The sequence below is a fragment of the Spea bombifrons genome, chromosome 12 (assembly GCF_027358695.1).
Source record: "Spea bombifrons isolate aSpeBom1 chromosome 12, aSpeBom1.2.pri, whole genome shotgun sequence".
Classification (NCBI taxonomy): domain Eukaryota; kingdom Metazoa; phylum Chordata; class Amphibia; order Anura; family Pelobatidae; genus Spea; species Spea bombifrons.
In genome coordinates, this window is record NC_071098.1 from 11,883,838 (window position 1) to 12,172,195 (window position 288,358).

At 38.6% G+C, this 288,358-nt stretch overlaps 3 protein-coding genes and 1 long non-coding RNA gene across 7 annotated transcripts; all 4 read left to right on the forward strand.

The window, feature by feature from the left end:
- Window positions 1-48,842: 48,842 nt before the first annotated feature.
- NCAM1 (neural cell adhesion molecule 1) lies at window positions 48,843-171,253 on the forward strand. Of its 4 annotated transcripts, XM_053452280.1 has the most exons (20): window positions 48,843-49,224; window positions 125,797-125,871; window positions 126,210-126,419; window positions 129,296-129,439; window positions 129,985-130,122; window positions 130,261-130,378; window positions 130,646-130,809; window positions 131,124-131,266; window positions 138,659-138,688; window positions 144,450-144,600; window positions 145,575-145,759; window positions 147,179-147,275; window positions 147,542-147,712; window positions 149,669-149,800; window positions 157,293-157,417; window positions 157,783-157,963; window positions 165,495-165,702; window positions 166,339-166,455; window positions 168,370-169,098; window positions 170,653-171,253. In XM_053452280.1, exons 1-20 carry the CDS (start codon window positions 49,173-49,175, stop codon window positions 170,771-170,773), a joined length of 3,291 nt encoding a protein of 1,096 aa, XP_053308255.1. In that variant the 5' UTR covers window positions 48,843-49,172; the 3' UTR covers window positions 170,774-171,253. The 4 variants fall into 4 exon arrangements, with proteins under 4 accessions (XP_053308255.1, XP_053308252.1, XP_053308253.1 ...); XM_053452277.1 differs by lacking the exon at window positions 138,659-138,688; XM_053452278.1 differs by lacking the exons at window positions 138,659-138,688; window positions 168,370-169,098.
- Window positions 171,254-171,407: 154 nt separating this feature from the next.
- Window positions 171,408-173,461, forward strand: LOC128470286 (uncharacterized). Its single transcript, XR_008346018.1, has 2 exons — window positions 171,408-172,259; window positions 172,348-173,461. It is a non-coding gene; the product is annotated as an uncharacterized LOC128470286 (long non-coding RNA).
- A 21,837-nt stretch (window positions 173,462-195,298) lies between these two features.
- TTC12 (tetratricopeptide repeat domain 12) lies at window positions 195,299-227,158 on the forward strand. The gene is made up of 21 exons (XM_053452039.1): window positions 195,299-195,360; window positions 196,309-196,481; window positions 198,039-198,057; window positions 198,398-198,475; window positions 200,171-200,292; window positions 203,175-203,234; window positions 209,175-209,246; window positions 209,465-209,525; window positions 211,099-211,287; window positions 211,798-211,867; window positions 213,113-213,201; window positions 213,456-213,624; window positions 215,254-215,346; window positions 216,698-216,761; window positions 220,258-220,392; window positions 220,719-220,823; window positions 221,568-221,636; window positions 222,534-222,635; window positions 224,661-224,760; window positions 226,041-226,266; window positions 226,997-227,158. The coding sequence occupies exons 1-21, from the start codon at window positions 195,309-195,311 to the stop codon at window positions 227,064-227,066; spliced, it is 2,118 nt and encodes a 705-aa protein (XP_053308014.1). The 5' UTR covers window positions 195,299-195,308; the 3' UTR covers window positions 227,067-227,158.
- Window positions 227,159-248,295: 21,137 nt separating this feature from the next.
- On the forward strand, window positions 248,296-281,285 carry ANKK1 (ankyrin repeat and kinase domain containing 1). Its single transcript, XM_053452355.1, is given in 8 exon segments — window positions 248,296-248,545; window positions 264,622-264,919; window positions 272,334-272,485; window positions 274,202-274,251; window positions 275,343-275,498; window positions 277,467-277,595; window positions 278,495-278,524; window positions 279,160-281,285. Coding segments are annotated over 8 exon segments (2,304 nt in total). The 5' UTR covers window positions 248,296-248,357; the 3' UTR covers window positions 280,461-281,285.
- The last annotated feature ends 7,073 nt before the right edge of the window (window positions 281,286-288,358 follow it).

Below are 288,358 nucleotides of genomic sequence, written 5' to 3' on the forward strand. Positions count from 1 at the left end.
GAAGTACACAGATGGCAGAGTCAGGAGGCTCAATATTATTGACCTGTTCTTTGTACGGTAGTTGTGTCTGAAATATACATTCCTAGCGGTGTGTTTTCAAAGTTAGCTCAGTGCAATTTAGCAACATATGTTGGTGCTACAAATGCAGGCACGTTTAGTCAACCATGCAACACCGTCTGGATAGCATCACTAAGTGCTTCTGCAGAGAGGTGAAATGTGATAAACATTTTTTTGGGCAAAGCATAGTACTAATGACACATACATCAAATAATACCCAGTGCTATTATATAACAGTTTCTCATCCAAGATTAAATCATAATTGAAGCCATTATTATTCTCAATTAACAATACTTTAAGTTATTCATATTTCTAATTGGTCTGGGGCTTCCTGAGGCTGGTCAAAATTATTTAAATAGGGCCATCCCACTCCGGAAAGCTGAGTCACGTAACACAATAGTATGGGACCCCCAACCATGGGAGGGCTGGCATCTTTTAGTTCAGGGGCATGTAAAACCAAGTGCCCCACACATACTGTAACACACACAGACCACTCCACTCTGTCATGTTACACGACACCACTAGCAGGCTGGACCTATCTTGAGAATTAGGACTAGTGCCAGGGGGCAAATTCCTCACTTGCCCCTCAGGCCAGCCCTCATCTGCCCCCAGGCCATCCCTCATCTGCCCCCCAACCCTGATAGTACCATGTGTGAGTGGAACCAGACACCTGACAGGTGAGATGTTATAGCTGACATTGCATACACCTTCACCAAAGGCTTTGGTGAAGGTGTATGCAATGTCAGCTATATCTCCCCTGTCAGGTGTCTGGTATACATTGGAATCCTGTCTTAGCTATCAAGAATACATTGTCCATGAGCCTCCATGAGTTGATGATGAGTTCTTGTTGCCTTAACAAATGCTTAATTTAAATATAAGCAGCAACATTATAATTAATAATAAAACAAGAGTGTCGGATAAATTGTTCCCTACAATGGCATATGCTATTAAAACAACCATATTACGTTACCCAAACAGTTTGCTCAGTTTTAAGCTGCTGTTAAGCTGACCACCATATATCACATGGCCGACACATGGTAACTTTGTAGCGAGTTTGTTTAGAATTATAATAAGTACGCAAATAAACAAAAGGATATGTGAGCCAATCAATGGCGGAAAGACCTCAGAGCCGCTTCTTCTCAAGATAAAAAGAAATCCTCTCTAACTGTATATATTACTGAAAAGCAGAGCCAGGAACATCATGTGATTTGAGACCCTGCCTGTTTAAAACATTATCAGAAACCATGACATCAAATCCATGATTAGAGTCCCTTTAAACTCTCAATCTTTGTAATACAAGTCGCCTTAAGACTGGCATAGAGCAGTTCCAATGTGATGTACTAAAACCGGTCACAGATAAATACAAGGTTGTGTTATGTAGCTATATTATCAAACATGCTTTTACTGATGAACATCTGCACACAGCTGCTAACTTTGTGATGTTAACGTGGAACTCCCACTATTTGTTTTATTCCGAGTATCATGTAAATCATATCAAAAGGTTCAAAAATATTATGCTTTCTATTTAAAATAAAAAAAAATTTAGTTTTTTTCATAATGTTTTAGACATTTGTTCTAGCTGGGTTTTCTTATGCCAATCTATAAGGGAAACACTGAGACATTGAGATTCTGCCCGTGCTAAACAATAGATTGGATCAGTCCTAATAACCAAGACATTGACACGCTGACTAATGAAAGTCTATGGGCTTCATAGCATTGCCATAAAGAAGCAGCTCAGTATGGTGTTTGAGCATAAAAATACGACTGGCGATAATTGCAGGTCTGCATATAAAAGAATCATTTTGGAACAAAATGAGACAAAACCAGGTTTTTGCCAATGCTAACATTTACCCATTGGATTTCCCATTTATTATATGCATTTTATACCCTACCTATAGTTGTTACAACCAGATTTACATCAAGTGTGCCTGATGTACATTCATTTGGAGCAATTAATTTAATTAATTAATTTAATTAATTAATTTTTATAAGTTTATTCATTTAAAGGAACAGTTTATAGAATTACAAATATAATTACAGCTATAGAATTACAAATATTAAACTATTCTATGAGCACTTTAACACCCTTAATGAGAATTGTGCATTATTTTCAATGGGTTTAGGGACTGTCCATTGTCCTTAAGTTAATATTATTCCAAAACAACAATAAAGATAAAGCACTTACCCAACCTAGAAACAGTGGCCCTCCTCCTCCATGGTTCAATGTTTCTTGCCACTGATTGGCTGCCTAAAACTGGCTCAAAAACCCTACCAGTGGTCAGTCAACCCAAATTCCATGAGTCCAAGCCTAGGTGCACCTAAGCAGTGGTCACGTTTGATAATTTTATACATAAGCACAGCATTTCTAGTTTTGATATTTGACCATACATACAGGGTGCTTGTTGATATATGTGAATAATAATTTCCATACCTCATTTATAAGGATGTATTCATGGAAATGCTTCCCTTCTAGACTTGAAAGAGATTTATCAGAGGATCTGTCACATCCAGAACATCTAGGATAAGTTTCTTCAAAGTCTTATCAAAGAAAGTAAGGGGAGTCTCAGCAGCTATGGCTATATATTCTTCAAAATAAATAAAATCAAATAAAACACTTTCGAAATGTTTAGGACAAAACAAAAATGGAGAACATGTCAAGAGAAAATATATGCCGACATTGATCAATAGCAGCTTTTAGAAATATAATTAAATTTGAAGAATAATATTATGTACATATGTTTACAGATAAGGCCGAATCTAAAATTAAAAGGTAAAGATGTATGGGTATTTTATTGCTTAGCCGAATATGAACCTAAATATCACACAAATAAATTTCCTTTTTATTTTCCAACCACGGACATAAGAGATAATAAATCACCACCTGTGTGTCTGTAGCATCCATAGAATTGCTAAGTGCTTGTATAAATAAAACGGCATGTAAAAACAACATTAATTATTGTAATATTAGTGTTATTTTTTTTTTTACTTTGACTACAGAGTAAACTTTTATTACCTGCCAACATTTATTTATGGCTTTTTTAATTGGATTATTTGCATATTGTAATATACTTTACTGAGAAATTGTCAGAACATAGATTGTTGATGTAAATTAGGTCTGGAAACCAAACAATTCTTTGGTGTCATTTAAGGTGTATAATTATTCCATGGTCTAAAGGGTGGTGTGGCAAATGGGCCTTTTAACCCAGGAGCCCTACTTAGCCTTAGGTAGGCAAGGAAGAATGGAAGATGAGACAAAACCACCGGTTTCTGCCTACTGATATCATGTCACAGACATGTCCTAAAAACAGAGTGCTGTTTGGGTTACATATATTGATGGGGGGTATATTGATTGCTGCCTTGCCATTGGTTGTTCTATATCATATGCATATTTTGAAGCATTTAGCACTTTCCTTGAATGGGTAGTAAAACAGGTTCCTGGCCTCGCGACTATTCTACGTTATTTGGATGATTTCTTTTTTATAGGACCTCCTCCTTCAGGGCAATGCGCAGTTTTGATGGCAACAATTCAACAGGTTTTCAATTATTTCGGGGGGCCGCAGGATAAAACAGTGGGTCCATGTACGTGTTTAAGCTTTGTAGGGACTGAAATAGAATCCAGGGCATTGGTTTACAGTCTCCCAGTTGAAAAGGTGCTTGATTTACATTTTTTGGTCTCTAGCTTTTTGTTTTTAAAAAGGGTTTCACTTCGGCAGCTGCAGTCATTGGTAGGTAAACTCAATTTTGCTTGAAGGGTTGGGACCATGGGGCATGAATTTTTTGTGACTTATCAATAGCCACTTCGGGGGTTTGGGCCCCTCGACATCTTTTAATCGTTACAAGTGAGATGAGGGCTGATTTATGAGTCCGAGCTACTTTCTTTAACAAATACAATGGCAAGCCTATATTAACGGCGCCATCTGTGAATAACGGGGAGTTAGGGTTATCGACAGATGCATCTGGCTCTGTTGGGTTTGGTCTCTTTTTTCACTAAAGTCAGTGGAATTGTTGGCCTAGTGCTTGGGTATCAGAGGGTTTGACCAAAAAATAAAAATTTCTTGAGTTATTTCCTATTGTAGTAGCAGTAGAAATTCGGGGGAATGGTTTGTCAATAGACAATGTTATAGTATGAGTGTTGTGCAAGCAGTTAATAATTTGACATCTTCATCTCCTCCTGTAATTGCTTTACTACGACATATAGTGTTACAATGTTAAATATATGTTTTACGTGTTCTCACGTGCCCGGAGTTGATAAGGTGGCTGACGTGCTTTTACTGCAGCAGTGGAGTCGATTCTTCGAGTTTGCTCCACAGGCAGCGGAGTGTGCCGTACGGGCAGGCATCTTGGTTTTAATCCAAGCCAGGTCAAGGTACAACGGATCAGTGTTACAGGCTACAGATTTCGGTGGGAGTTCTTTCGTTATGTGTTACCCACACAATCCTCCTCAGGTGCTAGTTATTCATATCGGCAGGGGTAGAGAGGGCTAGGAAGCAAGTGAACTGCGCAATGGCCCGCTTCGTGACCTTTAAGGGGCATTGTGGTTCAGGGGATCTGGAAGTCCAGGCTTTTCCATTTGGATGGGGTGCATTTGTCAGGCCTAGATATATGGCTCTTGGCTGTACAGTCAGGTGTTGAGAGAACAGTGGCTGTTTTGGGGAGACGCAAGGTGTTGCATATATTTTCTGTGGCGGTTGTCACAATTACACGCAATATTGTTACAAATATTGCAATTATGTTCAAGTTTAATTTTGAGTTTTTAAAAAAGCATATTAAAGTAAGAAATGTATTATGTTAATATATATTTAATGGATTCAGTTATTGAAGCACCCCATAAAACATAGCAAATGACCTGCATGTGTAACAGGCCTAAAAACTGTTCTAAATTGTGAGAACCCAAAGCAATTAATAAGGGTCTCACCAAAAGAAACCGATACAACAATAAGAGAAAAGGAAGACAAATTATCAGCATGGCGATGACAGAAAATTACCTATTAATAACCTCAATGGATATCTGGACCAGGCTGAAAAAAATATATTTTCACTATTATATGGTAATAGTTTTCAAATTCTAAGTGTATATAAAACACACACTCACCATAATACACATTTCACTTACCCCAGCCAGAAGAAAAACATCAAAACCTAGCTATTAATTAAGTTCACTTCAACTTTCTTAGATGCTTTCTCATCATATTAACTGAATGAAAAGGCAACTAAGAAACTTGAAGAGATTTTAATTAATTGCAGAATTTCAAGCAGCTTTGGGGGAGTATGCAGGCTTGTGTTATAATTGTGTGATTTCTCTTGTCTTTGATCTTGCCCAAGTTGCATTCTTTTGAACATAAAGAGGATATGGCTGCATAATTTTACTCAAGTAAATATTAGGGTGCACTGGTCATTTCTTTTCTGCAAGAATACGTTAAAATAACTAAGTTTTTGCAAGATATTTAAAAATAAATTCCCTTTGAAGAAAAAATTTAAACTAATATACAACAAACATTTAAGTATCTATCAATAATGTTTTACTATTGATATTGTAATTATTTTAATGAGTGTACTATGTAGACAATATGATATAAACCTCACTGTTTGGATCAAATTGGGATTACTGGCAATTATGCCGCCCCAAGGCAGAAGCAATTGTTGCTCTTTATGACCCAAATCCTTGTTCTTCCCGGATGTCCCTCTTTTCTACGAGCTCAGAACTTTGCTAGGTATGTGCTACTGTTCACCGGGCCTCAACGTCACAAGGATGCATATAGAAAAGCAAGTGTGTTTAATTAAACACATAAACCGTACTTTGTTATTAAACAGCTATAATTCACATAAAAAGCCATACTAGATATTGGCAGGCATTATTGTTTTATTGCTGTGCAGAAGACGGTAAGGATAAATTTGTTTCAAAAAGAGGGATTGACCTCTCAATGGTAATAATGGTACATAGGGAAGTTAGAGGACACCCAGAATAGTGTTTCATTAGTTATATATATATATAATACGGGCTTTACACCAGAACGATTGGATACATCTCAAGAAAGGGATGAGTTTGACTACATTATAGATAGTATACAAGGACCAATATTACCACGTAGCTTGCTATCTCTTTGCTGGAAGTAGAAAGCATTCTATCTTGGATTAATTTAATCTCCTCTGAGCATCGTTTCTATGTCATTATGATCTGCAACAGCTCACTGAATGTGTAGTGTGTCTATGTAATGCTATTCATAGTACTAAAAACTAATTCTAAGGCCAGAGGCCTACAAGTTAAGCACTGGGCCCTGTCACGCAAAATGAGCAAGTAAACAACAAGGCTTATGTTCTAGAGCCACTGTGGCTGCTCCACTTGTTTCTTACGTGACGTTCATGACTCAGTCGTTGACCTTGGAGTTGAAGGAAATTAAAATACTTTAAATACTTGACTATCTGTGCATTTAATAATACAAGAGAGAGGCTGCATGGCTCGTTCATGGCTGCCAGCTGTTTTAGTTCACCGACACCCACTAATCTCACAAGAAAGAAAAAATGGGGCAAATGCCCTGCTTCCCAATGAAATTTGTCTCAGAAATTTGCATCACAGCTTGAAAAGGGTGCTTAGTAAGGAGAGCAGCATAACACATTTTCCAGTGTCTCACAAAGTGGCATTCGCTATGTTAAAATTGGCTAATAATGAACAATGTGCTGCTAAAATTTTATATACGTGGTGGTGCATCATTAAAATGGATAAATAAGAAATACAGACTCGGGGGGGGCTATGCTGTTGAGGCTGGCATCTGATTTCTATTGATTTCATCAATTTTTTGGCTTCAATAAGGATTTAGGACTTTTATGCCTAATTTCATCAAAATATATAAAAAAAATTGGCTGCAAGTAAAAACCATTTGTCCCATCTGGTTTGCTTATTCTTTGGTGCATAAACCTCAAAAACTTTGTTCAGTCATTGATATTGCCTTATATTCAAGATCTCCTTATACCAGTCCCATTCATATACATTCCCTCATTGTATTAACCTCTACAGCCTCTGCTGCAATACTTTTCCTCTTATCTATCACCCTACCAGTAAAGTAAAATGGCCAATATGTTTACGTTGCCAAGTCATACATCTACAACTTCAAATGGTATAATGGTCATTCAGTCTGTATTACTTGATCATTGTTAATACAATTGTGCAATTATTTAATTTATACAGCACGTTCCATAACTAGTCCTTAAAAAGAAACTTATGGTGTATTAAATTAAGGGTTTAACAAGGTTCGGTTTAAGAAAAGAGGCCATTGATAGAAAATTGAAAGCTGTCTTTAGTATCCAGTAAAGACTTAAGTAATACCAATTTATGAAAGATTTTCAAGATTTAACAGAATAGTGGGAGAACGAAGAAATAGCAGAAGCAGGAGGGAATGAGTTATACACAAACAAAAGCAAAACAATTGCATATACAGAAAATGTCAGAATATACTCACAGGTAACATCTGGTTAGCAATTCATGTCTGAATGGATTAGTAAATTAAAATGTCATCCTCAAGAGGGGAAAAAATGGAGATAACATCGGATGTGGGAGCGGAGAGAAATAGAGTATCCCAGCTGATCCCAGTGGGTTCAGAGAAGGTTCCCTAATCTCCTTAACCCTATTAACCCAATCCCTAATTGATGGAGTCTTTCCTGTTTTCCAGTATATGGATAGTATAGAGAAGCCCAGTTAGAAGGTTTATCTTGAGCCTGTTGAGGCACATATACCAGGAAAGATGAAAAGTAATATTGTAACATCAGAAAAAATATATCAATCCTTTATGACTTCTATATACAAATATTTTAATGTCAATGAAAACAAAAGTAATTGGACCTCTTTATCCATAGTTTAGAACTAGACACAATTATTATTATTATGAAATTATGTTTTCAGTAAAGGAGAGCATTTTTTCGCAGAATGTGCAGTTCAGCTGTGGAATCCACTGCCAAGAGATATTTTATGTGCAGTCCAGGCCCGGACTGGCCATCGGGCACACCGGGCATTTGCCCGGTGGGCCGGGCCACGGCAGGGCCGCATTGCCTTAGGGGCTGATGGAGCTGCAGCTCCAGGCCCCTACCCTACCTACCGGGTCCGCCACTCTAAGGGGCCGGGAAGTCCTCACCAAGGCCGGCCTTAAGGGTCTGCGGCCGCACAGGGTATAAATAAAAACATCGGGTTTTTTTTTTACTTTATTTAACATCCTCCATGTTAAATAAAGTTTTTTTTAACTTTATTTAACATGGAGGATGTTAAATAAAGTTGGAAAAAAACCCCGATGTTTTAATTTAAACCCTGTGCGGCCGCAGACCCCTAAGGCCGGCCCTGGTGGGGGCTTCCCGGCCCCTTAGAGCAGGACCGGCCTTTGGGGTGTGCGACCGCACAGGGCGTCACACTCTAGGGGGCGGGGGGGCGGTCCGCACCGGGTGCCGCTCATCAGGGGGTGCCAACTTGCGGCACCCGGCACCCCTCCAGAGACGGACAGTAATGTCCGCCGCTGGAGGAGCAGGCTCGCAAGGGAGCGGTATCAACCCGGCTTAAAATCACTCAAGGGAGCCGGAGGTCTGTTAAAGACCTCCGATACCGCTCCCTTGTGATCTGCACGGCAACAGCTGCTGTGCGCCGGGATCTGACAACAAACCCCGGCGCACAGCAGCTGTTGCCCTCTGAACCGGAAGAAGACAGAGAAGACAGAAGAACTGAAGAAGAGGAGCGAAGAGGAGGAAAAGGAGCTGTAAGGAGAAAAGAGGAAAGGTAGGAAAATATTCAGTGAGTGTGGATTGGTATATATGTGTGGTTTGGTGTATATGTGTGGATTGGTATATATGTGTGGATTGGTATATATGTGTGGATTGGTATATATGTGTGGATTGGTATGTGTGTGGATTGGTATATATGTGTGGATTGGTATATATGTGTGGATTGGTATATATGTGTGGATTGGTGTATGTGTGGATTGGTATATATGTGTGAATTGGCATACGTGTGGATTGGCATACGTGTGGATTGGCATACGTGTGGATTGGCATACGTGTGGATTGGTATACGTGTGGATTGGTATGTGTGTGGATTGGTATATATGTGTGGATTGGTATATATGTGTGGATTGGCATACGTGTGGATTGGCACACGTGTGGATTGGTATACGTGTGTGGATTGGTATATGTGTGTGGATTGGTATATGTGTGGATTGGTATAGGTGTGGATTGGTATACGTGTGGATTGGTATATATGTGTGGATTGGTAAGTGTGTGATGGGTGTTATGCTGTACCATTTCCAATGTCTTTTTCATGATCTAATTATGCTCTAAAAGTACATCATAACTCCCATCACTCTATACTGTTCCATACAGTGGCAGAGCTGGGAGGCAGAGGCCTTGCACCCCCACCGCAGGACTCCTGAAAGGTAAGTGAACTTCAAAGAGGGAGAGGGTAGATAGTTAGGAGGGGGTAGATAGGGAAAAGGGCGTGAGACGGGGGAAAGAGGGTAGATAGGGAGAAGGGAGTGAGAAGGGGTAGATAGGGGAGAAGGGAGCGAGAAGGGGTAGATGGGGCAGAAGGGAGTGAGAAGGGGTAGATAGGGCAATCATACTCCTATCATGCCAAGTCTGCGAGTACATCCTGGAATCTGGGTATGCCTGGGCATGATAGGAATGTGATTGCTGTTAACAATCATATATATATATACATATAATATTGTTTTTTAATTGTTTTGTCCTATTTTGGTGTGTTACTTACTTTAAATAAAAGTGTTAGATTTTTTTATGGTGTGGGGAGGTCATATTCGGTTTCGGACAGGTAAATGCTGCATTTTCGGTTTCAGTCCAGAATTTGTTTCGGTGCATCCCTACTACTAAGCCAGACAATGAAGTGGTAGGCCTACACCACATCAATGTTTGGCGTAGTATATAGTGATTGGTGTTATGCTGCACTATTGTCAATGTCTGGCTCAATGTATAGTGATAGGGATTACGCTGTACCACTGTCAATGTGTGCCTCAGTATATAGTGATAGGTGTTATGCTGTACCACCGTCATTGTCTGCCTCAGTATATAGTGGTAGGTGTTATGCTGTACCACCGTCAATTTCTGCCTCAGTATATAGTGATAAGTATTATGCTGTACCACCGTCAATGTCTGCCTCAGTATATAATGATAACAGTAAGAAGAGGCAGAGGTGGTAGATAGTGATACAGGGGGATAGATAGTGAGAAAGGGGAGTTTTGTTACAAGTTTTTATTCCTTTCTTTTTTTGGGATGGGGGGGCACCAGAGGAGTAGTCCGCACAGGGCGCCAGAACACCTAAGGCCGGCTCTGCCTTAGAGTGGCGGACCCGGTTGCAGTTGCGGCGGGCTTAAGGGGCTCTGCCTTAATGCGGCCATATTTTAAGGTACTAGCCTGGAGCTGCAGCTCCATCAGCCCCTAAGTCAATCCTGCCCTGCCACAGGCGCGGTCGCAGTTGCTGCTTGCTCTGGCAACAAGGTAAGTAGGGTGAGGGAGGGGGCTGCAGTGAGAAGGGGCAGAGGGGGGTTAGGTAGTGAGAAAGGGGGAGAGGGGATAGATAGAGGCGGTACATATTGATAAGTGGGGAAGGGGGTTACATAGTGAAAAGGGGGAACATAGTGAGAAGGGGCAGATAAGATGATGAGAGGGGGTAGTGTGAATGCGTATGAGAATGAATGAATAAATGTGTGGATGAATTGTGTGAATGCGTATGACAATTAATGAATTCATATGTGGATGAATTGCTTGAATGATTTGTGAGACTGCATTAATGAATGTGTTAATGATTTGTGTGAATGATTAAATGCAAAGATGGTACATGAAGGGTGGGCTTTAACAATAAATAAATAAATATGGGCTGCTCAGGCTTAAATGCCCGGGCCTATTTTTTGTCCCAGTCCGGGCCTGGTGCAGTCCATAACTTCACGAAAGCTATGGATAAAGTACAGAGCATTATTACAATTACACATTGCAGGGAGTAAGATCTCAAATACCAAGTGCATTTCAAGTCAATGTTTTCCGTTTAAATAAAACTGGTAATCACAATGCCGGGAAATAGGTTTATTTTGCCTTTATCTCATCAACAAACAGTTGAGCTGATGCCTAATTTTATGACTATACAAGACTCAGTGAATTCCATGTAGAACGCCATCCAAACAGAAATGCAAAATATGTGTTTTTTTGGATGGTTTGGGTGCATGGAATGTTGATTGAACCGATAGGTACGCGATTCCTAGTCAGCCTTATCAAAGGGTGATATGGTATTTGAAGGGTTCAAAGAACAACAGATTACATTGCTCTTTGATCAAGAAATCTGATCTCTGGACAGATTTATATGGTATATATGTAACAGTCAACCATACATTTTGGTCTAAACAGACACTGATGTTGTAAATCGATACAAAGCTCTGAACTTAAGTTCCAAACCAGATCTAAAACATCTGTTACCCATGGAAAAGGATGTATTTAAATGCTTACATTCTGAGAAAGGAAAAGAACACATTTCAGTGTTACCCCTATTCTGCAGTTTCACTGCAACGCTTCCTTTGATCTCTAATCTGTGTGTAATGTGGTGTATTCATTTAACAAAAATGCCTGTCTCTATATTGCAGAACATACCATATACACAGAAAGATTGTTAGAACAGAGATGCGAATAAGTAAGTTATCTAACTGCACACTCCAACTATATGATCAAAACCGGATCATAAAAAACACAATAAAATGATAAAGATGCAGGAAACACTAACTCCCTGACAATCTGAATTGATAAACACATTTAATAATATATATATATATATATATATATATAATAAAAATCATATTTTACATAAAATTCTTACATTCTCCATCATAGCAAAAGCTATGAGAGAGATGTGATAGAACAACAGATTACATTGCCCTTTAATCAAGGAATCTTGTGTGGAGATGTCTGTATTCTAATAAAGGGTTAGCATTTCTAAACACTCAAATGGCCATTTTAAAGTCATTTAGAATATGTCATTTATATAATTCATCCCCACAGCTGCTTTAATAGGCAAACGAAGACATATTCTAAGTCTCAATCATAGTTGCAACTCTCAACGGGCTTCGCCCCTGTTGAATCCGCAATGACGAAGCGTGTGTCAGTCATGAGCACAGTTACGTGGATGTTCTTTTTAGGCCAATATATGAGATTTAATTATGGTTATTAAAATGCTTACTTAACGAGGGAACGTGGGAGCCACAGACTTCTCCCAGTTGATACTTATCTACTGTTCACAATATACGCTGGATCCTTTATAAATGTATCCTTCCCTGGTCCCTCCAGTATGATATATGTAAGGAGTTACACATTGCGTACAAACCTAATTCACCATTTTAGGGTAAATTTTATTGATTAACTCCATTTTCAGCAATTATCTTTTGGGATACACTCAGATAATAATTTAATTTGTGAATGCCCTTGTTCAGTTTAGTGCTATGGCGATACATTTACTTTTCTAGTGTTCGCCTTTCACATATAACTCATACAGTGCAATAAATACTTTGGGGGGGAGGGGAGCTACAACAATACAGTTGCCAAAGCAACTCGTTTCCAAGATTATTTTGTATAGATTATATGCAATTAGAATATTTGAGGTAATATTTAACAGCGGTGTGTATGATTTTCTTACCTGAACCACATATCAGATTTTTCATGGGTTGCACAGCGACGTTAATACAAAGACCTCAATTCCAACATTGTATTTTCCTGTGGCGGATTAAGATACGCCACATGCTGCTACAGTATAGCTTGAAATGAACTCATCTCAAAAAGATAACAAGGATTATGTACAAGCGAGAGAATGACACCGGCATAATCACAATAAGCACCAAGATGATAAAATCATCGAACATCTGAAATTTTACTCAGAATACTAATTTTTCTTTCTTATTCTTGGTCTAATACACAATTAATATTACTCTCCAAAAAAAGTGCTTTTTGTCCAATAACTAACTTTCTAAAATAGTTCAAACCTCTTACAGATCAGCAGACTTTACCTACATTTCGACAATGTACAGCACCTGGTATCGCATAAAAGATACTTTTGGATAAAAACCATGGTCGTGCTATTACTCTAATTCCCTTTCCTAAGAATGTTGATTTTTATTTTGTTCAAGTAGGATTTAGGTGATTATTAAAAAACTGTTCTGTTTTATGCATCTATTAAGGTGCTTTGTTTTTAGCTTCCAAGTTCAATTATGTACTAAAGAAATGAATGAATATACACAGTTTGGCTTCTAGTTTTCGTAATTTTTATTAATCATACTTGGCTACTTACGACTGGTCTCTATTCGTAAAGTATTAAATGCCTCCACTCAAGATCTTAATAAGACACTTGAAGGGATTGACTTGAGCTCCATTATTAACTACTTTGAATGTATTTAACGATTAAGAAGTTAACATTTCAACATTTCAACCTAATGCTTCTATGCATTATAAAGAGGTAATCCTAGCAGTCCCAACCTTCAAGAAGTCCAACAATGGCCCCGTACCAGTGCCAAGGTCTTCAAGAAACCAACTCTCCACATTTGTTATACATTATGTAGGGCCTGATCAGCCCTTCTTATAGGAGAAGCTCACCGGAGTCTAGAAACAGGCTTAGAAGCACATCTTGCTGCATGAGATAATCAAACAGGGGCTGAAAACCGAATAATACATACTTCTGCTAAGAAGAAGAAATGCTTGAGAGTTCCAGTGATCTATTCCTCATTATTTCACTCTAACATATTGGTATCCGCATATAAATCAATGTGTAATTTCCATTGGAAAGCTACAGCAGCAGCTTATCCTACTGAACATAACGTGAAATGCAATAGTTACATGTGTCATCTAAAAATACATCCCAGCGTCTGCGCTAATCCTTTTATCAGACTATCCAGACAAAGAGTTTTGTCCCAAATGGCCTGCTTTGTCTCGATAAGGTGGCAATGAATCTATAGAAAGTATAGCATATAATTAAAATAGGCAGCTGGAAATAATTACTGGTAGGCAACGAGAACGTGTATTTCAGTCTGATGTGAAATACCATACACTGAGATCCACCTTTAATTCCTTTATGATCATTTATACTGCGGAGATAATGAAAACACGGTCAATAATGTAAAAACGATTCCTTACAATTGTCAGCGTATATGAAAAGAGATTTGCTGAATATGATAAAAAGAGAGACAGATAGAATACTTCACTAAAAATAATACCACAAATCCACTCAAAAAATCCTTGGATACTAGAAACCCATAATGCGCTTCAGGCAGAAATATATAACAATGTAACCAATCTTTAGATGTGAAAATGTGGGTCTCCTGAGATCGTCGTTTTCGCGAGATCTGATAATACGCAAGAGGCGCTGTGACTCATAGTATAACGGTGGAAGTAACCCGAATAAAACAAAACCATCGTCTCCTGAAGATGCTCAGAGCTATGCTGCGTTTAAAATGTTTATCTACACAATTCTGTATGCATCGTTTAACTATTGGGTGATTTATGCATAATAGAGATTTTGTTTCATGCCATAAATCAATTATGCATAGCGTTTTTTAGTCCTCGTGATTTATTGGACCAAATAGTCTTGCTGACCCGCACTGTGGATCTTTGTTTCTCTTTCGAGATCCATTTCTAAGAAATTGTCTAAATGGTAGGCCAGAATTATATGCTTGGAAAATAACTAGTGTCTTGGGTTGGCTACGTGTACCATGTTGGCTTTTGTCAGATACCCAATGCATCCATATAACCACATTGGTTATACATATGTGTGAGGTTTATTCTGCTGAAATAAATAACTACAAAGCCATTTGGATATTACTGTGCTGCAGAAGGATCAAGGTAGACTGGGGGACTGGGCACACAAAATGGCAGATGAAATTCAATGTAGATAAATGTAAAGTTATGCACTTCGGGGTAGCGAATGCACAAGCAACCTACACCCTAAACGGTAGTGAATTAGGGGTAACGACAAATGAGAAGGATTTGAGAATTGTTATAGACAACAAACTAGGCAACAATGTGCAGTGTCAGTCTGCGGTTGCTAAGGCCAGCAAGGTATTGTTGTGTATAAAAAGGGGCATCAAGTTGCGGGATCAAAATATAATTTTGCCTCGGTATAAATCAATGGTAAGGCCGCACCTTGAATATGCTGTGCAATTTTGGGCACCTATTCTAAAGAAGGATATCATAGCACTAGAAAGGGTGCAGAGGCGGGCTACAAAATTAATAAAAGGAATGGAGCACTATAGTTATGAAGAAAGGTTAACTAATTTAAATCTGTTTAGTTTAGAAAGACGTCACCTCAGAGGGGATATGATAACGTTATATAAATATATTCGGGGCCAATACAAACCATTGTGTGGAAATCTGTTCATAAACAGGACTATGCATAGGACACGTGGTCATGTGTTCAGACTGGAAGAAAGGAGATTTAGACTAAAGCAGAGGAAAGGGTTTTTTACAGTAAGGACAATAAGGATGTGGAATTCTCTGCCTGCAGAGGTAGTTTTATCGGAGTCTGTACAGACGTTTAAACTGCAACTGGATGGATACCTGGAAAAACATAATATTCGGGGATATAATCTTTAATTATGGGGAAACAGCTTATTGATCCAAGGAGAAATCTGACTGCCATTTTGGGGTCAAGAAGGAATTTTTTCCCTGGTTAGTGCAAAATTGAAACAAACGAAATTTAGATGGGGCGCAGGTACATGTAAAGGGAAAAAATAATAATACAATATAGTGTAGATGGTTTGCTCAATGTGAAGCTTAAGTGATATAATGCACTCACAAATCAAAGAAGTGATTCCAACCCATCAATAAGGACTGTATACAATCTTTAATGTTCTTCTTGAGAAAATCTAAAAAACAAACTTCAATGGTGCAGTATTCCAAGATCAAATGTAGAAAAATGGAAAAGAATGCACTCACAATTGTATATGCACTACAAGTGCATATATAGGCGTAGAAAGTCCACCAGAATGTGGGATGTAGCAATCTCCAATTGAATATCAACGCGTTTCACCCGTAGGCTTCTTCAGGAAATCAATTGAAAGAGATGTCCATAAAATTCAATAAAAAATCAGCAATCCGTAAATGATTTCGTCTTCTTCATCTGTTCTTTTATATCCACTTCCGCATATCGCCGTTAGTGCAAAATTGGAAAGAGCGAAATCTGGGTTTTTTGCCTTCTTTTGGATCAACAGCAACAAATTAACAGATATAGGAAAGGCTGAACTTGATGGATGCATGTATTTTTTCAACCTATATAACTATGTAACTATATTAAAGTTTTGAGGCCTATTTAATTTTTGTTGTGATTTTTTTATTTTTATAGGGGACATGCTTGATTTAACAGATTTATTACTGTAAGAAACTCCAAGAGAACATTCAGCTTTCCTGCTCTATGTTCTTTATAATGTACATATATGTAATTTCAGTGCCATATTTGTGGCCATGAGATGAAAAACAAATCCGGATATCTCCCTGTGTTCTATAGGAAGAGGATTACATTATTTAACTGTGAATATTTAATCTTATGTATTTTCTGTGCTACTCTTCGTCCCACTCCAAACGCCTATTAATGAAATGTTCCTGTCCTATTTTAGAACTTAATGAAAATTACAAGCCATTATCTCTGGGAAAGGAAGCTAATTGTTTCTCTTGAATGTTTGGCTGATTTAAAATGATACATGCCCATAATGGAATCAATTGTTAATGAAGTTCTGAATTGCTGGAAGAGTTCCTGTTAGGTTCCTTATTAGATGTTTTGGTTAATTGGAAGTTTTGAAAAGGGAAATTTTGGAAGGCGGGTATTAATTTTACTTCATAAAAATGAGGTCCAAACAGAAAAATGATGAGTATAAGCGTTTTAATGTTTTAAAAGAAGAAATAAGGTTTCCTAACATTGTGCAGAAAAGTGTTGTCCATGAAAGCAACTCCCGAGTCCTAGAACACCATGATACAGGAGGGCATTTTCCAAACCCAGTCATATCAGATGTAATGGATTTTGGCAAATGTTAAAGAGGAAGTACCAAAGTAACAATTCTGTCAGAACACCATGAGCCCAATGGACAGCCCTAGGGCAGTGTGCATTTGCAAAAGTCACTTTGTAGAAGAGTACCGTCATGGTCAGTGGAATATCCTGGCCTAGGTCAACTAGATCTAGGGAGTCAACCCCCGTGCCACACAACAGGGATCCAATCTTTATCACTGATCGCCCTAACAAGCTCATTAATAAAACGGAAAGCTGTGCCAAGCCAGCACAGTCCTCCATAGTCCTTCCACACCATGCTTCCTTAAAAGTGGCGCAACGGGTCATATATTCTGAAGCCCAGTAGTAAGGACTGAGGTGAGAAGGGGAAGCTGGTGGTGCTGCCTTTGGTTAGGACTAAGGAAGCTAAACCCCACAAATTCAGTGCTTCCAGGACATGAACAGGAATCATATATAACCCAATGAGGTATGAAGCAGGGAGCATCTGCCGTATATTCATAGGATAATTAGAGGGCTGGAACTAGAAATTAATTTTCTGTACATCTAGATTATATCAGTTCCCTTATTTTGGACTTTCGAGCCGACACAAAAATGAAGAAAAAGGCATGTAACAAATTACAATTTCAACTCTTAAACGTGGCTGCTGGTAGCTGTATTACATCAAAAATATGTCTAATACAGAAAAGCATTGTTTATTTTCAAATAACAGCAATCCAGTTCAAACCTACTAGCACATACTTTCAACCAAAATTTAGCTTAAGTACTGTATTTTTCACAGGCTCACCTGCCACATCATGACTCCCCAAATCCTAATTGAAATAAAGTGTTACTAAACTCAGACAAAACGGCTGGGCTTCCAAACGAAGATTCTGGAATAAACATATCCAACATGGATGTAAATAAATATAGATCGCACACACAGCCCATGAAGGTCACTATACACAACATAGCGTGACATAAAATACATGTGAGTAAGTATGACAACCTCTTTCTACCTCAGGCATTGGATTGGATTTATTAAAACATCCCGAGCCAGTGGTCTCCAACATCCCGCAAACTACTGGTAGCTCTTTAAATACAAATAGATAATCAAAAGTGACTGGCACACTTAATGTCTTAAATTAGGGGTTGATTATATATTCTGGCCCAACTAACCCTCAAACACACACATACAATATAAAAGAAACGGAAAACAAGTTAATAACTTAAATAAATGTTTAAAAAATCCTTTCATAAAAAATGATGATTTTTTTCAATACATTTTTAAAGTAGCTCTCAAAGTTGTTCATTAATCATAAGTAGCTTTCATTAAGTGAAAGGTTGGAGACCCCTGGTGTGTATGATTTTTTTTTTTGTGCCTTGTTTGATTAGTGATGGAATTATTGAGTAGACACGCCATGATACATTTACAAAGAAACAACCAAATGCCTCAGTAATATTATACAGTAAATCATCACAAAATCATAGTTATGTCTGGATCACCTTATTGCTCACCAGGCCTAGTCTTGAGATTAAAGTCACCCGTGGTACGAGTCTATGTGCAGCAACCATCTGGATATTGATGGCAACTTCTTGGAGTGCTATTTGGTCTAGGACATGCCCTGTATGGGAAATTTCTATGATGTCATACAAATACACAAACATGGATCAGATTAACAGATCGATTGTAGTCAAGTAGGAATGGGTTTCCCAGTTTGATTTTTATTGATTTAAGACATTAAAACAGTGACTCATTTTACCTTGATAAATAAGCTTTGTTATGTAGTTTACCAAATAAGTAGGATAATGTCACAGCAACAAACACAGATTTAAGGCACTGCTTTTGTAGTATGCAAGGTTCTTCTAAAATAGCCTATTTTTGAAATTCCTTTCTGTGTTTGCTGAAAGGCTTTATAACAGCTCATCCGTATTTATCTCAGTTTCACAAAAGACCAGTCCCTGCATTAGGTTGTTTTTTTGCTGCTTTGTAGCTAACATTTTATCTATTATTTTATATAACCTGCAATAGTTATTCCTTGGAACACCAACATGGCGAATAAGCATTCACCCATCACTGGCCAATGCCTATGTGACATCACACCGTGACCATAAAATGCCTACGTTCTGCTCCAGGTTGCATTGCACATACATAATGAAATTTCACAGCTTTCCAGGAATTTGGGCGATGATATCGAGACATTTGTCAGCTATGGGAAATTCCAAAAGGCTAATTTCTTTTTCATTGTCATCTGGTTCTAAAAAGATTTATAGAATGTTGAGGTACTGGTTACTTCCAGCATATTTACGCCATAACTCATCCTAGTTGAATGAACCTGAGAGGTTTTTTTCGATACTTACATTTCTATATCATAGACCTCAATACAAGCTTAAAATTAATCTACCCACAAAGGTCTCTCAGTCTGTGGCTGATGATGCATGTACAATATGTAAGACACCATTGATTGTTCCTGCTACAAAACATGTGTCCCTCCTGCATAATGACCATGCTTTTTTATTCTAAACAACGGACTGATCTCTCTGATAAAACCAGTGTTTCTCCAGATGTATTTGAAATCATTATTGAATGACCCAAAGGTGTTTTTTTATTAGAAGAGGGTATTTTGATTTGGAAAACCAAAAGTGTTAGATGAAACCCAACGGTACTATACAAAGTACTCAGGGGGAAGAAAGGACATATTTTTTCTGTGAATGAGCTTTGGTCCTCCTCATCTCCAACTGTAAATAATTCAGACTGAGGTGTTAATAAAAATACTCTGGCAGAAGGAAATGATAGCATATGTTTTCTCTGTGCACACATGCATTCTGTTTGCTTTCTGCCCTTGAATTGCAATGAATAATACATAAAGAGTAGGATGAAGTGTTATTTCTGTATATGTTCAGCTGTCAAGTGTTGCAATTCAGAACTCTTTAACGATCCAGGTATACTCATGTGGTTTGGGCAATACAAGTTTGTGCAAAATAGGCCACTAAGGCAGGAGAACAAACCTGCTCTCCGAATGGAATTCGTACCTGACACACAAGGAAAAAGTAATGGCCTACCTAAAAGGACATCATAATAATGTATAATGTCTACTTGCAGTAGCCTGTTTGATTTGGGCTGTTACAATTTTCTCATTTTCATCAATATGATAGATAATATTGGAATGCTAGGAGCAACCAGCATATGCTTCAAACACTACAAGACAGTAGACCCCTAGGACATCTTGATGCAATACAAGGGTAGGATGGTCAAAACAGTTTCAGTAGGACAATTGTCTCCTGGATTTCTTGAGTTTAAGTTATGGGGGTCACTACCCCCCCCACACACACACCCAATTTATAAATTTAGACTAAAAATTCCTTGATGCAAGCATGTCCCAAGTTATGATTTACCTTTGGCAAACATATTCAGCTCTCCTCAGTTCCTTTTTCTCAGGATCTGCTCAATTCTTCTCAGTTATCCCTTGTTAAGTTGCTGCCTGTTGATAGAAGTGAAACAATAGGATAGGAAATCAGACACTGTAGTGGTGGCAGCAGTGTCAGTGGGTTAAAAGACAGTGCAGTCCCACTAATTCAGCTCCTTGGGAAGCAAAGTTGGGATTAGATAGGACTCGCCGCGTAGTGGCAGGCTAACCAACATATGGTTATATGGTGTTACGGAGTCCCCAATAGTTACGCCTTCTTTTTTATTAGCAGTGTCACCTTCTGCCTTGTATCTTTTAAACATAACTTCTTTAAGACAATTAATACTGATGGACAAACAGAAAGCTCAAGTAACACAGTTTTAATAAGACAATTCTTAAAAGCTGTGACAGATGCAATCCCTCTTTAATATGACTCCGTTAAACAGCTGTGAAAACGTGTGAAAGTGTGTTTGCTTTTTGCTTGTAGTCACTTTAATGTAAATGCGATTTTCTCAGCGCCCCCCCCCAATTAACAGAGCTCGTGAGAATATCTGATGAACCTGTTGAAAACACTGACCCATGAAGAGGATTTAAATTTGGCGAATAATCCAACTAGCCGGCAAACAAGGCAACCAATAATGCATGAAAATCAAAAAAAAAATTGATCAGAAAGCAATGACTTTTTACTAAATTCCTTATCGGCATCCTCTGCCACACATCAAGAGCGATTTGCAGGAAACAGAATTATGATGTGTCACCACATACAAATGCTTGCCATCAGCATGGTTAGATTTCATTAGAACAGCATTACATTAGACTTGCCTATAATAATAATATATTATATTTCTCCCAGTTACTGTTCAGTCAATTATCACATCTGTGAACTGATGTCAAGAATTTACTATTATTCAAAAAATCATGCCGCACCAGACATCTCTACCAACAATGTAAGTTAATATTGTAATGGTTTCCTTATGTGCGCACATGAAATGTGAAGATTTAAAAAACTGAACAGTGTTCCAAACGGAATTATAGTTTTTCATTGTGGCACTTACATTATTGAGTGATTCATGAACCATGTTTTACATTTTCCAATTTTAAACTGATAGAACTTCAGCAGTACATTTCTTCCACATTGCACATTATTCAAACTAGTCACACTCAAAATACAGACACAGCGGGGTGCAGTTGCCACTAGGTGCACAACCTTTTACCCTAAACCCTGAAACAGCAGGTCTGTGCCTCAAATAGCATGACTTAAGGAGTGCTGGGCTATGACCATACTTGGGAACTTCTGAGCTCCGGCTACCCGGGGCCTTTCCTTACAGGACGCGGCCAGTACTGTACACTTACGTCGGTGGGTGGTGCTGCTGCCATCGGTGAGCGGTCCCGCTGACATCATGGGAAACACCCCTAATTTAAAAGGGAAAATGGGCAGGGAGCTGGGCGTGTCAAGACCCCGCAACCCGGAGGAATCGGGTGTTGACCCGGAGAACCAGTGCTTCACCCAGAGATCTGCGGGTCAAACCCGGAGAGTTCCCAGGTATGGCTATGACAAGATATTTTAACTTCCCAAGGCAGGTCAGAGCTCTTCCTCTTCCAAATGTGAATGGAATTAGGTGGAGAGTGGGCATGACTTAGCACTGTTCCCTGTCCCAGAGAAAGAGAAGAGTTACCCAGAGACACAAGAAACGCTTTACCCAGAGACTCCAGGTCAAACTCAGGAGGCCCACACGTGGGGTTTCCTCTTCTCCTTTGCTAAATGATGCCACAATGATGTTACACTGTAAATTGTGTTACACTATGGTGAGCTTTGGTTATCTATCAGCTGGACCTGATTTAGATCCAGCCGTCCATAAAACATTCTTTACACATATTCTCGACCCTAAAAGTATAGAAGAAATGCAAAGAAATTAAAGGATGGGGATATGAACAGGTCATGTATGGAACTGGTTAGCCACAAACTTTTAGCTTGACATGCATGCTTACTGGAACAAATCTAGAAAATATTTCTCTAAACAGAATACCTTGTCTGACAATATAATAAAAAAAGCCAGACTGACAACTAATGACTGGCCTGCATGATCCGGTCCACCAGGGAGATGTTTGGATGGCTTTAAGAGGGTTTTTAAGCATCTACTGGATTCCCTCCTTTTTTGCTCAGCACACGTACGTCTTAAGCGGTTCCCCTGGGCTTAGTTGATTATGTGTTTACAGAAGGTTATCACGTTTTGATTTTCATTTTTTTCATTTAGGGCAAGGGAACGAAGGACTTGACGGTACCGGATCAAGCTATTTTTTTTATGCATTTCTGACATATATATCATTTAAAGCCAAACTCAGTACTTACAGATTATATCTTCTTATTATAATTATAAATAATATTACTTTTAGGGTTACAATTTCTTTGAAAAAGCCATTCCAAATTGTACTGTTATGTTCAAGCACAACATCTTTTTTGTGTTCAGGCTCCGTCACTTGGACCAAAATGACTATTACCATTTTCTTGACAAGGAAAATACTTTTTCTCATCTATGTTTTCTTTCATAAATATATACTGTACAATATTTTATGGTGGAAGCAGATGCATTTTAATTGAATATTAGATCATTTTATTGACCTACATACTCAGATCTGCTTCTTAATATATTTATATATACTAATGCAATCAGTAACATATTAAGCAATCATCTATGTCAAAATACCAGGGGTAGGCACATGTAACCGTGATCAGCATTTCATTTTATAGCCATTAAGCACTGAGGACTTCCAGAATCCTTGTTACAGACACTCGACACTGCACTTGATTCTCACAAATCAAATACTGGTTTTTGATCCCATTTTTGAAATTCAAAATACGTTAGCCTATAAATTGTTGATAACATCGCTCCCTGATTGACATGCAGAAGATGCGTTTTTTAATCTGGGTGCTGCCATATCAGATTTTTTTTTTGTATATATAAAAAGTATCACTACCATAAACGTTGCAGAACTAATTTGTTTCTCAGGACTCATTTTTAGCAGAACTTAGTCACTGCATATAAATATGTTTATGCGGGGACCTAAATAAGTTGAAATATGAGATGTGCTCTGTATTTGCAGATGTCTGGGCCCTTCTGTATTTAGTGATTCATGTAGATATGTACTATGAATCACCAAACTAGAATACCGGCATTGACCTTTCAGATGAATAACATCTTCCGTTTTCTTCTTGGTAAGCACTGTTAAGTGAGTATCACCCTCATTGTCCTCAATAACAATCTACTGTTAAAAGTTTGATCCATTTTCGAGGTTGTTAATAAAATCTTTCAGTGGTTCATATTAAGGTAGTAATCACATTTCTAAAACGATCAGGTAATGTCATTTCGGAAAACAATAAAAGGCACATTTCCATAAAATCCTGACGGTATCTTAATGCAAGTTGAAAACGGTTGCTCAGATATTCTCAAAAGATCACAGCCCAAGTATAGAGGGGAAAAAAATAGCAGGAATATTTTCAATCAAGCCCAGAACCTAAATAGAAATCTAAAAATCCTATTAAAGGAAAGCAATGTTGACAGGTGAATTAATGTAAATGTCTATCATGGCTTTTTAACAGTGCATAGTCGCCAGCCTAGAAATATCAAATGTTCACGTACATAGACAATTTCAATCCCCTCATCCTGCCATTTGATGGATGATTACAGCGAATGAACTGGTAATGTAGATTTGGTCTAATCGCTTTTTTTTCTTGCGCCGTCTGAATGTTAATGCTGGAGGACGATCAGGAGTTACAGTATCAAAACTTGACACAAAGCATACTAACTTTGCTGTACGACTCTTTCATTGCTTGAGGAGTTGCAAAGGAGTAGTTGGTTTCCAGGTACTGAAAAGGTCAAAACAATTGTTTAGCCCCCAAAATAGTATTTACTTTTTTCCAATGTGTGTTGAACTCCATTTGCCAGATTGTTGACACCAATGCATTTTACCTCTTTATTTAGTTACTTAAGTCTCATTTTCCTCTCCCCCTGGAAAAAAAATTGTATATGCACATGCTCAGTAGCACTCCCGCTAAAGTCACTGAAACAGCAGCCAATCACATGTATGGTAGCAAATCTTCAGTTTACAAATAGCATTCATGCAATTGGCTGCCACCCCCATTTATTTCAATAGGAGCTCAGCACCCCTTGACTAAAATGGGAGCTCTACTGAATATATCCAAGAAGCATACTGTGGTATGCTCCCTGGATTCATTAGAGGCAGCTGGGGAGGAGTTGACATGAGAGTCAAGTCTCATTCATTCATTGGGTTCATTCATTCATGCGCTGGGGTCCATGCAAAACGGACTAACATGATTTTAAGATAAAAATAGGCCTGGAGCGCTCCTTTAAGCGCCCCTGCTCAGTGAGTCGGATCTGTACCATATCAGTACCTTGCATTTGCATGCATCAGTTCTCGGAATATTTTGCCACTTTTGAACAAGAAACAGATATAAAAATAATCTATAGAATATTCATCCAGGCATATTTACCTCTAGTGTCGGGGAGATATATAGCTGATCCTTATTGCTATAATTACACTTACAATAAAAAGGGGATATTTTGTTAAGACCACAATAGGTGGTGCTACTGATTAAGAATGCTCGGTTATAAAATAAATGATAAAGTTAATCATAAGTTACACAGAAACTATGACTCTGACTCTTTACCTATCTACGTGAGAAACGCCCACCTACATCAGCGAGACCACCCACTGACGTCAACAGGTAGCCTTGGCTGTCTTGATAGGCTCTGGATGGCCGAAGCTGAAAAGTTCCCAGATGTGGACCTTACACATGTGCAAAGGGGTCTAAACAGACCCCTTGCACGCAACGTTCACCAGAGCTCGACCTGACTGGGGGTGAGTACATCACGTTCAGGGACATGCATTAGGCCAGTAATTAGCTGGGGATAAGAAAAGGGGCACATGCTTTTCCTTCATGCAGTTGCAAAATGGACCACGTGAAAATTTAAAGGGACCCCACAGCTATCATATGCATTAAAGTGGAGTGTTCTTTTAACTGCAAATATACCATCTTAAAAGGGCCGCCATATCAAGTAATAGTGATGCAAGCTGGGTGTGTGTCACTTATCTGTGTATTTGGTCCCAATAAACTCACCCTTTGTGGATGGGCTAATTATTGAAGCCAGAGCCATTAAATCTTGTAAAACTACAGCACCTAACGAGATGTGCCTGGGTAAATCAAAAAGGCATCGAGACAATGGGGACCTTGCACCAAAAAACATATCTTCCAGCATTTCAAATGGCTAAATAAGGGCACCTTTATTTTAGGTGGTGTGGTGAAATGTGTGGCAACCGGACGGGGTTTAAGAAAACCTGTTACGTGACATTGTAATGTATTTAATGCTGTTTATAAGGCTTTTCTAATAAGAGTAATGTACTTTAGTAATTTAATATATAAACATATTTGTTGTTGTTAATACTGTATACACCTTTCGTGGCATTTAAGTCTCCAGAACACTGCAATAAAATAATTTCCAAAAATCATTCTAAGCTCCTAAAGAAGGAGGGACGTCCGTGGGTTCCGCACAACAAAAAATAGAATCTTCTAGATATATGATAAAGTAGCTGTCATGTCAACTTCATAACGTAAACCTATCATTTCAAAATATCTTAACTTTCATAATTCTCATGAAGAGGATGTATATTAAGGAACACTAAAATACAAAAAAATGAAGATTCTGAAAATCTAATACACTCAAAGTTTAATCAACCTAAAACGTATATTTTATCATTCAAATAATCTTTGCAGCTTTGTCTCAAATGTATTTTAACAGACCAGTAAGCAGTGCAATTTCAATTGTTATTGTTTAATTGTTCTTTTTTCACAGTGCATTAGCACATGCAGATTCACCGTGACACATATTTATGTAGCGTTGCGTTAACATCGAATTCGTGGACGTCAGAGCAATTTCAGTCCTCTTACAGGATTGTGAATCACAAAACAGGTGTAAACGTTATTTTAATCCTTAACGGAACAGCCATGCCAAAACATTTCATACGTTAAAAAAGGACCAGTGGCACGATGGGTATACCTTTGGGTTTTGGCTGAAGGATCTGGAAATAAGAAAAGATCTCCATTCGCCAGGCTGGATGGGGGGGGGGATGCCATTTGTCTTCTAAGACTCTTTGGCCACCCCAACCACCATATGGGTCTACCTTGGGTTTACATTTAGAACAGAAGTGGGAAACCTTCAGACCATGGAAATTTCCTGATATCTTAGGGCAATTCCATCCATTTCTAGCCGCAAAGGAACACAGAAGTGCTTCTTGTGAACCAGAGCGCATTCACAGATGGTCACCGATGCTGCAACACTGCATCCGAATGAAGAACATTTATCATTTCCATGCAAAACTAGACTCAGTATGCTAAAAAACACACCATGGTCACGCAAACTTAGTAAAGCCTTACAGATCCTTTAGGAAAATAATTCTGACGGTGCCCTTTATCACTCTAGACATGTATTGGATGTATTATCCAGCACTCCCCTAACTAATTTTACGTTATAAGATATTCTAATATCGTATTCCTAGATTTATTTTTACGTTTAATTGCAGTTGCTCATTTTAATCTGACATTATATCAGATTTCACACACAAACTTGAATTTAGGATTTAATATTAGAAGACTCTCTGTTTATAGAAAGCGTAGGAAGCAAAACCATTTACAAAAGCATTTAAGCTGACCTTTCATGTCACATTTACTTTTTAATTTAAGAATGAATCGTTTGTCTGGAGGATTTTATTTAAATAATATAATTGATCGCGCTTAATATCATAGTTACTGCCAGAAATCTTGCACATGTCAAAATAGCAGATATTTTTATAGATTTGATTTGTTAGTGTATAAAATAATCGTTAATTACAGTAGTTTTCTTATCAGTAAAATGATAGATACATAGGTTTTCTCGGTGTAAAGCACATGTTTATCAAATCTGTGTCAAATAACCTTTAAAGGAATAGATCGCAATAATCAACTTCGTTTGTTCATTGGATATGTGTGTATAGGAGTCCATATAGCAGAAGGTCCTGGTATGACCGATTATTGAATGTCCCAATATTCTGATATCTGACCAATGGAATGCCATTCAGTTTGGCCCACTTCCACCTGGGTCTAGCCCCTTTAATTCCTCTAATTTGGCTCCATCCCTTCCTGGCTTCCATATGAAAAAGAAACTTTTAATGATCGTCTCCAGTGATGTTACCAATGATTGTAGCCACAGCGAAGGACACATAGGTTTCCCCCATGCAAGCAACAGCCAGAATATGCCTCAATACTTTTATGGATTGTATACATATGTATGCCTACCAGTACCACATGCTGAGTCTGTATTGTAAAGTAGGCTAAAACTTCTCAAAAAGCAGCACATAATGCTGAGAACAGATGAGAAACACAGTGAGAGCCATAACATCTGATGTGATACCAACAGTCTAACAAGGTGGTGTTAGCGTAATGGTCTGGGGCTAAGCGTCATCATCTTTCCCTATTAAGTCAGCATAATCTTCTGTTCTATCCATGTGAGACTGGCTTTCTATACTATTTTTCCTGCATATTAACATGGTTTACGCATCCCAGTTCAGACTGAGAGCAAGGGTTTCTCAATGTATTATATGGTTTTGTTTCTTAAACTGAGTTTTTTTTAATAGCCTACAAATACTACTCTGCTGTAAATTTTGTTGGCACTATAAATAAATGATAATATCCTTAGGCTTTCTATCGTTGTGATATTTAACATATTGTTTGTTTGGCTTTGTTTTTTTTCTGAAAAGCATTGTATACTCAACATTAAACCTGTGATAGTCCTCTGAGGAATGATTGAAACGTATAAATAGTGCGATACAGTAGCATAATGATGAAAACAATACTCTTTTCATGGTGATGTACTGACTAATGTAGATTCTCATTTATTTTTATTATTATTTTATTTTACCAGTCCCCTAGTGGTTTTAGATTTCACACACACACTAGAAACCTTAAGGAGACCATAATGTTTAACCCCTTCAGGACCGGCGTTCTCGTACAGCGTCTTCCCTTGAAGACTGCAGTTTTATTTAAATATTTTTATTCCGTGCTCGTGATTCGCTTCAAAGTGATCATGTGCACGGAATTGAGGGGGCATGGCTGCTACGGATAGCCATAGCGACGCTGGATCGTGCATCATCGATGACGTACCTAGTACGTCCCGGTCTGTGGGTGACACCCAACCAGGAAGTACCTGGTGCGTCACCGGTACGGAAGGGGTTAAACTACAAAATGAAGAGCTTACCTTCCATATACCTAAAACAAAATCTTCTGCATTTCAGTGTTTCAAACAGCTAAGACATGCAAAGTGTTATTTTACATAAACACCCCAAAGGGTTTTATTACTGGTCAAGTATAAGAAATATGTTTGGACCTTACAGTCTTTCTTAAAGTCAGTCATTTAGCCCCTGCAGTAAAGCTCTACGCATACTCCTCTAGGATTTTTCACAAAGTTTTTCTATCCTTTCAACACAACAAATTGAAGAAAATGATTTGCATAAAGTAATTTGAACACATGAACACCGGAAACTATTTCACAATTTATCCATGCCTGTGCGGCTGTCCTTGTCTTACAGAAATGTGTTGTTAAGGTGGAATTTTATTAAAAAATGCTTCTTAGTCGCTACCCTCACCTCTAGATCACATAAAAGAAAGACATTTTATCTAATGACGATACTTGCCGGCCATTCTCTTCCAAGAAGTAAAATCAGTGACATCATTTTCAATGATCATGTCAGTTTAATATTGGAACCCCTCAATTTCATTATGTATTATGAAGAACCAACACCAGTGAGCTTCTCTGCAAGAAGGATATTTCTCTATCCACATTATTCATACATTTTTCAAGGAAAATTGTGCTCATCTTTCAAGCGGAGCACACGAGTGTTGCTGCTTAATAATGCATAGTGAAGTCAGTGAGTTGATTTTTTTTCGCTCAAAGTTTCCCAACCCAAGCCTTAAGGTACATTTCATTCCATAAAACAAGGAGTGTTGGTAGGCATCAAGGACTGGGTTGGAAACCAATGACTTACGAATGTCATCATATGGCAAAGGCCAATATACTTAAAGGGTGCCAAACCAAGAGATGGTGTGTACAGAGCTAGAGTATGTACTACTCTCTCTGACTGATCCGATGGTCATCATGCCCTAGGCCACACTAAAACGTACTTATAGGTGAAAACCTTTTGATCCTAACAAAAAAGTGAACAAAGGCAATACACTGAACAATGGGCAAAATAAGGATGACCTCAGAGTTCTTTACCTTGAAATGTGAAACATATATTAGATTAGTAACGTACCTAGCGGGGGGGGCGGTTCCGCACCGAGTGCCACTCATCAGGGGGGTGCCAACATACCGGGACCGGGCACCCCTCCAGAGATGGACAGTAATGTCCGCCACTGGAGGAGCAGGCTCGGTTGGGGAGATCAAGGATCTCCCTTTAAATGGCTTAAAATCACAAGTGAGCCGGAGGTCTGTTAAAGACCTCTGATACCGCTCCCTTGCGATGCGCACGGCAACTGCTGCTGTGCGCCGGGTTTTGTTGTCAGATCCCGGTACACAACACTGAACCCGCGCCCACCCATTCATATTGTATGAATTATTAAATGGCTATTATTCATTACATATACAGACCAAGGTCCAAAGAGTTTGCAGGCGATTTGAACATTTAACTATGCAATATGAAGGGCCAAGCTGGATGAACACCTAAAAGGGCTAAGAAAGCCCTAATTCAGGTACAGCTAATGCGGGGAGAGTTTTTGAAAAGTACAAATCAATTAATTGATTTGAGAACATATCATGTAGGCCCAAATATATGTTTAATAATCTAAGAGGCCAATAAACACATCACACATCTAAGAAGGATTCTTGAAGAACGTAAATACATTTTACAGCAACCTGTAAAATTATGTAAAACGGGTTCAGTATTAAGAATTTATATTAAAATTACAAAACAGTAATTAGATAACAGCTGTACATAGAAGTAAACTATATCTCAAAACACAGGTCTAGAAACAGACTTATAAACAATACAGAAGGGATTAGATTGCTTTTGTATTTTGTGTGAAAAATTAAGCGGCAAAAATAAAATTGGGGGAAACCACAGCATATATTGTTATAGAGCCACTGAACCTTCATTTTTAACCGCTGAGCAAATCTCAAAAATATTGTTACTCTAGATCGGTATTTAATGGTCGGCAACTTAAGCATCAGCTTTCTTACAAACCGTCATAAACATTAGAAAATTAAGAAGAAATAAAGGTCTTTCCAGAAATGCTCTCTCAGCTAACACGGTGATAAACGCTATCCTTAAGTGTTTAATAAAAAATGAACATGACGTCTCCTAACTAATTAGCTGTTAGAGAAAACTGAAGCCTAGACGATACCAGGTGAATTCTTATACGGCAATAAAAGTGCACTGTGTGAGTATGTTTACATATTAAAATAAATAGGTTTGTTGGCAATTTTATGGAAAGGTCATTGACTTTGGGGAACTTGGAGCGAAGTATTAAGTACACATGTAAAATATACAAAAATAACAAACACTACATTGTATCTCTGATTACCCATTTGAATCACAATCCAAACTGCACATATATTTATTACTCCAAAATAAAACTCGTCTAAGAACGTGTTTGTATGTAATAACACAATAATGCTCATGGGATAAGAAATCTAGGTAGCCAACAAAACATCTCTTCAAAATGGCAGTATGAGTTGACATCACCCTACTTGGAAATCCAGTGCGCTATTAAAAAGTGTATTTATTAACAGAATTATACCTGATTGACTGCGGAGAGTCAAGGTATTAAACAGTCCTGGCCATCATGTCATCTGCTCTGTCAGGCTTGTATTAAGTACTTCTGTAAAACGGCCAATGATTAGGTCTGTTATGTCTGACATTAATAATGTATGTAAGTTCTCCTTCTGGTTACCGCATCTTACAGGATGAGCTTTGTTGGCGTTCCATAGGTTGCTCTTGATGGTTTTCTCCATTTTATTTTTATTTCATAGCAGGTTCACTGGTGCGATATTAATGTCACTATATTTAGAGACACATGTTAGTCCTGATTGTCTCTTTTTGAATGTTAATCATGGCCCTAGTAGGTGAAAGTGTTTTCACATCCAAAATACTTCTTAAGGTACAAGTATGTGGCACTAATTTTCAGTCATATTATTGTACTTTTTATCCCAGTCTTATTATAATGTTGACAATGCACCAAATGTGTCATTTGCTCTAAAAAAAAGTAATTATATTTAAAAAGCAGTTAATCTACAAGATTTCCAAAATGTATCTTTTCAAATTGCCATCTCCAACTTGTATTATGGAGGAAAGTAAAGAAAAACTCTGTTCCCGTTGTCACAAAAAAAGATATTAGATCTTCACATGGACAAATGATGACACCATCGTCCCTCACCCAAAGGCAGAATGGTAAATAAAGGAAGACTGAACTGTGTTAATGACTTAGGGACTAGTCTTAATCATTAGAGAACTAGCTAGGATTTATTAAATTATTTACTTATTTATGGATTTGTTTATCAATAGTTTGTGTTGAATATTTTAGGAAATTATAATGTAATTTTCTCATATGTGCTTGGTTATATATATATATATTTTATATAAAAAAGAATCCCATGATGCATTGATGGTGGTCACTGTTGCTGTATTTACAGTACACAGCACATCCTTTGCACGTCTGTGCATGTGATCCCTTTTACAGCCAATCACATGCACGGACAGTTTTTTTTTAATGTACTTTTTAATTTATATTGTGTAGTTACTGTGGTGGGGGTTAGTTGGAATTATATAGGGTAAGGGGTATATATTCAAAAATATATAGGCATAAGGTTTAAAAATCCCTGCTTGTCCTCCCCAAAAATATATAAATATAATTTGGGTACACCAAATGAGAAAGAAGGAAATAACGGGTGAAGAAAGAAATGGGAAAAAAACATAAAAATAGCTCTGGTCCGGTAAGGCGTTAATTACTTATTGATTCATCTAAATCAAATGTTGTGCTTCCCAACATTACACAAGAGAAATGGTAGATACTGATTAAATAACATAGTCAGAAGTGGCTAATAGGGGGCACCTGAATGCAATTTGTTTAGGTGACTTCAATAGATATGGGTACATTCTTTAAAACACATATCATTGAAATTAATAGTTGTGTTGCCTTGGCATGCACCAGCGACTCTAGGGTAGGACAAGTTGACCAAAGGGTTTGGAATACAACAAGTGGCCTTTATGTGATTCACTACAGATTCATTTTGGTCATTATGAGATTTTGTATATATATATATATATATATATATATATATTAACTTTAACGTTATGACATTATGTATACTCGGCTCACCATCAATTATGGAACAGGAGAACAGATAATCAAGAACAATAAAAGAAGTATCTGTCTGTCAGTTAAATGTATGTCTCAATGTAAAAAGTGTGGGGGGATGGATATTTTATGATGAGAATATGAATGTTTAGTATGTTATTTCTTCTGGTATCAGGGATAGTTATATGTATTTTTTATTTATGTTACCATAGTAAATTAAACCTTTAATTTAAAACGCGAGACTCCAATAACACTTGATAAATATCGTAACTCTAAGCACAAAACAATCATTTAATTCTGACTCAACAAGCCAAATCCCTGATACAGAAACAATCTCCCAAATTGCTCCTACAATTAGACTTCACTTTCCTTTTGTCTCTGCAACAGTAGCAACGGCTTTCAAACAGCTACTTCAATTAAATTTTATTTTTTTGTTTCAGTAGAAGGAAAATCATTTTAACCAAAATAAATCTATATTTCCTTGATGCTTCAGGTACAGTTTGGAAAAAGAACACAAAAACATCTCTTAGTAAACTTATCACATGGGTATATAGATTGCGCAATGCAAACTTTATTGCTGTACTGCTTATGTTTGTCTTTGATAACTTTTCTTTAATGACATTTCATAGTGTGTTGTATGCATACCAAGAACCAATAGAGTATTGAATATTTTTTAACATAATTGTAAAACCACAAACAGTTACACAAACACCACAGGTGATAAATAAATGAAAGCCAATTCTGTCCTAAACAGCAAATAATTAAATCAAATTTGTATTTCTAAAAACTTAAAATTTAAATTGTATTATGTACTTTAGGCTACAGTTTCGACAACCTGAACTCTGTCTCCCAAATGTCTTTTTGCCTTATGATACAATTAGGGCTGCAACTAACGATTATTTTAATAATCGATTAGTTGGCCGATTATTTTTTCGATTAATCGATTAATCAGATAAAAAAATGCAATTTTTTTTAATTTAAAATAATGTAATAAAAAACGTACAATTGACACTTTCATCTCTTTATTGCAATGGCCTCTCTCTATTCACCTTCTTATTTTACTGACATAATAATAAAAGCTACAAGAACCCAAACACGGTGTTTCTCAAACTAGGTTTTAATACAACGTTATTAGTAAATATTAATTCATATGTTAACTATTTTTCATATTTAATAAAAACTATGAGAAAAAAAGCCTTGTTTAAATTTTATTTACCAAACTGCCCCCGGTTATGCACATCAGACCCCCAGCTTGCCACTCTGCCCCCATATATGCCTTATACCTCTTATATGCCAGATTCCACTGTGCCCCCTGATATGCCACTGTGCCCCTGATATGCCTTATACTCCTTATATGCCAGTGATATGCAACTGAGCCCCCTGATATACCTTTTACCCCCAGATGTTTTATGACCCCCTGATATGCCTAATATCGATATGCCTTATACCCCCTATATGCCCTGAAATTCATAATACCCCCCCATACACCACTATAACTCACCCATACACAACTTTGGCTCCTCCCCCTCCCATACACCACTCTGGCTCCTCCCCCTCCCATACACCACTCTGGCTCCTCCCCCCATACTCCACTCTGCCTCCTCCCCCCTCCCATACTCCACTCTGCCTCCTGTCAGCAACGGATCTTCACTAGACAAGGACTTTCACTGCTGCTTCAAAGAAGCCACAGTGTAAGTGAAGTGCAGTAACGGAGTCTGTCTGTGCGATGCAGACACTAACAGGCTGACAGAGAATCATCCTCTCTGTCAGCTGGTGGGGTTCTGCATCGCACAGACAGCCTCCGTTACTGTCAGTAACGGAGCCGGGTAGAGAGGCAGAGTGGCGTATGGGAGGGGGAGGAGCCACAGTGGTGTATGGGAGGGTGGCTCCCATACACCCTTCTGACTCCTCCCCCCTCCCATACACCGCTCTGCCTCTCTACCCGGCTCCGTTACTGAAGGCACTTTCACTGCAGCTTCATAGAAGCCACAGCGTAAGTGAAGGGCAGTAACGGAGGCTGTCTGTGCGATGCAGAGAGGATGATTCTCTGTCAGCCTGTTAGTGTCTGCATCGCACAGACAGACTCCGTTACTGCACTTCACTTACGCTGTGGCTTCTATGAAGCTGCAGTGAAAGTGCCTTCAGTAACGGAGCCGGGTAGAGAGGCAGAGCGGTGTATGGGAGGGGGAGAGAGACGGAAGTGAGAGACCGTCTGACAGTGAGGGGAATCCAGGTCTCCTGCAGCGTTGCGGGGGATCTAGATTCTAGTGTTATAATCCGATCTCTGTTTGAGATCGGATTATATAAGGAGAGGAGTTTTTCAGAGCATTTGCTCTGAAAAAAACCTCTTTTTATAATCGATAAAAATCGATTCGATTAATCGATGATGAAATTCGTTGCCAACGATTTTCATAATCGATTATTATCGATTTTATCGATTAGTTGTTTCAGCCCTAGATACAATGTGTGTATGTATGATTTTCAAATTCTTTTTATGTCCAGAATATTTTAATTGTTATCAGATTTTTGCTGATATTGAATGTTAAGATATTTTAGATAAATATTGCAAACATCCTGCTGCCATGTGCCAATATTGTATGTATTTACGTGTTTCTGTATCCAACTAAATACGATTTGCAATGTAAATTTATATCGAACAATATTGGAACGCAATTTCATTATTTTTGCTTTCTGAATCTATTGAAAAGTCAACATTCCACCTGCAAATGTCACATTGTGTTAATCAATTTAACAGTCCAATGAACATGAATATTCTCACCCAACATTGTTGTAATATTACAGTAAAAAAAAAACATTAAAAAAATCAAATTATAACGTTAGAGAAGCTGGCTGCTTCGCGGTGAGGCTATCCTGGGAACCATAGTGACTGATTATTATACATTTGTCATTCTAACAAAATCAAGTATGTGTATGATACCGATATAAAAGGACTCTTCTATTCCACTTTTTCATAGGTTTCATTAGGTTCACTTACAGCAATAATGTTAATGTGCCTCGTGTCTTCAAATATAGATAAGTCATGCTGGAACTGGAAAGGGCCTTCCCCAAACTGTTGCCACAAATTATTTGTATGCTGTAGCATTAACATGCCACTTCCATTCTCAGCCAAACTTTACAGCCGGCACTATGCTTTCCGGTAGGTAGCGTTCTTCTGGCTTCTGCCAAAGAAGCCAGATTTCTCAGTCAGACTTTTACACAGTTAAGCGTGATTGATCACTACAGAGGACATGTTTCCCCTGCTCCAGAGTCCAGTGGTGTAAGGCCATTGAAACACATTTCATGAAGCTCTCGATGCATAGTGCTTGCGCTGAGGTTAGAACTCAGTGATGATTGGTGCTACAGAGGACAGGCGCAATGCACTCTGAGAGTGTCAGTGGTCTACAATTTGTTGTTGAGTTGTTGTTACTCCTACTTCACAATAATAGCACTGACAGTAAACCTGGGCAGATCTAGCAGGGCAGAAGGCATCCAATAACGGCATGCAGCACAACATCTTTTGAACACAGCAACATGAAAACTGACTACAGAGTAGGTCAGCCAGTGGTGTCTGAATCACAAAGCCCTAAGAAATGGATTTGGCAGTGGACAGGGATCAGCATGGGCACCCTGACTGGTCTGCGACTACCCAGTCCACACAACAAACTCCGATTCTAATCAGAACCAGCATTAACTTTTTTAGTAATTTAAGATATAGTAACTTGTCTGTTGGATTTGACCACACGGGCAAGCCTTCACCCCCCACATGCATCAATGAGCCTTGGCTTCCAATGACCCTGTCGCCAGTACATTTGATAGATACCGACCACTGCAGACCAGGAACATCCCACAAGAGCTGCAGTTTTGGAGATGCTCTGACCCAGTCGTTTAAGAACCGCAATTTGGCCCTTGTCAAAGTCGCTCAGATCCTTACACTTGCCCATTTTTCCCTCTTCTAACACATCACCTTTGAGAAGGAAATGTGCCAGGATAACAAGATTATCAGTGTTATTCACTTGAGTTAGTCAGTGGTCATAATGTTATGGCTGATCAGTGTACAGAATATATACACACACACACACGTTAATAGTTTATTTTTATCATTTACTAAAATGCAAAGTGAGTGAACAAAATAAAAATCTAAATAAAATCAATATTTTGTGCGACCATCCTTTGCCTTCACAACAGCATCAATTCTTGTAGTTACCTTTGCACAAAGTCAGGGATTTTAAGGCATATAGTTAGGTGTATGATTAAACAATTATACCAAACAGGTGCTAATGATCATCAATATAATATGAAGTTTAAAACACAATCATCTACTGAAACAGAAACAGCTGTGTAGGAGGAATAAAACTGGGGTACAGCCAAACTCAACAAGATGAGGTTGCTAAAAAAAACAGTTTAATATCAAACGTGTCTACCAGGCAGACATTTCAAGGCAGACAGGGGTGTCCAGATGTTCTGTCCAAGCTCTTTTGAAGAAGCACAAAGAAAGGGGTAATGTTGAGGACCATAGATGCTGTGGTTGGCCAAAGAAGCTTAGTGCAGCAGATGAAAGACCCAAAAAGTCATACTTCCGACCTGGAAATAAGGTTTGTTCGGTGAAGGGCTGGAGAGTGGTACACAATTCTGCAAATGGAGTTGAGGATTTGGTCAGAATTAATGTTCTCCTCAATGCTGAGAAGGACACGCAGATACTTATCCATCATGCACTATAATCAAGGAGGCATCTTTATTGATCCCAGATGTATTCTGCAGAATGACAACAACCCCAAACATACAAAGTGATTAAGAACTATCTTCAGCGTAAATAAGAAGGTATGTAATGGTATGGCCTCCACAGAGCCTTGATCTCAATATCATCGAGTCTGTCTGGTATTACATCAAGACAGAGAAGCAACTGAGGCTGCCTAAATCTACAGAAGAACTTGGGTTAGTTCTTCAAGATGTTGGGAACAACTTGCCTGCCGAGTTCCTTAAAAAACTGTGTGCAATGTACCTAGAAGAACTGATGCTGTTTTAAAGGCGGGAGTCACGCCAAATATTAATTTGACATTGATTTTACTTCTGTTCACTTACATCACTTACTTCAATCATATATATTATATATCATATATATATATGAAGCTGATACATTTTTGCATTTATGGAACACATGGTTGATACGCAAAATGTTCACTCCCTCAAGGCTTTAACGTCGATGGGACTGTTCAAATACAGTCTCGCAATTCTCTAAAGGGTATTTATGGAACCTTGAGATAGCAGCTCCCGGGCTGTTGCCTGCTAGGATTTAAAACACGAAGACACTACTGAGATTTTTTGTTTGTTTATATGTGTTATAGATCAGAGGGGGTATTTGCACTCCAGTCTCCATTTCCATAGCTTGGTGCAGACTACTTGTAGGCATAAAAAGTCTCAAACACATACTCAAACTTATAATATTGTTATTCAATGTTGTCATCCTTAAGCTATTTACCCTTTCTTCATGATTACACTTAATTATCAAATTGAGACTTCAGTAGAGATTCATACTGTAAAATCACAAAAATTACAAAATCTGTGGCAATTACCTTACCTAAACATTATGTAAACCAGTCCAAGTTCTTTGAAAGGTTTATTTTAGAGAAGCCACTGATTTAACAACAGCCCAGTCAAAAATAAAAAAAACACAATAAAGTTAGATGAAAATGAAAAAAAGTGGACCATACCACCTCGCGGAGTAAAGTGGATCGGTGAGTGCAAAGCAAACCACGAATTGTGGGCTGAGTTGCCATCTGTGCTGGTTTCTGGACCTGGACTGTCCAAAAAATGAAATGATTCCCAGATCGTATTCCATCATGGCTCACACTAGAAAGAGGATTAGATTACCGGTGTTTTTACAAAGTAACACTTCTTAGCATGTATGGTAAACGTGAGCCTGAAGCTTTGCTGTGTGTGTGTTAAAACGGCACGGTCTTTACAGGTTGTAACATGATATTCTTAATAACGTTGTACTGAAGTACAGAGTGTTACAGGGGAGGAAGAATTTAGCAGATGTGACTGGATATGTTGGGATAGATAGTGCTAAAAATGAAAAGAAAAAAAAAGCTGATAAACAAAGAACAATGAAGGAAAATGGCAACAAAACAGAAAAAATACTTCACCAACTTGAATGATTTAGAAAGTCTTGTTTCAAAGTGATTTATCATCTTAGTATAAAGTTTCTCCGAAGGAACAATTGATTTGAAAAGGCATTTTTTATGTTGACTGAAGCTTATTAAAAGCCCTTTTTTAATAATATTCAGCGAGCGTTTGGAGAATGCTACACAAAAGAATTGGCCTGCCAGAGTTTTTCCATTTCATTTGCACAGAAAGAATATTTTATTTCTGGGGGAAAATAAAGAGAAGAACATGCATGTATTTCAACTAATTCCTTGGTTGTATCAAATGATGGTTTGTAATTGCTGGAATACAAGAGAAGAAAGATGTTACTGAGGTTTTTTGTTTTTTTTAACAATCCTATATAAATGCTATTTCCAAAAACCAGCATTGAGCCTTAACTGTGTTGACTTCTCCAAAAATATTCCTGTAATTCCTTTATTTCAGCCTTTAACAATTATGGCATCCAGAGCACATTACTGCTGTATTTTTTGTTAAATCAATAAAATGCTGTCACCTGTTTAACTTTTACATTTGATTGGGAAAGAAGAGGCATCAGGCCGGTACAAGGCATTTGACCCGTATGCCTTATGAGAACGAAAGAAGACAGATTATTTCTAGGGAGTCTTTCACACATTTCTCTAATGATCGAGTTCACTATAACCTTCATAGTTCTCCACCTTCCCTATTTGTTCTCCTTGATGGTATGGCCCACTCTGCCCTGTGTTAAGTGAAGATTATATCTTTATGGCAAGCGTGCCAGGAGAGCCTGCCTGAGCTGAAGCAAAGCCTGGCTTTATGACCCTCCCGAGAGGGTGTACACACCTACCTTACTTGGCTCAAGAGGGTGTTGACCGGTACTAGCACTTTTGACCCCTCAATGTCCTTACATACTATGTCTGAGTGCTGGAAAACAACATCACATTGGGCCTGAGAAAGTGTGGCCCACAGCATCAGCCGGGGGGGGGGGGTTGGTGGAGCTGGTGCTAGGGGCCTGCAGGGGGCCTCCTTTACACCAGTGTCTCTACTACCCAGAGGTTACATAAAGCATGTTGACCCCGTTGGGTGCTTCCCTGTGCCCTCTAATGTGATAGAGAAGGGTGGTCGGACCCGGTATGCTAGTACCAGACGTACCCCCGTGATTGCAGCCCTGTACCAAGTCACCTACTTTTTCCATTGTCACTGAACATTGTCACTTTGAGGCCTTGCGTGAATCTCTAGTTGACCTAAAGAAAATGATGTCTATGAAATGCCACCTTGGGTTACCCTGGCATGACTTTACTTAAAATTACCGCTGCCAGAGCAGCCAACTGACCCTATAGAATTCCAGCAGCATGAGTGTTTGATGTGGAAGATGCGCCTAGCACTCACTCTTATGGTGAATAGAATGTCTCTTTAAGCCTTGATGAACATTTCTAGTGGATCCTTCTTCAAGTTGTGTGGTTCAGGAGAAGAAAAAAACTTGTCTTGTACTTGTTACAGTACATGCATTTTACAAGTTATCTACTTGCTGTTTTTTCAATCCTAGGGAAACTGTAATTAGCTGAAATGCAGTTGTATATGTGTGGTGTCTTTTATGTGTGCCTTGTAATCCTTTTGATTATGCATCGGACTCCCCATGCGGGTCAACGGTCACCATGAATCCAGTTACTATAAAATACAACATTTCTCCCATAACAGGTGCACGCTTCCCATGCAGCCTGTCATTTTGTTATTTTCAGGGGGAAAAAAACTCTAGCTACATACAATTTTCACCAATACAAAAAGAACATTTGTAGCAGTCACATACACAAACATTTTCATTTGCACTTACTCCTTTCTCTAGAGATGTTTGTGAGCGGGAGGCTTCAATAAAGATTAGTGATGGATAATTTTGTCCATCTGCCTGAAGAAAAGCAGCATGTGAAATTTCCGGAGTAAAGGAAACAATTTTCAATGTTTTCAGTTTTATTACTAAATGCGAGGCATTTTTCAAAGTTTAAGTTATCAAAAAAACAAAGTCCATTGAATTCTGATTCCTAAAACCCACGCGGAATGTAATAATTTGCATTTTTTTGCTATTTTAATTTCTATAAATGTTACATATTAAACACATATGAGTATACCCCTAAACTTTCAGAGTTTTCAGATAAATTGAAGCGAGAAACATTTTGGTTTTCGGACCTTTCGATCAACCCAGTCAGCATATAAACCGGGAAGGCCCAGCTAGCCCTGCAAAATGCATAGTTTAATCAGTCAGATTTCTTGAATGTATTCTCACCTATATAATTTAGCACCTATATAACGTAGTTGCAGGCATAAAAATTGCGTCCTATAAACCAACTGTAAATATTTCTCTAAAAAAACCTGACAATAATAGGGCATTTAATTAATTAAGGTTACGTTTACTTGATTAAAACCATTGACACATACATTCCAGGTTAAAACATATGTTACCAATTACGCAGTGTGGTATTCATTTCTCATTGTGTATAGTTAGGGTCCGGCATTAATCTGTTGAAAAAGTGTATATGTGTATTCCTAAATAACCTTATGGGGGGATTTCATCACACTTAATGTATTAGTGACTTTATGGTGGTGATTTAAGGTTCGCATACAAATATTCAATATTTTAAGTGCTGTGATCTGTTCTTTAATTTTGAGTGGCGTAACACAGGGGCTGTACATTCGATTGTCCAGTTGCCTCAGAATTTATCTTGTAATTTGACATATTGAATGATTATATCTCATCAGGGGCGCACCTACTTTATTTGGCACCCAGAGAGGACCCCCCCCGCCACAAAAAAATTATTTCATAAATTTGTAATCTGCATGTCAACTGGAAAAAACTAGAAATCTAAAATAAATTAACTTTAACCCCTTAATGACAAAGCCCGTACATGTATGGGCTCAAAATGCATTGTTTTCAACGGGTTTAGGGATCGCCCATTGTCCTTAAGGGGTTAAACAAACATTTACTCAACAGATATGGTACAGGATAGCTCCTATCACTAAATACTGAGCCAGACATTGATGGTAGTGCAGCATAACCCCTATGACTATACACCAAGTCAGACGTGGTAGGCCTCTGACCCTAAAACAGCCTGCCTATGCCACCGCTGCCCCTAAAACAGCCTGCCTGTGCCAACGCTGCCCCTAAAACAGCCTGCCTGTGCCACATCTGCCCCTGAAGCAGCCTGCCTGTGCCACCTCTGCCTCTGAAACAGCCTACCTGTGCCACCTCTGCCCTTTTAGCAGCCTGCCTGTGCCATTTCTGCCACTAAATAATCACTGACTCATTCATTCACCCATTTACTATCCTGCACCCCTTTACTGCTTGAAGATTTCACTGGTCCCAGGGCCAGCCAAGCATCACTGGGGCTGTGCAGACGTCTAGGCAGCCCCGACGGCCGCCTAATGCGGCTCCCGTTAGGTGGCTGTTGGACCCACAGGGCACCCCTTTGATGACCACCCCCACCCCCTTTAGGAACGCTACTGCATCTCATAGATTATCAAAGAGCAGAAGAACAGAAATGGATGCAGGTAAAAAATCCCTGTTCTTCTGTTACATCACTAAGAACGCCAAACCCTGTCCATCCGTACTCCTCCAAGATTAAAACTAAAGCATAGCTTTAATTATAGACTGTATAATCCAAGAGCAACAAATACAGGATTGTGAATATGAGTAATATCAAGTAGAATACTCTAGGTAATTACTTTTATGTTTATATCAGTTTGGATGTGTTTTCTTTATTTTTTATATTTAAACATTTCTCTATAAGAATTTTACAATGTGGCAGAAATGCTCTTAATCAAATCTACTGTCTTTAGGGACCAGAGACTAGAGATGTGCAATCCTAAATTAAAGGAACAATAAACTTAATTCTGTACTAAAAAATAAAACATTTTTTAGTTAACTCTTTCTTTATGTTCAGATTATGTTTCAATGATAAGTGCAATGACAGAAATAAACTCCTGTCCCCACAAATGCCGACAGGTTCATTTTAATTGGCAGTGATGCTAAAATTCTGATTACAATTATCCCAAAAATAAAAACAGGAACATATTAGAATTATTAGCGTGGAAAATGTGCTTTTTCCTTGTCTATAAGGCATTGTAGGGGTTTTACATTCAGTCAGCATGATAACATATGTAGTTTGAATATAATAGTACGGGTGGCTCCACTGGCTAAAGTTTGCATTAATAACTTAATGTCCACATGCTGTATTTACCTAAATATGCTTTATTGTAAAGAAAAAAATAAGCCCCTCAGCCACATTCACCACTAAACCCCACTGCACAGTGGAATTGCTTGGAAAGCCAAGGGTCTGACAGCTTCCCTAACACTAGATGTCCGCATTTATATCGCCAAACATTTTTTGGGGGAATTTACTAGTTATGTGCCAAATCATTGGTTTGTTTTGTGTACTTATTGGCCATAATTCTAGCAGCAAACCGGGAATCCGAATTGTTATGCTTGTTAGGTTGTGCGCTGCTCTATTTTGTGTATTTTTTGTGTTGTGTGTATTTGGGGGTTCTGACCAAACTTTAGGGTTCAGCGGCCCATCCTGCCACACAGGTGCCTCATTAAGGGGGTCTAGAGAAGGCTTTAATGTGCTTGAAAGTCTCATTTGGGTTAAAATGCATTGCAGTCCCACTGATTCAGCTCGTTGGTAAGCAATATAGCCATGAAAAATTAGATGGGACTCGACACACTTGGGGTACTTTGACGTAGTGGCGGGCTAATATACAGCCATATAGTGTGACAGAATCCCCAATATTTATGCCTTAGACATAAGTGTTTTTTGAATGGTGTTCACGGGGTATGGGCTGAATTCTTGCTTTATTTTGTAATATTTAATATGGCCAAAGAGAGGCACTTGTTTTACAGGGGATGGTTACAGGTAATGCTAGCGGGAGGGCTTCTCCTTGACTTTCCTTCTAGGGACACATAAATAGCACGAGTGGATATTTGTTTTCTCCGGCGATCTGTTCTGCTCTCCCAGAGAGGCATGACACCCTATTTTTCTAACACATAAATATGTCTCGCGTACAATTTGTGTATTAACCCCCTAAGTAGTAGTAGAGAAAATATTCTACATCATAGGCAGTGGTGCATTTACTTTTAACGCTGCCTTAGGCCTCATCCAGGGCCGCCCTCCTCAGCAGCCGCCATCTTCACTACAGGGGCCAGGATATGATGTCATAGCCAAAGTTGTGTGTCTTAAAGGAACACAACTTCCCTTATTGTGGTCTAAGGAGGCTGTTGCGGCTCCGAAAAGCCTCCATGGTTTAAATAGGTCGGCTGGAGAGCTTAGAGGTCTTCCCTGTAACAAGCCCATTAAGAAGCAGCACACAGAGGGCCCTGGTCACCCAAGGGTGCGATCTGCATCTCGGTTGTGAAGCAGAGAGACTGCCGCCACGCTGGCTACTGGTGGCCATTTTAGAGATTATAACGGGAATCGCGCCTGTGGGATAATGCATTTACAGTATAACTAGTTTTGTGAACTCCATTGCTGTACGTGATCATCAGTATCTGGAGAGGTTAACCACATTCTGATAAACATGCCTGTTGATAGGACCTTCTACAACTAACACACACCACTTGTTAATATAAAAAAGCTTCCCTGTTTATTATCTGTTACCTGTTGTCTGCCTGATCTGAAACAAGACAAGTCTGAATATTGACACATTTTGTTGTTTGTAAAATATTAACATATTGGCAGTAGCGTGTTTATTTACTGAAGGTTCACGAAAGGTTCTGCTGTGCAGTTGGCACGTAAACGTTTTACCACTCTGGAGCTCATCTTGCCAAGAACGGCTATTGTGAAGAAAAGCAAACAAGGTTTTTATAGCCACAGATTTATAAACAAAACTTCTGGTCGAAAAAATACTTACTTTGCAGCAACACCGGGTACAACAAATAACATGTCTGACCAATCATTAACCGTATATAAGAAATGTAGAATGGAAGTGTTAAGAGCATGCTGTGAATGTTACAAACTTAAAAGCAATGTACACTGCCCCATGCAGACCACCAACAAAGAAAGAATATTTAAGTACTTAAAAAAAACCAAAACAAAAAAAACCCTGTACCTTTAGAAGAAGCTGCAGCAGTTTGCTCGCCACCCCTGGGTGGTTGAAGTATTATTATTATTATTATTATCTTTTATTTATATAGTGCCAACACTTTACGCAGCGCTTAATACAATACATATATACAAGGGGTATGACAAGACAAGAATTGACGGACTAAAACAAACCGATACATTAGGTGGAGAGAGCCCTGCTCGCAATCTTACAATGTTACCAATCAGTGGCAGGAAAATGCTACTATTTAACTCCTTCTTTACCGAGGGTGTTTTGTGCCCAAAACCCTAAAACTTTCTCAACATTTTTACATTATGTGTAAACCAGGATTCTCCTTTTTAATTTTTCCTGCACCACACAAATTATTTATTGTTCTTTGAAAGACAGATACGCTCAATATACACCTCCCCCCCAAAAAGTGCATCTTTTTGCAAAGAAGCCAGCCCAGGGTATTGCACTAGGACAGGAGAGAGAGGCACTCCCCTCGGGCGCAGCTGCTAGGGGGCGCATAGCTGCCCGATCAGCAGCTGCAGGACTGGTTGGGAGATCATAATCCCCCTGTAACCAGCCCAGCATTTAGAGTGCAAGGTCCATCATTTCAGGCCTCGGCTTCCGTGCTCCCTAATCACTACGTGCCGGCAAATGATGCAGAGCGCCGGGATATGACGTCACCCCTGCACTCTGCATCAATAGCAGGCACATAGCGATGAGGGAGCATTAAAGCAGAGGCCTGAAATGACAGACCTCGCGCTTCCAAAATTGAATGGAAGATGGAGAATGAGAAAGGTAAGAGATGGGGAGAGAGGTGTGTAAGGGCAGTGTATGTGTATATGCATGTTAATGGGCAGGTTTGTGTAAAAGCAGCACGTATGGGCAGATGTGTGTAAAGGCAGTATATGTGTGTGTTTGTGGGCAGGTGTGTGTAAGGGCAGTGTTTGTGTATATGCATGTTAATGGGCAGGTGTGTGTAAAAGCAGCACGTATGGGCAGGTGTGTGTGAAGGCAGTGTATGTGTATGTGTGTGTTTGTGGGCAGGTATGTGTAAGGGCAGTGTGTGCGTATATGTGTGTTTAAGGGCAGGTGTGTGTAAAGACAGCACGTATGGTCAGTCGTGTGTTTAAGGGCAGTGTATCTGTATATGTGTGTTTATGGGCAAGTGTGTCTGTAAGGGCATTGTAAATAAAATAGCTTCTGTAAATATAGCTGGGGGGCACAATTTTCCATTCTTGCCTCGGGTGCAAATTGAGCTAGCTACAGCTCTGCACTAGGAGCATTTGGACACTTATCATGGAACCAGTTGGTCACCAATCCCTGGCAAAACCGTAAAATGTATTTTCGCTGCTTTTTTGTTCCCAAACCAACCAACATCTGTTCAGCTGCATCTCCAGATTAAATACCCCACATGCATAGGTTTTATATGGGTTTTGGAAGTTACAGGGCACAAAATGGAACACCAGATTTTTGCACACGCAAGCATCAAGAGCTGGCCGGCAGCGAGTAAAGCATTACTCAATGTATCTGCAAGGGGGGTAAAATAATTTAATGGGGACACAATTATCTTATGCATTAAACTGCATAGGATGACTAAAGAGTCCCTTTAAACTCTTTAGGGCTCCTACTTGCAATGTCAGCACAAGAACTGTTTGACGGCAGCTTTATAAAATTGCATTTAATGGTTAAGCAATTGCAAGATGATGCCAAGCTACGCCTAAAGTCATGTAAGGTACCCCACCGGGCTCATAAGTAGTGAGCCACGCTTCCCAAACTGGCAGTACGATGGATTATTTGGGTTTGGTGCATGCCAGGAGAACACTAGCAGACTCACTTTATAGCGTCAATTGTAAAGTGTGGAGGAATAATGCACTGGGATTGTTTTTCTCGCTTGAGCTCCTTACTTCCTTTGAAGGTCCATCTTAACACAACAGCACACAACCGTCTACATAATTCTTTGCATTCAATGTTATGGCAACAGTTTGAGCGATGGATCTGACCATGATCCAAAAAAATTACTTTGGGGTTCACAGGGACACCAAGTAGAAGCCAAGCTTAATTGCTTCATCGGTGGCATCACTAACGATCCCTTTAAATGCCAATTATCCTACATCATTTTATAAATATATTCCCTTCATGTGATGGGGACATTAGAGAAGGTGGCTACGTCAACAGTGGGATATCACCAACCTTGAAGTCAGGACCACTGCAAGACAGCACTGAATAACATTGATGATATTTCCCAAGAGAGGGAAAATAACAGATGAAAAACATATTTTCAGCGTGCTGCACAAATCCTATTTTATGTCCTCTTAATGTGAAAACAAAGCTATCTAGAGTAACGACGCAGGAGAGAAAGTAGTCAGGCACATACATAATAATTGCTTCTGATGTATAACCCAGGGGTAATCAACAGATTTCTGCCCAGCCTGCCCAAGACGTATGATATGTACCCAGCCCGAGGCAGACTCCTTATCTGTGAACATGCCAGCTGGACATCATGGGAGCTGTGGTTGTACATGCCTACGGCTACTCGTTGGCTACCTCCGTTATAACCTGTGCTAAAACCAAAATATCAGTCCCTGATTTGGAAATGTATTTTTATTAATTGTCATAATATGGTGTAATATTCAATATAATTACTGTACTGTTTGTAAACATTAACTATTTACAGATTCGAAGTATTTATCGCCTCCTAATAATTTATACTACATATCGAGGATTGGAAAATGATAACCTTTATTACTGTAAAATAAAAAAGGCTCAATACACAGAATATATCTCTGTTACTGCATGGTACGGCAAGCACTTCTAATCAATGCTTTAGAATTGGAACACCAAAAATCACACGGTTCCAGTTGTCGGAATGGGTTTGTGAATAGAATGTACCGTTTAGCTTGTGTTATAAATAAAAGACGGCGAATATTGGTGCATTAAGCAAAAATCAATTAGCCTTAGAAAAGGAGGTTAAGCTTCTTATACATGAACAACAGATAGAATCTGACGGCAGACAGCAGCCGCTCGGCGCATCTAGTCTGCCCGTTTTCCTGCTTAATCTTAATCAGTCTCTTGGTTTCGTCTTAGATTCAGGATGACATGTGCCTTTTCCGCGCATGTTTAAAGGGGCACAGCTGAGTAGACTCTTTATCGTGGTGTCAACCCTTGTAAATGCATGGAGGGATTCTGCTGGGTCTCCCCGTATGCATTTGCCTACAGGAGCTGCGTTTGGGCTCTCTCTGCGCACATGATTGATATTTGTGCATGCGTGGGAAGTGCTTCCACTGATTTCAGAGCGATCGCTTTCCTGCCACTGATTGGCTCCTTCAAGCAGGCGATTATTTCTTTTTTCCCGCTCTGGTAAAATGCATACGAAATGCACACACAGAGTACGCTAATATTGATGCCTCGTTAGAGGGGCTGTCGGGGACTGGAAAACATGCCCTTTAAATTCCCATACCGTATTAGCCTCTACCACTTCTGCATGGAGGCTGGTCCACTTCTCTACCGCCCTCTCAGTAACATAAAACTTGCTTACATTCCATCTGAGCCTGTAGGTTTAGATGACACCCTCTTGTGCAGCATCCCTTAATACATCTTTAACCTAACGCTCTGGAATCAGGGCTCTCTCTCCGTTCTTTTAACAGCAACAATGTGCATGACTACAACCCTTAGAGATCCCATTGCCTGGAAACAAAGTCACAGCTGAGACATTCCACGCCATATTTTGCGAGCAGCTGCACCCCCCCCCCCCGGTTCTCTTCTCCCCGTTAAGCTTGCGGGATGCTCACTCCTATTTGTACAGAGGCGGCGGAAGGATACCTCTGGCATCCAGACACCAAGTTGGAGTCTGTGGCTGCGCGCATTGATCAGGTCTGCTCGCTGGGGGTGTGCTGAGGCTCAGACTGTCAGTCATTCTGCGATCAGTGGCTGCACACAGCATACAGAGCAGCTGGCAGCCCACTCCACAGAACGGGGAGAAAAAATACTATTTCCCGCAAAATAACACTCAGCTGCAGCCTGCCTCCTATACATCATTTACCATAAGAGGGGATTAACACAATTCAGCAGCATCTTTGGACCCATTTTCACCTATAGGAGCAGCAGGAGAAATTCCTCCATCTGCAGTCTTACAATGCTGCACACCAAGGACCTCATCTGGACTTTATGTTTCCTGGGAGCTGCAGGTACTTTCTTTTATTTTATGGAAGGATGTATACATTTTGGAAGGATGTTTGTTCTTTTATATGTGTTGATGCCCCCCCATTCAATCTGCCAGTTGCTTTGCATTGGGGGGGTTCCATGCAGAGATGTATTGGGATTATGCATGTATAGATCTATTTACATCTAAACACACACATATATATATATATAAATATGTATACATTTTCTTTTGCATTCTTGCCTTTTTCATCAGCATTGGGGAAGTATGTGGGTCAGGGCATTGGACTGCACTACCCCTTTTGTTTTAGATATCCAAAGCATTTTCTCCCCAGTATGGGGTGGTGAAAGCATCCTGGTTATAATGTAACTGAATCAAAGCAGTTAGAATATAAAGGATGGAGAGCATTTGGGTTGGACCCTCTAAATCTGATCATTTTGATCCCACATCTGTTTGTGTTCTCCTTAGTGGTCTGTGCATGCATTTTGCATTCAGATCCTTTTGTGCTGGAGGATGGGGGGGGGGTGCAGTAATGATGGGTGGTTAAATCTACCCCTAGATATGGGACTTTCATTTTTTGGGTTATTTCTGGAATCACCCCCTTTTTTCTCTCTCTTTCTTTAAGATGGGGGTTTGCTGCTTTATGATCATCTTTGCTATTTCAAGCTTGCAGAATGATGACTTGTGATGTGGTTCCTAAATGAAAGATGGGAATAAATAGTAGGAGTGGGTATTTTGTGCGGCTTGGATGAGGTTTTAATGCCTTGTTTAAAGAATTCGAAGTTTTGTGGGTTGTTTTTTTTTTTTTTTGGAGAGCTTGTGGTGATTGGTACCCAGCTACATAAGAAAAGCTTGCAGGAGAGAGAGAGGCTGATCTCTTCATGAATGGGTTAACTAATACATCACCATTTCTCTGCAATTCTCTGCTTTTATCATCATGTATATTTTATTTTTACAGATGTATGTTGGGCGCGAGTTGACAGAGTGAGATGGATTTGATTGTGGGGCATATTCTTTGGTTTGCAGTTCTGCGCACATCCATCTATTGAGTAATAGAAACAGAATTGCAGTAGAAGAATGCTTTGTTTACCTAATAACGGGATTTGTTAGTAAACATATTGTTTCAGTTTCTGTGTTATTCATGAAGTATGTAATCTATATACTGGGGTTTTTTGTTTTTTTTTAAAGATCCATGGTATTCCGGCTCACAGAATATATGACCTCGATAAGGCGTTCGTTCTTGTGTATGCATAACATGTTTATGAACAACGCCACTATTCTGTATACTGGGGTGGGGGGGGGGAATACTTTTTTTTCCTCCCCAAACCACATTACAACAGTGCAGTGCTGTGGCAAGGAGTGGACAAGCAGGATCCTCTGGCGGAGAATGAAGTGCAGTGGTTTCCTTTATAGTGACGAGAGGTGTACAGCGATGAGTGCTTGCAGCAGGATTGTAGGATGTGCAGGCAGGACGGATTGCTGGCTGGTGTTTTCTTGCCTGCGTTACTGTTGGCTCCCAGCGGGGACGCGCTAGATGAAATCATCTGCATTATATTGCGATGTGTGGCCATGTATTGTTGACAGTGTTCTATCTGCAGCTCAGGTTCCATTGCCGGAATAAAGGCAGGAGCCCGCGGCTCCTCCTTATAGTATATGCATGTACAGGGTGCACTGGGGTGATGCTTTAGTGCGGGGTTTGCATACTCCATGCATCGATTAACGCTATGCTGAGATACGTCACGGAAACCGATAATCTATCGGGCGGTTTATCCTCATATTACATGCGGTGTGTTAAATAGTTACATAGTGGCTGCCAGCTCTCGTACGGATGGAGCTGCGCGCCCCTCTGGGTGGAGGCTGAGCGTGCGCACCTTGCCCTCAATGTTTCAGCCAATCAGGCGCCGGCTCGATGGGCGGGAAAATGTTTTATTCTCAGGGCAACGTTCTGTCATGGTCCCAAGCCACTATCTGGCAGCGTGTCTGCCCCTGGGGGGGTAAAGGCATCATCACCCTCGCTCTTTACCCTCCTATTCCACGCAACAATTTATATTCCTCCTCTGTGTCAGATATTACCCATTGACATGTTGCGTTTAACCAAAAAACCACACAATTTTATTTAAATGTATAAGTTATAACGGAAGTCCAGCCGAGTGATCTATGTGTATATTATTCATGTCCCAGTAAAAATATCCTACCCACGCTTGGAAATAATAATTGGGCATCTAGAGCTAGTATACAAAAAAAAAAAAAAACATTCTTAGAGGCTACTCATTGTACTCTGGGAAAAAAAAGAGAATAAAGCACAAAAGAAGCACAATTAAAAGAAAACACAAAAGAGAAGTGGATCGGGTCATTGACCTGCGGACAAAGGCTGTTTCTTCACGTATTGTCTTTTACAACAGCTCTGACCCGACGCTCCCTCCTTACAAGTAGTTTGCCCTCGCATACTAACGCCTTCATTCATCCTTACGTTCATAATCATCTAAAAAGCACTTTTCAGGGACAAGCAGATGTGCATGGTTTATTTTTCCTTTTTTGGCATATATTTTTAAGAAAAAAGAAAAAGGCATCTGTGCAAAAAAAAAAAATATATATATATATATATATATATAATGACGACTGCAGTCATAAAAATGGATGGAGATACATTATATAAACTTTAGGCATCTGGCTCCTATTATATTGGCATTTAAATATATTAAAATTCAGGATTTTAATCTTTCCAGAGACGAGGCATGGCCATTTTAGTCGAGATAAACGTTCCGTTAAATTCCAGGTGTGTTATTGGCAAAGTGCCACATACTGCAGGGGCATTGTCATTATAGCGCGTACTTTGCTTTCACCGTCAGGGCTGAGATTGCCTCGAAGGATTTATGGGGTTAACTTATTAGCCGTCATTGGGGCTTTAAATGAACGTTTTATTTTGATTTTCTAAATTAGCAAATTCTGGGTTGATTGTTAGGACATCAAGGAAGCTGGTAAAGCTGTATACGGAGGCTTTGGTTTAGATAGCGGAGAGGCAAAGGGGATTGATTGGATGGTGGGGGGGGAGCGGGGTGGAAAAACTCAGCACCTGCTGCAGTCCGTCTGCTGGGAGTTGTAAAAAAAAAAAAAAAAAGTCTTAGCGTCAGACACAGCAAGCCATTTTCTGTTGTATTTTAAACAAAAACAAGGCATTGTTTGAAACCCACGACAGAGACGCTTTGCCTTGAATGGGTGTGATTGGTGTGCAAAGCTGTCAGTTATCCCTTCAGCTTATTGTACATGTAATAAATCCAAATCAGTTTCTAAATCCATTGCTGGCGGTTCAGTGATCATCTTTACCAAACAATGATTACATTGACATTTTCTTTCTTTAAATAAAGCAAAAAACCCCAATATATGTATATATATAAAAGATTAGTTGAATCCACTAAAAATGTTATTTTTCCAGTTATATACTGGTATATAAATTGCCATATATTATATAGCGATATATAATGTCACTTATAGTAAATTATAGAACACGATGGCAGATCAGACCCATTCAGCCCATCAAGTCACATGTATCTTGAAGTAAAGATTCAGGATAGCTTTATGCCTATCCCATGCATGTTTACATTCTCTCACTGTTTTAGCCTGTACCACATCTGCTGAGAGGCTGTTCGACCTATCTACAAAACATCTCAGACTGAGAAGCGAAGTTAAATGGTTGCAAGTATTATGAGAGTTCTTTCTTTCTCTTATGACACTAAGGCTCTGCGCGTCAGCATCTATTATGTTCTCAGATTATTAAACTAATATGATGTTTATAAAATGGCAGCCTGGAGAGGCTGGAATAGCGGTGCTGTTATGATGCTGAGCGGCGCTTCGCAATCTCTTCAAATGAAATAAATGAAAGGACACGGAGTGTTTTGGCTGATGCATTACAGAGCCCCGTTTGTTCTCCTGGCACGCTATCAGTTCCCAGCTCATTTTTGGGAAGATTATTTACGTGACGTACGCTGGTGGGGGGAAGTTAATCGTGCGCCCCTGGGTGACATCACTCGCACCAGGAATAGTCATTTTACCCACCGGAGACGCTTCCAAATGCATATTCTCGTCGCAGATCCCTTCATACGTCAAACCCCAGCTGGGCTTTCTATGGAAAACTGCAAAAAGTGTTCCAAAATTAACATAATTAACAATTAAAAAATATTGTTTTGTTTTTTTTTAAAGAACCAAACACTATCAGAAAAGGATATGTTTGGTTATTTTAAAATAAAATCTAAGTCTGGAGGAGGAGAGGGCCCGTTTTGAGGTCTTTCAATCTTTTAGGGGGCTGAGAGTGATTTTGCCTGTAGCCACGGTCATGCGCAGAAGTGAGTGGCTTGGAGGTCTCAAAGCTTTGGGGGGCAGATGGTTTCTTTCCAGAATGCAGGTTGTGGGGTATTAGGAGGATTGATTAAATGCTTCTCTAAAGAGGCAGGATTAAGTAAGGCAGAGTAATAAGTAGGGAATAAGTAATAAGTAGGGGGCTGGGTGGGAAGAAGGGTTATCTGTTGAGAAGAGAGACAAGTTGTGGGTAGAATTAGGAGAATGGTTAGGAGATTATTTGGAGATAAGAGACGCTTTATGCATTTTTTGTGGGAGGTGGAAAAACATATGAAGTCATTCCCTATCTGCCTTATCAGCGCGGCCCTCCTCATTCCATTTGGTGACATGGCTCGTTTAATGTGTCCAAACCAGAAATTGGTAGCAAGAACTGTATACCGAGTAATCACAATGCTACTTTTTGTAGAGTATAATACCTAAAACCCAAACATTTTGGGTCTTTAGCCTCTTTCTTAATGCATCTACCCTCAAGAGCTGAAGCCCCCGAAGCGTTTGTGTGTTTGGTGGGATGCATTGTGCTTACATCATTTATATAACCGAAATTTTTTTTCGGTTATATATTTAGAACAGCCTCCACCTGCTCTTTATGCAACCAAATAAGCTAACCCGAAAATCCGTCATATCCCAATAATATGAGATACGTAAAGTTATAAGATATATGTATTTTTTCATTTATTAAGTGTAAATAGATTACCCACCAGTGGCAACCCTTACGCTACTTACTTTTTGTTTTTTCATACCCAATGACCCCAAAAACTCCAAAAATAAAAAGAATTCGCTAGTCAGTTAAACAGATCTAAGGCATGAGCGCTTAGACCGGTCCAACCGCGTGTCCAGAGTTGGCAACTTTAGAAATCAGGAATCTCTTAGACCCTGAGTGTTGTCGGCTATCAATCAATCAAAGTGGTGTTGGCTCATTCTTTTTAACCATATTCTACATTTGTAAGCATCTCATTGTTTTATCAAGGCGTCTGATACGTTGCTACCGCTGATCATTAGATATATAACGGCGTGGTATGAAGTATTGGTCATAGACAAGAGAGACTAATGTGGGTAAAAGTCTACCTCCAAGCTGTGCGATAAGGGGGTCTAAGCTTAGTCACCAGTTTCCATGATATGTCTCTTTCCCAAATACGTTCTCATACAATCGGTTTTACGATCTCCACGTCTTAAGGAAGCTGATAAATTGGTTTAAGAGATAAGACAGCTAAGCACTCCATTTTCTGCCAATGGGCTTGACTCATTATTATGCTTTTTATGGACTTTTCTCAAGAATATCCACTTTAATGCTGGCTTAGGACGTCTAAGCTCTGTCCTAGAGAAACAAGATGGCCACTGCCAGGAACATGCGTCTGCCATGTCTATACATTTCAGAAGACAATGAAAGCCAGTACCAAACAGCGGCGGTTATGTTTAAAGAGGAATCATGGTGTGTAAGAGACGTAAGCAGAATCTCTCTTTATACATAGGGGGTGATCTATAAAGAGATTGCAAACACACAACAGGTACAATATTTCAAATTGTGTGATGATATTATAATAATAATAATAAAATGCTGAAATGAATTGACCAACCCGTATACATATTTCTCTTGCAGATGTGATACGAGATTTTGCGGCCCGTGTTTTTGTTCCGGTTTTTTATCGAGATTATGTCATTTTACTAAAGGCTTTAGGTGTTGTTCCAGAAAATGTTATTTTGTATTGGTTTATTCGTCTTTGCGTCACCTTTGTAAATCATTCCATAATTCCTGATGTCTTGGAAATAGTTTCCTTTAGCATTTCCATTTTGTTCACTAACAACCCAAGGAACCTACTGTAAATAAAGCATTGTTCTGTTCCCAAAAAATACATTTCAACCTCATTTTTTTTACAGCGTAACTCTTTCCATAGCAGGTCACATGAACTGGATGTGGATTGGGTTTTAACTATGGTTACTACGGCAACACAAACGATATTTGTTTAGACTTTGATTAGGAGGATTTGTAGATTGTTGCAAAGCACTTGGGTTTTCTATAGCTCCTAGTAAACACTCTCTCTAAAATTTCATTTTTATTTATCTATCTGTCTAGTGTCTGGATGCATTGATTTATAAATTGTGCTAGAAGAGTTGCTTTCAGATGTAAGTGTCATGGGATCAATGAACTTTTAACTTGGCTCTCGCTTATTATTGAGATGCATTAACCCATAAGAGGTTTACAAATGAATTGTTATGCCATGACGGCATACAAAAATAAGGACCAATCTTTAAGAAACACATGTGTATACGGTATAGCCTGGTATGATGTCCTTGATTTCTTCTCTAACTTGCAAGGGTCTCTTGCTGGGTCTCGGTAAAGCTCAATGAGATCTTCTCGAACTCGTTCAACCTCAGGAAAGGAGCCACGTTGAGCATAAACCTTTCATCTCAACTCAGCCTTAGGAAAGCTAAGTCTCCCAGAGACCATTTTCGCTAGTGAAACATGACTCTCAGAGGGTGCAGCACCAAAAAGGGTCAAATTATAGACAGCAGTTGTGAAAAACCTTAAGAAAGAGTTGTTAAATATTAGTTGCTCAGCTCTCTACTGGTTCTTCTGACTACACAGGTTTATTCATCCGATTGACTCAACAATCCAAAAATATATGGGATAGATGTTTATCAGTAAGACAGGCTCTCAGTCCATGGTGGAGCTTTATAAAAGTTGTACCATCTTGTTGGTGCAGTAGGTTGTGTGTCTGTTTTGTAATCCTAAAAATAACAAGTTTTAGTTTTGTGTTGATCTGGCTGCAGTATAAATTAGGCATCGTGACAATGATAATAAAGCCATGTCGGTCTGGAAAAAACCTTTCAGAAGGTTATGGCTATACCTGTGATCTTTTAATCTCCTATAGAATTCTATAAATGTTGACATGTAATTCACCTCACACAGTGACTAATGATGGGTGAAAAATGACCAGGATATTGGCACAAGCCTTGGCAGCTTCTGTTTTCTTTAATATATACTATACATAAGTTTCATTGTAGTTCCTTAATGTCAGCCTGTGTCATCAATACACTTAATTATTAATACAGAAGTAATAATATAATAGTAATTGTGCTGCTACTAGTGAATTCCAATAGATGCTTCATGTATTACCGCAATACTGGAGTCCCTGTCTGTAGATAAGGTTTTGTGGAAGTCAACGGGTGCTTCAGTATTTAATGTGTAATTTTTCAGGATAACGTTGTTGGTATTCTAGTTGTCCACTGCTTTTTGTGGGTTATATTACCAGCTTCTACAGTCTTGTTCAGCTCTTTGGAGATTTACTATGCATTATGAAGACCTAAACCTGTAGTGAGTAAGCACAGCTTTTTTGCAGCATTCTTTGACCTCCATTATTGTTAGGGTGTAGCCTAGGTTTATAACTGGTCAGCGGCTCTTGATTGAAAGTGCGTAGTAAATATTAGTACACTTGGGTTTTGGTATGTAACCGGTCACCAAATGTATTTGCATTCTGTAGTCTAGACTCAGAAATATCCCGGGCACCAGATGTCCATGAAGGCTCCATAGAGAGTGGATTTAGGTGTCCAACAAATGGCTCCATTCAGTTGCCAGAAGGTGAGAGCTCAAAGGGGATATCCACATAACCCAAGTCAGGAAAAACGGACAGACTAAATGGGCCAAATGATTCTTATCTGCCGTCGAATTCCATGTTTCTATAACGCTGACCAATGTTTCTATTTTTTCTTTGTTTTTGTAGCATACAATACAAATTCAGCAGGCCACTAATAACAAGAATAATAGTAAATATGATGTTATTTTGCAATGCAATTGTCTTATTTGTGTAAATGCATCTCTGTGTGCCGCATTTGGTCTCCTCGGTGATGTGCATTAGCTAATTATTGTTTTTTCCATTGACTCCCCGGTGGGGTTGCTATTTATAGTTTATGATGCAAGACCCATGAAGCTGCAGCTCCAAGACCATGACATAATGGGATGCACGATACATTGAGAACTTGCATTGTGTTCTTCCAAATGCCGAGTGCTCATGAATTATCTCTTCCTCATTTTATCAATGTTTCCTTTTTCATTATTGCCCAATATAAAATTAGTAAATCAGGGCATGTAAATCCCGATGCAAATTCTAGTATAAATATGCATCACAACGATCCCACTCTGCTTTAAATATATTTCTTGATAATAACCAGGAAGAATATGTTCTTGAAATTGCATGCCTGGGGTATGGATGCAGATTAGTATATCGTAATTTAATTTCCAAGCTGGAAAGTGTCTCGGTTATGTTTGTATAAGTCTATTAAAATAACCATTTAATATTTTTATGGGAGTTTTCCATGGTAATAAGCATATAGACATTTCATCAGAATTTCTGGTAATAGTCCACTTCATATTCAAAATATTTATTGGCATTTATGAGGATGGTCTGTGGTTGAAAATTGGCAGCCATGGTAAGTGGTGAGCCTGGAGTGTATCCCATCCACGGAACTCGAACAATGGATCATTTATAGTGGTTAACCAAGAAGTCGACAGCGCATTAATGATTTTATGACTGGTTTATGGATACAATTCACTTTTGTAATTAACCAATGAGGTTTAAGTAATGAGATTTTTGTAGCTAGATCTGTAAATCTAGAGATCTAAGTTTTTCTGGTTCAGTTTATATATATATATATATATATATATATATATATTTATTTATATAGCGCCAACAACTTACGCAGCGCTTCTTTCTATACGTATATTTAAGGGGAATGACAAAACTAGAATTGACTGACGAAGACAAACCGATACATTATTTAGAGAGGGTCCTGCCTGCAATCTACAGAGAATGGGGTGAGAAGAAGCATAAGAAATGGAGAAAAGGGAGAGGTAATGAGGGGTTGTATTAGTGGCAGCTAAGTTCTATCTACTGATATGGTATGCTTCTCTGAAGAAGTGGGGTTCCAGATGATTCTAGAATATTGGGAGGATGAAAGATGGAGGTTACAATAAGGACTTCAAGAAGCACAAGAATGGCCTTTTTCAGATAACCTTACATCATTTAATAGTGAATAAACATTTTAGTTTTTTTTTCTAATGACATCTTAAGCTTAAAGTGTAGGTTGGGCAAATGTTGAGGTATGGGATATTTATACATTTATATGTATATGTACTTTAACAACCTGATCACTTCAGATATAACAAATATGTAGTTTTCTTGATGGGGCACCTTTTCCTCAAAAAAAAAAAAAAAAAAGTGATTCTTAAAAGGTTTTATTATGATTAATGGAGTACCAAAATGGCAAGTGATCTGGGGGGAAAAAAGACATACTTTCAAATCTTTAAGCTCTTAATGTTCCTGCCAAATTTGTTACATAAAATGAAACATTTCCTAGTATTTGGACCAGTAAAAAAAAAAAAAAAAAAGCTGTACGGCATTCTTTATGGCGCCCTCTCAATGTATCCCAAACCCAAAACACCTACAATTCAAATTGGATACTAATGGTAGATCCCATCCCCCTTACCAACTGAACAAAAGGCTTTTACTACATTGAAAGCACTAATGATTGTCATGCAAGCATAATGGGAAAATAATAGTAAAACGATCCATGCGTGTTTGTCATGTAAATTGGGGGTTAGTGGTCTATTGTTGAAGAATTCTTTTTGCGACGGTTACTTCTATTCATATATGTTATGTTCTACACAAAATATTGGCACTAGGTCATCGGTAATTCATTTCTAAACTAAGTTTTTTTTTTGATAAACAGTAACAATAATGTGTTTTCTTAGAGAAAGAAACATCTACCCCTGGATTTTCCGTGTTTGTTGTTTTAGGGTTTAGACAATTGTTTTATCTATATGCAATACCAGTTACATCTCCATCGACCTGTCAAATATAGAAATTTCATATATTATTTTAACTACAGATTATATGGTTGCATCTCTGCAATTACCGCCACACTTACTAAAATATGTGAAGTGGCTTCCAGATTCATTTGTCTGACTCCTAACTTCCACAGCCCTTTGTCCAGCCCTCTATAAAAAGGGACACTTCAGTGTAACCTCATCAACAAAGAATGCGTATTAAAGTACCTTGTGAGTACTAAAATGTGCATTCTCTAACCCAGGGCTTCAGGGCACCATGGCGACTTGAAACCACTTCTGGCGCCTAGAGGATAAAATCTGGCCAGGGCTACCATTGTGATTCTGGCAACCAACACTTTCCTGCAATTTGAAGAAGATGCCGTGAGGCACCCAACAGGATCACATGACGTGCATTACTTGGTCCCGCTGGGCACTTCATGGCACCCTCGCAGGAAAGCATATGGCGCCAGATTCACATTGCCAGAACGCAGCGGCATGGCAGGTCTCTATGGAGGTGTGTGTGTGTGGGGGGGTATAGTGTATGTATGTATCTACGAGTATATACTACAGTGTCAGCCGGTGTGTATAAGCGTAATGCTGTAGTTAGTCTGTGAGTGTGTGTATATGTTATAGTGATGGAGAGTGAGTGTATACTCTAGTGTCAAAGTCAGTGTGTATGTGTTTATGTGTATAGGTGTAAGAATAAAGGGGTTAACCGCAGTACAGTACAACGTGGTTTTATGGCCCCAATGAACATCCTTTAACTGTCGACCAGAGGGTAATATATGAAAATAAAAACATGATTGGGTAAGAAAAAAAGTTGGCTCCTACATTTTTTGCGGCTGACTCCTAGATCCAAACCAAATTTGTCGACGCGTGCTCTAGCCCTTCCAACAAAATGTAATTATTCACTTGTAGGAGAAGTTGTTGCCCCAAGGCTGAGGCGCAGTGCCCCATCCGTGGTCCCACTATTGAACCACCGATTGGTTTGTCACAGCCAGGGCCGGCTGAAGACTTAACGCGGGGGGGGGGGGGCGGCGGCATTTTAAACTAAGCTGACACCATTATTCCCCCCCCCCCCGATACTTACCTTTAAAGAGTCCTGCCGGCGAGTCTCCCTTCTCTGCCATGGTGCCGGTTTGTAATGCTGAGCGCCGGCACCGAGACTGAGCAGGGAGACTCGCCGCAGAGGAGAGAGAGAGGGGCGCCGAGCGGGTAAGCGAAAACTACTCGGCGCCCCTCTCTCTCTCCTCCGCTTCAAAACAAACAACCAAAAAAAACGCTTGGGGCGGCAAAGTGCCGCCCCTTCTAAAGTGCCGCCTGGGGCAATTGCCCCAGTCGGCTCCGTTGTAGGGCCGGCCCTGGTCACAGCCAAACAGTGGCAGGAAAGTGCTTCCATCGAAATATTTCTGCAAGGAGGTGTCAGACATATCTGCAAGTGGGACCACATGAAAATTGAAAGGGGCCCTTCAGCTATGTGGTGCATTAAATTGCGTATGATAACTGGGTTGTCCCTTTAAGGTAGTCTTAAGTCTTTTACTTGTAATTATTGTGATAAAACATATTTGGAAGCAGTTCAACAACCACAGAGTAGAGCTATAAGAACAGGTGTAAGAAGGCAGATCTGTTGCTATATTGTATCATTACATTTTATCAACACCTTCCTCCACTTGAAAAAGAATGCGTCTCTGGAAAGGATAGATTTCGGTAGTAAAAAACATTTGGGATACATTTCTTTTAACAACAACATAAATTTGCATATTGCGTACGGTTTTCTTTCACCGCAAATTAATATATCTTAAATATCTCGCAGAATATTTCCAAAACTGGTTGACTTGTTAGAAGCAATACTGTTGTCAGGAGTTATTGAGCTCGTACTTATCGTAGATTCATGTGTGCATTACTCAACTCAATCTGTCAAAAATAAAACCAGATTGCTTTGCTATCCAATACCGCATGAATCTGAGCTCTAGTGATAAAGAATGCTTAGGGTTTCTGTTCCTCTAGAAAACAAGCGTGAATTCATATATTGACGTTTGCCTTTTTATCTTCCTTTCTACTGATTTCCAGGCTCATTTGCATTTGGCAAGTAAATGGCTCTCGACAAGGAAAACAGACACACAAGCATTTTCTTGTTCTTTTAGTTTTTTCCTATTTTCATTTATTTGCCAGAAGTTCAGAAACAGTATTAAATGAAGTACAGTGCCAAATGGTCATATCAGAGGTTATTACAGTACAGTAAGCTCCCTTGCGGTGTTCTTTCAACTACCCAAGAACAGCACTTTCATCCATGCGAACCTAATATTTATTAAAATGATCAAGTAACACTGAATAAGAGTATTTTTATGGTTTTTGCTTCCTTTTTTGTGTAAATTGTGTTATCCAAGAGTTTCACTCTGATAAAATGTTAATGTGACGCTCCAGCCACCACATGCACTGCAGTGTGCATGATAGCTTTGTAGTCCTTTTACATTTTCACTGTGACCCCCCCTGCAAATTCGAATTCGTGGGGGGGGCTGCAGAAACACCCCAAACATAGTTGCCCTTTTACCCGCTACCCTGCTATATTCCATTCATGAGATCTGTTTGGCAGGACACATCTCCCTGGTCGTCAACACCGCTGTCTCTGCGAATGCTACAGGCGGAAAGCACTTCCATTGATTTTAGGGCCACTGATGGCCGTTTCCTCCGTTGGCCAAAGTGTCGAGGATTGAAGAGCACACATGTGACTTCTATGAAATAGGGACACCTGCAATTTACTTGGACTCATTTTTGGGAGAAGAGTATAAAAAGCTTGATATGGCTGCTTGCGACTATGGTAGTTAATCTACTTACCATAAAGAAATGGCACCATGCTGTTGGCTCATCTATTGTGAGCTTATGGCTGGCATAAAAGGACAATATGCTTTTAATAAAAACATTTAAGCTCACATATGCTGCCTACATTATATAGGGAACTTTGTGCATGGCTATGGCTTTCTCCATTGCGGCTATACCATGATAAGGCATATGGAACTAGACAAATAAATTGAAGGAACTAGATCGATTCTTCTATGATCCATAAAGATCCATGTGAGGTTGTACATGGCTACCAGCAGTAAAATTCCAAGAGCCATAGCTACCTAGCTGCTGGGATTTGTCTGGTGCCATCTAGAGGTTACAGAACTTCAAGAATGGGGCAGTTTTGTTGGTTTCGTGTGTGTCGTAAATAGAGGAAGCTGAGACATAATAAGCATGTTTCTTATAACAGTGTGGGCCCTTAAGATAGCTTTTTATTACTTGAACCACAAGCCCCGTAATTCTCCTACAGATGTGTACATTAAGAATTTTATGTAGACCTTGTAAATTGTGTCACTTTTGTCACTTTAGTGTAAGCCCTACTGATTACTTCTTTTACTACTTATCCTTGTAAAAGCCATCCCTCAGAATCATTAACATTTCAATACATCGCATATTCTCAACCCCCTCCTGTAACTGAAGTGACTACATAAGTGACAAATTGTTGGACAAAAGTCATCCTTCTTGCATTGGTGGAAATTGGAACACCAAATATTGTTTGAGACATCAAAACATCTGAATCATAAAAAAAAAAAAAAAAAAAAAAAAAAAGCTACAAAATTAATGAATAAAAAAAAGAAATGAAAATGTGTTTTTCAGCTTCTAACATGACTTTAAAAATAAACATTTGTTAAAAAATGATTACTACTGAACCATAATCTTCAGAAAATTCTGTTTGATGGTTCTTCAAATCTTGGTTAAAAGAAAGTAGGGGGGGGCGGCTGTCTCTGCATATTAATCAGTGTGTGAAAGGAAGTTTTCCTGTTCCGCATTGTCCATGCGCTGAGGGGACCTATAGTACGTCTGAAAGAAAAAGAAGAAACTGGGGAATTGTAATTGTTGTTCTGAAAGGGTTTTTTCTTTTCAAGTGGAAAAAAGCAGAATGCAAGAGAATTAGTGGAATGTCTGAGCAAGAAACAAATCCCCCATTTGCTCTGTGCATTTTATTTCGGTTAAGTGTGTTTTTGGGTCTGGTCATTCGGGGGGGGGGGGTTAAGACGAGCCATGACTCATTTCTGTGTGATGTAATCAATGCCTTTCTCATTTCATTTATCATCTTTGCCTGTAACCGGAATGCCAATCAGAATCCTTGTGTCTTTATATTTCTTGAAATCCTGACATTTTTAGAATTTTGGACTTAATATATTTCCACAATATTTAATTTCTTCATAAAAAAATCATGAACGTTACAAAAAAAAAAGGTGACAGTGTGCCGTATTCCTTCAAGGTAGGAAAAGAACTTGACTTTGAGAAAACATTCTTGAGAAATCATTCTTGACCGGCTGATGTTGGTTCATCCAGAATGAAAAAGCTGTCCAAAGGAAATCTTTTTTAAGGCAAGCCCGTTATTGAACTATATCGGCGATGGACCTGATAGAGATAAATTTCTCTACAGACCACAACATAAAAGGATATTTATAAAGGTAACAATGGAGGATTTATGGACCATCTGCATAACCTTTCCATTGTCTTTTTAAAGCAATTGCTAGACATTTAGCACAGAATTGGTCCAATTAAGCCTTTGTGAAATGGCCCATTCAGCATGACACTGTGTTTGTAGCTTTCAATACAGACCCTTAAGATGCGTCTCATCAAAGCTTTCAACATTTTTTTATGAACATTCTTAAAGATAAGCCCAGATTTGTTATAAATGTTTAAGCACATTTTGTATTATATTTTTTTACTATTTTTACTCTTATGCCAGTTAATCTTTGAATTGATTGTTTTACTTTTTGTTTTATTTAATTAAATAACATTTTACTGGCACACCCATCTTTTTACAATTTATTTCAGTTATTGTCCAAAAAAGGATCTTTTATTTTCTTTTTTTATAGCGGACGATAAAATTGACCTTTCTGGCTACCTCTGTTCAAAACTATGACTTCACAATGCATGTTGGACCGCAGCCAGAGATTGAATGCTGTTCTCCCTTGTCAGCTAAGAAACCTGCTGAAAATGCACTAAATTATAAGAGATTGTTTGGCAAAATTCCAGGATGACAAGGAAATGATCAGTTTCACTTACTCTTCTTGTTAATTCTCACTAATTATTCCTTTTTAGACAATCTGATGGTCACGGCTTCATCCCAACAGCTGAATGCCTAAATATTTAGAAATTTAACCTCTAGTGCTCCTGGGGTTTCATATAGAAACATGGTTTTCACTTAACCTTTACAACTTCTGATGGGATGCTGTTCTATTTATCTACCATCATCTCCATAAAGGAAGACTTCCTTATATAACATTTCAGTCGCTGACCCGCTAGTTTATGACCTCTTGTTTTAACAATGTTTCCTCCTTTTAAATAAACTCCCATCCTGTACTAAGTAGGAGCTACAAGTCACAAGTTTCACAAGGAGTAGATGTCTTTGAGTTACCTTTCTTTTCCATCATAGTAATTCTTGCTTTTGATGCAAATGGCGTCAAAAAAAAGAAAACAAGCTATTCAAATTTTGCCAATTAGAAGGAAAAAAATTCCTTCTTGACTCTAAAAAATGCAATCAGATTTCTCTTTGGACCTAGAAGTGCTAAAATATTAAAGATTATTCTATCATTTATAGCCCTGTATGTTCTGCTTTTCTAAAAAATGGAAGCGATCTATTGTGTTTGATAGCACTGCCTTTCTTGGCAGTGAATTCCATACTTTTATTGCCCTTACTGTAAAGAATTTGTTGTGTATATCTTCGCTCTTCCAGTCCTAAAGGGTGACCTCTTGTTCTTTGTACATTTCTGTGAATGAACAGGTCACTGGGGAGCTCCTTCTGTTAGCCCTGCACATATTTATACGGTGTTATCATATCCCTAAGACGACATTTTCCTAGCATATACATATGTAACTTTTAGTCTTTCTTCAGAAGTAAGATTATGTAGAAAATGATTACTACTTAACAATCACATGTATTAATCCTATGTAACGGTCACAGGGTCCAGAAAACAAGCAGACAACATTTTTACGAGGCATCTCTGTCTCCCGGATACTGGTCCAGCCCGGTCATGGTTTTTAATATTTTATACACGGATGAACAAAGCTTCATTTACCTGCTTGTTATTTTTGTGTTTTGGGAGATTTTTACCGTAATATGAGTATGTTGTCTTAAAAAAAGCAATAAAACGTAACAGAGCTGGATAAGGGGGTTGTGCTTTGAAGATGGAGGGTTGTTAAAGTAATGTATGAAAATGAAAGTAGTTTGGCTCAACTTACTGGCCTCTTCGGTCCGATCACGAGCCAAAGAGGAATGTATCACTCCTAAGTCCTTCCTTTGCTCATCGTAAATTCTGGTTCCAAGAGTAATAAAATAAGTAACAGCGCGAGCCTTCTTGGCTGCAAACGAAACATGTGGTTGTGTCGCAAAACGAGACATATCCACAGTAGATGGATAGAGATAGGCAGATGCGACGTTTTCATTTTTGCTATTTTCTTTTTCTTTATTATATAGTAAAATGGTTCATTTTGTGTCATGGTTTCAACTTGTAGCGTTGTAACCGTCAAGATTAAATTGAAGATGTGAAGAGGTGGGGAAAGTATGTTTATTGTTAATGTGTTGACTCAAGTCAGCTCCAAGCAACATGGTTAATTGGCCTTGTGCTGCCTGAGAGCGATGTGAGGTGTGAACATTGTACCATACGTATCCTTATTACTCTACGGACTAGAGTTCATTGTGAAATACAGTGAAGAGGCACAGATTACGAAGAGTTCAATGTATGAAATAATGGCTTGTGATTAAGAAATGTATTCATTGTGTTGCTCAAAAAAATGCCCCGCAAATATTTTTGTCCACTAACTATCCCGCTGGAACGTCTCAGGTTCCAGAAACACATTATGAATATGTATATTTTATGGCTCAAAGTTGATGGATTTTTCTTATTCTGTAAAAAGTGTTGGTAATTGATAAAATATAAATATTTGAAGACAGATATTGGTAATTAGGTGTAAATCCTGGGCTTGAGTCAATGACATTTTTTTTGGTGTCAGCAATGGTTTAACTTGGAGAGTTTACGATTCAGCTCCTTCACTAACGCCCTAATTGTAGTACGTCCAGATTGTTTCTTTGCTCGGGCTTGCGTATAAAACATGCATCGTGTAATGTAGTGATTTTAATGCATCTCTGAAGTATATGGTTTCTGGATGCAACTCCTGATAAAATTAAAAATCAAATCACCAATGATGGTCTATATTAGATTATGGTAATTCTAAGGTATTTAAAAATTTGCCTTTGAGATATAAGATTCAGTAATAATGTTTTTAGAATTTTCTTTCATTCTTTAATTAAAATGTACATTTTAACACTAGAGCCTTGATAGACTGCATCTTAAAATAATTTTGAAGGCTTAGTATAATCCATAATTTTAAAACATTTCTAACACCAGTCGCGATGCATGAATGCATGTTTGTAAAATGAATTGGAGTCCTGCCCTTGGCTGCCTCTAGTGAAAGCAGGAAGCATACTTAAGTATACTTCCTGCACATAATCTATAGCACCCCCATTGTAGTCAATAAGAGAAAGAGAAATCAGCAGACAATCACGTTGGTATTTCCGGTAATGGAGGAAAATGAGAAATCTATTCCCCCAGTAGCTAAAGAATCCTGCACCAATTATCATGCAGTAAAACATATTGGAAACAGAGCAGAAGTGCACCTTTAATGGTTGTATTAAAAATCAATGCATATTCTGTTGGTTAGAAACACATAAATCCTAACCTCCAAGAATCTGAATATGAAAAGCTGAAAGGAGGTTTTAATTGTAAGTGTGGTAGAAACACTGCATCATATTTATTGACATCCGAGAGAATGTCCCAAGTTCCTGAGTTCACCTTTCTTTCTGTTTCCTTTTATGCTAATTTGGTCATTACCCAGCATGCCATGGCACTCCACACAGTCTCCAGCAGCTAGAAAGCCATAGATCCTGAAGCATGGTAGTTGCCACCTACACTCCTTTGATTATATAGACCAGATTCTTCTTAACACCATGGATCCGAATACAAAATTCCTACATAAATTTGCCAATTCATGGGTTTGCACGCATAATAACTTTTCAGAAATGATAAGTCACATGTTAAGAATCAACACTGCAATGTCGGACATCTTTCTACTACTTTGATTCAACCAGCTTCTGAGCGTACATTACATTCACTCCCCACTTGTCGCACCCCATATAATATTCTTGATTCCACGCCACTATTTTATGTGATCCAATTTAATGGAAACTTTTCAAACCAAGTTCCAATTTGCTGATATCTGCTACATAAAGGTCTTGAAAGTACTTGAAATACAATGTTTGACATTAATTAGAGCAATGGGGGGAAAAAGCAGCAATAAATTTTCATTAAATGACCCACTGCGTTATACTGATAAGAGTTGCTAATTACCATCCTCCTGTAGACAAGTTTAGCATGAAGCCCGCACGTGTGTCTTGCCCAGGTGATTGCGGCATATTGATGTCTGTAAACATAAATTATTATGCAGACCCGGGAAGAAGTTATTTGGTTGGCTTTTCCATCATCTGTGCTGCCGGATTATCCAGAAACGTCCTTGCGCCCAAAACCCATCTGCTATTTATTATATAATTGGGCAAAGGGCCAACGGTAGCAAGCAGAGGCATGTGGAACAAGAATGTTTTCTTCTGAAACGAAGGCTTTATCTTATCCTACCTCATTTTTGTAGTGAGCACAAGGATCTGGTTTGAGTGTCGATTGGAATTCAGCCCTTTAAATGGATTATAGCTAAGAATAGATTCACCAGGACGTACTCTATCGCGAAGCATCATGAAATTTCATTATGTAAAGGCACACATAGCTGAAATTAAATATTAATATATATCCAGTTTTCAATATCGGGCACAGATTTCTTCCGACGCGATCCTCACTTGCCAATAAAGTCAGCTGTCCTAAGTTCTAGAAAACTGCGCTTTACAAGTTTATTGGACTGACTTTTATCTACATTTGAAAGCTATTGAAAACCTTGAACACATATTTAATATTTGGCAAATAAAAGTGACGGTGAGTCAAGATTTATATTCTTTACCATGGGAGCTTTTTCCATAATAATAATGCTTTAATTTTGCTTGTTTTGTGTTATTTATGAAAAAAAAACAATGCTTAAAACTTCTTATTTTCCTAAACCTTTAAGTATATCATCTACCCACAGTGCGTTATGTTGCATATAAGTAAGCGGTTTCAAAGAAATTGTTACAATATAAAACTATAACTTTGATACTATATTGCTTTCAGATTGTGTGTGTGTGTGTGTGTGTGTGTGTGTGTGTGTGGCGAACTTTGCTTGGATGCCCTTGTTTCAGCAGGCAGTTATGGAATTGTGCTGTGTCCATAAGTGTCCACCGCTCGGCATGTTGTAAAACCTTAGAAGTGGTTGTGTTAATATTTTTTGACCCTTTACTGAGGTAAAAATTCATTTTGTCTACGCTTCCCTCATTCCATCCTTCTAGTGCTGTCGAATCTGACTTTTTTAGGGTCTTCAACCAAAAACGCAGACACAAAAGCCTGTTGTACAACGTAACTCTGTGCTTTCCCAGACTTTGCTTATAACTGTGTGGTCAGATAATCTAAGATCTTTACCCATGGGCTGCATAGCCTACAAAGAGCAACCTGATATATGGTTTGTCTATATCTTAGCTCCTGCTGTGAAGGATGGTCAATATCGTAAGATTTGTGATCTGACTCTTTCATTGATTTGTAACAACGAGCTTGAATTCCTCCCCTGAGGTATTACTGCACAGAAACAGTTGTACTTTTTGAAGATATTCATCTATACCAGACAGTAGTATTTGAATACACAAATTCTTTAAGCAGCAGATAGCAGATAGAGTATTGAACTGGCTGTTGGGCACACGTTCAATGCAGACAGACCACTGATCATTGGGACATTGATCGACTATAACTCCATTCAAATATTCACATATGGCTTAAAATCAAAAATAATGTTCTAGTGTGTTACAATGTATGGCTGGAGGATTCTCAGCATGCAGACACGAGTACTGAAACGTCAATGCTGGCCCCTGTGTTACGTTGCACAAATGTCTATGAATATATGCCCTTCTTGTGTTCAGGTAGTTTTTGTTCAGAAAAGATATGTTTGATGAGATATTATCCTGTTCAGCAGACCAGCATGCAGTTGGCACTAATCGGTCCCATCAGGGTTTAATACCAAACCCTACCACTAGGAGGAAAAATAGTATGCCCCCAAATGACTATGCGCTCCCAACAGTACCCAAGAAAGTTTCAAGGAGCAAAAAAAGTTTTGATATCCTCAAAGGGTTTCACCTTACCTAGAAACACTATAGTCAGACTGGAGGGTATATATAAAAAAATTGAAGGGAGAACACAGAAAGAATTAGGTCCTCCGTCATGTACTGTTATAGTAGCGGTGGTGCAAGGGGCCACAGTCCCAAAATCTAAATCATTATTCCGACTCTAAGAGCTTCTAAAATAGGATTTGGCATATATTTACTACTTGTGTATTGCTGCAGGAAGATTGCTAAACTGCTTCATAATATACTGTAACTCAGAGCTTCCTGTAAGTATAATTACAGTCAAGGATTTAATATCGCTCAATGAATCACAGGTGCCACGGCGCTCATATCATCTCTATAATTTATACTTTTCTGAAGAAAGGTTTGCATTTGAATCAGACACATTAACTCATCAAGCACACGTAGGGTGTAAAGACGGCATAGTCATAAAGCGTCGATATCACGCAGCCCGTGACTTAAATTGTTCATAGACATGTTTCAATGTAGACAAGCGGTATATATGAATAGTCATTAAACGATATATACTGTATCTGACCGGTAAAGCTTCATTATTACCGTCCATCAGTTACAATAAACATCAGTGAAGCCACAATGCTTTATAAAGCTTTACCTGAATATTAAATTGGATCTGGGATCATATATGTTATATTTCAGCGAGCGAGGAGAAGGGCGATAACACCAGGACAGGCAGATAATGCTAGTTTTGCCACCTTTAGTCTCTTCTGTGCTTCCCCGGGGTAAGTCGTGATAGTTTAAGGTTAAATATCTTTAAAACAGTTACGACGATTGCCATAAAAGTTTGCTAATCACACTCAAGGGCTGGCCAAATCCCAGTTTGATTTGTAAAGGCGTTTCTTTACGGCCCGTAGGTTTGTGAATTTTCGAAGACACATTTATTTTCCTTTGTCTGACCCACTGACATTAATGTGAAAGTCAATCGTCTCGATGTTTATTACGTAATATAGAAGACCTCACTGCCAAGAAACGGTAAAATCATCATGCATTATTAAAAAGGATCTGCAGACCATCAAATATTAAAGACACTTATTTTGCGTGACAAAAATGTATAGTTCTGGCAATATGTGATTTTCTGATTGGTTAATGGAGCTATGATTACCGCTGGCCGTTTACTGTTTTACATCATCATGGCAATGCGAATTTCGCAAGGACAAGCCTTATGTCTAATGAAAGGAGAGCAAGGTGATGGTTCAAGAAATAACTATAAACTTGGAAATAATACAGATTCAAGCTATTTATGTCGGGGTACTATTGGGGTTTGATAAATTTGGGTCTGCTTCACAACTCAGACAAAACATAGAAAGTAATATAAAATAGCAAATTAACTTACTTCCTTTATAACAAAAAAAAATATATATCCAAAACGACAAAAAAAGTCATAGGATGTCACTGGTTTTGAAGGAGCCAATCAGTGGCACTGATTTTCAGTAGATAGTCAAGTCAATTTTCATACATTTTTCCAATAAAAAAAGGATTTTTAGGTTCTAAAGATGTTGTTTTTTTTTCTTTTAGTTTTAGCAAACACAGGGCCGTAAAACTGAAGGACTGATTCTGTTTTTAGTGATAGAGCGCAATGGCTACCTCGTTAGTGTGTGCACTATATTGCATTACATATAACTTACTTAACATTTAACCTTAAATACAGTACACAGTCATGTTATATTAGCAGTAGACACGCAGGCATCTCTATATTCAGGCCTGTGTGACAATTTAACGATTAACAAAGACAAACACATTTGTGTGTTGGGTGGAATGACACCAATTCCACTAGATGGCACTAATTTATGCCACTGCGAGCTGCACTATTTGGTAGAATAACAATAAAAAAACACTGTTAAATCACACATTGACCATCTGTGGCCTACCCTGTAGTAAATACTGCTGAATAGTGGAGCTTCCAGAGATTTGTTTTTTAGTTGCTATATTTAGAGGCCAACATGTTTTCCTTCTACATGTGAGTCTTGCTTCTACGCTGGTGGTACCAGACCCCAAGGACTGTGAGAAGATCCCTCAGAGACACCTTGGCTTTACTATTAATTCTTTGAGTGCTTTAGAGTTAAAAATGAATTTTCTCCTTAATGAGTGGAAACGGTGTGCTGAAGCATACTATACTGGCTTTCTATACTATTCTTTACTAAACTTTCCCTCTTCCCAAGATACAGTTATTAATGTAAAAACCTACATCAACAACAAGTTTATTTAAGGTGTAGGTAGAAGCTGCAGCTGCTCAGTGGTCTGACAATTCTTGTCACTGATTGGCTGCTTCAATTGCTTACATTGAAATGAATGGAAGCGCTCTCAATGTGCGAAAGGCCCTGTCTGTAGATGTCGCTGGCCCGAGGTTCGGCCAAAACACATCTCCTGCATGGAAAATATGCATATGGGGGGCTTCTGCAGAACCCCTCCATTAATTAACGGGGTGGGGATCCACACAGATAACATATATATTAAAATGCATGTGACGGCCTGGAACGTCCCAGAGATGGAGGAAACGTTCATGAAATCAAGCGTTTCTGAGAATCAATAAGAAACCAGATGAGAAAGCGTTGCTGGAACCAATTGTGTTGCTGCTTCTGACGAGTAAATAGACCTTTGAAGATTTTTGCTGCTAATATTCTTTTATATTGAAATACTCCCCTGAATAAGAATAAAGGTTTTAATGAATTTTAAGTTACTGCTTGCTGATAATTGTACGCCATTGAAGTTCCACATTCCTTCTTTTTTTGTCGGATTCCGCAGTAATCATCTCCAGCGCGTTATTCTGTCTCCGGCTGACGAGAAGCATTAGGAAGGCTTGAACGAAGCTGCTAATGGGATTGAATATTCAAACCGCAAAACAAAGAAATCACTCTTTTATTTTATTCCTGGGGGAAATTTTGTTGACAGTGCAAGAACTAGACGTGCCACAGATAACATTTATACACGTTCTGTTTTCTGACAGCTGGCAGCGTTATCATCAGAACAATTCTATGCCTTTTTGTTTTGCGCATGCACTTAATGGGGGTTGGAAATTCTCACTAGTTTGCAACAATTTACCTACCCCCTCTTTTAAATAACATTCGGCTCAGTGACATGTCTCTCAGCTTACTAAATGAAGCAATTCTGTTATTAATATATATATTAATAACAGCGCTGTATTCATCTTAACCACAGCTTGGGTATTATTTCCATAAAAAGCTAGGTATTCAAATCAAAATCTGTAGCTCTTATACCACTTTTATAAGACCGGTTTCAAACATGACCTCTAAGGTGGCCTACAGAAAAGACGGCCACTGTTTGCGTTCCTATTTCGGTGATTTTGCCAATAAAATGCAAACTGGCTGAAGGCTTCTAAGCAAATAATGTCTCGTTTTATTTGGGGTTCACAACAAACATTGTTATTTTTTTTATTGGCAATTTTGATGACGTTCAGGAATCATTATAGCCGACAGCTCAACGGACACCAAGCTGTAGACGTCTGGACAGGAGAACTTTAAATCCATCCGCCCCCCGAGTGTCTGGTGAAGGAGTTAAGGTTGCTCCAACATGACATTCAGTCTCAACTAGCAGTTTGGAGAGGTGACAGATGTGATGTCTGTTGTTTGAGAAGAAGAGCTGGAAAACCAATTTGATGCTTTAAAATTCCAGCGAGCAGATGGGGAGCAATATGCTCACCCAACCCTTTAAAAACAAGTATGCCTAGGAGTCTTTCACCGGCAAAATGCGACTTATTAAAAGGGATTTGGTTGGTGTTTCCGTATGGCAGCTTCACGGACACTGATAACATACTAATGTGTACTCCTATTTCTAAAGAATTAATGGAGAGGATAACGAATATCTGCATTTCCATATTTTGATGCGTTTATGTTAAGTATCCTAAATGTTAATAATGAATATATATACACATCATAATTTAAAGATAATCTTTTGCAACTGCAGAAAAAAGTAAGTAGAAATACTTAAAGGTTTTGAGTTTCTAAAGGGGGAATAAGGCACCCTTATTTATTTCTTTGTTACCAAATGGTTACCAAGTGCAAACTGTCCAGCTGCACACAGTTTATTCCTTAAGTGTGTTTTGTTGGCAGGTGTCCTTGCAGGGCAGCGCCATTATATCGCATGACATACAGAAATTGTGATTGTAGATTTCTGTGCATGTTCAGCCCGTTGTGTATTACACCAGACACCGTTGGTACCAGCTTTGTTTACTCTCAAGAAACACTTCATTAAGGACCATACCTTGGTGCAGTCAATGGAAGCAGCAATTTGCAGTAAACCATAGGGAAGACCTCAGGTGTTTTGTACTAATTTATAGCCTCGTGAGTCCACCAGGGGTCCCTGAGTTTGTATCATTATGTCATTTCTTGCTGTTGTAATATTGCATTGTTCATAGAGTAATCAAGTGTAATTTCTCGCATCAGCAACATGAACAAAGAACATGGGAGGTGATAGCTGAATATTTGTAACCCCACTGACTAAGCTGTAGGACATTACCAAATATATGTTGTGACATTTGGATGCCTCTCAGGAATATAATAATGCTATAATTATGGCACCAAGCAATATTACAATGTAGCAGTTCTTTTGTGATATTCCCTAAAACCAGCTAAATCCCTGTGCCATCTGGACTTCTTTATATGTCAGTAGTATAATATGCGTTGGAAGTTTCATCATTGACATTAAGGAAGAAAGGCTTCACTTCATTTATATTCTAATTTCTCACCTCCCGTGCATGGGTCATTTCTTAATTTCTATCAGCTTTTCAATCATTTTTAAGTGTCTGGTATTTAACACTGCTGGCTGCGGGCACAATACAATAACTTGTAAGGTGTCCTGAGCCATCTTCGAGATGGACCTGGGCTTATTCACAAAAGCAGGAGTTTGTGGATGTTCCAACCATTACAAAAAGGGCTTTTCTAGTCGCTTTCCATTGTGTAGTTAGGGCTTTGCAATTTAATGAGAGTCAGCTCAAAGACTGGACTAAGAAAGTCAGACTTTGCAGGAGACTCTAGCCAGGGTCAGACCTTAACGCACAGCAAAGTCCAGGGGTGGACTCTTAATGCCCCTGCAAACTCACCTGCAAAAGGATTAAGTGAATAAATCCTCAAACAACCGTTAATTTGCCCTTTGTAAACAAAAATTCATACAACAGGCTTGATTCAATGACCCATTTACACCTCATCTGTAATTAACAGTGGTTGAAATGCTTGGTTTGTGAGTCAACTCTCTGATTAATGTCCAAATAGCAATTGTGGATTCTAGACGGCGACTGCTAAAAACGGCTTAATTGGAATCAATACTAGAGATTCAATGAGGTACACAGAGTTTTGGCACAATACATTTTTACACGTGCATTCTAGACCATAAAAAACAAAAAACAAAACAAAAAAACTAAAGACACATCTAAAAAAGCTGAAATACATTATTAAATTTTACTTAGGGCATTGACAATAAATGGAATAAAGCCTATGAGCAGTTAGTGATTTTTTTTCCATTTTTGCCCTGTCTACACGAGGATAAAAGTTGGATGAAGGGCACCTTCTGTGTAAGGAACCCCGCATGCTCTGTGTTGTTCAGAGCGGGAAATAACTTTGCAGCAGGATTTGGTAAAAAAAAATCATAAATAAAAAGATTGGTTTTATCAATCCCTGTTGAGTGTACTCTGAACTCAGCTTTGCACGGTCCTCCCTTGTTCACTTTAGTGAATACATATGCCAGGGGTGTCCAACCTGCGGCCCTCCAGCTGCTGCAGGACTACATCTCCCATCCTCCTCAGCCAGCCCCTTAGCTGAAAGAGCATTATGGGAGTTGTAGTCCTGCAGCAGCTGGAGGGCCGCAGGTTGGACACCCCTGACATATGCTGTTATCGAAATATTATATAGATAGATGGCACTGGGCCAATTCATGGTGTGGTTAACAGACCCCACAAATGTTTAACAATCAATTAGAATCAATCTAGAAAACCTCTGGCTTATACACAATGTTAATCAGGGTACTCCTTGAACACCTGGTTAGTTGCTATTAGACTGTTGCAACTCATGTATTTATCTATATTTAGGTAATAGCAGAATTTTTGACAGAATTTTTGTGGTTGTTGCCTGTGTGATTTTTTTTAAAAAAAAATCTTTCAAGTGTTTTCAAGCATCATTAAAATAAATTTTATTTTTAATGTGTCTGTAAAATGAGGCATTTAAATGTTTCCTTACAGTGCGCTCAAGTCAATGATAGAAGTGCATTCTTAAGGTCACACTTTGCATCAGTTTCCCTATATGATCACAGGATCATTAAAGCGTGACCTAGTAATGATCAGGTCCTTGCTCAAGCAGCCACTTGTTAAACAATCATTTGTTTTGTTTTTGGTCTATTTGTTTTCAGAAAACAAATTTTCATTTTTGTGCTTTCGGTTCAGACGAAACGTGGAGGGCTTTTCCCATTCGGGAAATTAATTTGTTGTCAGTCACCCTTACTCACGCTCCTGCACACTCTTTCACCCACTCTCTCATGCTCTCTCACACACTCTCAATGTCTACCTTCTTTCTGTCTCTGCATTTTTTGTTGCGGTCCCTTCTTGTTTTTGGACATTTGTATGAATAAACAAAATTGGCAAATTTTGAGTGTGCAATCCTAATGCACAGGTCTATTAAACAAGTCCTTTTCATAGACTATACATCCTCACATACGAGGGACTCATCTCCCACTATGGAAATGCAGTGCATTAAGTGGCCCATCTGGCGCTGGACAGGTTAAGGCTGTGTTGGCTTCAATTAATGAACTCCATTAATCAACGTGACAGAAGCACTTAATACAAATTAATCTTCTGAAATCAGAGTGGAGGTTGCAAACCTTGACATACCAAGTTGATGAATCTAATATAACAGTTTCACGCACAGTTTTCATTAAATTATGAACCATTAGTACTTTCAAATAGCCTTCCAAACATTTAGAGTTGGGTAAGTTACACATCATGTAAACCACTGGGGTGACAATTCATCTGTCTCTAAGATTTCCCTCCTTACATCATTGGTATAAAGTCCAAAATAAATACTAATGTAATACATGTATTTGTCTAGGAAAGGGCTGATGCTGCAATCCAACCCTATTTTCATGTTAAATGCAGTCCATACACATTGGATTGTGGCAGGTATACTTTAGCTATTGGGGTTAGAAAATAAGAACCATGTCTCTAACTCCTCCCTGACTTCCTCTATTAAAAGCAAGGAGCATACCTCAGTATGCTACTGCACATGCTCAGTAGAAGTCCTATTTAAATCAGTGGGAGAAGAGGAGCAGCAGCCATCATATGTGTAGTATCTGATCTACTATACTAGACTGTCCAATTTTATTGAATAGTAAAGCCGTCTTTAGCACATGATGAAGATGTCTCTAGCATAGCATAGACATTTTAGCTTATATAAAGAAGAGAACCTAATTAGTGCAGCACAAGAACACTTCTGATGTAAAGTTTTCAGGACCAGAAGATACATTCCATGCATCATAATGTGTGGACTTTATCTGCCTCATGGAAGAATGCATATAGGGGCACATGAACATTTAGAAGAACCTCTCAGTTATCGTGTGTATTAGGACACATGCTGCCCTTTTTATTTTGAATGTGATGGGGTTTATGTCAAATACAATTATTCCTGGGTTCCATAATCACAATTTATGTAAACAATCTAAATGTGAAGTTAGAGTTCTTTTTTGTGAGGGTTGTAGAAGCAACACAATACGTTATGGGTAAATTGGATCTTCTGTGTATTACTAAACCAAGGTGGAGGTTTAAACAATTACCTTTTATTGTTTCAGTCGCTAATTTAAACACATAAATATATCTAAAAAGAGGCTGCAGTGCAAACATTTAACCTTCGCCGCATGGTTAGAATTAAGCATTCCCTCAGAAGATACAAATGTATGGAAATGTGACACGATTAATATCTGAGCAGGGCTTCAACGTTCACTAGCAATGCAAATATTCTTTATAGTGCTATATTTAATTAAAAATGTGTTATGTTCACTTTACACTTTAACACGAACATACGGCGCTAATAAAAAGGTATAGGTGCGCCAATTATTAAAACTTGTTGCCCAACCGGTTTCACGCGTCACGCGTGTTGCAGTCTCTAGAGCTGCGTATTAGTTCTTTACGAGTAAATCCACATACGGCTTCCACGGCGAAGAATATTTAGCGCATTGCAGTGACGGTTTACCATCCCATCGGCGGGCTTTGTTAATATGGTGGCAGCCGTGTATAACCGTGCATCTGTTGCGGAGGGCCGCGCAATCCCAGCATGCTTCTTGCTAAACGTCTGCTCTCCTGACCCTTTTTACTTTTCCAATAACCCGCACACCTGCTCCGGGTCAGCGGCAGGCTAAAGAACAGTTGGAATAAAATCACAGTAGTCGCAAAACGTAGGAGAAGAGGCACAGATGCTGGGATTTTACGAGTCCTTCAAATCTTGATAGAATCCAGACAGAATTTGTTACAAATTGGTTACATATAGAGAAAGGAGAAAGATATATTATATCCAAAGTCGAACAATGCGAGTACAAACTATTGCAGGTTAAAATACAAATTATAACTTTTATATTGCTGACTTTTATTTTTACTTTTTTTTTTTTTTTTTTTACTTTTTTGTACTAGTTTACTAGATTTGTCTGGGTGTTTACAATACAAAGATATACGTGTATATTATTATATGCTGTTGTTTTATGCCACTTCTTCTTTATTATTATAATTATTAATGTATTAACTCCCTCTCCCATTGTTAGTTCTCCCTGCCGCCTCTCCCTTTGTGCTGGAGTAGAATAATGTGCTTGCCAGTTGTCCTACACTCTAACTAAGCGGGTCCCATACGGGGCATGTCTAATTCATTATGTGGCTCTGCTTTTGAATTAGATAGTTATGTTATACATCATGTTGTCATCTCCAGCTAATAGGATTCAGCTTGGGCTGCTTTGTTTCCCAGGGGAGTAGGGCTGTTACAGACAGCTGTGCCATGTGCCCCGTCTAGGTGGGCAGGTCAGGAGACCTTCTTGATGGATGTGACATCTTGGGATTCACGTCCAAAAACAACTGGAATAACATGCTACGGCTGACGGTGGAGTCTACGTCTCTTCTACGTCAACACAGGTCCTCTAGTGTTATTGCTACCTGTGCTAAATATATTTTGAGGTCTCATTGTTCTTAACGTTAGAGATATTTAGATTCATAATTAAGTATTTGCAGGTTATATACTTTATTGAGGAGTTGATAAGACTGTAGAGTAGACAAATTCCTTGCAAGCACAACACTTCTTTAATCCTGATGCAGGCATTCTTTATTAAAGCGGGGGATTCTTATATGAAGACATATTACAGATAAGTCTAATAGATTCCAATATTAAATAAAAATATTTGTTGTACTGTTAAAGTATTGTAGTTTTCTAGCGTTGCCATTGCTGGCCCTTACGGGTACAAGTCTGTAGATATGTTTTGCATCGATGATGTAAGTGCAAAGTAAGGAAGCAGATGTGTTTTATTTAAGGGAAGTGTGTGTAATATCTCCAAAATGTGTTATAGTCTATCTTTACAGGAGAGGGAAGTAATTAGGACGTGACTGTTCATTATCTCCCACGAGAGATGGTGAAAAGTTTCCTAGGTACAGCTTTCAGTAAAGCAGGATGACCTTATGTGTCTTCTCTTAACCCCGCTTTACCCAGGGAACATTCAGTTAATGAGATTAACCAAGCACTGACCAGCTAATAACCTCCTCCTAAATCTTAACCCTTTTTTAACCAAACACTTCCCGAAATCTTCATTTAAGAAGTATAAACGACACATTAACCTATATATAGAGATCTGTTTAGATAAGAAGACAATGTAATCTGACATTCTATTGGATACCAAATAAAAAATATAGCAAAAATCAATACCACTCTTAATGAACTTTCAAAACGGATGTATGAATGTTGGTAAGTTGCATTCAGTGATGGTGCATGTGAGATTTTGTTGTTTACCATTTACAAATTGGAGAAATACTTCTATAAGGTGAAGGGAAAGCAACAAACCTTTAACATACAGCAGTTGAATCAATCAATGGCGTAGTGCATTGAGGGTAGGGGCCAGAATAAGATGCCATGAGTGCCTATGGAGGTTACCAAATTAGGACCCGGCCCTTACGCCAATAAACTAAACTAAACAGTAGACATGCACAGGTTTCTACGGTTGGCCATGACAGCCCCACACATTACCAGGGTAATCCTCTTGTGCTACGAGTGCTAATGCTTCCAAAAGGAAGCACCCGTTAACATTGATATAGATGTTACGGCTGCTAAGGTGCAGTCAGTGTTGGCAAAATACAACTATAAATTTAGAAACACAAATGTGTTTTAATTTTATGCCCGGTAGACCTTCTTTACCTGGCATTTAAGTAACTTGGGTAACAGGGAAGCACAATCAAGGTACAGTGTAGGGCAAGTGAACATGTAGGTTATCATTCTTGGGTCGGGTTGCTACACCAGCCATTTCTTCCCCAGAACACATATACTTTTTACACGTCCAATTAACTGATTTACACACTTACATCAGGAATACGCAACATTATTATTATTATTATTATTATACGAGTCTTTGTTAATAATATTGTTTTTGAGTTAAATGTGCATCCAGCTATTCTTGGGAATGAAAAGAAAATGTATAAAAAGCATGGCTTGTGAATTGGGAATTTAGACATAAAGATCCCTTGTAAACGGGTTGTAGAATAAATGAGACGAGCCAGTCTCATTAATATTCTCATAAATACGGTTATTTTTGTTAGTTAGATCTCGCAGCACAGCTCAACAAGGGAATTTCGGGCAGATGGAGCCAACGCAAGGCGTATCCCACTTGGGAGGCTGTTAGATCCTTGAGAAGATGGCTAGCCCTCCAGTCTGCTTCTTCCCTTTACCCTTGGGACTAATTTATTTTCTGGGACATTACCTACAGCAACAGCAAAGCCAGAGAGACCTCCCACCCGTTCATAATGATGTCCTTTAACTAGACTGTGATGGTTATGAAATATATCTCATTAAATTTGTTGTTTTTTTTCTCTTGTAGCAATAAAGGGTATTGTTTTTCTCCGATAAATATTTCAAGCTTTATCTAGTCCTCACCAACTGTGCAATACTACGATGTCAAGTAACATCCATTTCAGCTTCTTTATTTGGGCTCAATAGGCTAAACATCAGAATTGTTCACCAGTGCTTACCTTATTACTCGGTGGATTTTATCTTCTAATACCAGCATTAGCTACGGCTAGTAGGCTATGCTTTGTGTCTATAGAGTTGTAGCCTTGTAGTACTGAAGAATATCTGTAGAACGGTTCTTGAGTTTCGTAGAGTCAAGAGAAGATGTTCACTTTCGTAAATGTGGTGAAGCTCAGGTGTTTTTGCTCACACCCTACCCCCGAAATGGTTAAATAAGGATTGCGTTTGTGAATCTGTGAGGACCATTTTCAAAAATATGTCCAAATCTATTCACTAATTCAAAAGTGAGGAATTTTAACAATGTTTTGGTTGATTCTGAAATGTAGCAATTTACAGAGTTCCTTTTCCTTGCTCCTTATTTGGTCTTCTAATTTATATTGCAAGCAAATAGAGACGGTAATTTATGTGTTACTGAGCTCCATTATGATAAAGGAGCTTTTACCATGGAGAAGGGAAAGGAAATGGGTCACTTCTATAATTACCAGAATGTCCCCTTAATGATGAAGTACAAAGTTACCATGTATCCCAGAGTATAGAATGTCTATGAGGATGGTGTGCTATTTGTTATTGAAAAAGTAAGATTCTCTTGGAAAAATTTTGAAATTAAAAAAAAAAAAGTGATTGTAGAGAAAGCAAAAGCATTCCTCGTCTTTCTATGATCTCAGCTTCTCAGTATGAGTGATGCTAAATGTAGCCTAGTTCGAAGCTCTAGGGAGGTATGGCTGTGTCTCCAAAAAGGTTATCACCATGAAATAAGACAGAGGCCAGATATTTATAATCTCCAATATTTTATTTGTGAATAGGGCTTTCCAAGGGTGAAAGAAGAGGGACAGATTCTTCCTTTCGTAGATAATGGAAATGGACCCAAAGGTCTCAGACTCAAAAGTAGAAATTTAGGTCATGCTCCTACCTGTAGTAAGAAAAAGAGGCCGAGCATTGCGATATAATATTAAATATATAAATAATTTGGGTCACGATAACTGAAATTACTGAAATAACTGAATATTATTTAATAATTATAGTGTAAAACATTTCAGTAGAAAACAATCAGCAAAGAGACGAGGTCTCCATAAAGGGAAGGGAGAAGCTTCCTTAATATCCTAAGGGCTTTTTAACCAGCTCTTATATGTTATATATGAAGTCAACTCAATCCTATGATCCCATTTCATAGATGCATAGAGGTCCCCCACTTTTAGTGACAACAATCCATTAATCTTAATGGGGATTAATAGAGCCTCAGTGTCTCGGGGGAAATAAACTTTCTTAGCTTAATACGTCCATTGATTATGGACTCTTCAGCCAATAGTTTGTTTAATCAAAATTGTTCTTGGTGAGCCATCTTCTGAAACAGATCATCTCGTTCCAGTCGTAGCAAAATGTTTTAGAGATCTTTGTTCTTTTTAGACAGTAGCATGTGTTGTTCCAAAAAAAATGTAAAGGATAAACATACTGCAGTCTTGCAATTAACGAGAAATGAGCTATAGGTGGAAATATTCTGAATTTGTATTTAATATTTAACTTCATTTGGGCCTCATGTTTCTTATGTGCCGCCAAATTCTATATCGGTTTGTGGCATAATTCATCCGCACGTTGTCGCGAGGCAAATACTGTACGCTGAAGTCATCATGTCTCGTGTTTCTTTCGTTTCTTATTTTTCTATTCTAAAGTAAACATGTTTGATTTGAGTACAAGCTCGCTAATTACCGAATAAACCCCAATGTTTTCCACAGCAAATGTCTTCTGGGCACAGAAAAAAGAGAAAATCGCTGTATCGATATGCCAACAGTAGTTTGTGCAAGGCAATCTTGCCCACATAACCCACCCAGACAAAGTATGTCCCAACAGATTTCTTTGGCAGCATTAATTACCAGAACTTGTTAAAAGTTTAAAAAGCAAAAAAAAAAAAAAAAAAAACTTTTCCTTAGACAATACTTCTGAACAGGTCAGTATACATATAATTGGGCCAGATTTATTTAAAGGATAAAGCTGTAGATGCAGTTAGATTGCATACACAGCCCACGTAGGATAGATGTACACAAGATACGGTTATATCCATATGGAAAAGATAGAAATATGTAGTATGGCATCCTTCTTGCATCCCTGGTGCATTCACTTTTGAAGACTGCATTTTTATGGCCTTCACCAGCATTCTGGCAGAGGGTGGTGGGTTTTTAGGCTGCGTTAGATGTGAACAAAAAGTGCTTTTTAGTAATTTGTTTAATATATGGTAAAAATACTAAACAAGTTCCTCTCTGAAAGTGCTTTACGAGTGCGTCAGAGCTTCCGGCCCCCGTTGGTGCACTTGTGGGAATCTCTGGCTGTATTAAGCTGCTTAATGGACATTCTTACAGTGGCCTAGTTTCAGCATGAACTGTACTCTCCAGAGGGGGTGGATTAGGAAACAACGTCTGCCTTACATTGATACCGTTCTCTGATAAATCCCTGCAACATAAAGCTCTTTATGGCTTAAAATCCTAGATGTAAAAAAATAATAGTTATGCCAGACATTCGGTATTACGCGATCTATTAGTATCCGTTACTTATATAGCACCTGCAGATTCTGGAGCGTAGTACAATGAGTAATGTAGACAACAGCAAAAAGAGTGGAGGGCCCTGCTTACAGTCTAAAGTGAGATGGGAGCCGTATAAAGAAGGGGTAAATGTGACATTTCCTTGGTAGAATACAATTTATGTTAATTATGTTAGTATTCATGTGCATCACTAGTCATCGCATGGATCATTTTTATGTTAAATTTCAGGAAAAGGTGATGTCCAAGAAAATAAGGGTTATGAATTATGGCACAAAGTGCTTCAGTAACCATAGCAACTGTTATACTTGACCCCCCCAATTATACGTATTATTACTATAAATCACTTAACTGTACCGTATTAAGGTTTGTAAAATGTACTGATTCACGTAAAATAATTATACAGAGCAATTCCATAATAACAAAGGGCTGTGATGATAAAAAGGAAAACCAAACTGAATAATGTCAATTCGAGTCGTGATGTAACTTGGGGTCAAGTCAAAAGGGGCATAAATATGGAATTGGTGAAAATGAAGGACGGCAGTTATTAAACCCGAGGATGTAACACCGTTTTGAGGTCCAGCATTCCTCGGAAATTTGATATAAAAGAAAACATCTGCAAAAGTGCTTAGATAATCATCGTAAAGAATGAAGTCACAACATTTCAAAAGAGCAAAATGGTTATGTTTTTATTTGGAAACATCTAAACATTTGGATATTTTCTATCAGATACACGTCTCATATACAGAAACCAAAAGTTGAATTTCCTATATGTTTTATCTGGGTGGGGTATTAATCAGATGAAGAAACAAGGTGAATGTTTTATTTTTGTGGAGGAGACTCTAGGCCAGATAATGTAACAGCTATGAGAGGTTTGTTGGAAGAGTCAGAAGTTTTGTTTTGACGAGGTGTATTATGTTATAATTGGTCACATGTTTAGTGGTCTTTTTTGAAAAAATGTCTCCATCTTGATCCATCCTGATTTTTCTTTAAACATTATTGTTTAATATAAGGTTGTTGTATATTATTTTATATGTTTTCATTTATGCTATCCGTGTTAAAAATGCAAATGTCACATGGCGCACTCTAGACTACAATGATTGCTTGAAACTGGAAGAAGAACAACCAATTGTGATCCATAATGACTTCAAGAATGGTCATTTCACATTTCAACATAAGAGCAATAGATTCAGCAGCATTGCCTTGGATCAAGCCCTAGATCAACACTACAATAAGACAGCAAAGGGATCTGGAGGCACAATCGGAATTATGAGACAAAAGGATGCCATGACAACGCACATCAAACATGAAAAAAGAAAGCCTTACACATTTTTTAAGAACATTTTCTGGCCTTGATAAAGAAGATGAATTTGCTCTCCATAGCGAATTGGCCAAATCTCTTAACACTTCAAGACCAACAGAGTATTTCAAATATGTTAATGTTTGTGCGTGATTGAGGTGACAGTTAAAGGATATCAGACCTCATAACTGGAATGAAATTGACCCACTAAACACTACTGGAATACAAACTTACATCCACATATTTTGACTAGTATGAAGAGAAAAGTATTAAAAATGGGGAACGACTGGGAAAAAAAAAAGATTCTATTGATGTAACAATCCAAGCAAGCCTCATTCCCGACAAAAAGTGTAACTTCTGGGGTTCAAGCCAGAACAAAACCCATTTTCAGGAACTATTTGACCGAATTGTAAATAGGGGAAACAGCGGAGAACCTTTGTATTTGGGAGGAGGCCACAAACATAACCCAAAGATATTCTTGAAATTGATGGAAGGTTTGGTACCATGGCTTTATTGTGAATGTGATGAAGCTGATGATATGATCATGAAACACATCGAAGACACTGTTTAAAGAATCTCTGTGGAAAGCCTTATGATCGCATCAGCTGACACAGATGTCATGGTCTCTTTAAAGTGGTATAATGAGTCTTCAAAAAAGGTGGCCTTAAGAAACTGGATAGTCAGACATGCGAGTATCTGTCAGATACACACCACTTCACACAATGATGGAAAACATGGATGACATTATTTTATCTATATTTTGTCCACATTCCTCGATATAATTCTTTCATATCAACCTTCAATGCTACATGCGAATGAATGTGCTGGAGGGAACACACTACAATATGGTTAAACAGAAGAGGACGGAGCTGGTAAGCTTACCATAACAATGGAACATTTCAGACCTCCTGAATTTGTGTCTCGCGACCAGAAATGTGCAAGACACTATATATAGTAGAAATAACCAAGAAATAACCACTGGCTCTTAACATTCCAACATAACTCTCCTGGCTCCTTGACTAAGAGCTCCTCAACACCCTTAAGGGTAGCAAATAGGCCATGCTTTTTGGATATTCCAGCTTCAATGTGGACATCTCAATTTACAATTTATGAAACTACTTGTTTTAGGCAATGGTACACAGAATTCCTGGCCCCTTTGCGGCCTTCGATGACAAGACTTGTCCAGATTTGATCTAGACTTTGTTTTTCATATGATAATTTTTGTGGGTTGGTGAGAATCAGTTATATCTTTTAGTAGCAGAAAGTAAATCACAGCTAAGTTAATAAACTTATTATAAGGCACATTACCAGCGTGTGTGCTGCTCTGTATAGAGCTCAAGGGGATAGCTGTACTTGGGTGTTTAATCTTGGCCCATGGGCAGCCATGCACAGAAATTAAGCCTGATCACATTCACCCATCCTCCAACTATTAGAAACAACGAAACACAAGATTTTTTGCCAGCGCCGCTTATTTTTAAGAGACCCGTTTCTCCCTTTTTTTAAGGAAATATAAAGGGAAACAAGAAATGTTTGCTTCCGTCTCGTCTCTGACAGTGAGGCACAGCACAACGTTATTTTCATTACGATAACTCTCTAGAATTGCATTCAGTAATGCTGATTTTTCTCAAAGGAATCAACCAACCCACAGCGTATCATCTTCCCATTAAAAATAACCATCGTAATAGAGTAACGTAAACCTGAGGTATAATGTTTTCTGCAGGAAGCGCAGATCAGTTGTCTAAATGTTAAAAAGCATCTCTGGGAAGCCCCAGCGTAATAACTAAAAATCACATATACTTCTTTCCTGCTGAATTATTTGTAATTAAGCGCTGCCTGAATAGTCTTTAAGATAGAAACAATATGGAAAAGAAGTACGTTTAATATCAGAGAAGCAATAATGCAGTTATGTGCTGAGATATATTGGGGTTTAAACAAAAGCTTTTGACTAATTTGACTTTTGGAGTGTTTCCATTTTGTATTTCTGCCCTTGCATCTTAGTGAAGACCACACTAGGCTAATTTTGCATTTATGAATTTACATAGAATGGGGAAATCTGTGGAACATTCCTGCTGTTCCTTTGGAGTTTAGAATCTTCCACCAGCTGTGCGTTGATGAATATGATTCTACTGTTTGAAGCTGGTCAACAGCAGCTATGAAAGTTAGAAGAGGAGATGACATATAAAGCTGTTTATTATACTTGGGAGGTAACTAGAGAGTGTTATAAGAGTTGCAAAAGGGTTAAATTAATGTTGTATCAGCTGTTGTAGGAGAAGTTGATATTTTCTGCATGGTAGTTTCCAGCTTTGCACATTGAAACTGCAAAGTAAAGGTCTCCATGCGTCAGGAAATAGAACTAATTAAGTATAGCTGCTATACTACGTCAGAAAGACAAGATACCAAAGACATCATACAGTAATCACAACTACGCAAATTTACTCTCGACTTTTTGTCTCTATATTCTTGGTTTAGAATTTAATTTTCAATAATGTGGGGAAATGTTTCTGAACCACAGATCACATTTATCTAGATATTTGTTTCCTAATTCCACTGCAGTACGGTCTACTGATTTCTTTTTGGTGCTTCATGTGTTAGGAGTTCATCAACATGAAATTAATGAGGCCATTGTCTATACGATGCTAATGCGGGGAGGGAAATATAAAGAGGAGATCTGTCTGGCCACAGCTTCACCCTTGGTGGAAGTGCTATTTCCTAAGTGAGGACATTGCTGGAGGCCACCACTGATGTTCAGAACACACAAAGGGCCCATTCTGTACTGTGAAAAATTAATTTAGGGAGGGAAACAGTTATGAAACTCAAAGGCATAAAAACCATTCTAGTTACCGTAACTGTTCTCTGACCCAATAGCAACAGATAAATGGGGTCATTTGTAGAGCAGAAATCTGGGTTAAGTAGCTTTAGAAAGCTGTAAACTATAAACGTTAGTTATATTTTTTTATGGTAGGTTAACAAAATAGTTTCTATATTGCTAATGTATTGATATTAAATGAAGAAATGTATTAAACATAGCTGCCAAAAATTAAAATGAGCATTACTGTTTGAAGAGAATATTAAATCAATAATTTGTTTTTATGATTTACATATTTGAATCCACAGATGTTCATAAACCTTTAAATGTCTGGAGGAGAAAAAGCAAATACGGGAGTGTTTTTTCTGATTTTTCTACTTTGACTATAGGTTTGCCTCCTCATATAAGAAGTTTAGTAAAACTACTCCTTTAGGATCTTTAACTACTACAACAACAATGGAAGTGCCTGTAACATGAACCATTTGGTTGCAATAAAAACATAGAAAGAGATTATCAAAGCTTTAATAATCAGATGCTGATGGGGCGATGCCCAGTTAATCAAATGGACGTACTAGTTTTCTTTGATTCTGGAGTATCGGTGGCTCACATATAGTATATTGGCAGTCTGTGCGGGTGTCACATATGTGGTGTAACTGTGTAGTGGCCATCCCAGACACCCTGTGACCGTTGGACTTATGTCACTTGTCTCAACGGGAGATGTATTTATGTGCCGCCAAACTGCGTCATTTCTAGTTGCTTTTGCTGCATACTTTGAGTATGATTTAGTGTTGAAGATGCCATTTAGGTAGCCGACTATTGAAAGTAGTAATTCTTTGCCTGGCGTTAGGAGAACCCAGTGCAACTATCTTCCCCAAGACGTCAACTGGTGCAGAGCCAACCATCTTGCTTGGGTTTCTGTCTACACCACAAACCCCATATGCGTCTTCTGCAAGAATGGTGGTAAATAACATAAATGCTGCTTGGAGATTGATTGACCATTATCTCCTCGGTTTAATTATGCTTTATAAGGACCATCTTAGAACTGTACTGAGTGATTCTGGATTTGTTGGTAAATATGCTAAACATTGTTTAATGGAAAGGTGGAAACTAAGGAATATTCCAGGTTATTGCCCCACATTTACCGGTTTGAATCTTGATTGCTGTAGTTTTACCACTTTAAGTATGACCCTCTGAGTAATTTCTCTGTATGCATTATACAATAATGTATTAACAACCTTTTGTTCTACCGTGTACTTAAAGCAAAAACAATCTAAATAATTTATTTTTTCTTCTCTCCTCTGCTTCCGTGTCTTTCGACTGACTTCTGCTGGGTTATTGGTTTTCTTCTTGGACATCTGGTATAACTCACTATAAAAGGTAAGACATTTTTTACTTCTGGATTGGGTTAACCGAATTAAGCCATCAATCACAGAATCTGTACAGACTCTCTGATTCAGTGGGTTAGAAATGACCTAACTCTGTCAGAAGGACCTGCAGCCAAACACTACCTCACCTCTTTGGAACATGGTTAACCTTTCACGTGCCAGAAGGGAGAGCAACGCCAGATATGTGATGTACTGCTTCCTCCTCTGGTACTGAAAGGGCCAAGGAAAAGAACAGAACAGATGCATAAGTGAGGTGAATCATAGTGGGAATGGTAACAAGCACGTGGGTTTGAATTTGCAGCTTTGCCATTGTATGTCATACTTGGTGGTCTATGCCAAGATTTCATTTTGGAGATGAGGAAAGGGCATAGATTGTACTGTAGTTACCGGTTCTCGTCACCGTCAAGTTGCTGTGTGCCCACTACTCCCCTGCACCATGGGTGTCTAAAAAACATGTCGAGGATACCTCTGTGTAGTTATATACTGGGTCGTTACAGCCAGAGGTTTCTAAAGAGACATACTTATTTTTTGCTGCTTCCCTTGCTTGTGCCAAGTAAATGGTTTCCAATCCAAGCATCCTTCCCGGACCTTCTCTGGTGGAGTAGAGAATGATCTGGAGTTCTTTGGGCTGAAATACACGTATCTCTCCGGTATTACTTCCTCCAATAGCACATGGCGTCAAATGAAAGAGCCCAGGGTATGATGTCATATCCATTCTCTACCCATATGGACCTCCAGCTCTACACGAGGGTTTGGTCCTGCAGAAGTCCCTGTGAACAGAGACCCAACGTTCCAGCTGCATCATAACTCCAAAAATTGCTCCCCCAATCTTTATGTTTAGACCAAGCAACACAACCCTCTCAAACAGGTGCATCGTGGTAGTTCAGCATAGCATCCTGCCAATACTCTACCTTAAACACATTGTATTCACCTTTACTAATGAGGTTATTTGCTATTTTCTCTAAGTTACAGAGGATAGGATAAGCCCAAGTTTGTGTCTATGGTACGATATGTTTAGGGAGGTTGGGAATGGTCATAACCGTAGCCCTACCCACTCTAATTCAAGACCCGCCCATATGATCGAGGTCCCACCCATTTTCAGCAGGCCCCACATTTTTAAACACCAGTGCCAATTGTTCCTAGCGGCTGCTGACATGTAAATCTGACTTTCATGTGGGGTTTTTAGTATGTAGTTTTTGAGCATGGGTCTCCTATATGTAGAATTTTCTACACTTGTTCTTCATGATGACATCACTACATGTACAATACATCCCTCTAAACAGCCTTCATAAACAAATGATATACATGTATGTGTATGAAGCTCTGGAAATACATTTAAAATAACTGAAGTCAAAATTTGTGTCTTTTTTTAAATCTGTTTTGCTTTAGGCTGGTTTCTTAATGAGAACATAGTATCATATCAAAACATCTGATAACACATTTTAATATGTTTTTTGAAACATTAATATTACAACGGTACCGAAATCCAAGGTGGATTGGTGATTAGAGCAAGATAACTGTACACAGCAGATGGAATATTAAATCCAGAGACTTTTTAATCAGTTAGACAATCATTTTGTACCCTCCGTTTTAGACTTTTTGGCATGTGTGCTTTACAAATCTATACCAGCACTTTTTTTCTTGTAAGGGGAAAAACAACATTTTGGCCAAAAGTTTTCAATGGTTAACATCTTATCTGTTCAGTGCTCAGACTTTGATGACCTCATGGTGAATCTGAATAACATTAGGAAGTACAGGGGTTTCCGAGGGACTGCTCAGAAAAATAGAAATGTCCTTGATTTTGAAAGAAAAAGGCACGTTGGGTTTGCTAATCCAATTTTAAGTTTAAAAAGCTAATTGATTGTTAAAAGACCCTTTTTGCAATTCTGTTATTGCTAGAAATGTCCTTGATTTGCATGAAAACAGCCAAGTGACCCCAAACTTCTAAACAGTAGTGTATACAGTGTATCGAGTTTCATAGGACTGCATCACTAGAATAATACTTTTTGATAAAACTCCTGGAAACTTGCAGTAATTGTTTCTGGTCATATATTGGCTGAAAGCAATAATCTTGTTTTTCTCTCTCCATGATCCCTACATTTAGACCTCAGTGTCTCTCGAATTTTTTCTTTCAATACTCGTATATATTTTACTGCTTAGATTAAGTCTTAAAATAACTATAGTGAACTCTGTATGACATGGGTGAGTTATATCTAAATCTATGGATTAGAGGTAGCGTTATAAAAAAGTTAAAAAAAACTTTGGCAACAGGCCACGCGTATACACTTCTCCACATGGGGCTGGACAAATTTTAACATTTACGTCAGATTGAAAACGTGGGAGTATTTTTATTTGCATCTATAGAGATGAATGTAGATGAATAGAGGGGTAGAATCGTACAAGCCTCGACTGCCTGGCTCCTGGGATATGCCTAGCCCCCTGTTCATCTGTGTAGTAAATGTTCTACATGTGTGCATCTGAACTTAGCGCTGAAGATATTGGCACAAACTAAAAAGTCAGGGGCAGGATGGTGAATTGTAGAACAAAGTGCCTTATTGGGTTTATGGAATTAACCTGTTAGCCCAGTGATATAATATATATAATAATAGTGTTTAAAGCCCACCGCGATGGTATAGAACATCAAAGCAGCGGGGTGTACTCCAGCGCTCACCGCTACCACACCGAGTAGCGACTTCCGGGGACGGCACTGGCTGGAGTAGCCACATTTTAAAACAGGCACCTCGTTCCAGCAGCCCCGTAGGCCCCAAAACAGCTGCATTGTGGCGCGGTTACTCTTGGAGCATTGGGGTTCACCAGTCCCAGTGATCACATGCAGTTACACCACACACAGCAGTCATTAGGGTACAGTATACCTTTTCTCGAAAAACTCTCTCTTTCTATATGTAAATATATATATATTTTGTTTTTATAACTTTGTTTTAATATTTCCCACATAGAAAATAAATGGATATTCTTTTTTAGTAGTATGAAAGTACAGATTGAATTAAATATAACCAATGGCCAAAATATTATGCTGGAATACGCACATTTTCCCTAATTTTATTGAAGCTCTCATTCAGATTATTGTGGTATGTGTTTAGTGAGTTGATTTTACATTATATGAATTGGGTTCCCCATCTGGAGAGAATAAAATACTGTAAAACTGTTTATAATGCTTCATTTTTAAGCATTCTATTGGAGAGAGTATTTTAAAGAGGTGATTTCTACCTTTTTCTGCCTTGGAAAATGAGATGTGGAAATGAAGCAAGGAAAGGTTGAGATCATAAACCGAATAACCCGAGTGTCATGACTTGACAGCAATTCTGTAGATGGCTGGTGTACGTTTCAGTCTTATACACTCGGTGTCAGCACCTCATGAAAATTACTACTCTGAGCCGAAACACGTTTCCGGCGCGGGAAAGAGAGGCATTTACTTTGTGTAAAGTGGAGGCAGTAATTTGCTGTTTCCCGATTTTCATATGGCAGTGAAAGCGGGTTGTTTACCTATTGTTTTGTAATTTTCCCCCTTCATCATGTACATCGGAAGAAATCTGGCAGCATAGAACAGTGTTTTTGGGTCAAGGCAATGTCTTCCGTGTGTCTTTGTCCAGTCTTGGTTTTTTTGGCTGTATATGTATAGATGCAAGTACGGTTTTGTTCTCCTAGACCGTAGACTTCACCCACCCCTGTATTGATGAAGGCTGCCTAATGGCTTTAATACTTAATAGCTGCAGCAGACATTCGTGCTTTTGTGCGCTCAGGCAATCTATTGTTGTGACATTGTATGGGAAGAATTCAGCTGGCCACTGGATTCATTGTTGTGCGACTGGGAAAGCCAAACGAGCAATTAAGAACCAAACCACACCAACAATTTGTTAATTCCTAGGTTAAAATTCTATTTTGGCATCAACAATTGAGAATAAAGGCAAATAATAGCAATATAATAGTATTTGTAATGTAACATATTTGGAAATGTAATTTTTATAAGGGATTTTAAATTATTTTAGAACATAGTGGTATACTAAATATTTAATTATATATATATATATATATATATATATTTATATTACACACACGCGCACATATAATGTCTCCCAGTTGCTTCTGGGAGTATGCAGTTATTGACACCAAAAATATGCAGTTATTGACAGTCTCTTTTGTTAACATTTCTAAACGTGAAATTGGGAGGTATTTATAGGCTCCTTTCTTTATATTTGACTGTACTTTTTTTGTTACATGAAACAATGAAACTATTTAAAAAAAAAACAAAAAAACCAAAAAACAATGGTTTAGAAGGACTAAGTATACAACAACAAAAAATTGAGGACAGGAAAAATATTCTCTTTTTGACATCACATATAATGGGAAATGGGAATTAGCCAGGTCTGCCGAGACCCTTTCCCCATCCCCCAGCCATGCGGCATGCAGTTGATGTCAACTCCGGTGCTGGCTAGCAGAACGCTACGGGTGGGCGCATGCATGGAAAACTATTCCACTGATTGGCTGCTTAACACAAATGGTCCTTCACGCTGTATCTTCCAATGGTGGTGAGGTGATGGAAAGATCAAAGTCTCTCTATTCCTTCAAGGTCCTGCCTCAGCTTTTTCCATCAGTTTTCCCTCTTACCATCTTAAACATTTTTTCTTATTTCATAACACCTAACTTCCTAAATTATCATAATGGCTCTGTCACAATTTTTTTATATAAAGGGGGAAAGGAATTTCCATGTTTTACAATCAGGAAAACAAAGAAATACTTTTCATAGAATAAAGTCAGTAGCAGACACGTGATATTTCAGCTTGTGATCCTATAATGCCGTTGGTAATACTCCAACCTCCATCATCACCTAGCCCCGATGTGATATGCGGTATAGGACTCATTCTGCATAACAGCGGTATATAAATGCCTTATGAGCAGCTAGGGGTTTCAGCTAATGTCGTGTTGTGGGCGACCTTTCATTGGGCTGTCCTCTGGATGTCTGTTAGGTAAAGTGATAAAGACAGGTCGCTTGCCACAGGAGAAATCAGTGTGCACATACATAGCTTCCAGGCAGGCAGCATTCCCTGCATTTGCATTGGTAATTATATTGGGCTCTCATGAATATTACATTCAAATAGACGTTCGAAGAAATGCATATAAAAAATATGATTTTTTTTTGCAGTGTCTAAGCCCCTTAGATGGAAAGAAATGCATTACAAAATCCCCTTGATGACATATTATTACTCCACAACTCGGAGGGGAAAAGGATATGTGCATTACCCAAGGAGAAGAGCAAAAATATTCTCAATCAGAATACTTCCATAATTTACACAAAATGCTCTGCTTTTCTCTAAGGTGTTATAGAATTTAGTTAAGTAAATTATACTGTGGTGCTCACAGACAGAAAACTGGGGGAGTATTGGTACACAACCTCTCAGAAGAATCTGTTTATGGGATTTAAATTGGATATTTCATGATATATACATTTAAATGCTAAAATATTGGCAATAAGGTACACTTTTCTATGAAATTTACATTTTTTTTTATTTTAATACGCACCCATGCATCAAGAGTCCTAAAACGTTCCAAGCTTATTATCTCTGTGTATGGGAAATCATTGTCAATGACTATATTTCCTGAAAACAATAAAAATGTCTACGACTTGTATTATAAGAGCCTAAAAATTGGGCAGTTGAACTACTAATACACCCCTGTAATAACAGTCATTAATATCCATTGTTTTGTAGAATGCTCAATATGACACTAGTCTGTAATGGAATGGATCATCATCAATATGGACTCCCTTTCATCATTTTAATTTGGAACTAGTGTATGTTATCTAGAAATTAAATGTTGCAATCAGAGCATCACTGTAAGGAAAGACATTCTACGCTCTCCTCTTGATGTAACACAAGTAAGAGATTGTCTCTATTAGGCCTGCATTTTTATGCTGGGGATACCTGGTACCAGCTATTTAACCAAGACACTACCAGATAACAGATGAACACATTTCATATGATTACTAGTTTACCAGTGCCATATGTTTGTGTGGGTGTACTTGTACATATACTGTATGTACAGTAGACTTGTGCATTCGGATTCGTACGAATTGCAAATTCACAGAATTTTGGTAAATTCTGCGATTCTGCACGTAGCCCGAAAACCAGGCCAGATACCAGATGGATCGGACATAAACGAAGCAAAAAGCTTTGAATTTCCGTCCAAAATTGGTGGGCCCACATTCATTCACACTCTCATTCTTGTTCGCTCTCTTTCTAACTCTCTCCAAACGTTTCCCTACCTATCTGATATTATAAGGAGGCCAGCCAAGCGGTTCCACCAGCAGAAGCTTACTGGGGTCGGCCCTTCATAACGTAAGTCGGGGTGTTGAAACTGCAACTTAGCAGGTAAAACACCTTCTATGCCTCTAATTCCTACCTCTTGGATGACAATCATTTTCTGCCACATGTTGCTTTGCTATAAAACAACCTTCCTAGCAGCACCATATTACAAAGCAGAGCACATGCCTGTAGCAATGGTTAATTATGAGTAGAGATTTGATACAGATAAGTTTTGTGAGGACCAGATCGTGCGCGGAGACGGAAGATGCATCCATTGGTGAGACAACAAGATAAAAGAACAGACACGCATCCGCTCACGCAGATTTGATTGAACACTGAAACGGAAGGGGCTGAGGCACCCAACACCATAATATTGTAACGAAGGGCATATCAGCTAGTTACACACAAAAAGGGATTTGGGTGCGAAGTGTTATAAGCAATGTAAAAACCCAATCAGCAGGAACACTCCATTGGATATTTTGGCAACTAGTTTGCTTCTGAAACATTGTATCAGAATCCATTTTTATACCAAACTCCTACTGCGTCACCGTTATAGTCATTACATAAAAAAAGTGCAGTAAGAGGAATTTTTAGGCAGTGCATTCTGGGTATTATTCAGCGTCTTGTTGAGATGGTGGCAGTGTGTTTCCGCAGTGAGCCTACAATATATCAAAGCCCCCTCCTGTTCCCACGTTGATGTCGCTGCTAGAGCGTGATGGATAGGATGCTTGTGAAATGGGTCAGCTGTGTCGACTGCTGACATGATGCCAGCATAATGCATTTTTACAAAGCTTTTTATTGTAATGATTATATACCATCTCCGTTAAAAATCTTCCGAGAATGAGTCACTGCGGCTACAAGCTGCCGTCTACTCCGTAAACTCTACACCCCCCTCCAGGCTCCGGTTACTCTCCCATTCACGTTCTCCCATTGGGATCCTGAAGCCTTTTTTCCTCCATAGAGAAAATGTATTATGTTATAAGGAAGCCATAGACCATATATGTTATATAAAAATTAAATTAAAAAGACTAAAAATTGGAGATAATGGACAAACCTGGTGACGTGTGGCTATTTATAAAAAAACAATCCTGTTAGGGGTTTCAATTGTATTTCCAAGAACCAATTCATCCCTATAGTTTTGCGGAGGGACAGTCATGCTCATTTCATTTGTGTCAGATCTGCTTTATGTCCACAGTACTTTTCATGAGAAACATTATTTGTTTCATGTTTGCCGGCTGCCCCTTGACATCACAGGTTCTGATGACATCACTGGTGCAGAGTACTCTTTGTATATAAATCACAACACATTTTCAACTGGTAGATGGGTGCCAGTATCAGCCAAGTCGAGGTGTTCAGGCAGTATGCATAGCCCTAATACAAAAGCACTGCACACAGTTACAGGGGAGCCTTAATGTCATTAAACATTTTAGAAATAGATAAATCAAGCATAGTTGATCAGTTAGCGTATTTGTGATCGGCTTGTAGTTTCTATCATCTATTGCCTGGACGGTGCTGGATTGTCAGATTCTGGCTTGTTCAGACCTTTATAAATAGAGAAAATATTTTTTACGATAACTCTCCCTCTGCAGACATCTGAGGCTGAGAGTGTTTTTTGGCGCTGTTGTATTTTTTCTTGAAATAAATATTTTGTGTTTTTTGTATAACATCTGTTAGATAGAGTAGATGGATACATGGTAAGAGTTGTGTGGCGCTATGTTGTTTTTTGGCAATTTCATCTCTTTTGGGACAGTATTCTAGTAATTACAATGTATAAAAAATTAAAAGAAAAATAGCATAACAATAATTGTTATAATTACGTAGATGTACCATCCCCATGGTACTCTTCCACTGCTCTGCGTGTCATTTATAGGCAAAGCACCAGGACATGACATCATATGCCAGCGCTCAGAAGAGAGGACCTGAATTGTAGGGTAGATCCTAGGGGGAGGGATGGAGGAGTTTCTTGCGACAGGTAGAGAGCAAGGACTCCCCTAAATACACCTAAATATTCATGAGCATTCTGCCAGCCAGATAATTATCAGCATCAAAAAAACAGGAAGGAAAAATAGCATTTATGAAGCACAGGTATCTTACAATTGCCCCAAGTTGAAGGACTTTGGGTGCAATTGTAAATTGTTCTGTGCGCTCATAGGAAAGGTTGGAGCTTGTTAAAAAGAAGGAAAGGAAGCCAAACAGATTAACTGTTATAAGAATGCAGACATTTAAAATGTAAATCATGTTTTGTAAAGAAATGTCTGTGACCTTCTTCATCCTTGAACACTTGTCCCTTTCAGTAAGATAAACAATTTATTAAGAAACAGATACATTGTACTTGCTTTTTTCCACCTACAAAATATTTCTCTGTTAGTTATATCCCTTGTCTGGGATTCTTGAACAGTCATTTCTTGCATCTTAGTGGGTTTACGCACAGGAAAAGCTTAAAAATTGTCCTGATAGACTAGCGGTATCAACTTGAAACAGTGTTGCGTGGGGTTTAATAGGGTATGTGATCGTTCAAATAGGATAAGATACTGCAAAATATACAGTATAATATATATATATATATATATATATATATATATATATATATATAAACACACACACACACACACATTATAATTGTCTACAGATAATTTGAAATTCCCGCAATGCATTATGAAGAACAAACTGAGAGAAGTTTATTCACAAGAAGCAGTGAGATGCTCCTACGCGATGTATAGTTCAGTCCTTGAGAAATATATATAGGCAACTAAGCGCTTTTTGTAAATAAAAGTCACTGATATCTGCCCTTCATTACCTTAAAGTTGCTGCATTGGAACTGCAGCCCTACTTCTATATCCACCATGAATGAACGCCTTAGTTTAAGCCCAAGACAACCTAATTGAACTTGAGGCTAGACTTGAGTTATAAAGGGTTTGACATAATAATACATTGAGTATTGGTCATTGCCGTCTCATGTTGAGTAAACTCAGAGGTCCAGCATGTCATCGTTATACCATGGATTGTGCTGCTCATTTCGAAGGGAGATCTAGGTCCGTAGACTCTAACCACGGCATGATTTTGTTTGACGTGGCAGTCAGGAAATGTAACCACTCTTAGGCCCAGATGGTTAATTACTTCATTTCATATTGACAGAGTATACGGCCGCAGTGTTCTCTGGTTAGGCCTTGTTTTTCTTTCCTTGGTAAGGAAGGTGATGACTTTAGCCGGTTATGTACTGTAGGGACTGGACATTTTAGTCTGAAAAGGTCAGTAAAGTAGAGGGGAGCCCCTGAGCGATTTGTCCTCTTCAGCCTTATCTTTATAAGAATGTTGTACAAGGAAACAAGTCGACGTGTTGCCTCGCTGCCCTGACAATTTCTTTGTTACTCCTGAGACAAGAGGTCTGCTCCCCGGGCAGAGGTATCACTTAGCACAACGTGGCGTGGATTCACTGTAGATTTCAAGTAGCCAGGCCTTTGACTCTAGAAATGTCAGCTGGAGAAAACGATATTCCATACCAACACATACTGTATGTCTGTGAGAGAAACTATATCTACACACAGACAGATAAAGTTTGAAAAATGGTGATATCACCATAGTAACTGACAGAATGGACCAGTTGACATAAACATACCACTGGTTGCTATAGCGCTAAGAATACTTGGCACACTTTGCATCAGAATAGATTTTGTATACATAACCTCCTGGTTGAGTAGCTGGTGTCCCACCTCCATCTACATGGACCCTGGAAGAACTGTACTGCATGCAATCTGTATATTGTTAACATAAATGTTTTATTTAATGTATAATTTGTTGTATAGCCATTCAAATCTAATTCTAAAGGATATAATTGACTATTGAGTAAAACACGGCATAGAGTGTTAACCCTCATTATGTCTTCGCGTTTGTAGTTGCCATTTTGTCTGTCATTCCACTCTTGTTCTTCATGTAACGGTTGATGCTGTGGGAAGCCGGAATTCAGTGCGTTACATCCATTATTCTTTCTTCCATGGATCTGTTGGGGCAGAGGGACATGCACACATAGGTTTGTTATGCAGACGATGCCAAATGCGGCACTGTTGCTGAATACCAGTCTCCTTAAAGAATGCTTATGTAATACGTTTGGAAGCCATCTCATGACAGGTGACAGTTATTAAAGTGTATTTATTCAGCTGTACTATTACGCGGCAGAGAGCCTGTGTATGGGGTTCTTGCACAGTTGTTGCATCCCATGTAGCAGTGATACTGTTGTAACTGCGCGGCTGTGCTCTTGTGCTCAGTAATGAGCGACGACACCTTCAGCTAATGGCAGCAGATCTCGACTTCAGTGCGCCCTCTGGTGCCGGACAGGTGGAAGTGCTTTGGTGGAATACGTCTGTGTCATCAATTTCCATTGTCAGACACGTTAAGCTGCTGACCTGTCCCTCATTCATTAAATACAGCAGAATTTGAATATAATACCTCCGTTTCGAATAGGGTAGCCTTTGCTGTTAATCCAGCTGATGAATTTGCTATCTCTGCAGCGAGCCAACGGTGCTCCTAATAAGCGCTGCCATATTTTTCATGATAATCTTTATTCTGTAGGAATCCATGAACTGAGCCGTTATTAAAAGATACGCCAGGATGGAAAGCAGAGTATTAGTAACGAACGTAAACCACCACCAGAAGTCTCTTTTTCTAGACCGCACAGGCACTCTAGTCCACATGCAGTTACACACATTCACGTACAAATGTTTGAAAGGCCTTCCTACAGACGCCACTAAAAAATTGAACCTGATTGTCCAGGGGAAAGCAACACACTACATTTTTGCGAACACAGGACTTGCATTTTTGGGAAGAACATCTTCTGCACCTAGCGAAATCTTCTACAGTATTTTTTCTTCTTCCTAGAGGTTTGATTTATTTTTTCAAGGAAGGAGTCATCGTAGATAAATGGAACGAACTTCCAACAGAAGTGTTAGAGGTTAATACAGCGAGAGAATTTAAACCTGCATGGGGCAGGCTTAAAGTTAACCTGAATATAACGGATTAAGACCCGAATCCTACATAAGGAAATATGGGCACAATAGATGGTCCGAAAGGTTCAAACGCGACATGATTTTGTTCTTGTTTTGTAAAGCTGGAAAATGAGGGTATTGCGTATAATAAAATACAGCGTAAAATGATTTTTGATGTACCAAGCTTGTTTTGTGTATGCACAGCGCTAAACACACACCAGGGCAGGAGGAGATGGAACATTATTAGAAATTAATAGCAAACCATCCTCTAAGATCCTGTTAGCTACATTTGCATGAAACCTGCAATTAACACCGCTTTACAAAGTGTTTCCATCAGGCAGATATACCTGTGAAAGTTTCCCTTTAATATACTAATCAGCGTAGAGCACAAAAAATATATTCTGTGTGGCGTTTGAAGTCTTAACAGCTGCAAGGTGACTGCGCATGAGGTATAATTATCATTCTCTTTTACTTCTGCTACATAATCAGAAGAACAAAAAAAAAGTGTGAGAACGTATGAAGGTAGCTATTTAAGATACATTACCAATAGTCCTGTATTTCCCTTTGTTTGTTATAATTTCTTTTTCAAATAGCTGAAGCCTCCCAAAGAGATGATAATTTGTAATCGCAGGTAGGAAATAGTGAACGCATTGAATATCCCCCCATGTTTAGAGCCCCTTGATGTCTGCAGGTCGGAACAAGAAAATAAGCTAATTATGAAGTGTAATTAACGTAAGGTAAAGGTGCGAGTTAAAAGGATTTGTATAATGATCACGGCGCAGGCAGTGACTGTTGCTGCTGGAATATCCTGCCATTATTTGCCATGTAGTTTTCATTTCTGCTCTTCCAGGGGCTGGCAATCAAATGAAAATACATTTATATCAGTAATGTGGATTTCAGTGGAAGAGCTTTCCTACCACTGAATAGCTAGTTCAAACAGCCAATCAGTGGAGCTAAATAACAGACAACATATAAGTCGGTCTGCTCTATCTCTGGAGCTGCAGCTTCTCTTGTAAATGTTCTATTGTATCTTTTTGCAGGTGTTAAGAATATTAAATGCTTACAATGTGTGTAAATGTGTTAACATATCAGCTTATTTAGATGTATCTATGTTGTTGATATGTATTACAGTCTTTAAAGGGAAGCTAAAATGATGTTGACCTAATTTTCTTTGCTTCACATGCTGTAACAACCATGTTATGTTTATATGCTATTTTATACGTTGTGTTAGTATTAATGGTCCGATACACTAAGTAAGGTACTAGCTAGCACTGCCACGGCAGTATGTTTTATTACACGGATCTCACACATCTAGAAACATAGAATTCGATGGTAGACAACCATTCGGTCCATCTAGTATGTCCATTTCTCCTGATGTAAGACTCAGATCTTAAACAGCCCTTGGACTTGGCTTAAATTCAGGATAGGTTTCTCTACCATCCTCTAAACAATAGTGACGTTTTCTTACATTACATTGAAACCTCTGACCCTCTAGTTTGACTATGGCCTCTTATTCTAACATTTCCTACCTTTTAAAATAAACTCCCCTCCTTTACTTTGTTAAATCCCTTTAAGTATTTCAATGTTTCTATCACATCCCCCCCCTCTCTTCTCTTATCGGAGCTATTCATATTAAGATCCCTTAGTCTTTCCTGATCTTATTTTATCCTGCAAACCACTTTCCATTTTTGTAGCCCTTCTCTGAACTCTCTCCAAAATGTCAATGTACTTCTGAAGACGGGGTCTCCAGAACTGTACGCAATACTCTAGGTGAGATCTGACCGGAGATCTGTAAAGTGGCAGAACCACCTGTCTCTTCCTGCTACTAATGCCTCTCGCTATCCAACAAAGTCACCTTCTTGCGTTGTCCAAAGGTTTATTGCATTGACTGCTTACTTTTTAGCCCTCGGAAAGAAAATATTTAGAAAACTGACTCTTACGGAAGGAATTTCCTTGCAGGAGATATTTGTTGAAGGGAAGAAATGTGAGTGCTGATCCCACAAGAATTTTGCTGATTTAGATATTTTTGAAGCGTAACGATAAGTAACAGGACTTATTTCATGGGCTGGTGTTTCGGTTTCATACGGTAGAGCAGACATATAGTTTCACGTCAACCTCCTTGGAGTTACTCCCTGCTTGATTTGTTATCACGCTCCCCGGGTACCAGTATTGGTGAACCTACATTTGTTGCAGGATCTGGAATATACGGCCACACACAAATATCACCTCTGGTTAAAATAAATTATGTACACAATTATTTATTAGAGATCACCAAGACCAAGCAAACAACTTTTACACACCAAAAATGTTGTGCATGGCCCCAACAAAAATGCCTTTCCATGATATTGTGGTCTAAAAACATTGTTATGGTTATAGAAAGGTCTAATGGGATATCTATAATGGGCTTTTTTTCTAGAGTGTACTTCTTATATCAAAGAGCTAATTTGTGAAAAGATTATTTATTGTTGCCATATCACTCTATTATAGTGCACATTATGAAATTCCATTAATACCATATTTCCATGCAATAGAGGTAAAAAAAAGGTGGTCTTATCGCCATAGCAACTAATAGAACACTCCTGCATATTGGACCATCCCATTGTTACTATTGTAATAAGACCACTTTTCATATAGTCAGCCCACAAAAGGAGAACCCCCTCTGTGCCAGTATGTCTCAACACATGATAATATTTTTAAATTTGTACTTTGCCAGGTTTAATAATATTGAATATTTTGTATTCTGAGTGCTATAGAATATGCTGGTGCTCTATAAATATAATATAGACAGAAATAATGTTTATTCTACGTCCCTACTATTGCTGAAAACGTAACTTATTCAGAATGTCTACCAAACCCACCTCTCTGCTTAGCGTCAGTTACTAGCACTTAAGAGTCGCTGATATTTGTGTTGGCATCACTGAATCGGTTTATTTTTTTTACATGAGCTCCATAAATTCCACTTAGAATGGAGAACTAGGCCAGATACGTGACTGGAGCAGTTCATCGGTGTGACGAGATTATTGGAGCATAATGGTTACTGGCTGCATCTCAATCTACATAGTCCTTTGTCATAAAAATAGAACGTAAAGGAGCTGTGGTTACTCTATTATTGTGCTGCTTATCTGTGATTGACAGTCCCTAGAAACCAAGTGCATGTATTTAATGCCAGGACCTGGAATATGAGCTTTATCTGAACTCTCAGACACTTTAAAAGAGACCTGGGACTTTTTGACATAAACCTATGCATCGGGTAAAGAGAGCCCCACATGCAGACTTCTAGCGTGTTTGAGCGACGTGTAATTTGGCCTCATAGGATGCCCAGTACACGAGACCCGTGGTTCACCTATATTGACTTTGTATTGGGTGATCGTAGGATCTATGTGCACTTATAGTGGGAACTGTTAGTTCTATTAAATGTTACATATTTTGTGTTACACTGGTAAATAATGGGGGGGGGGGTTCAGATACAACATTTTAAAATTGGTCCTATTACTGTAGCATCCAAAGGTTGTTCCGGCCAACTGGACCATTCCATTGGTTGCTATGGTGATAAGATCACCACATCACATTTCCATTGTGTGTCGGGGGTCACTGAGTCATGAGGACAATATAATGTTGGCACAATAATGTGTAGAACGGACTTGGTCTAAACCATATTTGCCAATAGTCTGGAACAGTCCTAATAAGTAGACGTTTTGATACCCAGGACCTCTGGCAATTAAAGCTTTTGAACCAAGTGTAGAGATATCAGGCAGAATGCTTGGAATGTGTTGTTCAGATCATATCGACGGGAAAAAAAAAATAATTGCAGTATTTCACATTATTAGAATTCATGGCAGCAGTATTAAAGCACAAGCTGACAGAACGATTGGGAAAAATCTAAACAGAATAATAGGCGTCTTTTTTTATCCAATTGTTCTGGAATTTCTTGAAACCTGATTCTGCTACAGTGTGTGAACCCCAATATATGAATCAAACAGATGGCGCAATAGACTGTATTCCTTTTAATACATATATATATATATATATATATATATATATATATATATATATACACATATATACATACATACATACATACATATATTATGTGAATGTGGATTGACATCATCGTAGGCAGTTGGTTTATTAGGACTCGTGCTTCTTTTCACCTTGAGAGAAGAGGCCGTGTTCGATAGAATGGGAGCATTAATTAGAACTCTGTGTGACATTTTGTTCAATGTCTACCTGATAAATTCTGGTTGTTAAAAGCCACCATTTGGTCAAAGTCACAGAAATGTCTGCCTATTCCGTGCGTGTAACATAGCACTGCCATTTTACAAGCAATGAGGCTGAAAGGAATATGCCTGGGTATCTAACATCACAGAATTGCTTTATATTAAAAGGTAAATAGATGTTTTGATTATGTCAGAGGTGGTCAAATCCCAGGAGCCCAGTGGCCGTGGGTAATAAATCTTTATGTCTGGCGTTACGCTGATCTCTATGTATACTCCTCTTCCTTGGCTCCTAAAATGAACACCCTGGCTCCTAAAGGCATCGTAAACCTCTCCGGTGTCGGCCTGTGCCCGTTTTAAAGTGTCATTGTTATCGTAAACGTTCTGCATAACACAGTAAATTTCAACTTTGAAAACATTCGACATGGTATTGTATCCATAACCTTCAGGATTTAAAGCGTATGGATGGTGTTAATGGTCCAAGTGAAGAAATAACAAGATAATGATTTTCATTTTAAAAATAGCAAGAAGGAAATAAAAATAATTAGTGATAACGACGTATCGTTTGCTCATTATAATGGCCAAGTATACAAAAGCAATCGCGCAGGTGGTGGTTAATGTTGGGGCAGCCGAGTCTCTGTGCCCCTTGACGTCCAACAGGCAGCGCAGTGGTTTGCTAGAGGGGGGCAGATTTAAATGATTAAAAAAAAACTCTGCTCATTTCAAAACATTCATATTTTTTGGGGGACATATATATATATATATAATGTATGTGTGTTATAGGTGTGTTATAGACAGAAATTATTAATATGTACTGTATGTATTTATGGGCTCTGTTAATATACGTAGAAAACTCAAAGCTAACACAGTGTTAATCTCTTGAGTCGTGGAAACATCATACGCTCTGTTGAGATTACACATAAAAGCAGGTCTAGTTGTAAATGTGGATAAACAAATGAAGATGGTTGCTATAGCGATTGCTCCACTTTGCTCTCAGAATGCAGTAACCCCATTGCCATTGTTTACCTCAATGCCAAGTAAAGGGTAAAATAACCCCCCCCCCATTCTGCCCTGGTTGTTTTTAAAACAGTTGGTATCCGGCCATCATAGAGAGGGCAAAATAATAATTTGCCTGCGTGCTCCGGAGACTCCAAATAATAACAGTTAAATCCGAATGCCCTTGTAACGCAGACTTCGCCGCGCCCCGGCCCTCCTGCTGTTTTTATAGAGTTTACAGCACAAGCCTCGGACCACATCACTGATGGGAGGATGCGGGAGGGTTGCCATGGCAACAGGAGAGCAGAAGAGGCTGAGTGAATAACAATTGGGAGGTTGGGGGTTGATAGAACAAAAGAAAAGGCCGCTTGTGTGTCCCCAGGGCACGCACGGGGCTTTTATTGTCTGCACGATGCATCTGTGAAATGTTTAGTGCTCTTGAAATGCAAATTTAGTTTACACAAAGGGTGACGCCGATTCGAGGCAAACAAGAGCGTGCGCGCCTTACACACACAGATATATATCACACACTAATTATATATATATATATATATATATATATATATATATATATATAAACACACACATGCATATACTTATACACGCACACATACACACGCTTATGCATCTAGCACACACATATGAACGTGTGCATGTTTTTTCTGTACCTATACTAGTGAATAATCTAATTCCCTTCCATAATCACAGTCTTTTTCCATCCAGAATAAATAACTATTTGTGTTTTAGTACTAGTGCCATTTGTGCTGAAAGGAAACATTTTAGAAGAGGCAACCATTTTGATGACTTGCTGATCTAGCAGATTTTTTCCCAACTACGCAGCTCTTAATCAAAACCTAATCCTGTACATACATAAAGCATTTAACCCTCATTTCAGCAACACGCTGCATATACATTTTGTATTTATGTATACTCGATGACTGTCATTTCAAGAAGAGTTTCAGTAAAATGGAATTCAATTCACAGCCTGTTTAATAGGAATGATTACAACGAGGGCGCTTTATCGATTTGCTGAAAGCATGAACATCGAGGCAGAGTGAATTCTGATATCACACAAGGATAGAACATTACAAGAGTTGAATATTAGCAGAATATATATTATATATATATATATATATACACACACACACATACATACATACACATATACACCCCCCCACACACACACACACATTCATACACACACACATTCATTCATACATACACACACATTCATACATACACACACACATTTGTACACACATGCACAGTATACACACACTATATATTATTATATATATAATTCCAGAGATAATATCGTGCAATCAGAGATAAAGTCGCTCAAAATCATTGATCGACGTAGCAGATCGATGTTTTATTAGATTGTGCATTCTCTGTATTGATGAGTAAAAGGGATATACAGAATTGTGTTTATAACACCACAAAGTTAGACGGCAGATAAGGACCATTCAGTCCTTGATCTTGTCCTATATTGAGGATAGCTTTATGTCTATCCCATGCGTGTTTAAATTCCCTCGCTGTGTTTGCATCAACCACTTACAGTAGGGGGGGCAATGAATATAAACATTAAATGACGATATACAATGTGACAAAACGATTGACACTTCAAGAGAAGAGGGTCTCGCTCTTGTGATCTTACAATCTGATATCTGGGCATTCACAAGGCATTCAATCTGGTGACCAATAGGATTTAGCAGTGGTATTATTATTATAATTATTATTATTTTTATTATTATGGCATCTACAAAAGTAGATTTCAATCTTTAATTGAATCTAGAGATAAAATCCAAGGTATTAAATAAATAGTCCTAGTTTAACATGAGCTGCTTTATGTAGTTTGTTTAAACATCTGCATTTAGAATACAGCGTTCACATATAAAATACACTCTTTTGTTTAAATATAATTAGATTATAACCGGGCCTGATTATGGAAATAACATGACTTTTTATGTATTTAAATGAAAGGAAAAAAAAAAAAAAGATTTAATCAGCAGCGAGTGTTGCTGTGGCAACAGACGTGATCAGAACACATACAGCGCGTTACATCCAACATAGTATGGCAGACGGACCCAAAACAAATTACTTTAGCATAGAAGTTAGACATTTGTAAAAATAAAAAAAGAACTTTAAACTTGAAAGAGCTTTTTATGAATGGCATTTTATGGGTAGAATGCAATTTTTTGGTTATTTTTTAGTTTTATTAACAATGCAAATTTCACATAAAAAAGCACTTACCCTGAGGTAGAGGCTGCTGTGCTGCAGCTCTCCGCGATCCGACAATTGTTGCCACTGATTGGCCACTCGAAGCAGCCAATCAGTGGCAAGAACAAACCCCTACCTGCAGCACTTGCTAAGCCAGCACCAGTAAGTATATGACACGCAGGGAGCGGCTGAACACATCTACTATTAGGTGGTGGCAGATACATATGGGGGGATTCTGTAGAACCTCTGCCCCCCCATGCATTTAAAAAGGAGACAGCACTAAAACGTTTTGGTAATATTTTACAATAAGCCCAGGTCCTGATGGCTGTAAGATATGGGCGCTGAAATACACTCGGTGTTCTGGAGTGGCCACTCCAACTAATCTGTGCCAAGAACACATTCATTCTTCAGTGAAATGCCTACTGATTGATTAAATTCCATTTAACGCACCCCATGCTCAGCAGACACATGGAATTTCACAGCATATCAGAACCATCCGGCCCACCTAGTCTGCCTGTTTTTCCACAAACCTTAATCAGTCCTTGGTCCATAAGCCTATCCCCCATGTGTTTCTATATTCACTTATATGCGGGGATCCTAACTACAGCGCTGGATTGCGCGAGACCGCATCATGCATGTAGAGAAAGCACTCCCCGCCAGTGATTGGCTGTATGTATGGGGGGAACATGCTGAAACCATAACGCTGCAGCATCTTTAGTAGATAAGCATTTATTTGTTTTGTTGTGCAGAGTTACAAAAACACATTACTTACTAATTATTATTAAACATAATATGAAAGTATCACTTATAGCATCATGGTAATACTACAAACAGAAATGAGTATGCCTCCTTTTAAGGGTCTGGCTTCTTGTAGCCTCACTTAACATCCAGAACATGATCCATTAATACCGGCGTCACTCCTTTATCGCCATACGCTCCTATCTCAGGAATTTCGCACATTCCCCAGGTATCTGCAGCCTTCAGCCTTTTTGTGCCAATGCCCTCCCAAAATAAAATGGGGAGATCTCCAGCTGTTACTTTGACACTAAGTGTCAGCTTCCCAATATATATATATATCTAAATCGTTTTGGATCACTTACAAATGTTCTTGTTTATGAAAGAAAAGCACATTTTGTCCATTAAAATAACATCAGAAATACAGCACAGACAGTGTTAATGCTGTAAATCACTATTGTAGCTGGAAACGGAATATTCATATAGGCATACAGAGGCCCTTTATCACTCCCATCACCCCTGTGTTCCAATGGCCCTTTATCACTCCCATCACCCCTGTGTTCCAATGGCCCTTTATCACTCCCATCACTCCTGTGTTCCAATGGCACTTTATCACTCCCATCACTCCTGCGTTCCAATGGCATGATGGGTTTCCTAATCCAAGTTTAAGTTTAAAGGACTAATTGAACATTAGAAAACCCATTTGCAATTTGCAGGTAGAAATGTCCTTGTTTCCCATGAAAGCAACTAAACATCCACATGAACAGTAGTGTAGATACTCACACATCTAAGGACAACACTGCTCTCAATTCAAAATGTGCAGCTTTTCCAATACACTTTGAGAATTCTAGACATGTAGATAAGCGCATGTGGAATTTCACTTTTTGATTCTCATTTGTTACTTTATAGATAGCTTTGAGAACTGCTAGAGCCAGAGACATCCATGTACACACAGCTGTTGGTAGATAAAATTCCAACCGTGCACAGCCCCCAAAGCTGTGTATAAAGTAAATGAGAGAGCCCATGTGCCAAGGGCTTTGACATCAAAAGTGTACTCTATATAAGGGCTAGATCCATAAAGATCATGATAGCACAGAAACACTGCAAAAATCTAGGAGCCATGGCTACTTTTTCCCTAGCCCTTTGTATAGCAGTCATTTTAAGCAGGGGGGGGTATCTTCTATAAGATCCATAAATGATTATTTTGCTCACAGCCTGGCCGTCTCCACGGTCCTCTTTTTCAGTTATCCGTCTCTAGTGAGAATACAGACAGAAGGATTTATTATCGGGTCCTGTGATTTCATTCCAGGTGAATTGATGCATGGCATAAATTGTAAGGCTAGAAGTAAAAAAGTGTCAGATACACGGCCATTAAATCACCCTCCGTGCTCCGCGGGCTGCATCCCTCTGCATCCGCCTATTTATTACGGGCAGAGGCTGAGAGGCAGTAGGACCAAGATTGAAGAATATCCTGGTAAGAGCCGTCCCTCAACCTATTTAATCCAGGCCAAGGAAAGAACCAAAGCAGGAATATAAATATACTTGTTTTTCCCAAAGGGATTTCGAACTGCAAAATGGGTAAAATAATATTGTGGAATATAAAATGTTACCTTGTACTCCTGCTGCTCAAAATGTAGATCAACTTTTAATGAAGGCTTACGAAGCTTTACACGTACAGGCAGGTATGTTTCGTTTATCGAGAAGAAATAGTCCAATAATTTGGTTGCTGTTAAGGAGTCTCGAGACGCATGACTGTGCCGTAGTAACATACCGGCAGATCCACACTCGCCATCTGGCACACCGGTCATATTCCCTGTGGGCTACTAGCCAACACCACCCCATACTCACCTGATCTGATTCTCCAGCAGCAAACCGAGCCCTGCAGTGTGCGACCACCGGCTGGAAACGCCCAGCCGCATGCTACATGAGCATAAAAACAGAAAATGCAGCCATCCGCTGCACCTCCGTCATCAGGCGGCGATTGACCTTAAAGTGCTGCATTCTGGTAGCACCAATTGCGAGTAATATGTGATCAGAGCAGGGTAGAGCAAGGAATGGTGGCCACAGAGAGGCAGCACCCAAGTAAATACCCCGCTGACTAGGACCTAGTGTTTGGGTAAGTAGAAGTACATCATGTTTTGTTGCCTAAGGGGTAAGTAACGCGCTACTTTCTTACCTCACTGGCAATTAAAGGGATAAAGTCAAAGCGACAACAAATTGCCGTAGGCTTGCTAAAGAGGCTTCATACGTTCTATGATCTATTGCCATAGTCAGTACCTTGATACACTCATCTTCCCCATGGTGTGAACGGTTATCATTGCTCCAATTAGGATATGCGGGGGACATGCAGACGGCACGGTGCCTGCGAAGCGGTCTCGTGCTAGAATGCTCCTTGGCTACAATTCCCTTACTACATCTGTTCAGTGGTTTCAGAGCCCATAGGCAATAATCAAGAAAGCTTATAATTAGAAGAAGGGTTAGAATCACAAAGCCGGAATCTAGATTAATGGACTAAGCATAGGAACAACCCAAGCCATCATATAAATAAACACATGCTAATTTTACAGTGTGCAGGCATCTGTCTTCAGCCCCCGGGTTTTGATACTAAGAACATGGGTAGCATGTTAAACACACGCAGGAGTGTCAGACGCAGGAGTCTGTGTCTGTAGATCATGATTTCCTGGTGTGCTGCATTAATATAGCTGCTTTCCCTTACGGGGACCAAGTTAACCGCACAAAATCAGTGCTTTAATGCCAAGCTGCCCTTTAAATCCTGAAGGTGACTGTCATCTGTGAAATGTGGCTTTCCTCATTACTGGGGTCCAACAGTTTATCAGCGCATTCAGTAAGTCTTGGCATATGGCAGTATTAGTACTTGTTAAATTTGCGTTCAGAAGTGGACAAAATTGTCAAAGGCATTTTTCCTTTCTGAACTTCGTTATTTTTTGTTAAGGGCTCTGAGTTAATCACAGCTATTCTCAGAGATGGCTATGACTAGATACTGGTCCTGGATCTCCAGGCACTCGTGATGGACTTTCCAACAATGTTGGCTAATGAAAGGCCTTATGCTGTCATTGACCACCCAGCTACTTGCATTGGATAAGAATGGCTTAGATCTTAGTCTTGTCAATGCAAACTGAGGCTGCCATAAAACGATATGCGCCTTTAAAACATGGGGATGAGATAGGTCTTAGAAAGCGAACCTCCAAAAATAGTTATATGATTTATGCAAGGGAATAGTTGTAAATCTTGAGGGCTAGGTTTGGAAATGCTTCTTTGTCTATGTGTGTATACGTATATATATATATATGTGTGTGTGTGTGTGTGTGTGTGTGTGTGTGTATGTGTGTGTGTCTGTGTGTGTGTCTGTGTGTGTGTGTGTGTGTGTGTGTGTGTGTGCTCAAAATCTCAGCAGAACTGCAAGCTCTGAACTGGAATTCAAATCTTTTTTATTTGACCAGATTGGCCTAGTGCCTACACCCTGCTCGGAAAATGACTGAGAACACTAAAATTAGAGAGTGTTTCTTGTCTAGGATTCCAGTGCCAAGAGGAATGATAATGACTGTTATTGTTCCCTTTTAACTCCCATCCAATACCGCAGTTCCGCTGTTTTTATTTTACTTGGGGTGATATGGTATGGAGGGTGGATAATTTCTGTTTTGCCTACAGATTTCAATGGAAGCATCCTCTGTCACACGCATGAAATACGTTGTCCCCCCCCCCAGCCTCGTATAAAAGTTTTTATGTCACATGAAATAGTAATTGAGGGTCAGATAACGGTTTGCTTGTTAAACAGTTTGCAATCTTCCCAGCCAATGAAGGTCTTGGAAACGTTGGCTTTAGTGGACACTACGTATGGGCATGAGGTTTAGCTGTTGTGTTGCCGTAGATTGGTGATGAGAGATACAATAACTAAGTGATGTTGGCCCAAGTGACCCAACTCATTTATGTAGCGACTGTGTGACTGCATGGTTAGGCATTCCTGATTCGAGAGAGTACTTGCGGTTATATTCAGAAATGACCATGTCTCGTAACGTTCAGAATGATTGGAATTTGTGTTCCACAAGTTTTTGATATTACAAGCAATTGAACATACTATGGATAATTGCTTTGATTATTCAGAATAAGCAACGTAATCACGGAAATTGATTTTCTGAGAATTGTTACTGAAGAATGTTAGTTCACAAGGAGTTCTTCACAGTTTCAATGTGTTTTTGGATGTTATATTGTGGTTTGGCTCAATGCAAACAATATACAACTACAATGGCCATTTCTGGGATCCTGCCAGATGGATGCATATTAAATAACATTTAAAAAAGTTGAGTTGCCACACTAAAATGACCTAAAATCCAAATTCTATTCAATGACTAAGCATGCGAGCAGTGCCCTCTTTACTTAACGTATCGATTTGTCTCTGTTCTAGTTTTGTCATTCCATTTCAATGCATCTATTGTGCTGCATAAATTGCTGGCGCTATATCAGGAGTCGACAAACTTGGTTTGGATCTCAGAGCCAGACAAAAAATTTAGGAGCATTTTTTTCTTTTTCATATATTACCCTCCCCCTGGTCCGCAGTTAAAGGATGTTTATTGGGGCAATAGAACATAAAAAACAAATTCAGTGCTGCACCACTTTATATGGTACTGCAGTTACCCATTCATAAGGGGATGGTTTCACCATAAAGACTCAAGCTTGTATGTTTAACCATTAATCTTACACACACACACTAACACCATGCAGTAACAGACACACCCATGCCCACAAACACTAACGTTAACCTTACAGCAGCACACACTAACATTATATACTCATGTACAGACATGCTTACACCATACACTAATAGACACACTATATGCTGACATACACACTCAGGCTAATGCCATACCATAACATACACAACACCATACACGCTAACACTGTACTCTTACAGAAGCTATCCAATAGCATACACGCGCTAGCAAACACTTTACATATAAAAACATACACTCTAACACTATGCACGCATACACACTGAATCTATAGTATACTGTAGACATTAACTATGGCACTATACATATACACACTCACAGACCGACTCCAGCACTATACATATACACACACTCACAGACTGACTCCAGCACTATACACATACACACACTCACAGACTGACTCCAGCACTATACACAAACACACACTCGCAGACTGACTCCAGAACTATACACAAACACACACTCACAGACTGACTCCAGCACTATACACAAACACACACTCACAGACTGACTCCAGCACTATACATATACATACACTCACAGACTGACTCCAGCACTATACACAAACACACACTCACAGACTGACTCCAGCACTATACACAAACACACACTCACAGACTGACTCCAGCACTATACATATACACACACTCACAGACTGACTCCAGCACTATACACAAACACACACTCACAGACTGACTCCAGCACTATACACAAACACACACTCACAGACTGACTCCAGCACTACACACACACACACTCACAGACTGACTCCAGCACTATACACAAACACACACTCACTCCAGCACTATACATATACACACACTCACAGACTGACTCCAGCACTATACACATACACACACTCACAGACTGACTCCAGCACTATACACAAACACACACTCACTCCAGCACTATACATATACACACACTCACAGACTGACTCCAGCACTATACACATACACACACTCACAGACTAACACACACTCACTCCAGCACTATACATATACACACACTCACAGACTGACTCCAGCACTATACACATACACACACTCACAGACTGACTCCAGCACTATACACATATACACACTCACAGACTGACTCCAGCACTATACATATACACACACTCACAGACTGACTCCAGCACTATACATCTACACACACTCACAGACTGACTCCAGCACTATACACATACACACACTCACAGACTGACTCCAGCACTATACATATACACACACTCACAGACTGACTCCAGCACTATACACAAACACACACTCACAGACTGACTCCAGCACCATACACAAACACACACTCAGACTGACTCCAGCACTATACATATACACACACTCACAGACTGACTCTAGCACTATACACAAACACACTGACTAACACTACAATATATACATACATACATACACTAACCCCCTCCCCCAACACACACACACACCTGGTAGAAATCTGCCACTCGGCTGCTTTGAGGCGGGGGAGCGGTGGACCGAGTACCACGAGTCACCCTGTGGGGTCATGCAATGCACGTTATGTGACCCTGCTGGGCGCCTCACGACACCCTTACAGATTCACAATGGAAGCCCTGGCCAGTTTTTACCCCCCTTGTTCGCAAAACCTTTGGACGCCCGGAAGTGGTTTCTAGTCGCCATAACAATAGTTTTTAGAGCCCTGCGCTATATAAATAAAAGATCATAATAAAATAATTGGTGTAACCTTATTGGAAATAAATACCACAGTCCTCAGGTTTATTTAATTGTTAAATATATGGTGCAGACCACCAGCCTTACCGGCAGCTAATGATCTCGGTTTTCAGAGCACGCAGTATACTCTACACACACATATTTTTCATAGAGTGACTGACATGGAATGTACATGGTATACCCGTACACCTATATAACCGGGCTTGTCATAAGCAAGCCAAGTAACTAACAGCTCTCACATAATGGAGAATAATGGATTAGTATTAAATGTAATTTATATGACAGAAAAATGGGCTACCCTAAGTAAATAATTGATTAATCATCCCAAGTTAAGCTGAGCCGGTTATGAACGAAACATTGGAACTGAATATTTTATGCAGCTTGTTCTTGCTTCTCTGCTATAATTAAAGGTGCTTAACACTTTAGGTTCCGTGCTGTCTCCATAATGGATTATTGCAGCTGCTTTAGACACAATTCCATGCCAAAAGAATGCCATCAAAGAAAGAATGGTATTCTGGAATCTCTTGGGCATCAGCTGCTCTAGGCCAAAATGCTCATCATGCTTAGCCAGTCGGGGGCATGTGTGTACTAAACGGTCCCATCATGCACTAAAAAGAACAGCGGGTGTTAATATATAACAGCTGGCGTGTATAAGGTTGACTTTGGTTGCAATTCTAAGCACCCCGTAATTGGGGAGTTGCAACTATTTTGATGGTATTTTCTTTTTTGTGTTATGAAGTAAAATCCTGACATCACAGACATAGCAATCAACAATCAGTCCACCAAATGTATATAAAATACACTGTATATCAACCACAATATTCACTTTTTGTCTAGTATGACTGCATAAAATTGAAATACAGAAATACAGATAAACCCACAAATATTCCTAACGCAGATGGTTAGCAAACAATCATTATTTCTTACTGTAATGGCTGTGGGCAAGCAGTTGATTCCCTTCACAAATGGCGCTGCCAGATGACTATATTAAGGTTACAATTGAATTCCTTCTTTGGCAAGGCCATGTCTTAAAAAAATAGAACTATTCCAATGCATTCTACTCCTATATACTGGAAGCCAAAATGTTAACAGAATATGTTGCCACTTCTCTTTTGTTTCTCAGTTTGTTTTATTTTTTATCACAATCATTGGGCATATTGGCTCTGAATAACTGGAATACTAGTAAAGCAAAAAAGAAAGTTGCTGTAAAAAAGAAAATATTTAAGATTATCCCCAATATTAATGTTTCCCTCTATATCTGCTATTTTGTGTTTTTTCTGTTGAACGGAGAGGATTGCTATCTTGATGACAGATTAACATTTAAAACGGTTTGACTCGCAAAGAAAAAATTGCAAAAAATTAAGATAAATCCTACCAGAGATCCACACAAATATGAGCTCAAGGTGTTTGTTAGAAATACCTACTTGGGCAGATTAGAGGATTTCAGTACAGTCATCACTGAGGAATCATAGGAAATGAAGAAGCTGAAATTAACATAAAAAATACACTAAATGTTAATGTTATTAGCAGGTTTTTAATCCCGTTTGTCGCCTTTCAGTTTGCCTTGCCTTGTTCACATATCTGGGAAAACTCTCCAGGCGTGATCCGGAGGCTCCGGGAGAAGCACTGCTTCCCTGGGTCTATGAGTCACTTCTCTCTCTAAGCAACACCCTTTCCCTGCCCACTTCCACACCCATACTAAAGGTATGTTGCTAGCCCCACCTACAAGGCTAGCTAGGTTGTCCCTCTTGAAGCCACTCCCCCAGAAGAGGGAGAGCTCCAGTAGCCTGCCCTAGCAATGCTTGTACTTACCTCTTTTCTCATTACTAGTTGCCTTTGCCAAATCCATCCCTCTCACAGCAGGCATGATACAGAGCGCCCAATACTTTCTCCCTTGTTGTGTGCCCCCTCCCCACTTTAATAACTTGAATAGCATGGACATGTGCCCACTTAACTCTAAATTAACCAATCAAGCGCCAAACAAGATTTTTCCTGCGAGTTCTTGTTATGCGACAACTCAGCAGTTCCTATTTAAGGAATGCAGTAAAGCATTATACCTACAGGAAAACCATGGAACGTGCTTTGAGTTTGTAAAATATTAACTTAGTACTTCATGAACAGTGCTAATGGCAAGTGAGTTTTAAGTGAGGATTATATTTGGCTGGTTAAAGTGAAGGGACTCTGTTGTGATACACAAGGACATTGGTATGTATAAAAAGTGATTAATGTGTAAATAAAGAATAGGTCCCATTATAAGGGAAATTCCACCAGTTTCTAAAGAGACTATTTTACAAACTTTACCCCAGGATCACTTTGTTCATACACCCTTATTTAGGTGAACAATATTGGGCAGTCACCATGGAAACCAACAGAATGTGCTGCTGATATCGCCACACTTAGAACTCTGATCCAGAAATGTGCTTTATAAATATGACCAATAATGTAGCATTGAAATGGCTTGTTACCATGACAACTACTTTTTTTTCTCAGCAGGGCACTTTATCTCACTGGGGATAATTAAGCTCTCCTCTTCTGTATTTCTAAAGCAGTTTCCACAGTCAGAGTACAATCTTCACATCCACTGTTTTATAGATGTAGAAATAATGCGGATCCTATTTAACCATTATCTGCCTAAGAGGCTCGGAGACTTCACTTTTTCCATTAAAGATCCAGTAATGGCTATTGAAAATAGTAGCCCCCTAAATCTTTCCACAGAAAATTGCGTTGTAAAGCAGAACTCTTCCGTTATGTTTTACTCAAAATGAAGCACAATTTGTCGGCATTGCCTGGAGGTAAATTGTCACTACAAGAAACAATGGCCTTTTTATCCATTCCCTAATTTATCTGCAGCCCCCTGTATGTAGCGTACACTGAAGCGACAAATCTGAATATATATATATCTTATGGCAAAAATTCTGTGCCACAGAAATCAAGATCAATTGTCCCAAGACCCAGAGGTACAGATTAGACAAGACTAAAACATCATGGAGTCACACATCTTAATCACTGGTATTAGATGATCATACATTTTTAGCAAGTACCCTTGAAAACCGTGTTATCGGAGAGTATGCTTTAAGTGTCCCTGTTGAGGAGACATTCCCTCTTTGGAACCCAAGCCTTCTTTCCTCTTCCAATATGGAACCCAGAATATTTGCCAGATGGCCAGTCCGGGCCTGTTTGCTGGGTACGAGTCTATCTACAGTCTGGAGAGTCACAAGAACGTGTTTGTAAAACAAAAGAAAATGTGTTGAGAAATGAAAATACGTGAATTATCTTATTCCAAGTACTGAGTTACGTATATAGCTATTAATAGTTTACGAAGTCTTGGTAAAGCCCTAAGCGACCCTCGCCTCTAAAGGCCTAAAAACAAGTCTCCTTCTTTGCCTCTTACTATCTGGCAACTCCAGTTGTGGGCACCCAGATGGTTAAAACCCAAAAATAGAGCATTTCAACTTTCTTTACATAATTATATCTTGAATATCATAATCATTGTGTTAGGAAAGAGCTAGAAAACTCTTTGAATGTTGCAGAGAAAACCTCAGCTTGAGATCCATGATTTCGTTTTCTTTTGGTCTTTTTGCCCCCGAGAAACTTTCATAAAAGGCTCAGTAGAAGAATCTCTCTGCTGTGAATATAAAAGGTTGCATTTCACCTCTGAATTATCCCGTCGGTGTCCACTCTTTAGTTCCCAGGAGATAGCTTTAGTGTTGCTATGTGAACTGAATAGCAATACTGTGTAAATAGCCCTCAATAAACATCCACCATCATCTGCACAGCGCTGGCCCACGACTGCCTTTTATAACATGCTCTGGCTATAGATCAATCTCCTTTCTCTCCTGCTCAAAAACGCCAATATCTTTCTCTCTCAAATGATTGATTTCTCCCGATTTCATGTTTCAAATAGCTTCAAGCACAACTCGACATCAGCTTGGTTCACTGAATAGGCTTGTGCCTTTGAAAGCCATTATTTAGAGATGTATGAATGGATATGCCACCATATTTATCATACATACATACATACGTATATGTTGTGTGAGACTTCAAAGTAGAGGATGCGTTTATGTTTTTGGTTCACCCTGCTTACAAGTCTCATTATCCAACACTAAAGTGCATATGATAGCTGGAGTGTCCCTTTAATGGAGATGTATTATTTTACCATACAGATTTTGTAAGCTGCTGTCCTTGTGATTGCTACGCTGCGCTGTATTACACAAATAGCACGCTAGGTTATATATTGCACCTCATACTCGGATCAGCGTTGGCGGCGCAGAGTGATTGTTAGATGAATGTGTCTGAGGCTCTAGCGGGGAAAATCTTTTAAGAAACTAGAAGCTTGTGCACTCAAACTAAATTTCTTATTTTCAGCTCAGTTGGTTTGGAAACAACAGTGTAAGGAATGACAGTGTAACTTTTTTACGACATATCCATGAAAGATTTGATTGCGTCTGAATCTCTTGATCAGAGTCGCGAAAGCACCTCGAGGAACAGTGCGGAGTTGCAGCACAGAGCAGGCTTCACAGAGAGGAATATTTTGCTCAGACGTCTGTAGGCGGATGGGAACTTTCATGTCAAGTTTCAGAAGGAGAAAGGTTCATATAAGAAACCCGCTTCTACATATACTCCTGTAAAAATGTTTCCGTTCTGAGTTTAGACTGTAAAAGCTGTAGTAGTATTTTTTGAATTATAATTTTAATACTAGAATTCAGCTTCTCTTGCGCGGCTTTGGGCAGGATATAACCTTCTTCCTCTGGTCTACCCGAGTTCTAAAACGTGTTTAAAATTACAAAGCCATTATATGACAGCGGGTTAGGAAGCGGTAGAGCAGCTGCATGATGGGATATGTCACCTTCTCAATGGAAGAGCCGAGGCAATGGAAATATTTTCTTATGCATAATATAGGAGCTGCCATATAGGGGGGTAAACATGTTCTCCTGGGAAACAGAATCAACTTAAGGGTGCTGTGCAACTGAGACTTTCATGACACGCCTAATATGATACATAAGTGTACCTTAGCATGTCTGTTTTATTCTTTCTTCTGAAGCTCTAATATAAAAACAACTCACATTTTTAAGAAACGTTCTCTGTTAACTAAGTGTTCTTGACAAATAGTGTGAATGTTACAAATTTTGAACTGGTTAACCCCCTTGTGACAAGGAGGTTAGAGAGATCGGTCATAACATGGCCTCATAAAAAGTGTCAAAATGGCCCTACTAGAACGTAAACACCCCCCTCCCCGAGGGAGTCTTGTTTTCATATGGTTTATTAGTGTGGTTTTGATACCTGTGAGCGCAAGTAATATATGCCATACGACAACCAAAATAGATAAAAATCCTGGGGACATAGTGATGGATCCAATTCAGGGCAAGTTAACCCCTTAATGACAAAGCCCGTACATGTACGGGCTCAAAATGCATTGTTTTCAATAGAATTAGGGAACGCCCATTGTCCTTAAGGGCTTAATGTATATAGTTTGGGTATTTTTCCCCTATTGGCTCTAGCTGTGTACATTTTAGGTAAGGGTAAAACTGTTTTTTTTTTTTACATTTTTTTTATTTTATATTTTTTCTTTTTCCAAGACAAGTAAGGCTTTCTTTTTCTCTACAGAAACCTTGTGTATATAAACCATCATTTAGTACAAAAAATACAAATTATTCTTTTGGTAGCAATGGGGCAGAAGGAAGCCATTATGGCAATGTTGGCATGTTCAGTATCATACATACAGTGCATGCCTGGGTTACATGACCAGGATGGGTTCTACATGCATTCAGGATCCCCTCCTTATCCATTAGGACACTTATTATAGAATGTTTATGGGAAACAGTAGGCTGTTTTCAAGTAGATGCATAGCGTGAATGGCAATGTTACTTTCTTTTTCATTTTTATTGTAATATTTGTCGGAATATTAGTGGAATGAAGTAGGAGGAAGACCCGGTATATCAAACTCTTCCTACCATTGTCTAACGTGTATTTGAATACAAAATAGGAGTAACCTTTATCGTTTCAGCATTGGAGTCAATAAGAAAAAGCATTCCGGCATCTCTAGGTTTTAGTATGGGACTAGTTACAGATATAGAGCAGCTGCGCCTTGTCTCATCCTGGGGTGTAAGATAAGAGAATACAGTGGAAAGCATCTCTGGCTTCAAAATGTCAGTCTTGGCACAACAGCATCTCAATACTGCCCTCTAGTGGGCAAAATAGTAATCAAATGTTACTTTTTTTGCCACTGCGTCATTTTCTTTATCACAGAGCCTCAACAATGTTATTTACGCTGCTTGACCTGAAGAGCTTGCGCTGGCATTTTCTTTTATTTTTTGCTTCTGAAACACAGAAGACAATCGAGTTCCAACAAGAATATAGGATGTTCAAACTATACAGGGACCATTTAACATAATCACGTTCAGTGTGACCCTGCATGTAATGGCACATCATTGTATAAAATAATGACTTGTTACATTAGTCCTCGAAGTGGCCATACATTTTCTTTATAAAATTGCTTTACAGTATAGCTGAGACTGTATGATCATACAACCCCTGCTACTGTAAAGGATCATGGGTTTAAGTCACTGACTTCCAGCAGAAGACCTGACCTGGCCCTGTATAATGGTCCAGTCAATGAGGAGACTATAAAGAAACTTCCCTTATACTGTTGAGCCATATACACAATTGTGCATACAGATTACACACACTAAATATCTATACCCTACAAGTGGCCATTTTAACATTATTATTCTTTCCTACTAATGTGTGCCCCCCATATTGTGAAATTTCAGACACTTTTTGTGATTGGCAGGCAGATTTAGGGACTGGAAGATTTCAAAAGCCCAAACTAGTTGTTATGCTAGCCTTGCCACCTTTTGTCACTATTTTTAGCTTGCTTGCAGTGAAAGTGTCTTTGAAAAAAATTTATGAAAACAATTTCATTCATTGAAACAAAATACAAGCTTAAAAAAAAACGTAAAAGGTAATGAAAAATAAGCTTAAATAATGCAAAAGGTTGTACGTGTTAATATTTGCCCAAATATTATTAGTTTTTTTATGTATAGCATGTTTTTTTTTTATGTACGTCAAATGTAAATACTTAATTTATGACTAAAAATTAGTTACTACTTGAAAAACTTCACTTGCACGCTCTATAGTGTATTACTCAATATAGAGATGGAAATTAAGAAGAGAAACACATATTTTAATATTTTATTAGCTATTTTAACTCTCTTGGTATTCCAAATCCATTATTACCAGTAAACTAATCATCCATACCCAGACAGGAGCCTCGGTAACAAGACTTGTGTTAGTCATTGAGGAATTTATTGAAAAGTCCTCCACAATTGCTGACTTACCCCGTCCTTCAGACTTCTCTGGAGACGGAAGAGCCTGTAGTGTCGTGTACAGATCTCAGCCGCTCTACTGCCACCACGCTGAGCTACAATGTTCCTCTCTGAAATGGGTCGCTGTCATACTGATCTCATGTTAAGGTCACTTGCACTCACTTAAAGCCCTCTTACTTCCACCTATTAATCTGCCAGAGGTGGTGTTCTGCACACCGAATTCTGCCTTGGACCCTTTAGCCGTTGGAACATAAGTAACATTTTCTGACACTGCCACAGAAAAGCCAAACTTTGGTATATCTAGATTTAAGGGCAAGAAATAGTCTCTCTCCTATAAGTAGAGATTCTTTTGGGGGACACATCTGCTCTGCATTAACCATGCTGTTTCTTTTCTTTTTTGTTTGTGGATTAAAAGAAAAAAAAAAGTCACAACAATTTAACCAAATAAAATCAGAACATTTCTCTAACCCTAACAAACAACCTAAATATTCAATTTGACGTAAATGTGACTGCAGAATATTTTGTGAGTTCATCTTCATTACATTTTTTTGAAGATGCAAAGCTAAGCAATTGCCGTTTATAGATTGTGCCCAGCCCTGGGTTAACGATTAATGTAGGCATGACATTTTCATGGTTAAAGGTGGTGTTGTAGTTGGCTAATTAAGTCAGGAGTAGCGGTCTGTGTGTGTTTTTGGAGACTTGTCTCAAGTAACTCATTAACTAATCAATCACATTGTTGCAGTTATTTGACCCGCTGTTCCTCTATCGATTGTCTTTTTTTTACGGGTACTTTTATATAGAAAAGTGGCACAGTAAGTTTCAAATTAGCCCATACTCGGCGGGATTGATTGCCTCTTCTCATCGGTTTCAATTATCCTTAGGCCAGGAATTTGTATTTACAAAAGAGGAATGGTTATATACCCTGACTTGGTACACATTCCCCGTCCTGCCAATATTGCCGTGGAAAGTGACTTCTAGAGCTTCATCGCTTAACACCGAACCCCGGGCAGTACCTTCCTCTTGGCTCATTTTAGGGATTACATACTCATGTTCCTGATCTCTGTTGGACTAGCAGCATGGACAGCAGACTGAAGGACAAGCACGGTATTCCATGAGTACAATTCACACGCAAACTGAATTCGCTCTACCACAAGAGATCATAAATGCCGAAACAGCCTACTGTTTGCCGAAAATAAAAAAAAAAAAAAAAAAATGTTGAACACACTACCAAGATTGTTTATTACAACATTACCTGCCTATAATAAAACATTCTTCCATTTGGTCATCTATCATCTTAATATACTATTAACTTAAAGAAAATTACAAAATCATTTATGTCACAAACCAGACAAAAGTGCAATAAATCTACATGCATTATAATATATTAGTGTTTTAGTAAATCACAGGTCCTCCAATCTATTTGAAAAAGTATGCAGTGCATTTAGATCACATTAATACTTTTTATATTATCGTAGGGTTATGACACATATAATAAGCAAATCGACAGGATATATTATCACTGGTAATTTATACTGTGTCCCCGGAGCAGAAGCAGAAGCCCAAGAGCTTAGTTTGTATGATATCGTCATTTCGACAGCATCCTTCTGGGTACAACCTTAATTACTTGCAGCCAGCTATAGATGAGATCAGAGGCAGCACAGAGAACCTTTAACTCAATGTCCCGTCTCCATGGCAACCCCCATTATGCAGGCCTAAGGGGTAACCTCACCAGCTGACATAGCCGATGCAGCTTTCCACTTCTAAATGCTGTCCCTCTGCGTAAGATTCTACCAATGAGTCATTTTCTAAGACTGAGACCTTTTGTTTCGCTACCTGCTGCATGGCATCCTCTTCTCTGCCTGGAACCGATCAGAAGTGTACAGGATCATTTATTTATTCTGTGAGGAGACATAACTCAATATACTGTATGTATGTGTATAATTATATATAAATATATAAATATGTATACGTATATACACACACACACACACTATATTGACCAAAGGGGCACTTGAAAATTACACCAGCAGGGAATTTGATGGAATCACTTTCTAAATACATAGACATTAATATGTATTTGCCCCCCCCCTTTGCAGCTATAACAGCTTCCACTCTTCTGGGAAGGCTTTCCACAGAATTTTGGAGTGTTTCTGTGGGAATTTTTTTCCCATTCATCCAGTAAAGCTATTGTGAGGTCAGACACTGATGTTGGACAAGAAGACCTGGCTCAATCTCCATTGCTAAAGGGGACATACCAAGACACTTTGGACAATTCTATGCTTCCAACTTCATGGGAACAGTTTGTGCCTTATTCCATTGTGACTGTACCCCATTGCACAAAGTAAGGTCCATAAAGACATGGTTGGCTGAGTTTGGTGTGGAAGATCTAGACTGGCCCGTACATATCCCTGACCTCAACCCCATCGAACACATTTAGGATGAACTGGGACGGAGATTGCAAGCCCTTCGTACATGCTCTACTGGATGAATGGGCAACAATCCCCACAGAAACACCTCAAAATCTTGTGGAAATCCTTCTCAGGAGAATGGAAGCTGTTATGACCGCAAAGGGGGGGGGGCAACTACATATTAATGTCTATGTATTTAGAATACAATGTCATAAAAGTCTCTGTTGGTGGAATAGTCAGGAGTCCCAATACTTTTGTCTATATAGTGTATATATACACACACACACACACACACACACTAACCTTTTTTGTATAAAGTGTGATTTATTATGATCTTTCTGTAATACAAACACAATATAAATTATGCCCAACTATATCCCCTGTGGCGTCCCTACCAGCTCATGTTGCCTGTATTATGGGGCTACCTTCTACATGCGCCAGATTACAGAATTGACACAAGTGTTTTTCCAATTACTTCTTTCATAAAAGTTCTGGTTTCTGAATTTGTACAAATATTTGCAATTAGTAACGTCCTTCATGGTTATCTGAATAATGGATATAATGATAAAAGGGGAATAATACATTTAAAGTGGATGTATGTCGTAAATAAGAATTGATCATCAAAAAGTGTGCCAGCTCACAAAATGACTTCCTACGCCTGCTTTTAAAACCATTTCAGAGTTCCCGGTTTGATACATTTTAACCCCTTGGCTGTCAAGCAATGAGCTACAGACTCGCAGGATTTGCAGATCATTTATCTGAGTTATGGCCCGCAGTTAGCAGAAGGCAGAAAGAACATTGGAATGTAAATTTTCAGCGACTTCTAATAACCTTAGGTCTCTTTTCTCTTAAATCTGATTCCTGATAGACTTAAGTTGATTTCCACTAGTGTTGTTCTCTAAGGAAATGATTCCTTAATGTGAATGAATGAATGGCTGGAAGTTGTGGTCATTCCAGCTGTGTTCATGTCATTGGGCAGGTCACAATAATTGAGTGGCAAAGATGAGTGGCAAAATAATTGAGATTAAGTGATTTTTTTGTACCTAAACTAGATCCTAACTATTTCTAAAATAATTTTACATAAATGTTTCTTCCTCAGCACATTGATGTGGCTCCATGCCACCATGTGTAACAGGCTACAAATATTAATTTGACATGTGGATTTTGCCATTTGAGCGTATGTGCCTATAATATCTCCTTGGTTTATATCTTTCAGCTGCTTTGCAAGTGAATATTGTTCCAGATCAAGGGGAAATTAGTCTTGGGGAGTCGAAATTCTTCCTATGTGAAGGTAAGTGTTGATCCGTCCCTTAAAAGTGAATATTTTCTTTATTGTAGCATCTATATAGTTTTTGGTGTGTAAACTGATCAGGTGTGCCATAATTGAAAATAAATTAGGTGAAGTATGATATTTTAGCCACTGTTATCACACTAGGCACATAGGACATACTGAGCTTGAAGAGACTTTTAATGAAGCCAGGATGTTTTGAAAACTCACAGACTTCCGTTTGAGAAGTTCTAACCAATTCAATGAATTCTTGATTGTTTGTAGCTTGGTAACGATAGGATTTAGAGGTACAGTTGTAGAAATTGACATTCATTTTTCTGTGGTCCGTTTCTTTGTCTCAGTAAGCGGTGAAGCAAAAGAAATATCTTGGTATTCCCCTTCTGGAGAGAAGTTGGTGAGCCAACAGCAGATCTCGGTGGTGAAAAACGATGATTATTCCTCAACCCTTACCATATACAATGTGAGCACCCAAGATGCCGGAATCTATAAATGTGTTGCTAGCAGCGAGACCGAAGGAGAGTCGGAAGGCACCGTGAATCTCAAGATTTACCGTAAGATCCATTATTACTTTCAGCAGAAAGCAAGCTGTATATATGATGGAAAGACAATATTTTTCTGCCACAACAAGCCATATTTTCATTTTGAGGTTTTGTTCTATTTACAGCATTTAAAATATAGGTTCTCTGCACACAACACAAAGAAGATTATTCTCCGCAACCTCCCTACGCAATCCTGATGTATGAATCAGAAACCCTTTTTGGAAAGGGGAGGTACTCCAAATATGATTTACGGCCAATTTACCCTCACTTACACAATTGAAAGAAACCTGTATATAATAATAATAATACAATAATTGAATACATAATATCTGTATGTTGTCCGATACATTTTTCAAGAACAATTTATATTCAGTCTCAATACAAGTTATCCAAACATTGACGGGATTCTTAATTTAGGTATTGGTAGATTTAATGTAATCTTTTTCAGAGACATTGGTTTATCCGTTTTATCTATTGATCAAAGCCCAGCATGTGGTGCTTTTCCGATTCATCCTTTTAATAGCCATATGCCACAATCAATAAAGCCTTCCAGTAATGACAGCTTCACACAATCATCTCCGGTAGGATTTTCTATGAACTCTAATACTCGGATCTAACTGAATCCCCTTGGATATATATTTACTTTGAGCACATACTCCACTACCTGGTATCGTGTGGCTCTTCGTAACAGGTACTAGATATGGTGCTGGCTTTGGTAAACCCTCAGAAATAACCCCCAAAACACACTTTGCTTATCGGATGTCCAGGTGGCTTGCTGAGTACATCATAGTTCCATCTAGAACCCAGAGATTACATGAAACAGCCATACAAGAAACAGGACATCCATTCATAAAATAACCACATATCTTCCCACACTCAAAATCCGATGAGGGAAAAAAAAAATCAAACAAAAAACACAAAAAAAACCCCACAAAACAAACATGAAATGCTTGAGCCACACTTGCTTATCCCACAGTTGCTTTGTGTACAAACACATATGAAGAAACACTGTCAAGCTGTCCAAAGCAATGGAACATTTTTAATTACATTTTGTCCCTAAAAATGGACATTGTATGCATTTTAACAAAGAAAACAGACTTAAATGTTTCCTCTTTGAGGCTTTCTATATTATATTACTTGCTGACCTTAAATGAGGTTTATGCAGAATGTGGATTCATGCATCAGACATACACTGCCCAGCCCCCAGATCAAATTTGTACATTCTGTTTCTGCATATCTGTCATGCCTTCCTTAATAAATTTAAATATCTGTGCTTATAGAATTACCAATGACTAATAAGTATGGAAATGCATGCCATGTTTGCGGAGAGAAAATCATGTTCTTCTAAATGAGGTCTAAAATTCCACGCATGTCCCTAAATTGCTCCCTAGTTTTCCTGAGTATGATTCTACTTGTAAAGAATTTTGTAACATATGATTTCATTTATTCTCAGATATTTTCTATACATTTTTATTGGCACTCATATTTTAGTCTGCTTTCAATTAACATACCTCAAATGGGTCGATGTCTACGTTTAAAGCCTCTTTTCAAGCTGCTAGACTGAGAATATTTTTTTCCAGTGTTGTATTGGCCATTAGAGAGTAGATAGCAGATCCTTGTTTAGAGTGGAAAGGTTACCTACAAAACAAAAAAATATTTATAGGTTAATCAGACCGTAAACCGTATCTCCCTAATCTGACCTAAACTCCTATTAATAAACTTACCAATATCTTTTATTGCAAATATCTGAGAACCCAGTTGTGGCGTGTTTAAAATGTTAGCACTATATTTGTATTTTTAAGATATACTCATTTTTGAGTTTAGATTTTTAGGCAGATCAGCTTTTTTGTCTCCAAATTCCACCATCGTTAACCCACAAAGGTGACTATGCCATTATTTGTACCTACCAGGTACATCGTACAACACTCTAGACACAGAGTTTGGTTTGGGTGGCGACTCGTTTATCAGAACGTCGTTTTACATATCGATGTGTGACCTTCAGTCTGTAGAACACATCCATAACCTGTACAACTTTCTGATCCCCATACCAGAGGGTTGGGAGACCCAACACTGTTTTAAAAACATCTCCAGTTCTGATATTTTTATGTGAAACTTGAGCCTGTATTTACATTTTCTATTTGGTATATTTTAACATTAATCATTTTAACAACATATTGAAGAGCTTAGTCTTGAAATTGCTTCACAAGATCACCACCGTTTCAGTGAATGCATGGCTCCCTGACATTTACCATTTATTTTACATAGTTCAGAGTAGGGTGAGGTATGGGACATTAAGGATTATGTTTGAGATTATTTAGATCACATTTGTACTTGGGTAGATATAACATCAGCTGAGTTTTTTTTACAATAAACCCAAAATATTAATTAATTGCTGCCTAATTTACTTTAATACCCACATTGAAACTGGTGCATTCAGAGTTTAGCCAATACACTGCCTTCACTGCAACCCCAATCATCTATGGAATCGTATAAAATAGCAGTGTCAATACTTTTTCTAATGGTGATGATTAAATAAGCATAGAAATATAACAATGATGGTAAATAACCATTTGAAAACAGCACCATGAAATCTGTATCCCACAACTGGATTACCATAGACTCTATTAGATTAAATAGGCTGGAGGCTGTACAGAAAACGAGGCCGCCATATTGTATATCAATGATGGGTTTATTACATTACCAGTCGGTAGAAAACGTTACCAAACTTGGGGGGAGTTGCTAGTCTCCTCATTGTGCTTACAAGTCACAGGCAGGCCGACTGGTGGAAATTTCCAGCCATGTACTTGGGATTGTACCGTTTTGTATGTGTTTTTTAGACAAGGATGTTTCTCGTGACTCACGCGTTTCGCTTTGTTTATGTATTATAGAGAAGCTGACCTTTAAGAACGCACCCACCCCGCAGGAGTTCAAAGAAGGAGAAGATGCTGTTATTGTCTGTGATGTTTCTAGTTCAATGCCTTCAATTATTAAATGGAAGCACAAAGGAAAAGACGTCATTTTCAAGAAAGATGGTAATGGGATTAAAAATATGCTGTTGTGTTTTGCTTGTTGCAGTTCTAGAGGAAGAATATCAATATCCCTTTGAAAAAATCATGTTTATGGGAATTATTGGAACATTATTGCTTTACATCCTATAGAAGTCCACATTATCAGTGTTGGAAGGGTGATTTCTTGTCACAGCAAAACTCTTATGTTCGCTTTATCACACTAGAAAAGCACAAATGTCCTTTATTAAAAGATTTCAGTAATGGAAAGATCTTCTTACAGTTAATTTAAGGAGAATTGTGAGCTTGATAGTGCTTAATAATCTCTTGCACAGAAAGTATTAGATTAAATTTACTTTTTTAAAAGGAAGGTTGATATTAAGGGTATTTGAATGGGGAGATGATGTGTTACTAGTGGTACTTTGTTTAAAATGTTGAAAAATGAGTTATGAGGTCCCTTTTTTAAACCTTGTCCAACAGCAGCTTTTCTCCATTATAGTATCTCAAATTTCTGTTTGTAAATACATTTTCATGTTATCATGGTTTCTCACTTTATCATTTTACCCCCACAGTCAGATTTCATGTGCTTACCAACAACTACCTACAGATTAGGGGCATTAAGAAAACAGATGAGGGGACTTATCGCTGTGAGGGACGTATACTGGCTCGCGGAGAGATCGACTACAAGGATATCCAAGTCATAGTCAACGGTAAGATGTAATAATATCAACGGCAAAAAAAGTGAACCTATCTCCTGGCACAGTTAGCAGTGACAATAAGGACAGACATTGATTTACATGGGGGTTACTTATAAAAATGTATTCTCTTTTTGTGTTTTTTTTGCACAGTTCCACCAACTGTTCGTGCCCGGCAGGTGGAGATCAATGCCACGGCCAACATGGGAGAGTCTGTTACCCTGGCCTGTGATGCTGATGGCTTCCCCGAGCCTGATATCATCTGGACAAAGTAAGTTACCGCTGAACCTTGTTACCTACCATAAAAACACTCATTTTCTACCACTCAAAAATAAATAATTCTAGACTTCGGTCTCTTTTGTTTCAATTCACCTATAATCATCTCATGTGAACAGTAACTACTCCCTATGGTGTATTTCTTTTGCGTCTGGTAAATTCTGTTCATGGGGTGATCTTTTCATGGGCCTTCAGTGTTGTAGACCTGTGTCCACAATGTGTTTCTGCTTTTAGCGAACCCATTGAAATCATTTTTTTTCAGGAAAGGGGAGCAGATCGAGGATGAGGATGAAAAATACAGCTTTAATGACGACAACACCGAAATGACTATCAATCGCGTAGAAAAGGATGATGAAGCTGAATACTCCTGTATAGCCGAGAACAAGGCCGGAGAGAGTGATGCCATCATTGCTGTGAAAGTCTTCGGTAACCAAATTCAGTGATTAGTAGCCTCATAATATAAACATTGTTCTACCGAACCATTTCTTAAATTGGCCTTTCATTGAGCGGTGAAAAGCTTCATGTAAATCACTATTTAATGAAAAATACTCCCATCTATGTAATAATTACTATAAAATGTATAAAACTCATTTAGAATGTTTTATACATGCCATATTGGCACATATACCATAATATATCTGCTGTTTATTCTGTTTATTCTGCTAACCCATCTTTTAACCTTGTGTCTCAAACACCAAATTTTTAAAATTCTTTTTTTTTTTTGCATTTGTGCATTCCAGCAAAGCCCAAAATCACCTATGTTGAAAACAAAACTGCAGTGGAGTTAGACAACGAGATTACTTTGACCTGCGAGGCATCCGGAGATCCAATCCCCAGCATTACCTGGAGAACTGCAACTCGCAACATCAGCAATGAGGAGAAGGTAATACAGGCACGAGAACTCCTCATGGTGCACAAGCTTATGATGTCACTGAACAGCAGACTTTCGATATCACTCAATGGAGAATTATCAGTAGACATATAGCCAACAGTGAGTGATTTGGCAGGCATTCTCAGCATGCCTGGAGTGTTTGGCCACGCTGCACCCTCAGGAAAACCTCTAAAGTTGTCTTGAGAAACAAATGTCCAACCTGACAGTTTAAATAATGGTTGACTAGCTTGCAGTGCCAATATATAATATGCAAACACACAATTAAACATCTTAATCTCACAACAGCATTGTTTTAGAAGTAACATAGTAACATCTGCATCTAAGCAGGGCTGGGGAGAGAAGTAGTTTGCTGCAGGATCATGGTACAGCTTCATATATTGTACCTAAGTGGTCATTTCTGGTGGTATTAACCAGCTGCCCACCACTCGGTCACTAAATAGGTGAGAAGAAACTGGAGTAATGCTGAATTAAGAAATTGGTGATTCTGTAGAAATAGAGATTGAAAGATGTCAAAATCCTGATAAAACTCATTTAGTAACAAAATAAATCAGCTTTTATTTTTCAAACTACAAAAGCAATCTGTGATTTTTTTACTGGCACCAGTAGGTAACTTAGCTGTATAAACTAGCTATTGGATATACATCTTTCACTGCAGGGAAAGCTCTCTAGCTTAATAGACCATATAGCACCCGTAAAACAGACAATTACAAATCAATAATTCTGTAATCATTTTAGAACAGCCACTTGAAAGTGCAGAGTTTAACACGTCTTTGGAGAAAGAGGTGTAATCTTTTTACCTTTCCGTTATAGTGTCCTCACAGCATAGGTAGACAGCCGGAGACCCATCTCGAGGTGTGACAGTGAATTGCCAGCTTTAAGACACAAACCACAATCTTAGAGGATGATTTTGTAACCATTAGCTGAAGTTTATAAGTTGTGGGGATATTTTAGGATGTTTTACGTAAAAAAGTACTAAAGACTAACGATAATCCCTTTTGTAAGGAACATAGCTAAAGTAACCAAGTAATTTAACGTTCTGCCACGTCTATTCAACATATTTGCGCAACAATGATATGTGCTTCTTTTTAAGGAAGGTTATTAAACCGGGACCTATTATAATTTTTATAATAGCTACCTCTTTCTCCCCTTGAGCGCAGATGCGTCAGAAGCTTAGCTGGTTTGTGGTCAATTAGGAGTATTGTATTGTAGTTTTTGTGATATCTACATATAAGCAGAAATTAGTGCATCTCCGCACCCAAAATATGTTGCATTGCAGGCTATTCAGCACAACAAAGATAGCGATTGATACATCCTATTAATTGGCGCTATATGTGGAATGTTTACTCGCAACGCGTTAGAGGTCTTCCTGAGCATTAGTTTTACGTTGGCACCAACCAGTTCTTACGCAGCGTGCAGTGACATCATCGCAGGGCCATAGGAGCAGAACGCCGAACACAAGACTGGCAATGGGACTTTGAGAACATGGTATCCTTCAAATGGTTGCCATTTGTTTGCACAAACAAATGTAAGTATGTTCAGAAGGCACCACAACAATCGTGTGCGGATGGATTGTCGCTGTGACAAAGGCAAAAATATTCAGCAGTTTTGAAGACTCTTCTGGTTAGGAAATATTTAGCAGTGTCGGATAATTGTGTTGAGTATCTCAGCATTTGGTTGCAGAATCAATAACGCGCATTCCTGATTTGCTTAAAAGGTTCAAGCAAGTTTTATTTTTACATTAAAGAGATGTTGACACCAGAAAGGAACAAAGCTGATGTAAGGATCTTCAGACTTTCATACCGGAGCGTTAGGTAATTGTGCCCATGGATAGAGTTTTAACAATGCTGATTTCTTACCCTTTGTAAAATCTTTTACGTTCTTCAAATTAAAGGCCAACGCAGCAAATGAGCAGAAGCTAAAGATGAAAAAAAAGGAAAAATATATATTTAGATAAGGCATCAGGGAGTCTGTGTATAGATGGTGTTTTAGTGTACGCGCATGACGCTTAAGCACTGCAGAAGTCTGTTAAAGTATCAGATTGCCGTTAATGAGAGTTATTACAATGTGTTTAATTGAGTGCTGCATCCCTATGTCTAGCTAGACGAGTAAACAGCGCAACGTGCATTTAGTATGCGGTCCCTGCTGTACAGCCCCTCGTATAATATAATTTAAAATTGCTAGCAGCCAGGGCACTATCTGGAGGTATAATCTCCGCCTTTTATGTATTTCATTGTTATCAAAGAGACATAAAGCACCTGCGTCCTCATTTACATGTCTGGTGGCCATGCTTTTAGTGGGCAGTCGGATAAATTATGGCCTCATTAAATTCCTTGTCGGGGCCAAAATGATGCATATTTCACTCTAGCACAAGTAATGTTGTCTGGATTGCAATTCCAGTGATTTGAGTAAATTATACTGTGCCATTCTCCGTATGTTCTGCCTCCTTATAAATTAAGCCGGGAGATAAAACACGTTTGATGTCAGGGACATATTTCGTGCCTTTCTATGTTGTATGACAACAAAACGGCTTTAGAAAATGTAAGGCATTTTAATGCCATATCTAGTACAGGACCCATACAGGTCCCTAAAGTACCAAGTTTAAACGGTTTGTCTGAAAACAAACTTTGACAATTGGTAAATTGCAAGCAAAATATTTCAGTGAATAGCCGATAGTATTGGCAGCCATTTTGAAGTCAAAGCACAGATTAGGATATCGGACAAAACGAGAAGTCTTAGAACTGGAAGGGTCATCAGATTCCCTAAAAATCTGCAAAACTGCTGACTATTTTTGAAACTCTCACCTCTCCTGTCTTGCTATGTTATTCTGACCATATATTATGGCCGAGGCCTAATTGTGGGACATTCTCCTGTTACAGAGGAATTTACACAGTGCTTGTTGCTATGTGTTCTGCTTGAGTTACTGTCTGGTCTATGACTTTATAGTCCCTCGTGTTATACTTTATTTGAATTATTTATAGCTCAGAAAGTAGGTTATTTTTGTTACTGTTCTGAATGTGTTCTAACTAGAATCCTACAGGGAACTATTAGATTTTGTGATGGACAACGGAGAACAGAGGATGCGGACTCTCGCAACGTTGACTGAATTTTTATTACAAAACAGGATTATGTACAATACTGGAAGTTGGGTCTTTTTTTAATCACCTTACAAAGCTGAAGATTTACAGCTTAGAGATGTGTTTAATTACCTATGAAACTTGTAGTTTAGTTATGAAATATTCCTTTCTCGTGTCCAAGGATTGTATTTCAGAATATTATAAGGAATAGTGTATTTTAAATCATGTTACGGACAGTCATGATAGTGTGGGACCAACTAGTAAATTTTTACCCACCCAAGCAACCCCCTTTTTAAGGGCACGTGGGCAATGTGTACGGACAGATGGTTTTGTGGTAGGCGGAAGGCACGACCAACACCCAGGGTGGGATAGTTAATTGTATTTGACCTACCAGGAACTATGTCTAGTGCTACCTCTCAGTAACAATAGTTGGAGCTTCTGTTGTAACGATGTAGTAGGAACTTTGTGGCCTCGCAACTGTCTATTTCAGCTAACGGCAACGTGCAAGCGTTTCTCTCTTATTACTCCTGCACTGATAAACACTTCAAGTCAGTAAAGGGAATCCAGCTATAAGATCTCCTTTATCTATTTCAGTTGAAACACTTAATACAGGAACATTATGTGACTTTCACCCATTAGACTCCTGTCTATAAGCAGACAGAGGCCTTCAAAAGAGAATGTCGTGTATAACGTTAAAAGCCACGTGTCTTACAAACACGAGAAAAATGTATATTTGGAAATGGTTCCAGTGCATTTATCCACATACTCAATGAAACTAAAATGTATATTACACACATATATACACACAGAAGTGGGGACTGGAGCATCCCTTTAAAAATAAGAAAAAAAGGCATTTTTAACGTTTGTTACGATAAGATATATATACCCCAGCCTTTCTGGGTTTAGCCAGACCACAGCACCAAGTCAGACTCATTCATCTCCTCTACTAATAATAAAAGACTCTATGGATTACATATCATCATATTTCAGCCTTAGCCAAATAAATGACATTATAAAATTGTAATGAAGCTAAAAACAATTCTGGTGATTTGAATTGCGTGGGAGTATTATTGCTGCCTTAATTATTTAACAGCTCGGTTTGGTGTCGCAAGACATCTGAATTAACCCATATGGCCCTTCTTACTTTAAGTAGAGTTCATGCTCATTTCTGGATTTACGAGGCTCATTTCTGGATTATCGTAATAATAACTCCGTCTTTGTGGTTTGCAGTGGGGTTTTATGGTTAGTAGCGTGATATATGCAATGAATTATGGTCTTCCTGTGATGTTAACAGAGTTTTAAGCCATTATTTTAAGTATTTTTTCCAGTAAGAGTTTGAAGCTAAACAGGGTTTTGAGTCTTAGATCCATAAGGAACACAACAGGACTTGTTGTATATTTTGATTTAAGAGACTGACTCCTCATAATACTTGGAAGTTAAGAATATAAATTTTCCTCTTAGACATTAACGTTAACTTCTTTATAGGACTTTAGATTGCATTGGCTTTCCCTTTATCTGTTACATAGACATCTACTCGACAACTACTTCAGGACGAGCCATGCAGATGTTTAAGATAAAAATCTACATTAATGCGTGAAAAACATAAAGCAGGATGTACTTGATCCAAAAAGGGCTTAAAAATGTCAGAACTTATATGATTCCCCCTGCCCCCCCCCCAAAAAGAGATTTTGCTCCCAATAAAGCAGATATTGCCGTTCAAGGCTGGACTCTTTCTTTGTATTTTTGGCAGAAGGAATCACATTTAGTGCTTGTATAATTTATAACACATGTAGAATATATACATACATACAATAACTGGTAAATGCGGGATATTAAGGAGTTGTATGTAGGAGTAAGGAGATAAATGGAATGAAAGGTGAAGTTTGGTTATTGGTTAAGTTGGTTATGTCTTTGCGCTGATTTATTTACCAGTGCTTGTATGTTTGTCTTGTTGCGTGCCGTGTTTTCTGAGCGCCTGATCCATCAAACATGTTCCGAAGTAATGCACGTGACGTCATGGCTAAGGCTGTACTTCCATCTTGTGGTCTTGTCAGTTGACTGCTTCACATGAGGTGTCCCTGCTAGCTGAATCCACCAAAAGAGAATCACTAGGGGGGGCAAAAGCAAGCAGGAATTAGCCCTGTATTTCACCCCTTCAATTCCTTTGATGCTAACCACCATGGAAGCAAGGATGCGCAAGTGGCAACATGAAAAGACTGACAAAATAGCAGATTATTTTATCAATGGCTTTTAAACATTTTTACCTAAAAGCTTTCATTTATTTTTTTCTGTTAAAGAATGGATTCTACAATGCTTTTAGCTTTGAAGTTTTTTTTTTTACTTAAAAGACTAGTGATAGCACCCAAACAACCGCAATAAGCCTCATTACAATAAGACGCATATGAAAGGCAGAATGGCACTATATTAAATATATAGGTCCTCCAGCTATTTAAATAAGCCTAACTCCAATATGATAAAACCTTTATTTTCCTCCAACTCCTGGCAAAATTGAAAGCTTCAAACCATTACAGTTGTGATCACTCTCCCTGGCAATTGTTTCAGATTTCCATGTGCCCAGTAGACCCAAACCCTACTGGTCACACCACGTGATCACCCTCGCTAGCCTCTGGTTGGCAGCTAACAGCAGCCAATCTTTTATTTTGTTTCTTGTAATCATTGCCATTGGACGGTTACATTTGCTTTCTTTATACTTCTTCATACAGAACCACCATTCTATTTTGTGATTTCGGTTGGCAAGAAGAGATACATTAGTATGTATCCCTTTTGAGTGACAAAGAGATGCGCATGATTTCATAGTTTCCGCAAGACTCCAATGGCTTTTATACATATTTTTTTGCCATTTTCTTTCATGTGTTTTCCATATTACCGCCCTAAGCCATAAAGCAGAATTATTTTGTTTTCTTTTTGAACATATAGATTAACCCTGGAATTTTGTAAGGACTTCTTGTACAATACATCATTGTGCTGATCTAGCAAGTTCTTTTTTTTCCCCCAGAGGAAATGTATAGGGTTGGGCCCTTCATAATGCATAGAGAAGTCAGGGAATTGAAACGTTCATATTCCCAATATTCTTCTAGATTGGTGAATAGACCCTACAGAGGGTATGTTTTTTTAAACAAGGAGTTCTATTACTCATCAGAGAGCAAACACAACTCATCAGTAGGAAAGTTTTGAACAAACTACAAATTTTGAACAAACATCAGAAAGTACGGAACATGACAACAAATTCTTACCCAGGTCATCTTCTTAACTTATGGTGCCTTGCTATATAAAGCAAGATTTATACATGGAAGAGACAGTTACCGCATTGCCTAAATGGTGGAAAATAACCATTTCCTGCATGTAATGTGGAATGGCATATTTGTGAGTGGTGAATCCAGTAGTGTGCATGCAATAAATAACCGGTGGTCTGCATGTCATTAGACATAAATTCGTAAAGTTACAAGTGGCTTTAACTCATTGTGATTGTCCAGACACTAAACATAGCATGTAAACTCTTTATCGTTTCCTTCCCAGCTAATGTATGTTCTTTGGCAGGCAATAAACCGATCAGGAAAATGGATAAGGCAGCAGTACTGTTGACAAAAAGATATCGAAGCAAACAAATGAAGTATAAGAAAGATGGTGTTCTGTTTTTTCTGTTCTTTGTTCTTAAATTGACCCGACTACTTATTTATAGCTTTTAAATTTGACGATTGGGAGATTGAATTGGGGGTACATGGTTATACTGTCTAGGTGTACAAAGCCCAGGTCAAGATGAGTTGAGGGGAAGCATCTTTCTTTAAGCATGGGCACTCAGATTCCATCCTGTAGGGTATGCCCCAAAGATGGTTTGAGAGAAATTGAAGTCATTTAAGAACCTGCATTCACTAGAACACATGAGCAGCCATGAATGCCCGTGTGGCCTTTATATTTGCCTGAGACCCTTCGGTATTTGTGTGCCAATGTTCTAAACTCAAGACCTGTGTGAGCCGGAGGCAGACAAGACTGCACCACAAAAGATCTATTCTCCCCATGTGCTTGGATTATTGTTTTTAGGTCTGTAGTAAGAGTGTACAAACTTTACAGTACTGCTGCTTTATTGAGTCGTTACTGAGCATTCTGCTTTGCTACCTACATATGGTTCTTCACTAATTGTTATGTCCATAGGAGCCAGTAACCCAGGCCCATTCACCTAACTGCATGCAATCAATGCTGACCGATTCATAACATTCGGCACATTTAATAACTATAAACAATGTTTTATTGCTTTCTGTGTTTGTTGTGTTTTTATATTTGTTTTCTCCAGGCTTCGTGGACACGGCCACAGAAACAAGAGGTATTGATGCAAACTAGTTGTGAAATCCTGTATTGAGAAGAGAGATACTACCTAACTGTAGCTATTTGCCAGAACCATGCTGCCTAACCTACCCTATGACAATAGGAATAGAAGGATAGATGTAGAGTATATCTAGTTTTACTGTATTAACACTTAAACAAGCTTGGTTGGTGTAAAAGATTCAAGAACCATTACCAAAAGTTATTTTGTGTCTTGGGCCCTCAGCTATTAAACCCTAAATTACACTATATTAGTATTGCTGGGAACTACCTGGGTTTCTAAATCCAGGTCATGTAAAAGCGTGAGATTTTCCTTAAAATCCCAAAGAGAATGACAGTTGTGCCCTGTTCCATATTCAGATTTATCACATACGGGAGGGACTCTCAGGTTATACTTTCGATTGCTTCTAAAACCGAATTCCGACGTCTGACCGCTCAATGACAGTCGTGGAGAATGGCGGTTGAAGCGTTTGGTCATCTTGGTCCCCACTGGTGATTTCTGTTGCCTGTACAATTTATTTTAGTACAACCTGGACAGAATTTACGTATTTTCCCCTTTGGTGATAATAGATGAATATAAACGATAAGTCCATCAGCACAAATCTTACTCTGCATTCGAAAGATGTTTTTGCAGACTTACGCCAATGGCAATAGTTTACAACCTTTTAATAAATTGGAAGTTCTTTAAAAATACATATTCTCCATGAAACCTCGGGCGACCAGTTCTACAGTACACACATAAAGCACTAGCGCTGTGCTAGGGTTTATGATTTTTTAAATAGGTTTCTACAATATTCATAATTCATTCAACTGGTCACAACACTTACTAGACTCTTTAAATTATTAAAATATCCATTATTCTGGTAACATTGCGAGAGGTTACAAGCCTTTTCATTAAGTGTTTTCAAATAGAATTCTCAAGCGCCCAACAATAAGGATAAAACTTTTGTTTATAGTTCAGCTAAACTTGATTCTGCACCAGCCCAGCTTGTTTGCCTCTAAATTATAGCATAACAGTTATTTGCGAAATCGATACACTGCATTCCGTACATTCGCAAAGCATTTCCGATTATTCCTTTTCTAAAGGGCGTCTGAGTGTTGCTTATAGTTTTTGTTCTTTATAGCTTATATTGGAATAAATAGAGAAAAAAAAATAGGATTTATATGTATTTTTATGGATTACGGGTCGAAGTTTTATTATCAGAATTCTTTCGACTCATATGTGGGTGGAAACACCTAAATCTAAAACAAAGACCAAGGAACATTAATGTTTACAGCATGAAGAACGTGGACAGAACGGATGGGCCAAATGGTTCTTATCTGCCATCAAAGGTTCATATAGCAGAGCACAGTTGTGGCAGACATATAAATGACAGCGAAGATAATTGCATTCGCTAACAAATGGCGGGTGCCGTCTTCTGTCATAGCTCTGAAACAGTCCTTCAGGCTGTTATTGATTCTAGTTGGCGACTGTTTGCATGTATGGAATTGGTTTAATCCATGAACAGGACAGGCAGATTGTACTAGTCTTCACTTTACATGTTCTCTGAAAAGAAATTGAGCTTAAGTCTGGAAAATAAATGAATTTGGATAGTTTTACTTTTTCTTTATGATCAGCAACCGGGGCCACAATCACATCATTACATACAACAAAGTGGCCCTGAAAAGTGAGTTATTACAGTAACCTCAGGGAATATTTACACAAAGTCAGCCGCCAGCAGGGGAAATGTCAGGAGTCACGGCTCTCTGGCTTTGCATGTCGTAAACTTTAAGCTAGCGAGCTAGAGAGCCTACTCGCTAGTATGTCACTGTAGAATAAATGACTACTGGAAATACCTGGTGCATACAACAAGCTACAATTAAAGTGAATCTTATTATTATAAGTAATTATTTAGGGTTAACATTTTAAGATGCGGATCAAGAATCCTTATCTGGGAAACGTAGCTTCATAGAAACATCTGAAAATAACTGCCAGGTCTTGTACAAAATGTAAAATCTTGGAAGGCTTTACGTTATCAGGATATCATTGCCATTAAAGCATGTGTATGCTGTACCTGTCACAGAACTGTGGTGATTTCCAATGTTCCCTTCACAAAGCTTTTAAGGTTTTGTTCAGTTGAGTCATGACGCATCGGCGAAATACAACATATTGAATATGGCATGTTTAAGTTTTGTTGTTGCTTTTGCATACCAATGACAAGCCTCAAGTACAGAATCTCATGCCGCTTATGTCCCAAAACCAAACATCAGTACTACGAAAAGCTACATATAACTTCCTAGATACAAGCATTCACAGAATACAGGCGTGAATCGTTTACACAAATCAAACATGTAACGCTCCTCACTGCGTCGTTCACATTTACATGAAGAAAAGGACCTCACTATATCTGTCTTTCTGCCATGGCGGCTCTTTATTTCTCGATGAAGCATATCTGTATTGCATGTATCCAATGCCAGATCCGTTTGCATTAGATAACAGAGGACCTGTTTTTTTTTTTTTTTTACAAAATGTGTTATTTTTTTCCAATTTATAATTAAATAATAATAAAAAAAAAAAACCACACAAAACCTTATTTCACTCTAAATGTTAAAGCCATTATTTATGTAAGCCCTGGTTTAGGAAAACATGGATGCCTCAAAGATATTCTCTACTAGTAGAACATTTGTCTCCTCTCAGAGAAAGGCATTATTCTTACGGCAAGCAGCACACTGAGATCTACGCATGTACCAAGCCAACGCCGACCACCGTATTAAATCAACAAGAAAACAATGCCGTCGTGCCTCGTATATTTGTAGAAAACATACTCCCGATGAGACTTCCTATCCATATTATTTAATACAGATGAACAGACCTTTGTCTTACCTGATCTGCTTATAAAGCTCAAAGGAAGCTCCCCTCAAGTTTGTTTTATACCAACAAAAATATGTCTTTAAAATACATATTTTTGGAAATAGCTTTAGTTTTGGCATAATGTTCAGAGATAGCACCATATTAGTCCTTTGTATGTGTTCTCGTTCTGTTATCTTAGCCCAATCTACTAGACAAACACCCTGACTCCTGATTGGTAAGCAATAGAATGGCTCATTGTTATTCACCCAGCCGGACACTCTGACTTATGAAAGTCTGTGTGGGGAGGGATTTCACTGGCATAAAGAATCCGCTTAGTGTTGTGAGAAAGGGACTCAAAATATCTCATGACTTTCAATGGCTGCTTCCAGGTCTACAGGTTGTTATTATTATTGTATTATATAGCGCCATCATATTCCGTAGCGCTGTACAACAGATAAAAGAGTTTTATTGGAACAAATTAACTAAAACCAGGTTTTTGTCAATGCTGTCCTAACATTACTGAATACAGCACTTTGTTTTACGCTCAAGGAGAAAAAATATATTGTTTCATGGTAGTTCCCCTTTAAGCAGCATCTTATATACTTTTTCCCGTTGCACACATTTGATGTAAACATTTAAGCTACAACTTCTTCATGCCGTTGCAAATTTGGATACACAATGTTGTGCTGGGAACAGTGGGGTGAATTTGCACGCTTTGCGTCTGACACATGAGTTTTATGGTACCGCTTGCTTATTTCAACGTAATAAGGTCCTATTTATTTGCACTGATCGATTCTTTCAGGCTGTTAGCGGTCTTGCCTTGTTTTATCCATCTTTATTGATCTAGATCTTGTCTCGACTTGTTTTAATGGAAGATAATTCCATGCTTGTCACATTCTTCATGAAATAACGCTTCCCTCAAAGGACCTAGGGTAAATTCACGTTTTGATATTGCAGCTTGCCAGGTTCCATTAATAGAAGTGTTTTTTAAAGTTTAATTCTTTGAGTACCTGAGAATATCAAATGGGTAGATTCAGTAAGAAGCGGTAGGATGGAAATTGTGCTAGTTACATTTAGGCTCTTTATTTGGTTATTTGTGCTCTTATAATTAATTTGATTGATACTATTAGGCACTTCCAACATGTTCCGTAAAATAAAGAAATGCTGATAAAAAAACACCATGTTTTTATAATTATATATATATATATATATACATATATATATACACATATATATACACACACACACACTCACTCATATATGTATGTATATATATATATACACACAGACACACACACACACACACACATACATACATACACCCACCCACACATATATACACACACACACTATATATTATTGTATAGGAGTGCAATGAATGATCACGCTATCAGAGTATGATAATTTTCCTTGTTCTAAAAGTTTCTTTTCTTGTAGCCAGTACAGCTAGGATAGCACAGCACAGTAAGAGTCTCCCTCTCCTATATAATTTGGAATCAATCCTCCGAGAATACACAGAATTAAGAACAAAGAAAATACATCTTGCAATTTAGAACTCCATAGAAATGTAATTTGCAATTGTGTTCCATTTAAGAAAGGCAACAGTGCATTAGTTAAAGGTATAATTAGAACACATTTTGTTAATTTTCTTTTTTTGCAGTTACATGTGTTTGAAACTTTTAGCAAGATGGTTGATTTTAATTTGGTAACAAAACACCGTTCAGTACCAAAACCATTCAAAAAATGTTTCATATAGTGAATATTTTCTTTTTTAGTTTTACATATTCTAGACTTCTAGAGTTTTGTAACCCCTTGGGTAGCAGCCTCAGTAGGTAATTTTACAGTTGAGCAAAATTAAAGTTACCAAAACAAGGCATTGCCGAGGGAGTGAGGTCAGGCACCACATGCTGTTTAACAAAAGGTCTAAGTTATGATGAGCGCATGTTTAGGTTCTGGCACAGTGATTGTCTGGTACACTCATAATTATGAAATAGCAGACGTGGTCGGGAGGAAACATTCAAAACGCAGGTGGTTCGAACAAAAATTTCAATGAAACAACTCTTTATTTATACCCTGTAGTTCCTATATAAAGTGACATCACATTTCACAAAAGACAAAACGAGCTTCTTTCGATTCGTTTCCCATAAGTCGTCTAAATTGGGCTACAGTAACTTGATTTCAGTCTTCAGTTACAAAAGGTAGCTTGCGTTAGTATGTTTAGGAACACTCAGTATAAACATCTTCATAGCGGTACAAAATAATTTTAAATCATCGCAGTAAAAGTGATTGTGGAATTGAAACCCATGATGAGATCGTACAGACGTGCAAACTTTGAAGATTCAGTGCAACTTGTATAAGAGTTTTGCTTTCCAGTTGCGCTGGTCCTCTTGCATGGAAGGGTTTAAGTTTCTCAAAGATTAGGAAAGACCAAAAACAGCCTTTTTAAGACTTAATCTTATTTGTTTCTAAATAGTATATGTCAATCAGTACTCAGTGGGCAAACCAAGATAAAAGAAAGAATCACAAGGCTACTGTGCTCCTCTGTAAATATGTAAGCTGTACGTAAGGTAGCTAAGTTTGTTAAAATGAATGAATGAATCAGTCTAGGAAGCTAAATGATGAAACTTTTAGCTTGTGGTTGAATGTAACTGTGGAGAACATTCGCTGTCTATTCTGCCAATATACGTTTGCTACATACAGTGGAATTGAAGCACCAGAAAGGACCATGTCAGCTATTTGTAGCAAAAACATCTTCCTTGACCTTAAGAGCTTCCGTTGGAAGCCGTTTTTGTAAGCATAATGGGAAATCCAGTTGTGTAGAACTAATCCAAAAGGTCAACAACCTTTTATGCAGGTCCGTGAAAACCTGTTCTAGAAAAATCTACATTATTATGGTTTTTAATTTTGTTTCCTGACGCTGTTCTTTTTTTAGACATTGGATGGACGTATTGTGGTCAAAGGCCATATCCGGATGTCCTCTCTTACTCTAAAGGACATTCAGTACACGGATGCTGGAGAATACTTCTGCGTTGCTAGCAACACCATTGGCCAAGATACCCAAGCCATGTACTTTGAAGTGCAGTGTAAGATTCTTATATTCATACAAAAAAATGTTCACCAAATATGTTTGTACACAGTATTTATCCTACCTAAATGAGCGCTTTCAAACTGTTACAATGTCTACCACTAATTTAATAAGGTGTCTACTTTGTTACTAGTTTGACCCTAAAGTGAGGTGATCGGCTTGACTATTCCATACAATGTGTTATAGAATCCCAGATCTGAGCAAAGCTGCCTTACAGAAGATCTGGAAGTCACAATTAGATTCAATTTATTTTGAAATACTAAGATCAATTAAGGAACATGGAGCTAGAATGATTGGCTTCCGCGAAGTACAACATGGATTTTGCTTGTATTCAGGCTTCCACATACTAGGGACACATACTAGATGTAAAAACCCTTTAAGAGGGCAACATTTTAACATCTTGCTTTGCTCTTTGTAACTGTTGGAATTTATTATTCATTTAAACTAAGGGTAAAATATTTTTACAAACTGAGAAGTAATTTATAATTCTGCCAGTTTTATTTGCACCTGCTAAACATTTCTTTTTTTTTTTTTTTTAACAAAACATCTGCGTACAAAGAAACAATTTATTTGCACAGCGGGAAAAATATATGCTATAAATAGGCAGACATTTATTTCAACAGCACTGGTTTACTACACCACTAATGTTGCGCAATAACAAAAAAACCTTCTATACAGGCTCCATTGGCTGGTTTTGTGCCACTTGATATTATATGTTCCTGGCAAACAATATGAAAGAGTCAAATATCTCTAGGAATCAGTACTAGAAATTATGCTTTTTAACCACAATTGTTACATATTTACAAGATGAAACTACTGTTTTTATATACGGGATAATAAAGGGGAATTAAATTGCGTGCTCACCCTTTAATAATTATTGCATGCACCTGCAGTTTCATATATAGCATAATGGATGGCAAATTGATTTTGTGCCACTATTGTTTGATTCTTTTTCTTTCTCCAATTTATTAGATGCGCCTAAAATCCGGGGCGCTGTGGTGGTCTATACCTGGGAGGGTAATCCAGTTAATATCACCTGCGAGGTGCTTGCTTATCCAAGCGCTAAGGTTTCCTGGCTCAGAGATGGACAGCTTCTGCCAAGCTCAAACTTCAGCAACATCAAAATCTATAACACTCCACATGCCAGCCACCTGGAGGTATTATTATTGATTTTATTATTTACATAAAACGTTTGTGACATAGAAAAAAAAATTGAAATATAATTTAACAGGACAGCTAATTCTATATTTATTATTCATCTTGAAGACGCTACGCAGCATCATTGTGACTGGTACTGTGAAGCCAAAATTGTTTGCTTAATATACCCCAATAAAGGATCATACTACCCCTTTAAACATGGCTATATGTCCAAAGAAGAGGTACAAGATCCCATCATTTAGTGCTGCCAGTCAATGTGCTCTACGATCTGGTGCGTGGAGAAAACACAGGTTACAATGGAAGACACTGATGTCCTCCAGCTTCAAACATGTCCATGTTTTTCTTAAAAAAGACTTAACCTGTTGTGAGCTGGCTGCAGAAAAAATAAACTCTACTTAAATTTGTCTGAGCCCAAACACTGAATGTATACTCTAGCAAAAGGAATACGCTGGGTAAACGTATATATTTGCTTCGTTTCGCATAGAACACCGTACCTGTGTGACTTTGTTTAGAATTTTTCTCAAAATAAGGGAATCTACCATGGGCTTCAACGCCAGAGATTAATCTACAACAAGTAATTGCATAACAAGCTTTGCATTGATTGCATTGGGAAACAGAGATATGTTTTTCTATTTACTATTCAGTTACTTGTGATAGATGTATCTCTGAAAATGAATCCAGTCCAATATGTCCATAAGGTATGAAATAATTCACTAATCAAAGCTTTAAAAAAGGAAAAGATAAAAAAAAAAAAAAAAAAAGACACCAGCTGTCCAGCCACAATGTCTGGCATGTTATATTCCCTTGTGGATATTGGGTTGTCTGGACTTTATATCTATAAATACCAATTAAAAGGCTAACTCACTAATGCATTAAAAAGGTGTCTGGTTTGTCTGTCGTTCTAAAATAGTTTTAAGTACAGCATTTCTTTTGTGTAGCTATCTACATTTGTCAAAAGACAACATTTTCGGTAAACCTTGAGTTGAAATATTTTTATCTCACAGGCTTATCTGTGAATTAAGACCAGCCAACTGTGGGAGGCTTCTCCTGTCAGAAGATCATAGCTGGATCTTCATAACAGTTGCATTAGTGAAAAGGAACTTGAGGAAATCTCATAAAATGTAACTTTTTGAATGGCCAACTTAGGTCTTCTGACAGGAGAAGCCCATCACAGCTGGACCTTCAAAATGTGTAGTTAGGTCAAGGAGTTTAACCTGTTCTTAGAGTTGAAACAGCTTATGGTTAGTGGAGTAAACCATACTAAGATGTGTACTCAGTTAGAACTAAAATACTGTTTCTTTTAGATTTTCTGGAAACCTCTGAGCTTAGTGATGTTTTTAGAGCAGAGCACTGGAGCTAGAGAGAAAAAGTCCCTACCCATCATAATTCACCTCCGCTTTGTGTTATTTCACCACCAGATAAACCCCGATTCAGAGAACGATTTTGGAAACTACAACTGCACTGCCGTCAATAGCGTCGGCCAGGAGTCTGCCGAGTTCATACTGGTACAAGCCGGTAAGATAATGTTGACTTAATGCAATTTGTTTGTGTGCCATATCTTTATGATTCTTAAATACTACAATAGTAGTACAATAGTAGTCCCTTTTTTAGTTTTTTTATATATATATATAATTTTTTTAATAATATATTTAGACTACAGGATTCAAAGGTGGCAGATCTTTTTAAGGTTCATTGTGTTTGCTGTTCCTCTACTAAAAGATGAGATCAAGATCATATGTGTGCTGCTCTGTCTGATGTACACTCACTCTCTAACTTGGCAGATACACCTTCTTCACCAAGCATTCTCAGGGTGGAATCCTACTCCAGCACGGCCATGGTTGAGTTTGATGAACCAGATGCCACCGGTGGAGTACCCGTCCTCAAGTACAAAGCAGAGTGGAAAACTGCATCACAGGAGAAGTGGCACTCAAGGCTGTATGAAGCCAAAGAGGGTAAGTCATCGCAGTAACTGTTCCTGCAGCAGGTCCAAGTGTGAAACTACAATACGTACTTACACTACCCTGTTACAAACTTCTTTTACACACACCAACAAAAAGACAGGCTTATTGCACTGCAAAGGTTGGTCCTAAAGTATTTTTTGTAGCAACACTTAAGTGTCTGGGCTTCTTATTTATTTTTTGCTAGAGCATTTTGTCGAACATCCACACCAATCATAATAGCCAGGCTTTATTTTACAAGGAATTGATCTTCTTAAGTAACCAAAAACCTTTAACTGGCTATTCCGAGAGACATGAACTGTTAACATAGTATAACTTTGCAACAGTAGCCTTGATATATTGAAACAATGTATTGTAAAACAAAAAAAAAAAACGCTTATCGTGAAACTAGTTTAAAAAAAACAAAAAAAAAACATGATTTTTTAGGAATGAAAATGGTACTCATTTGCAGAGCGAAATTTAGTGAAATCACAAAATTCCTAAATGTAAAAAAGTCACATGTGCTCTTTGTCATTTCAAAAAACAGCATGCAGCGTTGTACAATATTCTAAGCACATACTTCTTATGACTAAATAGCATAATTTACCTCATCGGGCACTCGGTTAAAAATTACAAAAGTAGTATTCTTGCTAAAAGTGCATGGGATGTGTGTGCCATCTCCTGTAAAGATCTGGCAGCTAGTTTCATGGCCTAACAGGCTGCACCTGCTAGGGAGAGGCGTCTTGCCAAGAGTATTCTGGCTCAGAGAGAAGAGTTTCTTTTAATTAGGCCACCATGAAAATGCACAAGATGCTATATTTTTAGTTAAATGTCAGTAGCTTTCAGGTGGCACGGGGACTGGAATGTCCTAATTCAGCAGTGCGAGTGCCCTCGGAGAACAGATCTCAATTAGCAGAGTATCTGTCAATGCCAATGCAATATCACATTGCATCTTGGGAAACACAAAGCAGCTCTTCACAGTCAACGGCACCTGGAGATTTCGGTTTTGAAACAGCAGAGGTTAACTTATTCCAGAAACAAAAATGGCAACCGTTTGATAACTATATGCCTACAAGCATGCGGTAGCCCATTCACCAGAGGCTATAAAATGTAATCTATACTGTATGTATATGATCTACTTTATCATTCAGGTATTTACAAGAGTAAACTACAACTCTAACCAGAAAATGAACTTGGTTATTTAGTGAAAAAACACAACTCAATGTAAACAGAAGCCTAAAAAACTTATACGGTGTGTTGCTAGTTCAACATCCGGAAGCTGGAGAATGAATGCAGGTGCCAGAGATGAATGGATGCTTTAGTTTTATATAGACGACTGTGAGTAGGTTTACACAGTTGCATTTAGCAACCAGTGACTTAGCCTTTGGTGAGTGGTCTAATAATGTAACTAAACATGTTGAAACACCATCAAAGCCTCAGATCTTCTTCAAACAATAACCTTCCTTTACATTCGGGATATGTCTGCCTTGAAGATCTTTGTTGTACTAACTACTGTGAGGGAGAACATGGCGGATATCCATCCATACCTTCCAACATTCCCAATATCTTCCATTCATACCTTCCAAGATTCTATTTAGAACAGCCAGAACACCTAACGCAGCACATCAACTCTTTATTTTGTGCTTCATCACTTGGTCCCTGTTCATATATCGCTGCTCATTGGCATATATGCCTCTAGGTCAGTTTCTTGGCTTTTACTCATAAGTACTGAGTGAATGTGGTTATGTGAGGAGAATCCCAAAAAAACGTCACCAGTGATGGAAGGCGAGGTCTATTTCTGAGACTTCTGTTGTTTGGTTTGGAGAGTATGTCCCAGTGAAGGAAGGTGGCCAAGGAAATAGGACAACCCAACGCACGTCCTGACCTGACTCAGAATGGCTTTACAAAAAGGACTGAGACAAGATTTTACAAAAGGACTGAGACAAGATAACATTGTTTGTTTGTTTTCAGCAAATGCAGAGGGCATCATTACACTGACCAGCCTGAAACCCCAAACTCAATATACATTGAAGCTGTCAGCTATCAACGGGAAAGGGCTCGGGGAATCCACATCACCATTTGACTTTGTGACTCAGCCAGTCCGTAAGTAGACATATTTCCTTCCTCCCTCCCTCCCTGTTGAACTCTTTACAGAGGGGTCCTTTAACCCTAAAAATAATTTTATTTTTTATCTAAACCCCAGCCTTCAATTCTATTTCAAAGAACCTGAGAATTTTAATAACAGTTTTAAAGGATCTAAAACGTTATCTTGTTAGTTCTCCTTTGGAATACTACAGAGTAAAATAAATGGCACAATGGTTTATTCTAAAACAAACACAGGGCTTTGTAAAAAATGCAGCGTCTCATTGTACCAACCATTGTAAATCTGGCAATATATACCCAATGTCTTATAATCAGTGCGCCATTTTGAAACTAGACCTACAGTACAGCTATACCCTCAGACCCCAAAAGGAAGACCTGTTATTTTTTTTTTAATATACTCATCATCTATGGAGACAAAGGAACAAGGTCTATGTTTGTATAGCTCGAGTTCAACTTTTGTTTGGAACCAAATAATCATAGCTACGAAGATAAAGGACAATACACGTATAGCAAATGTTATGAAAGCCCTTTGCCTACAGTATCTAAAAAGCAAGATTTAGCATTTTCCCAATGTTCTATAAAATAGTCACCAAAAGCTATAAAGTTGCTGTAATCATTTTAAAGGAGAAGCCTGTTTTTGAAACTTCCTGTGTTTCCATGCAAAAATGGCATAAAATCCCAATTAAATGTAAAAAAACAAAAAAAACAAAATGCATTCCTATGCAAAGCCAAGCTAACGTTAGATTTTTTTGTGTGTGGTATTGTGTTAAAATTTCTCGTAACTGAGAAAGTTCCCCTTAAGGCTGCACGTCTCAGCTGGAAAGTATTTATATTTTCGGTGTATTTAGCAGAGAATGCAAGACCGATTTACAGACCTAATACAAGAAGGTTTACTCCCTGCCCATTATGTATCCCGATGATGGGATAACCTGTGCGTGATCTTTATCAAAAGCCCTCACTGCTAGGAGTCTTCTTTTCACAGACCACTGCGGCTATACACTGCTTCTACTGTCATGTTCTTTGTACTTCTTCATATATGTGTTTCATTTGTTCTCACCCTTTATTTTGGCTGTCACTTTCTGCTCCATCTCACATGCTCTCTCTTTCATTTCGACCCATTTTCTTCTTCTTTCCATCTTTCTGCTACTTGCGGAGATACTGCAGATTTTTCAAAGCCACGTAAGTGCCTCTTTACAGTCTCTCTCTCTCTCTCTCTCTATTCATGCCATCTCATTACATCACCTGTGTTGGTGGTAACTTTCTCAGGGAGCAGAGGAACGTAAAATGCAGCACACCTTCTGGGCCACATTGGGACAATGTCCCTTCTTGTCTCACCTCTGACCAGTCCACTGACAAATTTAAGGATTGTGTACAACAAAGATAACCAACTAGTATCTGACCAGCTGCTGACTTGTAGCTGCTGCTGACTTGTAGATGATTCCTCCATATTATTATATATATATATATATATATATATATATATATATATATATATATATAAATATATAATAGAATTATAATACAGAATCTAGTGAGGTAATAAGCATAGGAATGCATTCTCCGGCAAGAACGCTGTTGCTTCTAGCTTCGACGCTCTTCCTTCTAAATAGAAGTTCTTAACTCTGCAAGAGCCTAAGATGCTGCAGGAGAAATTGGAGGTCTAAGATGGAACCTCGATGACATTGATGAGAATGAAAGCACAGAGGAAACCCTTACAAGGCTAGCACAATTTCAGATAACATGATCTATGCCTGACATACTTAGAGAGAAAGCAGAGGTTCATCCAGTGGAATAAACATCACATTATCTTGGAAATTGGCAAGAAATCAGTCTGTTGAAGGCTAAGCCTGAGACTGTTCCTCACGGTTACAGAATACCGCGTGTTGTAGCAATCCCTTCTCATTCACAAACCTTAATCAAATTTCTAAGATCCAAATGCCTTACAGTAAATGCAGCTCCAGGGTGTGATTGCGGGCCAAGTTTACAATATTTATAGAAAAGATGTACAATAAAGTATATTACCCTACAAGGTAAGAAGCAAAAGCTCTGGTCTCAGGCGCATACATACTCTGCTTGGTGAAACGTAATCAATACGGTAATAAACACCAAGAAATTCTGTATATGTAAACAATGCCACTTAGCAAATTGTTTTAAAAGATGACAAAATGGAAGTATTGGATAGTTTGCAAAAGTGTTTTAAGTAAAAAAAAATAAAAAATACAGATTTCTGTGAAAGAATGTACTCTACTCTATAAATCTGGTGAGGGTGTTTTAGTATGTAGTCTCAAATCTCATAGCAATGTGAAGACATTAGGTAATTCGGAGATTACTAAAAAGAGACTTTGGAGTGGATACCCTTCAGTAATTACTCACAATTCCCTTGTTCTTCTAGCAACAGCGCTACCCATAGACACCACCGAGTTTCCTAGTGAGTAGACGAGTGGATTTTGTTGCACGCATTTTGTTGTTCAGAATTTACTGCCTGGAATCCCAAACTAACCCAAAAAGCCATCCCCCCCTTTTTTATGTAGACTGGCAAGAATATGCTAGAACACTTTATTCTGTGTAATATCACAGCGAAGAATGAGCAATTACCAAATATAGAGTTTTATGAAGCATTTTTGCTGGTTCCTCCAAATGTAATGCTAAAATTTCTCTACTTGCACATTGCTAAAAGGTCTTTATGTCTTGTATGTCAAGAGCAAGCTAAGAATACGTAAGGATGTCTTTAAAACCTGAACTTGACTGAATTTGGAGCTCTTTTGACAGTTCAGTCAACTATTTGAACTGAGCTTATTACGTCCACTATTCAGGATAAATTATATCCATAACAATATATCAACCATACTTCTAATACATGTTTTAAACACATATATCACACCTTTCCATCTCTTCTTTCTCACATTCCTTTTCTTTTACCCCATTAGCAGGTGAAGCTTTCGCAGTACGTAAAAATTCAAATGCTCTAATAAACTAGATATTGACCAACTCATTTGCATACGTGTCCGCATAGTGACATCACTGAGGGGTGGGAGGACTAATTGTAACACTTATTTCCTCGATCTATTCCTTGACTGCTTGCATTGTTGGTGCAATTGCCTGAATGAGCACATTTTACTACAGTGTGTAAAGTACATTTATGACAAATACAATAAATAATCCTGAACAGCGTTTATAATGTTATAAGTTGACTGATCCAAAGAGCTTGCATTTAAACTGACAATGATTTCTTTTCAGGTTTTTACTCTTTCAGGGTCCATTAATACCAGATCTTTGAAAACAAGTTTTTCTTTTCTTTGACACCAAATGTAATGTTTTATTTTCCAGCTGATCCCATGTTTTCCCCTGTGGAACCATTAAATGTGCAATCCACAATAATTGTTATTATTTTGTCCTTCTTTGCTTGTAATTGGCTTAATAATGCTTCTTTCCTGCCTGTTTTCCCAAAGGACAAAAATAAGCGTCTGCGTACCCCCACCTCAAATTATTAAATGTTTCCAGTTTTGACATTTTATTTTTTTTTAGCCCTTTACTGTTTTACCCCCTTCTCATCGTTTACATGCTTTTTTGTATTTTCCATGTGACCTCCCTCCACTTTCCTTTCAACCAATCATGTGCGTGCGTATCATGTGACTTGTCATGTGACTTGCATGGTGCTGCTGTCGTCGCCCCCTCGCTGATGAACAGAAGGTAAAAGTCTTTGTTCTAGTTGATTTATGGGAAAATCTGGAGCTTTTTATGAACGGTACCTCATAAGTCTTTTAAGAAGACCTGGTGTATCTTAATGCAGTAAATTAAATAAATGATCAGGGGCATTCGGTTAGTAGCCATGGTGAAGGGGCCAACTTTTAACATTTGCACCAGTATAACCAGTATATACATAAACCCTATGGATTCAGTCAGCTAGCTAGTCCAACACATAGGAGCACACAACATCTTAGTTCAAGTCATGCGGCCATATTTGGAACGACACCTTAAAAGGAAATGTGACCTCATACTAGCTGTGCTAAATGTGAAATAAACAGCGTTGGTGTGTGTGAGGTCTAATGGGTCCAATAGACAAGCTATTACCTTTCCAAAGATGTCAGTGTATAATTTTATTTCAAATTTAATAAAATTGTATTTTCAAACTTTAGTTAGCTGGCACTATTCCCTCTATACCACTTATGGAATTTTAAAGGTAACCCTTTGGTGAAGTTAATAACCTAATGGTTCTAAAATAGATATATTACTTCAATAAAGCATCTCACTATATCGAAATTAAATTATGATCTCATAGCACGGCCTGGCAGAGTTATATATATAGAGCATAAATAAAATAAGCAATAAATAATTTCAGGACTAAAGCAATTATAATGTTCAATAAAGTCAGTATTAAATCTTGTTTCTCCATGAGAAATTCTGCATTATATTTCAATCAAAATATCTTCCTACTTTCAATTATAATATCCCTGTATGTGTGGCTATAAATCTAATTTATTCAGCCTTCGGGATTATCTAGTGGGCTTTTATACACCTCTCATTTTAAGTACCGGAGAACAATCCATTATATGAACAATCCTTGCCCTGTACGCATAGCACACTATACACCGGAAAAAAAGGGTTTCGAAATACAATATTCCGACTCAAGCCTCTTTCCTTCGATACGTTAAATCAAATCTGACTCATTACGTACATTACAAAGTGATATACTTGAATATATAAATTGAGGGGTAATACGCTATATCAGAAAAGAAAACCCTACCGTACCGTGGGTAGAGTTCGCTGAATGCAGGGATCTTAACCAGGAAGAATTGAGAAGGAGACAAACTGACATATATGGAGAAGACAGTATGCAAACACACATTAACCAATTCAGGGCACATCGCAATATAATTATATCACTAACATGAATAACCGTCCACCACTAATGCATGCAGGTCCCACCTTAACTCCAATAGATGTTTGGAAGGCAAAGGACAAAGCACCCACCTCCTCCCTTGTACACATCTCATGTTTTGTCTCCCATCTTAGCCCTGATATTAAAGGTTTTATCTTTAAACTCTGGAGAGAAGCTTGCTGAGTTGTTGGCATTACAAAAACGTATAGAGGTTGATCTGGCAGTAAGAATGCTTTTCTGTATTTTAGGTGCCCAAAGGCATTGAACCTTCAAGCCAGATACTGTTTTAATTATCATTACGGCCTCGTTAGCCCAAAGTTGAAGCAGTGTTTCTTTTGTTTTTGAAAGTGTCCCTAGCAATATGTCTCTTTCACCTAAATCCCCTTCACAGATTTTGATTTGCCAAATGGTCAGGCTCTCGAATCAGGAAGGCTCCCCATCCAGAGACCTAAAATGGCAGCCAAACCACAGAGATAGTTCCTCAACTTCGAGTTGAATATACAATATTTGTTATCGGCCACTTATGACTGTCCAATATTTATTTCTCCAAATGCCACCTTTCAACGTTGAATCTACTTTGTATGGTACAATAAATTGAGACATATGTTATTAGACAAAGACATTACTCTGAGATATTTTTAAAATGACAGGGGATACATCTCTCATCTCATCCAAAAACACGTTTTATTAAAGCCGACTAATATAAACATTCCATATCTTGCATGGTGCATGACATCGCATGGCTTCTGTTTTCCTGTGCAAACAGGTCTCATCTGCAAACCGAAGGTGGCCATGATTTGTTGACACAATGATTGCATGCTGGCAATTTACCCAACGAAGCTGAGAACATCCAGCCCATCCATCACTTACTCAAACAAACATTTTTTTCCCTCTAAAAAGGCTTTTCTTTTCCTCAGTGACTCTGGCAGACGTACTCTCGGCTAACTAATCGCCATCTCTCTCTCTCTTCACTAATCCTGTTCCTTATTAGCTTCAGCCATCACTAACCCTGCATATGTTTGATTCTTTTTTATTTTTGTTTACAGACCAGTTATTTGTTTCGATATATTGCTGTAGTCTACGGGTTCTGATCATGCGTACGACCAGCGGCGCTCACAATAGAAACACTTTTTATGTGACCATACTGTCAAATGTTGTTCTTCACCAGTCCGGGGAACTAAGCATTAAAGTGTCTAAGCCGGCACTTAGAATACAGAGTTCTTAAGAGTTATGTATTTAATCCCCGCAGAAACAGAGGATTATTTGCTAAGGCTCTTATCAATACTTAGGGGCCATTTGGTTGCTTCCCCAACTAAATATGCCAACAAAATAATTTGCAGAATAAATTTACCGTTTGTGGCCCTAAAGGAAGGAAACCTTATTTCTAGTGGCATCATTCCGCAAGTTAGAGTAAATCAAGAGGTCGTCATACTCATTGAGACCATATATACTTAAGTTGTAATCATTTTACAAAATTTAAAATGTAGACATCAAGGCTATTATTTTATCTATTACTTGCCTGCGTTATTTGCAGCTTTTTGTAATTATATTTACAATTTCGGTTTAGTTAATATATCCCAATGTCTTAAAGGCTTTTAGTAAAAAAAAAAAAAAAGAATTCACAGATTTTAGAAGAGAATTTTTTTCTTTTATTTAATAAATGAAGGCTATTGCTTCTCTTGAGGGTTGTGAGATTGCAGTCAGAATGTCCGGGTTGGGGATCTCCTTTCAAAAGAGGTCATCCTTGTGTTGACTAAGCCTCCAAAAACAACAAAATTAAAATTCTGAGCAGTAGGCGCAGTTGTGCCCAGAATGCTTTTTTTTTTTATTTCATTAAAAATGTACAAGAAATGTGATGTTGACCTCATTTTGAAGCAGGCAAGTGCTAGGTCATCAAAAATAAATAGGGGATAAAACTGCATTCTTAACCTCTGTGTAAGCAAGGTATAAAAAAAAATCTAGCATGTGTCAAGCCTATTAATATAAATGGCCTAAAAAAGAGCGGTGGCATTTAGACATTTGGTTAGACTTGTGTAATAATTCAGCCTGCTTACACAGGCAGTACCACGGAGAACATGGAAATACTTATTTAAGGATTTTATTATTAGAAAAACTGTTAGCAAAGATAAAAATATATCACAGATGTGATACACACCAGATGTTTTTAGATTCCTCTAGCTTATCCCTGATGTTGGCACAGACAGGGTTTCTGTTGCCTGATGATCCATTTCTAGCACTAAGATCATAAAAGTGATAGCAAAGTGTTCTAGGCATGTTAATAAGGCTGACGAGAAGGGTAGGAAGTCCTGGAATGATCCCTAGCAACGTACAGAAACATATTTTATATGTTTTACTGTCGCTAAAACAAACTTCACAAGTGACACGGATGTCGTATACTGCAAAATGCTGATTTTTCCCAGCAGCACTTTTCAGAGATAGGTAATACCGCAGATTGCCTTCATGAAGAAAGTATGATATTTTAGGAACAGCTGTAAGTTAGAAAACAAGTAGCAGTAGGCTAGATTTGGTATGAATAAGCAGTAGAACTTTGTTTTAAGATGGGTTTGTCTAGAAACCGTCATTGACTAAACTAAGTGTTATTGACTTTTTCAGGCGAACCCAGCGCTCCTAAGCTACAAGGCACCATAGGAGATGATGGAAACTCCATTAAGGTGAACCTGATCAAGCAAGATGATGGCGGCTCCCCCATCCGACATTACTTGGTCCAATTCAAAGCTGTAAGTGTTTTCGTTACGGCGTTTACATAGTTTCCACAGTAGGTACAGGTTTATTAAACTAGATGCGTCTCAGAGGGACATATCTTTTTCACATCACAAAATGCTTAAATATCTGTTAAGCTGTTTGCATCTGTGTCTGCATTGTATGTAGAGTACCTTGTTGTGACCTCCACCTGAGGCAAAAATATTCTTAAAAAGCAGAACAGTTGGCAACAGTTAATTTTGAGAGTATTTATATTTTTGAAGAGGTCCTCGCTCTCACAAGCATGGTTTATTTTAACCTCATGAAACAATTATTGCCACCTTCTCAGATACTCATTCGATGAACGTGTTTTAGTTATTGAGTTTTTACTTCTCCCTCTCAGAAAAACGCAGTGGAATGGAAACCTGAAATGAAGATTCCGTCCAGCAGTGACCATGTCTTGCTCAAGTCTTTGGAATGGAACGCAGAGTACGAGGTGTTAGTGGTGGCTGAAAATCAACAAGGAAGGTCTAAAGCAGCTCACTTCAAGTTTTATACCATGGGAAAACCCACAGTCATTCCAGGTACCTTTGTGTTTTAACATCTGCACCCCTTCAGCTTACCCATTAATGCAACAGCTCTGCTGCCTTCCTAACATGCACCTTACAAACTGCTTGCTTATGGCCCATCACAGCGAATGGATCTCGCATGCACAGCTTGTGTTGTGCCCAGACCTTGCGATGATGCAGGGCATGTGATACATAATTCTGTTTTGATTAGGGCTTCGCTCTATTACCTGGACCGAGCGACTTTCTTTATCCACCAAAACCAATTATGTGGCTGAGACATGCCTTGACTGATAAAAGGCTTATGAAGCTGGGTAGATACTCTGCACTTCTTTCTAAAGTTTCAGAGGTCTATGAAGTCTCACATATTAAAATGTCGCACAGGTGGAGTGGGAAGCAGGATAAGAGTTCAGCCTAAAGCTTCTCCTGCAAACCAAGGATCTGGAGGGCTGGAAAAGAGGCAAATTAATAGGTGGGAGTTGCAATTTCAAGGGCGGGAAAAGGGTAATTTAAAATGAACACTCTGCTATCATATGCATTACAGTGCTTATGGTGGCCGGAGTGTCCTCTTAAGGACCCCACTGCAGAAACGATTCCATTTTTCGATAACGATCGGCTGCATGCTCTCTCGTGTTATCTATACCGTACATAAAAATCGCCAAGCAAGAATAACGATTACATGTTAATGTTTAAATCCATAAAGACAGTTTGATACATTCCATCCAGATAGATAGATAAAAATGTGATGCTTATAGCCCCTTTATAAGTTCCCAGTGAATTTTGTGTGGCAGCACTTCATATGGTGACTTTCTTTGGGATAGACGTGGAGTTGTGAAGAATTGCCTCGTTTGCATATATTACAATAGCGCTTAAATTTATTTTTATTCATAAACACTATATATACTTTGTGTGGTATATAAACACAAGCAAAACTACTACGTTATTAAACTGAAAAAAAAACTAAAAAAAATCAAATATACACAGAGTGAAACATATCAACGCGGGGGCCTTTTTTTGGAAAGTCTGCCTGTCTGGAAGTTACTGGCAAAGAAGAGCCCCTTGGAGTGGTGTTTGCTGGTATTAGATTCTAGATGTCTGAATGCTGAGGGTTACGGAAAGATTTCCATTGCTCGTTGTTTATGGTTAAGGAACAATGCGTTCCTCTTGATGGCGGTGAGGATGAGCTATGTTTGTATCTGTTGCAATGGTAAAGGGAAGGCATCATTCTCTGGCTGTTGGTGGTAAAGGAGAGCACTGTCTTTAGCTGTTGCTGGTAACGACGAGCTGTCTCTCTGGCTGTTGGTGGTAAAGGAGTATTTCTTGCACACCTGATACTGAGTACAAGGGAGGTTTGTTTCTCTTAAAGTTGATGGTGAAATTGTACTCTGACAGTTGATGTCAAATTACAGCTAAATTAAATATTGACCAATGGCTTGGGATTCTTTACCACATGGTAAAGAGGACAGTAAGGAAGTAACAAAAAGTAAAACTAAACACTTGGGAATGGAATACACGTGTCAGCATATGCATACATTCCTAGAAGAAATTGAGCGTTACCAATATAGCGATCCGTTGCACAAACAACTGCTGAGGAAGCCAGCCATGCTGACTAATGCTGGCTCATCATCTCCATCATTTACATTTTCTATTCAGTTTCTGTCATAGCCGGTAACTTATACAAATCAAACTGATTAGGCAGACGTAGCTCAGTGGAGTTTCTCTGCCACGTAAAATGTTTGGATATCGGGATATACTGAGATTCACCTGTTCTCATTATGTTTATATACAGAGACGCGTGACAGACCCATTTCATGCTCATAAATCACAGTGAGCCTCCCATGGCTTTGGGATTCTATGTTATTAAAAGCTTACATTTAGTATTTATCTAGGTACCCCCATCTTGCATTTAAAGAGTCTTAAGAGTTAACCTGTCAGCTTCTCTTCTCCATTTAGTATTTTTGCTTAAGATATGCTGCAACCATCTGAATAATTATAATCATCCACTCATCCTCGTTCTGACCAGTGTCTCTTCACTACACAGTAAAGTGCTCGCTTAATCGTTGGCCTTTAACCTTGGCTTTGCTGCTAACTGCTCTGCTTCTTTGGTGTCAGCCCATCATTAAATATTAAACCATGACTTGTGACCTATTTATTTTCTTATCTGTTTTTCTCTCTCCTCTCTCTCTCCCTTTTCTCCTTTCCTCACTCATTCCCACCTCCTTCCTTTTTCCCTCAACTTCCCTTTGTCCGTTATTCGTGTCACTTCAATTGCCCTTGGACATCCATTCTTCTACATGCAAAATACCCATACCAACAACCACTTTCTCTGGACTTACTGCATCAGCAATCAATCTGGGGAGATGTACCGTGTCATCCACCTTTACATCTCTGCTTGCTTTGTTAGTGACTGTACTTATCTGCTAGAAAGTGTTTTGCTCCAGAAAACGTTTCTCTCTTCATCAGAGAGGAGCTTCCACCCAAACAAACCCATGCCATGTGTATGATATGCATAATTTCTTCCATAAATTTAGGAGCTTGAGGATTAACCCAGTTTTAACGTACACAGTACTCCGAGTGATCCGATATTTCTTTAAGACTTAATGAAAATGAACTCTATACAGCTGGTCAATACAGGGGGATCCCCTGCCGAATATTCAACAGCATTCGATAACAGTTTGGTTGAAGCCATTGGAAAGATTTTGTGTTTTTTTCTGTTTTTGTAGTTTTCTTAAGTGCTATTTCAGTATTATTTATGCAGATTGTATGTTTATGGTGTATACTGGCCACCTCGGGAGTAGGAAGTTCAGATATTAGCGAGGAAAGTTGTAAAACAATATTTAGTCTTCTTGACCTTTTTAAAGAGCGTAGACTCTCTAGAACAAAAGGCCGATATGATTTGATACTAGCAAATTCATCAATGACAGACTGCACAGAAAAGCCATTTTGCCTTTTTTCATAGACTTCAGCTGAGAGCTGCTTTACTACGTTGCTGAAATCATGTTGTTTTCACATGTTCCCGCTAGCACTAAGATTTTTTTTTCTCACGTTCCAACAACCTCCTCCTATTAACACATAACGGATGTCATTCTTGGCAGATAGGGATCCGGAATATTTATGTATCTACTATACTTAATAAAAGCTAGACTAGAAATGAAATGCCGTTTCAGTATAAGTAAATGCAGCTTGCAATACCATTTCTACGTATTCAAAAATATTTGCATATTTACACTGCAACCATCCTCTGCCCCGGTGACGAAGAAGCAGTGTGTGCACAAGACTGCTCTTCAGATTTCCTACAACCATTAACTATGTGTGCCATTTAGAAAATAGGAGCCCTTTTTTCCTTGTTTAGGGCCCTGAAGTCTGCCAGGTCAAGCAAAAAACGAACTGGGCCTTAGAAAAGTTATGTTTAAGGTACTTTTAAGTGTGGTAAGCCTCATTAAAGGGAAACTAACAGAATTTAGTACTTAAACAAGTAAACTGTGTAAACAGTGTTTAATAACCATTCAGGTTATTCTTTTTTTGCTAGCGCTTATTAATTATATTATTCCACTTCGCCCCCATAATTGCATTAGGGGACCTGGCAGGTTTTAATTACTCAAATATATGCCTAAAGGAAAGCTTATGTCTGCAGAACATGCAAATCCCTTTCAGGCCAAGATGTAAACATTTAATGTTTCTTTGGTTGTTTTTAAGGAATACCGCGTTAATTATTTAGTCGTCATTTTCGATTTGGTGATTTAAGATTCCTTACGATTTGGCGATGTTAAGGTGATGTATCTACATCAAGTGCCAATTGTGGTTTTAAAACTTTACAGGATTTGTTGTGCTCTCCTTTTTTAAACGGTACAGTCATTTCCTACAAAATGTGTGCGACACGAAGCACCATTTTAAAGAAAACCATTTAAATATTCTCAATCAGATTGAATCCTTTGCACTGCAAAACAGGTCCCAGCTACTGAATGATAAGAGATGTGTCCTTTTATGTAGATAGGGTGTCCCCAAATCCCTGCATTCTGTAACCATTTTTTTGAGGGTGAAAATGATGTAATCATTACGCCATACAACATGAAAGAAACAGGATATGACATCATGCACCAAGTCATGGTACCACTATATGAGTTTACTTTTTCTGTCAGTAAGTTCAGCCAGAACAATGACTTTTTCCCCAATGCTTGCTCAATCTCATTTTACCAAATAAATATAAATACAGAATGATTTTGAAGCGCTGGGTTATTAATGTAGTAATGGCACACAAAAGCACTACAATGATATTCATATGTTCCTTGTATCCAAGACACTGATATCCTATTCATTGAAGTCGTAGGTGAAAACCTCCCCAAAAGTAAAATGGACAGATTGACTAAAGCAGTTGAGCTTTTTACGAAACTATACAGCACCAGCTCAAAAAAAGGCAAAGCTCGGCGTTTACAAGATGTTTGAAAGAATATATGGTGCTTTTTTCTTTTTTCTTTCTTTTCAATTCCCCAGTACTACTTCAAAAATCATCTTTTATTTCATTTTAGGGTTGGTTCCTATACCTCTTATAATTATACATTTTATCATTATTGCCAATGTCAGCTAGTTGGAAGTGACAGGTACAATGCAAAATGGCGTATCTCATAAACAGTATCTTGTCTGGACATTCTGCAAACAGAATGTAGACACATCAGTATTTTTCCACTGTCTAGGAACCACCTCTAGTGTACATTTTGGTTTGTTAAACATCTTAATCTACAAAGTTAATCTTGTAATTGTTATGTCCACATAGTCTCCCTCATGTCCTCCTCATAAATACATTGTCTTGTCCGCCGAGACGACCTCCGAGTGATGGCTTTTACATTTTTTTGTTTTTTGTTTTTTTTAATGATTGGATGTATGTAAATAAAATGATGAAAAAAGAAGCTATGATGCTTGAATCTCTTGTACGTTTGGTTACACTGAAGGATTTCCTATTAATAAAAATTCTAGAAAAAAAAATACATTAAACTGTGTTTCTCTGGCTCCTTTTGGTTCCCTGGGTGGGATCCTCATCTGGACCTAGGAGAATTAACTCGCTAGGGTATGCCTTATGAAGGACTGGATTTCCTTTTTAGAAAAGAGTTGTGTTGTTGAAATGCAGTGAGATCAAATACGCTCATTGTTCAGGGGCTTAACTAGAAACCTCAAACTCAAAATTGAAACATGCAACGTGTCCCACGTTGCCATCTTTTCCCCACACAGCTTGTCTGTGCCCCCAAAACAGCCTGCCTGTGCTATCTTTACACCCAAACAGCCGACCTGTTCTACAGCCCACACCACTTACATGCAGGAGTAGTGTGTGTCTCTTCCTCTGTGCAGACTGATCCAGCACGCAGGAAGGGGATGTGATGTCACTTCCTGCGTGCTGGATCAGTCACACACACAGCATGCAAACTGAGAGATCATCCGACTGGATGATCTCTACACTCTAATGCAGCTACCTGCAGGTATTACCCACACCTAGTGGCTTTAAAGGAACAAGTGGTCGCAGAGGCCGCCTAGAGTGGCGGGCCCAGTCACAACCATGATTGTTACCCCCTGTCATTGTTTTATGCGTAGACTCCAGCGGCATACATGCAGGCAGTATCTTTTGGTAATATTTTGTTGATATTACTTACAACTTTGAAGCGTCACAAACAGAAGATACTTTAAAGTATGGGCCTATCTAGGAAATGTCCCATGTTAGGTTACATGGAGCCCTCCCTCTTGTGGGGGAATGGCTACTGGAGTAGGTACATGTAGCCCAGCCTCACTTTAGTGGGTGGAAAGCTAAACATCGCCCCTGCCAGGAGAAAGAAGAAACTGACCCGGAGAAACATGGCTTCACCTGGAGAATCTGGTTTCCAGGTATGAATATGGTTATTACATCATTTTATGGGGTTGATGCACTATGAAGTCTGAAAGGTGTAAAACCCATCTCAAGTATCTCATTTTTTCTTTTCCATATCTCAAGTAAAGGCTGGACTTATCCAATATAGAGATGCATACACCAAGATTGCATAAAAAGGTTGCCATTTTTCTATTTTCACCCATTTAAACTTTAGTGCATTCATCTTTGAGATGTTCAGATTGCTAAGAAACTGCCCAGTATGTAGTAGACAAATACAAAGATCTTTCTAAAAATGTTCTACCATGTCTGGTAAGTATGAGGGCAATGCAGTAAGCCAATCATCAGTAAGGTTCTTGGATGTAAAACAATATTCCAAGGCAATCACTAAATGCTTATTCACAAATGTATATAGTTTTTAAAGGAACCACATCACTTAAGAATACATAGGAAAACATTCTATAAAGTCTTGTAACAATTTATCAGTATGAATTTATAATCCTCATAATGAAATACCATGGTGTGCAGGTTTTGAAGCCTGGCTATACACATGTACTCAATGTATGCAAAGCTTGTAACATCTCAAAAAGGTTTTTGTGTCTTGCTTGAAGGTATCAAAGTTTCAGTCTTTATCTGCCCTTTATCGAGATATGCCCCCAATATGAAGGATACATTTAAATGTAGAACACAAAATTCTACTAAAGTGCATCTGTCATTAAATGTGGCAAATTGCCATTTTGCAAGGAACAATATTTCATATAAAATGCCATTGTATTGTTTTGGAAAGTTATGTTATTCTAGATGAAAGGTTCAGAGCCGCTTCCAGTCCTCCACAAGAGAAGCACATTAATGATATGTTGAACATATACATGATCACAGATTTCCTCTTCTTTAAAGGGACCCCTCAGCCGTAATATGTGCTAAAATGCACGATACCCGATTGTCTCCTTGAACATTATTCGCACACAAAAGAGATTCATCAGAACACACTCCCCCTGTAGCTCCTTGGAACGCAGGATATTAATTCACTATAAACCTGGTTACCAGCGCAGACTCACTGTATACTCAACGCCAATCAGCTCCAGAACTGGTTCACACAAGACTTCTCCCAATGCATGTGCACAGAAAACACTCCCAATTATTTCAATAGGGGAGCATTCTTCTTCCCAGTGAATGGCTGCTTTAAGCAATTGTCACACTCCCTTTCTTATATTATATATATTATATATATATAAATACACACACATACATACATACATATATATACACACACACACACACGTTTTGTTCAGCTGCGGTGTCATGTTACTTTTTCGTATCTGTGAGCATAGAGATCATTTTAAATGTAAAAAGAGGCCTTTAATACTATAGGTTTTAAGATCAACCTGTAACTTTACGAGATAAGTGAAGTAACCTCGAGAAAATATTGATTGAGAGAAAGGCGATGTATGCTATAAAACAATAATCCATAAATTATTTTATTAAACACATTGCATTATGGTTAAAATGAATGCTTATACCAGGGTAGTAACCGTGCCCGTGTCTTTTTTATGCCAGGTGTATTGTATACATCATAAAATTACACTTTAAATGTTGCAATCCTGAATTATTAGTAGTACCACTTGTCCAGCTAAGAGTAATTTTACCATATAATCACATTTTACTCGAAATGTAACCATAACATTGTTTCTCTTTTCAAAGCCACCACTACCACCAGTTCGGGCTTAGGGACCGGAGCTATCGTGGGCATCCTCCTTGTCGTCTTCATCCTTGTCTTGGTGGCCGTGGATGTAACCTGCTACTTCATGAATAAATGCGGCCTGCTCATGTGCATTGCAGTTAATTTCTGTGGGAAAGCGGGTCCTGGCGCTAAGGGCAAGGACATTGAGGAAGGAAAGGCAGCATTTTCGTAAGTTGCGTCTTCTGTTACCGTTATTCTTCTTCATTGGAAACATGTAAACCCTGGCCAATTTTTGTTATGTACAACACACTGGCCAGAGTAGATCAAAGGTGAGGTCTTTATTTGGAAAACATACGATTTATTATGTTGACTTATGACCGTTTACATGGGTACACCTTTGTAGCTATACTGAGGGCAGCACCTTGGGTCTTATCAATTAAGTGAGGAGACGTGCATCACGAGTTGCTGAACCTCACAGTCAAAGTTTTAGCAGGTGACCTTCAAGTTCTAAATCCAATGAGCAGATTGGGGAGATATCTGAGCAGTTTAGGAGATTGCAGTTTCATTTAAGCTAGGACAGAGCTATCCAACAGGAGTACACAACTAATGTGGTCCTCAAGGGCTATTTAAATCTATCTAGCCACAAATCCACAAATGATGGATAGTTTTTTAATCATCCGAGTGCTTTTGGTAACAAGAATCAGATTTTTTTCAATATTTTGTTTTTGTTCTGTATTATACTTAAGTATTGTTTTCTTCTAGAACTAAATTTCTGACTAGGTTATATATATTTTATAGATATTAAGTGCACATTTCGATGTTGCTGTGTTACTGTTGCTGCTAACATGCAGTATTTGCTCACAGGAAAGATGAATCAAAGGAACCTATTGTGGAGGTTCGAACAGAAGAGGAAAGAACACCAAACCATGATGGAAGCAATCAGACAGAACCCAACGAGACTACACCACTAACAGAACCTGAGTATGTGGGATTCAATTTAGTATTCCAACAAGCTACACACACTACCTTTTAATTATAAAAGGAAATCCTCACATATGTTGGTATGGATGTGTCAAATGGCAGTGTCCATTTTTTGCTACAGATCAACACAAACATCAAATATTCAAGGATGTCTATTAATTTAAAAGGGAATTATATTACATTGTTTTTGTCTGGTTCTGGAGTCCAGGACCCTCGTAGATACATTTTCTACAGTTTAGAAATCAGGAAGTCAAGCACATGCTGCCAACGAGGAGACTTGCAGAGTGCTAAGCGTAGGAGTAAGTTAAGACAAAGTGTATTATTAAGAATGGCTAAAGATGTAAACCCAAATGTAAAACAGTTTTTCAATGTCTATCGTACACTTTAATGTAAAGCTGTTTTTAGATGATGTCCATCTATTTTAAGAGTCAAAATCCAAGTGGTAGTATAAAAAACTGGTAGCAACCATCCTTCTTCAAGGTGCAAGCCATCTACTCGCCGTGAGATGGTTCAGTGGCTGTTCATATTCCCTTTAGTAACACCCAGTTAGCATATCACCTAACAGAAAATGATTAAAGAGTCTATCCTAGACTTGTCTTTGTTCAGTATGCAGAAAGCATATTACACTTGTTGAATTAATTTACTCAAAATCCATACTAATCTCCATCTGGAAGTAAAACTAGGTTATATAGGTCTTTCATGCGTCATGTCATCCTGTGAGCTAGAGCGAAATGCATCGACTTATCCAATTACGGTAATAATGGTCACCACGATATGGTGCATTGGACAGACCCTCAGGTTATCTTTATAACCATGCATTAAGTCATAATAAATGGACCATCTCAATCGTCCTCTCTCTTACCACCTCCGCTATCATGCATTCCCCTCTCTCAGCTGTTCTTCAGCTCATCAAGCAATTTCCATAATTCCATACATTATGTTTCAATGTGATAACTACAAGAACTAGTGCCATACTCCTAGAGAAAACATTTTGGAAATCATAAATATAACTGTAAACGTGTGCATAGTTTGAGCATGCCTTGCATTTTTTACTTCAGTCTTCTGCTCAATAAGTGCAAAGAATATTTTTTGTCCCAGCTTACTAACTAACTGGACAAAGCTCTGTGGCACAGTGCAGTATCTGATTGATGTTTTGTTAATATCTGAGCTGATAGAGGGCGAGTTCTGAAAAGCACTTTTCGTATTCTCCATATTAATTTACAACTAGAGAGAACATAACATTTAGATAAAACTTCATTAAAACTCAAAAGTATATCTCCTAGCTTCCCTTTCTGATACTATTTAATTAAAAAGGCAGTCTCGCTTTTACTAGTACCACATTGTCAAACAGTAACAGTGCTCAGCAGTCATCTCTCTAAACACTGTTGAGCATATACAAAATACACAGATTTAACCCAATATGATTCTTTTGTTCGCATTTCACTGCCAGGTGTACTTAAGTCCATGTTCTTACCGTACAGCCTTGAATGGAAAATATCTCTTCTTATGTGCACTTGGGCCATCCGGCCCAAGGGGTTATATATCAGGAAAAGACTTAATAATCTGTGCTGGAGTAGAAATATTGCATGACATGGTGCTTCAGCTTTAAAAATACACTTAACGGGCCCATGCAAAAAATGTTTGGAGCTTCAGGAAATAAACCAATGTCTCTGTGTTGAATTAACAGATTGTCGCAAATGTCGTACTAACCGAAGTAATAAAATGTCCCTTGGATTTTCCATTTTCCTTTATCCAGCATATGTCCGAAACCAATAACCAACTTAATGTTACTTTACCTCTGTGCCTATAACAATCTGCTGTTGTGCAACATGCATGTCTGTCTTTTCTCTCTCTTGTTGGTCATTTATTTTCTTCATTGTCTGCTTTCTCTTTCTGCTCCTGTGCTTCTCGCAGGCATCCAGCTGACACCACAGCAACTGTTGAGGACATGCTGCCTTCTGTAACTACTGTTACTACTAATTCTGACACTATCACTGAAACTTTTGCTACAGCTCAAAATAGCCCTACCAGTGAGACCACTACTCTAACTTCCAGCACTGCCCCACCACCTTCCAGCGCTCCCGATTCTGTGCAGTCAAGTCAGGCAACTCCTTCCAAAGCAGAGGCGCCTGCTGCCTCCTCACCTCCTCCCACCTCCACCCCAAAGGTTGCCGCTCTGGTAGATCTCAGTGACACCCCACCTGCCAACAATCCATCTAACACTGTAGCAAACCAAGGGGGTGTCCTGAATCCTAGTGCTGAGACTAAAAAGGCTGTCACCAAATCACCTGCTACAGTACCCACAAATGTCACCAGCCCCCCAGCTACTCCTGAGGCAAAGCAGGTGAAGCAGGAGCCATCAGGTACCAAAGGTCCAGATGAGGAAGTAGCACAGCCCAGCGAAGTGAAAAGTCCAACTGAGGCCACCAAGGCTGAGGGGCCTTCCCTCACCAACCCAAAACCCACCCAAAATGAGGACTTTCAAATTGATGGGGGGACCTTCAAGACTCCAGAAATTGACCTTGCAAAGGATGTTTTTGCAGCTCTTGGAACTTCTACTCCTGCCACTGTGGCTAGTGGGAAAACTGCTGATCTGGTTTCTTCCACTGCAGACACCTCTGTACCGCCTGCTTCAAAGACCGAGTATGGCCTCTTTTAATCCTCTGCTGGTTGTGTTTTGTGTTGTCTCTTGGTGTTGTGTTGTGACATGTGGTTGTCTTTCTAACATCTCTGTTGATTAACTGATCCAAGGAAGATGGAAGGTAGGGCCGAAGTAGAACTACAAGGGTAAATGCCAGTCTCTAGCTGTTGATGAACTCAACTTCCTGTGATGCTCGGCTACCATTTTGGCAGGCGTGGACTGCTTGAGAATCATAGTAGTTAAAGTTCAACAAGCGCTGCTGGTGCTAGAGGTTTTTTTTTCCATTTATTCTAAGCAACCGTACCAAGTATCCCCTTCTACTGGACTTCCTTGGGTCATTGCTTTTTTTTTTTTTTTTTTTTTTTTTTTTAAATCGCACACCATGTATAGGATGCGCCGTTCCTCTACTCCATCCTATGTCTTTGTCACCACTATGCAGAATACTTTATTGGGTCTTGCAAGGTTTATTTAACCATTTTTCTTCTAACCAGCACTCTTAAGCCATCTGCTGTTACCCGCAAGTTCTATACTCAAATATTAAGCAGCAGAGCTTGGCTCTGCACTTGGGAAAAAGAATGCCCCAAGCTACAAAGTCTGTTTATAATAAGAAAACTGGTTATCTTAAACCATTTTCTGAGCTCCTGTAGGCTTGATTGTTAAGATGCTCTGCATAGTAAGATTGTGTTCATCTTTGAGGGAGGATAGTAACACTATAGCTCACACAAAATTGACATTTCAGAGAGAAGACATTCCAAAATGGACCAAATGTTATTTGTGTACCAATGTGTGTATGTTTGCAAGTGCTTATGGGGCATCTTTGGCATATGAATAGCTTTTGCATGTGTAAAAATAAAAAAAAACAGACTAGTAAGCCCCATGACTATGTTTGCAGTTTAGGTGAGAAGCACAGCTAATAGCCAAGTAATACAGTGGGTCAGCAGTGTTTATGGAACACAGATTGTCCTAGCGATAGAGCACAGGACTACAAAAAGGGTCCATCTCTAAAATAGGGTGACTCTTTATGGGGGCGGAGGGGGAAGAAATATCAAGACATTTCCTGAAACTTGGAGTTCTGCCAGTGGCCGGAAACCGTTTCTATCCACTTCCATCACATACAAAATTAACTGCTCTTCCGATAAATTCAAAACATATATCCAAATGTATTCTTCCCAGCTTTATATCTGCTAGTACCTCCCGTTCCTCTATATGGTCAAATGTGTAAGCTTAAATAATTTAAATCCATGCAAGTCAGAGCCTCTACCCCATCCAATGTTCGACAACCCTTTGTAGTCCTTCAATACACAGCTGCCCGGAACATTGTGTAGTTTTTATAGTTATTTAACAAACAATACTAAGTAAAGTTTACACAAGTGGTGCGGTAACTGTTCATTATGCAGTAAGTCTTCCGTTTTTCATGTAGTTGGTCGTAGCAGCCATCAGATAGATACAGCCCATCTGCTCGAGTCTCAGTGTAGACAGAGAATATGTGTTTACTATCAGATACATGCGGTGTTGTGTACAGTATTCATGATCTCTATTTTGCTTATTATTTGCAGGAAGGCCCCTGTAGAAGAGAACTCTAAGCCAGATGAATCAGAAAGCAAGAGCACTCCAGCAGAAGTGAAAACAGTTCCCACTGAAGCCACTCAAACAAACGTGGACGAGAGCAAAGCATGATTTCGCCTTGGGGAGGGGGGTGTGTTAAAGGGGAAAGGGAAAGTGATACGAAAATAATGTCTGAAGAGCCTCATGCTAGCCATTTACAGAGTGAGGTACATACACACACTTCATCATTCCTCTCAAATCTTGGCCTTTGTTGTTTTTCTCTTTATTTTTTTTAAGGAAAACCTGTTTGTTTTTTTTGTGAGATTGTAGAAAGGGTTTATCTCTTGTGCACATGCTTTTTACGAACAAAACCAAGGGGGGAAATGTCAGTACGAGAAGTCCCACGCAGTGTCTTCAAAACTGCAAGTGTGTTCCAGTTTGTCCTTGACCAATATTTGTCATTGAGAAGGGCATAGGTCTGGACCGCCGAGAGCATTGTATTTAACTGTGTTGTAACTCCGCTCATCCTCCATATGCTCCTCTGGCAGTGAAAGGGTTTGTATTTAAAAATGTTGAATTGTTTGTCTAGGTTAATAAACATGAAGGAAAGCACACGTTGGTATTTGTCATCTAAAACAAAAAATGGCGAGTCTATTTTGTTTTTTATTCCTGAATAATAATAGTTCCACACCAACACTTGATTTCGAAGAAATGTACTTGACTTTCCTGAATGGTCCACATAAAGGTTTTCTAACGGTACCTAAACTATCGGTGGACGTTTAGACAAAGGACCGTATGGGATGTAATGTAGAGATTAGATCCAAACATCCCCAATGATGTTGGCTTTTTTTGCTCGACGCCGAAACCCTTTGAGTGCCAGATGGGCTCACGCTGCTTACCACACCTCAGTTTAAAAGACTACACATTGACGTAAGACGTGATGCTTTACACCTTCTTCTCATCCGTAGAAACGTGTGCTCTCTGTACCCTGTATTTTTGTCAAATCTCAGTCTGCCTAACAGGAAAGGATTATTGCACCTGAAATGGTTTATCATTTTAAATTGCACTATGAACGCATCTCAGTAATTGTAAGTCTCATGTGGAAGGGATTGTTCTATCTTACTACGTGTTTTCTGAAGACTCTGAAATGTTTTCTATGGTCTAGGAGAAACTAACAAGTTTGTGATTGTGTGTATTCTCATGGGGCATTAAGGAGTCGCCAGTGGGCACCAAGTCCAAAACATCTCTCATAGTCCAGTTATTTTGGACAAAAATGGATGTCTCGCCACTAACTGTGCCGATCTAGCTTATTAGGGTCACTTGTGTGTTAGCTTTAGGCTCTCTTTGATTAAAACCTCATCTGCTTCTGTGTAATAGTGCATTTAAAGCCCTATGCTCAACTAAATCTTAAGTAATTAAGGGTAGTTTGTGAATATCTATATGAGTGATTGTGCCCTTGCTGCCTTACCAGGGACATACAAACAACCTCCGTCCAACTAGACTGTTGGAAAATAGCGTAGTATAAGAAGTTTTAGATTACATTAATGGCAATTGGGTGTTTGCCACACCAGTTTATATGTAGTCAAGTGTTGAGTGTAGAGAGATTGAAACTCCAGAAGTTGGTTAGGAAATTGCCAACATACCTTTCAGTTATTGGTGATTAAACACAACGAGGGTTACGTATAAGAAAAAAAATGTTGCAGTAGAAGGTTTTAAAAGTGATCCTAACATTATGGGTCAAAGGAATAGCACATTGAATAAATCCATTGGGTGGTACGATGATTTTTTCCTCAACAGGATAACTTCTCAAATATAAAATGTTTTGTTCCAAATTTACAATGTTAGTCGCAATTACTACTCTTGGTAGACAACAGTAGTTACCCGATACACACAAAATAGTTCTGTAGCAGACTTTGCCTTTCCAGAGAGCTGGCGTTCTTAAAACTAACCGCGTTCGTTGGATCGGGGATAAATCGCCACGCTCACAGTTCATCCGTCCCAGCACTGCAGACAACCACCTTTGGGATCTTTACACTATACATTTCCTTTCTTAGGATGCCAAATGTATATTGACGCTTTTTTTTCTTCATTTATATTTCAATTTAGCAGTATTGATATGTACATTTTGTTAACCCTTTGAGTGCTAGAGGTGTAGGCAGCTCTTACACTCTGGCACTAGAGGGAATGCTTTTTTTTATTATTATTTGTCAGTGTTTACAGGTTATTTTTGTTTCCAATCTTACATTATGTGTTCTACTTTGGAGAGTTTGTGTAACTGCCTTTTTTTTTTTGTAGACATGATATATATAATGATATATTAGATTATTAGCATGCTCGCTTTGCTATGAGATGTGTTGAGGGAGAAGTTAATGGATGTTTGCTATCGTGTGCTCCTGTTGAATTCTACAAACCTAAAAATGCCCCGTTACTGACTTTTACCTTAAACTTGTTCAACAAACGGTACTTGTAATTTTCTTTAGATAAGGGTTCGTAAATTGCCCAATTAAGGATCTCCTAAAGTGCTTTTCTCTCTTGTGGACTTTGAAAGATAATTGCAAATTTTATCTCGTAAAAGACAAGATATTCAGAAAGTAATTTTTGTTCAAAACAGACTTTCTTGACCTGCCTCTCTTTGTCCACTTATTGTGTATTGTTCTGGTTTCACATTAAAACTGTAGGATGTGTTAATCTGCCTTTCCCCTTTTTATTATTTAATCTCTACTTTATTTTATACGTGAACAGTGTTCATTGGTAAAGAACTTAAACATCAGGCTCATGCAGTGATTTACAATCAGGAAATAAAACAGAAATATCCCAAAAGGAACGTCACAATTAACTTGTTTAGTGAACCGTACCCGAGAGATACCAGGGACAGTTGGTTAGTGCCGGTTGAGTTACCCATGTAACACTCAACAGATCAATAATTATATCAAGGTTTGAGGTATCGTCACTCAACAAGTTAAAAAAAAACAAAACAATTTACAGTTAAAAAAAAACACACACTACACCTATACACCGGTGCCACGATATGTTTCCACAGCATAAATCCCAGAACGATATGCAAAACATTGGGGAAATCTCATACTAAGGTACAGTGCGCTGGAGGATTCTTACTTTGGGTCTAGACACCCAGAAAAGTATCCCGGGATCACGTCAGTGAATCGTTTCCATACACGATGTTTAAAGGCACCAACCCTAAGCTGATTCATAGTCATGGAATAAAACCCTACTCCTTAAGAGCAGTTTTCATGTTTGAATATCAGCTTGACATCTGTAATTTAATATTTGTACCTTACAGTTTACTCTTTAGGCTGATTTTTACTACATTCCAAAGAGTTCTCGAATACGCTTTCCCAGAGCCATTCTGTATTATACCCCAGTGACACTGAGAATATGAATATATATGTTTCAGGTTTCTGTACCTCCGCCATAACATTGGCAAAACATTCTCTTAGTTTACAGAAAACAGATGTTCTTTAATCTATAAATGTAATCTTTACTTTTTTTTTTTTTTTTTTTAAAGGGGAACGTTCATAAATGCAGGAGCTTTTTATTACATAAAACAATACAATTGTGCCCATTCTCGCCGTCAGCTTGTGCACAGTAAATGTGTGAATATTAGTGTGAAATGTGTTTTTTGTCATAGTATCAGGAATTAAAACAATTTGGTGGTGGAAGGATTTCATAGGCTAGCTCGGGTGAAACGTAAGAAAAATCTAAATTTGAAAAGGACATCATCAGTCCGACTGAGTTTTGCCATTTTTTGAGTATGTCAAGGAGGAAAAAGAAATAGCCTTATTCCTCTGTTTCCACGCCTTTAACAGTGAACAACCATTAAAAAAATGCAAAGTTTAAAAAGGGGTAATTTTCTCGATTTTTCTTTAACGCAATGACGTTTCAAAAGGTGAGGATCGCTAACTTTAATACTGTGAAAAATGGTCTTTTGTGTTTTCTCGGCAAACGCTAGGGATGAAAATGGAGGGATTCACAACTCAGTTACCCATGAGTCTGGTTATTGTGACTTATTATTTTCCCTACCTATCCAGCTCATCGCTTTAGAATTAAAAGAAACTAAAAGAATCGTCATTAAAATTGTAAACAAGTGCAGAAAGCTCTACACGTGACAAACCGAAACCCCAACATACAATCTAGTCAACCCGATAAGACATGATCGTGACTTTAAACACCTAACGCACAAGAACATATATGAACACAAACACTTCATGGAGCCAGTTTTGTTCATGTAATGTTTTTGTTAACCCTTCAACTAGATTCCTGACACTTTCTGATAGTAGGGACCAAGAATTGTCTCCTCACGCCTGGGAATATACACACGTCATGTATAAGTACATATGTATTATTCTAATGTTTAAGCACTGTATATTTATCAATCTGCAGAGGAAGGCAACCCCCATTACGTCTTTTGGATAGTCGAGTGTTATTTTGTTTAATGTGACACGAGGTGTGTGTGCCCATTGCTTGAGATAATGATTTTTATTTTTACACATTTTGTATAGGACTCCCGAATAAGGCCTGACTTTAACCCTTGGCCTGCTGTGTGTCTTGCTATTCAAATGCCTCCATTCACATCCCTACCCACAATCCCCTACTTCTGGGGCCTTCTGTCTTGTTACAAACCTTTTTACCGAGTGAATCATCGACTACCGACTTTATTCCCATTCTCACTGCTGTAAATACTGAGTACTAACGGATGACTTTGCATTCTGTCAAAATACTTGTGTTCAATAAAAGTTATGGAAAATGAATGTGGTGACACGGAGGCTGTGATTTATTTTTTATGTCTTTGTGAAGATATAACAGGTTGGTTTAGCCAAATGCATGCTCTACTCAACGCGCAGGGAGCAACGTTTCAGGACACCGACGCCACGAGGAGGGGACGGTGAAGAATTAATGTAGATTGCCAAAATTGTAGAGAGTTGTGTACACTAATCACACTGATGGAATGCTGTGAACAGGTTTACATAAGCCACACATATATTCGAAGCCCACCTTTAGCGTACATTATGGGATCTGCCATCTTAACTTCCTGTTCCCAGGTTCCGTATTCTTATGTCTCTCCCCATTAAGTAACTGAATGTTGCCTTTGTACGAGTGCCTCAGGATGGGCAATGATTAGATAATACTAGTTGGGCCACGTTATGACATAGCTTCCATAATGTACATTTTTAAAATAAATATCTGGACAATTATGTCAAGACAATTATTGAATAAATAGATACTGATTTGATTAATCAACATAATCAACAACTTATCAATTAGTAACATTTTATAAAATTAACAAATCATTGCCTTCAACAGGTCGCTCTATTAAAAGGTATCACTTAGCTGATGATTTAGCTGCAGATTTATCACAGTTGAACGAATAGAAACAGGTTCCCATTCCTGTTATTCCAAGGTTTTCTCTTTTTCCGCCCAGTATGTATATTTACGTACACTAGTAAAGGGAAGCTCCCAATGCAGCATGTACTGGGCCCAATCAATAAAAACCGAAACTCTGGCATAGTTTTCTTTTTTCCCCAATGTTCTTTTTCTTATATGAGAATTGATAGCAGGGTTTGCGTTAGTTGTGGGTTCAACTCTATGGCTTCACTATACTTTATGAAGGCCCATCCAAAATGGGGTTCTTCTGATGTATCAAGAGTTGGCTGCCCCTGTATAATGTATTGTTAAATCAGTAGGAGTTCTTCAAAATCTTAACACCTATTGAATTATGCATTATACAGTACATGGCTGGTACAGCTTTTTTTGCTTTAGAAATCTGCAAGTGTTAACCCTTCATAAAGACTGTTAAATGAGGCCAATAAACCCCGTTTTCATTAAATACCGTTTGATAGTGTTCATTTGTGTTGGTTCTTGTCATTGAGCACCTCAGTGCTCCAGTAAGACAATGTGACTCTTGAAGGCCTCTGTTAAATTATCCTTCACATAAAGAATCTACAAGCGCTGCCATAAAGGAAATGTTACTGAATATGACTTTGCTCCAAAATATCAATTTCAATAGAAAATAAGTAAGTTCTGCCCTTCCCTGTATAATGCCTTGCAAAAGTATTCACCTCCTTAGCATTTTCCCTGTTGTGTTGCATTCCGACCTGTAATTATACTGGATTTGTTGGGGGTTGGATCATTTGATTTACTCAAAATGTCTACCACTTAAAATGTCTACCTACAAAATATTTTTTATTGTGAAACAAACAAGAAATAAGACAAAAAACAAACACAGAAAGCTTGAGCGTACATAACAATTCAACCCCAGTCAACACTTTGTAGAGTCACCTTTTCAGCAGTTACAGCTGCAGATCTCTTGGGGTATGACTCAATAAGCTTGGAACATCTAGCCACTGGGATTTTCACCCATTCTTCGAAGAAAACCTGCTTCAGCTCCTTCAGGTTGGATGGGTTCTGCTGGTGTGCAGCAATCTTAAAGTCATACCACAGATCTGGGCTTTGTCTAGGCCATTCCAAGACATTTAAACCACTCGTGTTGCTTTAGCAGTATGCTTAAGGTCATTGTCCTGCTGGAAGGTGAAACTCTGTCCCAGTCTAGAAGACTGAAAAAGGTTTCCCACAAGAATATGTCAGTGAAATAAAAACAGATTCTATAACTTGGTGCATAGTCTCTGGTTTATTCTACTTTCTACTTCTGCTCTGGTCTTGTCCTTACTCCACCTTAGCAGATCTGGAACTGGTGAAACATCACCATAGGAAACTCTCTGTAAAGGACACCTGATTCGTGTGCATTTATTGTTAAACACCCCAAGTGGTCAGTAGTGTGCCAGCATTTGGACAGACTAAATTTTGATTAAAAAAAACTGTTGGGTTTATTTACTAAAGGAAGAGTTTTCAGTAAAACCTGCAGTTATGTTTCACCCCCTTGATGTCACAACACATTATGAAGTTTCAACTCCAGTGAGTTTCAGCTGCGGGAAGAGCTTGACTGGCCCTGTACACTGTATAGTTGAATCTGTGAGACTTCTACAACCTTTATACCTTATTGAAAAATCTCATATTATGGTATTTATTGTTTTCTGAGTGTGTTAGGTGATCATTGGGTTCCTGATGATAATTATATCTGCCAATCAAGACAGTATAAAGTATATTTGTAACTGTAAATGTGTATTTTATTTTAGCCACTAGGTGGTAATGTTGTTTAAGACCTGATTTTACCATCTGATTTGGTAGTAAAGATTGAATATTTGGCTGTATACGAGATTATTAATTATGAGTTTAATCTAAAAAAACAAAAAAAACAAAAAAAACAAAAAATACTGGGTGCAGTGATTAAAAGGAAGAGAACGAGAAAGCCAAATTCAAATTACTGACAAAGTCAACAGGCAGAAGCAGTCAAACAGTGCTTTAGCATATACAGAATTGATATGATATGAGGTAACCACAAAACCTTCAAATGAAAAAACTGAGGAATGTGTATTTGGAAACAAATACTGCAGAACTAGGAACCGTAGTATGTATGTATGTATATAATATATATATATATATATATATATATATATATATATATATATATATATATATACATATATATATATATATATATACATATATATACATATAGATAACTCCCCCCCTTTTTAGAACATAGGAGATACCCCATGTAACTGGTTCACCAAGAGAGCTGTAGTAACTCCCAGAGATCACCCACATGTATCCTCCTGTTGTCCCCGGAACCCTGCTATGTGTACCCAATAAGTAGACACAACTACCTTGAGTTGAGTACAGCAGGAATGAACAGTTTATTGATGTAAAACAGACTCATATAGCCACAGAACTTCATTAACATAAATTAACAGATACATGTATTCAACCCAACCTTTAATCCCCTGGCAGCAATCCTATTGATGGGATTAATTAAACAATGGCGTTCCTGCCTGTGCTACCTTTGTTTGACAGCCAGGCAGGAGCCATATCTGAGTACCTTGGGGCCTTGTATGACAGGTCATTCTGTCATACCCCACAACATAGAGGAGACAGAAGCAGACCCTCTAGAAGCGTGGACTCTGGTCCACTGAAAAAGACAAAGAAGAGACTTAGAGGCAGATCAAGAAATAAAAGGGGAAATTAAGGAATAGAAAAGGAGAAAATAAACATTTTCAATCTGTCAGATAGGGAATTAAATACGAGTGACTTAAGTCTCCTCAAAAAAGGGCTTACATTTGCCCCAAGCACATCAAATGATAAGTTTGATATGTTCATAGATCTACACAAATTTGTTAGGAAATTATTAAATTAAATTATTTTTGGAAAATCAATATAACAAAAATAATTTGGAAGATAATGATTTTCTTCATACCAATATGCATCCAAATTCTACTTTTTATCCGCAAAATACAAAAGGTGATCACATTAAAATGTTTGAGTAGCTAATGGAAAAATACATAAGGAATATTAAAAGTCCCTAAGAGAATTGAAACAAGATACATCAGTAACAATCAAAGCCGCTGAGAAAGGGATAGGTTTAGTGGTTATGAATAACAAGGATTACAATCAGCAGAGCCTGTCCTGGTGGGTGTGTGTTTGGGTGCTGGTGTGGCAGAGCTTGTCTTGGTGTGTGCCACACCAACACCCAAACACACACCAGCACAGGCTCTGCCACACTGACACCCAAACACATACACTAGGACAGGCTCTGCCCCCCTATATGTTGTTTCTAAAGTCACCACTGACCATAAACACTGAAGTGTTCCAAGAAGCCGCCGAACAATTAATCTATATAAAAGTACTTTCATATGCATCCATTCAACCTACAATAACACCACCACCTCCTTGGTGCGTCATTTTGTGACAGTTACAGGCTGTTTGAAGAAATGTGGGTTAAAAGGGAGAATTTTCAGCACGAGGCTTTACCAAGCCAGTGTTGGAGATGACTGGCAGTCGGGAAATCACATCAGAAGAAGTTTCTTGTCCAAGTACACCTTCTACACAACAAATAGCTGGGGATGGGGAACAAACACTCTATACAATTTCATCTATACATATGTCTCAGCAAATCTTCTGGGTAAATCACACAGAACAAACCAATACTAGAAAATTTAAAGGATCATTGAATTCTGTGCATTTATTCTTAACTGCCACAAGAGGTCAGCAGTGTTTTGTTAATGAACACACATATCTTGATTCTGAAATAATATAACAGCATGGTAATCATCATCTCATTAAAAGTGCATATGATTGCTGGAGTGTCCCTGTAAATGATGTGATCACTGCACGATTACTTTAAATTCAGATTAAAAAAGTAAATGATTAATTTAGGGCTGCAACTAACGATTATTTTAATAATCGATTAATCGGCCGATTATTTTTTCGATTAATCGATTAATCGGATAAAAAAAACAATATGCAAATTTTTTGTTTATTTAAAAGAATTTTGCATTGTGCCCCCACCCCTTTGCACTGTGCCCCCACCCTCACTCTGCCCTGCATCCCCACCCCCACTCTGCCCTGCACCCAGTCTCACAGCCTGCCCTGCACCCAGTCTCACAGCCTGCCCTGCATCCCCACTCTGCCCTGCACCCAGTCTCACACCCTGCCCTGCACCCAGTCTCACACCCTGCCCTGCCCTGCACCCAGTCTCACAGCCTGCCCTGCACCCAGTCTCACAGCCTGCCCTGCACCCAGTCTCACAGCCTGCCCTGCATCCCCACTCTGCTCTGCACCCAGTCTCACACCCTGCCCTGCCCCCCACCCCCACTCTACTCTGCACCCAGTCTCACACCCTGCCCTGCATCCCAACCCCCACTCTGCTCTGCACCCAGTCTGCCACCCTGCCCTCCCACCCCCACTCTGACCTGCATCCAGTCTCCTGGCCCCACTCTGCCCTGCACTCACATCCTGCCCTGCATCCCCTGCCCCCCCACCCCCTGTGCCGCGGACCCCCCACCCCCTGTGCCGCGGACCCCCCACTGTGCAGCGCACCCCCCCCCACTGTGCAGCGCACCCCCCCACTCACTGTGCAGCGCACCCCCCCACTCACTGTGCAGCGCACCCCCCCACTCACTGTGCAGCGCACCCCCCCACTCACTCTGCCGCGCACCCACACACACACTCTGCCGCGCGCACACACGCACACACGCACACACGCACACACACACACACACACACACACACTCTGCCGCGCACCCAGTCTCGCACATAAACATTCGCACAGACAATAGACATAAAGAGTACTTACCTCCGCTACGAACTTGTTCCACTTCCAACTTGATAGTAGACGCGCGTCACATCCGTCGTCACGTAGCTTGAAGAAGGCGGAGACTGCAGAGCGTGGAGCAGAAGCGGGGAACGCTGGCGGAGGTAAGTAAAAGGAGCCTAGTGCTCCAACGACGAATCGATCACTCGATTAATCGATAACGGAAATCGTTATCGATGATTTCCGTTATCGATTATTATCGATTTTATCGATTCGTTGTTTCAGCTCTAGATTAATTATTAATGGCAAGGGTCCTCCTGGACCAATGGGGAAGGGGACATAAATGCTGGCCTAGGCCCGAGTGGCTTGTCCCCCTCTCTTGTTGGGGGATCTGGTAACATTGTTGCAGGTTTTAAGCGGTTAAAAGGCGGGTGAAGGAGGGGGTCACCCTTTTTCGTTCTGGCTTTGTTACAGCTCAGACCTTTCCCGGCCGCCCTCCCCATGTTACGGGTGTTTGTAAATGTGGGCTATGTTCTGGGTGTTTTCTCTTTTGTTTTGTCACCCAGACCAGTGTTTAGACAGCTAATAATTAAATCCAGCCCTTAGACTGTAGATCTGTTTTTTGTTTTAATCAACAGCAGGACTTTAGCATATAAGCTCATAATATGCCTAAAGTGGTTACAATGACTAATCATTCGTTGTCCCATCTTCTGTAATTATTTCCGGAAAAAACATTACTGACACTAATCAATTACTAACGCTTAAAAAAACTGCAACGAACGCCTTCCGTCCATAATGCAAATTAAATTAGAAGTTGCTTCAAACAACCAAAACGTAAGGGTGATTTGTGTCTCATAAATATAACCATCATTTATTACCAATGAATATTCAATTAGCTTTTGTGTTTCCTTCCTGAGGTTGTATGATGTATTTGCTGCTAACCATACAGAATATCCCACAGTAACACTAGTGAAATAAGTTATATTGATAGCAATAGGTAATCTTCGGCAACTCAAGCTTTGGCTGAACTGTTAAAAAAAACCATGATTTTTAATCTGTAAAATCCAGCTACGATTATGTACGAACGCCATCATGAACACCTTTAGATCTCATGGAGCTAGGGGCAAACCTTTATTGTTAGGGCTCATGTGTGGAGGGCGTTACATACACATGATTACATCATACCCTACTAGGGAACAGGGTGACACTCCCTTTTAGCAGACCCTTGATTCTGAAATGACACTAATGGATGCAATATATGAATTCATGTTTAAATATGTATATATTTGAGTGTCTAACCCAGAGAAACATTGTTTCCCAGGTCTCCAGGTCGTTTCCTTCTGTCGCTGTGCATGGAAGTAGTGTCTGACCGTGCCCACTCCCCACCTAATAAAGCCCATCTCTGGCCCTGCAGAAAACCACTCCATATAAAATAGCCAGATATGGTATTCTGTTTTTTTGCAAATTACAAAGATCACTAGGGGGCGCTCGTGTATACCGGTTGAAAAAAATAGAAAATAAAACAGAAAAAAAAATGCTTCTTTGCATATATTTACTACATATCCACCTGGAGGATTTGATGTTTATGAAGCCTGAATACACGTACACATTGTGAGTGCATTATATAGACATATAGTGCCATCATCTGTGCATAATACTACACCATCAATTTTTTTCTGTTTTATTTTCTATTTTTTTCAACCGGTATACACGAGCGCCCCCTAGTGATCTTTGTTCTCATTTTAAAACACCCGGAGAGTTGCAGCTGGGTATCCGGTCAAGTGACAAAAAGGGAAGTATATTGATCATTGTTTCCTCTCTACATACCTTACTTCACACTGGTCTTCATCACCCCCTTTTTTGCAAATTACTACAGTTAATATTTCGACTTCTTTTCCTTTATAGATTGCTCTCTTCATCCTTTCTAGAACTCTAATGAACCCGTGATTGTTGTGCATTTATTCCTAGCTGCCACGAGAGGTCAGAAGTGGGCCTGCGTTGTGAACAGACTAAATTTCAGAATGATAAAAGGGTTTGTGAAGCTGTTAGTACTGATGGGATCGTTCCTCACCCAGAGAGAGAGAAAAATATGGGAGGTCAAACTAATCTGCTGGTTTAATACCTTACTCACTGGCCTCAATAGAGACAGAGAATTCATCTCCCATTACAAACCATTAATCCTCTCACAATTCGAATTAACTACAAACAACCTATTCCTGGGAACATTTGACACCTTCATGGATCTGGCATCTGTCAAATGGTTTTATGGCCCCTCTAACCAGGGAGTAAACTGACCAAGGATGCTCTGACTGAACCTTATCTGTCTATTAGATCTCTGCTAGTCCGGCTAATTTACTGCTGAACAAATTCCCCAACACCTCAGTGTTTATTTAAAGTCTTTGTTAATGTGTGAATTGTGCTTTTGTATTTAGAAAATTCTTTTTTAGCTTCATTAATGGGAAAAGAAAAAATGTCGGTGCGCTAAGCTAGTCACAGGCTCAAATAATACAAATGGATAATACGAGGCCTACCAAACAGGTGTAAGCATGCTGCGAAAACAGTGTGTTTTCTGTATACATTAGCTTCATTAATGCCTGAGGAAGAGACCTAACAACTTGAAAACTCTCAGTTGGTATAATTTTAAGTATACTTTTCAACTAAATTTTAGTAGCCACATTTACCTTTCTGGTAGCATTCACGCTATATAACAAATCTTTAACTGCGAATACTAGTCTGAAAATGGGCAAGCTCAGTCCATAGAAAATATAAATAAAATCCAGGTGGTGCTCAACAAATAATGGGTTACTCCAAACCACAATTTGCAATATCACTGTAAATAGTCATAAAATACATATATATTTTTATCGTCTGATACGTAATTCCATAAAATCAATTCAAAATAGTAGAACAATCTAAGAAATGTAGAAAAATATATAAATACTCATAGGCAAAGCATTATCAAACGGAAGGTCCCAATTGCATCTCACAAATTCATCCTGCAATCAGGCGAACGCTTAACATGTTTCGCACGTAGTCCTTTGTCAAAAGCCACCTTTCACAGCAATTTCATTATAAAAAATTTTGAATTGCTCTTTTACTTCCACGAGAATAAAAAGTTTGTTGAGACTATGTAATGTAAAGATTTGTACCACTGCCATAAAATTTGACAACAGATAAGAGGCATCCAGCCCACCTAGTCTTCCCATATCTCCTGATGTAGAGACTCAGTCCTTAATCAGTCCCTGATGAGCCCCCTCCTTTACAATATGTTTAGAGGAGGACATACATAGTGCCCTTAAGAGTGTCAATGGGTTAATGAATCATACCAGAGCTAGTCATTAAGTCATAGGGACAATCTGCACACATAGGCCAAAGACCAGTAAAAGCTTTTAGTGTTGACTTTAAAAATATTCTCCAGAGCTACTTGACCCCTCTACATATTAAATCATCACAAGGGGTTTGGTTCAGGCTAATGAATAGATGGCATATGGGTCGGTTATAGGTCCAATCTCACACTCCTCTACTAGGGAGCAAATGAGCATTAAAGTCTAGGGAAAATAATCATTTCTAAATCATTTAGTGCTTATTTAAATCAAAAGGCACTTTAGTATATTGGAACATTAGTATAAGAGAATGAAAGGAAAACAGTAACAGGAACTTTTTTTTTCATCTAAGAACCAGAGATACCAACATAAGATAGAAACATTACAAACACTACCAGGCAGCTTTGCACTCAGCATCAATACACATCAGTGTTAAAAACTTCCCCATCAACGAAACAAACATAACAGAAGACCAGATGGCTCCAGTAACCCAAAAGGTATAGTTAGAAAGGGCTCACAGGGCAACAGCAGCATGAATGCATCTTCAAAGCCTATGGTTTCCAAACATCCCAAAGGAAAACTCTATTCAACTATCAAACTTGGTAACTTTCCGGGTCGGCTTACCCAGAGCTCTCTCTCATCTGGGCTAGCAAGCCATGTAGGCTGATTTTGTACCTGTATAGCACAAGGGATTTCTGTATAGCACAACAGAAAATGTTGAGTAACAGAAAGCGGGCATGGCAAAGGCTGGTCTTCCTTTCTGGAGAAAAACAAAATCGACCTGGAGAAGAAGCACTTCACCCGGAGACTCCGGGTCAGATCAAGAGAGTTTGCCTACTGTATAAGGAACGCATACATTCACTAAACACTTCCTATGACTAGAAGCATGTTTGGAGGAAATCAATTAAAGCGTGGTATATCATTCTACGGTGTCACAATGACCTGAACCGGATTAAAAACCTTAGATTTCATCTGTATTAGAGTCTGGGTTTTCTGCCCCAAAATATTGTTTAATTCTATTAGCCACAACAGAACTTCAGGTAAGTTTAATCGGCTTTGAGCGAAACACTTTATGTATCTAAGCCCATCATTATCAGAGTGTGTCAGCAGTAGAAATCTTTACATTAAACATTCACAGCCAGCTTTCTATTCCCGCAGAAGTTAAAAGAGAACAACTCAACCGAGTCAAATTTCACATTACCTTAGTAGCTGCCTGGGGTAATAACTTTCTCAGGTTCAAAACATAATTATTCCAGTAATTAACTGTAGCATAGGGAACATGGTTTTTCAAGTAAGTGCAAGTAAAGCAGCGTATAAATATAAGAATCGGTCCCATTTGTAGATTTCCATCAAGTTAACAGCTTGATGAAGTTGTACTTTTAAAATGTATACTAAGCAAAATGTTTTTATAGGAGGTCCAAATTCACAGCTATAGTAGAACAAAATTAGAATTCCTCCATGTGTTTCATATAACCCCCCTTGCCCATTGCATTAATAAGGGTTAGTTTGAAACAAAATATGGGCATACTATGCCCTGGTCTAGGGAAAGTAACAGTTTGGTAATATCAAAAGGCTGGGAGATTCAACCCAAAAGGGGTGTGAAGGAGCAGAGATCTAGAACTATAACAACACAGATCTATATAATTCACCACCACCACTTGGACCTCTCAGATCTTCACCACGGTATTGTCACAGGACCAGGTTTACTGGAGTTGACCCGGACCTCCTGTCCCCGGGCAGAGCCAGACATTTTCATGGAACTCTTAGTCGGGTTGCCCGAGGGCAATTTACACAAAGTATTCCGTTATGTAAAAATGTTTTGGAAGTCTTGTTCTCTTCTTGTGCAGGTTAGGTGTGTAGGAGTAATGGTCTAAAATAATAGTCCTATACAGAATAGTCCTATACATTTATTGTGCCAGCAGACAATACGGTTCAAGGTACGGGTTCCTGACAGTCTCTGCAACTCAAAAAAAATCAATTCTCCTCACAACTGTTGCCCCCCGCTCTCCTCCTGTGGATTTATTTCTCAATGCGACGACATGACCATATCATGTTCAACGTTCTAGCTTTTAATATCCCTATCATAAAAAAGAAAAAGTTTGAGCGTCATATGAATTATTGAGTTCCCAAGAAGAATACAGTTGGTAGCCTGGTGGGAACTCAATAATTACCCAGAAGGATCTGATATGCCAGTCTCAGCACAAGTTAAATTAGAGGAATAAAAATAAAGATCTGCATCACAACAAAACTCTACAAGGCAAGAATTGTACCGGGAACAGTGACGCGCAACCAAAAGGGAATTTAAAAGCCTTTTCTAGTCTGTCTTATGAGTCTAATATTAACACAAACTAAGACACAATGCTATGTTCGAAATTTGAGACTATGTGGCTCTTACACTGAGGGATTTCAAAATAAATCACTTGGAAGATGATTTACTCTTTCAAACGTTTCCCCCTCTCTTCTGGGATGGAAACATTAATAAATGTACTCACTATGCAATAAATAATTAAAGTTTAATTCCACTTCCTCAAGAGAATAGAAAACATCTACAGAGAGATTCACTGCTAAATTTGTCATTATAAAGCTCCATAATTTATTTGATGTTCAGTATAAGCCCGCTTCTACAATGTATGGCATATTTGAGACTTTTTTTAATGAAAATATGTGTCTAATTTTCTTTTGGCAAATCGGTGCATGTGTTTTTTGGATACTCCCTTCGGGGGGCTCCCCAGTCGCCTCTACTGAAAGCACAAAGCATATGTAAGCATACTTCCCCTAATGCTCTATAGAACTCCCACCAAAGCCAAAAGCAAGAGATTTTCAATTGAAATTAGAGTAATGCCAGCCAGTCGGGTTTGTTAGTTGGACATCAGGATTCAGCCAGCATACACATGATTGGCTTCTACTACTTCTATTGATTTGAAATTAGATGTCCTGTTTTCGTAGCTAGGGGTGTAGTAACGCACCAGACAAGGTCATGCTGAGTGTGTGATTGAAAGCATATGTGCACAACCTAAAGAGCCGATAAATACTAGAGGGAGACTAGGAGGCCACTTGATTGTACTCCCCAAGCCAACGCCAGCTGTCCCCGGTCTACCACTCGCATGGCTAATCCCTGTATAATTTTTGGTAGGAGAACATAGAAAGTTATATTAGAGGGACAATAGAAACTATATAAAAAAAAGGCAAAGAATAAAATGAACACACTTGTTAGCTATGAGCTAATCCTAAAATAAACATAAACAGTAACTAATGACAATTTATGGACAAGCCACTTTGCTTCTAATGCCTGTTGAATTCTGCCTGTTTTAGATAGCATCTATCTGGAACATGTTATGAATATTCATGGAGTGATGCCGACAAAAGTGGCTCCAGTCAATCTAATCCCATCATAATCTGTCATCCTGATGGTCCATATATGAAGAATTGAGGCTGGAGAAATCTTATCCGTTCTCTTTTGAGCAGAGATAATCTTGAATGCTTTAATGCATGCTCTTTGAATATATGGAATGTTTCAAGGACATTCTAGAAATGCAGCAGTAATGTGGATGGCAAATTTGTCAGGGTGACAATCAGACTCCAGCTGTTTGTATGTGCATACAGACACATGTATTATACGGTACTGGGATTCAGAGACATTTATAAATCCTAATCTCTACCAGCAGCCGTTCGGTAATACAATGGTAATCATCCTGCGAAGATAGGCTGCCTATGCATTGAATGTGTTCCATGTGAGAAGGGTATATTACATCATCTTTCACTGCTTAATATACTAACCACACGATGTCCACAACAAGACTATTTCTTCAAGAGCAAAATCCAGCGACGTTGTTTTCTGCATTTATGTAAGCAAAAAGTAGCTAGATGTATGAGGTATGGCTAAGCGTTACTCTCTAGCCCCGGTTTTATAACCAAATTGAAATAGCAGGCAACTACATTATTCCTCCCCATCTCTCATGCTCTGTGGTCTGTGTATATGTTGTCTCAAATCCAAAGCCAGGTACATTTGACAAGCTGCACTTACATCTCCTGTATAGCAATGTAGTAATAATGCATACATTTGACTGGATATACCGTATTTGCTCGATTATAAGACGACCCCGATTATAAGACGACCCCCCAAAATCAAAATATTAATTTAGGAAAAAAACTAAAAGCCTGAATATAAGACGACCCCATAGGAAAAAAAGTTTTACCAGTAAATATTAATTCATGTAAATATATTTTTTAAATTTCCTTTTATTTGCCAACCTGCCCCCCCCCCAGTTATGCCACTCTGCCCCCAGAAATGCTTTATACCCCCCCTATTTGCCACTCTGCCCCATGATATGCCTTATACCCCTATATGCCACTCTGGCATAGGGGGTTAAAAGGCATAGGGGGTTAAAAGGCATATCATGGGGCTGAGTGGCATATAGGGGGTTAAAATGCATTTCTGGAGGTATATATGCATATCATGGGGCTGAGTGGCATATAGGGGGTTAAAATGCATTTCTGGAGGTCCAGAAATGCATTTTAACCCCCTATATGCCACTCAGCCCCATGATATGCCTTTTAACCCAGCATGTACTGGCTGCCTTGGCTTGATAGGCGTGTGATTGCTGCTAACAGCAATCACACTCCTGTCAAGCCAAGGCAGCCAGTACATGCTGGAACCTGGGGATGATAGTAGTGGGATTACAGCCTCCCTATGCCATGCTACAACCCCCACCCCCCTTACACATCCATGCTATCACACACAAACACACATTCACAAACATTTAAATACTCATTCATTCCATTAATCACACATACTTCACACATTAATCACACATACTTACCCAAAAACCCTCCCCCACCCCCTTACCTGAACTGCAGATCTCTCTTTCGAAGACTTCTGCAGGGGACCGGCTGTACCAGCAACTTTTCTGGCCCCGCCCCCAGAGGAGGGAGGGGGAGATAGAGTTCTGTGAGGAAGCTACAAGCTTCCTGTCCTCCTGCTTCTAACGGAAGAGACGCTGCTCGCGACCGGTAAGCAGCATGGCCCCAGCCATTTTTTTGGGGTCTGATTAGAAGACGACCCCGATTATAAGACGAGGGGTATTTTTCAGAGCATTTGCTCTGGAAAAAACCTCGTCTTATAATCGAGCAAATACGGTAGTTTTATTTCACAGAATTGCACTGTGGAGGTGGGAGCGCAGCAGGCTTATGTAACACAATGTTACGTGGCCCTGCGGTAGCTGATTACGCCATTGTCTGTGAGAGGTGTAGCCAAAACCATGAAGTCACAGTTCACCCATGTTTGAGGACAGTGAATAGAACCACAAGATGGTGTCAACTCACCTTGCCTGTTTCCTTCTTTGAATTGTGACGTATTATGATGTCAGCTATCATGGATCTAATAAATTTCCTTCTTTGTAAATTTCCTTCTTTGGGTCTCTTTGTAAAAGAGACCCAGAAGAACAACAAACTGTGCAGCTGACACCAGAAGCCAGAACTTCAGTACTAACCTGCCATTACAGAGCACAGTTTCTGAAAAGAGGCATAAGATCCTGGATAGACTAGCTACAGTCAACCCTCAAGGGTGATTACCAAGGCTCTGCGTGAAAGGACCATCGCCTTGTATACTATAAGATGCCAATAGACGCCTCACAATCATCCCTACTACCATCATAAGTCAGACAAATGAATTGGTATATGCTACAGAGGCTACTTGCACAGTGTGTGTGAGCAGCAAGATAGCAAGCTGCAGGAGCGGGAGGGAGGGATGTATGTATATGTGTGTGAGCGAGCACGGATGTGCACTTTTGTGTGTGTGATCATGGATGTGTACTTTTGTGTGCATGTGTGTGTGTGTGACTATGGATGTATACTTTTGTGTGTGTGTATGGATGTGTACTTTTGTGTGTGTGAGTATGGATGTGTAGGTGTGTGTGAGCATGGAAGTGTACTTGTGTGTGTGTGTGTGTGAGCATGGATGTTTACATGTGTGATCATGGATGTGTACTTTTGTGTGCATGTGTGTGAGCATGAATGTGTACATGTATGTGTGAGTATGGATGTGTAATTGTGTGTGTGTGTGTGAGAGCAATGATCTATACATGTGTGTGTACTTTGTGTGTGAGTGCAATGATGTTTACTTTTGTGTATAAGTGAGCATGGATGTGAAATTGTGTGTGTGTAATTTGTGTGTGAGCATGGATGTGTACTTGCGTGGGCTAGCATGGATGTGTAATTGTGTGTATGTGTGTGTGTGAGCATGGATGTGTAAGTGGGGTGAGATGGAGTGTGTGTTAGTGAGTATAAGGGTATGTAAATTGTTTGTTTACATATGTTTTATGTTGGAAGGAGGGGGCAAGGGGCAATGATGGCACAGACTAGCTATTGAAGTTGGGGGGGCAGGGGGAATTTTCACATCAGGACCTGGTGGTTTTTAGTTACACCCCTGGGTCTATCCCATGCATATTTACATTCCCTCACGGTATTACCCTCTATTACCCGCTCTGTAAATGGCCTTCCTGTTTTACACTGATCATAATTAAAAAAGGAGATTATATATATATAACATTGTTCATACTGTGGCTGAGCATTGTGGGAGATTTGGTCACAGCTAATAAAGATCCAACGGTTGTTTGTGCACTGTATTTGTATAAATACAAATGTATTTTCCCCTTGAAATATCACTTCTTTGAATTCAACAACCGTGTGTATATTTTATTACAGCATGTTTGGCCCTGTTGTTATTAAACATTGTTTATATAGTGTGGTATATTAACAGGTTGCTTTTATTTTTGCTAATAAGGTAACGCGATACATTGTAACATGTATGTCGTGTTCCTGCAGGCTTCCTCTATGGGTGGAATCTACACGCAGGGGTTTCATATATTTATGAATGAACGCTGAGCAGCAGTTACAACCCGGGGCGGGGTTTCCAGGATCAAACAATAAGGCTTTTGGTTTTGTTGTCTGGTTGCTAGGTAACCCACTACTTGCAGGATCAGCCCCCCTCCAGCCTTCAGAGAGAGGCTATTTACAAGCACAAGGTGAATAAAACATAAAACAGGTAAGAAACATTATTATTATTATTATATTTCAACTTCTTAACAAAGAAAAACAAGTGTTTAGAATAGTGGTTAAAGATAAACTACAAGAATGTATGAAGTCTTTGTTGCCCAAATTGCATGAAAATTGCCTATATTACAACTCAAAAGACAATGGAAGAAATCCCAATCATGGCATGGGATTGAGGATCAAGTACGGTAGTTAAGGTTAACCCTTTTCAGTACCGAGTTGCTGTTTTATTTTGTTGTTTAGGTAAGCGAGTCTTCCTCACTTGCTCCTCTATCATATAAACTATTAAAACAAAGACAAACATGCCCAATGTGATATTCACGCACCTTTTAAAAACATACATAAAAAAACATGCTTAAAGTTAGCTGCATCCGTTAAAAAACAAAACTATGAAAAGCAAGAGGAAGCAATACTAAGCTTTGTATGCCCAACATTCCAGAGCTTCCTGCGAATAAGCTTATAGAATAGTAAAACAATATAAACAGAATTTCACACCAGGGAAAAAACATTTTTCCTGCTGCAAAAAACAAAACAAAAAAAAAAGTACCATTCTTGGTCTAGCCTTAGATACAGGATAGCCTTATACCAATATCATCTACCTTTAAATTCCCTCACTGTATTAGCCTCTACCACTTCTGATGGGAGGCTGTTCCATTTATTTATCCCCTGCTCAGTATAATAAATCTTCCTTATATTACATATAAGCATCTGTAGTCTAGATATAAAATAGATCTGTAGGGCAATGTGTATGTAAATGTATATACAAAGTGGCAAGAAAGAGGTAATTACCTGGTTTTCTGCATTAAACGTTCATAAAATATGATCTGATCTACATCTAAGATACAAAGTATAGACAAACACAATGTGCTTAAGCTAAAAACACACAAACAATGAGAATCTTTCTTGTCTTTATTGAACATTAAACGTTCAGTGCCGACAGAAAAAGTACGTGAACCCTTGATTAAAAAACTGGTTGAACCTCATTTGGCAGCAATAACCTCAGACGCTTCTGGTAGCTGCGGATCAGATCCACACAACATTCAGGAGGAAGTTTAGAAGATTCTTTCTTACAGAACTGCTTAAGCTCAGCCATATTCCTAGGATGTCTGGGCTCTGTTTTTGCCATTCCAAAATGCAGATTTTTTTAAATGTTTTTTTTTTAAACATTCTTTAGTAGATTCACTTGGCTGTTTTGGGTCATTCTCCTGCTGCATCATCCAACTTCTCCTGAACTTTAGCTAGTGGACAGCCACCCTGACATTACCCTGTATGATATCTTGATACATTTGGAAATCCAAGCTGTCCAGGTCCAGAGAGAGCAATGCAATCCTAATTTGTGATCCTCCCTCCACTAAACATCACCATCGGGATAATGTTTTCATGTGGGTATGCGGTTCCCTTTTTACACAATATGTAGTGCTGCATGTTCTTCCCTAACAAATCAACCTTGGCTTCATCAGTTCTCAAAATTTTTTACCAGTAGCATTGTGAAGTGTCAAGGTGCCCTTTGACAAACTTCTGGCAAACAGAGATGGTAAACTGGAGAGCATCTGCTTTCTCTGAGGCGTCCTGCCACAGACTCCATCATTGTTCAATGTTTTTAATATGAAAGACTCAAAGTTCCTTTATATCTCAGGGAGGTCTGCGATGCGCTCTTGGAGTCATCTTGGCTGGGCACCCACTGCTAAGGAGAGTAGCCACAGTACTAATTTGTCTAACTGGGGACTGATGGATATTTATGAAATTACTTTGCAACCCTTTCTAGCTTTTTGAAAATCGACAATTCCTGATTGTAGGTATTCTGACATTTATCTTTGTGAGGCATGGTTCACATCAGCAGATACCTCTTCAGAATATCTTTTTATGTCAAAGTAGCTCTGAAACCCACTTCCAATCCCTTTTCATTGATTGCAAGATTAGGTTTGCTAACTCCATATAATATTAAATGTGGTTTGTTTAATCAGATAAAAAGGTTGAATCCATATAGAACCCTAACGTACCACAATCTTTCCCTTTTCATTCAACAGATTGAACATTTTGCGATCAGGCTAGTTTATATACCATAAGTATCAATATTTTGTACTGTTTTGTGTACCTTGTAAGGGTGAGAGGCTAAAAAACAAACAAACAACCTATACTATGAAATAAGTAATTGAGTTTATAGTTTATTTTCTTATTTAGAGTCTCTTTCCATATATATATATATATATATATATATATATATATATATATATATATATATATTAACACTGACATCTAAAGGAATATGCAGGCAACCCATATTTTCTGTAAATAATCATTATAAACCCGTAGCAATCATCTGTTGGCAACTCTGTATTCCCCATGAGGAGCTCCGTACTATGCCATCATTGGAATCAGTAGATCATTATCACAGCAGAACTGGCTGTAAATCAAATCCACAGCTCTAGCAGGTCGCCTGAATGTACAGACGTAGCAACCGCTGAGATATGAGTGCAGGCAGCATTTTGCATGAGGTTTGTGATAAAAAGAAGCGGCAATATCAGCGTATTGTGATATCAAACTAACAAAGTCAAGGGCAAAGTGATAATAAGTCTCCCCTCCAACATATAGAAACTTTCTAAAACCCTTGGTTTGCATCTTTCATACATGCATGAATTATAGTGTCACAACACTGGCAGGGACATTCGTCTAGTCTTCAGGACTGCTGGCTGTTATGATAATAATGTGTTCTGTGTCACGGACTGGGTCCAAGCTGATGACTGGAAGGACCCAGCGCGCCCGATGGTTGTTTGCAGGAGTCACGATGCAGTAGTGGAGTCTGGGGCAGGGCCTGGTGCAGGGTGACCACACTCGCCCAGGAGTTGAGCACCTAGGGTTGTGCAGCCAAACACCAGCGCCCTGATATGGCAGCAGATGAAGTCCAGAACAAAACGAATCCTGCAGGCACCCTGGAGCAGGCATGAAGCATATCACATGAATCACGAGCAGGATGGGAGAATGAAGGCTAAGCAAAGGTTAATATAGCAGACACACAACAAGCAAGGGAAAGGGAGACCAGGCAAGAAACATGATATAATATATACACGAGAAGTGGCTAGAAACATGACATGAATAGGGCAAGATATAAACAGGCACAAGACAAGGAATAAACATAACCAGACAAGACATACATGTTACAGGGCACAACAAAGGACAGGGAAGAAGGCAAGGAGCACAGGGGAAGGAGTGAGGAGCCGGAACCCTCGGACGCTTCTTCCTTAAAGCAAGGATAGGACATATTAACAGGGACATGGGGAGAGGAGAGAGGAACCGGAATCCTCAGATGATTCAAGGAAGAAGGGCAAAGGTACATAAAAGACAGACAAACATGAATACAGAAACTAGCCTAGGACTACATGATAACTATTGGAGATTCCGTCACATGATATGGCCATAGTATGCTTAGCCCACCACTACGCCAAAGTACTCCAATGACGGTGGGTCCTAACGCTAATCCCTGCTGACAGTGGTACACAACAAACCACACATAAAAACCAAACACATAGCACTGAGACATACCTTAGACTGCAGACTGCAGACTGAGACAAACAGAACACACAGGTGGGGCACACCTAATAAAGGAAGCAGAGCTGAAGCAAAGAGCCGGAGCAGAAGCAAGAAATGGAAAATAGAACAAAGCAAAAGGAAATTCAGGAATGGATCAAAGCAAAGCAGAGAAACTAAAGCAGGACAGATATGCAGCTCCGCAGCCTGGGCAGAACGTGACATTCTGTGAATTTTATTTTTTTATTTTTATCAGATAAAGGATTCTATCAGTTTCCCATTTTTCTACCAGAATGAAGTCCCAAACAGTGATTTATCCCCAGTTACGTAATTGAATTACTTTTCAACTGTGTTATGAATACAAATACCAAGTATCATTTTGCATTGCAGCGGGAATCACATGAAGAACAGAAGACAATATGTTCAAAGAAATCTTAGAGTGACTGTCATCGAAAACATTTATATTGAACAGAATATAGAATAATATTATCCATTCTACAACTTGACTTTGGGCTGTATTTACTAACCCAAGAGTTGGGAGTACTCGTCAAAAATGAACTTCTAATAAAATACAGTTTTTCTGTTTAATTGCAGGACTCTTGTGACAATGTCTGTAGACAGAAGCCTGGAGGACTTTTTGAAAGATGTTGATGAAATCAGTAAGTTTTATTTTAGCTCCTAGTTAGATTTTCAAAATAACGATGAGAGGAGGCAGGAGAGTATGTCCAGTATATGTGCCATCTTTTTGTCTAGATAAGTTCTGCAAGCTCTGACCATTTACCCCTTTACTACATATTCTATTATATTTTAGATTGTTTCCTCTTGTCCATTCATGTTCTGTCTCAGAAAATAATATTCTGGTTCAGGCCAAAAACAAATTACGGAGATATGTCCTTGGGAGCAGGCATGGACTAGTGGTTGGCACACAGGGAAAATACCCTTTTTTCTCCAGTATCCAATTGAACCTGCTCAGGTCAGTTAAGTGGCCAATGGTCTAGTGTGTCGAAGCATATGGACCATACATGGCCACGTGTCTTCAGATTTATCAGCCACTGGCTTTAGGGCCAGGGTTAATCTTTAATCACAGTGCACTCCTGCTTGAAAGAATAGACAAATAGGGAGCCCTGAGATACCCTTTAGGAACACATTTCATGGGGACCAGTCAGCCCTACGGACCATGATAAGGCCTAGGCAGCTTTGAGTGGTAAGCATAGCTGTGATTGAGGAGGGGCTCGCATTGTTATGGGCAGAAGTAACGGGAATGAGCGTGCTACATCTTAAGTCAACCTGTTCTTAATGTGCCAACACGTAAAAGAAGATTAGAAACCCACTTAAAAACTATATAAGTAGAAACTGAAACGATTAATAATTAGGTATTTACGCGACTACAAAAATTGTAAATGCTACACTTATTTACCCATGAAATGTTTTTCATGCTGGTGGAAAGGTACTGAGTGCATTTTTGAGGTTTGCTATATATAGTCTCTGGATTCCATTTGGAGTGTCCATTTTTTGAAATAGGTAATGGAACTTATAGAGAACGTAATTTGTTCTATAAAGCAGTTCATGGGTTTTCCCCAACTGTGTTATTGTTTTTTTTTTTACAGCTGAGATTGTACAAAGTCTAAATTCTGAAGACACAGCTTGTCGTGAGAAGGCATTCTTAAAAGCAGACAAAAAAATTGCTTTGTTGAAGGACAATGAAGATATGGATGGGACAAAAACTAAACTAAACAGAACCGTCATCAATTCATCTCCTAATAATGATTTTTCACAGCCTGTGAGTTAATTTTCTTTATTTTCTTCACATGGAAAACATGATACTAATAATGTTTCTTCACTAAACTATTATTGATGGGCGAGACCAGAACATTCATCTCAAAACTTTATGTATAGAGCCAACCCCACAGAGTTTCTCCTACATAATTCATAGGTAACTCTATGATAAAAACCTCACATAAACGTGAATGAAGTAGATCTAACTAAACTCACCCTGTTGGAGACTCTTAATAGCTCGCCCTAAGGCAAGTCTCTACATTTTAGCTCACTTCTGCCATTACTGAGGGAAAACGTCTAACAGTATATCAGACTAATTCCTTCCCCAAGCAGCAGTCTAGAAACAAAACTTAGAACTAGGACACAGTTTTCAGCTATGTAAGAGTTGAGATGTTTTTAATATTAAAGTATATATATATATATATTTTTACCTTCCGGGTTTTTTTTTTTGCTTCATGATTCGTTTTGGTTGATTTGATGTGAATATACTATGGAATGGGGGCCCTTTTTTTAGGAAATCCTGATTGGCACAGGGATCCTTCCACACACTTGCATATAGGCATACTGATGCCCTTGATATTATAAGGGGCTTTTTGTACTTACCCTTTACTATTGAGTTGTGCAACATTCTACATTATGTTGGTTTATTTTCTCTTTAATTTTTTTTTATATATATATGATTATACCCAGATTCTCTATCCGAATACTACCTGTAGCACTTATTTAAGGCCATAATCTAATTTATACTTGTTACCTACCACAAGGGACGTGGACACTTTTTTTTTTTGTTTGTATGGAAAATATTGGCTCGTTCGCAGATGGATGCAATGACATCCAAAGTGGTTATATGGCTCAAAAGGTCATATACAGACACTTGGGGTTAAAAAAGCATGGCCGGGGCGAGGCTTTACCAAGGCTTTTCATGTGGTTGTATGGACCATTAATTGAGATTCGAAGAAGCATTTAGAAGAAAAGATTGTCTCGTTTACACAATGTAATTTACTAACCAGTTTCTATGCACATTATTGCAACTTTTAGGACCATAGAACACCAATGTAGTAATACCCAGCAAACATTTGGCGTTCTCAGTAAAGAGGGACATTAGGGAAAGAAAGAGGGACAGTTTCCCATAAAAACAGGCACTATGTTCCAGGTTCCATTTTCTAGAGAAGGTAGAACGTGATCATCAAGAAGAGAGGCATCTTTATCACAAGGGTGGGACGCATTTTGAAATATTCAAGTCTTTCAAGAATAAAATAGTTGGAAATGTGTTTTAAAACATAAGAAAACGCTATCGTTATGGTCAAGGCAATACAAGCTTTGAAAGACAAGATGGTTTTCAACTTCACTGTGTGTAGAGCACGGCATAAAAGACTATGAGAAAATAGGGACCATGACTTGAATCTTTACAAGTAATATAGAAGGGTATAATGAAAGCAAGCAAGCAAAATTTGGCACACGACTGTAGGATAATTGGCTCAAATTACAGTGTAAAATGTATTATATTTTAACTTATGTTCTTTGTTTTCCATTACATTGGGTCACCTATCATCTTGTGAAGAACTCTGGAATATGTCAAGGTAAGAACGGGCATTGACTTTAAATGTAACCTAAACGTAACTGTACTTATCACAGTTTGACAAATACAAGCTATTTCATAGTGACGGAGAGCGGTGGAAGCCAATTATAAGCTATGACTTTGTATTAGAGTGTTTTTACTGAAATCCTCCAGAGGATTTTCTAATACCGAAAGATTGGAATATCTGGATCATTTCAACACTGCGATCCTGAAATAAAAAATAGGGTTACATGGATCAGACAACTGCTCTATGGCCCATACCCTAGATCAGAAGTGATTTGGGAGGCAAGTTAATGCCCGGTTTCATATGTTTTTAAAGAATAATTTTTGTGTATCCTCAGAAAGCTTTCTCGAAGTGCTGGAAAAAGATGCAAAAGAACGAGCAGAAAAGCGAAAGGAGAACACCGCTTTGGCAAATGGTAATTTATATTGTGTATAGTTGGAAGCATTGGAATGAAGTAATGGACTCACCAGGTAGTCTGAATTCTGTATAATTTATTTTTCATAACGGATGGATCTTTTGGGGGTTAAAATTAATCACTGTAGCCAAAATTACATATGTAAGAAACGGATTCTTCATAGAGTTCTAATATCTTTGCTCAAATATTGCACAAAGCTATAGGTATCAGGGCTATAGTTTTAATGTTGGTTCATTGACAGCACCAACTTAGTACAAACTAAATGTAAATTGTTTATATATAAATTTGTATTATTTTGTGGAGAAATGGAATGGGGTTCTCCGATCACAGAAACTTGGCGACCCATTGGTCTGAGGGCATTAAAATTTGAGGGTACATTCTAGGGGTGGCTACTGATAACAGATCAATCCCTTAAGTGCCTTTAAAGAAGTTATATTTTCCCACTTACTGCATGATTGGAAATACACTATATGGACAAAAAGTATTGGGACACCTGACCATTACATTAACAAGGACATTTATGACATTGTATTCTAAATACATAGACATTAATATGTAGTTGGATCCCCCTTTTGCTACTATAACAGTTTCTACTCTTCTGGAATGGATTTCCACAAGAGTGTCCCCTTCAGCATACCAAGACTTTTTGGACAATGCTATGCTTCCAACTTCCAAGGTCCATAATGACATGGTTGTATGAGAACTTGACTGGCCCGCACAGAGCCCTGACCTCAACCCCATCAACCACATTTGGAATAAACTGGAATGGAGATTGCGATGCAGGCCTTCTCCTCCAACATCAGTGCCTGACCTCACACATGTTCTACTGGATGAATGGGCAAAGATTCCCACAGAGGCCCTCCAAAATCTTGTGAAAGGCCTTCCCAGAAGAGTGGAAGCCGTTATAGCTGCAAAGGGGATCCAGCTACATATTAATGTCTATGTATTTAGAATACAATGTCATAAAAAAATGTCTGTTGGTTTAATCAGGTCAGGTCAGGTGTCCCAATACTTTTGTCAATATAGTGTATAAAGGATCTAGTTCAGAGAAGCACCAAATGTTTTAAAGTAAACGTTTAGTGCACACATGATTGTAGCTATTATGGGTTTTTTTTATATACTTTAAAAAGGCAAAAAATAAGTGTTGAAAGGCGATAAGTATGAGATAGCGGACAGAATTTTTCCAAATCCTGACATTTAAAAGATTGTTATTGTGATAAAAATACTGTAATATTGGCAAAACATATTCAATTAAAAACTAAAATAGAAAGCTTTTTTGCAGTTTTAAATTTTATGGTAAAATTGTGGTTCTATAACATCTGAACACGGGAAAATGGTTTTAATACTGGATAGGTTGTGTAGACTACAGTCTGATAATGAATAATCCCTGGAGGTTGTCTGTTGTGATTCTGTCACAGTGGAAAAGGCTTTTACAAGAAACTTGACATGTCTTGAAGTATTTGTGCAAAGCATGTAGCGCTTCCAAAGCAGCCTCCTACTACATTTTAGTGACACATCCCATCATTTAATTAACAATACATGTATTGATGTAATTGCTTCAATTTAATTTAGGATTAAAAATGATCCTGAGAAAGAGTTAATATTCAGGATTTCCATTTCCTGTTCTTGCAGTGTGAACGGATGCAGATTAACATGCTGGCTTTGTTTTATACAGTAAATTGCGTTTTCTTGCAGCACTGAAAGGTCTAGGGAATGAGGCATTTGCACAAGGTGACTACGAGACTGCAGTGACACGCTACACCGAAGGGCTGGATAAACTGAAAGACATGCAGGTCTTATACACCAACAGGGCTCAGGTGAGAGCTTACTCATTAAAGGGACATATGTGGTCAGGAAAGAATTGTGACCGTTACATGTTACAAGTTGTAACTATCTACTCACGCTATCATAGATTTTTTTTTTGGGGGGGGGCAATTCCAAGGACACTTTGGAGCACAGCTTAATGGGACATTAGGGGCAGTAAAGTAACCTTTAATCCCAAGTACTCAAGTGCGTGTATTATAGCAAAGCCTTCATCAGTATAAAGATAGCCGGACAGACATAATAGAGCGCAGCGAGAGCTCATATCATAGCGAGCATAAGCACATAGTAAGCCTGACATGTTATACAGCATAAATCCCATATATAGTGATCCAGACACTGATGGTTGTACTGCATAACTTTCATCATTATATATCGAGTGAGACAATAGCACTTGCACAGCATATTCCCATTATTATATAGCAAGCCAGACACTGACAATGGTATATTATAAACTTCCATTACTATATCCTAAACCTGAAGGTGGTACAATATTACTTCCATCAGTATATACTGAGTCTGTATACCACAACTCCCATAATTACATAGTGATCAAGACAGTGGTACAGCTTGACTCCTATCATGAAATAGTGATCCAGATACTGACGTATTGTATTGCACATCTCCCATTATATACTGAGCCTAAAGGTGGTACAGTATAACTCCCCTCAATATATACTAATCAACCATAACATTATGACCACTGACAAGTGAAGTGAATAGCACTGATAAACCTGTGGGGGGTGATCTATTAGGCAGCAAGTGAACATTTCATCTTCAAAGCTGATGTGTTAGAGGCAGGAAAAATGGGCAAGTAAGCATCTAAGCAACTTTGACATGGGCCAAATTACAAAAGGCTAGACATCTGGGTCAGAGCATCTCCAAAACTGCAGCTCTTGTGGGGTGTTCTCGGTCTGCAGTGGTCAGTGCCTGCCAAAAGTGGGCCAAGGAAAGAAAAGTGGTGAACCGGCGACATGGTCATATTATAGTGATCTAGACACTGGGACTGGTACAGCATGACTCCCATCATTATATAGCGATTCAGACACAGATGGCGGTACAGCATAACTCCTATCACTATAAGCTGAGCCAGACATTGACGGTGGTAGAGCATGACTCACATCATTATATAGTTATCCAGACACTGAGGGTGGTACAGCATGACTCCCATCATTATATAGCAATCCAGACACAGACCATTTCAGATCAAGCTTTACTGAGCCGCAGACACTTAGTAAAGCTTGTTGAAGGGCTACTGCCGCTGATCTCTGAGCTGTTCTGAGAGACACATATTCTGGGAAACATTTTGATGGGACAGTGGCTCAAAACTCAGGCAAGTCCTTGGTCTTGTCTTCAGGATAACAATTTGGCCATGTCATGCATGTTTAAAGTCCTTTACTGTATGGACCTCTACCACTTTTGCTGGGAGACTGTTCCACTTATCTGCAAGTCTCTCAGTAAAATAAAACTCCCATACATTATATCTAAGCCTCTGCCCTCCTGGTTTTACCTCATGTCCTTACCCTTCTCCTTTAAATCATTGGTCCCTAAAGTCATTGAGTTCCAGGACACTGCATTGGTTGCAGAGCCTGTGCTACTCCAGTTGCTGTAAAATGGTGCATTCAGCATATCATCTGTCATCATCATGTGCTTGGTGCAATCAAGGTGTCTTAGCTTAAACACAATTTATTGATAATCAAGTAAACGTCTGCACACAGTTGATGGATGAGTATGTTACAATGAACAGTGGTTTTATCCAAGCAGCACACTTCTTAATGCCTTTCGCTGTCCAACATAGTTTGCTTATCTCAATTTTCTTGATAGATTGCTTTTGCTTTTATCCTTTTCTATTCACTGTAGACTATACTAGACAAAGAAAGTATTTTTATTTCTGGATCTGCAGAGCTAAGCGCCAAAAGCGAATCAATCTTTACGCTACATGTATATATGTATTACATTTTCAGAATATAAATGGGATTTTCTTGTCCTGAGTATCCAATAAATACCACCATTCTTTTATTCATTTTGATCCGTCCTTTTGAACCCGTCAGTAGGAATAGTTAATTTTGATCCTGAAATTGGCAAGCATGAGGTTTATATTAATGTACAAAATTAAAGGCAGTAGGGATGTCACGCACTTTCATATTTGCTACAATACGCTAGGTTCCAATAAACCAGCAAGCGAGAAGGAGAGGGGGGGCGAAATGTTCAATCTGGAATAAAACGGGACGGCTGGGCTAAGCTCCTGGGATTTTGAGGTGGCAAGGCCAATAATACATCTTAAATTGCACTGTATTGATTCTCCTGGACCATGAAGCAAGTTGTGACATGTTAACCTAAATGCATGAGCTTGGTGTGTTATACTGTAATAGGTTCTATTTATCTGTTAAGAACCAATGTATTCATTAAGACATTATGATAGCACAGCACCAGTTAGTGTTTGGGATTCTGACAGCTGATACGGCCAATGAAAACCAGCAAAATTGGCACTAACCACCAGCAGGTCCCCTCATTCTAAATTGTCACTCAGCCTCTCTTTTTTGCAAGTTCTTTTATACCTTAATGTGCACAATGATGTCTGACAGGCTGCTCAATGAAGACATTCTGAGCTCCTAAAAAAGGGACATCTAAAGGAGGAAAGCGGGACAGAGGCATTTGGGGCCAAAGAGGGACATTTTGGAGCAACTCAGTTGAAGCAAATTGATGTCAGCTAAAGGGGATCACCGAGTCCCAGAATTTAATCCGCGTACCGTCATCTGCAGACGGTAACGAGGAGCCTAAAACCCAACAGTGCTTGTTCTCAATGCTACATTCAACTAGCTCATGGTACTTAATGTTTGAAATCATTGATTTTGTTTTGTTGATTTTTCTTTTTCAGGCATACATAAAATTAAAGAAATACAAAGAAGGGATAAGAGATTGTGAATGGGCATTAAAGGTAAGTGTGTTTCTTGGGCTAAATACTGTATTGTGCAGACACACTGCTTTTATGGTATTAGAAATGGTTTGTTATGATTTTTGTTTCCATCTGACTAGCTTTTGTACTTAGAACCTACATCTAATAATATTTATGAACTTATGTTAGAGGCAGGTCTATAAAGAGAGAACATACAGGCAAAGCCATTCACTAACGTTTAGTGCAATGCGAGTTAGCAGAAATCACACTTGCACATTCACCGAAACCAACAAGTTTGCGTACATGCATACACATCACACAGTTTATTTTGTCAAGATATATATTATATATGATTCTGTTGGGGAATAAATGGAGTAACTTGAATAAGAATAATCTGCATTATATTTAACCCTACTTTTCTCTTTTTTAATTAAAGGACTGTTGCAGCAGCACATGGGTTCCATCTGAGAAGCCAAACATGTTGCACCCACCCTGTCAAATCTAAGTGTATCTAAATATATTTTTTATTAAACAGGATGGGTGGAAGGTGCTTGGTGGATTATCAGATGAAACCCATGGGCTGCTGCCACCATATCTGCCCCCCCCATAACTCCTTTCTTATTATCCCCTTCCCTTCTTTCTCTCTTCATTATCTCTTTTTTATATATTTGTCTTTATCACTCTTCTTTCCTTTCTTAATCCCTGTTTGAGCTCAAGGTCAGTTTCTACAGACCTCTGCTTCAGTGCTCCAGCTTAAGTGCTGAGCAACAGGATATGACATCATACCAGTGCTCAGCATCTATGGCCATCATGCTTTGTGAGGGAGCAGTGACATTTTAGTTTGGGCCAATTGCAAAATGGAACCACTGGCAAACATATCCTAATGCTATGTCAAGTAAGAGTACTATGGAAACCTCCAGGGTGCATCTGGACAAGGGAGATCTCTTATATCACCAGACCAGACACATTAGCCGCAGGGATCCTGATCATCCAATATGGCAACCTGACCCTGGTTTAGTGTTGAAGGGTCTATTGTCCCCATCAACCTGTCAGCCTAGACCGGTATACAAGACTGGCAATAAACTTGTCCTATGATGAAGCATGAATTGGTCCATAGTGTGTAGGAAATCTTAAAACGCTCCTCGATAATTTACCTATGCAATACACAGGGCCAGCTCAAGCCCTCTTATAGAAGAAGTTTGTTTGGGTTTGCTGTTCATAATGCATAACAGGAAGTTTAAATGAACTGTCCTGCAAATGACTCCTTTAGTAAATATCCCCCAAGGACTGAAATATATAGGAAGTTGTGACTATAGCAAATCTCTACTTGCCGAAGACCACAGTGATGACAGACCTATGAACAGTCCTGCCAGGCGGCATCAAAATAGACAAATCGGTCCTTGGCTTCATCAGTCCCAATGGAACCACTTATTACATTGAACCAGTTATTTTATTGTCATTAGTTGTTTAAAGTAGAGCTACTACTTTGGAAGGGAACAGGCTTTGTAGACAACATTTCAGTAATTGCTCACTTTCCATGGCACAATTTTTCCAATAAAGGTATGGGGCTATTTTACTAAATGATCTGTGATTAAGTGGTTTAATAACATACTGGCTGTTATTTTAACTGCTTGTTCTAATAATGTTAATGTTGAAATATTAATAAGATCTCTTTGGAAGCCTTCTGATCAAGTAGGACTAATGGGACAATATTTAACAAAACTCAGCGGCAGGCATCTCATCGGACATATGCATAGTAATCATTTCTTGTCATAAAGTTTTGAGGTTCTATAAACTTACAGAATATAAAACTAATATGATATGAGTAAATTGTTTTATATTATTCTTATTCCCATACTATATTGTTGTAGAGACTTTTTGGCATATTGTTGACGCCAATTATATATAAACCGATTTGGAAATCAGGGTCAGTCCTATCAGCGGCAATGGCGTATTTTGGCATAGGCTGACCGGGCCTCCACCAGTTAGGTGACCAGGCTCCATGGTGCCCTATTGCTTAATGGTCTGGTTGCACAGGTGATTTCCCCAACCAGCCCATTTATACTATTTTTGTTTGATCCACAAGAATTGACTCCTTTTAATGTATTATAATATTTTCCTTGCTGAAACTACCATGGAAATAATGTTTCAGCAGCTAAAATACAGAGATCATTTGCGTCACAGTAGACATAACATACATCACAAGATTACTTGTAACTCCTCACCGCATTTAAAGTTTGAATGGATGGAAACCTCTGAAGTTTTTTTCTCCCTCACTACTGCCCGAGAGTGGTCACATAACTACAAGTCTCATTGTTTGCCCTGAACGTGATCTGGTCAAATGTCAACATTGCAACGTTACTAAATATACACTCACTGGCCACATTATTAGGTACACCTTGCTAGTACAGGGTTGGACCCCCATTTGCCTTTGTTCTTCATGGCATACTTTCTAGAAGGTGCTGGAAACATTCCACAGAGATTTTGGTCCATATGGACAAGATGGCATCACGCAGTTGCTGCAGATTTGTTGGCTGTACATCCATGATGCAAATCTCCCGTTCCACCACATCCCAAAGGTGCTCTATTGGATTGAGATCTGGTGACTGTGGAGGCCATTGGAGTGCAGTGAACTCATTGTCATGTTTAAGAAACCAGTTTGAGATGATGTGAGCTTTGTGACATGCTGCATTATCCTGCTGGAAATAGCCATCAGAAGATGGGTATACAGTGGTCATAAAGGGATGGACATGGTCAGCAATAATACTTGGGTAGGCTGTAGCAATGCTTAATTGGTACTAAGGGGCCCAAAGAAAATGTCCCCCACACCATTCCACCACCACCAGCAGCCTGAACCATTGATACAAGGCAGGATGGATGCATGCTTTCATATTGTGTACGCCAAAGTCTGGCCCTGCCATCTGAATGTCGCAGCTGGAATCGAGACTCATCAGACCTGGCAACATTCTTCCAGTCTTCCATTGTCCAATTTTGGTGAGCCTGTGCGAACTGTAGCCTCAGTTTCTTGTTCTTAGCTGACAGGAGTGGCACCTGGGGTGGTCTTCTGCCGCTGTACCCCATCTGCTTCAAGGTTCGTTGTGTTGTGCATTCAGAGATGGTATTCTGCATATCTTGGTTGTAACAAGTGGTTATTTGAGTTACTGTTGCCTTTCTGTCACCTCAAACCAGTCTGCCCATTCTCCTCTGATCTCTGACATCAATAAAGCATTTTCATCCACACAACTGCCGCTCAATGGATATTTTCTCTTTTTCGGACCATTCTCTGTAAACCCTAGAGATGGTTGTGCGTAAAAATCCCAGTAGATCAGCAGTTTCTGAAATACTCAGACCAGCCCGCCCGGCACCAACAACCATGCCACGTTCAAAGTTACTTAAATCCTTTTTCTTCCCCATTCTGATGCTCGGTTTGAACTTCAGTAAGTTGCCTTGACCAAGACTACATGCCTAAATGCTTGGCTAAGTGATTGGCTGATTAGCTATTTGTTAACAAGCAATTGAACAGGTGTACCTAATAAAGTGACCAGTGAGTGTATACATATGTAAGCCCCACAAGTGAGGATAATGTAAAGGTTAGTGTTTGTGTCTTGATTTAGGTGAATTTATCTTTTTTTAGTGTCATAGGCTTAAGAAATATGTGACTGGCAGGCTGAGTATTGTGGAGGTGGATATGACGCAGACATGAGAGAGACACAGGATCAGCAGCCTATAATTACTCTAAAGAATCTATTGTTCCTTTGTGTAACACTTGAGCTGTTATTGCCTTAAAATGTTGACTCTATGCGAGCTCAATCATTAAATAAAAAAAAGTTGTGTGCCGCAAAAACTTGTTTACCACACAGTGAAGCATTATGGTCCAATATTTAATGGGTTTAAATATTCAATACTTTGTCTTCCAACTTAAATCAGCTATAATTTGTCAATACTTTTATTAAGACCATAATCACCTGTTTCAAGTGTAACTTTGTTCATAATTACCCAGAGAAATACTCAATTATCATGTGACACAAAAAGCAGTTAGTCTTGGAAATCTAAAAAGCATCTAAAGAGTTTCTATGTTGGTTGTGATCTTTAAATTCTGGCCTTTTTACTTACATAACGAAGCCCTCAATACACGTTCAACTGAACTCCATGATGTGTAAAGCAACCAAGATCACAGGGACAGACATGCGTTGTGGGAGACATTTTCAATAGTAACATTTCTCAGCGGAGAACACTTTTTTTTCCATTTGAAACAATGCTGAATAGTTCCCTTTGGTTAAAAATGTGTTAATAGAAGCTTTGTATTCCTTTTACAAAGGCCCAAAACAGAAAACGATAGTATAGGGCCACTGAAAGCATGGTGTTAAAGGAGACCAGGTTGTGAGACCTGATCAGGTGTGAGACAGAAGCATCACCAATTTTCCAGAGGTCACAGGAATTCTTTGTGGCAGACACCGGTGTCTGTGTACGGAAACCTTGCCGACCATTGCAAGATCATATAAAGCTGTAGATATGTTGTATGTTATTTTAAAATATCAATGTCATGTGGCCCATCAGGGTGGCATGACCAAGATGCTACAGTGTGCAGCACCTTGCTGGATATGCTCCTCTGCACAGCCCTGGGGAATATGATGGTGCCAAATAAAACAATAGTAATAAAAAATAATATAGAAATGTAGCTGTGTACCAGGACCGCCTAACCACCCCCAGTTCTGCCTTGTACACAATCTAAGGAGAGGTCGGGAAGCAGGTTAAAGAAGGAATGGGTTAATGACAACACAAAAGGTTGGATGAAACACTGTTTGCTACACAGATATAAAATCGAGGCACAATTCATTTTACATGAAAAGAAAAGGAAGTAAACATGTTTTTTCTTTTAAAATTGTCAAATGGATTAGTACTTTAAAAACTGTATCGTCAAACGCCTCGATTGAAATTCTGATCATATCTAAAAGAAAGTAATTTGTACTCCAAATAATAAAAGCAACAAATCCTTTCAGCAAAATAAAAAAAGCATCATTTAACATCGGTAAAAGAGCTTTTATGTATCTTTTTATAGTATGCTCATTCTGGGAATGTTACAAAAAAAGGAACTATTACAGCGTAGAGTCAATTCTTGCAGAGCATAAACCACTAGTGCACTGAACACGAAAGATCAACTTATTGATGATTATTGGAAATTCACATTGAAAATGTTTATTCCTCTTATAATCAAATTTGATTTGTATAGGAAATGGGTCGTAGCAGCGTTCCTAGCCTCAGAAACAGAAATCATTACAAAAAGCAAGGACATGCGAATGACAGGATTTGCCATAAAAAAGGTTATACACGAACTCATAGAGCCACTGTTTTAAGGTGGCGCTGGAGTCCAATGGTTGTGACTGAAGCCCCTCATTACCTTAATGCATCCTGATCATTTCCTATGTCCTCCTACCTGCAAAACATTTTAATGGGAAACTGTCTCATTCCAGAGTATCCTTAAAGCCAATTCTGTATCTACGTAGAGCATATTACTCTCACTGTGTCTTAACGTATGTTTCCATGTTTCATATTTTATCAATATTATTGGTAATTGTGTATCGTTTCCTTCTGTGTGAGCTACACAATCTGCTAGAGGTCTATTATTAAAATATTCACTTACTGTAAGTTTTATTTGTGTTATATGTGAAAATAGCCCAACCTCACCCTGGGATAGTTGTAATAATTGCTTTACAGAGGAACACTGGGGTTAACATAAGAACCTGACAGAGATTCATGCAAAGTTTGCTAAAACAATAGATCCATTATCCGGGAAGTGCGTTACAGCCTCCTACTTGGGCTATAGCTTTTGAGGTTGCAGAAAACCTAAATAATTCAGGTGATCGATCATAAACATATTGATTATAAACGTATGTGATTGCAAACGGTCCCCGCTGATAATAGAACCTAACAGACCAAGTTTATAGACACAGCTTCAATATACTTTTCCTAATCTTCTTGCAGTGTAACGACAAATGCACCAAAGCCTACATACACATGGGAAGAGCTTATTTGGGACTTAAAGAATACGAGGAGGTAAGGTTTGCATAGTGTCTTGGGAACGATAACTTCTCCAAGTAAACAGACTCTTTATTTAGGCAAAGACCTTCATGGCTAAAATTAAGATGTGTTCAGAAACAAGCCATTTACACAAAGAAAAGAAAAAAAGTATATAATATAGTTGAATAATATATTCAAAGAATAGATTCCACCCCTTCCCTTTTAAACATGTTGACCTCTTATTATTTCGACAGGCTAGAAAAAGTTATTTGAAGGCCATGCAAATTGACTGTAGCCTAGAGAACCTAGTGAAAGGTAAGATACTCTGAGTTGTATGAAACAAAAGTCATACTATATTGACTACCTGATTTAGCTTTTCTCCTACATGCTAATCCTAACATGGTATCCAGAAATATGATTCATTAAAATGAAGAATATATCACCTTTACTTTAGGGAATCATATTTATGGATGCCGGATAAGGATGAACACGCAGGAGGAAAGCAAAATAAGGCAGTCACAGCAAAATAATAGAAAATGTTCATTGCACCCAAGAATCCTAAGGATTTAAAATCCTTAAATATGAGCAGAATCTTTAAAACGGTCACCTAAACAAATAGCAAAACCTATGCTTTTCCTTTATGGGCTAAATCCTTAGACTATTGTGGCAGATGAACTGGTGTTTAGAACAGTTCATATACAGGTAACACTAAGAAGGGAACACTTTGCAAAGGCCAACGATTCTGGACAGGTAGCACAATAAAAAATGGTTGAACTTCATAAAATCATTTGTATCAGACAAAGAATTCATGATCTATAGGGCCAAGGATGCTCGGAGTTGACATTTCTGCAAGCTAACAATAACGAACCCACATGCTGGTAAGCAAAAGTGGGAATACATCAGTAGCTTGACATAATACCAATTCCTTAAATGTCTTGGGTTCTACAGATATTTTATCTCAAACAGCTCCGAACCTGCTTTCGCAGACCAGGTTTGGATATTTCGGCGTAACTGTTCTCTAAGAAAAAAAAAAAAAAGGAATGACTCGCCATTTTAAAAGTAAACAATACAAAACGATCGCTTAGTATTTTAACAGTTTTACATCACAAGAAGAAAAGGAAATACAAAATGTAACAAGTATACGCATGACGCTGCATATGTTTCTATATGTACATTTAAAACACCTACACATATATATATTATGGACAATTTATATTTAAATGTGTGTTTGTATTAAATATTTGGTAGAAATAGATTTGTTCCAAATAGCAGCCTTTTGTTTTAATGCAGTCTAGGCACAGCTTATTAAGGGCCCAAGCATATTTTGACATTATTTTCCCAAGACAGACCAGAGATGTATTTTTCAGCACATACAGAAGACTTTCCCTCAGGCTGCTTCTTTCTAGTGCACAGCTGGTCAGTTTTATATCCCAAGGAGGTAGAAATAAGGTCAGTTTCATAGTTAAGGAGAAAAAAAAATGAACCGAAATATGATCAATTACTCCATTATATAGTTAAGGAAAATATCTAACTCCTTTACTGCTGGAGAGGTCACTCGTGGCTCTTTGTATTCACATATAGGAAGTGGTCTCTTAAATAGTACTTATGGTATTGTCTGTTGTAGATTGATTATGAATGAGGGATCTATTTCCTGCTCTATTTCTGTTTCCCATAATTCCTAGTAAAGATTCTGATCAGTTATATTTTTGACACATAACGGTCCATGTTCTGCAATCTAATAAAATCGGTGAGATTCTATTTACATGCTCAGACTGTTCCTCCTAAACGATGCTAGCACACGCATGTGTTTATCACACAATTTGATAAAATTAGATGTGCATCCATAAATCAAAGACATAACTGGGCAGTTTCCCCGCTCTCTCGACAGGTTACCTTAATCAAGCGGACTCCCAGGAGAGAAAAGATAGCCAAGAGCAAAATGCCCTGGAGGAGTTTAAGGCTGGGAAGGAAAATGCTCTAACTGTAACTCATCTTCTCCAGAAACTCTCCAAAGAAGATCAGATTCCCTTATATTATTCTGGAGGCATCAAGCTTCTTGTGGAAGTAGTTAAGGATTGTGAGTACCATCGTATTTGCTCAGCAACACGAAGGTTTATATTACAGTGTCATTACTAAGCACTGGGTAAATTATTGGCGCTATATAAATAAAAGATAATATAATATAATAATACCTATGCAAAGTTAAAGGAGACACTTTAAGATATTGCTATAAAGGCCAAAAATTATATATAATTAAATAAAGATTTTATGAACATGTGTGGATACCTCCAACTTCCCTTACTTTACTAGGACTTATGTTCCAAAATGAGATGTGAAATTCAGACTGTAGGAAATCAAATCTATTCAACTCCCTCTAGATCACCATTCTAGAGTCTCACAAAGGCTTAGACCATTGTTATTTTATTTCTTTTCAAAATTGTAATTTGGTTTTATGAAACCTCTACTCCCCGATCACCATTCTACAATTCATTTTAAATTCACTTAATATATCGTATTGAATTTTTTATTTATAAAAAAGGAAGTTGAGATTAAGGGAGAAAAAAAAGAAAAACGTTCGTTTTTCCAGGTACAGGACAAACATTATTCCGGACCAACAATGGATTCCGTATTATTGGCGACAACAAAGTGATAAACCGGTATGAGATTTACTTTCTCTCTGCAAGCGTTAAATTACCAAGTATTACGTTTGGAAGTGCTGTGATTTAGTCATTTGAAACGCTGGGTTTATTTTGTGCCGGCCAGCGTGACTGCGCACATTGAGGAAGAGGCTGTAAGTTGTTTACAGAAATATATGTACCTTAAAAGAGGGAACACTAAAAGCTTTTTTATAGAACCTCTTTAAGTCAAAGAACGGCGACTAACTGATATTTTCACACTTTGACCTGAGGGGGAAAAAATAAGGTGCAACTATGAATATACACTATATGGACAAAAGTATTTAGACACTGAATCAGTGACTTACACTACCAGGGACGTTGATCACATTGCATTCTAAATACATATAGATTAATATGTAGTTGCCCCCCCTTTGCAGCTATAACAGCTCCCACTCCTCTGGGAAGGATTTCCGTGAGATTTTGGAGCATTTCTCTTGGAATCTTTGCCCATTCATCAGTAAAGCTTTTGTGAGGTCAGGCACTGATGTTGGAGGAGAAGGCTCGCAATCTCCATTCCAGTTCATGCCAAATGTGCTTGATGGGGTTGAGGTCAGAGCTCTATGCAGGCCGGTCAAGTTCCTCCACACCAAACGCATCCAACCTCATCTGTATGGACCTTGCATTGGGGTACAGATATGCTGGAATAGAAAAGGGTTTCCCCAAACGGTTTCCCTAAAATTGGAAGCATAGCATTGTCGAAAAGTCTTGGTATGTCCCCTTCAGCATACCATTCCCATACATACTAATGTATGTTATGAATGATAAGAATGTCTATGTATTTAGAATGCAATTAAAAGTCCTTGTTTCATAGTCAATGTAATAGTCAATACTTTGTCCATGTAGTGTGAGTGTGTGTACGTAATATTACATATATATATATAAATAAAGCAGCTTATATATAATACCTCATTTCACTTAAACCATGTATAAAGGTATTATGGGATATTCACTAAAGAGACAATTGAAAGGAGAGAGGTTTTAAATTCCCACTTGACCAGTCATTATGACGGGCCAACATTAACCAGTCTGCTGGTTTTTAACTGCTGTAAATCGGATTTCTTCTTAGATTCAGGATAGCCATTTGTTGGGAGGCTGTTTCCACTTATCTACCTCCTTTCTATAAAGTAATTAATTGCCACAATTATATATATAATTGAAATATATATGAAAAATAAAAAGACCCCCCTGACCCACAACCTAACTAATAATGACCTTGTGTTTCAGGAGCCTTGTGACAGCACCAACAGATCACTTACATCTAGATCTTTGTATGTCTGTCCTCGCCCTTTGGCAGACAGTTTGCAGAAGAAATGGTAAATCATTTAGTTTCTACATAAAAACTTTACAAAGTATCTCAGATTTATCAGGTTTATTAATCTCTCTCCTGAATGTAGAATTTGATATTTAACTTTCCTGTAATACATTTTAGTAAATAAAATTTGGTATAGCTTATACAGAGACAGGAAAAATGGTCCCAGCGCTTTATCAGGGTCATCACATTAACAGAACACATGTTGGGACTAAAATACCATTGATTAATGTCATTCTCTTTTATTGTTCACTGTAGAGGAGAACCAGTACTTATTGGTGACCCACAAAGACATGAGTACCCACATCCATGCACTACTTTCCTCAGAGGTTCCAGATGTCCAAAGAGAAACACTCAGCCTGATGAATATTTGTTCATCAACAGAAGGAGGAAAGGCTCTACTTCTAAAAAATGTGGACCCACCAAGGTATTTTCCTTGCTTTGTATATTATCATATGTGTAATTTCACTGTAAAATGATATCACATCCGCTATATGAAGCTTTGGTTTAGCCTCTATGTTTGCAGTGAATACAGGTTGTGGCATGGTAGTCAGTACTGGCTGAATGAGAGATTTCTTATATAGAATAAATGTTCTTATGTTGTCCTTAGGGGATGATTTGCCATCTGTGGACATATTTTTGCTTCAGATTTTTTAAAGTCAGTTTCAAAGAATGTGAAGCTTCATAGTTACCAAGGTTGTAAAAAGAAAAAAAGGTCAATCCAGTTCAATGTTCCAGTAAAGAGTCCATTCCTTTGTAGCAGAAAAGGGAAACTCCTTTCTTCTTATCTCAAAGGATGACCTTGTGCCATCTGTAAATTCTACTAAGAAGTGACCTCTGATCGTTTTTTTCTTTCTTAACTTTAAGTCAGAGGTACAGAGATTTTTTTTGTGTTTGCTTTTTTCAAGTAACTGATGTCAGGCAAGAACAGCAGGGAACATGGTATGAGTTAACCAAATGGGCGCTTCACAGTCTTTGTTTGTTATTGTAATAAATACATTGATTTCTTAAAGTTGGTTTCTTGTTGTAGAGTGAATTTTGGTCAAATAGCAGGAACAGATTTAACTAGATCGATCATACTATCATTCTTCATACACCATTGATGGTTTAGAAATGTTGACTCCAATTCAAACAAACTCCTTAAGAGATGGTGAGCCGATCCAGAACTACATTTAGCTCGGTAGGACTAACAGGGTCAGTAGCCAACTGGACACTACACAGACTCAAAACAGTTGAGTTCATCTCGCTTGGCATTGACAGAAGAATTAAACCTCACAGTAACTTGCCCCAACTTAACTGGAAACCTGTAGCATCCAACTTGCCAGCTTTCAACTCAACTTATTGTTAACAGACAAGCTGCTGTTTAATTTAATTTTTAGACGGAGAACTAGACCCTTAGTAACTAGACCTGCCTGAAAAGTAGTAGAAAAAAATTGCCTTGCTCCAGGTTTTTACTCATGTTTTTGTGATTACAGTGATTTAACTAAGTTATATACTGCTTAGATATATATGATGGCAGTATATAAAATGATGAGTTAGAAGACCAATCTTTATCACAAGCTATGAATTTAATTTTATAAAAATTAATAAAAAAAATCTGAAGAAAATAAATAAATTTACATAAATAAACATTAACTAAACAGATATGGTCATCTTAACTCCCTACTTAGCCAGACATTGACGGTAGTACAGCATAACTGCTATCATTACACACTTAGCCAGGGTTGTGCAACAACTGCCCGGCGCCCAGTGCTCGGTTCTGGGCGTCTGGCGATACGAATTGCACATCCCCGCGCTAAACCCCGATTATAGGCCAATACGGTATATTGATATTGAATTTGCTCACTGGTACAGGTTATAAAACAAAAGGGATACTTAAGCATCAAGATCATGTGGTTATTTCAATTTTCCAAAAGCATATATGTATTAAATGTAATATCACATTTTAAAAAGGGACCCTTCTTTTCTTACACATATAATGTAATGTCTGGCTCAATATATCTTTGCATTACAAGAAAACATTTTCTGGTGCTATTTACTTTTTTCTCTCTCTCAGGTTGCTGCAAAGCCTCCTAGAATTCGCACTATTAATGGATGGCAGAGCAAGTGATGCCATGAATTTACTGCATGCAATAACACTACAAAAAAGGTAATTACAAACATTATATAGTTTAAAGGTCTGGGTAGGTGAATAATCTGTAGATTACAAGATCAGGGCTGGGCAAATATGTGAAATTTAGGAGTCACAGAGAAAAACATTAAGAGGCAGACATTTCTTTTTGTCTATAAAGAGACATTTTAAATAGCAAAAATGGTGACAAACAATAACGAGACAAACAATAATGGTCATTAGACTTGTGCATTCGAATTTGTACGAATTGCAAATTTACCCAATTTTGGTAAATTCAGCGATTCATACGAAGCCCCATATGAATCAGAGGAAAATGAAGCAGAAATCTCCCAATTGTCATACAAAATTCATGGGTACACATTCAATCACACTCGCATTCTCGTTTACGCTCTCTGAATGTCTCCTTGCCTTCTCTGCCGACCGCTTCCTTATGTTTAATCTGGCATCTTCTTTCTTTGTCTGCATCTCAGCGGAAAAAACCCGGCAATTTCCGCCAAAATGGCAGCGTGCAGTGGGTCACCAAAAGCACCAACAGCAATATGTAATCTATCGATCCTTCAATCCAGGGAGAGTGTGTCAATCCAAGCACCGTCATTTTGCCCTCACGTGAACTGAGGGCAATATGGCAGCGCTTGCAGGGGCATCCTCACCTCAGTGCCGCCATTTTGGCGGAAATTGCTAGGTTATGTCCGTGTTGATACAGACGAAAAAATAATTTACCAGATTAAGGATTGAAGAATAAGGAGAAGATAAAGCAATGATGCTGAAGCGGAAATGGGTGGCAGAGAAGATAGGGAAACATTTAGCGAGTGTGAGAGAGAGTGAATGTGGGCAACAATTTTGTTCGTGAATTAAAATGCCAAACCGAATGGACAGGGAATGAAATTTGTTTCCCGAAAACAAATGGGCCAAAAAATGAACCGAAATATTTGTTGAAATAGTTTTTGGCCTATTTGCACATGTTTAGTGGTCATACCTACCTGGCTTCTTGTGTTTGTGCTCTCCTGAGTAGGAAAAATTAATGCTAGGGCAATTTTGGTGAAAGGGCATTATATTTATAGAAAAACATAAAACAATTTGTAAACGTGCATAAGTCACTTTATTACCGAAAAAAAAGAAGATCTGGTTTTCAAATTAAAATTGTTTTAGTCTGCTACAAAGAATATAACCCTTTCATCTCTATTTACAAATTGATTTTATGTACTGTATATTAATTTCACAAGAACAACCCACCTTTAAGGCATTCTATAACTGATCTTGGTACATCACATCCAGTTTACTATTAACTGTATTAACTACGCATTCTTTAAAAAAAAAAAAAAAAAAAAAATCTGTGTGTCAAATCTTTGCACTTTTTCCCCCAAATCAGCTCAAAAATCCATTTCAGGACCAACTTTTCTTCTGCATCATTGCCCCGTATCACTGCTTTATTGGTAAGTCACATACACGGAAAACTGCTAAATATCGATCCATAGATCATATTAAAAACACACGCACGTGAAAGTCTCCTTGACCCTCCCTGTACAGCATTGTAAAGGTTTGGCATTGATAGTTTTGTAGTTGTTGCGTTACATACAGTTATTCGTTTGATATAGTGCCATCATATACTGCAAAGCTGTACAATGGGCAAACATGACATAAGTAGTAAATAATACCACAATTCGACTTACAGAAAACAAGAGGTAAGAAGGGGCCCTGCTCAAGTGAGTCTGGATCTATTACACAAGGGGTAAAAGTGTCACTGTAGGGAAGGACCAGCCACAATAGTGTGAGTATTGTATGAAGGCAGGAGAGGAACTAGGAAAGGCGAGCTAAATGAAGATGGGAGGAAGGGCATTAACATGTAAAGTTTTAGATGTCCCTAAAGAAATGGGGGAATTTTTGAAGGCAGGGGGAAAGACAGGCCGGGGGGAGGGCATTCCAGAGGATAGGGGCAGCCCTGGAGAAATCTTGCAAGCATGCACGAGAGCTAGGAATCAGAGGAGAGGACCGTCAGATCACCGGATAAGCACAGAGACTGGTTAGAGGAGTGTATTAAGTGATCCGTGACAAGATATAATAAGGGAACCTACTATGAAAAGTTTTGACAGGAAGTCAGAATTTTTAAATCATTCTTGTAGCTCGCAAGCAGCCAGTCAAGAGACTGACAGAGAGGAGAGGTGTTCGTTAAGCGATGGAAGAGGAAGATAAGTCTGGCAGGTGCATTCATGGTAAATTATAGAGGGGCGGGATGGGTAAGAGGGAGACCAGATAAGACAAAGTTACAATAATCGAGGTGGGAGGCAATGAGGACATGGACAAGAGCCTTAGTGGCATCTTGTATTGAGGAGGGATATATGTGGACAATGTTTTTAAGATGGAGATGGCAGGTTTTTTTTTTTTGAGACCCACTGAATGTAGGGTTGAACAAGGAGGACAGAGTCAAGGCCAACACCAAGACAGCGAGCATGAGGAGACTGGGAGGTACGGGAAACTGTTGAAGCAATGTTAGCATTGGAGAGAGTGACTATGAGTGAGTTTTAGGAATAGTGCAGACATCCAGTTAGAGACAGATGCAAGGGAGAGAGCTCAGGAGAGGATAGGTAGGTCTGGGTGTCATTGGCATACAGGTAGTATTGAAAGCCAAAGGGAGAGATTAGTTTGCAAAGTGAAGAAGTAGTGTAAAATGAGAACAGAAGGGGTCCTAGAACAGCCTTGGAGTATCCCGACAGAGGGGGAAGGGAAGAATGGAGACTGAGACGCTGAAATTATGATCAGAAAAGTAGGATGTGAACCAGGAGAGAGCAGTGTCACGGAGACCAAGATCATGAAGTGTTTGAAGAAGAGGAGCAGCAGAAAGGCCCACTAGAATAAGCATAGATTAGTACACAGATCCATTATTTGTATATTACAAACTTGTTAGGAAGGCTGTATCATCCGATGATTGATCCAGATCGGTACAATACACCACCTCGTAAAAACCATACCGAAATAGGTTCTCTTTTCCATACAGCAAATAACTTTATTAAAGTTATACATTTGTACCTACCTATAACATACATCATTTTTATTCTGACATGGACCGTTAATGACAAAATCCATTATGTTATCTTTCATCAGGTTTAAAATTAATCTCTCTCTGTACTCGTATTTCATATTTCACAGGGAGATGTTTCATGAGGGAGAAAAGCAAATTCAACTGACCAAGATAATATTAGCTACATTTATCTTTCAGTGACCACAGCTGATGAAATATTGCCGATGTCTCTTGTCTTAACGATATACTAATCAAGACTTTCATTAATTACTCAAAGCAGTATATCCAGAATTGTGTCACTCAAGAAAATCCAAGATTCAGCTGTGGTTGTAGGTTATATTAGTCTTAATTATTTAACCCATTTGGTCCAGGCAGAAATAAGGGAGTTAAATTGGTGACATTAAAATCTTTTCAGTTGTCTGAAAAGGCAACCCAAGTTTGTGACACAAACTTTGTAGAGCTATACATGGGAACTCCCTAGGACTCCCTGCCTTACTGGAGACTGGAAGAGGGGAATGATTGAGATAAGGGGATGGGGCCAGGTGTGCTAGGGTTGGGCTAGCTTCAAATATCCACAAAAGTGAGGAGAGCTAGTGTGGATAAACTCCACCCAGATATTATGCACACTGACCTGGATGCCCAGTTATCAGGGCAGTACATGCCAATTCCATGAAACCACTTACACAAAGATATTGTCTCTACCAGCCACTGTCATACCCCACCAACGCTGCCATGCCTCTCCAGCCCCTGTATTGTCCCCACCAACGCTGCCATGCCTTCCCAGCCACTGCCATGTCCAATCAAACCTTGTATTGTCTCCACCAGCCCCTATAAACCACCCCCCCACCACCTAGCTTTCTTTCATGAGAAGGGCAATATTCCCTTCTGGTCTGGTGTAGAAGCCACAAAATCCTATGCTATATGAGGAGCTAGGTTTAGTGGTACAAGAGAGTGAGATTGTGTGTGTATTGCAGAGTGAATGGGTGTTGGAGCGATTTTGGGTGTTGATGTGTGCGTGGACTAACCCTAGGCTGACACCTACCATTGGGTGAAACATAAAGAGCATAATCTTACTGCACCACCAGTCTTAGCATTTATTGAAAGATCAAATTCAACTGATGGGGTTTATTCATAAAAAGGGAGTTTGGGTTAGTTTAACAAAAAAAACAAAACAAAAAAAACAAACAAATATTATCTCACCAACTTAACTATGCTTTATGCAAAGTCAGCTCACCTCTTCTTACTGGAGTTAACCCTTTATAGTGCATAGCTACTGCAGTGAGAAGTCCCAACTTGCTTCAAGTCACCAGAAAATCACCATTTAGTGAATAAGCCCTCTTAAGTTCTCACAGAGGCATTTTATAGGACTTTGACACAAAAAGGAGAGTCTAGCTGAACAAAACGACTGCTAGGAAGAATCCCTTTTTTCCTTCAACGTGATGCCAACACTTGAATAGAAATGTCTTTCCGCTGGTAGTATAATAAAGTAGTACAATAAGTGTGACAGTAACAAAGAGGATTATAAATTTGTTTTACTGTCGAAACACAATCTCCAACAATGAGAAATTAGCAAGAAATCCAAACATTTGGCCTGTATGTCTTGTTGATAGATCCAATAAAATTTTCAGTTAAAAACGTGGCCAAATAATCGGATATGAACATGGTATTAAAATTAATTCTGCACTTGGTGCATTGGGTATGCTGATTTATAATAAAGACATTATTCAGGACTGGTATGAAAATACTTTGTGTTGACAGAGGAACCGCTGAAGGCTTGAAAACAGTATATCATGCTTTCTCAACGAGCATTCTGAGTGGACCGAAGTCCCAAATGCATCATGTTAGCTTTATGTGATTTTGTCATTCACCCCTGAGCATGTTAACCAAGTCTCTCTAAATATTCTGTGATGCAGCGGAAGGTAAATCTGGCCAATAAGGCAGTGTTCCCCCAGTGTATAAGCATGCTAGGAAACCTGATTGAAGACGAAGATATAAGAAGGCAGATGGCTGCATCTCTAGACAGCTGGGATTCCTGCTTGCTCATTTTGGTAAGTAAATTATGGGAGATTGTGTCTACAAGATTATTGTAGCACATATTCCGTGCAGTAGTCATCTCTATGATCTATCACCGGGTTTCCTTCTATTGGCACTATTTGTTAACGTTGTGACAACTGAAACACAGGAGTAAGCTTTTACGTTCTCTAATACCATAATGAGGAATGCTCATGATTATGTGGGGGGAAAAAAACATTCCTAGAATTAATGGAGTTTACAGAAGCATTTGACAGTAAAGAAAGACACTATATAACCCGGTTCTATTGGGGACTTCTTCCTTTCGCATGGTTTAATAATGTGCTTTTCCATGTCTATTCAGGATGAGTGCATTATGCACGGTGATGAAGCAGAGTACAGAGACATTTTGTCTGCAGTGCTTGGCCTCATGTTGAACCTGTCTTTGGAACTGAATTCAGCCACCCAGGTAAAGGAGATGGGAAGTTTGTGGATAAAAAACAACATTTTGCCTTTACTGGTTACATTTTGAAGATGGGTGGGTTTTTGGATATTTCTTGCTACTCCTTCCGGAAACCTGCCAATACATGGTACACTGCAGTGTTTATCTACTAAACGAGAGTTGCAAGTGAGTTGGGATGGATTGAAAAATCTCATGCCACCGATGGTCACACAAAACATCTCATGGCATTTCCAAATTATCTGGAACTCATGGTTTACCAACTCCAGGTCCACCAAAGGCCAATGTCTATACACTGAAGTCCACAAACCAAAGCAATGTGGACTGCACTACATTTACTCAGCCAACGAGACTTTGAAAACAGTTGACTACGATGGAAGAGTGTGAGAAAAATATTCAGCCATTAGCAGTAGCTAGTCCCAATGAGCACAGTCTGCAGACATACAGATCTTTGTACGCTACACAAGGAAAACATAAGGTCCCTAAAAGCACAATTACTGCAAGCCCTGCAGAGGCAATGAGGTCTCTGGGATGCCTGTGCCCTCCTTTTAACATTCCCGTTTCCACTCCACTAATTAGAAGCTCTTCTGCAGCTGAGATTAACATGGAACCCACATGCGCAGGTTGACTTGGATGTTTGCCAGCATTCTTAGGTCTGCAGCAATGTTCTCTAAAAGGTTACTGCTTTTGTTTGATTCCAGTTCTTCACTGTACAGCAGCAGTCATTGTTATATATTGGGTTTTTATTTCTAGGATCGTGGCATGGATATAAGCTGTAGATGTTTAACCCTTTTAAACAGCGATGATGGCATTGTCCTTACAGTAAGTGATAATTTTCACCTTCTCATTTCTAACTTCCCTCCCTTGCTTGTGTTGGAAAGCATTGTTTTTCGTAAAATTTGTACCCGAGAAGTAGATCTAATAAAAACAACAAGTACTGTGCTGACAGAAGGTTTCATTTTGAGAGCAGAAAACTATTCATCCCATCTACTTATTATTCGTGTTGCAAGAACCTCAGTCTTACATACAAGGTAGCTTTATGCCTATCCTATGCATGTTTACATTCCTTCACTGTTTTAGCCTTCACGACTTCGGATAGGAGGCTGTTGCATTTATCTACCACCCTCTCAGTAAAGTACATATTGTACATATAAGCCTGTGACCTTCTTGTTCTAACATCTCTCCTGCTAATAAAAGTACAACATTTCCACACAAAAAGGTAGGGCATAAGTAGCGCCATTAAATGGGTTTACTTAAACATGGAAGAATAGGGCCCCCACCACCACTGCTTCATTTTTGTCCCTGTAAAATAATTGGTTTCTAGTGACCTGCGAAGTCTGCTTTCATTAAGTGGGTCGCGCTTAGATCAATGAGAACGATAAGGTCTACATGTGGAGCAAATAGTCACAGCATTGCATTGGTTTCCATGGTAACATATATTGTTTTCAGAATATGTAAGATACGTGCATTTGATCTCTACCACTCCCAGGAACAACCACGTTGTACTCATTGGTAATGTACAGTAAATCAGTATGCTGAAAACAAGTTAACCTGGTCATTTTAGCAGTTTCCCATCGACACAGAAAGCAGAGTTTTGAAGAAAATATAAACATAAATGTATCATATATATTATGATGTACTTTTATAAAATGACACATATAACTGTACACAATGTATAGTTTGAGAATCTCTGATCTAGTTCCCCTGCTTGTGTTGCAGAGATGCGTGGGCATTCTAAGCAGGGTTCTCCCCCAATGTACAGCAGCGGTGGAGGAAGTCGTTCGCAAAGGACTTGTTAAGAAGTTGGTGAAGTTGTTGAAGGTAAGCTTACAGGCAAAATACAAGGCTAGCGTCTCCTACATAATAAAGAAACATGAGCGTTCTCAATCATTCCACGTAAAATGTACCACGGAGTAAGCATAGCATTGGGTGAAAACGGCGGGTTGCTGGATAATATTGTGGATAATTGGCACCCCGCATTGGGTAACATGCTCATTTATAAAACTATATACAGATTGGTTTGTATTAAACAAAGAAACCCCTGTGATAGTTAAATTCCGCAACTAAATTAGAAAATAGAATATACACAGGAAACAGAATTAAATTATGTACATTGCACCCAATGATCCAACTTCTCTAAAATAAACTGGATATTCAATATCCTTCTCACCGGATTTAATGGTTATTATTGATAGCAATCTATAAATGTTATTTATATACTTTGCCAACACAAAATATGAGAATTCACACATTGTGTGCTCATCCTGTCTGCTATATGCTTTTAGTATACTATCTGTCCATTGTCTATACTGATGACGTTATGACATATTTGGTGCTAAAAGAACACTTATATACTCCATTTATTAGCAGAATTGGTTGTAACATAAACCCCACTCTTGACTGCAACTTATTGTACATAATAAGTTGTACATAACAAATTGTATAGATTACAAACTGGACTGGTTACACATCCGTGTTCTGGAAGAGATGGTCACATGATCACGGCTCTAACACAAGACAGCTACTCTATGGTCTCAAGATCACTGGTCTGGAAAGGAAGCTCACATGGCCACTGTTAGAAAAATGCTTATGTTATCGTAAATATTATTGCTGACAAAGACATAAGAAAGTAGAAAATGTCTAGTCTATGATATATGCACGAGTTCGCGCCAACACATCTACTCTATGATATAGATTATATATATATATATATATATATATATGCAAAGGGTCAAGTCTAGGCCATTCTTAATTATGCAGCTTAAGAGGCGTAACCTGCTTGAAAAGTAACCAATCAGAATGATGCATGCTATTAGAAGTAGATAAGAGGTGATATAAACCATGTAATCCAAACGTGTAATCAGACAACGCTTCGATTTATGTGTGTTGTGTGCCTTGTCTCGATTATGCGCATGATCTAAATAAATTAAAACTCTTTCTGAGGAGAACGCGCCCATTCATTCAGCCAACAACCACTATTCTAGAACAGGTTGCCATATATTCCTTGCTTTCAAAATATCTGTGTAAAAAAACAAACAAACTGAGCAGAACTACGTGGGGTTATAAAGCGCAACCAAACAATAAATATACAGTTAATTTTGGCGGTTTATAAAGTACCTGCGTTGCAGGTGTGCTCATGATTATCCTTGGACAGAAAATGAATGCACAATGTTTTCTCCACCCTGTGGGGTTTGCCCTTCTCCAAGTAATTTTTCTGTGTGCGATCACAATGTAATTGGAAACCCTATTACAGTGTCTCATAATTATTTGTTACAGAAGTGACACATTTGTTGAGTTTTTTACGTTCCTTCCCAAGAGTACAATGTATATATTTCTGAAATTGAAATATGGGATATGATCGCTTTACCTAATTGTGGGACATCAATATTAATATTCCTTTTCAAAGCCTGACCTGGTTTCCTTATTCTGGGTTAGTTGGGCAAATAATCCCAGTGGTTAAAAATTTGAGAAATCTTCAAAACCTTAACACAGCCAGTGGAAAAAACCAAATACGTTTATACCCCAGATGTGATCATGGTCCCAAGATAAACATTTTAAGCGAAACCACAGAACCGCCTGAAGGCATCGTGTTCTTATTGATATTTATCCAAAATTACAAAGCATTTGGTCATCTTTGATGTAATTGATTTTAAAACAACCTTAAATCAGCCAAGATATTTCTTCCCTGCGCAACCATAGTTTTTAGATCTTTGGTGGAAAATAAAAGGGATAGCCCAAGCAGACCTGGTAAGGGCAGTATTCATCAGCCTTGTTTTTGACAATTACCATAAAAATATTGGCTTTGCTGAAGTGTTAAAATATCTGTAACGTTGCTACATTTTTTAGGCAGGTGGGCCAAGAACATCACTTTATGCTGTGAAGGCTCTTGCTGTGTGCACCAAACAAAATGTCCAAGCTCGGAATGATGTGATCAAGTGTGATAAAAGTAAGTAGAACTTGACAAGAATAGATCAAGTAACTCATACATTTCCTTCTAAACATCCACAGACACTGATAAGCTATACCATACTGCATATGCAAATATGTTCAGTTTCAGGTTAATCTTTTGCCATAAAAGCCACAAGTCCTGCGTTTACCCTGTTCTGATGGGTATTTCTTTTACCTGACCTATTTGCTTTTCTGTGTACTAACTACAGTATATAACTATGTTGTAAATAATTTATAACGCTGCAGAATATGATGCCACTATATAAACGATTAATAGAATTATATCTCCCTTAAACGCTAAGCACGCATTTAATGGCACGCTGCAGATGACATACAACCACGGCATTTCTTTGTTACCGGTTTTAAATCTTATTTGATATACCGTCTCATCTTCATTCAGCTTGTGCTGGTTTGTGGCCTATTAGCCTCTTAAACTAAGATTAAAGATCAATAAAAATCCAGAACCGATTACTGACATTTATTATCAGAATTGCACACTACATTTCCAAGAATGAAAAATGTTAGGAATGAGTATTATTTTTACATAGAAAGTTAGATGAAATCACCCTTTTCCCTAAATGTTTAGTCAAAAGACATTTCAGTTTGTCTTTTGAAATATATTTAAAATCTTTGATGAGAAACGGTAGTGATTCTCGGTTGTCTTACTTAACCCAACTTTAGAGTTATATCACATTCTGGTGCCCGCTTGATATTCAATAAGTTGAGCTTACTGCATGTATGTCTATGTAAGTAAACGTAATGTTATAAACCATGCAAAATGAAAAACGGTCGTTGGCGGGATAGAGATGTTATCTCTCTACATCTTTGTGTAATATGGTAGATTAAGTCGGTATATAGATGACAATTTTATGGCACCATAAACCTTAAATGGAAAAGAGGGTTTAGCAAAATCCTACTAATACCCGTTTTCATATGTTGCTGGTTAGATTTGTGAAATTTGTTCTAAACCCCTTTGGAACAAAGAAAGCTCGCTGGTAAAATTGCTTTAGTAAATAAAATACTCTGTTTATATTACTGGAATATTGGAAGTATTTTTCTCAGACATTGAGAGATCCCCGCTTTCTTTTGCTTTTTTTTTTTTTTTTACATATGTTAGTGTACTAACTTGACATACTTAACCAATGGAATATTTTTTGGGGATATTCTGCTCTTGCAGAAGAGCCAAATATTGGAAAACGAGACATGTGTTGTGAATACAGAGGTTAGCGTATGTGTGTGTTTTTTTTTTTTCTTAGCTTGTGTACTTGTCCCACACAGAATTTCACACTTTACTGAACCTATTGAGTTCTACTGATGAGATAATTGTCGGCAATGCTGCTCTCTGCTTGGGATACTGTTTTGAAGTTCCAGGAGCAGCTTCCTCGTTGCTACAGTCTGATGTCCTGAAACGTCTGCTGACCCACGCTGGCGGGGACACTAAGAGGACTGCGGTACAGCAGAATGCGGCCATAGCCCTGGGGAGACTGTGCACTGCAGAACCAAGGTAACCAATGTATAGAATGTCTCTAACTTCTAAAGCTATGTCATGCCTGAGGGCTTTCAACTCCTACTGCTTATTGTATCTTCTTTATTAAACCTTGTGTAGGAAAGGAAATATTTCCCAGTTAAATACACTAAATAAACCTAAGTCATTGTGTTTACAGATTACAATAATTAATGCATTTATAGCAGAATATCAGTGTATGTGTATATGGTAGAAGTCACTTTCCTGTTCTCATTGGCTATTCTCCCATTTTTGGGAAATTACTGAAGGTCTTTCATGAAAATTAGCTGGTTCTACTAGTCTTTGTAAGAGCTGGGGGTAGAAAGATGAAGAGGATTTCCGATTAGGAAGGGAATTAGTACGTTAGTTCTGCCACCAATCTCAATAACTTGGAGTATAGTCCTTACTGGTCTTTTACTGTTAAACCAGTTAGTTTTCATCCTTCAGTTTAGCGCGAGTGCAGTAAGTTCTTACATGCTTAAGTTATAAAGAGTGTCAGGGGTGCCCCACAAGTGCCAAATAAATGCCATTGAAGCTTAAACAAAAATGTAGAGATGTGTACATCTAAATAAAAATAATTAGGACTTACATGATCATTGTATTGATACTATGGTGCTTATCATATAATCTCTACTCACCCATTGTCAATGTTGTAAATGACAGCTCACTTGATGTTTTTTTGTTTTGTTAGCGCATTCCGAGTAGCTCATGTTTCTTTGTTTCATTCCAGATATATGAGTCAACTTCGTGAACTTCATGGAATTGAAATTCTAAATTCCTGCATGAAATACATAAACTAAGCATGACTCCATTTTTGTTCTACCACAAAAGTATTAATTGTTCTCAAGGATGATGAAGAATACTCAACCCAAACATGAACATTTTACCTTCCTAAAAAAAGTTCCAACCTTGCATTCATTTTGTGAATGTATTTTTTGTTTTGTTAATCCAGTCATTTGGTATGCAATACATTTGTTGGTGTTTAATTTGTTCCTTTGTCATCAATTAAATAGTGTATATTGTTCCTAAACTGTTATTTATGGTAATAAATACTGAGATCTGGATCTCAGTTTCTAGTTTTCTGAATTTACATTGCTTAAGTCTCACTGTCTCGTTGCTATACGTGGAAAAATCATCATGGTAACCAACAGAATAGTGGCGTTTTCAACAGTGATAGAAGTGTCAGGAATTTTGGACAGAAATAAAACCACACACTAAAGGTAATGAGACACCAGTATGCAATTACCGAGACAAATGGTGAGGCGAGTTAGGATAGAGGGTGAAAGGTCAGAAAAGGAAAAGGAGGGTGAGAGAGAGAGAGTGAGGGTGAAAGGTCAGAAAAGGAAAAGGAGGGTGAGAGAGAGAGAGTGAGGGTGAAAGGTCAGAAAAGGAAAAGGAGGGAGAGAGAGAGAGAGAGTGTGAGGGTGAAAGGTCAGAAAAGGAAAAGGAGGGTGAGAGCGAGAGAGAGAGAGAGAGAGAGAGAGAGAGTGTGTGAGAGAGAGTGAGGGTGTGTGAGAGAGAGAGTGAGGGTGTGAGAGAGAGAGAGAGGGACAGTGAGGGTGTGAGAGAGAGTGAGGGTGTGTGAGAGAGAGAGAGTGAGGGTGTGTGAGAGAGAGAGAGTGAGGGTGTGTGAGAGAGAGAGTGAGGGTGAGAGAGAGTGAGGGTGTGCGAGAGAGAGAGTGAGGGTGAGAGAGAGTGAGGGTGTGCGAGAGAGAGAGGGTGTGAGAGAGAGAGTGAGGGTGTGAGAGAGAGAGAGAGAGGGTGAGAGAGAGAGAGAGAGTGAGGGTGTGTGAGAGAGAGCGAGAGAGAGATAGAAAGTGAGGGTGAGAGAGAGATAGAAAGTGAGGGTGAGCGAGAGATAGAAAATGAGGGTGTGAGAGAGAGATAGAAAGTGAGGGTGTGAGAGAGAGATAGAAAGTGAGGGTGGGAGAGAGAGATAGAAAGTGAGGGTGGGAGAGAGAGAGATAGAAAGTGAGGGTGAGATAGAAAGTGAGGGTGAGAGAGAGGGTGTGGGTGTGAGAGAGAGAGGGTGTGGGTGTGTGAGAGAGAGGGTGTGGGTGTGTGAGAGAGAGGGTGTGGGTGTGTGAGAGAGAGGGTGTGGGTGTGTGAGAGAGAGGGTGAGGGTGTGTGAGAGAGTGAGGGTGTGAGAGAGTGAGGGTGTGAGAGAGTGAGGGTGTGAGAGAGAGTGAGGGTGTGAGAGAGAGAGAGAGAGAGAGGGTGTGAGAGAGAGAGTGAGGGTGTGAGAGAGAGAGTGAGGGTGTGAGAGAGAGAGAGAGAGAGAGAGAGAGAGAGAGAGAGAGAGGGTGTGAGAGAGAGAGAGAGAGATGGTGTGAGAGAGAGAGAGAGAGAGATGGTGTGAGAGAGAGAGAGAGAGATGGTGTGAGAGAGAGAGAGAGAGAGAGGGTGTGTGAGAGAGAGAGAGTGTGAGGGTGAGAGAAAGAGAGAGAGTGTGAGAAAGAGAGAGAGTGTGAGAAAGAGAGAGAGTGTGAGAGAAAGAGAGAGAGAGAGAGAGAGAGTGAGGGTGTGAGAGAGAGAGAGAGAGAGAGAGAGTGAGGGTGTGTGTGAGAGAGAGTGAGGGTGTGAGAGAGAGAGAGTGAGGGTGTGAGAGAGAGAGTGAGGGTGTGAGAGAGAGAGAGAGTGTGTGTGTGTGAGAGAGAGAGAGTGAGGGTGTGTGTGTGAGAGAGAGAGAGTGAGGGTGTGTGTGTGAGAGAGAGAGAGTGAGGGTGTGTGTGAGAGAGAGAGAGTGAGGGTGTGTGTGAGAGAGAGAGAGAGTGAGGGTGTGTGTGAGAGAGAGAGAGAGTGAGGGTGTGTGAGAGTGAGGGTGTGAGAGAGAGAGAGAGTGAGGGTGTGAGAGAGAGAGTGAGGGAGAGAGAGTGAGGGAGAGAGAGTGAGGGTGAGGGAGAGAGAGTGAGGGTGAGGGAGAGAGAGTGAGGGTGAGGGAGAGGGAGAGAGGGTGAGAGAGAGTGAGGGTGAGAGAGAGAGGGTGAGGGTGAGAGAGAGGGTGAGAGAGAGAGGGAGTGAGGGTGAGAGAGAGAGAGAGCGTGAGGGTGAGAGAGTGAGAGTGGGTTAAGTTCGGGGTCACTTAGTTCCAGTGTGGTATTATAACGTGGCACTAATCGGACTTTACAGCCATTCATTTTCATAATGGATGAACCAACCCATCAGTAAAAACCTTAAGCAACTTGAATCAATAAGAGAATGTGTTCATTTTACTATTTTTTCTCCAGAAACTAGCATTTATTTTTGATTTAAATGAAACTGCCCAACATCTTTAACATGGCAACTAGTAAAAAAAGCATACAACAATCAAACATTTACAGCCACAGTATCTGAATACTTAAACATAACAAACACACCCACAGTTCAGTGAAATGTAATGATAATAATTAATGTAGACAAACCTATATCAGTTTTGGGTGCTTGCACAGGATCTCAGCAGAGCTGGGCTTGTCTATTCAGCCTTTGACCACAAAACCACATGTATCTTTTTCTTTCTTACTTTCTTTCTTTCTTTTTTGTGCTTTTCATCTCTTTTTAAGTAACAGTAAATGTCCATTTTCTTTCCAAAAGAAAGTCAGTTCTCTTCTGAAGGAAAGGCATTTGCAGTTTAACTCCTGGCAGTGAAGTACCCATCCTCACCCTACCACAACACCCAACTACTAACTGCTCTCAGCACATTAAACATAACTAATGATCAGATGCTGAAGCTCATAAATCAATCATGGGTGAACAAAACTTTTAACCCCTTAATTACAAGCAGACATGTTAGACAAGAAAATATGGTTGTACCCAGTCTTAGCTCTAATACCCAGTAACCCTGCTACAACTTTACTGGTCGAGTGAAGAGGATCAGCATGTTGCATGCTTGCCAACTCTCCTGATTTAGTCAATAGTCCCAACATCAAAATGATTGCCTAATTAGCCAGTTTTTTCTAGCCAGACTGATATTTTCTGATAAAAAGGGTTGGCATGAGAGTGGGGGGACAAGTAAGGGCATGACATCACTGTGCCACCATATTGGATGGGCGTGATGCGATGTGACAACTCTGCCCTTAGCATAAGTGACACGTTTAGTCTCAAGGCAAAGAGCAAAATGGAATATGACATTGGTTATACTCATAAGTCCTAGAGTAGTTCCTTTATATTGAACTGGGTACACAATAATATTTAGAATAGGCTGGGGGAGTTTTTTCCATTAAAATTCAGCTTTATAACAAGTGTTATATTTAGCATTGGCACTGCCCTAGGCCTGACACATAGCAGGACCTCCAGAAACCCTTCATAATTTATGTGGTAGAGCAGAAGGGTGGACAATACTGGCTAAAGATACCATAAGGCGGCACAGGCACAAACCTCCATAGTGACAATGAGCCTCTGCCTTTTGTTATATTCACACATTAGGAAAAACTGTGAGATGTGTAATGGATAGTATAGTGTTCATGTTAAATTTATTTCATTCTAGCCCTAGTAAACATTTCTCTATTGCTTGATCTGTCACTTCAAGGTCATCTTCTCAGCCTCCAAACCACAATTTCCCCAGCATGCAAATCACTGGATTCTATATTCCATCTTCAGTATACATTTTGGTATTTTTGCTGCCTCCATGTAAATAACTTGCATCACACTGTTTCCTTATGACATAATGCTGTTTTACAAGATAACTCCAAGATAAATGAAAGTCATGTCCTGGATCTAGTGATGGCAATGAATGTGCAGCGATTTGGCCACATTAATAATTGGACAGTAGGTGGCGCTAGTATCCCACTCTTAATTCTTGCCAAAAGCACCTGAAGCTAATTTGAAAATGTGTACATTACCCAATTATCTTATAATGTATATGCAATGTGCTTTACAATTTCAACACTTAATGCTACTTGGCATATTATGTGCTTCTTTTTTTCAACCAATAGCCACACTTCACTCCCTCCTGATACATGAATCAATTTAAATGACATGCGTTTCATCTAACACTACCGCAAAGTGAGCAAGGTTATACGTTATGCACAGTAGGCACATTGCCTAAGGGCCCCATATGGCCTTAATCCAGTGCTGAACACAAAATACACATAATGTTTACACTTCCAATGGAATTATCTCTCACTTAAACCATACAGATAAATTCCTGATATTATATCGGTACATGTAGCTACCAGTACACCAACATGACAGCAGACATATGGGGTACATTTAATAAGGTGTTGATGTGTTGGCCACAAGAATATTGCAGTATATTTATTAAACCTAGAGTTATAATAATTTGCTGAAGAGTCATACATTTCAACTCACTATGTTTTATTAAAGGGGCAGTTTAATGTTCCATGCAGTATAACCAACAAAGAATTCATACTAACTGTTGTAAGTCAATGGTAAGTACTTTCTGCAGAAGCATACAGGGGGTCTCCTTAGACCTCTCACTGATACTGAGGTTCAACGTGTGCGTACTGATTAGCAAGAGGTTGAGTCTGCTAAACAGATTGCATACAATATATATTTCATATACCATATTGGCCGGCTTATAGGCCGCACCCGATTATAAGCCGCACCCTAATAGTTTGGTGCTATTTTAAAGAAAAAAATATTTTTAAAGAAAAAATACATCTATTATGCAGTTAGTCAGCATATGTTATATATAAACAGAAACTTGGAAAAACAATAGCCATTTTAAGGTCGTCCTCTTAATTCATAATGCACCTTACTTATAGATATGCCACTCTGCCCCCCCATACCTCCCAACATTTCAAAATGTGAAAGAGGGACACTTTTTATTTTTTTAATCTCGCAGAACTCACCGATACGAACACTTTACAATGTCGCGCTTGCATCACCACTTAAAATGCACTTCGTTTTTGTCAGCACAGTCATGCATATTAAAAATAACCAACACATAGAATTGAATTCCCATGAGGCTCAGCCAGACATACTACTTCCATGATGCTGGCTGAGTGTCATGGGAACTGCAGCAACAGTAAAGCTGCAGATGCTAGCTGTGAACTAAAATTCCCATGATTCTCAGTCAGCCAGGTATCCAACATAATGCTGGCTGAGCATCATTGGGAGATTAGTCCACAGCAGCAGAGATTTTTTTTAAAAAAAGGCTAATGTTAGCCTTCCTCCCAGGACCCTTACACACTACCTTTACACACACCTGCCCATAAACACACATATACACATACACTGCCTTTACACACACATAAACACGCACACTGCCCTTACACAGACACATAAACACATACACTGCCTTTACACACACATATACATGTACATTGCCCTTACACACACACATATACATGTACACTGCTCTCTCACACACATACATGTACACTGCCCTTACACACACACATATACACGTACACTGCCAGAATTATATAAAATATAATATCACTTCCTTACAGGAATCATTCCTTACATATCACTAATGTAAAAGCATCAGAAACATGTATGGCACGTACCGTTCGTGACAATCTCATTTGTGTCTCTTCTGACAAATGGGGATTCAGAATACATCTCTCATCCTTTATCATAGACAAACACGATCAGCTGTACTTGGGAATCTGTTTGGTTTTCTTAAGATAAATTAATATTAATTATTTTATAGCCTGTTCTGGGAGCAATGAAATTGCTATCTTTACCAGGTGTGAACTAACAGGGTGGACAATAAAACCCCTTGTCAGAGAAATTTTTTTAATGCTTTTTCTTCCTAATGCCAGAAATAGGAAACTAGAAGTCCTGATGTAAGAACATTGTTTCCCAGCATTGTCCTCGATTGCACGTTGTTTGAAGGATATCTGAAACACGGATTAATGCAGTCCATATGTTATATATAAATATAGAATGTGGTCTTCAAGGACATGGTTTGTCAGTCATGCTTAACGGGGGAATTCTTCTCAGTCATAAGTAACAATCCCACCCATGGCCCTCATCTATCAATAGTACTAGACTTGTGCACTCAAATTACTAAAATACTAACTTCATTTTTATCAGGTTTTAACAAATTCATGCATTTGTATGGATCTCCAAATATGTATGGCAGGCAGAGGGTTAATCTAATAAACAGTCCAGGGTCAGTATAGCAGGCAGCAGGTTAATCCAAAGGCAATTTAAGGTTTAGGAGCACATGAAACGAAGGGACCGAAACATAGAGCCAGGGACACACTGTGATCATCAAAGTAACTGAGCACCATACGCAGGGAACTTGGCAGCTATATAGTGCCCCACCACATTGAACTTCCTGCTGGATACCATTGTCAGGGGCAGAGCAGCATGCTTGGCTTTAAGCCTGCCCCCTCCTCTTTGGGAACTTTGCTCTCCCACGATGATGAGGGGAGCGAAGAATTAGATGGCGGGGTTGGTGCCCATGTCCCCTCTTCTGGATTGACATACAGAGGCCAGGCTGTGAGGCATTTGCCTTACACAAAGGCCTTATCCTAAGAGGGAGAGTATGGACCCAAGAGGAAGCCACCATTTAGAAGCATAACTGCAGATGCTTAGTCCTTGGCTACATATCTGTCCTTATTGGGTCAGCTTAATTCCTGACAGGACAGGTCATAGATTTGCATAATAACTGTGATGGTCCCCAGGAGCTTGTACCGAAACCCTTTTTTCAGAGCCCTTCGGTTTTGTAACCTTCATCACTATTTAACCCTCTGCTAGGATCCAGGTTGACCACTGGTGCTCTTTTCCTTCATGGATCTGGAGGGACAAATATTCTGCTTTGCAAAGATTTCCTTCCAATAACCAGATGTGACTTGGTAAAGGGGAACAGCAGGCACTGTTTTATCACAACATTGGACAGTTTATATGGGAAACATATGGGGGAAAGGGCACAATGGGAATGAACAAGTGAAAATCTGATTAACAGCCCAGACAACACATCAATAGTTATTGACGCTATGGCCTGCTAATACAAATGTCTAAGGAACCTAGTGACAAATAGGTGGGGAAGTAATACACAATTCATACACAACAGTTTAGGGGGGATTAGGCAGAATAACAAATGTATGTAATTAGGCACTCTACATGTCTACGTGTCTTCAGTCATACCTATTTTCTTGTTTATTTCGACACGAAACCAGACCTCCGACAAGAACCCATCTCATGCTCTAGATTTAAAACACTTGTATAACCAAAGTTCTATTTTTAGGTTCGTATTAAAATATATGTACTTCTTATAACACTCAGTGAGGACATGTACATTTTATGCCCTGGTACTGAGATCTGCAGCCGTAACAATTGGTTTCTGCCCTGATTTATCATGCTTTGGTATATCTTTTAAGTTTTATTGAAATGAAATTTGAAAAAAACGTCATTTTTTAAGTAACTGTGGGTAGGCTGCTATGGACTATAAATGTAACTTGTACATAAAAATAATCGATCCAAAAAAATGAAAAAAAAAACCCTTGCACTAAAGACTACATTTTGCATGAAATATTTGGATAAAACAGATTAAAGCTTGGTCCTCAACTGTAAGAGAGCTATTGAATCCAGACTTCAATTATTTGAGGTTCAATTATACATTATAAAACTCATTAGCTCTAAAGACACACAAAGCTATAAATTGCTCTGATTATATCTGTTTTAGAATGCAGGTGCCGACAGATATATAGAAACACCACTTGCAAGAATTATGTTTTAGAATTTGACAAATCACTATGCTTTGCAAAGCAAAACAATGCCAAGTACCTAGAACCAAAAAACAAATGCATTTATTTTTTTTTGCTAAAACATGTCAACAAAATATTAAAGTTTGAAAGAAAGAAAAATGGGAAGTTTCAATAAAATTATGTCTTTGAACTTCTGGCTTGTTCAATTTGTAAACTCAAATGCAAAAATCCTTTCTGAGAACAAGAAACACGAATTCAGCTGTTGAAAGGATGTAAACGTAATTAAACGCATTTCTTGATTAAATAACATAATTCGAGGAAAGTATGAGGGCAAATAAAAAAGCGTAATTATTTAAAGGTCAATATAGGATAAACCCCCTAAAAGAAAATGTATCCAGACAGTTTTTCCAATTATGCAAAAACTGTGTAGATCGTAGATACAATATTAGAGTTGGGCAGCAGGCTGGTGATCAGCAGGAGCATTTCTGGGAACCCTGAGGGTCTGACTCGGAGTCTCTGGGTGGAACCCTGCCTCCTGATCCCGCGAGTCAGTTTCTCCTTTGTCCTGGCGGGGGAGCAGTGTGTGGTCATGCCCACTCCCCACTGACACTCTACCTACTCCTCACCCATTTTCCTACATTCCCTACCCACATTCCCTCCCATAAAAGCCACTCTGATGGTTAACCCAATGCATGGTAAATTGCACCCCATGTATGGCCAGCCCCATCCATACATGAGGCCATTCCCCTGGCAGAGGGAGAATGCCAGGTATCCTGCCCTGGAAACTGAACAGATATGGGCAACTGCCAACAGATGAAAAGTCTTTGTGAGCATCAAGTCACATGCAAGTACACACCAAAATCATGACTAAGAGATGGAACTTGAGTCAGCTTGGCTCCAGCGCATACATTTCCTCTCTTTATGATTGGCACTGGGTTTAGGTAAACGCTGGCAGATTGGGATTATGGGAATTGCAATTCCACATGAGCTTGAAAGCTTTCATTTGGTTTCCCTTTTCTCTACTATGATTAGTAGAGCTAACGGAACAGCAGCTCTGTTTACCAGATCAGTCAATAGGTTAAGGAGTATTGTGAAACAATAAGTTCTACTTAAATGTCTGTATACATTATACACGAGAAGCGGTTGTGAATCAAGAATTTTGCAGTCTCTCAAGTCAGGTTCCCAGCAGGAATATTGACAATCATAAGCTGCGTAAAACAAATCACATCACCGTAAATGCCCAGTTTCTCCCATTGGACCTTTGCATTGTAAAAATATAATTTTCTATCCACATATCCCATGGAGTCACAAAAAAGGTCTCCAACGAAACAAGAGATCCAGAAACAGGTTGGGCTACATTAGGAACCCGCCATTTAGCTCTCTAGCTGGTGTAAAACTATAAACCAACGTGATGCTGTAAGGAAAGGGTGGCTGTCTGAGAATCATTGAGGTTTTGTAGCGCCACAACAATCTAAATTGGTTATCTTCTTACAAAAAAACAAACTGACTCCCACGTCCTAGTCTAAAGGGTGGAATGCATAGAAAAATCCTGTTGGTGCCAGAAAAGCAAGTGTAATGTGAATTAAATATGATTACCCTTGAACTGAGAACACAGCGAATACCATGTAGTTTGTTATATAAAAAAAGGCATACTGTGCTGCAATGACTGCATTTTTTAAGAGTGGTTATAGTTTTTGTTCAATTTCAGCTACACAATAAAAGGAATGTAAAACAGGAGGACGCAAACAGTCTGTGTGGCTCTTAAAATAACTGCACTTAGAAAAAAAATCATTAGATTCCCAGGAAGACGGCAATTTATACTACACTGAAGCCACTTATTAGGGAGGGACTGCTGATTTACAGCGGACTTTGCATTAAGCCACCTAGTCCCGTGAACCAGCTTTCCTACCGCAATAAACCATATAATCAGTAAAGTACGATATACTAGAGTTGATGGTTAACCCTCTGATCTACAGAGGGAATGGAAAGCTTCAAGGTGAAGCAACATAGTTAAATCTGCTATAAACGATTCACACATTTTTCCACCGATAAATCTGCAGACCGAGAAATAACTAAAGTGAGAAAAATAATTTCAGCCTTGAGTAAGTATATTATTAGTACAAGAATCATACTAATTCAACCAATTCAAATATTTTATCTTTCATTTGGTCTTCCTAGGACAGCAGCAGCACCAAAAATATGTCATTGGGATTGGCCTAACTTTAAAGTGCAGTGTCACCTAAACAGAATATTAACTGCCCTGTCTACTTTTATGTGAATAACCCCAAGCAAATCTGTCATTTTATTTGTTGCTTCTGTATGTTTAATTACATAAAAGCTATACAGGGAGGCTTATTTCCCAAAGTAAGAGTATGCAGGAACAGGGGTGATCCTGGCTAATTTCCCTGCAAGGATAACTGACCTGAACTTGCATCAGAGGCAGGTTGCCCCCTGGGCCAGTGCAAAGTTGTCCACACAGGGAACGCACAATGTAATGTTACCTGACCCCAAAGTAAAACCAAAGCTGCTCGCACAGCCAGAAAGCAAGCTGCCTGCAAGGTAGGGGGGGGGGGGTGTCAGGGAAAGAGTGAGTGAAAGAGAGGGTAAAGAAGGGAGTTAGTATGTATGGATGTTAGAATAAATGTGTGAATGTATAAGTATGTGTGTTAGCATGAATGTATATGTGTATGTCTGTGTAAGCATTCATAGAGTCTATGTGTAAGTGTATGTGTTAGCATCAATGAGCATGTCTAAGTGTGTGTGTTAGCATGAGTGAATATGTGTGAGCATGAATTAGAATGTGTAAGTGTGTGTTGGAAGGAATGTATATTAGCACGAATGTGTAAGTGTGTGTTAGTATTAGAGTATATTTATGTGTGTGTTAGCATGTGTATGAGTGTGTATGAGTGTGTATGCTTGTGTAAGTGTAAGAGTGTGCGTGAGTATGTGTGCCAGTTTAGATGTTTGTTACATGGGGAGGGGCAAGGGGCTACTTGGCTTTAACTGTCCCTTTGCCAGAAGGTGCCAGGCCTCCCTTGCCTTACATAATGCATAGGCGATGCTGTGTACTAAAAGCAGAGGAGCACCAGTGGAGCACATGAAAATTATTAGTGGCACCAGTATAAGAGTCAGGGCGCTTTCGCTGGAAGATTAAAAAATATCTCTTTCTATTTTTAATAACTTTTTTATTTTTCACAAAACCTCCCATGGGATTCCTGCAGTTGTGACAAATGTTCAAATGTTACTATGAACACATGACATGCTTCTCGAAATGTCAGGTGTGTCTTAACATTTATGTCATGATGCACATACTACTGACCGCAACTACCCTGGGCTGAAACATTGTTTTTCAACAAAAGTTTCTGCAATGTGACAAAAATGAAATTTTTGATCACCTATACTTCTTTTTGCCGATTCGGGATTCCTACTGTTCCATTCTCTATATTGTATTTTTATGCAAGTCCAGATAATTTATAGAAGCCTTATGTTAACCCGGCACAATTTCTTTCTCAATGAGAACGGGTGTAAATTAGGTTGTAACCTTTTACGAAAGTAGCAATCTAAAATCGCAAGGCTCTCCCTTTTCCCTGAATTTCAAGCCATAACCTTAGTTCAGTGATAAAAGATGAATTCATAAAAACTAGTATGCTGAATCGGTGAAAATATAACAAATAATAAAATGCATGGAATGGAAAAAAAGTAAAAGAAGGGGAAAATGTGCTTATCCAACAATTTCAAAATAGTGCTTGGTTAATTTCTGAAATCCTTTCCAGGCTGTTGGCCTTGGTACGGCATTCAAGCAGCCTGCAGGGGTGATGTAGCAAGTTGAATTATTGCTAATTTCTTCATTGCTTTTCACTACAGCCAAACGTTTCCCCTACTAATTTACTTGTGCCTTGCTAATGTATTTTTCTACCCTCCAAGAATGTTCAAAAGAAAAGATTTCTCAAATTCAAATTTGCTAATAAAGTTGATGTTATTTATATTAGACGATAATAGCTGCTTTTCTTTATTACATGCCTCAGTCTAGCTTTCCCTGCAAAGCTATTCACATATTATTTTTTTTATTTCTTCTTTTCCGCAGCAGCTCACAGGATGGCCAAATAAATGTACTCTCCGTTGGAGACCAACACACGTTTCAGTTTAGGCGCACTTGCAATCAATTACTAATACAGATTTGGCTACAAGAAAATGTTGGTAACAAAGTGGTACATTATTGTACATTGACTCCAAATAAAACAAATGTCACATGATCACCTACCTTCTCATGTGTAGCAGAGACTCTAACACATTCTTCACAACCAGTCATGCCTTCATTGTTTACAAAAGACATTGTGGTGTCACGTTTGTAGGGTACATATATGGTATATGTAGGCCACATCCCTACGCTACCTCACTCCAAAACAGACACATGCATATATCACAAAACACACATGCGCTGTGTAATGTTTGGCGCTATATAAATAATGTGACATACAATATCAACACTGGCCATCCTATGAGCTGGTTCATTCAGTACTTGAGCAAGATTTCTTCATTGTTTGGTTACCAGTGCCTGTTATCAGCCTGCCCTGACCTTGGCCTGTAACCATTTATATTTTGTAGTCTTTCCTTTGGTACAATTGGTGACTCTTCTGCCTACTTTGTTCTTGCCACCACTTTCTTGTTAATCCAAGTACCAGCTGCAGCTACAACAGAGTTACTTGACACAACCAAAATATATTCCGCCATCAAATATTTTAATTTTTTTGGTTGAAAACTCTACTTTATAAATTGTACCCTTCCTTAAATGTACTTTAATCATAAATACGTATAAATAAATAAATAAGTATATTTTATAGACCATAATAAATAAATAAGTATACTTTATAGACCAGCTCTCTACATCATGTTACTTAAGAAGATACGTGTTCATGACACATGTTCTTTTACATATGAAACAAACATGCGACCCTTTGCACACAAGCTGTTTGCCTTATTTGCATCTTTTGTCTCAGAATGCGGTAAATTAATTGACTGTAATTTCATAAAATTCTGACATTATATACAATAATGCGATGACTGTTTTCTTCTTAATTCAATTTTAAATTGGAAAATTCAAATACAAGCACTTTTCCTAATTACGCGAACTAATTATGTAAGCGGATGCTAATTTTGGTTTCTGGTGCTATTTGATGGGAAAATGACATCACCAACAGTTTGTTACAACATGAAACTTGTAGCTGATTATGTAACATAATTATAACATATTTTACAAAGCAATACTGTATCGGTTCCTACAATTAGCCTTCAGAAAATGCAACAAGCACTTCATGTGGGAGGCAGGTTTCAGATCTTTTTTTACTGGCTGTTTCGTTCCATAATTAAACACGGGTGATCAACACTTTTTAAAAATCTAAATTTTAATTTCAATGTAACTCCTGGACATTTGCTTCACGTAAACATATTATTATAGCAATATATTTTTCTCAAGAATTTCATAGCATTGTCACATTTAGGAATTTTGTATGACAGTGTATGGGGCAAATGTTCTGCATAACTGAGATGCCTCGGTACAGTAAATCTTGAGGACATGTCAGCATCCTCATACAGATTAAAAACATTATTTTTGTAAGGCCATATATGTGATAGAGAGGGAAAGGACAAAGCTCCTTATGCATTTTCAGGTAAGAACAATTATTCAAAGGTATACCTCTAAGACCAACTAGGGTTAATTTTAATTTTAATCTAGTTGTACAATAATTTTTTGTAGAAATACAAAAAATTAATAATCTAATCTATATATATATATATATATATATATATATAATCTATATATTTTTAAACAGATTAAAAAGAAAGTCGACAGGATGAATAACACATTGTTTTTGTTTTTGTTTTTATTATTTTTTTAAAACCATGCCATATGTTTGTATTAGAAAGTAATACATTATTTACAGCAATATTATGACAATATGCATTGATTATTTAACACATTAAAGTAAGTCCTTTTTTATTTTAGTTTCAAATGTACGTTGAACAGCTGTCATACGTTCCATATTGTGTTTACATATCAGTGCCTTGATAACTAAAGCTATAAATGACTTGCCAATAGGTTTTCTGCCATTTCATTGTAACTATTGTTCCCGGTGTGAGAAGACCCTAATGTAAGGCCTACAGGGCTGCATTTATTAGCATAAAACAGACCATTCCTTGTCTTTATTTGGAAGAAATGCCAAGAAAGGTACTTATCAGCTGACTGATTCCAAGGAAGCCTTTGCATTAGGATTGCTCTAGTTTCTGATAATTATGGATTGTAATGGCTGTTAAAGTTAACCAATCTCTAAAATGTAGCCATGGTGTTGAAGAACCTAATCATTGTAAACTCTACCACCATGCACTTTTTACTGTATTGTTGTTTTCAGTTCACCGCAACCTTCTGCCTTGTTGATGGAGTTGAACAATGATATGGCATGCTTTTTTTTTTAATCATCATTGTTACCCTTCACCGAGTGCTGGGCACAATTACTAAGTACATATGGAGTTGTTTAATGGTTACTCTGCAGCTTTTGTTCCAGCAGAATGCTAAATGCCGTTGATGGATTTAACAGATTAAAATGTTGAGGACAAATTATTGTCTGACATCCTTTTTGATTTCTTATGACCCTGCACACAATAGACTTATCCGATAATATACTAAAGTGCTTCACCTTTCTATTATTTTTTTTAACATGCAACATCATCTGCTTGACTTGAGTGTTATAATAATGTTTGATTACAATAAGAATATATTTATGGGGTCATCTTTTATCTGTACTGAGAAAAAGCACTGTTTACTACATGAAGAGGGAAAAATATTATTTTTAGTATATAATATTCAATATATAATATCTTTTGTAGTACATTATATGCACTTATGGTGCATGTATACGAAGGCATACTCATATGTATCATTATTTCAAAACTATTTAATCAATGTATATCATGACCATGTGTTTTCAATGCAAACATATACTTGGAGGTAATAGCCATATCTGATTACTTTCATTCACCATTAAAGGATCAATAGTATTTATCAAAGCAGAATAGAAAAAATACTGAGTTTAACAAAAGGTTATGAACACTTGAGGCTTTTCTTTGGGAATGCATGGAATATATTGTCTTTCAAGTATTTACTGAAATAAAAGATTATTTTAGAATCAGGCCTCATGTCTATTAGAGTTAGGGTAACAACATTAAAAAAAAAATCTTATATAGTTATCAGTTTTAAAATCTATTCAAAAGAAATACACACTTATACAATAGTGGTTATTTTAAGAAAAATATCGAAAGAAAGGCTTGATATAGGTAGCCACCTTTGCCACAATGGAGTTCATGAAATTACTGCCATACACAATGCCACTGGACTCTGGAGCAAGGGAAATGTGTTCTCTGGAGTGATAAATCATGCTTCACTATCTGAAAGATGATGGACGAATCTAGGGTTGGCGAATGCCAGGACAGCACTATCTACCAGAATGCATAGTGCCTACTGTAAAGTTTGGTGGAGGAGGGGTGATGGTCTGGGGCTGTTTTACGGAGTTTTGGCTAGTTTCAGTGAAGTGTAATCCAACATCAGTGGCTGACCTCAAAAAAGCTCTTTTGGGACAAATTCCCACAGATTCACAGCAAATTATTGTGTAGGAGGCTGTTATAACTGCAGTGCAAGGGCCTATGGTTTTGGAATGTGATGGCCACCAAGCCACATTATTAGGTACACCTTGCTAGTACCAGGCTGGACCCCTGTTTCCTTCCGAACTGCCTTTATTCTTTGTGGCATACTTTCTACAAGGTGCTGGAAACATTCCTCAGAGATTTTGGTCCATATGGACATGATGGTATCACGCAGTTGCTGCAGATTTGTCGGCTGCACATCCATGATGCAAATCTCCCGTTCCACCACATCCCAAAGGTGCTCTATTGGATTGAGATCTGGTGACTGTGGAGGCCATTGGAGTACAGTGAACTCATTCAGTCATGTTCAAGAAACATGTCTCAGTTTGAGATGATGTGAGCTTTGTGACATGGTGGATTATCCTGCTGGAAGTATCCATCAGAAGATGGGTACAGTGTGGTCATAAAGGGATGGACATGGTCAGCAACAATACTCACGTAGGCTGTTGCATTTAAAGGATGCTGAATTTCTACTAAGGGGCCCAAAGTGTGCCAAGAAAATGTCCCCCACATCATTAAACCACCACCACAAGCATGAACCGTTGACACAAGGATCCATGTCCAAAGTCTGACCCTGCCATCTGAATGTCACAGCTGTAATCGAGACTCATCAGACCAGGTAATGTTTTTCAAGTCTTCCATTGTCCAAGTTTGGTGAGCGTGTGCGAATGATAGCCTCAGTTTCTTGTTCCCGTAGATCAGCAGTTTCTGAAATACTCAGACCACCCCTTCTGGCACCAACAACCATGCCATGTTCAAAGTCACTTGAGCAGGTCTACATACCTTAATGCATTGAGTTGCTGCCATGTGATTGGCTGATTAGCTATTTGTGTTAACAAGCAATTGAACAGATGCACATTATAAAGTGGCCAGTGAGTGTAGGTTTGATGATCAGGTGTCAACATAGTTTTGGACATATTGTGCATCTTACAATCAGACAGCAAAGTAATATGAAAAAACGGCTTGATACGTATTACTAAGGCAAGTGTTATGCAAGTTTTTCTTCCTGGTTGGCACAAAGATGCATATAGAAGATATACATTGGGAAGTGTTCTGAAACTGCTCTTGCACAACCATGCCATTCAGCCAAGTCTCACTTCTTTTAGGCTGTTGACTCAGCTTCAGCGAAGCTCTAGTTTCACATGAGCAAGAGATCTACCGCCTTCCTTTCTACAATTTAGTGGATAAGAATTTTGATGGCGAGTGCGTATATCATTATTAGAAGGTTGGACTGATAGAGAATCCATGCATTATGAAATACCATATTTTCCAACACATAGGAATTATAAAACAAGTGTAATGATTAACCTAGCACTTTTCCTACCTTGAGATTTTACATATGTCTTATTGTATGTGTTTTCCTAAATATTCAACAGACAGACAGTCTTGCCCAGAGGGCTATAGCCCCCCAGGCAGCTTCAAAATTCTCAAGAAAATTTTCCCGCAGATGATGAAACACAGCAGGGTCAGGCAACACAATGTTACTTGAAAAGGAAAAATGTCGGTGCGCTAAGCTAGTCACAGGCTCAAATAATACAAATGTATAATACGAGGCCTACCAAGCAGGTGTAAGCATGCTGCAAAAACAGTGTATTGGCTGTACAATGTATACAAAAAACAAAAACTGTCTGAGCTTCTTAGAATAGGGTTTTGGTAGCAGTATAAACTGCTTTGTGTGCCCACTATGTAGGAGGTGAGAGTAGGTTCTCACCCTATTGAGAGTGTGCCTTGACGTGGCGGGTGAGCTTAATTATGCTTTGGCCAATTCATATAACCAAAACCTCTCATTTATATTATGTTTATATATTTGTTGCCAACTTTATTAGGGTAAGAAGCACAGACAGTTTTTGTTTTTTGTATACAATGTTACATGACCCTGCAGTGAAAGCGTATACAATGTGCGAGAAACAATCCTCGGGAAGGTAAGGGGGTGAGGTGAGAGATGAAGAGAGTGAGAAGAGTTAGGCAGTCATGGAGATAGTTGATAAGGGAGTTACAGAGGGAATGAGTATATATTGATGCATGTATGTTATAGGGAATATGCATATGCTAGAATTAGTTTGAGGATGGCTGTGTATGTGTGAGTATGTGTCTTAGCATGTGTATGTATGTGGACGTGTCTGTATTAGCATATGTGTGTTAGCATGAGAATATATGTGTAAATGTGTGTGTTAGCATCAGTGTGTAAATATACTGTATGTAAGAGTGTGTATTAGTGTACATATGTTTGTAGCATGAGTGTGTATATGTGTGTTAGCATGAGAGTGTGTAAAATGTGTGCCAGGATTTATGTTACTTACCAAGAGTGGGTTGCAAGGGACCAATGGGACCACGTAATTTTACCTGCTCCCCAGGCCAAAAGGTGCCAGGTCAGCAGAGTTCTAGTAACAAAAAATCAGATTCCATAGCACACCATCCACGCGCCCCTACTAGTAGTAAGGTGTGTGCACGAAAAAAAGCATGCACATCTATTCCCCCTTCATAGGGGGACTAGGAAACAAAGCGCAAGATTGCGCAAAACGTCATCCGTAACAAATGACACTATAAAAGTGCACCAAACAAAAAAACCCTTATTGATTGGTTTTACCAGCTCCCCTGTGGTTGTGTCCTGCTGTTTTCCAGTCCCTTTTGGGACTCTTCCTGTCCTTACCCGTGCCTACCAAATGGCCACTAAATTTCGTTCCTGCTCGGGGGATCCAGTACCTCAGCTACTACACTGACAGATGATGCCAGACACAGAGGTAGTGCCTACCTCCCTGGTCCCCGTCCTCTATGCTAAGTTCAGGAATATGACGTCATCTACGCCTTCACTAAAAATTGGTAAATGGTCCTTTTTCACAAGATCTCACTTTGTTGAACTTATTAAAGATCAAAGATCATATTAAAGTCAGTCATTTCCAAACAAATGAGAAAGGTTTGCATGAATGGAGTATGCATCAGTGGAACAACTCACATCATATGAAGAAGAAGTTAAATAAAAATGAAATCAAAAATTGTTACAGTATAGTAACACCGCTTGACTGACCTAGAAGAAAACTTTGAGAGCACAAAATTAAAGCCCAAGTCTACTCCTACGCCAAATGCAAAAATACACAGTATTCTTCATCAAGCACATTTTAATCTATTAATTAAACAGTCATCACCATTCTCTTGAGTTATTATTTCTGTGATTAGTCAAGAAATTTTCTTGATATTAAGTAAAGAAAAGCACAGCCTGTGGCTAATCATTCCATTAAAATCAAAACAAATTATAAATGTATTTTCTGCCATGACATGCCTTCAAAAAGTATCAGTATTTATTGCCCACAATTTCTTAACAACTCAGTTATTATTTGCTTTGTGAAAGTTTTTTTTTCTATTTTTTAAAATATAATTGCAAATTGATGATAATTGTGACTGTTGTTCTCGATTGTATAAATGAGCATTTATTATGTCTTGTTTTTAAGTCAGAATCACACAAAGCCTGACATAACTAGGAGACATTAGTTGAACATGTTCCTTACTTTATAATAAGAATGTAATTTATGCAGTGAGCATAATATTAAGTAATAGGGTTTAATATTTTTAAACGTGTATTTGGTGGAATTTTTAAAAAAAATATTCATAACAGGGCTGGGTTGGGGAAGAAAATCTGACACTAAATAACATATGGTCAGCATACCTGGGATTTTTACCGGAGACTGCAAGTGAAGTGCCGCCTCTACGGTTCTCTAGGTCATGATGTGAATTCTCTGGGTCATGGGACTGTGTTTTGTAATTCAAACTCAAAGACTGCAGCTTATTGCTAAGTCTGCTATGTGGCACAGTGTCAAAAACCTTACTGAATTCCAGGTCCACAATGTCTACTGCACCACCCTGATCCCAATCAAAAAAATCAATAAGATTAGCTTGGGATAATTTCCCTGCAATAAACTCATGTTGTCCCTGATCTTGAAATGCATGTGGTTTTAGATGTTCACCAACCCTATCCTTTGACATAGTTTCCATTAATTTCCCCACTACAGATGTAATACTGGCCTGTAGTTGCCCAACTCCTCCTTACTGCCTTTCTTATGAATGGGCGCTAATTTTCAATCTTCTGGGACTACTCCCGTTAACAGTTATTGGTTAAATAAATCGGTTAAAGGGTTTGCTAGTACACCATCAAGCTCTTTTAATGACTTTGGGTGTATCTCATCAGGCCCCATCGACTTATTTATCTTTACCTTAGACAACTAGTAGTAGAACATCTTCCTTGATAAACTCACATGTAGCAAATTACTCAATAGCTTTTTTTCCTAACTAAAGTCAATTCCCTTCATTTCCATCTGAACAAAATATTAATAGATGCAGTTAGCCAGACCTTTCTTGGTGTGTTTTACTATCTTAATAACGTGGATTTTGGCAGTATTTGCACCTTGACCCTGTGATCCCTTAATTGTCTGCCTATCCATCAGTTTTAGTGAAAGATTGTTAGACAGGACTGTATAGAGTGAAATCTGGGTGTGCAAAACACTAGAGTATACTAAGTGAAGGCCATTTATGTTTTAGGTTACTACACCAACGAGCAGACTTAGGCCCCAGGTTAACACATTTTATTTTAACATTCTTGTGTGTTATCACTTTACCTTGAATAGAAAAGTGGATATTTGTTTTAGAACACGTACATCAAACGCCTCACGTTTACATTTTAGTCTTGTGAACCAGGTCTGCGGCCTTCTGGGAGGCCATGAAAAAGGCCGAAAACCTCTTTATATTCTTCCTTGAGGATTTCCTAGAAGTAAATTTAGAAATCTTTGGTTGTAAGTCTTTTGTCTGATCTCAGGGGCTTGATTAATATGGTCTGTTGGATACAGTATCAAAGGAGCAGGAATCTACACTGCGTGTAACACAAAGAGACTGTTACATAAGGGTAATAGTTTGTTCTTAAAAGTGTATGTTATTTCTATATTACATTTATTGTCTATTTGCCAATGGACTGGTTAGAGTACCGCCATATCAGACATCATATATGCTAAATAATGTCACAAATCTGCTTGCTACACGGGTACATGAAAAGGCTGTCATACTGCTTTAAGGGGAGCAGCAGACATGAACAAGCACTGAGAAAATAGGACAGAAACAAAATATTGAATATATTTCTCATGCGATGGAATTTGGTAAAGACTGAGTTAGTTGGGCTTGATTTTCAATATCGGCCAAATCCACTGTGGCCACTAACCGATGGGGCCAAAGACTTAATATAAGCTTAATTCCCATGCAGTTAACAGATGTGGGGCTATATCTGCCAACGAATTCTATGGTGCTACTAGCCCTACATCTATCAATTGCATTGTTTATTAATATATATATATATATATATATATATATATATATATATATATATATAAAATAATAATAATACCAATAATAACAACACTAGTAGTAGTAATACTAATAATTCTTATTTTTGTTATCATTCTTCTTATAGTTATTAGTATTATTAGCAAGTGATTTTATATAAATGTTAAAAACAGTAAAAACAAAAGTGACCTTCAGGTCTTCTTCAAAGTAGTGCAGGTTAGTTTAGAATAGAACAAAAACAGATTTGAAGGAATGCATATCACATACCTGAAATTTACGACCTACATAGTATCATACAGCATAGTAAAGTAGAAATCTGGCAACAAGGTACATGCATATGATTATGAAAAGCCTCTCCTCCCTTTGAAACACAGGTAGCGTTTATTCCAGGAAGCAAGGCTCTTAAAACACACACAGACATACATTCCAAGGAGTTCAAATGTAGCGGAGGCATTGGACACACAAAACTTTGCTATCATGGCAGGTGGAGGGGAAGAAGTGAAAAGCAACTTGACAAAGTTTAGTAAAGATGATTTTGAAAATGAATGGAGCGCTGTGGCTTTAGGTGGATTTGGGCAAGTGTTCAAAGTGAGACACAAGAAGTGGTGGACCGTCTACGCTGTGAAATGCGCAACGTCTGCACTAGTGGATTCTGATCTTGAAAGGTATGTTTGTATATGATAGAGTAATCAGAATACAAGGGTTCGGTACGTGGCATATGTACCTAAACCAGATCTGTCTGATTTTCTTTTACTTAAATGTGCTGTTCCACTTAAACGAAACACGAACTGCACTCTCTTAACACTTCCAGCAAACAAACCTTACCAGATCTGTCACTATATTTGTTTGTCTGAAGGTTTAAGAAAATAAAAAGTTTTCTGTTTCTATAGCAATTACTTATCTGTACCTGCTTATGTGCCACATGCCAATTAAGCATTGCCAGCAAAAAATTATATGGAAGTGACAATATTTTGCATATCTAAAATATAAGATACTGATGCAAATCGTGATCAGATTACTAGAAACACCTTTTCTCCCAAAAATTCCCCATCTATCCCCACCTTTATATGTATCGACACTGAACCTTTGACAAGTGGTTACAGGTACATGGAACTTCCAGTACATATTTTGTGCCAGTACTTCCTTGTACATTAAACTGCACATTTCCTTTTCAATATATGCAAATAAACCAAGATAGTTCATGTAGGAACTTGACAATTCTCATACCAGATCTATTCTCTACTGGGATTGTTTCGGAAATATTCTGTAGGGATGATTACAGTACTGGATACACATAAACCTAACTGGTTTCTCTTTTGTGGAATTAGAATCAATGTGGAATACTATCGGAAAGAAAAATACATATTATTATTATAGTAAAAAATATGTCTAACTATACTGCCTTTTTTTGTTAACCAAAACAGTTAAGACTATTAATGCATAGAAATTCAGGCTGGCATTGCTTGCTGATCTATAACAGTGGCACTCCAGTGGTTCCATTCTAATGATGGTTCTCTATTTACAAAGGAAAAAATACACCAGGCTCACATGGGATCAGAGAAGGCTTCAGATATCTTGTGTTTGCTCAGGCTAATTAGACGCGTAATATGCAGATTCTTATCTCCCAAGTCTTCCTTTTTTGTGGACCCAAATGTCACTGTCCCTCTTTCCTCCTGCGACGTCCATGTTTTGTAGAAGCCCAAAGGGTTTGCTCGACTGAGTCTATCATTGTCATCTACAACATTTACATAATATGTCTGTATATAAACAACAGAAAATGTGTTCGTAGATTAAATTGGGTAAGTACAATTAATATTCCTATCATAAATAGCCATCGATAGGTCCTATCCCTCTAATCACTCGTGCTCAGCACCTAGCCATTACTAGCCAGCTAAGCAGAATTTTTTCTTAAGGCCATAATGGTTTTATGGCTGCAGTAACTTATTGTTTGATTTGTTTTGTCACGTTTGTACTGTGCATGCTTTATGCTAACTTTCTAGCAATACAACCAGGTAAAACAAGGCATTTTAAGTTTGTTGCTATTTACTAGGTTAGGTAAAGGCACCAACCCCTAGCAACCACGAAACAAGAAAAGCCACTCCTCTACACCTTGTGCTTATTAGATCTATTTATTCTATGTATGAAAGGACAAGTATCACATAGACACATATGCCCTACCTATTTGCAGTCTAACTCTCTTTAGGTGCTGAGAGAAATGTAGAAGAAGACTGTTGGAAGCTGTGCTCTTTTCTTGTACTGTATTGTTCAGTACCAAGATTCCAGTAAAAAAGCTTAGGAATCTAACAATTTCTAACAAATCCAAGAAAGATGAATTATACCAGTTCACAATTGGTCATTTTAGCAGGTTATTTTATTTACACTTCTTAAATAGTTGCATAGGAATTAGGTAATATCAATGAAGAATTAGGGTTAAACAATGGAAGTATTTAAAGAATCAGACACACTAAAACAAGTACAAAATATAGCACAGGAGTATTAGAAGGAAATCTGGACAATCCCCCTAAGCATTTGGAAAAGGAACACCTTGAAAAATTTAAAGGGATCATACAATGCACTGAGGTGCAAATTATAGCTGGAGTGTCCCTTAAATGTCTGCATAATTCGTCACAAACGGGTGATTATTATCCATTCACTCAGAGAAAGGACAACAGCATTTTAGTAAATTATCTTCTTGCATATCGGTTGGGTAGTAAATTCTTACTATGAGCCACAATGACACAATTCAGAATACCCTTTTGATATTCTCATGCCAGTCTGATGAGTGCCTGAAGCATTTATTATATAGTAATTCATGTATACTAATGTCCAAAAAGCAATGAGGTCTGTCACATTAATGGCAGTAGAAGGATCTATAGGTGGAGAAGGCAGGAGCAAAGTCACAACAAAAGCCAGGTCAAAAGCCAAAGAATCAGAAGGATCAAAGCCAAAATCAGCATCCACAAGCAAACCGGGTCAGGAGTACCAATTTGGGTCCAACAAGATGCACAGGAGCGATACTCGAGAGACACCAACCAACGGTCAAGGCTAACAGCAGAATGAAGGTTTATATACCTTGCTTCCAGGTTCATTCCAGCTCAGGGAGGGGTGGCACTGGTAGAAAAGCTAAGGGGTGCGCAACATATAGTGAATGGCAACCGTGAGTCAGGCCTGGACACGGCCTACTTGCAGATGCTGTGACAGAGGAGGAGATCAGCTGTGGGATGGTGTCGCTATCTAGCAGATAATTCCTTATGATCCGGCAGATAAGTCCTAACAAGACCCCATTGTGTGGTATGTGAGCAAGCAAAGCGAGCTGCTCCTTCCATGAACAGAAATCACAGTCCTCTAGGGTATTAGGTACACGACAACAGTCTCTTACGATAAAGAAAATGTGTTTATTTCAAATGTGCAGATTCCAAACAGCAATACGTTTGATCATAAATCCAGGCAAATACAGAAAAGAAAATCTTCAAACATAAATAATTTCCTTTCTAATCCAGGGCAGTAAACTAACAAATCCAGTGCAATAAACAGAGATTTTCAGCAACCTTTGTCACTTTCACACTCGGCACTGTCCCAATCCCAGCAGTTCAGCCTCCGTTCTCCTGTCTGTTCCGTGGTCTGCTAGTTAAAGCCTCAGCAGCTGCTAATTAGCCCAGGTGAAGGAGTCCAGGCTATGGAGGATTCTGAGTCTCAAATACCTTCCTTCTACTACCCCCCCATAGACTCTGTCACAGGTAACATTGTTAAAAAAAACACCTAAGAAAACCATAACCCTTCTCAGTAACTTCAGAGCAAATTTGAAAACCTTAACACACAATCTCCACTATTATTTTGGCCCATCTGTCTCTAGGAGTCTGCAATCTATTGTCAAGCAAGCATACTTGCTGTGTTTTACCCAGAGTCTCCAGATGAAGAGCTGCTTGCCTGGGCCACTTGGCCACTATCCTCTTTCTCTAGGCAGCGTAACAGGCAGAATATGTAGCCTATCCTAGGAAGTTCCCAGATACTGTATACAAATGTCTATCACCATTAAAGATGATTCTGTCTGCCAAAAGTGTGCCTTGGAATAACGTAATCTGAATAATAATAACAATGGAATAACCAAGTTAAATTAACAAAAAAGGTAACAAAATAAAATCAATTTACATATTTTTCATCATAATTAAATGCTGTGGGATGTAAATACCTACTGAAAGTTCTTAAGTTTTGGCTAAGCAGAAAAAACAAACAATGAATGCTAGAAATGTTAGAAGGGAATAAAGTTTGTTTTTTTGCTAAAAAAAAAAACATTTTTACCCGCTACATTGTCAAAACATTTTATAAGTCAACTGGCGGTATGTCAAAGGAAAAAGAACCCCTTTTAATATCTGCAAAAAGCATGACACAAAGTTTACTGTGCATTGTCAACAGGAAAAAAACTTTCTATATGTTTGATACTTAGCAAAGAAAACAGAACTACTCTACATAGTAATAGAAATGTTTAAAATAGGCTTTTAGAGGTCAAACGTTTTACCAGTGAAATAGTAAAGTAAACATATATTTCATACTGTCCTACTTCTTTGTCTAAAAAGTGCATTTTCTTACCGCACTCTTGATGTACAGTCAACAAACAATGTTTTAGGACTCAAAATAACCTAGTAGCTTGGGACAATTCCTATAAAGTCATCTCAACTATCGCCATATTTACAGAACGTGTTCTGAGTAGCCATTTTCCTGCCTATCAATGGATGCCATTCCATGCTTCAGAGTATTTTTTGTAGAAGGCATTATATACCTTTTTTTAAAAAGGAGGTGCATTTTACTAAAAGATTGTCTTAATGTCGCCTTTAACTTCATTTCTTATATATTCTCACATACCAAGGTTTCCCATCATTGGTCTTCACTGATTGATCGTGTTTAGATCCTGATAGTCTAAGTTGTTTGGAAGCACTTGTGGTCTTATCCAACCATGTTAAGAATAAAACCTAATCTTGGTAAAATCTTAAGAACATAGGCTTTCTGCAATGGATAGTATGACAATAGGTTTATCAACCTGTGGCTATTTTTCATAAAGCTTCAATCTTTAAGAGTTTGTCACATTTATGTGAAGCAGTGAGATCCAAGGTCAGGCTGTTTAAACACATACGGTTTACTAGCCAATGTGGCCTTACACGTATGGTTTATTTATTGTAAGCCTTTACTATTACATTAAATCTGAAAGTCATATCTGCAGGATGTTTACTGACAACCACATTCTTGCTCATCTCGATTACATAGTAAAGAAACAATGCTTTCATTTCAAGCTGTCCTTAGAGCAGGAATACTAGCCACAAATCAAATGAAGGCCCAGTTATCCACAACTTGGAATGGCTGCATACCACATGTTTAGTTCCCGGTAGGGCCAAATAAATATGTGGATGCATTTTTTTATATCTATCTTTATGTGTTGATTACAGCATCTAAGTAATGTATTCAAATAACCTGTCAAAGAATAGTAATTATTATTTTAACACAACTGTAGCAAGCGACGTATTCTGGCCTAAGCCAACTAGGTCTAGAGTTGCAGGTCCAGCTGGACTGCATGCAGTCCCTTTGCTGCAAAACTAGGGGCCCTTTTTAGGCAACCTACCCTTATGCTGTGTCACCATTCGATGGCCTAGTTACAAGGGAGATCTCTGACCTCCCCAACCAGCCCATTTATACTATTGAGGCTGTGCCAAGCTGGCTTAGGCTCCATAGGATGCATTACAAGATGCTATGCACGTTTTACTGCCACTACATGTTCACTGTCCTTGCTAACTAATCTTACCAAGATTTCTAGATATTATATTTCTACAAAGACAAGCTGTTCATTAAAACGTTACAGTTTTTAAACTGTCCTACGAAAGCACATTTTATCAAAACAGATATAATAGCGCTCTATGAAGTAATAGGTAGACAGTGCTGTGAAAAATATTTGCCCCTTCCAAATTTTTTTGGCTTATTTGTCACGTTTAAAAGTTTCAGATGACCCAGCTAAGTTAATATAAGACAACTTGAGTAAATACAAAGTACATCTTTTAAGTGATCATTTCATGTATTGCAGGTAAAGAGTTAACCGCAATCACTCATGTGTACAGTGATTGTCCCTAAACCTCTTAACTGGTTTTGCCACCCTTGATGGCAGCACTGCTAATAAATGTTTGTGATAACTGGCAATGAGTCTTTCCTATTACTGTGTAGGAATTTTGGCCACTCTTCTTGACAGATTTGTTTTAATTTAGGCACATTCGAGGGGTTTCAAGCATGAACTGCCTTTTTAAGGTGATACCATAGCATCTCAGTTAGATTCAAATCGGGACTTACGCCACTCTAAAACCTTTAGTTTGTTTCTTTTGAGCTATTCAGAGTGGACTTACTTGCGTGCTTCGGGTCATTGTCCTGCTGCATAACCCAGCTGAGCTTGAGCTTTATGTCACGATCTGATGGTCCGATATTCTTCTTCAAGATTTTCTGATAGGGAGCAGAATTCATGGTTCCAATTCTCCCATAGGTGCCATGTTTGTGCAGTCTCGTTCTTATTGTGGAATGTTGAACACAAACCTTAACTGAGGCAAGTGAGGCCTGCATTTCTTTAGTTAGTCTGGGTTCTTTTATGACCTTCCCGATGAAGTCGGCCATGCCCTCTTGAAGGAATTTTGGTAGACCAGCCACTCCTGTGAAGGTTCAACACTGTTCCAAGTTTTCTCCATTTGTGATAATAGGTCTCAGTGTGGTTCGCTGGAGTCCCAGAGACTTATAAATGGCTTTGTAACCCTTTCTTAATGAATAGATCTGTTCTTTAATTTCTTTAGATTGTGGCATCATGTGTGTAACAGTTCTTGGTAAGGATCTACAATGCAGGACCTCTAGCCCAAACAGGGAAACCTGTAACAAGACAACCCACTGGATATAGACAGTAATACAATGCCGGATCAGGGAATAAGCGTTTAATTCATAGTCAGGAATAAGATCATACACAGGAACAGCAGTATAAATGATATTCAGAATCAGAAACAACCCAACGATCATACATAGGAATAGCAGTAAATATCTGACAGCAAACAAGGCACAAGAGCTCAGGTAACACAACCTATAACAGGCAATCCATTCAAGGAATGAACAGTGTATGCCCACCCTCCAGGATAATAGGGAGGCAGATACAATTTTATAAAGAAGCATCCCAAAAATCATTGATCCTTTACACATGTGTGAAGAGTTGTATAAATGTTGCGTAAAATGCTTTTTCCTGTTTTGTATGGTGACAGTTTTAATAGATTTTACATTACATTACATTTATTTAAAAAACGCTGTTCCTCATCCGCTGCTCCACTATGCCAATCACTTCATTGCCCCCCCCATACCCTTCAGAATCCCTGACCTATAGAGCCCTCAACAACTCGGGACCACCTTACATCTCTATCCTCCTATACAAATACACCCCTACCCGCCCTCTTCGCTCCTCTCACGACCTGCGGCTTTCTTCTACTGTTGTTACCTCTTCCTGCTCCGGTATTCAGGATTTCACCCGTGCCGCTCCCCTCCTGTGGAATTCCCTTCCCCGTTCCGTCAGACTTTCTGCCTCATACGCGACTTTCAAAACCTCTCTGAAAACCCACCTGTTCAGGGAAGCGTACAACATTCCTTTACAGTGATCCCAACCATCATCCTAATCACAGCCATCGGAACAAACAGCTTCAACACATCATCACAACCAGATCAACTCATCCCCATCCAAGCCATCCTCTCCTATTGGCTCACTCCCCTCAACCACCGACTAGATTGTAAACTCGCAAGAGCAGGGCCCTCTTCTCCCTTGTACCAGTTTGTTATTGTATGTGTTTATAAATTGTTCTAATGAATGTAACAGCACTGCGGAATCGGCCGGTACTTTATAAATAAATGTAATAAATGTAAAAAAGGATTGTCCATGTTGGATTATGTCCATGTAATCTGGATCCAAATTAGATGGCGTTGCGGGACTTGTCAATGGTGTTTTCACACATCTGCAGCAGCAGGGGAGCAGCAGTCATTTCAGGTACACAGTGGGGCATATAACGTGCTGCTTTAGAGACCTTTTAGCCTACTTCAATTTGCAAGCAAAGTTTTATTTAATTGATGTTTAGATTTAACAGGGCTGGCAGTAATCATGCTTGGGTATGTCTAGTGAAACTGAACGCAATTATCAATTAAATTTGGTTAATGGGTTGATTTATTAACTAAGGGTCAATTGCTTTTTCACATAGGACCAGCTTTTGGACAGGGTTGTATAGCTTTTTTCTTTCTATGCAGGAAATCATCGGTTATAAACTGCATTTTGTGTTTATTCTGGTTATCTTTGTCTAATATTGAAATCAGATGGATTATATAGATTAGAAGAAAAATCGAGAAGGGGCAAATATTTTTTCACAGCACTGTATGATGTAAACTGGCATGGTAGATTAAAAATAAACACTGCTTTGGGCACTCATTCAGTGCTACCTCAATGCAACAAAATCTTAGAACACAGAATGAGCCGTCAATCAGGCACAAAATGCCCAGGGCATTTACTATGCTGTAAAATACTACACATATGTATTTTTATACAAGAATCATTGATTTTGCACATTTTATTAAATCAAATGTGTTTAAGAAAATAATAAAACTAGACAGTGAGGGTTATTTTATCCAACTGACAATATGATCGTTGAACTAGGAAACCTAATGGAATAAAGAGATGTATTTACTAAGCTGTGAGTTGGCTAAAAAGGTGAGACACAAAGTCTTACTCAGTAATTCACTAAAACTAAATTTAACTTGCACAAAATCAACTGCAGGAAAGGGAGGGCTGGTACCTTCTGGCCCAGTTAAAGCCAAGCAGCCCAATTAGCCTTAGTTTTAGAAACTAACGTACGCACTGGGACGCATAATTACACACACACACAAAAACACATGCTAACACATGCTAACACTTATCCTCTAATTTTCTTACTCCTTCCCTCCCTTACCTCTTTACCTCTTCCCAACCTTTCTTTGTTGTGGCTAGCACACACCGTGCAAACAGCCTTGCTGCTCATCAGCCGGCCGCTAGTGATGTCCGGATCATGAACGAATCGTTCATTTGATCCGGTTCTTTTTAGTGATCCGGATGAGTCGGTTCACTAGACTGAACGATTCGTTTGTAGCGGTTCAGTCTGTGAATCATCATGCAGCTGTAACCTGATCCTAGAGCTGTGAGTCATCTGCAGAGCACTCTGGGGTCAGGTTACAGCTCATTAATTCTCACAGGAACGATGACTCATAGAGTCAGAGAGTCGTTCAAAGAGTCGAATGATCCGAAGAGTCGAATGAACCGAAGAGTCGAATGAACCGAAGAGTCGAATGAACCGAAGAGTCGAATGAACCGAAGAGTCGAATGATTCGAATCTTACAGGGATCCGGATCTTACAAGGATCCGAATCTTACAGAGATTCGAATCATTCAGAGAATATCACTGATACCATACTTTTATAAATAAATACATTAATAATGTTCACACTGCCCCCAGGATTTAGATTCCCCTGAGTTTGCCCCCCTTTACCTATAACTGCACCTACAGTTAACTTTATTAAATTAATTAAATTAACCCTCAGTCATCAGCATAAAATTAACCCTTATACCCCATCAACCATAACTGCCCCTGAAATTAACCGTAAAGATCCCATTAACCATAACGGCCCCTGAAATTAACCCTAAAGACCCCATTAACCATAACGGCCCCTGAAATTAACCCTAAATACTCCATTAACCATAACTGTCCCTAAATTAATTGCATGTACTCCAGATAAATTACCTAATAAATTGGTATGGTTGATGGGGTCTTTAGTGTTAATTTGGGGGCAGTTATGCTTAATGGGGTGTTTAAGGATAATTTAGGGGCAGTTATGCTTAATGGGGTCTTTAGTGTTAATTTAGGGGCAGTTATGCTTAATGAGGTGTTTAGGGTTAATTTGGGGCAGTTATGCTTAATGGGTCTTTAGTGTTAATTTAGGGGCAGTTATGCTTAATGAGGTGTTTAGGGTTAATTTGGGCGCAGTTATGCTTAATGGGGTCTTTAGTGTTAATTTAGGGGCATTTATGCTTAATGAGGTGTTTAGGGTTAATTTGGGGCAGTTCTGCTTAATGGGGTGTTTAGGGTTAATTTGGGGGCAGTTATGCTTAATGGGGTCTTTAGTGTTAATTTAGGGGCAGTTATGCTTAATGGGGTCTTTAGTGTTAATTTGGGGGCAGTTATGCTTAATGGGGTCTTTAGTGTTAATTTGTGGGCAGTTATGCTTAATGGGGTGTTTAGGGTTAATTTGGGGGCAGTTATGCTTAACGAGGTGTTTAGGGTTAATTTAGGGGCAGTTATGCTTAATGGGGTGTTTAGGGTTAATTTGGGGGCAGTTATGGTTGATGGGGTGTTAAGGGTTAATTTTAGGGCAGTCATGGTTGATGGGGTGTTTAGGGTTAATTTAATGGTGAGGGTTAATTTAATTAATTTAATAAAGTTAGCTTAAGGTGCAGTTGCAGGTAAAGGGGAATGTAAATCCTTGGGGCAGTGATTATTAATGAATTTATTTATAACAGTATGGTGACATTCTCTTAATGATTAGAATGCCAATGAAGGCAGAGAGTCGTTCAAAGATCCGGATCTTACAATGATCCGGATCTTACAATGATCCGGATCTTACAATGATCCGGATCTTACAGTGATCCGGATCACTGTAAGATTCGGATCCCTGTAAGATCCGAATCTTTGAACGACTCTCTGCCTTCATTGACATCACTGGAGGCAGGGGGGAGGATTCATAATGAAAGGGGCGGGGCCAATCGTTAGTGTGCCTGCACGGAGTTACTGGAAAACAGTAACTCCGTGCAGACACACTGAGTGATCCGAAGATCCGGATCATGAATCGGATCATTTCAGTGAACGAATCGAAATGATCCGATTCACTTTAATGATCCGAACTTCCCATCACTACCGGCCGCTGGCCTTAAAGCACCAGGGCACCCTGTCATTGCCAGTCCAGCTCTGCTTTAAATTAACTTTTTTTTTTCTTCTCATGAGTATGCTTATTGTAGTACCTTTGTAGTACCTTGTAGTTTTAGTACCTTTAGTAAAAACAGATAAATCGTTTTAAAAAATTAAAATCTCAACACAAGTCTAGGCTATTCTAGATCAATTAAAAATTCTCAAAATTGCTAAATCTGGATTTCACAACAGAGACAACAATTAAAATTCACATTGCTTGATTAATTATAGCACTATAACAATAAATAACAAAAATCTATTAAAACTGTCACCATACAAAGCAGGAAAAATCATTTTACATAACATTAATTTGACATTATGATATTTAAAAATCAAGAAACATTAATAACCTTCCACCATGTCAACATTTCTTTGTGGCCAAAGAGGTTGTTCTTTGTATTTCGTGAATGTTCCCCATTATCTTTTTACTTGAAGTGACGTTCTTATTAGAATGCCATCGTTAATAAGCTTATTATGTAAAACGATGTCAGAATGTGTACAGTGCTGCCAAATGCTTATCTGATAAAGGACCATTATTAACATGGTAATCACAAGATTTCATACCAGGTCATGTCTTATCTATTTCTACAACACAGCACGCAAAGGTAAGCCTTCTGTGATAATGACTTTATCATAATGAATATTACTCAATTTGAGTCAGGTTGGGCTAATAGAGTATCAAGTATTAATACGACATGCGCCGGACACGGGGTTCACAAAATTTGTGAAATAGCAGAACCGCTAGAAACAGAGCACTTGGTCATTTGAGCGTGTGTGTGTATGTATGTGTGATTAATGGAATGAATGAGTATTTAAATGTTTGTGAATGAGTGTGTGTGTGTGTGTGATAGCATGGATGTGTAAGGGGGGTGGGGGTGGTAGCATGGCATAGGGAGGCTGTAATCACACTTCTAACATCCCCAGGTTCCAGCATGTACTGGCTGCCTTGGCTTGATAGGAGTGTGATTGCTGTTAGCAGTATATATATATATATATATATATATATATATATATATATATATATATATATCAAGAAATGCATTTTAACCCCCTATATGCCACTCAGCCCCATGATATGCCTTTTAACCCCCTATATAAGGCATATCATGGGGCACAGTGGCATATAGGAGGGTATAAGACATTTCTGATATGCCTTTTAACCCCCTATATGCCCCTCTGCCCCATGATATGCCTTTTAACCCCCTATATGCCAGAGTGGCATATAGGGGTATAAGGCATATCATGGGGCAGAGGGGCATATAGGGGGTTTAAAGGCATATCATGGGGCACAGTGGCATATAGGAGGGTATAAGACATTTCTGGAGGCAGAGTGGCATATAGAGGGTTAAAAGGCACATCATGGGGCAGAGTGGCAAATAGGGGGCATAAGGCATTTCTGGGGGCAGAGTGGCAAGCCTGGGGGCAGATGTGCATAACTGGGGGGGGGCAGGTTGGCAAATAAAAGGAAATAAAAAATATATTTTTCTCAATCATAACTTTTATTAAATATGAAAATTAGTTTACATGAATTAATATTTACTAGTAAAACTTTTTTCCTATAGGGTAGTCTTATATTCAGGCTTTTTGTTTTTTTCCTAAATTAATATTTTGATTTTGGGAGGTCGTCTTATAATCAGGGTCGTCTTATAATCGAGCAAATACGGTACTTTCCCTACCTATAACGATCATGCCCTTTCGGAGATAAGACTACATTTGTGTGTATATGTTTGGAACAGTATGCATTGTTAAGCTCTATCATTGCTAGTGCTGGCACTCTGTGCTTTTACATTCAATAAGTCACTCCCTAAATATTTATTAAGCTGCATTCCTGAAAGTAACATTGTCCTCAGCAAACCTGCTTGACTGCAAACAGGTGGTTAAACTGGTTTTATCGAGTGTACGTTAACTTAGCATTGCATCATTAACATTGCCCAGAATTCAATCGTCTTTTGCAGCGTAACATTACTGATCTGTACGCAAAGGAAAACTCCAGGAGAAACCTTTTCCACTTAAACTGTTCTTTCATAGACAAACAAGTCCACTTAGTCATGGTCTTAAAAATGCAGCTGACATTAGTATTTGTTTATGTATTTCTAAAGATCGGTATCAACGTCACAGTTTAATTTTTCTATGAATTTCTTTGGGTTTTTTTTTTAGTAGCACATAACAAGAGAAAAATCTAAAGGACTATGTCTTTAATTTTATTAAAACAATAAATACATGTGTATGAAAAAGTGGAACATGGGCCTGCATGCCCCTTTGAATATATATATATATATAATTGTGGTGTATGTTTTGAAAAGTGGTCTTGTCTTAATAGCACCCTGGTATTACATTTTTTTTATATGTAACCACAAATATATTAGTCCGCTGTATTTATTCCCTTCCTTTGTCAAAAATATGTTTTTATCCTTTAATTTTAATATATACATTATATATATATATTTAGTAATTCCAATCAATTTATTTAGTAATTCCAACTTGAATGACTGATTTGTCTGCCTGTTCATCAGTCTCTCTCTGTATCTACCTATCCATCATTTGTATTTGTAACACATTACAAAAATGAAAATTAAAAGACATCTTATAATTGGGTGTTTTATTGTGTTACAGAAAACTCATTTGCATGAAAATCTCTTGAGCATGTTGCAAATAGCCTTGATTAGCTGAGGATTAGATCGGTTGATTAGTTTAAGATTCTCATGTTTTTAATTATGCTGTAACCTCTCGAGAGGTTCAAAGAGTGTTGCTTAGGAAATGTATGTTGGCAAAATTGAGAGATTTAAAGAAGATGTCTATTCAAAGCCTGAAACGAAACACTAGAATCAAAACGTGAGACAGATCCCAAACAGAGCTTTTACATATGATTCCGTCACTAGAGCCACTTATGGCTTCTTAATCATTATTTACTATTTAACAGAGAATGGACTACATTACAACGTTTACTAGCAATTGTTCCTTTTGATTCCTTACAACTTGGCCACTGGTACAAAAATGGTCTATACAACATCCAAACTATATATAGTAGATCCTTGGCATATATTGCCTATAATTTGGCTCCTACAAACGTCTCACCTGCATAGATCCTTTCATTTTCTTTATTTTTAGCCATTCGGCATCAGTTTCCATTTCCTGGACTGATAATTACCATTTTCTAAACATAAGACGCTGACAAGTGGATTGTTCAGGATAGCTTTATGCCAATCCTTTCTTGAATTTGTTTACTGTGGAAAAATGGATAGACCAGACATTCCAAATGGCTCTTGCGGGAAGAAAAACTCTGTTGGGATTAAATATGAAAAGTAATTTTGATGGAAATGGTTTAAAACTGGACTATCACCATGGTAACCAATGGAATGTTATTGCCGGTTGCACCTTAAGTTGCTATGATAATAAGATTAGTATTAAAACTTTGCATCAATTTTGTCACGCACGGCAGCGCCAGGTATGCAGGTACATAACAGATTTCTCTTTTATTAATAGACGGTAGTCCCGGGTCAACCTTACATGTCATATTTATTATGCTGCCAAGTTATGAGCCGTGTGTTTTGATTCCCTTCGTTTGTATAAATGTCTACAATTAGTCACAATAAAAATGCTTCCTGCGAATTTGTAACATCAGCAAATACTCCATACGTCTACTTGCGGTCTGATCATACGACGTGTGATGAAATATCTCAGACCTCAGAAGCACAATCATTTTACAAGTGCTTGTCTTGTAGATGAGGCCAATTCTTGTAAATCTTTCTTACTCAACATACGCAGCTCTTTGAGGGACGGTAAAGAGACAGCTCTCAAAATAATATACTTTTCATAACTAGTTTATCTTGTTTCAAGCGAGTCTCTGTAGAAGGTGATGGGAGATGGGATCTGTTATTCCAGGCCTTTATATATATATATATATATATATATATATATATATATATATATATATATATATACACATACATACTGTACATATATAAAAGTTTAGATTTAGTTTTACTTTACTGAGAGGGTGGTGGATAAGAGGAACAGCTACTCGCAGAAGTGGTAAAGGCCAGTACAGCGATATGGCTATCCTGAATCTAAGACGAGACCATGGACAGTTTTACGCCGAATGGGTGAATTGTTCTTATCTGCCATCAAATTCTACGTTTCTATACTTAAAACAATTGAAATGGAGTGAAGCTCAAACTGGTACCTAGCCAAGACTCTGAAGGAAGTGATAAACATAAAACATGGAGAAAAGCGAAGCATTTTTAGTTCCCTAGGAGAGGAACGTCTCTGGTGCTCTATTCCTTCATTCACTTACTTAGGCAAAAGGTACTTCTTTCCCCATATGATTGAAAACTATGCTTTCAGGATATTATAAAAATACTTTTTCTATTACTCAGACAGCTGCGACTGCCACTTACACCAGCGGTCCCCAACCTTTTTGGCACCAGGGACCGATTTTGTGGAAGACAATTTTTCCACGGAGTGCGGGTGGGTGTTTTGGGTCGGATGCAAATATATCTGCAACTTCTCTGGTTGTCTTCCCATCCATAAAAAGCACATAAAATTGTGCCACTCTGCCCCCAGATATTACACTCTGCCTCCTGATATGACACTCTGCAACCTGATATGCTTTATGCCCCCCGGATATGCTTTATGCTCTCCTGATATGACACTCTGCTCCCCTAGATATGCCACTCTTCCCCCTTGATATGCTTTATAGCTCTCTAGATATGTGACTCTGACCCACTAGATATGTCACTCCGTCCCTGATATGCTTTATACCCCCTAGATATGCCACCTTGCCTTCTGATATGCTTTACGCCCCCCTAGATATGCAACTCTGCTCCCATGATATGCTTTATCCCCCACTAGATATGCCACTCTGACCCCGAGATGCACCCCCAGACTCCCTGGTGCCTAGTGGGGGCAGCCGATGTACTCCTGGGAGATGTGCGTAGACAACTTCTGCTGCTGCTCCTCATATCCACCGGGACTTCTATGATGGAGCACCAGCCCATAGAAGCCCCGGCGCATCGCGCAGACATACATCGGCTGCCCCCACTAGGCAGCAGCGGAAGTTGTCTGCGCGCATCGCCGCTCTGGAAAAAACCTTGTCTTATAATCGAGCAAATATACGGTATTAGTGCGCATTATCTCTACCTCATTACCGATTGGTTTATAAAACTTAGAAACCTTTATTTTACTAAATATCAATGTTTTTGTACTTAAAAACATGCTCTGAAAAAACCCTCAAATGTGTTTATTAATTCTTCCTAGAACCATGATACAAAGATTTACATTTGTACTGTATACAAACGTTTACAAAGGAATTATTTCCTAAAGTAGTTAAATTTAATAAATTCTTTATTTCAAGGGATCGTAATTGGGAATAGTTTGCATTTCTAAAAAAATGTTGATATTTGTGCAACCACTTATATTTTTTTTTTCATTTTCACCTATTTTTTTTCTGTATAGGTACAGATTGGTAGTTGAGAATACATTTTATAACTCATTAAGGTTATATATAAAAAATGTTGAACTGTTGTCTTAACAAAATAGTAAACAGTGAGTATTCTTGCTGATAAGACCATTGCTATGGTTGCCATTGTTAAAACAGAATGACTTATTGTAATAGAACCCTTGCTGTTGTAGGATTTGAAATGAACCAACTTGTTTCAGAACTGATAAAGAACTATTTAAATAAATTTCTATAATATATTATTGTTACAGCAAGGAAACATATAACACCTTAATTGAGGAAGCATCCAAGATGGAGAAGATAAAGTTCCGATATATTGTCCAGATCTATGGAATTTGCACCAATCCTCTGGGGATTGTAATGGAATACATGGAAAATGGTTCTCTAGAGAAACTATTGCCCACTCATGTCCTTAGCTGGCAATTAAAGTTTCGATTTATCCACGAGATAGCTCTTGGGATGAACTTTCTTCACATCATGAAACCTCCTCTTCTTCATCTGGACCTAAAGCCTGGAAATATTCTTCTGGATGAACATCTCCATGTGAAGGTAGGTCCAGGTATGGTGCTGTGAAGTAGAAATAGGATCTCCATCCTTTTTAGGAGTTAATGCAGAAATATGATGGAAATCCTCCCCAAAAAGACTGTACATTGTTTAACTCATCTATGGAAGTGGTTCACACCAAGCCACATGCCCTCTGTATTGTCCATAACATTAACTTATTTTGATTATTATGGAGAGTATTGATATTTAAAAACTTACACTACAATATCAGCATAAAAGAAGGAAATCAACGTCTGACATTAATATACCCATAACAAAGATTTTGCATTTACATTTTTAGTTTCAAAACCCAAATCTTTATCTTTTGATTGTAATGTAATTTTGTTGGGTGATAAATGCAACAATTTGAAGAATAATCTGCATTATGTTTAAAAGGGCAGTGACAGCAGCACCTGGGTTCCATCTGAGAATTCTCCAAAAACTTTGTACCATCCAGTTTACTCTAAATATATAAATATATATTAACCTTGTAACTATCCTGTTAAATCTATATAAATATATTTACAATAAACAGGATGGGTGCAAGATGTTTGGTGGCATCTCAGTTTGAACACATGTGCTGCTGCCACTATCTCTCCCCTTTCTCCCAATCTCTCCTCTTTCACATAATCTCTCACCTATAGCTTTCTCTTTATATCCCCATTTTCGTACTATTTCTCCTCTTTCTCTGTATCTCCTACCTTTTTTAATTCCTGTGGTGGGAGTGAGGTCTGTTTCTAAAGACCTCTGTTTCAGTGCTCCATTGCTGTGCACATGGCTTCAGTGCTGTGCACCGTGATATGACATCATCATCTATAGCCAGTATGCTTCGGGATGGAACAGTAAAACAGAGGTCTTTATGAACACACCTTGTGCTCCATTTATTTTGGGCCAATTTAAAAAATTAACCGGTCAGTCGGCAACCTGGTTGCATGCCACAACAGATGCCTTGGAGTGGCTGTTGTGGCACATGTGCCATGGGTTCACCATTGCTGTAATATACTGTTAAATCCACTGTGTGCTGTTTTAAATCCAGGAGAATTATCTTGAAGACTAAGTAATGACTCAACTAACCAGTTGAGTGCACCAACTATCGCAGAACATATAACTTATATTTTATTAAATCAATCATTTAATTAACTTATGCAAGCCCAGACTGATCATCTGGCACGCTGTGAGCTGCTGCCTGAAAGTGCCCCATATGCCCCAAGGTTTGTGGGATTTTCCTGGACATATAGTGAAAATTGCCCACTAATTGGAGGCCTTATTAAAAAGTATCATGGCATGACTGCCCAAAAGTGAACAACTTCACAGACAATTATACATTAGGCACAGATATGCCCGGCTGCACCCTACATGAGCATAAAAAATTAAAATATTATAGCGGCCATACTTTGTGTCTGCAAGCCTTAAAGTGCCAGGGCTGCCTCAACATCCTCAGTCCAGCCCTGAAGCTATGTACAAAAGGGCTAGGAGCATGTTCTGAAAATGAAGTATGTAATGATAAATGTTTATATAACAAGGAAACATAGGCACTGGCACAGACATGCAGCGATCCTGACATTAGGCAATGCCAAAGACCAATGTATTGGCATTCACATGAACAGTTTTTGTGCCGGACAACAATTATTCAACTTGACATATTCCATTCCAACTGTTCAGGGAATTTGAAATGTAATGCTTCTCTGTAATACTTTATGAATGACTGTGACGCTGAGAGATGGGATCACTTTTCTCCTTAATTTTTCATTTATCTGCCAGGCTGTAGGGTCAGGTATACAACGACCCCTAGAAAACATTAATCATTTGTCAATTTTCTATTTTAAATAGTTTTCCCATATTTATTTCTGGCTTCTATTTTCTGCCTTTCCCCTGTAAGATTTTAGGGTGGAGTGGACCTGTCCCTTTTCCAAATCCCACATTTTACAAGTTCAGTATACTTAATGCATTGGTGCTTACAGATATACGGAACTGATTTATGTATTGGAAATATCCCTGGGGGTTAATTGACTAAAGTTGTCCAGAAAATTAGGATATTTGCTTTACAAAAAAGGCACCAATATACCCTGAGAAAGTTCCATTTTATGGCAAAACATGCATTATTACTGCTCCATTTTGTCTAAGATGTCCAAAATTAAAGAAGGAAGAGTGGAAGGGTTTAACTTGTTGGAGTGGATACAGCATTCATGTAACGAGAAAAGTAATTAGGACCACTATTCCCACTGGTACACATAAGGCAGGTTTCTAACACATATATATATCTCCTATTTCCATAAGTAAACACTATAAAATGTGGGATTATAGGAAGTAGTAAATCCAGTCTTACATCTGTCAGTATTATCTGCAAGGTGATCAATAATTCCTTTTAGATCACCATCTGTTTTGGTTTTCGTATGTAATACATTTACAGTATCTCACAAAAGATTACACCCCTCAAATTTTTGTAAATATTTTGTAATATATTTTCACTGAAGAAATGACACTCTGCTACAATGTAAAGTAGTGAGTGTACAGCCTGTATAACAGTGTAAATGTGCTGTCCCCACAAAATAACTCAACACACAGCCATTAATGTCTAAACCTTGGCAACAAAAGTGAGTACACCCCTAAGTGGAAATATCCAAATTGGGCCCAATTAGCCATATCACCGACCTGATGTCATGTGACTCATTAGTGTTACAAGGTCTCAGGTGTGAATGGGGAGCAGGTGTATTAAATTTGGTGTTATCGCTCTCACACTCTCTCATACTGGTCACTGGAAGTTCAACATGGCACCTCATGGAAAAAAACTCTCTGAGAAGTTGAGTGCACGCGCTCAGCGTCATATCCAGAGGTTGTCTTTGGGAAATAGACATATGAATGCTGCCAGCATTGCTGCAGAGGTTGAAGGGGTGGGGGTCAGCATGTCAGTGCTCAGACCAGACGCCGCACACTGTATCAAATTGGTCTGCATGGCTGTCATCCCAGAAGGAAGCCTCTTCTAAAGATGATGCACAAGAAAGCCTGCAAACAGTTTGCTGAAGACAAGCAGACTAAGGACATGGATTACTGGAACCATGTCCTGTGGTCCGATGAGACCAAGATAAGCTTATTTGGTTCAGATGGTGTCAAGCGTGTGTGGTGACAACCAGTGTGTCTTGCCTACAGTCAAGCATGGGGGTGGGAGTGTCATGGTCTGGGCCTGCATGAGTGCTGCCGGCACTAGGGAGCTACAATTCATTGAGGGAACCATGAATGCCAACATGTACTGTGACATGCTGAAGCAGTGCATGATCCCCTCCCTTCGGAAAATGGGCCAAAGGGCAGTATTCCAACATGATAACGACCCCAAACACACCTTCAAGATGACCACTGCCTTGCTAAAGAAGCTGAGGGTAAAGGTGATGGACTGGCCAAGCATCTCTCCAGACCTAAACCCTATTGAGCATCTCTGGGGCATCCTCAAACGGAAGGTGGGGGAGCGCAAGGTCTCTAACATCCACCAGCTCCGTGAAGTCGTCATGGAGGATTAGAAGAGGACTCCAGCGTCAACCTGTGAAGCTCTGGTGAACTCCATGCCCAAGAGGGTTAAGGCAGTGCTATAAAATAATGGTGGCCACACAAAATATTGACAATTTGGGCCCAATTTGGACATTTCCATGTAGGGGTGTACTCACTTTTGTTGCCAAGGTTTAGACATTAATGGCTGTGTGTTGAGTTATTTAAAGTTAAATTTACACTGTTATACAGGCGGTAAACTCAATACTTCACATTCTAGGAAAGTGTAATTTCTTCAGTGTTGTCACATGAAAAGATATAATTAAATATTTACGAAAACGTGAGGGGTGTACTCACTTTTGTGAGATACTGTATACTCTGTTAAGCTTCCATCAGCTTACTGTTCACATAAAGCAGCAAGAAAGGATCATTATAAAGGGGAAAGGTAACACTAAGATACTAGGTTACCTTGACACGTTGGGAAATTGTATTGCATTGTATGTGATTTTGCAGGTTTGTTAAAAGTTTCCTTTTACAGAGAATGTTTAAAATTCTTTACTGTGTAAACAATACTTGAAATGCACAGGCAAGAAGACAGCAGTATCGCAAGTAGGTAGGGAGGTCATGAGAAAAATGTGTTGGATTCATCCATTCAGTGTTGCACCATATTGAAATCATATAGGCGTGCAGTCTAAATCAGTAATAGTGTACTAACACTTAAAGAATATAATACCTTAGAGGACTCACAGATTGCCTTACCCACTGCTGGTATCATATTTATTCCAAGCGTCAGCTAACTCTCCCTGATTAACTCAGAAATGTCCTACACCTCTGTCTGTTATTGTAATTTTATTTAATTGACAAAGGGCTTTCAGCAAAAGGTTTGACGGGTTATGTCTGCTAGCATCAAGTTAATTATGCAAGAAATATAGACTATGCATCCAAAGTAGGTTTCACTTCTAATTCAGGGATATCATGCTAATGTTGCAGCATTTAATCAACATCAACAAACTCATTTCCCTTTTAGTATTGTGGTTTAATGACAAATTGTATGCCAGATCTCTGTCTTCTGAACAGCCATAGCTCATCTGTAATGTTTATTTTATAGCGCTCATAAAGAGTTTGCAAAAAAGATACATCTTAACTAGTCAAGATAATACTTATTCTATTCAATATAATATAAAATAACATAAACAAAAGTGGGCAATCCTACTATAGGTACAAGAGAAATATAGGACAGCTGATAGTAGTTCAGAGGGATAGCCTGTGATACCCAAGAGCAACTTAAAAAAAATCGGCCTTTTGAGGAAAAGCGAGCAGCCCAAAAACTGGAACTGTTTTAGATGGCCAAAGAAACTTGACTGCGTCGGCCTAGATCATTAGGACCCGAACCAAACCTCATTCTAACCTCTTACCCTAAAATGATGACATGAGGCATTAAAGTGGGTAAGAGTGTTGGCCACAGCTTTATTACAAAACCCATACCATCATTAACATATAACGATAACCAAAAACAACCCGCCAACTGCTGAACCTTGCCCCAAAACAGCGGTCAATTCTTCTTGTTCGTCTTCTTGGGGGAAAAAATCTTCGTATTCCGCAAATGGATTAACACGGTATGAACTACGCAGCAGCTTTGGCGCCAGGATTTTAAATGTCCGTAGAAGCAACTCTATTGGTCGCCTACAGGGCCCTCCTCTGCCATCAACCAATGAAATACCCCTGTACTTCATTGGTTGATGGCAGACGAGCCCCCTGCTGATGACCAATAGAGTCGCTTGTACAGACTTTTAAAATTCTGGTGCTGCAACTTGGCCGGCAGAGACCACTGGTCTCCCTGCTCCAACAGTTAAATGCCGGTACAAGCGACTTTATTGGTCGTTCGTACAGATTGTTAACTTTTGGAGCAGGGAGACCAGTGGTCTCTGCCGGCCAAGTTGCACCGTCAGGGGTTATAGAGCCATGCAAGTTAGCCTATTGGTTGCCTACAGGGGCCTCCTCTGGCATCAGCCAATTGGTTGATGCCAGACGAGCCCCCTGCTGGCGACCAATAGAGTTGTTCGTACAGACTTTTAAAATCCTGGTGCAGCAACTTGGCCTGCAGAGACCACTGGTCTCCCTGCTCCAACAGTTAAACGTCCGTACAAGCGTACAATATTGTACAATATTACAAAGAGAAAAATAGCAAACAACAACATATACATCTAAGAAAAGCCACAGGAATTGTTTTTGGGTAAAAGGGTGGGAAAGATCCTGTACACGAGAAACCAAGCGGGAAAGGTAGATCCCTCCCCTTCTTCACTTTATAAACACCACAGTACCAATATTGTTTCACCCACCACCGCCAAATTCGGCAACCGCTGGTGTACGCTTAGATTTCAGCCTGGGCAAGCAGTCATATTCCCCCTTTCCTAATGGCCTTAACCCATGGGATGCGAACCTTTATTCACAGAAGATGCTCACTGAATCCATGTAAAGTATAGTTTTACATATTTTATAAAGAGTACATTACAAGTAAAACTCTCTGAGTAGATTAGCATTGATACCATAAGAACAGCCCTTATTACATGAATGCCAACTGAAACTGTCCATAAGCTGAGCTTCTTGACACTTAAGACAGACCCATAATTTCAGTTCTAAACTCTCTAATCTCCTTCCTATATTTGCCCTTATATTGACTGATGTAAGCCAACTGCATCAATTCTCCACTTTTTCCGGTTACTATTTAGATGAAAAACATCCCCTCCAGCAAAGTAATTTAAATCCAGAGCAGATAGGAATGACAGAAATGCAGGAACTGGAAACAGTGTGTTGAAGGTTATCGAAGTATGATTTGCTCTTTGAGATGTGATTGGACGGATCCAGAAGCACTTAGGCACTTAGATCAGAAGGTGTGATGTTCAGAGTTAATTTGAATACACAGGGAGACGCAACTTGATAAGTATTGCTGCTGACAGTCATGTTCCAAAGTCAATTAAGACACTGCAACACTATGTAACTTCGAGGACTCGTAAGAAATAACATGAAGGCAACATTGAAATGAAATAAAGTATTTATAATTATGAAACCACATATGAAGGGGAAATGAAAACATATTCATTTAAAACAATGTTTACTTCTTAAATGCATTTTTACCTTCTGAAGATATCATGAAATTCAAAATGAATTCCTAAAGGAGGTTGAAATATGAGTAAAACAGTAAATTGGAAAAACCGTGAAATATAGAAGAAAAAAATATTCAATCTACCTTCAATCATGTGATGTCATATGACATAATGGGTGGTGAGGCTTATTTTTAAGATTATGGCAATAGCAATCACCTTGTGTCCTAGCTAATGAGCTGCTGTATTAGTCCAACCCACGCAATATTATATATACGCAATATTGTGACTGTTTGGCCCGTAGAACACTATGATTCACTTATATCCAGCAAACATTCAGAGCTCCTATGAAACATGAACATGAGGTGAGAAAAGTGGAGTAATAGGGAATTGGGACCTAAAGAATGCACTTAACTCCTATAATGCGGCACTTGAAAGGCTTGTACTCCTCACCCCAACAGGTTCATACCATTAGGAGCAAATCCTGTAGTGTAGTGTAAAGCCAGGAGTATTGATTTTACAATATTGGTGGTAGAACAGAAAATATATTTGGTATGCAAACCATTTTAGGATTGCTCACAAAGGGGTCCCTCAAAAGCCCACCATTCCTGCCTGCCACTTTGTGTAAAAGTACCATACGGCTAGATGGCAGCTCACAGGCAGGGTTCTCAACTCCTGATGTACCTATATGTATTAGTGTATATTTGTTGGCGCTTAATAAATAAAAGGTAACATTTTTTTTTTATTGGTGCTAACTGGGACAACAGGACCTCAAAGACATGGTCTACTAATAGGATTTGTAAGCTTTCTATAGTTTTAAGGCAAATGTTCTCATTTTTCAGATTTCAGACTTTGGTCTCTCACAATGGAAAGAAAATTCCACTCATCAAGAATATATTGAGAAATCAGCCATTAAAGGAACCCTTAACTACATTCCTCCTGAAATATTCTTGCAAAGCTGTCGTGTTCCAGGGATCAAATATGATGTTTACAGGTATATATTTAAGTATAATATAGAACGGAAAATAAGAAACGTCATATTAATTTTCTGTTTCGGTAAAGGTACAATTGTTAAAAAAATAATCTTACATTTGTTATTGTCTCTTGCCAAAAGCCAAGGTGAAAACAAACGGTGATTTGCAGAATCAAAATGTGTCTATGGTTGTCAAATGCATCCCAGCTGTCAATCTGTTCTCCTTATTGCATATAGGTATGTCAGTGAGGATGGCGACCTGCTCTTATACTTCTAAGGAGATTGTTACAATGGCCTTCTGACTTTCTTACTGACCCAAATAATTAACTTTTCACCAGCTGGGAGAACAATTTATTCACTGTCATCCAGGCTAATAAGCACCTGAGACAGTGGAATACAATTACGAGACCTGAAGGACAAAATTGCTTCCATAACAGAAGTATCAGTGATACTGTCTGTTTTTTACGCATTTGAACGTGTTTCTATTTTCTCTTCTTCAAGCTAATTTATGTGCACTTACACTTTCTGCCAGTTCTCACTGCTATAGTTTCTACTAAGTTCAACTAATTTCTGTAACTCTGACTCATGGGGAGCCAGGCTGTAATTGCAGGTCAAGGCTATTTCCTAACAGAACGCACAACGGTATTAAAGAGGTAATTAAGAGGTCTACACTGCCTTAATTAATATTACAGAGCATCTTAAAAAAAAAAAGTCTTAGTTATTATTTCATTCACGGAAAATAATGCAATTGGGGTGTAAAAATCCAAACGTGCTGTACTGTCAACAACAGCAGAGAAAAGGGAAAAAGGAGTGGTTATTTTTGAAGAACTAAAATGGGAGGAAATATAACACACTAGTAGAAAATGCAAGTAGGGTGCTGGGTTCATAGCTAGAGGCATTAGTAGCAGAAAGAAGGAGGCAGTCACGGTACTTTACAGATCTCTGGTCAACCTATTGATGCACTATTGTGCACATCAACACTGTATACTGGTCTAGGACAATAAGACCTAGAGTGGCAGGTCTGAGGGTCACCAGCCTCCCTGCTGCAAGAATGGGGGCAGGTTGCCCTATTGGACAATCAGGTTCCCTTGTGTGTCGCTGTTCAACAGTTACAAGTAAGACCTCGGATCTCTCCAAGTAGCTTATTTCTACTACAAGGGACTGTGCCTAACTTCCAACACATGAAATATCAGGTGCCACATGTCCTTCTAAGGCAAATTGCTCAGATATGACATCAAATTACGACATTCATTAGAAAGGACAAAGGCAGCAGAGATAGATTCTGGGGGAGGCTGGGGACTCTGCCCTGGTGTTGGCCAGGGGCATCACGTAACCAAATACATCAATGGTGTTCAGTACTAGAGCTTATCTCAAGAACGAAGGATGGAGTTCAGTGAAGGGCTACTGGAGGAGAGAGGTGATGTGTTAGAAACATTTAAGTAAAAAAGATCCAACAAAGTACACTAAAGAAGAATATTTTAAATGCTAACGCAAGGGGTCATAGTCTGAAACTAGAAGGTCAGAGGCTTAAATGTACTGTAATGGTGTTTTACTATTCTGAGAGGGTGGTAGATAAGTGAAACAACCTTCCAGTAAATGTGTTTTACCAAATGTCCATTAATACCTTCTCATCTTCACCTGAGCTGTGTCAAAACTTCTGGTATTGTTGAGCATGCTTGAACCAATTAAGATTCAAGAGACGGAAGGAATAATCTATTCATGTTGTTATTTTTGTAGTTATTCCATTGTTATCTGGGAACTACTCACGCAGAAGAAACCTTATGCAGGTAAATTTACATTGTCTCTACTTTTCAGCTGAAATTCTATAGCCGACACAACAATACACTCAGCTTTTGTAAACTGTACAATATAAAATAAAATACATTTACTAAAATATAACACTTGTTTTTTTTATTGATAATAGAGTGTTATATTCTGGTATAGCTGATTTGTATGTTTGGTTCTCGTGCTTGTTTTTACTTATTTTCCAGTTAATGTTTCCCTGAATGTCAAGTTATTGTCAACCTATTCTAAACAGTCAATGTTGTATGAAAAGAGGAAAAGGTTTGGTAAAACTAGATAACAGAAACCTTCAATTGTAGTGTATCTGGCTGTCACCCTCTCGAAAACTATTTTTGCGAGGGGTATTAATCTTGACCTGACGTCCTTCATGTCCCCACCAACCCATACTCTTATGGAATCTATTGTGTCCTTGAAACCTCAAAAGTCAAGAAAAGAGATGTCAGATCAGGACAGCTAATTAAATGATTCTTTTTATCTGAAGCCGCTGATTATGATTCAAGTCAGCGTTTGTTGTACTTTTGCAAAATTGCAGAATATACAAGCTTTTTAACTTTAGAATTATTCTGAAATATTCATTTTCCAGGCACTTATTATGCATTCAGACCAGCTGTGTATTAATGTTGTTGAAAAATCTGTTAAGATAAGTTATATCTAGTACAATGAAGATTCATGTTCAGGCTATGGGCATAGAGCAGCCTGATATTTAGGGGTCAGTCCTTTATTTGAGTCAGTTAGTATACAACTATGGATAGTTCTCATAAGTATATGCTCATATAATATATATATTGTTGGAAATTGTTGCCTAATTTCTGCTTGATCTCTGACTCCATACAACCCACTGCCTTAAGTCAGGTCTTAAGTCATATTGTTACTTTAGGTAGCAGCACCTTTATATGAAGTTTTTACCAGTGAAAGACAGTAGACTCCAAGAGAACGTTAAGACGTAACTTAAATAAACAGAAACATTGCCCTTTAACTGTTCAATGGATTGATCAACTGGCAATCTGAAGAACAGTAGTGTAAAACTGTATTTATTTCATGGGTCCTTCATATAACATCTTGCCTTTCATTGCAGGTGCTAACATGATGGCTGTAATTATTAAGGTTTCGCGTGGAGATCGACCTCCCCTAGAGGACATTTCTGAGGACCATCCAGTGGAATGTCAGCAGATGATCGATTTGATGCAGAGATGCTGGAATCAAAACCCCAGTAAAAGGCCAGGTTTTTCAGGTCAATAGCTAATATTTTGTTTAAAGGGGCAGTCACGTGCATTTGTCCAGAGGACAGTAAGGCATATACTGTTTGTAGTGTAAAACACGTCAGTTACTCATCAGTCATCACCCTGTAGCCCCCTTATATCAGATTCTTGGTCAATAAGGAAACCATAGACAAGCTCTCTAGCGCACAAGCCCAAGAAACGAAAACATTCTAATATGAGCTCCCAGCGCATTTTCACCCTGTCTCCATAGTGTCATGTAGAGGAATCAGGTTAGACAGGCTTAGTATGAACTTCTGAACACCTAGTGTTTTTGAAAAGGCGTGGGGGTGGTAGGGGGTTAACAAAAAAATACATGAAAAATATTTCAAAACCGTCCTTCACTCCCTTCACGTGAGAATGTTAAATAATTATAAAAAGTTATTCCTACCATAATAACTTATAAACACAAATCCATAGAAACCAATAATATATTTTAACACATAGTAGTAGTAGTAGTATGCTACTATAAATGCTAATAAGGAAGATTTGTGTTTGGAAAATCTGCCCAAAACCTAAAATGATTATTAGCAGAGATTCATTTAGCGATATTTCTGACAACCGAGCTATTTGTTTTATACAATCCAAATATTCATTAAATCTGGCATGATTATATAGACCTGCTGTGTGTGTTATGATGAGCCAAAATTAATGTGAATATTAGGGGAATCTGAAGAAAATCCCAGAATGTAGCACAAGGTCAAAAACTCTATGAATGTTGAATAGCCTTTGATTGTATCATTGTTGGTGTGGAAAGTCCAAGCTGATTATGGGCTAGTGAGGGAGGCTTTTCCAGGATCCCATTATTATTTAAGATGGCAGAAGCCTGTATGCAGCTTGAAAACTTAATTTATGTACTTAGACTCAACCCAACAAGAAACACATCCCCAACATTATATCCTAATATATTGTTATATCCCTATATAGTGAGGCTTAACATAAGAAAGTGCACAGATATTTTATATAGACAAAACGTCTCAGAATTATAAACTAAAGTATGAAAATATGATTTTTGTAAAAACAAAACAAAAAAAAAACGTTGCCATCTGGTATTTTAAGTTTTAGAAAGTGAGAATGAAGAGTAAGCATGAAGAGTCAAGGGATCTGTCATTTTGTCATTTGTCTCTTCCAATAGTGATTGAGAATGTGTTTAGGAATACATTTCTCTTGTTATTTTCACTGCATTAGTGGATTTCACAATACTTTCGAAGTTAGAAGCCCTGTGATAATAGAGAGACACATCTCATTTGAATATTTTTATACGTCATGCATATTTTTAAGGGAGTAGTAAACTAAATTGTGTTTATTTCTGTGTCTCTGGGCAATCTGAGAAGCATTTTTTAGTGACAGGTGAGAGGTAGTGTGTGGTGGTATAAGGCACAGAGAAAGGGTGAGAGGTAGTGTGGTGGTTGTCTCAATGACAAGGAAGTTCTAGCAGTTAAGATGGTGCGGCTTCTCTGAAGAAGTGAGTTTTGAGATGTTTCTTGAATGTTGGGAGGGAGGGTGAAAGCTGAAGGTTCTGTGGAAGTAGATTCCAGAGATATGGGGCAGCTCGAGTGAAATCTTGTAGACGGGAAAAGGAAGAGGTGATAAGTGAGGAGGAGAGCCTTTGTTAGGGCACAGTTAAAGACTGGAGGGAGTTTATGGTTGGAGATGATAGGAATACAATTGGTTAGGTTGAGCATGTTTAAAGATTTCTTTATTTTTTGAAGTGGGTTCAGGATTGAATTGCGGTGACACCTTGTGACATTCAAGTATGGAATCCGGCCAGACAGCCTGGGCTGCCATACAGTTTCGCTCAGTGCACACTGACCCCGAGGGAATATCACTTTTAACATTAATTTTAATCTGAAAGTGTCATGACTTTTAAATAAACTGCTATTTTAAACTAAGCTATTCCTACCCCGTAAATATATTGATTGTTTTTTTATATCTTTTTATAGATATAGTTGTTGAGTCACACATGTTACTGTGCTTAGTGCAAATCCCTTTACCAGAGTCTGAAGCAAATTCGTGTAAAGCCCAACAAGATCATCGCAAGTCTTCTGCTGTTATAGTGGATACTAGTGTAAGTATACCTGGAACATCTTACATTTCGGTTATTAACATTTGCTAATGAAATTAGTATTTTCCATTGAAAAAGGGAAAAAAAAAGCTTAACGGTTTGCCCTGAATTAAGTCCCAGCTCAGGAAGTCTTACATTTTAGCCTACTTGTGTCGTTACGGAGGAGGTATCTCCATCAGCACATCAGACTTATCCAGTGTATTCTACAACCAAAATAAGGCAATTAACCCAGATGCATGTTGTAGTGTTCATGGGTCTCATCAGTAGGCTGTGGTTGGTATCCCTTTAAGCACTTAGCAGGCAAAACAGGCATAGACGAGCTAAGTCGAGAGCAGACTATGCTTAATATCTTGCAGGGAGTCCCAGCTAAGAAGAGTGTTATCATGGCTGAGCTAGTCCTACACTATTTTGTCATCTATTTCTCCAGAGGAACTTGAAAAGTTCCCGCCACAAAATGTTATAAATATTTAAATTGGGCAGCCATGGATACCTTTGTAGCCATGAGAATGTGATATGTTAGAAAGTAATGTAGTATTATCAGTAATAACTACATGATCATTGTATATATCTTTTGTTAGGGTATTGATGTTGATCAACTATCTCAGGAAACTGTAAGTGGAGGTGAGTACAATTCATAATTAATAATGAACCTGTCACGCAGAGCGTAGCAGAGGAGACACCGGTGCACGGTCGGACTGTGTGTCCCTCATAGGAGAAAGCTTGTCGGTCTCAAGAGACTTCTTCACCGGTTCCCCCTTGAGTTGAGACTTTTGGATTGGAGTGGCCATGGGACTTTTTTAATGATCTTCTAAGACTGGGGACTAACTCTAAGGTTGCACACACAGATAGATCAAAATAGGTCTTAAGCTGGGGGTCCGTGTCCAGGGAAGCTGTACAATAAGTCAGGGCCAGGGAGCCAGAGTTCAGAATAGTTGAGTAAGCAGGATAGTCGGGATCAAGCCGGGTCAAACACAGGAGACAAACTGTTTCCATGGAATAAAATTTTTATGTTTTGGTGTTTGGTTTGCACTATTGTTGAGTTTTTAATATGTTTGTTAGTATTTGTTCAGCTAAATGCAGTCTTAGAACATCATTCTTATAGCTGTTAAATTACATTTTTTTCCAGAAATAATGTTATAATTGTCTAAAGTTTTATCTCATAAAAGCAAATTTAACAGACAAAAAATAAGAAAACAGAAAAATGGCTTTTGTCATGTGATTAAGTTTGCAGAAGAATAAAACGACACATACATTTATTTATTTATATATTATGTTTATACATTTCTATAAATAAATGTATATATTTAGATTATATATTCATACAGCTACTGTATATCTGTTGATTTTGTTAGAACTATGCATATTTTTACTGGTATATTGAGAAATGGATATATATTACAAAAGTAGCAAAATTAAGTAGTAAATCTAACAATAAGCAATGTAACAGGCAGATATTGTAATATGTGAGTAATAAAATATTGCTCCGTATAGACTGAATCCTAAAAGAACATTATTTTTAAGGCAATACACCTCTCATTTGTCTTTTTAATTATTTTTTTAATTAAAAGCAGATAATTCGACGAGCATTTTCTTGGGCAATTATGAAGACATCTCCTGGGTAGACGAAAATTATTTTACCCTGCTTCACATTGCGGTTGACCAAGGAAATCTTTACCATGTGAATCGTTTTCTGGGCCTGAAGGCAAATGTAAATAGCAGAACAATCAGTGGCTATACCCCTCTCATTCTAGCTGTACAGAAAAGGTTGCCAGACATATGTGCCACTTTGATTGCGAATGGAGCAGATGTAAACATAACTGATGAAGACAAATGGTCTCCACTTCATTTTGCAGCTCAGTATGGAGATGACAGGATTGCTAGGTTACTCCTGGACCACTCAGCTAATGTAGATGCAAAGGAGCGTGATGGCTGGACGCCTCTGCACCTAGCTTGCCAGAATGGTTTTGAGAATGTTGCTCGTGTTCTCTTTACACGGCACTGCAACCCAAATAGTCAGGAGGTGGATGAAAAAACAGCACTCCATGTTGCTTCCTTTTTTGGCCACTACAAAATTGTAAAACTCCTAGTAAGCCAAGGAGCTGATCCCAATATGGTGCAGAAGAATCAGAGGACTGCTCTACATATTGCTGCTGACCGAGGCTACTTTCGGGTAGTACAACATCTCATACAAAGAGGAGCTGATGTGAACTGTTGTGATCAGAGCAATTACAGCCCTTTGCACATGGCAGCTGTGAAGGGGAACAATCTGATCTGCAAACAGCTACTAAAAAATGGAGCACAGGTCAATATGAAGACCAACCAAGGCTGGACACCTCTGCATTTTGCCACATTTAAAGGGCACCTTACCATTATCAAATTACTAAATGAAAATGATGCCCAAATGGATGCTGAAGGAGATATGAAATGGACACCCCTCCACTTAGCTGTGCGCTACTGTGAGGATTGTGTTATTTCCCAACTCCTAAATTTGGGTGCTAATCCCAGTCTCCCTGAGATGTCTGGCTGGACACCATTGCATCTTGCTGTCCAAAGAGGAGCCTTTTGCAGTGTAATCAACCTTATTGAACACAAAGCAAATGTCAATGCACAAAATAATTTTGGCTGGACTCCTTTACATGTGGCTGTCTTAAATACCAATTTTGCTATAATAAAGACTCTTCTTCTGGCTAATGCAAAATTAAATATAGAGGACATTAGTGGATGCACACCCTTGCAGCTAGCAATAAGGAACAGAAAACATGACATTGTTGCTTTGTTAGAAGGTAAGGACAATGTTTCTAGCAGTTCAGAGGATGGAAGTGAAGACTTGGGACCCTACCTGAATTTTTACAAAGAAACGGAGTCTAGATGATATGCTAAATGCTAAATGATAAGATTTTGCATGCAATTTAGCCTTTTGATTTATGTTGTATACAAAGACTTCAGTTCTGCCATCTATTGTGCTGTATGCTGCCAGATGTATTATAAACATGACTGCAACTTAGTTGAGATGACATTGTTTCCGCGCATAATAACCACTGTTGAGTGTGATGTATTTAAAATAGATTAAGTATTGCTGGACAGTGCCTTTGAGACATTTATAAATATGCAACTGAACAATATTAAAATTTTCTTTATACTGAGTGGCTTTATGTATTTCCAAAATACTTTCTTAAAATTGAAGTTGCAAAAGTAAAAAGACATTAAACAATATTGTACATAACCTGGGCTAGAACTGATTCAGTAATTATGACCGAAGGTACTGATACTTCAGGATGTCTTACACACTGGTTTTAAATTCCACTATTCAATGTAGATATGTAAGATTTCATTAAATGATTCTAATATCTTGATAAACTCTGTGTAGTTCACGTTGAAATGTAAACTCCCATGAGTCATTGCTAGACTAGCAATCTACCTTCAGAGCTTCTGCATGGTCTGTGCAGGAAAAGGTTGATTTCTACATCCACATTTTTGCATATATCATTATTATGTTTAATATATAAATCAGAAGACTGCATAGAACTATTACAATGAGGGTGGAATATCAAATTAATAAGTTGACCAAACATAAAACATGCTAGTACAGAGAAGAAGAGCTTGGCTCTCGCAGTCTATTTGTGGAAGTGCAATCGGAGACCTGGTTCACAGAGAAGTGGACAAACAATGAAGAGACGGTGAGAAGCAGATGAAGAAAGATGAGAAAAGATTACAAGAAGAGGCAATAAGAGAAGTGGAACTGCAGAGTAGGAGACAGAGACACAAAAGCGGTCGGCAGAGAAGGTAGGGAGACTGTGTGAGACGGGGGAATACCTAGAGTATTAGGCACCAGGGGCAGATCCTGTATGTAGCACCCCCTGCACTTTAAAACTGCATAACTGCTATCATTATAAACTAAGAAAGACATTGACGGTGGTACAGCATAAATCCTCTCACTATATACTGAGCCAGGCATTGACGGTCTTACAGCATAAATCCAATCACTATATACTGAGTCAGACATTACAGCATAACTACTATCACTGGTGAGAGGGAGATCTTTCTAACTGAGCCTGCTCCTCTAGCTGCTGTATCATAGGATGTATCATAATGTCATGTTTAGACTGCATTATTCTAAATTGTAAGCATGTTTGAGCAGGGCCTTACTTTTCTTCATGTAAAACTAATTGCTTATGTGATGCATGACTTGTTATGTCCTGTTTACCCACTGTACACTACCGCAGCATAGCATAGTACTATATAACTCAATTAAAAATAGAAATAAATCGTTATTCTACACATACACGGGGTCAGGATTTCCCTTAGACAACACAGCACAACTTAGTTAAAGTCATATATTTTCACTTGCATGTATTTAGTTATCCTGTATACACTAGCTGGACTTCTCCCTCCATCACCCCTTGCAACCACTGCTTATAAAAAAACTCACCATATTACTAAACAAATTACAATGCAACAGGGGTGGGTATATCTAGTATATTGTTTTTCTTGAGCTGTACTTAGTTATTTACATTTTGTATACGATGCCCTGATGCAATATTGATAATATAAACTTGAAAAAAATAATAATAATAATAAAAAAAAGATGCTTTGATTCTTTCCATATTGAAGCACTGCAAATGCTACCTATCAGCTGTATATTTTTTTGGTAATACCTGGATTATTTTAGAAAGTCAAATATGGCAAAAAATAGAATATTAGGGCTTCTTTAGGGTGGAACACATGTCCTGTCATAAACCAGTTCTATCAACTGGAAGAACCATCTTTTCTATCAATAATCATATAGAGAACGTGATGTGGAAAAACATATTCTTACAGTATTACAAATAATTGTATTGTCTATAACAATTTCCTAGTTAAAATAATGATTAATAAAACTATATTTTGTGTTTATAATTTAAGAATACAATTGTTTTGCTAATACTGAAACATTTGGGCTTCCTTTAGTGAAATATGCATGGTATGCTGATGTGGCGTTTAAATGACCTGTAGAACTTGAAACTGACACTGAATGCTTGGATAAATATTCATTTTCAACTCTGCAAACTTCTGATGGAAGGTGACAAGTTGTCATGTTACAGCTTGGTCAAATGGCATTTTTGAGAACTCATTTCTGAAAGCCTGTAGAATAAAAATAAGTTTTGTGCTTAAAATGTGATGTTCAACTATGAGCAAGCCAACTATTTTAACATATTCTGACATACATATCATATACGAATAGCATTGTATTATTGATAATTAGTAATATTTATAATGCTGGTATATAATACCTATTCATGGATATCCTGACTATTATTAAAAAAAATGTGAACTAATACAAATTATCTACAATGTTTGTAAAAGTACCATTGACTCTGGCTTCAGACATGAATCTTTATCTATAGGAAATCTCGCTTACAGCTAGAATAGCGTGAGGACTCATGTGATTACTTTCACTGGTAACAGAAGGTCCACATTCTAGATTTCTATTAATACTGTAAGCAGTGGCATATCCAGGCCTAGGCACAATATCCCACCTGCCGCAAAACAGGAAGCCAGTTGCCCAATTGGGTGACCAGGCTCCCCTTAGCACAGTCCTCCAAAGTTGTATTTTGCCTGACCTCCTGTGTCCTTCAAATGTGGAGAGCTGAGATACAATATCATATCCCAATGACCCGCAGTAAGGATGGTAGCACAGGGAGGGAGGCTGGTGGCACTGCCACCGACTTCACAATCCTGTATGCTCTGGAATCACTGTGTGTTTTTAAAAGTCTAGCATTAGATCACCCCCAATGTTCTGGTTAAGGATGAAAAAAATTATAGCAGGAGATAGCTGGGCTACCTGGTATTGGCTCAAAGCCTGATTAAGCCTTGCTTGAAAAGACTGAAGGAATGAAAGCCATGGGCAGACTTTCTGTTTAGAATTTTGATCTTTGCAGTCATCCATGAGGATGCCAATGAGGACCTCCTTGTATGCAGCTCAACGCACTGAACCTGGTGTCTGACACGGCTAATATCGACCCACTGGCTGACCAATATATATGGATGACCATAGGAAAACCAAATGCGGTCTGTGCTCTGATCTAAACAGAATATCCCATAAATAATTTAAATAAATACCCATTAAAACATGGTTGAAATAGCAATTTATATTTAAACTTTTAAAAGTATACAATAAAGAGATTTATTTATTATCTACTTTTTTGCAACAATTGTTAGACAAAAGTGTCTAGATGTTAATCCTAGAATAAAACAAAATAAAATATTTCCCTGTATCAAGCTCCATATAAAATGTAATGAGTGATCATGATTTGTATATAAACAGTGGGTTTTTATGAATATAAATAAACTTCTGTTTGAATATGAATATCACATGGCAATTTTAACCGCAGCGAGTAATCACTGTGTTTCCAAAAAAATCAAAATATTGTGATGACAGATTTCTACTCTTTCGTATTTTAATTAAAGAGAATGGAAAAATAGTGTTATCTTTGGCAGTTACACTGTTTCATAAAAGGACTCAAAAGTGACTAATATCGTTATCATATTAATTAAAACAGAACATTGGCAGGAATAAGTGTTTTACCAGTTTAAATACATTTACAGGAAAACATGATCTGACAGGAGATAAGAACCACTGGGCCCATCTAATCTGGCCATTTTTCCTGATGTAAAGTCTCCGACCTTAATCAGTCCTTGGTCTTCTATTAGTTTCGGGAGCCTTGTGCTTATCCCATGCATGTTTAATTACCTCAACTGTATTAGCCTCTACCACTTCTGACGGGAGGCTGTATTGTCCCCTTTAGCATCAATGACAGCGTGCAGGCTTTTGTAATGGTTGTCTATGAGGCCCCAAATTCTTGCTGGTTGTATAGCTGCCCATTCGTCATGGCAAAATGGTCATCTTGCACGAAACGCAGGTTTGAGATCTCCATAGAGAGGCTCGATATTAAGGTCTGGAGACTGTGATGGCCGCTCCAGAACTTTCACATTTTTCTACTGTAGCTACCGGAGGGTCAACTTGGCCTTGTGCTTAGGGTCATTGTCCTACTGGAAAGTTCCATACGCAGCAGAATGAAAATTGTCTGCCAGATTTTTCTGATGACATACTGCATTCATTTTGCCATCAATATTTACAAGATTTACTGTGTTAGAGCTCACCCCCAAAAAACATCAGTGAGCCACCACCATGCTTCCCAGTTGGGATGGTATTCTTTTCGCTATAGGCCTTGTTGACCCCTCCCTAAACATAGTGCTTATAGTTGTGACCATAAAGCGCTAATTTGGTCTCGTCAAATTACAGTGTGCCCAAAGCTGTGAGGCGGGTCAAGGTGTTGCCGGGCATATTATAACCGGGCATTGCCACAGTAAAGGCTTCTTTCTGGCAACTCGACCATGCACCTCATTTTTGTTCAAGTATCGTCATATTGTGCTCCTTGAAACAACCGCACCGTCTTTTTCCAGAGCATATTGTATTTCTCCTAAGGCTAACTGTGGGTTTTTCTTTGCATCCCACACAATTCTTCTGGCAGTTGGGGCTGAAATCTTTCTTGGTCTACCTGATCTTGGCTTGGTATCGAGAGATACCCAAATTTTCCACTTCTTAATAAGTGATTGAACAGTACAGACTGGTTTTTTTTTAAGGCTTTGGATATTTTTTTAAAATCCTTTATAAAGTTTCATTATGTATGTCTTTTTTCTGCTCCCCGTGGTTCAGTATTTAGCTTGCTCAGTGCTTCCGCATGAAAGCTAACAAACTCATTTACTATTTATACACAGACACTTATTGCAATTTAAAAAGCTTTAATTGGCATTTTAACCTGTGTATATCACCTTGTGTATCTGTAACAAGGCCAAACACTCAAGTATATAAAAAACTTTTGATTAGGACCATTTGGGTAATAACTGTTATCATTATGATTTAAAGAAGAGGGTTTTGGAGTGTTTCTGTGGGAACTTTTGCCCATTCATTCTGTAGAGCATTTGTGAGGTCAGGCACTGATGTTGGATGAGAAAGACTCTCCATTCCAGTTTATCCCAAAGGTACTCGATACGGTTGAGGTCAGGGCTCTGTGTGGCCGGTCAAGTTCTTCCACTCCTAACTCATCCAACCATGTCTTTATGGGCCTTGCTTTGTGCACCGGGGTACAGTCGTGCTGGAATAGAAAAGGGCTTTACTCGAACTGTTCCCACAAAGTTGGAAGCATAGCTCTGTCCAAAATGTCTTGGCATGCTGAGGAGGACATAGAGATACATTTCCACAAGAGAGGAACCTGTTATAGCTGCAAAAGGGGGACCAACTACATATTAATCTCTATTGTCTGTATATTTAGAATGGGATGTCATAAAAGTCCCTGTTGGTGTAATGGTCAGCTGTCCCAATACTTTTGTTTATATAGTGTGTGTGTGTGTATCTATCTATATATATAAATGAAACAGTGCTAACATCGTATCCAGCCAGATTTAATTCATTTAGTGGATATGAAAAGAAAGAAATATCTTTACAATATATTTAGAAGCAGCCCAGCAAGCTAAATCCATGTTAAAATGGTTAAAACATGATTCCCAAGCTAATTCTTGTGTGAAATGTACAGTAAATAGTATTATTGAGCTCCTTCCATTAGGGTAATTCAGTGCCTGTGACAAATAAACACCAGTGTATAGGCCATAATGTATGGGTCAATAAATGCCAACTTTAGCTAACAGTAGGAAATAGAACTAAAGAATGAATAATGAGCTGCCTGGCAGGTGGATAGCAAGACTTAATAATTCCTGCAAAGCATAAAGCAGTTACAAAATGGTGGCTCTGCTCCAATGAGCAACTGAGATTACTACAGAGAACATACATATGTATAACTAGCCCTCTCTAGTGTTGGCTTCCAGTAATGCAACAAATAAATAAATAAACAGAGAATAATGTATGCAATATAGCATATTATTTGAATATGTTATGTACAATACTTGAGCTACTAGTAAATTATTGTGCAGCAAATGCAGTATAGAATCACTGCAAACATACAGATGCCATTTTGAGTAAAGAAGATCCTGTATGTTGATTTCAGATATGGGTCAGATGATTTGCAAACACTTTAAGTAAAGTTTCTGTCTGCATTTTCCAGCAAATTAATTTGTAGAACCTGTTACTTTTATTTGCAATGTGGAAGCTATAGATACTACATTTAGAATATATTCTCAATTACGTTATTTCATAATTTACATAATTAGTACACAATTCAATAGATGTTAGGTCTGGATTCCTTTATCTTTAAAGAATGATCAAAAGCCTGATCACAGTAACACCCCCTGTGCGTGAGAGGAGGAGCTCCAGGCAGCCAATCATGGGAATTTCTCAAGTATGGTAATATGGCTTGACTATGGTGTCTTGCCAAGTCTTAACGCTGGCCTCAATGACGTTGGCAGTAAGCTGCTTTCTGCTATGAATTTATATGTACAAATTGTACAATATGTAGAAGTTTAAACCATCCAAAAAAATTTATATTTAAGACCAGAGAAGGAAATATATTCTCCTAGAAATGTATGCATATACTTATTTTTCTTCCATTAAGGAAGAGTTATTGTATGGTTTGGACAAACTGAGTAATGCAGGCATCTTTGAAATATTCACAACAGAACATTTGGCTAATAAAAACCAAGTGCAATGTTCTTTGAAGCTAGATTTTTAGTACAATATTATGCTTGATCAAACAAATAATCCATAAAAACACATTTCCTTCCAATGTATTTCTCTGGCACTTTCTCTTCCCTTAAGTATTCCCAGGAAACACATAAAAGAGAAGTAAATTTCCAAATTAAGTCTACACATTTACAAAACAATAGGAATGTTAATAACTCAAATAAATATAGTCTAAATAAAAGTTCTGCAAAATTGACAATTTATGTCACAAATTTACAGATATAGTTTAAGTGAAAAAGAAGCTTTTAAGTTCGAGAAAAAAATAAAAATGAAGTAAACAAACTAACTTATACTAAAAACACTATGAAACACTATTCATTTATTTTTAGAACAATTACAATGGGAAACAATATACGGTTACAGTAAGGATGATCAAAATTGGATAATATAAAAAAATGGTGGAAACATGAAATGTAGGATGAGGATTATGCAATCAGAAGAGCCTGAATTCTGTATAGTATGGTTGAAAGGTGGAGTGGCGTGTTCTGGCCTAGTTAGGCAGGTCTTGGAGCCCTCTGCTGCATAGCATGTTGAAAATAACCCTTTCTGGGTGATCAGGCTCCCTGTATCTCCACTGCTCAATGGACTGGTTAAAAAGGAAATCACTGATCCTCCTAACCTGACCATTAACATAATTGAGGACTGTGGTGATTTGGGACAGCCTCCATATCTTAAATCCACCTGGCGCTGCACATTCTTAAAAGGTGGAGTGCCAGGATATGAGGTTGTACCCTGGCACTCAACACTAAGAACCGCTGAGCCTCCTGCTCAGCAGTTCTTAGTGTTGAGTGCCAGGGTACAACCTTATATCCTGGCACTCCACCTTTTAAAAATGTGCAGCGCCAGGTAGGCAGTGGTGCTAATCTGGATTAGGCCTAGCACCGCTCCCTAGATAAATACAGCACTGTTGTCATGGGCTATGGAATTTAATTATGCCTTCATTTTTGCCATTCACTTTGCCATTTGTACCTTTAACATTTGTACCTTTATGGGCAATACACAGGAGTTGGATATCCTGAACACATTGGACACCACAGGCAGTCCATTAAAGACACGCATTTAAAAGAATGATATAATGCGCAAAACCAAAGGGCAGC

Coding starts and splice junctions, on each gene's coding strand:
- NCAM1 (XM_053452280.1), top strand. CDS start 49,173: ATGCTGCACACCAAGGACCTCATCTGGACTTTATGTTTCCTGGGAGCT. Junction 130,810..131,123: donor CATTGCTGTGAAAGTCTTCG/GTAACCAAATTC, acceptor TGTGCATTCCAG/CAAAGCCCAAAATCACCTAT. Junction 165,703..166,338: donor GAAGGAAAGGCAGCATTTTC/GTAAGTTGCGTC, acceptor ATTTGCTCACAG/GAAAGATGAATCAAAGGAAC.
- TTC12 (XM_053452039.1), top strand. CDS start 195,309: ATGTCTGTAGACAGAAGCCTGGAGGACTTTTTGAAAGATGTTGATGAA. Junction 203,235..209,174: donor ATTGTGAATGGGCATTAAAG/GTAAGTGTGTTT, acceptor ATCTTCTTGCAG/TGTAACGACAAATGCACCAA. Junction 215,347..216,697: donor GCAATAACACTACAAAAAAG/GTAATTACAAAC, acceptor CCCCCAAATCAG/CTCAAAAATCCATTTCAGGA.